Source organism: Hemiscyllium ocellatum, chromosome 41 (genome assembly GCF_020745735.1).
Source record: "Hemiscyllium ocellatum isolate sHemOce1 chromosome 41, sHemOce1.pat.X.cur, whole genome shotgun sequence".
Lineage (NCBI taxonomy): Eukaryota > Metazoa > Chordata > Chondrichthyes > Orectolobiformes > Hemiscylliidae > Hemiscyllium > Hemiscyllium ocellatum.
In genome coordinates, this window is record NC_083441.1 from 2,259,634 (window position 1) to 2,547,991 (window position 288,358).

The 288,358-nt window shown below is 42.6% G+C and overlaps 1 protein-coding gene across 1 annotated transcript; it reads right to left on the bottom strand.

Moving 5' to 3' along the window:
• Positions 1–205,369: 205,369 nt before the first annotated feature.
• Positions 205,370–205,825, bottom strand: LOC132834620 (cardiotrophin-2-like). Its single transcript, XM_060853518.1, has one exon. The coding sequence runs from the start codon at positions 205,823–205,825 to the stop codon at positions 205,370–205,372; it is 456 nt and encodes a 151-aa protein (XP_060709501.1).
• Between the last annotated feature and the right edge of the window lie 82,533 nt (positions 205,826–288,358).

The following is a 288,358-nucleotide window of genomic DNA, read 5'->3' on the forward strand; positions in this document are numbered from 1 at the left end:
GTGCATTCCAGATCCTAACTACTCGCGTCCTGATTTTATACCTCTCTCACATTACTTTTGCTAATTTTATAATAATGAGAATATTGTGAAGCATACTGACTTGCCAACATTTCTTTCCATTACGACACTTGTACATACGACATGCAGCTCGCGAAAATGATCTGCTTTCATGTGATTTATTGGAAGGAGTTCGCTTCACCTGTTTGTTCAGCGGTCGTGTTATTGCTCGTCTCTATGAATCACGATGTTCTCACTGGATGGCCTTGATGATAATGGTCAGATTCTTGGTAGAGAAGCCTCGGTGGATGAGCGAGGTGTCCACGCTCATAGATCACTGATAGTTACCGCCCAGGTTGAGAGAAATGGTGCTGGAAAAATACAGCCAGTCAGGCAGCATCCAAGCAGCAGGAGAATCGACGTTTAAGGCATAAGCCCTTCATCATGAATGAGTCTTCTGCAACTCCGATGCTGCCTGACTGGATGTGCTTTTCCATCACCACTTTTTTCAATTCTGATCTCCACTATCTGCAGTCCAGACTTTCAACAAGATGGATAGGGTTAATAAACAAGGCGTACGGTGTGTTAAGTTTTATTGGGCCAAGGTTTGGGTATCGGAGCCATGAGGCCTTGATGTAGGAAGCAAATGAAATCAATGGAAACAGTGCGGAGGAGACTTGCCAGGTCGTTGCCTCATATGGAAGGAAAGTCTTATTAGGAAAGTCTGAGTGAGATGAGGCTGTTTGCGTTAAACAGAAAAAGGTTTAAGATGTGACTTCATCGAGGCATACAAGATGATCAGACGATGTGATAGGGTGGACAATGGAAGCCTTTTTCATTGAATGGTGGTGGCTAGCACGAGGGGACATGGCGTTAAATTCAGGGGTTATAGAAGTTTGACAGAGGTCAGAGGTAGTTTCTTTACTCAGAGAGCTGTAAGGGCGTAGTGGAATCGCCAGCATTAAGTCACTTAATGTTCACTGGATAAACACATCAATGAGAATGGAATAGTATAGGTTAATCAGGCTTTAGATTAATTTCACAGGTCGGCACACCATCGAGGGCCGAAGGACCTGCAATATGCTGAAATGTTCGATGTTCTATGTACAACATTCTATGTAGTATGTTCAATGATGTGGGGCTCTACCAGTTTCTGATTATTTTGGATAGTTGAACGATTTGTTAAATGTTTGCTGCTTCACGGACCTCACTTAATGCAAGACTCCATTCAGTCTTTCAGAGCTCAACAAAAGCTACATTATTTTACTGTCATGACTGGAAATGATCCAGTATTTCAGTATGAACTCGTATTAAATACATCAGTTGCATAACTAAATGTTCACGGATCGGTCATCCACAGTAGCCATCGTTTGCCTTTGCACTGGAAACTGTTTCCACAGTGTTAAGTATGTAAATTTCATTCATCAAATAAAAGTTTTGCATATTGCTGAGTGTCCATACATTAGTTACCTCACACTATCTCCATTGCATTATTGTTCTGATTTAAAAAAATACATATCGACAATACACATGTTGCATATTGCTGAGTATCCAAACATTAGCCCACTAACACAGTTGCCATTCCATTACCAGAGAGATCATCCAGCCGCTGAAAATTAGCTCATGCCCCATTTTCTGCTCTCTCACACTGTCGAAGTAACATTGGCGTAGATTATGTCTCTTTGTGCGTGCGGATATATGTCTGTTTAAATGTGTGAGCGGATATGTGTAGTGCCTGAGGGCATACTCATGCCTGGCTGTGTCAGCCTGCAAGTGTTGTTTCTGCATATGAAACAGAGAGAGAGAGAAAGAGAGAGAGAGAGAGTATGTGTGTGTTTGTGAGATTGTGTAGATCTGCAAGTGCATTCGTGCATGTGTAATTGCTGACGTGAGCATTTGTTTGTGTTTGAGCCAGTCAGTTTGAGTTAGTATTTATGTGAATATCTGCAGTGCATATACCGGTGTGATTTTGTGTGTGTGATACTCTTTGACTCCTCAGTGCACGTCATGGGTTTAACTATTTTGTGGTTTTTCGAACTGCTAACAGAAGAATTATCTCTGTTATCAATTAATAAATTTTCATCACACTGATTGTTCATGATGCAGCAGAGGATGAGATATGTCCTATTTATAATTGTTGGATTCCTGCGGATGGTTCAGCCAGGCACTGCTGATGAACAAATGAAGCCAAGACAGCGATTAACAAGTGAACCTATCCCTCGTGAAACAGCCTTCACAAAGAAGGGCTTTGCACAACTGGCTTTCAGCTCACAAGAGCATAAAATCGATTGGTTGATATCGTGACGATGCTGCCTCTTAAACAAGCTTATTTTGTCCTTGTTTTGTTATTATTACAAGAATGTTCATAACGGCAGAGATATTGATTCTTTTGGTTTGGTTACTTTAGAACAATTGCAGAGAAGTTCCCATTTCTCCCAAATCAGTACTAGTCAGCTTATTTTTGCAGCAAGCACGCAAAAACTACTGGGATCGACAGAAGCTGCTACTGTAAAAAAAAAACGTGGTCCCAGGCTTCAACAGAGTTCTTGTCTGAAATTTCGCACTGCAATCACTTCTGCATATAAGACTTCGTGTCTGAATTTGCGTTTTGCTACGGGATGTATTTATGAGATGCTGCTGGGATTGGAACATCTTCGTTTAGTTGTGATACTATTGTTCCCTTTGCGAATAAATTATTTTAAATTCTGTTTTAATTTTTCGTGTTTCAGTCTTTGTAATTGAATCAATTCTGTTTTGTGTAAAGTTGAGTATTTTCCATAGCTGCATCACTCCTTATATCCTGAAAACTAGATGACATCCTGTCTCATCTCTTAGCGCCCTCTCCAAAACCTTCACACCAGGACTTTGCACTCTCCTCCAGTTTGCATAACAGAACAGCAGCTAAGTTTCTGCAAGTAAAATAACATCATTATGTATTTACCATTTGCTGACAATCCTATCCGTCGCTTCTGTTAACTCACTGAACTCAATGTGAAATGAGACATGGAAAATCAATGTTTCTCAGTGTCATCCAGTTTTATTCACATGACTGAGAAAAGACACCAGTGGATTAGCACAATCAAATAGAGCATAAACTGTTGAGATTACAGATCTCTCCAATCGTAAACTCAGATGCTTTCCAGCGTGGGCGTTGCATCTTTCTTGTCATGGACTGGTACGCAACGCCATCGGAAAGGTGGGCCTTCCCCATTGACCAGCTTTCCCTTTATTTTCTTACAATGTAGTGTACTGCAGGACTTTCCATTCTCATCACATACAACGATTGGAACTAGAAGACAGAATAAAAAAAGACAAAATGCAAATTGATTTTGCCAATCAGACACAATATGCATTCGATTACAAAAGGATATAAATGATATAGTCAGATGAGCAGGTAGTGGCAGTTGGAACTTAACTCTTAACTGTAAGATGATGCACTTTGGAAGAAGGAGAAAAACAAGGCAGTACTCAATCAAAGGCGGGTCACAAGGAAGCTTCGGGGCAAAAGGGGATCTTAGGGTGCTTGTCCCCAGATCCCTGAAGATGGTAGGAGAGAATAAATGTGGAGTGAAGAAGGCAGAGGAGCAATTTGACTTTAGGAGACGTGTCATGCCTTACAATTGCAAAGATGCTACCTTGACAATCTTCAGTAATCTGTATAGACGCCGTGTGGAGTATTGTATAGAGTTCTGCTCTCCACAGAGAGGCTGCAATTGTCTGGAGATGATGCAGCAAATATTCACCAGGGCAGAAGAAATTTGAGGGAAAACTATTTCACCCCGAAGGAGTTGGGCTCGAGAGATGTGGTGTCCGATAGGATACTTGATTTAAGAAACCTCTAAACCCTTTCAAAGAGAGTGGTGAGTTCGTGGAATGCAGTTTCAGTAGCGTTAAATACATCAGATACATTTAAGTGACAAATTGGATAGACACATGTAACATAGTAAAATGAAGGCTATGCATGGTAGTGTGATCTGAGAGTAGGATAAAAGGCCGGCAAAACCACAAGGACTGAAACCTGTACAGCGCTGTACTGTTCTGTTGTCTGAGACTTGGATAAACACATTCAGGCGGTGCACCAGGTTTCGGTTAGTGGGCTGCTGTCGATCACAAGTACCATTTCATGGTGTCGTCTCGATGGGGCGAAGCATTTCTCCCAGACCTTCTGATACAATGATTGAGTGGTCGATTACATACAAACAAGACCCTGACACATTTCTGCGTTTAATTGGTGGCAACTTTGCCTGAGATGGCGCCGTCTGTTCTAAAATCTCCTACATTAAGGCAACGTCTCTTCACTTACACGGTCAAAACCACTAAGAATATCAAATATTTCAATCAAATCTCATCTCGTTCTTCTACACTCCATTCAGCACAAGCCAACCTACTCAACCTCTCGTCACAAGACAATCCCTCCACACATTAGATCAGCTGAGCAAACTCTCAATGGATTGCATCGAATTCCAGTTTGTATTTCCTTCAGTCAGGGAAGTGAATCTGTTCACAATATTCCAGCTTTGTTGCGACTCGAGCCTTATCACGTTTTCGCAAAAATCCCTGACTTTTACCCTCCAATTCTTTTGAATGCAGAGGTGGGCAACCCGCATTACAAAATTGGCGAGAATGTTGTTGAATCATTCTTTTCACAGATGTTATTACGCACCTCATGTTCAAGTAGGACCCGAGTAAAGTTGTTTCTGGATCAGTGTTAGGAACACTATGACATTACCTCGCTGTTAGTGTGGTGCAGTGTATTGATTGGACGCCTGAGGGGACAGGGAACAGCTCCTTGGGCAAAAACGTTTGCAATGCAAAAGAATGCAAACGCATAAATTTTACACAGGATAGGGATTCCAATCAGGAGCTTTCAGAATGGAATAATCTTTATCTTTCAGAATTATGAGAAACTGGACGGGCTAGTTGAAGGAACACAAATGATCACCCCGACCAACAACAAAAATCGTAAAGAGCACAGTGGCCACTATTCCATTTGAAATTCACCAATTTGCCAACGGGGAGGTGAACACACCTCTGCAGGCAAGATTTTAAAAATAAATACCAATTTTGGCGGCTTCCAATAACTCCAGAGCTCCAAGCAGCAAAACCAGGGCTGTCCACATCACCGCTGCGATTCTGAGAGAGAGAAAGCTTAGATTTGAACATAAATCCGCTTCTTATAAGCTCAGAGATTACAGTGCTAATATTAATTATTTGCACAATGATGTCTGGCTGCACTTCGGGTTCTGTTAAGATGTGCATTATTAACTTAGACTGACGACAACGGGAATCTAAGACAAACTGTATCATATACTGAACAGAGTTAATCACCCGAATATTGATTGAGCTGACAGAGATCAAAGTCAATTCTTCATGGGCAGAGGCGACGGCTATCCAACACGTCGAGCCAACTCAGCCAGTCAGTAAGATCATAGATGATCTGTGGTTAACTGCATGTACCTGCCCTGTGCCCATATCCTTGATACCTTGGCTTAATTTTATAATATGCCTGTCTCAAATTTAATTTTTCAAAAATTAATGAATTAACGTTGAGCACCAATAGAGAAAGAGAGCCCTAAACTGTCAATTCTCTTTGTCAACAGAAGTGCTTTTTTATCATCTCTCCTGAATGACCCGGTTTTGATTCTTAGATGATGATGTGGCCGTCACTGGCTGAGATCAACACTTAATACACGTGCTTAGTTGCCCTTCAGACGTTTGTGGAGAATTGCCTTCTTGAACAGTTGTAGTTCCTGTGCTGCAGAGTACATTTACAAGGTAGTTGCGAGGGAATTAAAGGATTTTGTTCCAGCTCATTTTTTACTTCAACTTCACCCTGTGGAAATAATTTATTTTTATGAACCTTGTCTTTCCATGTTAATGCGCTGAAGACTTCAATTATATCACCCGTTTACCTTCCAAATTCGAAAGAATACTAACCAAATTTGAATAATCTCTCCTTTGAATGTAAACGCCAAATTTCAAGTGTCACACTTGTAAACCTGCAGTGAAATCCGTCTCGGACCGAATGCTCGTTCCAAACGTCTGGTCCTCAGGTCTTCGCACATTGCTTTCAGAGAGCTTTGAACTTGGATCCAAGATCCATTGCTGTATTCTCTTCTCAAGACATTATTAATGCTATGATTTTCTTCCAACCATCCTTACATGTCATGAGAGTGGCACCACCTACTAAGTGAGAAAGAAAATTCCCCATACCCTTTCAAACTTATACCCTGTTTCTACAAATGTATATTCCAGGTCATTCATCATGCCCTCGAACAAAACAATTTCTTGCCATCTACACTGTCAATTGTTCTCATCAGTGATAAATATCCAACAGTTCTCTATCAATATGATTTGGTCTCGCCAAAACAATTTCAGTTTATCCAATCTCTCTTTATGCAGGAAACTCTTCAATCAGGCAGCATGCCTGTCAATATCCTCAGTTAACACCACGCAACAGCACCCCCTCACGTTACCCCACGATCTGTCACAGCCCTCCTATCATATTGATTCCAAAACTGCATCCTAACGTCTCCCTATCTCCGAAGAAACGCTTCATACTTTTCCATCAGTGCGTTTCTCAGCGACTCCATACCTCATTCAGATATTTAATCAAATTCTGAACGACAGTTGGAGCCTGGAGCTGAATCATGAAGAAATTCATGGGAGGTCTGCAAAATACTATCCACTTGGAGACCTGGTTCCGGTACAGCCTGTCAATGGCTGAGGGATGGGCAACACTTCTGACGTCATCTGTGCTCTCTGAGTGCACTTGCTCTTCTTACTAATGAAAAGGTTTACCAGGACAATAAAAAGCATGGAGTCACTGTCTTATGTTTAGAAGTTGAGGAGATTCTCCTACGGTTATTTGTGTTTAGAAGAGCGAGAGGCAATGTTATTGAAATATAAAGATTCGCAGAGGACTTGACAAACCAGATGGGGGTATGTTGTTTCGTCTTTTGAGAACCTCTCGGACTGGATGACAACATCTAAGAATAAGGGGATGCCCATTACAGGCAGGGATGAGGAGGATATTCATCTCTCAGTAAGTCTTCAGAACCCTCGCAGTCGAGGTGCTGTGGTGCTGAAATACACTCAACGCTGTGATTTATAGATTTTTAATCAGGAACGGGATCGAAGGTAATGGGGAAATGGCAAGAGATTGGAGTTGCAAATGATCAGTAACAGTTTCAATGGACACTCTGGCTGTTCTGAGAATATACTGTTTGAAGTGCTTAGATAGAGAAAAAAATATACAATTCTGCAGTGGTCTTCACACGTAGGTCCTGTATAACTTCAGTGACCTACCTCAATTTCTGAACTCCAAATGTCTTGCAATGAAATCCAAAATACTGTTAAACTTCACATCGTTTGCTGATACTCAGGCAGTGAGTAAGTTGTTAGTTTGCAACGAGCACACAGATTCCAAGCAGCTTGAGCAAATGTGCCAGACAGAATGGCGACTGGCTATATTTCAGAGGCAAACACTGAAGAAAACATTAGCGGCTTATAAGAAATGTTTAACTATTGGGAGACAGCCGGTCGTGGTGTGACGAAAATGTCAACGCACCTCAGGCGAGGGGAGAGCTTCAAACGATGGGAGCTGCATGATTTAATGACTTGGAGCAAGGAAATTAACGTTCTGTCGCCAGATCTGCAAATAACTAAACATTCGCTGGAAAGGCTGGTTATGCAAGAGACTCAGTCGGATTATGGAGAGGTACAGAAATTTCACTGAAGTTTTTTGTTTCGGAAGGGTGAGCAAAAGAAGAGTGTTATTTTAATGGAGAAATCTGCAGGAAATGTTTTTTTGCACGAAGCACAGGATGCAGCAGATTAAAAGAATGCAAGGTGTTATTTCGAGGTTTTTAAAAAATTTTATTTCCGTGTCGGATATGTATATCGCGAGACGGCCAGCATTTATTGCACGTCCTTTGTTAAGCTTGAGATGGTGGTGATGAGCTGCCTTCTTGAACAGTTGCATTGCACCTGTTATTCGTTGACTCACAATGCCATTATGGAGGGAATTAAAAGATTGTCATCCAGGGACAATGAACGAACAGCACAAAATTACCAATTCAGAATGGTTAGTGGCTTGGCGGGAATCTTGAAGGTGTTAGTGTCCCATATACCTGCCTCCTTTGTTCTTTTCTGTGGAGGTGCTCATGGGTTTGCAAAGTGAGGACTGACGATGCTTAGTGAATGTCTGTAGCATCACTTGTCGAAAGTATACACTGCTGCAACTGAGTTTTGTTGGTGGAGGGAGTCGACGATTGTGGATTTCGTGCCAATCAAGCGGCCTGCTTTGTCTTGGATGTTGTCAGGTTTCTTCCGTGTTTTGGGGCTGCACTTTTCCAGATATTTAAGGAGTATTCCATCACACCAGACTTGTAGCTTGTAGATGGTGGACAGATTTTACTTTCTACTCGCCGTAGTCGTCATCTTTCCTAGCTTGCTCCTCTGGCTATTTTGTTTAGGTTGTCAGTCGACCACTTGTTCTGGGCAATGATAAGCTTAGGATTTTGATAGTGGGGGAACTCAGTGATGGAAACAGCATTGAGTACAAAACAGCTTTGGTTAGTTTGTCTCTTATTGGTAATGGCCATAATCTGACATGTGTGGGGCGTGACTGTCACTGGGGACTTCTCAGCTTAAACCTGGACAGTCTCCATACGTTGTTGCAATCGAACTGCTTCAGTATCCAAACGGTGCTGAACGATGTGCATTCATCAAAGAATATGCCATTTCTGATCTTATGTTGAATGGATGGTCATTCATAAAGCAGCTGAAGATAGTTTAGCAAAGTGCAATGCCTTCAGGTACTAATGCACGTGTGTCCTGGAGCTGAGATGGCCGACCTCCAACAACCACGGGAATCTTCCTATATGTCAAAATTAAATAAACAACACGGATGGTGGCCTGGTTCGATTTGATTCCAGAATTGCCAGGGCCTCTTGATGCCATACTCATTCGAATGCCGCCTTGACATCAAAAACAGTCATTCTTTCTTCCTCTTTGGAATTCAGCTGTTTTGTCCACGTTTGAAGACATCTTTAAAGAGGCCAGGAGCAGAGTGACCCTGGTGGAATCCAAACTCGGCGTCACCAAGTTAATTGTTGAGCATGTTCTACTTGTTGGAATGTTCATAACACCTTCCATCACTTTGTTGATGTTCAAGAGCAGAGTTGTGCGGTCGTAATTGGCCGCATTGAAATTGTGTAATTTTTATTATACAAAACGTATCAGGGTTATGGATTGCTTAGATTGGTCTATCTCTGCTACGTATGCTGTTTGGAATGCAAGTAGTCATGCTTGGTGCCATCATTAGCCTTACACCTTATCTTCAAGTATGACTTTTGCTTCTCGTGGCATGCCCATGTGTACACTCCATTTAAACAGGGCTTATCAACTGGCGTAATGGCATTCTTGAGTGCGGGATATGCTGTGCCATGAGTTTACAGATTGTGCTGAAATTCATTTCTGCTTCTGTGGATTGCCCAAAACTCCACATTGATGCCCAGTCTTGAGTTGTTAAATCTGTTCGAAATCTGTTACACGAGGGAGATTATTCTAACTGTGAGTGTGGATTTCATCTCCAAAAGGATTGTGCGGTATTCACACTTATCAATATTATCATACATTGCATTTGCAGATGCCAGATTGGTGAGGGTGAGTGTAAGTTTGATTTTACCTTGTTGTCTCCCTAACCACCTGTCACGGCACAAGTCAAGCAGTTGTGTCCTTTTTGACTCGACAAGCACGATCACTAGCACTGCTGACGAGCCATCATTATTGGTGGACATTGAAATTCCCGGCCCAGAATAAAGTTCGTGCCATTGCAATCCGCAGTGCTTCGTCCAAGTATTGTGAAGCATAGACGTGTATGATCCATCAGCTGAGGCAAGACAGTATGTGGTAATCATCATGAGGTTTCTATGCCTTGCTTAACTTAAAGACAGAAACGTTCATGAGGTTTTGAATCAATGTTTTGGTGTCCCAATACAATTTCCTCTAGATTGTACAAGAAAGTGCCGTCACGTTCGCTGGGTCTGTTCTGCCATTGGGACAGGGCATAATCGGGGATAATGAACAAGGGCTCATGCCCGAAACGTCGATTGTCCTGCTCCTTGGATGCTGCATGTCTTGCTGCGCTTTTCCAGCAACCTTCCTCCTTGTCCACGATACCGCCTATTTCAGTGTCATCAGTAAATTTGCTTGTACATTCCAATCCAAATCATTCCACTTGTCTTTCTGCTCCTTGCACTGGAATGGCTGACTTACCCTCAGTGCCATACCCCACTGCCTCAATGATCCAGCAATTTTGATAGTCATCCAAGCAGGGAACAGGTACCCTTTACATTTTGGATACGGTCAACGGCTGAACATAGAACACATAACTGTACAGCACGTCACGGGCCATTCGGCCCTCGGTGTCATGCTGAACCTTTATCCAATTCTGAAATCAAACTAACTTCCGTATCCTTCATTTTACTAGCATCCATGTACCTTTCCAACAGTCAATTAAATGTTCCTAATGTATCTGACACTCCAATCAACGTTGGCATTACATTCCACACACTCACTACTCTCTGTGTAAAGAACCGACCTCTGATATTGACTCCAAACCTTTTTACAAACATCTTAACATTATATCCCTTTGCAATAAATATATCTGTTCTGGGAAAAACTCTCTGATTCTTCATTTACTTTCGTCTCTCATAATCTTGTACACTTCTACCCAGTCACCTCTCATCCTCCTTCTCTCCAATGAGTAAAACAATAATCACTCAAACTTTCTTCATAACACATGCCATCCAGTCCAGGAGGCATCCTATCAAATCTACTCTGAGCCCTCTCTCAACCTTCCACATTCTTCCGACAATGAGGCGTTCAGAACTAAACACAATATTACAAATGCGGTCGAACCAGGGGTCCATTCAGTTGCACAATACTCTCAATACTCTTAGAAACAATATTCTGTTAAGGTAAGATAAAACACGATATGCATTCTTAACCACCACATCAACTTCGATGGCAACTTTGAGCGATCTTTGAAAAAGGACACCTTTCTGCCAGGAATCCTGCGTTTAACACTGTATCCTGTATTCAAATTAGAATTTTCATAATGAATCACATCACACTTTTAATGCTTGAACTCCATCTGTTACTATAGGCCCAGCTCTGCATCCAGTCAATATACCTTTGCAACCTACGAAAGCCCTCCACGCTATCCACTACTGAAACAACCTGCGTGCCATCGGTAAACTTACTCACTCACTCTTCCACTTCCTCATTCAAATCATTAATTTAAAAAAGTCACAAAAAGCAGAGGACTCAGGACATATTCCTGAGGAAAGCCAATGGTCACCAACGTCCAGGCTGAATGCTTTCCAACTACAACCGCTCTCTGCCCACTGTGGGCCAGTCAATTCCGTATTCATACCACCATACTTCTCTCTATCCTCTGCCTCCCCTCACTTTCAGAATGAGGAAACTTATCAAACGCCTTTAGTAACACTATTTGCATCAACTCCACTGCTCTACATTCATCAATTTTTTTTTGTCAATACTCAGAATTCAGGAAGACTTATCAGGTATGAATTGCCATCACACAGTCTGCTGACTCTCTCTGAATAAATTATGATTTTCCACGTCATGATAAATCCTGTCTCAGAATCCTCTCCAAATATTTACCCACCACAAGCCTATGATTCACTGGTCTGTAGTTCACAGGATGATCCATATTCCTTTTCTTGAAGAAGGGAATAATATTTTCCAACTTCTACTCATCTAGTACAACTTCAGTGGACATGGGACCACAAAAATCATCCCGAAAGGCAAAATAATCTCTTTTCTCGCTTCCTGTAGAAAGTTGAGTGCATCGCATCTGGCCCATGAGACTTAACTACCCTTATGTTTCACAGTTTTTCAGGGCATCCTCGCTCGTACCATCAACCTGTTAAAACATATCAGGCTGTTTCACGCTTTCCTCTAGAACGTCAAGGTCTCTCTTAGTAAGGAATACTGAAAGACAGTATTCATTAAGTACATCGCCTACCACCTCTTCCTCCAGCCACAAGCTCCCTCCACCATCCCTCATTGGTCCAACCATCACTGCGTTCATTTTCTTCTTCCTTATATAAGTGTAGGATGCCTCAGGGGTGTCCTTATTGCTTCCCGCTAAAGTTATTCATGTCGCCTCCTAGCATTCCTAAGTCGATTCTTCAGTTCCTTCCTACATACCTCACAAGCCTCCAGAGTCCTGTTTTGATCATTGACTCTTTAAACGTACAGCTGACCCTCCTCTCCTGGAATCCCTCCACCTACCTCACTTGCAGTCACATGATGCTCTCCCTGGCCACAGGCAGAGTTCGTGAAACCTCATCTATCAGGTATGACTGCTTCCTGAATCAAAGCTTCCTGGTTTTTCTCCAGCTCCCGGATGTGCTGCAGGGTTTGAATCTCCGATTCCAGCTCAAAAACTCTGGAGTGGAGTTCTTCCAGCAAACAAAACTCCCTGTAGATTTGTTCAATGCAGTTCACAATGTGAACAGCCATTTCCCATGTCAAACAGCGTTAGTACAACACCTGCACGACCACCTATATTCCGTTAATTAACTTATTAATTAGTTAATCACTGATAAATTACTTTTCATCTGGTTGGAATGTGTCTTTTTTATCAAATCTCTGACAGATTTCCTCATAGGCAATCAGGGACAGCTTTCCTATGACGTCAAGGAAACACTTTTAATCATCCCATCCAGCGTTGGAAACAGACAAGGAGAGTCCGATTAGGACTAACGGGAAAAGACAATCGATGGTTTTTGGCATAATCTCCCAGTCTCTTTCACAGAAAATAATGCATCATTCTATGCGGAGTTTCAATGAGTTTAAACACAAACGGTAACACATTTTCTCCATGCGAATGTTGGCTGGAGAAAAAAGCAGCCATTGTCATTTTCTCAAATAACATTGCCAAAGTCATAATCTGATAGGTCTGATGAGGAGAGGTGAGATATGAGCACATTCTTCCGGGATTATAGGTAGGGATTCTTCCTCAAGACACAAGAACGCTCAGTCGCTTGCCTTTTATTGTTGTATCTTGAACAGTAACACGGTGATGACAATCAACTGGAGATTAATTTATCCTCCGTGATAAGATCCTGTAGGTCAAATAATTAACAGAAGCATTTTCATTTCAGGATCTGATTCACCCAACGTATCTCAGGATGGCATGAGCATCTGGAATAAGGAGGATAAGCTTGCTGCATGGGTTGGTTCCTGAGACTTCGATGTTGTGGCCATTTCGGACACATGGATGGAGCAGGTCACAGATTTAGGTGTTTCAGTAGATCAGGGAACGTGGTCAAAGAGGGGACGGTGTGACATTGTTAGTCGAGGACAGTATTATGATGCCAAAAAGGACGTTTGATGAGGACTCGTCTACTGAGGTAGTCTGTGCTGACGTTAGAAACACGCAAGGAGATAGCACCCCTTTGGGAGCTTTCAGTCGGCCTTCCAAAAGTTCTGGAAACGTAGCACATAGGATTGCGAAGAGGATTCTGGATAGGAGCGAAAGTAGCAGGGTAGTTCTCATGGTCGACTGTAATTTTACAAATATTGACTGGAAATGCTGTGCTTGGAGTACTTCAGACGTGTCAGTTCTTTTTCCCAATGTGTCAGGGGGTGGGGGGTGTGACGGGGTGGGCGGATGCCTGACACAGTATGTAGCTAAGCCAACAAGAGCCGAGAACATATTAGATTTCGTACTGGGTAATTAAACGGGCCATGTGATGGATTTGGAGGTATGCATGCACTTTGGTGCAAGTGACAACAATTCGGTGACATTTACTTGAGCGATGTAAACGGTTAGGTACATCCTGCAAGGCAATGCTTACAGCTAGGGGAAAGGCAAATTAGGCGAAATTTGGGGTTCATCGTTGGGGAAGGGAACTGCATTAGATATGCACAATTTAAATGTGGCGCATATTCAAGGAACAGCAACTGCGTATGCACCGCCCAGGAGAGGGTGCAATTGGTCAAGGAAGGAAAACGCGGTTAAATAAAGATGTTGAACCACTTTCCGAGTAAAGAATGAGACTCATGTAAAAGTGAGAGTGAGCGCTCATTTAGGGCGCTTGACAGTTAAAAGTTAGTTCGCAAACACCTAAAGAGAGATCTAAGAACAGCCGGGGGTTGGGTGGGGAAGATGAGAAGTCTGTGGCAAGTAGGATCAATGGAAAGCCGAGAGGTTTCTACAGGTATGTCAGTAATAAAAGAATAATACAGTAAGATCAAGGACTGACAAGGACAGTAGTGGAAAGCTGTGCGTGGAGACCGAACACATAAGAGTGCCGCTAAATGAGTGGTTTTCGTCAGTATTCACACAGGAAAACAGCAATGTCGTCGAGGAGAATACTGAGTACAGGCTATTAAACTGCATGCAATGCATGTTCAACAGGAGGAGGTATTAGCAATTCTCGAAGGTGTGAAAATCGAGTAGTTTCCTGGGCCTAATAGAATTTATCAAAGCATTCTCTAGGAAAGTGGAGAGGAGATTGCATAGGTTTGGCATTGATCTTTGTGACGCCTTTGTCTACAGTAATATTGCCAGAAGACTGAAGAATATAAAGTGTTAATACTTTATTCAAGAAGAAGAGTAGACACAAACTTGATAAATCTGAACCAGTGAGCCTAACCTCTCTTGTGTGCAGTAGTTGAAATAAGATTAGAAGAGATAGGATTTAAAACTACCTAGAAAGGAATAATTTGATTAGAGATAGTGAGCACAATTTTTAAAGGGTAGGTCAAAAACATTATTGAGTTCTTTCAGAAGGAAACCAAACTGGAGGATGAGGCTCAAACATGGATGATGTGGTGCATATGAATTTCAATCAAACATTTAATAAGGTTCCCAAATGTATGGTATTGCAGAAAATAAAGATGCTTCGGAAATTGGCTGAATGTTGAAAGAAAAAATCTTCCCATGCACCCTCCTGGCTCTTCTTAGCTCTCTCTTTAGGTCCTTCCTGGTTAACTTGCATCTCTGAAGTGTACTAACTGAACCTTCATGCCTCATCCTTATTTGAGACTGGAGTTCATTTGCTCGTGGTGTACCTTAAGGATCAGCTTCGGTGCCTTTGCTGTTTGTCATTCTTATAATTTAACAGAATGAGTGCGAAAAATGCTGAGTTAGTAAATTTGCGGATGACTCTAAATTCGGTTGAGTTGTAGACAGTATGCAAGGATGTTACAGGCTGCAGAGGGAGATAAATGAAATGCAGAGCTAGGCTGAGAGGTGGCGAATGGAGTTTGACGTGGAAAACGATGTGGTGATTCACTTTGGAACGAGGAACAAGAATAGAGAGCACTGGGTCATGGTCAGATTCTTGGTAGAGAGGCCTCGGTGGATGAGCAGAGAGGCTTCGGTGTCCACGCGCACAGTCACTGATAGTTACCACCCAGATTGATAGATATGGTACTGGAAAAGCAAAGCCGGTCAGGCAGCATCCAAGCAGCAGGAGAATCGACGTTAGAGGCATAAGCCCCTCATCATGAATGAGGCTTCTGCGTCTCCGATGCTGCCTGACTGGCTGTGCTTTTCCGACACCAATCTTTTCAACTCTGATCTCCACTATCTGCAGTCCTGACTTTCAACAAGATTGATAGAGTTAATAAATAAGGAGTACGGTGTGTTTGGTTTTATTGGGCCAAGGTTAGGGTATCGGAGCCATGAGGTCGTGATGCAGCTGTACAAACCTTATGTGCAACCGCACTGTAGGAAGCAAATGAAATCAATGGAAACGGTGCAGAGGAGACTTGACGGGTCGTTGCCTCATATGGAGGGAAAGCCTGAGTGAGATGAGGCTGTTTGCGTTAGAGAGAAAAAGATTTAAGATGTGACTTCATCGATGCTTACAAAATGATCAGACGATGTGATAGGGTGGACAATGGAAGCCTTTTTCATTGAATGGTGGTGGCGAGCACGAGGGGACATGGCGTTAAATTCAGGGGTGATAGAAATTTGACAGAGGTCAGAGGTAGTTTCTTTACTCAGAGATTTGTGAGGGCATAGTGGAATCGCCAGCATTAAGGCCACTTAATGTTCACTGGATAAACATATCAATGAGAATGGAATGTTATAGGTTAATCCGGCTTTGGATTAATTTCATAAGTCGGCACAACATCGAGGGCCGAAGGACCTGTACTGCGCTGTAATGTTCGATGTTCTATGTACGATATTCTATGTAGTATGTTCAATGATGTGGGGGTCTACCAGTTTCAGATTATTTTGGATAGTTGATCAATCTGTTAAATGTTTGCCGCTGCACTGACCTCACTTAATGCAAGACTACATTCAGTCTTTCATAGCTCAACAAAAGCTACATTATTTTACTGTAATGAGCAGAAATTATCCAGTATTTCAGTATGAACTCATATTAAATACATCAGTTGCATAATTAAATGTTCATGTATCAGTCTTCCACAGTAGCCATTGTTTGCCTTTACACTGTACACTGTTTTCACAGTGTTAAATATGTAAATTTAACTTATCAAATGAAAGTTCTGCATATTGCTGAGTGTCCATACATTACTTATCTCATACTATCTCTATTGCATTACTGCTGTGTTTTTTTAAAAAGAACATATAGACAATACATGTTGCATATTGCTGAGTATCCAAACATTAGCCCACGAACACAGTTGCCATTCCATTACCAAAGAGACCATCCAGCCGTTGAAAATTAGCTCATGCCCCATTTTCTGCTCTCACACTGCCGAAGTCATATTCGTGTAGATTATGTCTCTTTGTGCATGCAGATATATGTCTTCTTAAATGTGTGAGCGGATATGGGTAGTGCCTGAGGGCGTACTCATGCCTGGCTATGTCAGCCTGCACGTGTCGTTTCTGCGTATGAAAGAGAGAGAGAGACAGAGAGAGAGAGAGAGTATGTGTGTGTTTGTGAGATTGTGTAGATCTGCGAGTGCAATCGTGTATGTGTATTTGCTGACGTGAGCATTCGTTTGTGTTTGAGCTCGTCAGTTTGAGTAGGTATTTATGTGGAAAAACTGTAGCGCACATACCAGTGTGATTTTATGTGTGTGATACTCTTTGACTCCTCAGTGCACGTCATGGGACTAACTGTTTTGTGGTTTTTACATCTGCTAACATAAGAATTATCTCTGTTATCAATTAATACGTTTTCATCATCCAGAATGTTCATGCTGCAGCAGAGGATGAGATATGTCCTATTTATAATTGTTGGATTCCTGAGGATGGTGCAGCCAGGCACTGCTAATGAACAAATTGAGCCAAGATAGTTATTAACAAGTGAACCTATCCCTCGTGAAACGGCCTTCAAATGAAGGTCTTTGCACAATTGGCTTTCAGCTCATAAGAGCATAAAATCAATCGGTTGATAAAGCGACCATGCTGCATCTTAGACAAGCTTATTGTGTCCTTGTTTTGTTGTTATTACAAGAATGTTCATAACGGCAGAGATGTCGATTCGTTTGGTTTGGTTACTTTAGAACAATTGCAGAGAAGTTCCCATTTCTCCCAAGTCAGGTTATATAGTTCTAGTCAGCTTATTTTAGCAGCAAGCAGGCAAAAACTACTGGGATCGACAAAAGCTGCCACTGTAAAAAAAATGTGGTCCCAGGATTCAACAGAGTTCTTGTCTGAAATTTCGCACTGCAATCATATCTGCATATAAGACTTGGTGTTCGAATTTGCGTTTTGCTACGGGATGTATTTCTGGGATGCTGCTGGGATTGGAACATCTTCGTTTAGTTGTGATACTATTGTTTCCTTTGCGAATAAATTATTTTAAATTCTATTTTAATTTTTCTTGTTTCAGTCTTTGTAATTGAATCAATTCTGTTTTGTGTAAAGTTGAGTATTTTCCACAGCTGCATCACTCCTGATATCCTGAAAACTAGATGACATCCGGTCACATCTCTAAGCGCACTCTCCAATACCTCCACACCAGAACTTTGCACCCTGCTCCAGTTTGCATAACAGCACAGCTGCACAGTTTCTGCAAGTAAAATAACATCAACATGTATTTACCTTTTGCTGACCAGCCTATCCGTCGCTTCTGTTCAGACACTGAACTCAATGTGAAATGAGACATGGAAAATCAATGTTTATCAGTGTCATCCAGTTTTATTCACATGATGAGATAAGACCTCAGTGGATTAGTACAATCAAATAGAGCCTAAATTGCTGAGATGACAGATCTCTCCAAACGTAAACTCAGATGCTTTCCAGCGTTGGCATTGCATCTTAGATGTTCGGGAGACGTGCGCAACGCCATTGGAATGATGGGCCTTCCTTATTGAACAACCTTCCCTTTATTTTCTCACATTGCAGTGTACTACAGAACCTTCCATTCTTATCACATAAATCGACTGGAACTAGAAGACAGAATAAAAAAAGACAAAATGCAAATTGATTTTGCCAATCAAACACAATATGCATTCGATTACAAAAGGATATAAATGATATAGTCAGATGAGCAGGTAGTGGCAGCTGGAACTTAACTCTTAACTGGACGATGATGCACTTTGGAAGAAGGAGCAAAACAAGGCAGTACTCAATGAAAGGCGGGTCGCAAGGAAGCTTCGGGGCAAACGGGGATCTTTGGGTGCTTGTCCCCAGATCCCTGAAGATGGTAGGAGAGAATAAAAGTGGAGTGAAGAAGGCAGAGGAGCAACTTGACTTTAGAAGACGTGTCATGCCTTACAAATGCAAAGATGCTACCTTGACAATCTTCAGTAATTTGTATAGACGCCGTGTGGAGTATTGTATAGAGTTCTGCTCTCCACAGAGAGGCTGCAATTGTCTGGAGATGATGCAGCGAATATTCACCAGGGCAGAAGAGATTTGAGGGAGAACTATTTCACCCCGAAGGAGCTGGGCTCGAGATATGTGGTGTCCGATAGGATACTTGATTCAAGAAATCTCTAAACCTTTCAAAGAGAGTGGTGAGTTCGTGGAATGCAGTTTCAGTAGCGTTAAATACATCAGATACATTTAAGTGACAAATTGGATAGACACATGTAACATAGTAAAATGAAGGCTATGCATGGTAGTGTGATCTGAGAGGAGGATAAAAGACCGGCAAAACCACGAGGACTGAAACCTGTACAGCGCTGTACTGTTCTGTTGTCTGAGACTTGGATAAACACATTCAGGCTGTGCGCCAGGTTTCGGTTAGTGGGCTGCTGTCGATCACAAGTACCATTTCTGGTGTAGTCTCGTTGGGGCGAAGCATTTCTCCCAGACCTTCTGATACAATGATTGAATGGTCGATTATATACAAACAAGACCCTGCAGCCGAAGTTCATGCTTCACTATCTCTTATGAAAGAGGATTCTTTACATTTCTGCGTTTAATTGGTGGTAACTTTGCCTGAGATGGCGCCATCTGTTCTAAAATCTCCTACATTAAGGCTACGTCTCTTCACTTACACGGTCAAACCCCCTAAGAATATCAAATGTTTCAATCAAATCTCATCTCGTTCTTCTACACTCCATTCAGCACAGGCCAACCTACTCAACCTCTCATCACAAGACAATCCCTCCACACATTAGATCAGCTGAGCAAACTCTCAATGGATTGCATCGAATTCCAGTTTGTATTTCCTTCAGTCAGGGAAGTGAATCTGTTCACAATATTCCAGCTTTGTAGCGACTCGAGCCTTATCACGTTTTCGCAAAAATCCCTGACTTTTACCCTCCAATTCTTTTGAATGCAGAGGTGGGCAACCCGCATTACAAACTTGGCGAGAATGTTGTTGAATCATTCTTTTCACAGATGTTATTACGCACCTCATGTTCAAGTAGGACCCGAGTAAAGTTGTTTCCAGATCAGAGTTAGGAACACTATGACATTACCTCGCTGTTAGTGTGGTGCAGTATATTGATTGGACGCCTGAGGAGACAGGGAACAGCTCCTTGGGCAAAAACGTTTGCAATGCAAAAGAATGCAAACGCATAAATTTTGCACAGGATAGGGATTCCAATCAGGAGCTTTCAGAATGGAATAATCTTTATCTTTCAGAATTATGAGAAACTGGACGGGCTAGTTGAAGGAACACAAATGATCACCCCGACCAACAACAAAAATCGTAAAGAGCACAGTGGCCACTATTCCATTTGAAATTCACCAATTTGCCAACGGGGAGGTGAACACACCTCTGCAGGCAAGATTTTAAAAATAAATACCAATTTTGGCGGCTTCCAATAACTCCAGAGCTCCAAGCAGCAAAACCAGGGCTGTCCACATCACCGCTGCGATTCTGAGAGAGAGAAAGTTTAGATTTGAACATAAATCCGCTTCTTATAAGCTCAGAGATTACAGTGCTAATATTAATTATTTGCACAATGATGTCTGGCTGCACTTCGGGTTCTGTTAAGATGTGCATGATTAACTTAGACTGACGACAACGGGAATCTAAGACAAACTGTATCATATACTGAACAGAGTTAATCACCCGAATATTGATTGAGCTGACAGAGATCAAAGTCAATTCTTCATGGGCAGAGGCGACGGCTATCCAACACGTCGAGCCAACTCAGCCAGTCAGTAAGATCATAGATGATCTGTGGTTAACTGCATGTACCTGCCCTGTGCCCATATCCTTGATACCTTGGCTTAATTTTATAATATGCCTGTCTCAAATTTAATTTTTCAAAAATTAATGAATTAACGTTGAGCACCAATAGAGAAAGAGAGCCCTAAACTGTCAATTCTCTTTGTCAACAGAAGTGCTTTTTTATCATCTCTCCTGAATGACCCGGTTTTGATTCTTAGATGATGATGTGGCCGTCACTGGCTGAGATCAACACTTAATACACGTGCTTAGTTGCCCTTCAGACGTTTGTGGAGAATTGCCTTCTTGAACAGTTGTAGTTCCTGTGCTGCAGAGTACATTTACAAGGTAGTTGCGAGGGAATTAAAGGATTTTGTTCCAGCTCATTTTTTACTTCAACTTCACCCTGTGGAAATAATTTATTTTTATGAACCTTGTCTTTCCATGTTAATGCGCTGAAGACTTCAATTATATCACCCGTTTACCTTCCAAATTCGAAAGAATACTAACCAAATTTGAATAATCTCTCCTTTGAATGTAAACGCCAAATTTCAAGTGTCACACTTGTAAACCTGCAGTGAAATCCGTCTCGGACCGAATGCTCGTTCCAAACGTCTGGTCCTCAGGTCTTCGCACATTGCTTTCAGAGAGCTTTGAACTTGGATCCAAGATCCATTGCTGTATTCTCTTCTCAAGACATTATTAATGCTATGATTTTCTTCCAACCATCCTTACATGTCATGAGATTGGCACCACCTACTAAGTGAGAAAGAAAATTCCCCATACCCTTTCAAACTTATACCCTGTTTCTACAAATGTATATTCCAGGTCATTCATCATGCCCTCGAACAAAACAATTTCTTGCCATCTACACTGTCAATTGTTCTCATCAGTGATAAATATCCAACAGTTCTCTATCAATATGATTTGGTCTCGCCAAAACAATTTCAGTTTATCCAATCTCTCTTTATGCAGGAAACTCTTCAATCAGGCAGCATGCCTGTCAATATCCTCAGTTAACACCACGCAACAGCACCCCCTCACGTTACCCCACGATCTGTCACAGCCCTCCTATCATATTGATTCCAAAACTGCATCCTAACGTCTCCCTATCTCCGAAGAAACGCTTCATACTTTTCCATCAGTGCGTTTCTCAGCGACTCCATACCTCATTCAGATATTTAATCAAATTCTGAACGACAGTTGGAGCCTGGAGCTGAATCATGAAGAAATTCATGGGAGGTCTGCAAAATACTATCCACTTGGAGACCTGGTTCCGGTACAGCCTGTCAATGGCTGAGGGATGGGCAACACTTCTGACGTCATCTGTGCTCTCTGAGTGCACTTGCTCTTCTTACTAATGAAAAGGTTTACCAGGACAATAAAAAGCATGGAGTCACTGTCTTATGTTTAGAAGTTGAGGAGATTCTCCTACGGTTATTTGTGTTTAGAAGAGCGAGAGGCAATGTTATTGAAATATAAAGATTCGCAGAGGACTTGACAAACCAGATGGGGGTATGTTGTTTCGTCTTTTGAGAACCTCTCGGACTGGATGACAACATCTAAGAATAAGGGGATGCCCATTACAGGCAGGGATGAGGAGGATATTCATCTCTCAGTAAGTCTTCAGAACCCTCGCAGTCGAGGTGCTGTGGTGCTGAAATACACTCAACGCTGTGATTTATAGATTTTTAATCAGGAACGGGATCGAAGGTAATGGGGAAATGGCAAGAGATTGGAGTTGCAAATGATCAGTAACAGTTTCAATGGACACTCTGGCTGTTCTGAGAATATACTGTTTGAAGTGCTTAGATAGAGAAAAAAATATACAATTCTGCAGTGGTCTTCACACGTAGGTCCTGTATAACTTCAGTGACCTATCTCAATTTCTGAACTCCAAATGTCTTGCAATGAAATCCAAAATACTGTTAAACTTCACATCGTTTGCTGATACTCAGGCAGTGAGTAAGTTGTTAGTTTGCAACGAGCACACAGATTCCAAGCAGCTTGAGCAAATGTGCCAGACAGGATGGCGACTGGCTATATTTCAGAGGCAAACACTGAAGAAAACATTAGCGGCTTATAAGAAATGTTTAACTATTGGGAGACAGCCGGTCGTGGTGTGACGAAAATGTCAACGCACCTCAGGCGAGGGGAGAGCTTCAAACGATGGGAGCTGCATGATTTAATGACTTGGAGCAAGGACATTAACGTTCTGTCGCCAGATCTGCAAATAACTAAACATTCGCTGGAAAGGCTGGTTATGCAAGAGACTCAGTCGGATTATGGAGAGGTACAGAAATTTCACTGAAGTTTTTTGTTTCGGAAGGGTGAGCAAAAGAAGAGTGTTATTTTAATGGAGAAATCTGCAGGAAATGTTTTTTTGCACGAAGCACAGGATGCAGCAGATTAAAAGAATGCAAGGTGTTATTTCGAGGTTTTTAAAAAATTTTATTTCCGTGTCGGATATGTATATCGCGAGACGGCCAGCATTCATTGCACGTCCTTTGTTAAGCTTGAGATGGTGGTGATGAGCTGCCTTCTTGAACAGTTGCATTGCACCTGTTATTCGTTGACTCACAATGCCATTATGGAGGGAATTAAAAGATTGTCATCCAGGGACAATGAACGAACAGCACAAAATTACCAATTCAGAATGGTTAGTGGCTTGGCGGGAATCTTGAAGGTGTTAGTGTCCCATATACCTGCTTCCCCTGTTCTTTTCGGTAGAGATGCTCATGAGTTTGCAAAGTGAGGTCTGACGATACTTGGTGAATGTCTGTAGTATCACTTGTCGAAAGTATACACTGCTGCAACTGAGTTTTGTTGGTGAGGGGAATCGATGCTTGTGGATTTCGTGCCAATCAAGCGGCCTGCTTTGTCTTGGATGATGTCAGGTTTCTTCCGTGTTTTGGGGCTGCACTTTTCCAGATATTTAAGGAGTATTCCATCACACCAGACTTGTAGCTTGTAGATGGTGGACAGATTTTACTTTCTACTCGCCGGAGTAGTCATCTTTTCTGCCTTTCTCCTCTGACCATTTTGTTTAGGTGGTCAGTCCACCTCTTGTTCTGGGCAATGATAAGCTTGGAATGTTGATAGTGGGGGAAATCAGTGATGGAAACAGCATTGAGTACAAAACAGCTTTGGTTAGTTTGTCTCTTATTGGTAATGACCATAGTCTGACATTTGTGTGCCGTGACTGTCACTGGGGACTTCTCAGCCTAAACCTGGACATTGCCCATGCGTTGTTGCATTCGGCCTGCTTCAGTGTCCAAATGGTGCTGAACGATGTGCATTCATCGAAGGATATGCCATGTCTGATCTTAAGTTGAATGGATGGTCCTTGATAAAGTAGCTGAAGATAGTTTAGCAAAATGCAATACCTTGAGGTACTAATGCACGTGTGTCCTGGAGCAGAGATGGCTGACCTCCAACAACCACGGGCATCTTCATATGTGTCACAATTAACTAAACAACACGGATGTTGGCCTGGTTCGATTTGGTTCCAGAATTGCCAGGGCCTCTTGATGCCATACTCATTCGAATGCAGCCCTGACATCAAAAACTGTCAGTCTTTCCTCCCCTTTGGAATTCAGCTGTTTTGTCCACGTTTGAAGACATTTTTAAAGAGGCCAGGAGCAGAGTCACCCTGGTGGAATCCAAACTCGGCGTCACCAAGTTAATTGTTGAGCATGTTCTACTTGTTGGAATGTTCATAACACCTTCCATCACTTTGTTGATGTTCAAGAGCAGAGTTGTGCGGTCGTAATTGGCCGCATTGAAATTGTGTAATTTTTATTATACAAAACGTATCAGGGTTATGGATTGCTTAGATTGGTCTATCTCTGCTACGTATGCTGTTTGGAATGCAAGTAGTCATGCTTGGTGCCATCATTAGCCTTACACCTTATCTTCAAGTATGACTTTTGCTTCTCGTGGCATGCCCATGTGTACACTCCATTTAAACAGGGCTTATCAACTGGCGTAATGGCATTCTTGAGTGCGGGATATGCTGTGCCATGAGTTTACAGATTGTGCTGAAATTCATTTCTGCTTCTGTGGATTGCCCAAAACTCCACATTGATGCCCAGTCTTGAGTTGTTAAATCTGTTCGAAATCTGTTACACGAGGGAGATTATTCTAACTGTGAGTGTGGATTTCATCTCCAAAAGGATTGTGCGGTATTCACACTTACCAATATTATCATACATTGCATTTGCAGATGCCAGATTGGTGAGGGTGAGTGTAAGTTTGATTTTACCTTGTTGTCTCCCTAACCACCTGTCACGGCACAAGTCAAGCAGTTGTGTCCTTTTTGACTCGACAAGCACGATCACTAGCACTGCTGACGAGCCATCATTATTGGTGGACATTGAAATTCCCGGCCCAGAATAAAGTTCGTGCCATTGCAATCCGCAGTGCTTCGTCCAAGTATTGTGAAGCATAGACGTGTATGATCCATCAGCTGAGGCAAGACAGTATGTGGTAATCATCATGAGGTTTCTATGCCTTGCTTAACTTAAAGACAGAAACGTTCATGAGGTTTTGAATCAATGTTTTGGTGTCCCAATACAATTTCCTCTAGATTGTACAAGAAAGTGCCGTCACGTTCGCTGGGTCTGTTCTGCCATTGGGACAGGGCATAATCGGGGATAATGAACAAGGGCTCATGCCCGAAACGTCGATTGTCCTGCTCCTTGGATGCTGCATGTCTTGCTGCGCTTTTCCAGCAACCTTCCTCCTTGTCCACGATACCGCCTATTTCAGTGTCATCAGTAAATTTGCTTGTACATTCCAATCCAAATCATTCCACTTGTCTTTCTGCTCCTTGCACTGGAATGGCTGACTTACCCTCAGTGCCATACCCCACTGCCTCAATGATCCAGCAATTTTGATAGTCATCCAAGCAGGGAACAGGTACCCTTTACATTTTGGATACGGTCAACGGCTGAACATAGAACACATAACTGTACAGCACGTCACGGGCCATTCGGCCCTCGGTGTCATGCTGAACCTTTATCCAATTCTGAAATCAAACTAACTTCCGTATCCTTCATTTTACTAGCATCCATGTACCTTTCCAACAGTCAATTAAATGTTCCTAATGTATCTGACACTCCAATCAACGTTGGCATTACATTCCACACACTCACTACTCTCTGTGTAAAGAACCGACCTCTGATATTGACTCCAAACCTTTTTACAAACATCTTAACATTATATCCCTTTGCAATAAATATATCTGTTCTGGGAAAAACTCTCTGATTCTTCATTTACTTTCGTCTCTCATAATCTTGTACACTTCTACCCAGTCACCTCTCATCCTCCTTCTCTCCAATGAGTAAAACAATAATCACTCAAACTTTCTTCATAACACATGCCATCCAGTCCAGGAGGCATCCTATCAAATCTACTCTGAGCCCTCTCTCAACCTTCCACATTCTTCCGACAATGAGGCGTTCAGAACTAAACACAATATTACAAATGCGGTCGAACCAGGGGTCCATTCAGTTGCACAATACTCTCAATACTCTTAGAAACAATATTCTGTTAAGGTAAGATAAAACACGATATGCATTCTTAACCACCACATCAACTTCGATGGCAACTTTGAGCGATCTTTGAAAAAGGACACCTTTCTGCCAGGAATCCTGCGTTTAACACTGTATCCTGTATTCAAATTAGAATTTTCATAATGAATCACATCACACTTTTAATGCTTGAACTCCATCTGTTACTATAGGCCCAGCTCTGCATCCAGTCAATATACCTTTGCAACCTACGAAAGCCCTCCACGCTATCCACTACTGAAACAACCTGCGTGCCATCGGTAAACTTACTCACTCACTCTTCCACTTCCTCATTCAAATCATTAATTTAAAAAAGTCACAAAAAGCAGAGGACTCAGGACATATTCCTGAGGAAAGCCAATGGTCACCAACGTCCAGGCTGAATGCTTTCCAACTACAACCGCTCTCTGCCCACTGTGGGCCAGTCAATTCCGTATTCATACCACCATACTTCTCTCTATCCTCTGCCTCCCCTCACTTTCAGAATGAGGAAACTTATCAAACGCCTTTAGTAACACTATTTGCATCAACTCCACTGCTCTACATTCATCAATTTTTTTTTGTCAATACTCAGAATTCAGGAAGACTTATCAGGTATGAATTGCCATCACACAGTCTGCTGACTCTCTCTGAATAAATTATGATTTTCCACGTCATGATAAATCCTGTCTCAGAATCCTCTCCAATTATTTACCCACCACAAGCCTATGATTCACTGGTCTGTAGTTCACAGGATGATCCATATTCCTTTTCTTGAAGAAGGGAATAATATTTTCCAACTTCTACTCATCTAGTACAACTTCAGTGGACATGGGACCACAAAAATCATCCCGAAAGGCAAAATAATCTCTTTTCTCGCTTCCTGTAGAAAGTTGAGTGCATCGCATCTGGCCCATGAGACTTAACTACCCTTATGTTTCACAGTTTTTCAGGGCATCCTCGCTCGTACCATCAACCTGTTAAAACATATCAGGCTGTTTCACGCTTTCCTCTAGAACGTCAAGGTCTCTCTTAGTAAGGAATACTGAAAGACAGTATTCATTAAGTACATCGCCTACCACCTCTTCCTCCAGCCACAAGCTCCCTCCACCATCCCTCATTGGTCCAACCATCACTGCGTTCATTTTCTTCTTCCTTATATAAGTGTAGGATGCCTCAGGGGTGTCCTTATTGCTTCCCGCTAAAGTTATTCATGTCGCCTCCTAGCATTCCTAAGTCGATTCTTCAGTTCCTTCCTACATACCTCACAAGCCTCCAGAGTCCTGTTTTGATCATTGACTCTTTAAACGTACAGCTGACCCTCCTCTACTGGAATCCCTCCACCTACCTCACTTGCAGTCACATGATGCTCTCCCTGGCCACAGGCAGAGTTCGTGAAACCTCATCTATCAGGTATGACTGCTTCCTGAATCAAAGCTTCCTGGTTTTTCTCCAGCTCCCGGATGTGCTGCAGGGTTTGAATCTCCGATTCCAGCTCAAAAACTCTGGAGTGGAGTTCTTCCAGCAAACAAAACTCCCTGTAGATTTGTTCAATGCAGTTCACAATGTGAACAGCCATTTCCCATGTCAAACAGCGTTAGTACAACACCTGCACGACCACCTATATTCCGTTAATTAACTTATTAATTAGTTAATCACTGATAAATTACTTTTCATCTGGTTGGAATGTGTCTTTTTTATCAAATCTCTGACAGATTTCCTCATAGGCAATCAGGGACAGCTTTCCTATGACGTCAAGGAAACACTTTTAATCATCCCATCCAGCGTTGGAAACAGACAAGGAGAGTCCGATTAGGACTAACGGGAAAAGACAATCGATGGTTTTTGGCATAATCTCCCAGTCTCTTTCACAGAAAATAATGCATCATTCTATGCGGAGTTTCAATGAGTTTAAACACAAACGGTAACACATTTTCTCCATGCGAATGTTGGCTGGAGAAAAAAGCAGCCATTGTCATTTTCTCAAATAACATTGCCAAAGTTATAATCTGATAGGTCTGATGAGGAGAGGTGAGATATGAGCACATTCTTCCGGGATTATAGGTAGGGATTCTTCCTCAAGACACAAGAACGCTCAGTCGCTTGCCTTTTATTGTTGTATCTTGAACAGTAACACGGTGATGACAATCAACTGGAGATTAATTTATCCTCCGTGATAAGATCCTGTAGGTCAAACAATTAACAGAAGCATTTTCATTTCAGGATCTGATTCACCCAACTTATCACAGGATGGCATGTGCATCCGGAATAAGGAGGATAAGCTTGCTGCATGGGTTGGTTCCTGAGACTTCGATGTTGTGGCCATTTCGGACACATGGATGGAGCAGGTCACAGATTTAGGTGTTTCTGTAGATCAGGGAATGTGGTCAAAGAGGGGACGGTGTGACATTGTCAGTCGAGGACAGTATTATGATGCCAAAAAGGACGTTTGATGAGGACTCGTCTACTGAGGCAGTCTGTGCTGACGTTAGAAACACGCAAGGAGATAGCACCACTTTGGGAGCTTTCAGTGGGCCTTCCAAAAGTTCCAGAAATGTAGCACATAGGATTGCGAAGAGCATTCTGGATAGGAGCGAAAGTAACAGGGTAGTTCTCATGGGCGACTGTAATTTTACAAATATTGACTGGAAATGCTCTGCTTGGAGTACTTCAGATGTGTCAGTTCTTTTTCCCAATGTGTCGGGGGTGGGGGGTGGGGGGCGGGTTCCTGACGCAGTATGTAGCTAAGCCAACAAGAGACGAGAACATATTAGATTTGGTACTGGGTAATTAAACGGGCCATGTGATGGATCTAGAGGTATGCGTGCACTTTGGTGCAAGTGACAACAATTCGGTGACATTTACATCAGCGATGTAAACGTTTAGGTATATCCTGCAAAGCAAGGCTTACAGCTAGGGGAAAGGCAAATTAGGCGAAATTTGGGGTTCATCGTTGGGGAAGGGAACTGCAGTAGATAGGCACAATTTAAATGTGGCGCATGTTCAAGGAACAGCAACTGCGTGTGCACCTAGCAGGAGAGGGTGCAATTAGTCGAGGAAGGAAAACGCGGCTAAATAAAGACGTTGAACCTCTTTTCGAGTAAAGAATGGGGCTCATGTAAAGATGAGAGTGGGCGCTCAGTTAGGGCGCTTGAGAGTTACAAGTTAGTTAGCAAGGACCTAAAGAGAGATCTAAGAATAGCCGGGGGTGCATGCGGGTGGGTGGGTGGCGTCGAGGGGGGGAAGATGAGAAGTCTGTGGCAAGTAGGATCAATGGAAAGCCGAAAGATTTATACAGGTAGGTCAGCAATAAAAGAATGATACGGTAAGATTAAGGACTGACAAGGACAGTAGGGGAAAGCTGTGCGTGGAGTCTGAACACATAGGAGAGCCGCGAATTGACTTGTTTTCGTCAGTGTTCACACAGGAAAACAACAATGTCGTCGAGGAGAATACTGAATGCAGGCTACTAAACTGCACGCAAAGCAGCTTCAACAGGAGGAGGTATTAGCAATTCTCGAAGGTTTGAAAATGGAGTAGTTTCCTGGGCCTAATAGAATTCATCAAAGCATTCTCTGGGAAAATAGTGAGGATATTGCATAGGTTTGGCATTGATCTTTGTGACGCCTTTGTCTACAGTAATATTGCCAGAAGACTGAAGGATAGCAAGTGTTAATCCTTTATTCAAGAAGAAGAGTAGACGCAAACCTCGTAAATCTGAACCAGTGAGCCTTACCTATCTTGTGGGCAGTAGTTTAAATAAGATTAGAAAAGATAGGATTTCAAAATATCTAGAAAGGAATAATTTGATTAGAGATAGTGAACACAATTTTTAAAGGGTTGGTCAAAACCTTATTGAGTTCTTTCAGATGGTAACCAAACTGAAGGATGAGGCTCAAACATGGATGATGTGGTGCATATGAATTTCAATCAAACATTTAATAAGGTTCCCAAATGTATGCTATTACAGAAAATAAAGATGCATGGGATTGAGGCTGATTTAGCGGTTTGCTTCGGAAATTGTCTGAGTGTTAAAAATAAAAATCTTCTCATGCACCCTCCTGGCTCTTCTACGCTCTCTCTTTAGGTCCTTCCTGGTTAACTTGTATCTCTAAAGAGTACTAATTGAACCTTCATGCCTCATCCTTATTTGAGACTGGAGTTCATTTGCTCGTGGTGTAACTTAAGGATCTGCTTCAGTGCCTTTGCTGTTTGTCATTCTTATAACTTAACAGGATGAGTGCGAAAAATGATGAGTTAGTAAATTTGCGGGCGACTCTAAATTCGGTTGAGTTGTAGACAGTATGCAAGGACGTTGCAGGCTGCTGAGGGAGATAAATAAAATGCAAAGCAAGGATGAGAAGTGGCGAATGGATTTTAACCTGGAAACGGATGAGGTGATTCACTTTGGAACGAGGATTAAGAATAGAGAACACTGGGTAATGGTCAGATTCTTGGTAGAGAGGCCTCGGCGGATGAGCAGAGAGGCTTCGGTGTCCACGCGTACAGATCACTGATAGTTACCACCCAGGTTGACAGATATGGTGCTGGAAAAGCACAGCCGGTCAGGCAGCATCCAAGCAGCTGGAGAATCGACGTTTAGGGCTTAAGCCCCTCATCATGAATGAGGCTTCTGCATCTCCGATGCTGCCTGACTGGCTGTGCTTTTCCATCAACACTCTTTCAACTCTGATCTCTACGATCTGCAGTCCTGACTTTCAACAAGATTGATTGGGTTAATAAACAAGGCATACAGTGAGTTAAGTTTTATTGGGCCTAGGGTTTGTGTTTCGGAGCCATGAGGTCGTGGTGCAGCTGTACAAACCTTACGTGCAACTGCATTGTAGGAAGCAAATTAAATCAATGGATCGGTGCGGAGGAGACTTGCCAGGTCGTTGCCTCATATAGAGGGAAGGTCTTATTAGGAAAGCCTGAGTGAGATGAGACGGTTTGCGTTCGACATAAAAAGATTTAACATGTGGCTTTATCGAGGCATACAAGATGATCAGACGATCTGCTACTGTACATATCAATGAGAATGGAATAGTATAGGTTAATTGGGCTTTAGATTAATTTCACAAGTCGGCACACCATCGAGGGCGGAATGACCTGTAATGTGCTGAAATGTTCGATGTTCTATGTACAAAGTTCTATGTAGTATGTTCAATTATGTGGGGGTCTACCAGTCTCTGATTATTTTGGATAGTTGATCAATCTGTTAAATGTTTGCTGCTACACGGACCTTACTTAATGCAAGACTCCATTCAGTCTTTCAGAGCTCAACAAAAGCTGCATTATTTTACTGTAATGACTGGAAATGATCCAGTATTTCAGTATGAACTCGTATGAAATACATCAGTGGCATAATTACATGTTCACGTATCAGTCTTCCACAGTAGCCATTGTTTGCCTTTACATGGTACACTGTTTTCACAGTGTTAAGTATGCAAATTTCATTTATCAAATAAAAATTTTGCATATTGCTGAGTGTCCATACATTAGTTATCTCACACTATCTATATTGCATTACTGTTCTGATTTTAAAAAAACATATCGACAATACACATGTTGCATATTGCTGAGTATCCAAACATTAGCCCACGAACACAGTTGCCATTCCATTACCAGAGATCATCCAGCCGCTGAAAATAAGCTCATGCCCCATTTTCTGCTCTCTCACACTGTCGAAGCATAATTCGTGTAGATTATGTCTCTTTGTGCGTCTCATATGTCTACTTAAATGTGTGTGCGGATATGTGTAGTGCCTGAGGGCATACTCATGCCTGGCTGTGTCAGCCTGCATATGAAAGAGAGAGAGAGAAAGAGAGAGAGAGAGAGAGAGCGTATGTGTGTGTTTGTGAGATTGTGCAGATCTGCGAGTGCAGTCTTGTATGTATATTTGCTGACGTGAGCATTCGTTTGTGTTTGAGCTAGTCAGTTTGAGTTGGTATTTATGTGAAAAAACTACAGTGCGTATACCGGTGTGATTTTGTGTGTGTGATACTCTTTGACTCCTCAGTGCACGTCATGGGTTTAACTATTTTGTGCTTTTCACAACTGCTAACATAAGAATTATTTCAGTTATCGATTAACGAATTTTCATCATCTTGATTGTTCATGATGCAGCAGAGGATGAGATATGTCCTATTTATAATTGTTGGATTCCTGCGGATGGTGCAGCCTGTCACTGCTGATGGACAAATGAAGCCAAGACAGTTATGAACAAGTGAACCTATCCGTCGTGAAACAGCCTTCACAAGAGCATAAAATCAATCGGTTGATATCGTGACGATGCTGCCTCTTAAACAAGCTTATTTAGTCCTTGTTTTGTTTTTATTACAAGAATGTTCGTAAAGGCAGAGATGTTGATTCGTTTGGTTTGGTTACTTTAGAACAATTGAAGAGAAGTTCCCATTTCTCCCAAGTCAGGTTATATAGTTCTAGTCAGCTTATTTTTGCAGCAAGCAGGCAAAAACTACGGGAACGACAGAAGCTGCCACAGTTTAAAAAAAATTTTTCTCTATTTAAACGTGCAGGCGAGTAACCCGAGGCACTTCGGCAGAAGAGCCTCCCACCCGCCCTCCCCCTCTAACCTAAATAATAAGACCCGTTGCGGCAAGCAGGTAAGTGCTGCGTTTTGCTTGTTTGGTTTCTTTACATTTAGTTTTTTTTTTAAGAAAGCTAGCTTTTTAGAGGGATGGCAGTGCAGGCAGTGCAATGTTCCTCTTGCAACATGTATGAGGTGAGGGAAGCCATTAGCGTCCCTGCTGAGTACACTTGCAAGAAGTGCACCCATCTCCAGCTCCTCCAAGCCCGTGTTAGGGAACTGGAGCTGGATTTGGATGAACTGCGGATCATTCGGGAGGCAGAGAGGGTCATAGATCAGAGCTTTAGGGAAGTAGTTACTCCGAAAGTTCAAGATACATGGGTGACAGTGAGGGAGAGTGGGAGGAGGAAGCCAGTGCAAGGACCCCCTGCGGTCATTCCCCTCAAGAACAAGTATACCGTTTTGGATACTTGTGGGGGAGATGACTTACCAGGGGCAAACAACGAGGTTCAGGCCTCTGGCACGGAGCCTGGCCCCGTTGCTCAGAAGGGAAGGGTGGAGAAAGGTAGAGCGATAGTTCTTGGGGACTCGATAGTGAGGGGTACAGACAGACGGTTTTGTGGGGGCGACAGTGACTCACGTTTGGTATGTTGCCTCCCAGGTGCAAGGGTACGTGAAGTCGCTGATCGTGTTTTCCGGTCCTTAAGGGGGAGGGGGAGCAGCCCCAGATCGTGGTCCACGTTGGCACCAACGATATAGGTAGGGAGAGGGGTGAGGATGTCAGACAGGCTTTCAGGGAGCTAGGTTGGAAGCTCCGAGTTAGAACAAACAGAGTTGTAGTCTCTGGTTTGTTACCCGTGCCACGTGATAGAGAGTCGAGGAATAGGGAGAGAGAGCAGTTAAATGCGTGGCTACAGGGATGGTGCAGGAGGGAGGGATTCCGGTTTCTAGACAACTGGGGTTCTTTCTGGGGAAGGTGGGACCTCTATAAAAAGGATGGTCTACACCTGAACCTGAGGGGCACCAGTATCCTTGGGGGGAGGTTTGCTAGTACTCTTTGGGAGGGTTTAAACTAACTCCGCCGGGTCATGGGAACCTGGACTGTAGCTTTAGGGTACAGGACCTTGAGTGTAGGGAGGTTATGAATAATGCAGCGATCTCGAAGGAGGGTGTCTGTAAACAGAAGGGTGGATTGAAGTGTGTATACTTCAATGCCAGAAGTATAAGAAATAAGGTAGGTGAACTTGCAGCGTGGGTTGGTACCTGGGACTTCGATGTTGTGGCCATTACATAGACGTGGGTAGAACAGGGACAAGAATGGCTGTTGCAGGTTCCAGGGTTTAAATGTTTTAGTAGGATCAGACATGGGGGTAAAAAAGGGGGAGGTGTGGCATTACTTGTCAAAGATAGTATTACAGCAGTGGAATGGACGATGGAAGAGGACTTGCCATCTGAGGTAGTTTGGGCTGAGGTTAGAAATAGGAAAGGTGAGGTCACCTTGTTAGGTGTTTTCTACAGGCCTCCTAATAGTCCTAGAGAAGTAGAGGATAATATTGCGAGGATGATTCAGGAAAAGAGTGAAGGTAGCAGGGTGGTTGTTATGGGGGACTTTAACTTGCCAGATATTGGCTGGGAGAGCTATAGCTCGAGTTCATTAGATGGGTCGGTGTTTGTCCAATGTGTACAGGAGGGTTTCCTGACACAATATGTAGACAGGCCAACAAGAGGTGAGGCTATACTGGATTTGGTTCGAGGTAATGAACCAGGCCAGGTGTTAGACTTGGAGGTAGGTGAGCACTTCGGGGACAGTGACCACAACTCGGTGACTTTTACTTTAGTGATGGAGAGGGATAAGTGTGTGCCGCAGGGCAAGAGTTATAGCTGGGGGCAGGGAAATTATGATGCAGTGAGGCATGACTTAGGATGTGTGGATTGGAAAAACAGGCTTCAAGAGAAGAACACTAATGAGATGTGGGGATTGTTCAAGGAGCAGCTACTACGTGTCCTCGATAAGTATGTACCAGTCAGGCATGGTGTAAAGGGCCTTGTGAGGCAGCCGTGGTTTAGTAAGGAATTGGAATCCCTTGTGAAAGGGAAGAAGGCGGCATATGTAAAGATGAGGCGTGAAGATTCAGTTGGGGCAATAGAGAGTTATAAGGTAGCCAGGAAGGATCTAAAGAGAGAGCTAAGAGAAGCGAGAAGGGGACATGAAAAGTCTTTAGCTGGTAGGATTAGGGAAAACCCAAAGGCTTTCTATAGGTATGTCAGGAATAAAAGGATGACTAGGGTAGGTATCGGTCCAGTCAAGGATAGTAGTGGGAAGTTGTGTGTGGAGGCGGAGGAGATTGGAGAGACACTAAATCAATACTTTTCATCAGTATTCACTCAGGAACAGGACACTGTTGCTGATGTGAATATGGAGTCACAAATGATTAGAATGGATGGCCTGGAAATATGCAGGGAAGAGGTTCTGGGAATATTGGAGAGGATGAAAATAGATAAGTCTCCTGGGCCTGATGGCATTTACCCTAGGATCCTATGGGAAGCTAGGGAGGAGATAGCAGAGCCATTGGCCTGGATTTTTATGTCGTCATTGTCAACGGGAATAGTACCAGAGGACTGGAGGATAGCGAATGTGGTCCCCTTGTTCAAGAAAGGGAGTAGGGATAGTCCTAGTAACTATAGGCCAGTGAGTCTGACTTCAGTGGTGGGCAAAGTCTTAGAGAGAATGGTAAGGGATCAGATTTATGAACATCTGGATAGGAATAACGTGATCAAGGATAGCCAGCATGGTTTTGTGAAGGGCAGGTCGTGCCTCACAAACCTTATTGAGTTCTTTGAGAAGGTGACTAAGGAAGTGGACGAAGGTAAAGCAGTAGATGTTGTGTATATGGATTTTAGTAAGGCGTTCGATAAGGTTCCCCATGGTAGGCTAATGCTAAAACTACGGAGGTATTGCATTGAGGATACATTAGAGGTTTGGATTAGGAATTGGCTGGCTGGAAGGAGACAGAGGGTAGTAGTTGATGAACTATGTTCATCTTGGAGTGCAGTTACTAGCGGTGTACCACAAGGATCTGTTTTGGGACCATTGCTTTTTGTTATCTTTATAAATGATCTAGAGGAAGGGCTTGAAAGCTGGGTAAGCAAGTTTGCGGATGACACAAAAGTCGGTGGAGTTGTGGATAGTGAGGAAGGAAGTGGTAGGTTACAGCGGGATATAGATATGTTGCAGAGCTGGGAAGAAATGTGGCAAATGGAATTCAATGTAGCTAAGTGTGAAGTCATTCACTTTGGTAGGAGTAACAAGAAGATGGATTACTGGGCTAATGGTAGGCTACTTGGTAGTGTGGATGAGCAGAGGGATCTTGGTGTCCATGTACACAGATCTCTGAAAGTTGCCACCCAGGTAAATAGTGCTGTGAGGAAGGCATATGGTGTACTGGGCTTTATTGGTAGAGGAATTGAGTTCCTGAGTCCTGAGGTCATGTTGCAACTGTATAAGACTCTGGTGCGGCCTCATCTGGAGTATTGTGTGCAGTTTTGGTCGCCATACTATAGGAAGGATGTGGAGGCATTGGTACGAGTGCAGAGGAGGTTTACCAGGATGTTGCCTGGAATGGTAGGAAAATCTTATGAGGAAAGGCTGAGGCACTTGGGGCTGTTCTCATTGGAGAAGAGAAGGTTTAGGGGAGATTTGATAGAGGTGTATAAGATGATTAGGGGTTTAGATAGGGTCGACACTGAGAACCATTTACCGCTAATGGAGTCAGGTGTTACTAGGGGACACAGCTTTAAATTAAGGGGTGGTAGGTATAGGACAGATGTTAGGGGTAGATTCTTTACACAGCGGGTTGTGAGTTCATGGAATGCCCTGCCAGTAGCAGTGGTGAACTCTCCTTCTTTATGGTCATTTAAGCGGGCATTGGATAGGCATTTGGAAGTTATTGGGCTAGTGTAGGTTAGGTAGGATTCGGTCGGCGCAACATCGAGGGCCGAAGGGCCTGTACTGCGCTGTATCTTTCTATGTTCTATGGTCCAAGGCTTCAACAGAGTTCTTGTCTGAAGTTTCGCACTGCAATCACTTCTGCATATTAAACTTCGTGTTTGAATTACGTTTTGCTAAGGGTTGTATTTATGGGATGCTGCTGGGATTGGAACATCTTCGTTTAATTGTGATACTATTGTTTCCTTTGCGAATAAATTATTTTAAATTCTGTTTTAAAATTTCGTGTTTCAGTCGTAGTGATTGAATCAATTCTGTTTCATGTAAAGTTGATTATTTTCCATAGCTGCATCACTCTTGGAATATGCACTCTACATCGGCCTTTATAATAACTAAAGAATGGTGTCTGTGGTACCTTCTTTTTAACAGTCTGGTTTGATCCATAATTAACAGGGGACTCTTGGAAGGATTTGGTTACGATTTCAATTTCGGATAAGGATTTCTGGGCTCAAATGTAATGAATGGTAAGCTTTGGTGTCTTTCGTTGTGGGCGCTACATTCGTTTGATTCAAGAGTATTTTGGCTCTTTCAATCACTCCGAACATTCTGGGTTGTAGTAATAGCTGGAGATGGACTTACCACATGCTTGGGAAAACGACAGGCAATTACAGCAGTAGCTAAGCATTTAAATTTGCAGGAAACGTCATTTAGACTTTCAGAATTGACTAATATCCAATTGAAAATGAAGAAGGTTGTGTTAGAGGCAAAAAATAGCAGTTAGACAGAAACGTCGCATGGAAAGTACTGAGAATTTCAAAAATTCACCACCTGAAGCACTGAGAATTCGTGGAAGAGACAAGAGTTAAAACAGCAAGCTAAGAAGCTGAAATGGTTGATAAATACGAGTGGGTTTATAAACCAAAGTTTAGGTTTGAGCAAATTTCAGTCCGTAAACGATAGAATTGTGGAACAGAGAAATCCTCACATGGTCAGTGAAAAGTAGATCTCAGTGGAAGCCATAAATACTATTTACATGGGAAAAGGAAACTGCTAACGGGGTAAGAGATGTTAAAAGTCTCCAGTGTTTTCACTGCAATAAAGTAGACCATATGTTAATTGGGTGGAAGAAAGACTGGGAAGACAGATGTAGGAAAACATTCTAAGATGGATAGTATTGTTATAGTGGTGAAGGAAATCACAGTGGAAGCAAAAAAGCTGTATACGACTGTACAACCTTATTTGAGGTTAGTTTAGGAGCACGTGCAATATATTCTTAAACCATTTACTTAAGAAGGGAAGGTTTAGTTGAATAGGTCAGGAGCAGCAGGTAAAGAGTTTACAGTATGAAAAGATACAGAATCGAGTCATTCTTTGATGTTGAGAGATGAGGAGATATGTAAGGATTATTGCCAGAAAAAAGAGCTGGTACATGGAATTCACGGTCAGACAACACCTAATCAACTATGTAGAGTGAGGTTAGAGTTTCCAATGAGAAGTGCAGAAGTGGTGGTTAAGTACGGGAAAAACTCTCTGCTCCAGGAATGCGATTTGTCCTGGGTAATGATATAGCTAGGCAATTGGTCGAAGTGCTGCCTACTGTGTTTGAAACGCTAATAGAAAATTAGGCAACAATGGCATTTCAGGAAGCATTTCCTGGGATTTTTCCCTGGCTGTGATGTGAGCAGATGACAAAGTTATGTATTGAAACAAGAGGCAAATCAATGAGCAAGGAGAAGAAATTTGAAGTAGAATTATCGGACACCACATTTCATTAACTAATTGAGATAAGACAGGAACAGATGAAGGACAAGGTAAATATTATAACTCGGAGAATTTAACTGACATACATTCAAACCATTAAAAACTTAAACCTTGTTTTGATCAGAAAGCATACACGCAAAAAGAATCTGAATGTATCCCTGTCTGCTAGTATCTTCAATATCAAATCTTCGTGATGAAATAGAGACCATCACATGTTCAGGAAAATGGGAAATGGTTGGAAGTTCGTCAGGTCGTATTGGCATTGTGTCATAGGAAGGAGCTGTTCCGGATGGCGCATGAACTCCGAGTAGCACGTCATTTACAGGTGACAAAAACTTAAGCTAAAATGCAAAAACTGCTGGCCTGGACTGCATAAGGATATAGTTGAATTTTGCCAGACATGTCACACATATCAGGTATTTTGAAGACCTCAGACAGTAGTGAAGGCTTCACCATGGATATCCATTACTGTATTTAAGTAACCTTTTGCAAGAGTCTTAATTGGTTTGATGGGACTCTTCATGCAAATAAAACGTGGAATCAGTATTCGTTCATAATAATGAATTTGTCCACTAGAATTCAAAAGGCTCTTCCGTTCTGCAATCTCAGAGCTTGAAAGAGTTGTGGAAGAGTTACTTTTTTTTTCACTAGATACAGACTAACCACAGAGGTACAATCAGATCGGGGACAATCGTTGCATCAAAATTACACAAAGGAGTATGGACAGCTTAGGAATAACACAGTTCAAATCCACTTCATACCATCCAGAGATGGAGCGAGTGGGAAAAATCTAATGGGACCTCGAGAAGTAGCCACTGTGAAAAAAGAGGTTTCCTGTTTCAACAGTGGTCTTGCCAGAAATTTCACTCTGAAACCTGTCCCGCCTGTGAGAACCTGCGTTTGAATTTACATTTTGCCAATGGGTATGTTTATAGAATGTTACGGAGAACAGAACAGTTCTCCTAATTTGTGATATCTTGTCAGTGGGGTTTTGAAGTAAGTTATTCTAAATTCTGTTTTATTATGTTTGTGTTTCATTCATAATGTTTAAATAAATTCTGCTTTGTTTTGACCCGGTAGCTGCATCAGTCCTGGAGCATCCAATCTACATCTGCATTTACAAAATAAAGGTTATTGTGTAGTCTACATTCTTAAAATGTGTGGATGTGTTCTGGCCTGGTCCATAATAATAAAGGCAATATTTAGTCATTAGATGCAGGCATTGGTTGAAAAAAGACACCATTCATTGTTCATCCCTTATAGCCCTGCGGGCTTTTCGGAGTGAAAAATATGACGTGTATAAATTAGATGACATAAGTACCATAGACTTTCTTCTCATCAGGACGATAATGAGGTAGATATTTCCTCTTTTCATTAAATTATTTGAATGTGATAACCAGGGTAAGATTCGAATGTGCGCCCTCAGAACATGAATTTTGCTGGTCATGGACTAAGAGTAATAGTTTCACCATCCAGTCACTATGCATTTAGTGAACCATAGCAGGCATGTCCCACAATGAACAATCGACATCATTCTGAAACGGTTTCTGCTTTGTTTGAAGAAAATAACAATGAGACTTTATTCTTTCAAAACCATCACATGTGAATGGAAATCCATCAATGACATATCACCGATCAGATCTTTTCTGCAGTGGGTAGATTTCCCCAGGGGGAATGTCCAGCATTCATTGCGTCGAGTTTGCTCACCAGTGATTGAAAGAATTATTGTACAAATCACGTGGCATTTGTCTGATCTCACATTGCGACAGGTGTGCACGATATTGGTGTGATAGGCGTCAGTGGAAGTGTTTGATGTGTGACAATTGTTAGACATGTTCACCTCTGTCAACTTCTATTTTCATAGCATTACAGCTTAGCATCAATTCTCAATGCAAATCTACCACCTCACTGAATATGAACAATGATATACAGTAATCTGCAGCATATTCCCAAACCACGAACGCTTCCATCTGGAAGGATAAGATCACTAGATATATGTGAACACCCCTTCCCTGCAACTTCATCTCGAAGCTGCTCACTGCCCTGAAGTGGAAATATGTCGGTGGTTCTTAAACTGTCGCTTGTTCAAAAATCCTTGAATTCCCTCCTTGACAGTATGTCAAGGGTCTTTCTGCAGCACACGCACTGCTGCCTTTCAAGAAGGAGCGCAGCCTCACAATCAAGGATGACAACTTGGGATCGGCTAAAAATGGCAGACCGGGAGGGACTGACAAAGTGCCATGACTGAAGAGGAATGGAGGATTCCTGAAACATTAATGCTGTGGTTTCAGAGGAGTGACTTTGTGGAATGTCATCGAGTTATAACTATTATGCTGTACGGCATGGATAGAGATGTACAATCCAACTCGTTCCTGCCGACCTGACATTGTAAACTGATCTAGATCCAGTTGTCAATATTTGGCCGATGTCCCTCTGATCACTTCCTATTCACATCACTATCCAGATGCATTTTAAAACTTAGCCTTGACAATTTCTTCTCGCATTCCGTACACACAGAACCCTCATTCTGCAAAACAAGTTGCCTGTTAGGTCCCTACTAAATCTGTCCTATTTCACCAGAGCTCTCCACCCTCTAGTTGTGGGAGTTCGCTACCCTGGGTGGTAAAAAAAGTTCTCTATTCACTGCATCTATGCCTGTCATGTTTTTATCCACTTTTATATAATCACCCTCAGCCTCCGACAGAAAATCAAAACCACAGCCTATTCATTCTCTCCAGATAGGTCAAAAAGTCCAACGCTGTCAAAATTCTTGTCAATTTATTTCGGAGCTCATTCCAGTTTCACAAATTCTGTGATGGCGAGAAGACCAGAATTTTATGCTTTATTCCTACGTGGACTCCCCAATTCCCTGAAAAGCTGCAACATGACCTCCCAACAGTTACACTCAATGCACTGCCCAATGAATGGAACCGTACTAAATACCTTTTTTGCCATCCTTGTAAATACAACCTTACTTTTGTGGAATAGTGGAACTGCACCCCAAGGTTTATTTGTTCAGTAGCATTCCTGGGACTTCACCAATAAGTTAACACGTCCTGCCCTGATTTGCCTTTCAGAAATGCAACTGACCAGACATTTCCCTAAATTAAACTCACTCTACCACTCCTTACACTCCTTAGCCAACATTCTGATCTGATCAAGGTCCCGTTGTATTCCACCATACCATCAATTTTCGCATATTCTGCAAACTTACTAGACAATCCATATATTGTTCACTTCTATATCAATTACGTAAATGACAAAATAAAATCTATCATCGTTCCTTATGGCACAGCGCTGGTCACGGGCCTCGAACCTGAAAAGTAATCTTCTGCCATTACATTCCATCTCCTACCTTGAGCTCGTTCTAACTTCAGTTGGCTAATTGTACAATTATTGCATATGACATAACCTTGCTAAAGCGTCTATCATGTGGAAATTTAACGAAGGCCGGACTAACCTCCACATAGAGTAGGTCGGCCTTCCTCAATCTGCCTTCATCATTACTTCTAGAAAAATTCATGCAAGTTAATGATACACGATTTCCTCCTCACAGATCCATACTGTCTCTCCATAACCAGGTGCTGTCTTTACAAAAATATGCAAATCCTGTCCTGCAGGAGTCCGTCCAACCACATGCCCACCAATCATGTCACTTCAATCGGTCTATTGTTCCCTGGCTTTTCCTGACCACAGTTTTTCTTAAAATACAAAAAAAATTTAGACAACATCCATTGTTCTGACATCTCATCCGTGACTATTGATGATACAAGTAACTTAACAAGTGGCCCAACAATAAGTTCTTTAGCTTCCTACAAATTTCTAGAGTACACTTGATCAGGTCCACGGGATTTATCCTTTTTTGGTTCGTTTTACGCGCCCAACAAATCATCTATATGATACGGACATTTTTTTCAAGATGTTACTGTTTATTTCCCAATTTTCCACCTTCCTTATCCTTATTCACAGAAGACACTAAAGCAAAACTCACATTCATTTTCACCCCATTTCCTGAAATTCCACACATACATGACCTTGCTGATGCTAACGTTCCCCTATTCTCTCCCCAGTTACCCTTTCGTCCTTAATGCGTTTACAGAATACACTTGGATTCTCCTTAAAACTGTTTGCCTAAGCCGTCTCATGTCCCCTTTCTGTTGTCTTGAGTTCCCTCTCAAATATATTCTTCTCGCGTTTCACTCAAAACTTACCTATTTCCTCACCTTGGGCTTCCATTTTCGCCTTCACCAAAACCTCAATTTCTCCAGTCATCCGACATGCCAGTTGCCTACCAACCTTGCCCTTCAACAGGAATATACTGTATTTGGACTAGCGTTATCACATTTCTGAAGTCTTCCCATTTACCATGCAACCATTTATTTTTTTAATATCTGCACCAGCGCCATTCTCTTTCAACCCACACACACCACATCAGATTTTCGAAGTTTAGATTAGATTATTTACGGTGGGGAAACAGGACCTTTGCGCCAACAAGTCCACACTGACCCGCCGAAGTGCAACCCGCCCAAACCCGTTCCCCTACATTTACACCTTCACCTAACACTACGGGCAATTTAGCATGGCCAAGTCATCTAACCTGCACATTATTGGAGCAGCCAGAGCAACCCAAGCAGACACGGGGAAAATGTGCGAACTCCACACAGGGAGCCGCCTAAGGCGAGAAATGAACCCGAATCTCTGACCCTTTTAGGCAGCAGGGCTAACAACTGTGCCACCGTGCCACCCACAAGTTGTTGCTTAATACCGCCAAAATTGGCACTCTTCCAGTTTATAATCTTAACTTTCAGCTCCAGCCTATCATTTTCTATCACTGTTTAAAATTAGTAGAATTATGATCACTGGCTACAAAATGCTTCTCTACTGACGCACCATTCACCTGCCTTTCCTGGTTATCCAAGCGTAGTGTATTTTTTCTTCCTTTCTATTAGGCACATCCATCTACTGATGCAGCAATGTTTCTAATGTTACCACTCCATCCAATCCTTTACACTGTGGTAATCCAACTCTATTTTGACGAAGCTGCCCTTTTAAAAAGGTTATTTTCCCCTTGTTGTCTTTCCAAGATGGAAACATAAAGGCAGAGGTTCCAAAATGTCTGAAAAGTAACTACGTGAAAATAGTACCAGGGGAGTGGCCATTCCGATATTTCAGATTTTCTTTCGAGGTTTGTTTTGTTTTAGCGCAGCAGATAATGACCTGCTGGTGTCAGAGAAACAGTTACAGTGAGAAGATGTTCTTTGCTTCAGCAAAGGATTTAGCTCAACTTTTCTTCTTTGAAAAATTCCCTGCCTTTAAGAACCTCTCTTTGAATGTAGCTTTAGTCAAGGGCTATATTTGTAGGATGAGTCGGGAATCGGAACAGGTGCGATAGAGTCGGTTGGATTGTCAAATAATTAAGTTTTCTAAATACTGTTTTTTTTTTGTTCGCGTTTCATCTGCAGCGTTTAAACAAACTCTATTTTATATAAAGCTGATTGTTTTGAGCAGCCACATCACTCCTGGAGTGTCCAGTTTAGTTTTCCTAGTGTTAGAATTTGTTATGAACCACAAAAGACCTGTTCAAATATTACAGAAAGGTAGCCAAGACTCTTAATTTTTATGATGCAGAAGATATATTCAGGGAATGATGCAGCTGTTCCCACTCCCCTTTTAGAATATTCTGCACTGTCTCCAAGATATCCTTGATTCTCGTAGCAGGGGTCAACCTACCATTCTGATTTTTCAACCAAAGAAGCGTTGATCTGTGCATCTGGGTAGAGAGTCCCCGATCGCAATTCATCGCTTTAAAGCTGATATTTCACTTGCATCTGGAACTGGGGGCTGTTAGGAAGATAAGTAAATCATGTATAAAGCTTGCTCCGTGAGTCTCCGGCCTCCATTTTATTTGCAACAGCAAGGACCGGGGGCTGCAGGCAAGTTAAATAAATTGCATAAAATGCTTAGCTCGTGAGTCATCAGCCTCCATTTTATTTTGTAGCGGGATAAGTGAAGAGGAAGACGGGAGCTGCTGGGAAGGTGAAGTAAATTGTACAAAACGCTGACGTCGTGTATAGGCGGAGTGCATGCTGAGCATGACCAGACACAGGACGGCTGAGTAGGTGAGGTAATGTACTTGGACGGTTGAGTTACCCGTAACACTAATTCGATAGTGTCTCCCACACATACTCCTCCTCTAACCAATAAAACGTTTCTATGCACCGAGTTGCTAAGGTTACTAGATTTTAATCCGGTAGTCGTTTTGGGAATTCAGAACAGTGGAAATGGATGTTAGGGCAGTTAAATGCTCCCAGGTTGCAAGTTCCATGATGTCTTATGTCGTAGTCTTGGAATTCCTAAAGGGAGTATAGGGTGCAGCCCCACGTCATGGTCAACATACGTACCAACGACATATGTTGGCAAATGAATGGGGATGTAACGCAGAAATTCAGCGATCTAGGGTGGAAGCGTAAAGTTTGAAAAACAAAATAGTTATCTCTGGTTTGTTGCGTGTGCCACGTGTTAAAGAGGCAAGGCGAGAGAACAGTTGAACACGTGGCTTCAGAGATGGTGCAGAATGGAGAGATTCAGAAACCTCGATGGTTAGGGTTCATTCTGGAGCAATGGGATCTCGACATAGGGGATGTTCTACACATGAATCAGAGGAATACCAATATTTTGGGAGTGGGGATGTGGCAGTAGGTATGCCAATGTTTTTGTGTCAGGATTTAAATAAATTCAGGAGTGGGGTCGAAACTGGAATTGTAGCTCCAATGTACAGGAGGTTGAGAATAGTGATTTCAGAAATAATGCTTCAGGATCCCAGGAGTGCACCGGTAGGCAGGACGATGGTTTGACTTCAACGCAAGGAGCATCCAGAATAAGGTGGGTAAAATTGTAGCAGAGGTCGTTAACTGGAACTTTGATTTTGTGACCACTTCGGAGACATGGATAATGCGGGGACAGTAAATATTGTCATAAGTTCTGGGGTTGAGATGCTTCAGTAGGAACATGGAAGGTGGTAAAAGAGGGGGAGGTGTGGAGTTGTTAGTCAAGGACAGTATTACGGTGGCAGAAAGAATGTTTGATGAGAACTTGTCGACTGTGGTACTTTGGACTGAGCAAGAAACCGGAAGGGAGATGTAACCCTGTTGAACGTTTTCTGTAGGGCTCTGAAATGTTGCGTAGATGTAGAAGAAATGATCAGAAATATGTGTCAGTGAAATGAAAGTATCAGCGTAGATATTATGGGGGTCATTAACGTTTCTAATATTAACTGGAAATGCGAGAGTTCGAGTACCTGAGATGGGTCAGTTTTTGTCCAAATTGTGCTGGAGGATTTCCGACCACATTCTGTAGATAGACCAACAAGAGTCGAGGCCACATTGGAATTGGGACTGGATGATGAACCGCACCAGGTGTTTACTTTGGACGTAGATGAGCTCTTGAAGGAAGTGATCACAGTTCAGTTAAGTTTACTTTAGTGATAAAAAGGGACACGTTCGTACAGCAGAGAAAAAAACTTTTAGCTGGAGGATAGGGAATTATTATGTCATAAGCGAAGGGTTAGGATGCATATGATGGGAAATGAAACTGCAGGGGATGAGCACAATTGAAACTTGGAGTTTGTTCAAGGAACAACTGTTACGTGTCCCTGTTAAGTATATACCAGGCAATCAGGGAGGAAGTGGTCGAGCTAGGTTTACTAAAGATTTTAACATCTTTATATCTTGTCAAGAGGAAGAACGAGGTTTACGTAAAGAGGAGGCGTGAAAGACCAGTGAGGGAGCTTCAACATAATAGGTTAGCCAGGAAGTACCTGAAGAGAAAGCTGAGAAGAGCCAGGAGGGGACATGAGAAGTGTTTGTTGGGAACGATCAAGGAAAACGCTAAAGCTTTCTACAGGATTGTCAAGAATAAAAGAATGAGTTTTGCAAGATGAGGGCCTGTCAAGGACAATGATGAGAACTTGTGCGTGGAGTCTTAAACCATAGGTGAGGCATTAAATGAAAATGAGACAGGACATTAGACGAGACTGAATAGTTTCATAAGGAGGAGGTGTGAGCAACACTGGAAAGTGTGAAAATAGATAAGTCCCCTTGTGCACATGGGATTTATGTTAGGATTCTCTGGGAAGGAAGGGAGGAGGTTGCAAACCATTTGACTTTATGTTTAAGTCGTCATTGTCTGCAGTGATCGTGCCATAAGGCGGGATGATAACAAATGCTGTCCGTTGATCAAGAAAATGAGTAGTGGCAACTCTGGTAATTATAGACCAGCAAGCATTAAATCGATTGTGGGTAACTTGTTGGAAACGAGTCTCAGAGGTACGATTTATAATCATCTGTGGAGCAACAGTTTGAATAAGGATAGTTAACATGGTTTTGTGAAGGGTGGTTCGTACCTCACGAAGAGTATTGAGTATTTTGATAAGGTGACCTAACAGATGGATGAGGTACTGCCCTTGATGTGGTGTATATGAGTTTCAGTAATGCTATTGCCGGAAATATGGAGGCATGGGGTGATGGCTCGCTGAAACAAGGAAGAGGGTGATGCTTGATGGGAAATGTTCTTGTCACAGTTCCATTACTAGTGGTGTACTGCTAGGGTTTGTCTTGGGAGCCACCGCTGTTTTTCATATTTATAAATAACTAGATGAATGCGTAGAAGGATGGGTTAGTGAATTTGTGAATGACAATAATGTTGTTGAAATTGTGGACAGTGCAGAAAGACGTTGCAGGTTACAGAGGGAGATAGATAAGCTGCAGAGTCATGTGGATGACCAAAGGCATCTTGGTGTCTGTATGCATAGATTCCTGAATTTGCCAACCAGGTTGATAGGGCTGGTAAGAAAGCGGACACTTTTCTTGGTAGAAGGATTGAGTTTCAGAGCCATGAGATCATGTTGCAGCTCTGCGAAACTCTGGTGTCGCCACCCTCGGTGTGTTGTATACAGTTCTGTTAGGTGCATTACAGGAAGGACTTGGAAGCTTTGGAAAAGGTGTAGAGGTGATTTATTATCATGTTGCCATTACGTGAATGACTTGCGAGCGAAGGCAGAGGTTAAGGGGTGTCTTAATGCAGGCATACAAGTTGATCAGAGGAATACATAAATTGGAAAGTAAGATTATTTTCCTTGGATGGTGATAACGAACATGCAGGGACATAGTTTTAAACATAGGGGTGAAAGATATAGGACAGATGTCAGAGGTAGGTTCTTTCCTTAGAGAGCAGTAAGGTCGTGGAATGCACTGCCTGCAACAATAGTAGACTGGGCAACTTTCAGGCATTTAAATGGTTATTACAGAAATATATGAATAGCAGTGAAATACTGTAGGTTAGATAGCCTTCAGATTGGTTACACAGGTTGGTATAAAATCGAGGGTTGAACGTCCTATACTGTGTTGTATTCTGCTCTGTTCTCTGTTCAAAATTCGGTGAAAGAAAGTAGACTGTATAAATTTCAGAGACAGTAAATAAGTTGGTTCTCCTCATTGTTTATTGCATTTAAAGACTCGATTGAATGGACAGCTCAGCAAGTTCTTCCATTGCTCTCTGAACTTCGTCTGAGTCACGGCGTAAATACAAGTGTTTGTGCAGCAACTCAGAAGCTGCAGCATGAAACCGATTTCACGTACAATGTCAGGTATCCAAATGAAATTGTGGCCGAAGAAATACATGTGTCTCCACACAGAATAAATCATTAGCATTGTCCATAATACTACAAAATTCCCTGAGATAACAAATAATATGATGATTGCTTTCCTTCGATTCTCCAACTCTGCATCTCTGGGTTTCTCCTTGTTGCTGTGAGCCCGGAGTCTCCTACGGGCTCGGCTGCTGACTACAATGCTTCTAACAGTAAATGTGTTTAGAAGCAGGATCAGAATAAAAGGTAAGCATGGAGTTAAAATGTATTGTAGGAACTCGATTATTGTCCATGTTAGTGAAAAATGATCATTTCTTACCTGACAAAACATTGGCGAATTCTGAAGTGTGTACTGTCGTGTGAACATCAAAAACCAGAAAATGTTCTCCATAAAGCTCACCAGTGTTATGCCTGCCAGAAGGGTAACCGCTGATTTCTTTGTGCAAAAAGTATTTTTCAAATTGTGACTAGAAATCGCCACAAATCGATCGAAAGTGAAAGCGACTGTGAACCAAACTGAACAGTCTGTCACTGTGTAAACCAGTGCTGCATGAATATTACACAACGGAAGTGTCTTCAGGAATAAAAAGTGTTCCCGATAAACAATTGGAATATGCCTCAATACCAAGTCGAAAATAATCACTAATAGATCTGACGTTGACATTGCTACCAGGTAGACAGTGACACATTTCGAAAGGTTACATTTTCCCCGAAAGAGAATCAGAATTGTAAAGATGTTAACTACAGGGAAGAGAAAGAGAGTACAATGATTAGGCTAGTATCAAAATGAATACTGGCTTTGTATAATCTTTGAGATGGGCAGATGGCTGACTTTATCCTGAAATGCAAGTCCTGCCTTGTCTGATTTCCCCAGATAGATTTCCCTTCTCCTTTAAATTATCACAGTGAATGGAGTTGTGATTTCGGATAAATGCAAGCGGCGTTTAGGTCTGTCCTGTTAGACATGTGTGGGTGTCAGTGAATCCTTCTTCTCCAAACCAAGCAAGATAAAGAATATCAATTTTTAATGGCAGAGCTCATCATATTCTTTACACAATGATTCTGAAATACAAACAGACAAGTGAATTGTCTCCCTCATCCCATCCTCCTTGGTAATTTTGTTTAGGAAGGTCTAATTTCAGTTTTAGTGAGGTTAGTAATGTTAAATGCTTGGAGCTGTGTATCTGATGTTCTTTCAGTCGGGGATGATGACTCTTCGGAAAAATGACTTCATTTCTCCAGTTTCAATGAAGCTCAGAATCATTGGACGTTGAGGATCAATTTGAGTTTCCCTTGCTGTTCTAAGGTTTTTTTTTGCCTTATCAGTCTGCACGGTTTTAAATTATGAAAGGAACTGCGCGAGGCATTGTTTTTTTCGGCAATGATTTCTGGAGGAATCCTGCATGTTTTGAAAGCAAGTAACCTGCCACTCAGGGGATCAACTGCCTGCAAAACTGTAGGTTCCAGTAGTAGTTGAAGTGTAGCTTTCAGATGAATCGGTGCACGTGATTTGTTTCTAAATGGAGGTTTCAATGGCGAAAGGGGCGTGGTTGGTCCCAGGACCACTGTCCAATTGTAAATCACAAATGCGTTTTGCCTGCAAATAATTATGTGATTGTTTGTCAGGTAGTGGAACAGCCTGAGCATCTCGAGAAGATGCAGAAAAGCCATCAGCTCCCTGTGGTCTTTCCATTAAAAAACTTGTTACGTCCGAATAAGTCAAGTTTACCTTCACAACTTCAATTTCCATAAGTTTAATTGATAAATCAGAGACGCCCTCCAAATCAATGCTCACATCACAAGATCTGCAGCATCTGCCCAAATGTATACTGACCCTCCGAAGATTAATCCACACCCATTCCCCTACACTTATAACTTGAGAGCGTTATAGAAGATGCGTACTAATCAGCACAATAATCATCACAATGCTCATCCTTTGAACAGAGTCCACTGACCTGAGTTGTCAGGGTTCCCTCTGTCCATAATATCCATCATTTGTTTTTAATCTTCCTCTGAACGTGCAAATGATTAATAAATGAAAACGTGACAAATGTTTCGGCTTTTAATTGGAAATGCATTTCTTCAAGGATTAGAATTGTTTACTCGCAGGGTGAATCGATTTATGGACAATATTTAGTCACAAATTGTTCCGTTCAGAAACCTGTTCCTTTTTTTCTGCTGCCATGGATGGAAACAACAATAAAATTAGGGAACTCTGGAGAACGTGGTGACTCGGTGATTAGAATTGCCGCCTCATAGCACCAATATTCCGGGTTTAATGCCAGGCTTGGGCAATTGGCTGTGTGAAGTTTGCAAATTCTCCACTTTGTGTGCATGAGTTTCCTGTGGGTGCTCCGATTTCCTCCCACAATCGGAACGTATGCAGGCATTGTGAATTGGCCATGCTAAATTGCGCATGGTGTCGGTTTAGCTGCATTAGTCAGGGGTAAATGAAGAAGAACAGGGTAGGGGACTGCATCTGAGTGGGTAACTCCTTGGACTGTCGGTGTGGACTGTACAAATCGTACACTAGCAGGATTGATTCACAGCACATTACCCTCGTGAGATGTTAAGTCTTTTTGGATTACCAACACAGGAATTGCCTGGTGAGGTATTGCATAGAATGTGACAGTGCATGCCATATTTGGATGTGAAATAATTTGGCTTTGGTTCATCTTTTCCTGATCTGCAAAGTTTGAATTCAGTACAGCAAGTACCTTGCGATAGTTGCTGTATAAGAAAACGTGAAGTTGAAGTGTTGATCGTGCATAAATGAGAGCCACTTTTGCAAGTTGGCCAATGTTATAGCGCATTACTAGAGACTGGATTCAGCAAAGGCCTGACAGGGAATCTCTGTAGCAAATTAGCTGCGGATGAGGAGAAATGTGGCTATGATATGGACGGTTTAATAAGCAAGATTATTAAAAGACAGGGGACGTGCTGGAAATTCAGTGAATGTCTAAATCGTTTACCAAGCATGCAAAAAGTATGGATATGTGGTCTTGGACAAAACGGAAAGATTCTGAAGCATTGTTTGGGATCAGATTTTGGAAGGTTGACTGTTTTAATTATTCATCATATCTGCATAGGTATAGGATAGCGTTACTCAGCTGACGGTTGCCTCAAGCAACTGACTGTTTGGAGTTTGCACATTCTCACTGTGTCTGCGTGTGTTTCCTCCAGGTGCTCGGGTTTCCTCCCACAGTCCAAATATGCGCAGGTTAGTTGAATTGGCCATGCTAAATTGTCCGTAGTGTTCGGTGAAGGGGCAAATGCAGGGGAATGGGTCTGAGTGGGTTGCGCTTCGGCGGGTCGGTGAGGACTTGTTGGGACCAAGGGCCTGTTTCCACACTCTAAGTAATCTAATCTAGTCATCATTCATTCCACACAAAAAAATATGCAAACGTGATGAAAGACAACTTGTGAGCCATGTAACTTATTACCACAGTCAATAGTTGCAAGAGAACATTGAACAGAAATGAAATAAGAAATTCACAATAGAACAGAGTCACAAAAAATCATTGCATCATACTGCATAGAGACTGGCCTTTCGACACAAACTGACCATTCCGACCAAACTGTCCATAAACGTGAACCCGATTTTCCTGCATATGGCCAATCCCCTCCTACAGCTGTCCTATCCATGTATTTGCCTCAACGCCGTTTAAATGTTGCCAAAGTACCCATCTCAAATACTTCTTATTGCAGCTATGGTAACATCCTATGTAGTAAAAAAAGATTGCCACTCAGTTTCCCTTTTATAAAGTAGCCTCTTATCTAAAAGCAAAGCCCGCTTTTCCTCGTAGAAATTAAACTCTCGCTGGCTCACTCTTTAAAGCCTCTGATGTACCGGAGGCTTCTTTCCCGGCAATGGAAACACTCCAGGCAACCCTTGCAAGCTCTAATCTAATTTCATCAATATTTGCCTTTTCCCATTTTGCAACCTCAGTCTGTGGACAGGTCTTGAGCGTTTATACTAGTATATTAAAAAACATAATTGTACAATGATCTCTGGTCAGAAATTGCTCTCCTATTGTCACCTGAAGCACCTGTTCAGACAAGTTCGTGATTCAGGCACGAATCATTAGGATTGGTGAGGCTGCATGTAATCTGATCCTGCCCTACACTGTGAGTTAGAACGACGAGACCGTTCGTGGGTATTGAGCAGACCGTGCTTCCTAACTATGGACAATAGCGTCAGTTTCCTAAAGATATGAATAAGAATTGAATTTGCACTGGACTGCAAATCTGAAATTTGGAGACTGAGACCAAGGCAGAAATATAAGAGAATTTGAGAGGAAAATTACATTATGAAGAGAGGAACACGTGTATCTTTGATCACTGTATTTTATAGTTGCACAAAAATTCTTCCCAAGAACAGTAACACCAACAAAAAGGAGCAGTAGTGATTCAGAGTTTTCTTGCAGGAAAGCATGACTTCCAGTATCAGTCACTGAATGGAGACACTTACCCGGAACACCAATAATAGCCAGAATGGAATAGTAGAATTGTTCCACTATCACAACCGTCCAATAGACCCAGGATTTTAAATTCAACGATTCATGATTCTCATAAATGTCGTCAAGCTGATAGGAAAACAAATCATCCATTGTTTTAACGTTGATAAGTGTTATTCCCAGATCCTGATTCATTCCCATAACAATCTCTGAGATTCCAACTGAGCTTCAATCTCTGTTGTGAGACGCAGGTCCCTACCAGTTCAGGAAGTGACACAGCGCTCTATCTGACATAGTGAAAGGATGCAGTGGGGGATAGGTGCTTATTGGGAGAATAGAGAACTCGCCAGTGACACAAAGAAATGCCCTTGGAGGCTGTGATGAATCACTATCTCAGATGGTTTGGGTTCAGTTTCCACTCGGTGATTTTTGAACAACAAGTGTAAAGACCCCAGTGTTCAGAAAAACCACGAGGGATTCGTGAAGAAGTGGAAAGAAACTGCTGAAGCTACAATCAAGTATTATTTGCCCACAAAAATCACCAATCTATCTTACAATCGATGATTTCCATTCGATGTTTGCAGTTCGTCGACTTTGAATAGTTTTCCTGTCGACAGATAAACCACTAACATTTGTAATATTTACATAAACATCCTGGTTCCTGAAAAATGGCGTCCCATATAGACAGGGAGTTGAAAGAAATTTATGGCATGCTACTAACCTCGTTCAGAACATAAAGTTGAGATATCATATTACAAGACGTGTACAAGATGAACACGTCATTAATAAAGGTGTATTTGGAGCATTGTGCACAATTCTCTCGACACAGATACAGGAAGTGTGTTATTAAACTTAAGTGGCAAAAAAAAAGATTCACAAGGGTGTTAACAAAACTGAAATTTTACTTCTGTTACAAAACCCTGACATTTATTTGCCTTGCGCATAGGAGGCTCGGAGTTGCCATCTTAGAGGTTTATAAAGTAATGAGGGCATAGATATAGTTAAAAGCCAAATTCTTTCTCCCAGAGTATAGGAATCCTAAACTCGAAGGCAATACTTGGACAGGAACATTTTTAAAAAGAAACCTCAGGACCAACATTTTCAAAAAGAGGGCGAGACGTGTGTGAAACAAGCTGCCAAAAGAAGTGATTAGGTGAGTATAATTACAATATTTAGATTTCAATTTGATAGATACACCGATTTGTAGTGTGCAGTGGGATATTGGTCCAACGCAGGATAACTCAGTTATAACAAAATGGAGGAGTTAGTCCGAACAGTCTGTTTCTCAATTTTATGGCCGAATGACTCTTTGGTGATTAATAATGCTGAGGTTGGTCCATGTTTGCTGGAAACCAGGATGAAGGACTACGCACCATGTTCAGCCATTCGTATCCAGAAAAATCCTCAGGTGCCAATAAAACACCTTATCCGTCTTCAGCCAATTCTGTTCCCGTCAGATGGTATCGGAGAGCTGCTGAAGACATTGATGAGAAAACTTTCCAGTTGCTCTCACACTAGTTTGCATTTAATTTGTAAAGCAGGTACATGTAATAGGGGAAGCACACTCTTCGTACACCACACACTCACACTGGCAGCAACACGAGAGTCGGGAAATTCTACCGCCTGTGGCATTGTCAGAACAAAGCAAGACTAAAAAAAACTCACCCATTTACTTTACATCTCTTATTCGGCAACCCTCATCCCCATTAAAGAGATGAACTTTGCCAATAACCGAGTCATCAAACCCATGAAGACACAGTTCATTGCTTTTCAGTGTGAGGGGAGGGTGAGAAGAAAGACGTCGTGGGACACGTCGGTATCAATGACATAGCTATAAAAAAGAATGAAGTCAGTGAGTTAGGAAGGAGACTAAAACGGAAGAACGGAAGGGTATTACTGACTGAGTTGTTGCATGTGCCACACGATAGTGAGAGCAACAAGAGGAATATATTACAGTCAATTGGGTGGCTGCAGAGGTGTTACAGTTGGCAGGGATTCAAATGAGTGAAACGTTGGGTTCCTGTCCGGGGAAGGTGTGACCTGTACAAAAGGGATAGGTTTCACCTGTACCTAAGGGGGTGGGGTGTCAGTATCCTTTCCAAAACATTTGCTGGAGTTATTGGGGAAGCTTTAATCGAGGTTGGCAGAGGCGTGGTAATCAAAGCATCAGTTCGGAAGATGCAACGGTAAATGTAACATTAGATAAAAAGAAGAAAAATTGTGAGAAAGTGTCGACTAAAATGGTAAGAGCATTGGAATCCAGACAGAAAAGCAGAATGAAGCAGTGCAGAGCCCAGAGCAAATGTCAGAAAAGCATGAAGTAAAATTGGACCACAGAATCATATGCAAAAGACAGGGAAATGTCTGGACTCTAAAGAGACAATGAGTATCAGGTCACTTTATCGGAATGCCTGCAATATTCAAAACAAGGTCGATGGGCTGGTTGTGCAAATCGATATAAAGGGTTATGATTTATTTGCAATTGCAGAAACGTGTTTGCAAGATAGTGATGAGTGGGAATTAAATATCCAATAGTATCAGTTAACTAGGAAGAAGAGGCAAGAAAGTCAGGGAAGTCGAGTCACACTGTTCATTAAGGATAAGATTAGGGCAATAGGGAGAGACGAAAAAGCATCTAAGAAGCATAACGTTGAATCCATTTAGGTGGAGATTAAGAATAGTATGGGAAAAAGTCACTGGTGGGACTCGTCCATTGGCAACCCAATGCTGCAGTTACACAGGAGATCAATCAAGGCATATCTGACCTGTGTAAGAATGGAAAGGCAGTAGTCATTAAGATGCACATAGGATTACCCAAATCAGTTCGGTAGAGATAGTCTTGGAAAGGTGTTCATAGAATTTGTTGATGATAACGTTCTTGAACAGCGTGTTACCCAACCTACAAGGAAGCATGCAATCTGATTCTGGCTAATGACACAGGCACAATGAATGATATCTTAATCAAATATCCACTGAGAAAGTGCGATCACAGTATGATCAAATTTTGTATGCAAATGGAAGTTTAAATAGTACCATCTAAAACCAATTTGGCTTGTACATCAAACACACATATATATCAGTAAACAAGCAAACATACACAACTATATTCAGATTCCGTCTGAGGTTCTCCCAGCGCCAAATGCCTTTGTTTCTCATTCGGGTCTCGACAATGCATTGACAATCATGTTTTCTCGTCCTGGAACATTTACAGTTTTCAAATTCAATGGGTATAATAACAAGTTCCACCTAAACAGCCTGGCATTTTTGACCTTAAATTTCTTCATGAAATTCAATGGCATATGATTGGATAGTAGCATTCTCTCAAACATGTTATTCGTAATCTGAACACTTAAATGTTGTCGTGCCAACACCAAACTTCACGCTTCTTTCTAAATTATTGAATATTTCTGCTGATGAACGTTCAAATTTCTGGAGAAATACTCAATAGGTCTTCCAATCTCCTCCTCGTTTTACTGCAGGAGCACAGCACTGACACCCTTATTATTCACATCGACAGCCCTCTTGAAATGCTTTGTATAACCACGTGAGTCTGATACAGTGGCAGTCGTTAAAACAGTTTTCAGACTGTAAAATACGTTGTCTATTGAAACCTCTTGAATCTCTTTAGCAATTCAATGAGAGGACACACACTGCTAACATTCATCACAAACTTTCAATAAAATCGAATCACTCCAAGGAACCATCGTACTTCTCTGTCTGTCGATAGAATGTCGATAGAATTTGTTGATGATAACGTTCTTGAACAGCGTGTTACCGAACCTATAAGGAAGCATGCAATCTGATTCTGGCTAATGACACAGGCACAATGAATGATATCCTAATCAAATATCCACTGAGAAAGTGCGATCACAGTATGATCAAATTTTGGATACAAATGGAAGTTGAAATAGTACCATCTAAAACCAATTTGTCTTGTACATCAAACAAACACATATATATCAGTAAACAAGCAAACATTATTTTCATTTTCGCATCTGATGGGCCTTTTGTCCATGTCAAATAACATGCCTCAACAAAGCGACTTGCACTTTGTCAAATTCACTTTTAGCTAGATGTGCCACCAATCCTGGAATCCAAATTCGAATGGACAAATCCGATAAATGTTGTACATGCTCCTTCCATTAGTGACTAAAAATCACCAGCTCTTCGATGTACACCACACATGTGCAATCAGTTAATGACCTAATGGTTAGTTTCTGAAGCGTTTCTCATACCAACTGGGATGACGTTAAGCTTACACAGTCCATTTGGTGTTAGGAAAGCCAAAATTGCCTCTGTTCTTTCTGACAGAGGCACCTGCTAGGAGCCTCTGAGCAAGTCCAACTGAGAAATGCAAGTTCCTGCCCCACCTTTTCAACAGGCTTCCAGTCGCGGAATTGGATATGCATCAGTCTTTCTAACTGCATTGACTTTGCGATTGTCTACACAAAACCATTGGGGGCTATCTGGCTTTCACACCATTGCTATGGGCGCGCTGCAGTCATTGTCACTCACTTTAATTATACCATTTTGGAACATATGTTCTATCTCCTTCTGAACCTGTGCCAACTTTAGAAGGTTATACCTATAACGATGCTGCTTAATCAGAACAGCATCGCCTATGTATACATCATGTACAATTACATTCGTACTTCCCACGTTATTTCCACATATCTCCCCATGAGACAGGAAAAGGCTTTCAGGCCATTTTGATTTTATTTCGTAAAGTAATCTAGTAATGCACCTCAACTTTAGTCATGTCCAATCTAATTTGAGAAATTTCCAATGCGAAATCCTCTAAACTTGGTTCATCCTTATGTGTAGTAATTATTAACACCTTCTCCTCTTCCTGTCCTTTCGTGTAAAAAAAAGCATTCTGAGCATATTGACATGCTTCACTTGATGTCTTGATGTCTGGAGTCCTTATCAATTAGATTACCTTACTCAGTTTCCTTTCAGTTTGGTAAGATCCACTAAACCTTGCTTTTAAAATTTCATCAATTAGGAGAAGTAATAGTAATGCATTGTCCCCTACAGCAAAGTTGCGAAATTTTGATTTCTTGTCTGCTTCCTGTTTTATTGTATGCTACGATACTTTGAAATACCATCTAGCCAAATGCCCAGTTCGATTTAATCATTCTTTAAAGTTGAACACATTGCCCAAATGTGTGGTTACTGAATTCTGACATAATAATGGGAGGGTCGGTGTGGAATGATTGGGCCAAAGGGCCTGTTTCAACACTGTCAGGAATCAAATCTAATCTGATGGTGCTCTAATATCCTGCCCAAACACACATTCAACTTTTTCTCAATTTGTTTGATTCATTTGGCACATCTGTGATCGCAACAAGGACAAACAGAATTCCCTTATCCCAACCATCTACATTGTCCTGACTATAAACCTTCAACATGGTCTTTCGTATTTGATGTCTCCCTTCTTGGGCTCCCTGTGATTCTGCATAGCATGTAGTAGACTTGAATTGCTTTATGCCTAAGCGTTCCACAACTTCATTTAATTCTAGTTTGACCTTGAGCTGCCTGGATCTGCATTGGCATCTCGGACATAATTTTTAAAAAGTAATTCCTCTACAATATTTTTAGTTGCGGTATTGTGTAATGGAACTGTCTCTGGAAATCTCGATGATACATCCATTGTTGTCAGCAAATACTGATTCCCCACTTTTTGTTTTAGGTACAGGACCAATGCAATCAATTCAGACTCTTGGAAATGGTTCCAGAAATGATGAAATATGTATTAAACGTGCAGGTTTTATTACTGCCTGTGGTTTTCCACGAACTTGACCAGTATGACACGTCTGGCAAAAAATCAACTCCATCCTTAAACAGTCCAGGCTGGTAAAACCGTCCTTTTATTTGAGCCTGTGCTTTCTTCACTCCAAATGACCTCCAAGTGGTAACTCATGTGAAAGTTGCAACACCTTATTTCTGTGCTCCACTGGGAATACGATTTGGTCAAATTCTGCCCATTTCTCATTTGCTTGAATATGTGATTGTGTTTTCTTACTATGATATAATTGTTTTTAGGTAATAACACGCAGGGATTCATTCAGACTCCTTCTCTGTGCAAGAACAGCTGTTTTAAATTTTCATGTAACTGCTACAACTCAATATGTTTTGCAGAGCTAAAGGTATTTGCATGATTATTTAATTACTCCTGATTTGTCTCAATAAACCAATGGAACACAATTTCTACTGAAGCCACTTCACCTTCCTCATGCGCAACATTTGATCTCTCCTCCTCAAACTGTTGACTCTGTGACCTCGGTACGACACAACTAGGAAGATCCCCCGAAAACGAACATGCATTATTGCCGTTGCTTGAGTCTCCACTAGCTTCTCAACTATAGTAGGCAGCACACTAACGGGTGAATCCGCTATATTCCAGATAATTTATATTCCAAGAGCTGAGAGTTTGTCCAGGATTCCTAACAGACATTTTCCACACTTTTTTGGAGATTCCATTTCATTTTACATAACTGCGTGCTTTTTTGTCCCGCCATAAATTCTGATTAGCAGTTCCTTTCCTGGCAATAGTCTTTCTGGAGTACATATCTCCTCATCCTTCAATATCATAGACTGAGAGGACCCTGTTACACTTAATGTTACTTCCAATCAGGGTGCACTCTCTGATGCAGATTTCCACCTTACACTGTGCTTTATGTTACCATCCCAGCAAAACTTCCAGGCTTATCCTGTTTTACCACGTAGGGTTTTCCTGTGCTTTCTACAGTGTACCAACACTGTGATTTTTAGTGGCCTACTATATTTCAACGAAAACACCGGAGCTTTTTATCTTTTCTCTCTCTTTCAACGCTTTCATTTTTAACCTATGGTGAGGGTCCCTTATGATCTTCTCTGAGATCTACTTTTCCATTTCCATGTGACAATTTATCTTTTCCCCAATTTCTAGCCTTCACGGACAGAAATTCATTTGGAAAACTAAATTGCGTTTTATGGACCATCTTATAATCATCACCCACCTCAGCTGGTATCCTTGCTGTTTTGAATCTCTGCTTATCCACATGAGTTCCCATTACAACAAGCAGCGAATTTTTGAGCTCCTCCAAAATACTTGCCTCTCTAAGGGCATCATGAGTTTACTCTATTCTTAAAGCTCTGATCCACCTATCAAAAAGACTTTGGTCCTTTCAAACTCAACATAGGTTTAACCAGAACCCCTCCTTAGATTCCTGAAACATTGTGTATCGGCTTCTGGTACAAGCACAAATGCAATTAAGACTGTTTTCTTCAGCTCTTCAACGTCTCCAAATACCTCTTTCGATATTGATGCGAATACCTCACTTGCTCTACCTCTACGTTTGGTCTACATCAACAAAAAGCTCATGGTCACTGGCCTTTGCATTTGTTTAGCGACTTTTACAAATGAGATGAAAAAGGCTTCCACATCCTTTTCATCCAAACTTGGCAAAGCTGGAACATACTTAAGCAGTTTTTCATCAGACTTTTGACTATTAGTGGCTTGCTCATCCTTATTCATTGCCTTACTGAGCCTATGTTCAGCAGTCATTTCCAACCTTTTAATCTGATTTTCCTTTTTAAGTGTCAATTTCTAAAGTTCAAGCCCCCATTTTTTTTCTTTCTCTTCTGCTTTTAATCGTAGGTCAAAGTGTTTAATTTCTGATTCTAATTGAAGTTTCTTCACTTGTAACTGAACATAGAACATTGAATAACATAATGCTGAACAGTCACTTCTGCCCTTGACTTCGCATCAACCTGCAAACTAATCTAAGCCCATCCACCAACACTATTCAAACGTCATTCATATGCTTATCGAAGCAGTGTTTACATGCCTCTAATGCGGCTGGCTTAACTACATTGGCAGGCAGGGCATTCCCCAGTCTTACCTTTTTCTGAGTCAAGTAGCTGCCTATGACATCTGTCTTAAGTATGTCACTCCTCAACTTGTAATTATGCCCCCTGATACAAGTTGGTGTAATCATCTGTGGTAAAAGATTCTCACTGTCATCTCGATCCAATCCTCAGATCATCTTGTATGTCTCTATTAAATCATTTCTAAGCCTTCTTCTCTCCAATGCGAACAGACTCGAGTTCTTCTGCTTTTCCTCATAACACCTTCCCTCTAGACAAGGCAACATCCTGGTAAATCTCCGCTTTCTCCAATGCTTCCACATCCTTCCAGTATTGAGGCGACCAGAACCGGACACAATATTTCAAGTGGGGCTGCACAAGCGATTTGCACAGTTGCAGCATGACTCTAGAATGGCTCTGGAACCCAATCACTCTACCAATAAAGCCCAGTACACCATATGCCTTCTGTGAAGCTCTATCAACCTAGGTCGCAACTTTCAGTGATCTACGTACATGGACACCAAGATTCCATTGCACATCCACATTACCAATAATCTTGCCGCTGACCCATTATTCTGCCTTCCTGTTATTCTTCCCAAAGTGAATCATCTCACATTTATCTGCACTGAACTCCATTTGCCACGTCTCAGTTCAATTCTGTAGTTTGTTAAAGTCGCCCTGCTACCTGGAACATTCTTCTGCAATGTCCACCACTCCACCGACTTCAGTGTCATTTGCAAACTTACTAATCCACCTATGCCTGTGTCCAAGCCTTTTATAAACATGACAAACAACAGTGGTCCCAAAACGCTAGTAACCGAACTCCAGGCCGAATATTTTCCAACAACCACCATTCACTGCCTTCTTAAAGAAAGCCGTTTTGTAATCCAAACTGCGAAATCACCCTCAAGCCCATGCCTCCACATTTTCTCCGATAGTCTACCATTATTAAAGGCTTTATTGAAATCCATGCACACCAAGTCAATTGCCCTATCCTCATTCACAGACTTGGTCACCTTCTCAAAGCACTCAATGAGCTTTGTGAGACACAATCATGTTAACTATATACAAACAAGTTGTTGTTTGCTCAATGACTTTAAATCCTACGTCATATAATCCTTTCCAAACGTTTTCCTGCAACAGACGTAAGGCTCACTGTTTATAATTACCTGGGTCATCTCTGCTGCCCTTCTTGATCAAGGGCATAACATTTGCAATCATCCTGTCGTCAGGTACTAAACTTGTAGAAATGATGACTCAAAGATCAAGGAAAATGTCTCTGACATCTCCTCCCCAGAGTCCCAGAGAATCCTCGGAGAAATCCCATCCAGACCCGGGGACTTTCCCACTTTCACACATTCTATTATTGATAACACATATCTCCTGACTGACCTCAATCCTTTCCAGTCTAATAGCCCGTATCTTAGTCTTCCCCTGCACTTCTTTCCTTGAATTAAATAGATGAGAGATATTAATTCAGCATCTTTCAGATCTCCACAGTGCAAACACACAACTTCCCACTTTTGTATTTGACCGGCCCTATTTTTACCCTACTCACCCTGTTGTTCCTCACCTACCTATTGAAAGCTTTGGAGTTCTCCGTTATTCTACCTGCTAAAGACTACTCATTTACTCTCTTTGTTCGTCACTCTCTGCAGAGTGCTCATCTATCACTCAATCAAGCACCTAGCCTGGTTCATTGCCAAGTACCAGATCCAATGTGGCCTCCTCTCTTGTTGGTGCTTCGATGTAAGTTACAAGACGCCCTACTTCACAAAATGGGCACAAACGTATCTTTCTGACATACAAGAGCTACGGCATTTCCAGTCATTGTTGCAGAAATTGAAATCCCCCATAATGCCCACTCTGCTCATTTCACTCCGCCCAGGAACATTTTGTCAGTCATCACCTCCAAATACGTGGTACTTTCAGGAGACCTTTAAAAAAACTCCCAGCAGTGTGACCTCTCCTCTCCTTTTTCTAACTTCCACTCACACCACATCAGGAGATAAATCCTCGTCAAATGTTCTTTCAGCCACCGTTATACTGTCCTTGACTGACAAAGCCACATCTTTTCCTCCACCTTCCCTGATCTTAATGAAATACCTAAACTGTGGAACCTCCAACATCCATTCCTGACCCCGCTCTATCCATTAATCCGAAATGGCCACAAAATCAAAGTCCCAGGTACCTATCCATGTTGCAAGCTCACCTACCTTATTCCGGATACTCCTGACAGTGAAGTAGATGCACGTCAAACCAGCCTGCTCCCTTCCAGCGCACTCTTGTGACTGTAAAATCCTATCTATGTTCTCCTTAATCTCATCCTATTGAGTACTGAAACTACATCACAGTTTCCTATCCCGCTTTTGAGCCAGTTTAAACCCACCCGAGTAGCACTGGCAAATGTCTCACCCACGGTATTATTACCTCTCTGGTTCAAGTGAAGACCATCGTGTCTGTAGAGGTCCCAACTTCCCCAGAATGGGCCCCAATTATCCATATCTCTGAAACACTTTCTCCTGCACTATCCCTGCAGCTACGTGTTCAGCTGCTATCTTTCCCTGTTCCTCGCCTCGCCATCACGTGGCACGGGTAGCAAACCAGCTCTCAGCTTCCACCGTGGATCCCTGAAATCTTGCCTTACATCGCTGTCTCTCTTTATACCTATGCCGTTGGTACCTATGTGGACCGCGAAATGTGGCTGATCACCGTCTCCCTTCAGGACCACAAAGACATGATCTGAGACATCATCGACCCTGGCACATCGGAGGCAACATACCAACCGTGAGTCCCTTTCCTTCCCAACGTACTATCTGACCCTCTAATGACTAGTCCTCAATGACTAACACTCTCCTCCTTTCTCCCCTTGCCTTCTGTGCAATAGGGGCAGGTTCGGTGCCAGACATCTGCACCCCAAAAATGCCACTGATAAATCGACCCCTCAACAATATCCAAAACTGTATACTTGCATTTCAGAATAACGACCACAGGGTTCCCTGCACTGATAGTTTCTCCTTACCGTTAACTACTTCCCTGTAACTCTTATCTATCACGGACTCTGCCTTCTGAATGAACAGAAATGCATCCAACTCCAGCTCCAATTCTTAAACACTATCTTGGAGGAGCAAGAGTTGTGTGCACTTTTTGCAGATGCACTTGCATGGAACAATAATGGCGTCCCTCACCTCAAATATCATGCAGGAGGAACATTTCTCTCCTTGCACAGCTATCCGTCCTGTCCCCATATCAGAAATTATAAAAGGCGAGAAGCTCCTCTAACCTTAAACATCCGATGTATCCCTGATGTTTAAGGTTAGAGGAGCTGGATGGGTGGAATGCTCTACAAGTCTTGGGTTTAGAAAACACTCACTTATACAGCTGAGGCAAGTTTTTAAACATTTAAATTCGTGACTCACCTTTCCCGACATGCCCTAGCCCAAGCTCCCGCTCCTCCTGCTGCCGAAAGCAGAATCAGAATGCCCTGACGCTCGAGATAAGCGTTTCGTTTGGCTCTCTCTACAGATCCTGATGATGATTTCAGAAAATTAATATGCTGGGCCAATGCTGCAATCAGCTCATCTTTCCTCACAATAGGAGGTAAATTCAAACACCAGCTTGTTGACTAATTCCCGCAGCTTGTTCTTATACGCCTTTTGTATGCCCAATGTCATTTCACCGATCTCCAGAACCTCCTTGGTGACTGAAATAGCCATTGGTATCCGAACGCTGTTTAAATGAAGCAAATCATCACCCGATTAAAATAAAAGACACTAACACTGACCCCTCGCTGCTTAATTCCCGCAAAGAACCCCCAATCTGTCATGGGCAAGACCAGACCACACAAAGTATTTTAAGCAGGTACTCCAGAGTGTAAATTAGCTACTTGTTAGTGTATATGAGTATTGCCAGAGCAAATTAGCCGGTTCTACTGCCAAGTTATAAGCAAATTTTATATGAACAATTACGTGATGAAATACAAAGATCAGAAAATAGAATATCAGTTAACTTACTCCATCCAAACCCAATGTAAGGATTATGTTCTGAAAATACATGCAACACCCCCATTACGCAATCCTATGGCACAAAACACAACATTAAGACAGACAACTTACTTTTTGCGAATTCAGAAGGACAGAAGGAGAAACAGAAGATGTTGCAGTCTTTTTCACATGCAGCTGCCACTGTACTCGCTAAAGTTCTGAAATGAATAAAAAGAAACATTAATCCCAACAACAGTGAGCTATGCAGTTATCTGGCCACTCCCCTTTAATTGTGCAGGTTTGTTAAGACACGAAACTGTTCGGCTGGATGTATTACCAGTTTGGCCGAGCAAAGGGACCCAATAGACTATTCAATATTCAATCAAAAGGGAACCTTGTGTCGTTATATCTTCCCTAGAAATAACTCAGGGGCATAGCAACATTGTAAGGAGGACCAGTGGTGTGACCAGTGGAAAAAGTGGACATTGGATAAACAATTTCCAGAAGGCGTTTGATAAGGTGTGGCATAAAATATTCATCCATAAGATAAGAATGGATGAAGTGGAGAGGATTGAACTAGCATGGATGAAGGACTGGTTAAACAATAAAAAATTGAAAATAAGGACTGCAGATGCTAGAGATTAGCGTCGGGAGTGTGGTTCAGGAAAGGCGCAGTAGGTCAAGCAGCATCCGAGGAACTGGAAAGTTTATGTCTCCGGCAACAGCCCTACATGAGGAATGAGCCTCAACCAATAGAAAGCAGAGTTCGGATACACACGTGCTTCTCTAGTTGGAGGTCATTGGTTAGCTGGGGTGAGCGCAAAATTTCATGTTATGTATAAATAATTTGGAAGAGGAGACCGAATGTAACGCATCCAAGTTTGCTGTTGACATCAAATTCAGTTGAAAGGAACATTGTGCAGAGGATATGGAGAGTCTCAGAGGGATTTAGATCTGGTAAATAAGAGTGCAATGGCCTAGCACGTGGAGCAGAAATATTGGAAAAATGGAGTTATCTAGTTTGCAAGTAAGCATTTTAGGTCAGGTTATTGTTTTAATTGTGGAAGTTTGGAGTATGATATTGTGCAGAAGGACTTGGCAGTGCTCGTGCATGAATGTGTAAAAGTTGCTTGGCAGGTGCACTAGATAATCAGGAAGGCAAACGGAATATTGATAATAATTGCTATTGGAATTGAATTTAAGAGCTTGGAGGTTCTGCTGCAATTGTACAAGATATTGTTGAGGGACCACCTGCATGATTGAGGGCAGTTCTGGTCACCTTACTTGAGGAAGGATATACTGAACATGGAGGCGATACAGAGGATGTTTACTGGTTAGATTCTGGAAATGAGGAGGATACCCTATGAGGAGAGGTGTGGCCGGCGGGCTCTGAACTCGCTAGAACTAAGAATAAAAAGGGGTTTCTGATAGAAACTTGTATAATTATGAAAGGAATCGGTAAGATAGAGACAGGCAAGTTGTTTCCATTGATGAGTAAGACTAGGACACGAGGACATGACCTCAAGATTAGGGAAAGTAGAGAGATGACAGAGATGAGGAGGAACTGCTTTTCCAATGAGTAGAGAATCTATGGAATTATCTGCCCAACAATGCAGTCAACGCAGCTTCATTAAATACATTGAAGACAAAGTTGTTGGGTCTTTGCATGGTAGGCGAATTAGGTGTTCTGCGGATCATGTAGGAAGGAGGAGCTGACATAATAGATCAGCCATGATCTTAATGAATGGCGGAGCTGACTCAATGAGCCAAATGCCGCAATGTTACTTCTATTGCCTGTACACTATGAAACTATATTCACTTGGGCCAATCACGCCATGTCTGCTTGCAGCCCTGTCTAAAAAAATTGAAGGGAATGGGATTGGACAGATAAAGCGAGAGGGAACGCGTCTATGATGGGAGTTAAGTGTTTGTCTGACAACGGCATCATGTATTGCCAGTCAGTGGGAAACGAGGGTACGACTCTTCACTGGCTGCAGTTTGTGATGATGCTGTCACGGTATAACGGCTATCTGGTCCTTGGGTTGTTTCAAGAGAGGTCGTGACGAAAGTGTCGCTGAATTGAGTTTACAATTCCAGGAAAATGGACACCTCCCCCAGTTAGGATATTTTTTTGCCTGATTTTGTTCAGGTGTAGCAGTCACAAGATGTTACAGTCTAGAATAGAACATAGAACATAGAACATAGAAGGATACAGCGCAGTACAGGCCCTTCGGCCCTCGATGTTGCGCCGACCGAATCCTACCTAACCTATACTAGCCCAATAACTTCCAAAAGCCTATCCAATGCCCGCTTAAATGACCATAAAGAAGGAGAGTTCACCACTGATACGGGCAGGGCATTCCATGAACTCACAACCCGCTGTGTGAAGAATCTACCCCTAACATCTGTCCTATACCTACCACCCCTTAATTTAAAGCTATGTCCCCTAGTAACACCTGACTCCATTAGCGGTAAAAGGTTCCCAAATGTTTCCAAGATTCAGCAGATAATTGCTGCTTGACTTTCGCTTTGAACTGTCTTTGGAAGATGTTCCTGTCTGCCGTTAAGAACCTGCATTTTGTTTACAATTTTGCCAAGGGATGTGTTTATGGCATTTTACTGGATTGGAAAGGTTCCTCTGTTAAGTTACTGTAGTGGGTCTTTTAAATTTCCCAACAGTTCAGTTGTTCTAAATTTCGTTTTTTTTCTTACTGTTTCAACTGCTGTGTTTAAACAAATTCTGTTTTGATGTAAAGACAGGTGGTTTGATCAGCTGCACCACACCTGAAATACATACCTCGTACCTGAGTTTAAAATAAAAAGACAGAAGGCTACGTTGCCAAAACATTTTGAGGGGGTCTCTCCTAGTTCGTAACAGATTGTGGGTTTGCCCGGAATTGATTCTAAACCTCCAATTTGGGTTGTTGTGTTCGAAGGCAACTATTGTTAGATCTTACTGCCTTTTTACCAGGTGTTGGATTCGGTTGAGTTAAGCAGTGATTAGTATTGTAATGGCTCTATCAATTACTAAGAGATTTCTAGTTGTGACAGAAGCGACTCTATAGTTTTACAAACATTGAGCACGGCTATCTGCTGAAATTAGCACATAAGCTCGAGCAGGGATTGCTTTTGTCCGTGACAAAGGGAGAGGTGATTATAGTAACAGCCGTGTATTGAAATTTGCACGAAACGTCATCTGAATCTTTGGAGAGGGCTGGAGCTCAATTGCAGGCGAGTCAGCTTGAAGATGAAAAGGAACTGAAACAGTTTCAATTACGGGTAAAAGTGGGGGTAAAAAGAAAATGAGAGGACAGCCCGAGCAACAGGAAAGGAAGAAAAGAGAGAGCAGAAAGGGCGAAAAGAGAGTACGGACAGGGAGAAAGAGAGAAATTTGAATTTCAGAAATTGTCACTTAGACAGGAAAGTCGGCTGAAAAGGATGAAGGCGATTGCAGAAGGTATGCTTAGTTCGGAAAAGAGTGAAAATGAGCAAATGCATCGTAGCGAAAGGCCAGCTGGAAATCTGTTTCAATATACCCAAGCATTATCTAAAGTTGATTAGAAGAATGTAGAATTCTTTTTCAAGTCATTTGAGGAAGTGGCTAAACAAATGCAGTGGTTAGTGATCATGTGGATTTTGTTGGTCCAAACCAAGCTGGTAGATACAGCTACTGAAATGCTTGCATCACTATCAGATAAAGTATCTGTGAATTAGGAGGAGATGAAGAAAGCCATCTTAAGTTTGTATGAGCTTGTGCCAGAAGCAGAAGATCAGTAGAAGAAGGGGCCTTTTCAAAAATGCATTCAATTTGAAAGGACAAACAAAACAATTTAAATAGCTAGATGCAGGCATTAAAAATAGGTTAATCATATGAGAACTAGCATCTGGCAGGTGTTAAAACTAGGAAGTGTGAAGAAGGAAAAGGGTGAAACACCAAGAAGTATAATGACCAATGAGAAGCAAAACTGCAGGTTTACAACTCTGGGGGTGGATTCAATAACATTGAAATTTATGAATAAATTTGAGACCTCAGGAAAAGTGATGAGATTCAGCAGCACACAGAATAGGATAGATTGTTTGTAAACGTCTCGGAATCAAGTTCAAACATATTGGATAAACGAATTACAATGAGAAGACGGATGACCAGTACAGGACTAAAGGTATTGTTTTGTTTCTGAATGCGTGTCGTATATGAAATAAGGTACATGAACTTGTGGCACAAATCAACGTTGGGAGGCATGATGTGGTAGGGATCACGGAGATATGGCTGCAAGCGGATTAAGACTGGGGGAAGACATCGAAGGATACACATCCTATAGAAAAGACAGGCAAGAGGGCAGAGGTGTCATTATGTTATATCAACAAAAATGTAACCAAGCCAATGGCAATAAATGAAACAGAGTCCGATTATGTAGAATGTGTGTGTGTAGAGTTGAGGAACGGCAGAAGTTCAAAATAATGTTCTGTGAATTATCTACAAGCCTCCAAACATTAGGCAGGATATTAGTCATAAGATACGCCAAAAGTTAGAGAAGACGTATAAGTAAGGCAAGGTTACAGTGGCCATGGGGGTATTCAACATGCAGCTGGACTGGGAAACAACAATTCTGTCGTGGACCACAAGAACAATTAATTTGGCGAATGTCTGCGTGCTGGACGTTTGCAGCAGCTTGTGGTGGAGTCCACTGGCAATTCTGGATTTAGTGTTGTGCAGTTAGGCAGACTTCATTAGGGACAAAAAGATGAAGTAATCCTTAGGCGGCCGTAACCATAATATGACAGAATTTACTCTTCAGTTTAAGAGGGAGAAGGTGGATTTAGATCTAACGGTATTATATTTGAATAAAGACACTTTCCGAGCTACGAGGGAGGAGCTGATTGTGTTGATTGGTAGAGGGCTCTAGCAGGAATGACAGTGGAACAGCAGTGGAAGGATTTTCTGGTAGCAATTCGAGAGAAACAGCAAAAGTTAATCACGAGGAAAAAAAACATACGACTACAAGGATGATACAACCATGAGACCAGGAGTGTCAGTGAGAGCAGACAAGAAAGAAAAAGCGGAAACATGCAATGTGGCGAAGGGCAGAGGGAAGCCAGACAATTGGGAATCACAGAAAGACCAACAGAGGACAACTGAGAAAGAAATAAGGATGGAGGAGATTAAACATGAGGGTAAGGTAGCGTGTAATATGAGGAAAAATTGCAAGAGACTCTTTGGGTATATAAAGGGCAAAGGAGAGCCAAAGCTGATATTGGGCCACTGGAAAATTATACTGGAATAACGGGGAAAAACTAAATGGCTGACGAACTGAATAGGTACTTTTCACCAGTCTTCACGGTGGAAAACATGAATTATATCCCACAAAACCAGGACAGGCAGGAGGCAGATATGAGTATGGTGGCCATCACTGTTGGAGAAGGTGCTGAAAAAACTGCAACGTCTAAAAGTGGACTAATTATCTGGACCAGATAGACTAGTCCATAGTGTTCTGAGGGAAATATCTGAAGAGAGGACTGGAAAATAACTTCTGCTTAAAAAGGCAGAAGGGAAATACAGGGAAATTAAATGCTGAGTAGCCTAACCTCTGCTGTTGGTAAGGATTTGAAGTCTATTATGAAGGATCAAATTTCTAGATAATTGGAAGTGCATGGAAAATAGGACAAAGTCCACATGGGTTCATCAAGGGGAGTTCATGCCTGAAAAACGTATCAGAATTCATTGTGGAGGTAATGGGAATTTTTGTCCAAGGAGAGCTAATTGATGCTACCTACCTGCACTTTCTGAAGGCCTTTGATGTGGCTGTAGAGTAAGATCATAACCCATGATTTTCGAGGTAAGGAACTAGCATAAATAAATATTTGCACTCTGGCAAAAAGTAGAGCATGGGGATAAAAGGGTCCTTCACAAGAAGGTAGCCAGTGACCATTCCGTAGGAAGAATAGAGGCATGGACTATTATCGAAATGCGCAGTAAATTCAGAAGTCAGAAGTGCAAAGTGACTTCGGAGTGCTTGTCTAGCTTCCTCATCATGTGAACCTACAGGTGTTAGGCCGGAACCTCGGGATTCCGGTCTTTGCGAGTTCTTTGGAAGGAGAGACCGCACCAGCTTCTTTAGTTTGGAGCAGAGCACCGTTTATTTTACAGAATCAAAACTGGCAAACTATACAACGAATTCTACAGCATGCAATTCGTTGGAGAAGGCGTTCTGTCTTCTCCTTCGGACTTGGCTCAATTATACTTCGCGCCGCCAGGAGTTCCCGGTCAGTTCTCCCTCGTTCGTTCCCCTCATTGGTCGGTACACCTGAGAGCGAGGGGGTTCTGTGCCTCTATTGGCCGCATCGAGGGGCCTGTCCAGCTCCCGCTGTGCCGGACAATGGTCCAGCCATCCTGGGGTCGGCAGTTCCGACCCTGCAATCAATAGTCCATTGTTCAGAGTATCGATCTCATTACTATGTGTCTGACAGAGTCAATAGTTTTCCGCAAGCGAATTAACAATCATTATTATTTATCATGGGTTTCGATGGGAATCCATTCTAATAGGTACATTAACAGATGCTTTAACAATCATGTACTCCGATAGCGCAATTCACACCGTTCGACAGTTACCGGTTCCTTTATTAGTCATGAGTTCTCAATGGGGCAGTCTGATACTGGCTGACATGATCTAATCAGCGAGGAATGTTACTTCAGACAGGTAGCCCTGCAGTTGCTAGGTTCTCCCCCATGGCTGTGATTAACTGTTTGGGGACTGGAACTGGTAATGTCTGCTGTAGCAATAGTGCTACCCTCCCTAGCCCCACTCTAGGCAATCTGATGGTGTATTCTCCCCAACACAGGTTTAATCGGAATTTGGGAAGGCAAAGACAATCCATTCATTCATCTCGAGAAAAGTAGAATGTAAAAGCAGGAATGTACCTCTGACGCTTGAAAGGCTCCGGTGGATCACATGTAGCTAGTAATGAGCAAATGTTGTGGCCCATCCCTGAGAAAGACTGCATTGACCCTATAGCGAGTCAAAGAACAAAGAATAAAAACAATTAACGCACAAGAGCAGGCCCTTCATCCCTCCAAGCCTGTGCTGATCCAGGTAGTTTACCTAACCTATCACCGATTTGCCAAGGATCTATGTTAGCTGAAAATGTGTTGCTGGAAAAGCACAGCAGGTCAGGCAGCATCCAACGAACAGGAGAATCGACACTTCGGGCATGAGCCCTTCTTCAGGAGTCAGCCCTTTCTCCTAAAAGATTTTAACCTACTGCAAATCCTCTTGCAAGGATGCCTTCCTTGAAGAAGCTCTCTTCCTCCCTCTACAAGGAATTCCGTGAGTCCCTCTCTCACTGCACACCCCAGGTAATCTCCTTTGCTCAGAAGGTCTTCAGCCACGTTCTCAAAGATTCCTGAAGAAGGGCTCATGCCCTAAACGTCGATTCTCCTACTCCTTGGATGCTGCCTGACCTGCTGCGCTTTTCCAGCAACACATATTCAGCTCTGATCTCCAGCATCTGCAGTCCTCACGTTCTCCTCAAGGATCTATATTATTCTGCTCCTTGCCATTTCTTCATGTATCTGTCTAGATACATCTAAATTTACGCTATCGTTCATCTAGCACATCCGCTGGCAACTCATTCTACGCACCCACTACCCTCTGTGTAAAGAACGTCTATGAATAACTCCATTAATGTTTTCCCTTCTACCTTGACCTCGTGACCTCGTGTAATTGAGTCGCCCACAATGGGGAAAAACGAAAAAGATTTTGTTATCCAGCCTGTCGACATCTGTCTTGTGTTCAGTCGACTACAGCCAGGTCCCCGCTCAACCTCAGGCTTTCAAATGGAAATAATACTAATCTACTCAGCCTCTCTTCATAGCTAGCGCCCTCCAAAGCAGGTAACATTCTGTCGAAACTCCTCTGCACCCTCTTCAAAACATCCACATTCTTTTGATACTATCAAAAGATACATCAACTGATTTATCCTCATCCAACTGTTTGGTCACCTTCTCAAAGAATTCAATAAGTTTTGTGAAATGGGACTTAACCTTCACAAATTCGTGCTGACTATACATAACCAAATTGTTCCTTTATAGTTGATTATCAATCCTACCTATTGTAACATTTTCTAAAACTTTACACACAACCAAAGCAAGTCTCACTGGTCTAAAATTACCAGGGTTTTCTGTACTTCCTTTATTGAAAAAACGGACAACATTTGCTATCGTCCTGTCTTCTGGCACTGTTCTTGTAGACAATGACGACTTATAGATGAAAACTTCTGCAATCTCCTCCGTGGTTTCCCAGAGAATCCTAAACTAACCAAAATCTGGCGCAGGCGACTTTCCGATTTTTACACTTTGCAGAATTGCGAACACCTCCTCTTTGTGAATCGCAATCGTGTTAGGTCTCGTAGCCTGCTCTCAGTATTCTCGTCGAGAACATTGACTTTTTGCAGCGTGGGTACCAATGAAAAATATTCACTTTGCGCTTTTGCTATCTTTATAGGTCTTTCCTGGCTAACTTGTTAATCTTAAGCGCCCTAACTGAGCCGTCACGTCTCATCCCAATACAAGGTTTCTTCTTTCTCTTGAAATGAGATTTAACTTCTTTTGTAAAACACGTCTCCCCCGTCGACTGTTTCCTAACTACCTGACAGATACATATTTATCAAGGATATGCAGTAGTTGTTCCTTGAATAAGCTCCACATTTCAAGTGTGCCCATCCCCTGCAGTTCCTTCCCAATTCAGGCTTCCTAAGTCTTGCCTAATCTCATCATAATAGCCTTTCATACATCAATAAATCTTGCCCTGCTGTACGCACCGACCCTTTCTATCGCTAACGTAAACATAACCGAATTGTGTTCACAATCACCAAAGTGCTCACATACCTCCAAATCTAACACCTGGCCGGGTTCATTACCCAGTAGCAAATCTAATATGGCCTCGAACTAATTGGCCTGTCTACATACTGTGTTAGGAAACTATTGTGCGCACATTAGAAAAAGGAACTGATACACTGAAAGTGTCCAACTATAGTATTAACAATCAATACTTGGAAATGTAAAACCCCCACAATAGCTATCTTGGGACTCTCGTTGCTAACCAAAACAATGTTGGCTTTCAGTTCCTCAAAATCTCTGGAGCTATTTTGAGGTCTGTAGAAGCCCCCAACAGGGTGACCTCTCCTTTCCTATTATTCTAGCTCCACAGATGAGTCCTCAAATGTCCTTTCTGCAATCGTAAAACTGTCCTTTTCTGAAAATACCACGCCTCTCCCTCTGAAATAATCCTGAATGTTCGTACTGAAACATCTAAAACACAGAACCTGCAAGAACTATTCCTGCCCTTGCTCTAACCGTGCCTCCGAAATGGACACAACATTGAATTCCTAGGTCCCAAAACACGTTGCACGTTCACCAACTTATTCCGTGTGACCCTAGTGTTGAAGTAGACACATTTCAAACCACCTTCCTGCTTGCTAGTGCACCCGTCCGGCCTTGAAACCTTATTTATGAACTCGGTACTCTCCACTTCCTGGGCGCTGGAACTACAATTTAAGTTCTGATCCCGCTGCTGAATTAGTTTAAACCCGCCCCATCACCCCAAAATAATGTTACCCCTCTGGTTCAGGTGTAGACAACTCTCTTTGTAGAGATCCTATGAACCACAGACTGTGCCCCAATTATCCACATATTGCAAACCCTCTCTCCTGCAACATTCCTGTAGCCATTTGTTCAACTCCGCACTCTCCCTATTCTTTGCCTCGCTTGCATGTGGCATGCGAAACAAACCAGAGGTAACAACTCTCTTTGTTCTAGCTCTAAGCTTCCACTATAGCTTCCCGAATTTCTACCTTAAATCCCCAATCCGTTTCCTATCTACTTTGTTCGTGTGTAGTTCCCTGCAGGTTTTCGGTGCTACGTCCTTACTGCCCATTAACATCCTCATTTGGTTCCCAACCCCTTGCCACATTAGTTTAAACGTTTGAAACAGCACCGCTGAAATTATCATATCCAGTCCTGCCCAGGTGTGGACCAACCGATTTGTAACATTCCCACGTCCCCAGAACTGTTCTCAAAGTTCCAAGAATCTAAACCCCTCCCTCATGCACCATCTTTCAAGCTATTCATTCACTCTGCCTTTTATTTTCATTTCTACTCTGACTACTACGTGGTGCTGGTAGCAACCCTGGGATTACTACTTCTGAAGTCCTGCTTTTGAATTTGTCTCCTAACTCACTAAATTCTGCTTGTTGGATCTTGACCCTTTTTTTAAACTATTTCATTGGTGCCTATAAGCACCAAGACAGCTGGCTGTTTACCTCTCCCTTCAGAATGTCCTATATCCACTCTGACACAACCTTGACCCATGCAACTGGGAGGCAAAATACCATTGGGGACTTTATTTCAGACGACAGAACCGTCTATCGACTTCCATACAATTAAACCCCTTATGGTATTCACCCTTTCATTTTCTTTCACGCCCTTTTGTGCAGCAGAGCCAGACATGGTGCTATGAACATGGGAACTGCAGCTTCCACTGATGATATATCTCCCCCAGAAGTATTCAAAACGGCATTCCTGCTCTTTCACGGCCTTTTTGTCACCTATTTCCTATTTCCCTGAACAGTCCGAATCTATGATGTAACCAATTCCATGAATGTGCTATCCAGGACCTCCTTAGCATCGCGGATGATCAAAAGTGAGTCCATCTGCAACTCCAAAGCCTTCATGCGCTCTAACATGAGCAGTAACTGAACACTCTTGTTGTACGTTAAGGAGACAGCGATATTAGTCGCATCCTGACTTCCCACATTCACCAAGAGGAGTATAACACGGGTGTTGGATCTCCTGCCATTTTTTACACTTAAGCTTAACTTACTAAAAATATAATAGTAAATAATAGAAAAATGAAATGAAATACAAATAAACGAAATAAATACAAAAAAGGACTACTTATCAGTACATGATACAATCAGAAAACGAAAACAATTTATATTATCTAAACAATGCAGACTTTATTTGCTGCTTAGAGGAGTAGGGCAGATGGGAGAACATGTGTCGTGTTTCGGGTTTATCCACTCCACAAATATCACCTTCCCAGAGCGTAATTCGACGGATCCCACTCAGTTGCACTGCCTAAATGAAGATCCAAAGCCCAGGGATAAGTCTTTATCTTATTTATATTCCATTACAAAGTACAATACGACTGCTCCCATTCAGCTTCTCAATTGAAAAAGTCCAGAGGGTGTTCGGGAGAATGGTCTCAGGATGGAAATCATAACATCCAATGAACGTATAAGCACACTGGGACTATACTTGATGAAGTTTAGAAGGCTGAGGGAAGGATCGGATTGTAATGCAGAGACTTCCGCACGCCCTGGGCCATCTGGATGTTGAGAAGATGTTCCTATTGGCAGGTGCAACGAGAACGCCGGGTAATAGTCGACGAGCAAAGGGAAAATGGTTTACCATGCAGAGAAGGAAAAACTTTTAGATGGAGCGTGGTGAATCTATGGAATTCATTGTCACAGAAGGCTGCACAGGCCACGTCACTGAGTATATTTAAAGCAGAGATAGATAATTTCTTGATTGTGAAAGGGATGAACGGCTACTGGGAGTAAGCACGAACTGCGGTTGTAAAACCTGTCAGCCATGATTGAATAGCAGAGCATGTGTGAGGGGGCGAATTGCCTAATTTCTGGTCCAATGTGTTACAGTCTAATGGTCTTATGGTTTTGTCAATTTCAGTCTGTGAGGGGGTAGAAATTAGGGAAAAAAAGAAATCCTCACTTATTAAGGGAAAAAGAGATTTTGTTGAAGACAATACAGGTAGCTTACCAGTGGGTACAAAGGAACCACATGAAGCTAAAGAGAATTTAAAAAGCTCTGAAGCTTTCCCTGAAATAAAGTACACAGTGTCGGTGGTTTAGAAAAAGGACTGGGAAGACTGCTGAGCCAAAAAGGATAAGCCAGAGAACTTTGTAGAATTGGCAAAGGAAAGCTTCATTTATAATTTACAACCTGGTCAGAGATTGGTTGAGGAGAAAGTGGCAGATCTTCTTAAACTATTTACTTTCGAAAGTACATTTTACTTCCAGATGCCAGGAGCTGCAGGGAGAGAAGTTATCGTATTAAGAAATGGAGGAACATGTTCATCAATGATGTTCACAGATGAGGAGTTATGTAACGTAGAGAGTTATTGCCAGAAAAAAAAGTGTTAGTACGTGGAATGCATGACGCCAAAATGAATTGACTAATTTATCAAGTCAGGTTAGAGTGTTCTGGGAAAAGTGAAGAAGTGGTCCTAGTAATAATGGAAAAACTCTCAGCACCGGAAATACAACTTAGATTAAATTAGATTACTTACAGTGTGGAAACAGGCCCTTCGGCCCAACAAGTCCACACTGACCCGCCAAAGCGCAACCCTCCTAGACCCATTCCCCTACATTTACCCCTTCACCTAATACTACGGGCAATTTAGCGTGGCCAATTCAACTAACCTGCACGTGTTTGGACTGTGGGAAGAAGCCGGAGCACCCAGAGGAAAGCCACGCAGACACGGGGAGAATGTGCAAGCTCCACACGGTCAGTCATCTGAGATGGGAGTTGAACCCGGGTTCAGCTATTTAATCTAGTCTAATCTAATAATGGAGAAACTCTCAGCACCGGAAATACAATTGGTCCTGAGTAATGATGTAGCTGAGTCAAAGTCAGATCGTTTGAAAAACCAGTGGAAAATTAGGCAACAGATGTATTACACGAGGCATATCCTGGGCTTTCTCCTTGACTGTGTGGCAATAAATTGACAGAGTCACCAGTTGAAACAGGAGACGAAATCAAAGAATACAGACAAGGAAGTTGAAGTAGAATTCTCAGAAGCCATGATTGATCAAATGTTTGAGATAAACCAGGAACAAATGGTGAATAGCTGGATATTTTGAGATCAGAGAAATTAACTCAGTTTCGAAAGAACGATGAAAAACAGAAACAATTTTATCAAGAAAGCTGCACAGAAGAAAAATCTATGTCTTTCCCTGAATGCGACTATCTTAATAATGAAGTGCTGATGAGGAAATTAATACGATCGCACATTCAGCAAATGAGGAATGGACAGAAGTTCATCAAGTTGTATTAGAAGAGGGTGCAGAAAGGAAATGTTACGGTTAGCGCATGAATAATGAGCAGGAGCACATTTACGTAGCATTTAAATTAAAATACAAAACCTGACCTGTAATGCTCAAGATGCAGTTGAATTTTGTCAAATACATCAAAAAAGGAAAACGGCAGGCAGGAATAACATCAATACTTTTAATATCTGTTCCTGCATTTGAAGAACATTCTTCAATTGATTGTCTACCGAAAACATAAAGGTGGAATCAGTATGCGTTAACAGGAATGAATGTGTCCACTAGATTCTCAGAGGCCATTCCATTATGCAATATCACAGCGAAACAATTGTAAAAGTGTTACTCCAACACTTTCAAGTGTTACATTCAAGACTAAATAATTGATTGGGATAGCGGAATTCCATTTGTAGATTTTTGCTATTACAGTTGCACCAATTGTATCGACCAAATTCAGCCCATTTGAATTAGCTTTTTGAATGGAGGTGAGAGGACAACTGAAATTAATTCAGGGGAATATGGTGAGTCAGAAGTTATAGAGCAAATATTTGTCCTAAAATTTGGACAAATTTTGGGGAATGGCTAAATAGATTTGCTATGCAGCATTTAATAATATTACAGAAGATGATGAAAAAGGAAGCAGATTGACTAAAGTAGTTTGCTAACAGGTAAAAAAAAATACTTAGCTAAATAGCTGGACTCAAAGCTCTATATTTTTTCTATGAGGATAAAAGGCAAGCTTAACATGAACAGAGAATACTAGATGTCAAGACATACTGAAGCTTTGAACAGAAAAGCGAAGCAGATATGGTTTATGTTGCAAATAGCTGAGGTAAAGGGATTTCCTTTAGTATGCAGGGAATGTAGAAAAGTACTAATGAAGGAAATCAGAACGGTGAAAGTCGGACACAAGAGAGCCTTGCATTAGAAGAATAGGGTGAGTCAAAATAGGATGTTTAAGAATAATGAAGAAAAAAATGAATATCTCGAGAGAGAGTAGAAATTTTCAAATAGTAAAGTGGAGATGTATGTGCAGAAGCGAAGGAGATGGCTGTGGCCATGAACGAATGTTCTTCCTCTGTGTTTACTCTGGAGAAAGACAGGAAGACCTGGGATCTTGGGGTTGCTAGTTCTGATATCTTGGGACAGGTCATTTAATAGTAGTGGAGTTGTTGGATGTACTTGAATGTATAAAGGTGGAAAAATCTCTTGGTTCTGAGCAGATATATTCAAGAACACTGCGAGAGGCTAGAGAAGGAATTGTCACAGACCTGGCTGATATGTTTGCATTATCGTTACCAAAGCGTGAGGTCCGAGAAGACTGGAAGGTAGTGGATGTTGCACCCCTATTCAAGTAGGCCAGCAAGGACAAAACGATCCATAGAACCAGTAAGCCGAACATTTGAGGGAAATACGTTACTTGAGAAGATTCTGAGATATACGTTGTACATGCATTTGGAAAGATAGGGTTTGCAGATGGATGGTCAGCGTGGCATCATAGATTTCTTTGATGAAGTGACAGGAAAGCTTGACGAATGCAGTGTGACGGACGTATTCGATATGGGTTTCAGTAAGGCCTTTCATAACGATCCACATGGATGGCTGCTGTGGAAGTTCCAATCATATGAAATTCGGTTGAGCCAGCCAATTGGATGCACAATTGGCTTGATGGGAAGAAATATAGGGTAATAGTGAAGGGATGTTTGTCGGGCTGGAGGCCTGTGACTAGTGGAGTGCCCTGGGGTATTTGCTGAACCCATTACTGTTTGCTATCTATATGATTGGGATGATCATGTAAAAGGCGTGAGTAGTAAGTTTTCAGATGTCAGTAAAATAGGCGGTAACGGCAACACCGACGAAGGTTTATCAGCAGGGGAAGTGGACCGAGAAATAACAAGTGATGTTTAATATCGATTAGTGTGAGGTATTACATTTTGGAACGTCACATCAAGGTAGGAGCTCAATTGTGAATGGTCAGCTCTTAAGGCGTGCAATCGAATAGAGGGACCTTGTAGCTCATCTATGAAAATAGTGTCCACAGGCGGACAGCACGGTAAAGAAGGTTTTTGGTACACTGGCCTTCATCAGTCGGGGCATTGAGTAACGAAGTTCAGAAGTCACGTTGCAGATGTACAGGATTTTGGTGAGGTTGCGCATGGAGTACTCTGTTCACTTTTGATCACCTTGCAATAGGAGGGATGTTATTAAATTGGAAAGAGTGCAAAAGAAATTTACATGCATGTTACCAGAACTCAAGAGTCTGAGCTACAAGGAATGGTTGTAAAGTCCGGATTTATTTTCTGCAGAGTGTTCAAGATTGAGGGAGGAGCTTAGAAAGGTTCGTTAGGTCATGAGAGGCATAGATAGGTTAAGTATACTTTGTATTTTCAGCAGGGCTCTGGAATTTAGGACTACACCATCAATTAAATGTGAGGAGGAAGAACGAAAGTGAACCTGAGGGGCAATCTTTTGACACAGAAAGTGATATACATATGGGATGAGCTGCCAGGGGAAGTTGTTGAGGAGGGTATATTAACGACATTCAAAAGGCATTTGGACAAATACATGAATAGGAAGGTTAAGAAAGACTTAGGCCAAGTGCATGGAAATGGCATTAGCGTAAATGGACATTGTAATCTGCACAGAACAGTTTAGGCCCAACAGGCTCCCTTGTCCTGTGGGTCTCTTTGATGCTATGCAACACCAAATCAAAAACTCGTAGTTTTGTTAACGGAAATGAAATGTTTGTGTTACCTCCATTGGTGGTTGTGGTGATGCTACACTTTTGACAACGCTAATTTTTTTTTTGTTTGTTTCCAGGAGGTCGTAAATGCAGAGTTTCCAATATATCTGAAAAGAGCTCCTTGGAAAGAATTTTAATTTCTTTGTCAAAACGCTTACACAACGAAAGAGGAATGACCATCTCTTCCAAATCATTATTTCTTTTCTGATCTTAACGAGCAGTCAGTTTGAAGCTAATTGTCAAGCTTTTTTTTCCCTGGGGACACACATGCTGATCCTCTCTCTCTCTCTGAAATCTCTCTCCTCTGAGAAGCTTTGTTTGAATTTAGTTTTTTTGCCGGGGGGCGGGGGGGGAGGGGTGCTGTTGTGGGGTGTTGCTGGAAATTAGAACAGCTTTTGTTAAGTTGCGTTTTCATTTCGTTTGAGTTTTCAAATAGTTACGTTATACAGAATTAGTTTTCCTTTGTTCATGTATTTTCGGTATAGTTTAACACTGAGTATTTCGCCAGCTGCCTTTCTCCTACAATATTCACCTTACATCTGCTGAAAACAACTATAATCGTTCTGTACTTTGTCACGTTCTTAAAACGCTTTGAGGGTGTCTGACCTGTTCCAAAATATTTTTTTTTCCCGTTTTTTTTTCATTGTCGCAATTTAGGATAAGCTTTTTGGACCAAAAGCAGCACGTGATAAGTGTCCGTGTCTTTTGTTCCTGATGTTGCAATCCTTTGGTTTAAGCACTTCTTTGGCACTTTTAAAAATCGTAAACATAGCAAAACTGTTTGCTTTGGCAGTCAAGCTTGAGCTGATGCTACCTTCCCCCGTATGAAAAGGAGAGATAATTACAGCAATACCGTAGCATTCAAATTTGCTGGAAACACCATCAGAATCGTTGCAGATGCCCAAACTTCAATGGGAAATGAATCAATGAAATGAGGCAAAAGAAAAAGGAAGAGAAGCAGAAATGAAACTGTTCGAATTATGATTAAAACGAGAAGAAAGAAAAACAGACCGAAACGCCCAGCAGAACAAAAGGAAAAGGACAGAATCGCTTTACCAGAACAAAAAGAAAGAGTGAGAGAGAGAAAAAGATGGCGAGAGAGGAACGGAAGAAAGAGGGGGCATTAGAAATTGTTTAATAAGCAATTACTTTGGAAATTTGGCTTTAATGAGTGGGCATGAAGGCTGAATGTGAGCTTAATGAGAAAGACAGTGCGGATGAGCAAATTGTTGCGGAAGGCCTGGTGGGAATATGTTTAAATATATTCAAGCATTGCCTAAATTTTGTGAGAAGGACGTGAGAATCTTTTCATCACTATTGAGAAGGTGCGTGCACAAATGTCGTGGCCAATGACTTTGTGGGTTTTATTGATCTAAGAAAACTGGTACGTAGGGAGCGTGAGTTATTTGCATCACTATCAGAGGAGATTTTGGGGTTAATGAGGAGGAGACGAAACCATTTTTAAGTGCATATACGATTGTACGAGAAGCTTCCCGGCAGTGTTCCAGGAAGCTAAGGACGGACACTTGCAAACCTGCACTTAGGGGCTCAGTGGCTAGCACTGCCACCTCACCGGCCCAGGGACTCAGGTTTGATTCCAGCCTCAGGCGACAGTCTGCGAGCAATTTGCACATTCTACCCATGTCTGCGTGGGTTTCGTCCCAGTGCTCCGGTTTCCTCTCACAATCCGAAGATGTGCAGATTAGGCGAATTAGCCTTTCTAAATTGCCCGTAATGTTAAGTGCATTAGTTGGATGGTCGGTGTGGACGTTGTGGACCGAAGGGCATATTTCCACACTGTCGGGAACCTATTCTGAGTTCAAAAAGACCAAATAAACTAACCTTGATAGATAGATTAGGGCAACAAAATTAAAGCAAGCCTATGACGCTCTTAGAGCAACGATTACTTTGGAGGAGATCAAAATTTCACCTCCCGAAGTATTGAGCAATTGTGTGGAAAGGCAGAGAGTTAAAACGGCTCAATCAGCAGTGGAAATGGCTGAGCATGAAGAGTTGGTTCATAAATTAAAGTTTGGCTTCTCACATCAATTTTAATCCATGAAGGATAAAAATTTGAAAAAAGAGAAATGTTCACATCGTAATGGAAAGATAAATCTCGGTGAAATCACATGGATAACTTACAACAACGCAAAAAGAAAACTCTTACACGGGAATAAGGAGCCTAAAAAGCTGCAGTGTTTTCACTTCACTAAGGTAGACAGCATGAAACCATAGTGTTGGTGGGTTGGAAATAGCACTGCAAAGCCAGGTACAGGAAAACAAAATTAGCCAGTGACTTTTGTTGAAGTGGTAACAGAAAGTACGGTGGAGTCTAAAACCCTGCATCACAATATACAATTTTTCGGAGAGGCATGAAGAAGGAACTGCCAGATATTATTAAACTGTAGACTTACTTTCGAAAGTAAACTGTATTCACAAAAGCCAGGAGCAGCACCTAAAGAGGTTGCAAAGAGGATCCTCAGAATCTTTGATGTTGAAAGATGAGGACATATGTACCGCTGAAAGACTGGTGCCAGAAAACGTGCTCGTATCGGGAACTAAGAGTGAGAGAAAATGTGCTGAATTCTGTAGAATGAGGCTAAAGGAGCCAGCGAAAGGTGAATAAGTCCTACTAGGCCTACTGGGCAAACTCTCAGGTCCATGAATGCAATTAGTTCTTTCTAACCAAGTAGCTGGTTCACAGATAGGAGTGCTGCCTACTGTTATGGAAAAGCCAGTTGTATACCTCAGGCAATTGAGGTATTGCAGGAAGCATATCTTCGGATTTTTGTCCTGACTGTATGGTTATGAATTCACAAAGGTACCAGTTGAAACAAGAGAGATCAAAGAGTGCAGGTAAGAAAATTAAAGTGAGATTATCAGGTACACTGTTTGATCAGATGGTTGAGACATAACAGGAGCAGATACATGACAAAGCAGACATCTTTATCTCTGGAACATTAATCGAGTTACTGTTGAATGATGAGAAAATAAAACGTTAGTATCAAATAACATGCACAGAAGAAGAACATAGATGCACTCTGGTGCACGGCTATCTGAAAACATGGCGTCTTAATAAGGTAGAAAGTAAATGGGCAGAGGTTCATTAAGTCGCATTGCCAGTGAGTTACAGAAAGGAATTCTTGCGGGTAGTGCTTGATCTATGATTAGGAGGTCATTTAGAAAAAAAAATCTCAAATAACACTTTTCTCACTGGCCTGTTCTAAGTAAGGATATAGTGGAATTACTTTTCTCCAGATAGACAGATAATTGGAAAACGCGGGCAGTATTAAAACCGACAACTTTAATATCTATTCCTACGTTAGAGGAACCTTTTCCAAGAGTCTTCCAATAGACTTCTTCAGACCTATAACTAAAACAAAAAATAATGGGAGTCAGTTTATGTTAACAGTAATGGATTTGCACATTAGATTTTCAGAGGCCATTCCATTCTGCAATATTCAAGCTGAAATTAATGTAGAAGAGCTATTCAAATTTTCCACTACATACTGACTACTCACAGAGATCACTTGTCAACAATTACACCAAAATCATTCCAGGTAGTTATGGACAGATTAGGAATAAAACAATTCAAAAATATTGTGTTCTGGCCAGAAATGCAGGGACCTCAAGAAAGGTGGCATCAGATATTCAAGACGATGTTCATGACTCATATTTAAGACTATCCAGATCACTGAGACATTGGAGCTCCGTTGGAACTTTTGCCATCAGAGAGGCACCGAATAAATACCATGTTTAGCCCATTTGAAATAGTTTTTGGGAATGTAGCAAATGGAACAATAAGCTTGATTATGGATACATTAAGTCGTAATTCAAAGGCCACATGTTTGGGTAGTGTGTCAAATTTAAGAAGTAATTAAATGAACTGTGGAGTTGGCGAGAAAAGTTTTAAAGATATCAAAGCGTACAGTGAAACAGGAAGCAGGCAATAAATCAAAAACTCCGCAATTTTCCTATCGGAGATGAGGTGTTAGTGCCTCTTCCAATGGTCAGTGAACCATTAATAACAAGAAGCAGAGGACATTATCAAGTCAAAATGAGTTTGATTGAGGTGAACTATTTCATAAGGACCTGAAGAAGGGCTTATGCCCGAAACGTCGATTCTCCGGCTCCTCGGATGCTGCCTGGCCTGTTGTGTTTTTTCCAGCACCACATTTTTCAACCCTGGTACTCCAGCATCTGCAGTCCTCACTTTCTCCTATTTCATAAGGACTCCAGACAGAAATAAATCTCACAGAGTGTGTCATGTGAATATGCACAAAAGGCATTTTGATAGATGCACAAAGCAAGAGGCGGCGTTGTTACTGGTTGCAACACAGTATGAAGAGGCAAGTTTAGATGATTCTGAATTGGACATTTCTCAAATTAAATAGGACAATGAAAAATGTTGCCAAAAGTTGGAATAATTTATTCAGCTACATTCCAGAGGAAAATAGAAATGACTTAAAAGTGTTATTACTATCTTCTGGGCAGATAGTTCAAATAAACTGGGAGATGCCAACCTAGTCATTCATGATGTAGATATAGGAGATGCCGTTCCGGTTAAGCAAAGTCCTTTGAGGCATAACTCTCTTAAGTAGCACAGATTCAAAGGAGATTGAACACATGCTTCAAAATATAATAGTAGAAGAGAATTATAGTGCCTGGAAGTCACTCAAAGAAATAGTGCCAAACCAAGATGGTACCAAACGTTCATGTATCGACAATTAATAAATCTATTCAGTTACAAATTCTGACTCGAATCCGATTCCACGTTTGGAAGATTGCATTGAAAGGGGGGGGGGGGGACAGCAACTTATATTTCTACATCGGATTTGCTCAGATAAAACTTGCAGGTAGATTTGTGTGAAAGAGTGTGAACAATGGTGGCTTTCGGAATGGATAATGGACTGTATCAGGCTAAAATCATCCCATTTGGTACAAAAAATGCGCCAACCACATTTCAGAGCCTAACCAAGAAGATATTTTCCAGATTTGTGTGGCATATGTTGATAACATGGTGATTGTTTTAGAAAACACGTTTGTAAAATATTTCAGAAATGTTCAATTGACTTCGGAAGGTAAGCTTCAGTAAATTTGCCAAAACACAGGTCACCTTCCCAGGCAATGTGATTGGATATCGACAAATGATCACAAGAAATGCGAAATCGAAGGTTAAAAAACAACAACAGTACTACGATTCCTGGTATTGAATGGATTTTGTGAGAAATTCGTAGCAAATTTGAGCATTGTGGCTGCTCCACACACCTTGTTACACAAGAAAGGCAATAGGTTTCAGTGGACGGCAAACTGTCAGAAGACAATTAAACGCTTGAGAGCAGTGTTACTCTTTACCCAGTATTAGCAACATCTAATTACGCAAAATCATTTACGTTGGCTTTAGATGCGAGTGATGTGGGTATAGGTGCGGTGCTCTGAAAGGGCGAGAACGAGAAATTTAAAAAAAAAACTATTGGATGTTTCTCCAAGAAATTGAGCATCCTTCAAAAGAATTATTCGAATGTTGAAAAGGGGGCTTTGAATTTGGTGTAGGCGTTTCAAAGTTTATGTTACCAATAATTATCTGAGACAATCGTGTGCACTGATCATAACCCATTGAAATTTTTAGAGAAATTTAAGTATGAACATTCCGCACTGTTCAGGTGAAGCTTCGTGTTACAGCCATTCAATTTGAAAGTTGTTCATGTGGCTGTAATTGCTGACTCGTTTTTGAGACTTGAAACAGGAAGAGAGGCTTCAGCTGGAAGGAGCGTACATGTGAAATAGACCAGAGTAGTGCATGTTTGCATGGTTATTCTCAATGTAATATGTATGTGTTGCAGTGTAATAACAAATTAAGGTTGAGGGGTTTTAAAATGGAACGATCTTATTGGCATTCAATGTTTTCTGGGGAAAGGATGACGAGGGTGTTTTGGCTTTTTTTTTGAGTGAGGCATTGTAAAGGCAACGGTTCTGATATGTCTTCAAATATCAGACTTTTACGTTTATTTTAAACACTTGCATAATGAAAGGGGAGTGGATAATTCTTCCAGTTCATAATTGTTTTCTGGTTTGGTTTCAGCACGCAGTCAATTTGAAGCTGCTGCTCAATGTTTAGCTGTCGACCTAAAGAAACAGCTCCATGCCGATCCTTTCTCTATGCAAACTGTCTCTGGTAAAAAAAAATTGTTTGAACTAACCGTTTTTTTTGCCATGGGATTCTTATGGGATGTTGAAAGAACTCAGCTCTTTCTTTACTTGCCTGTTTGTTTCGGTTGGGTTTTCATATATTGATGTTATTCTAAATTTGGTTTTCTTTAGTTCGCATGTGAATAAGTTCTGTTTTGAACAATATTGAGTGTTTGACTAGCTGTGTCGCTCCTGGGATATTTACCTTACGTCTGCTTAAAATAAGCGGAAAAGTTAAGTTCTGGGCTATCTTCTTAAAATGTCTTGACCATATCTGGCCTGGTCAAAAACTTTGGTGAACCTTTAGAAAAAAGTTTTAGTGAACATTATCAAGTCTAAAGGAGATTGAGTGAGGGAAACTATTTGATCAGGACTCCAGACAGATCTAAATCTCACAGATTATACATTGTGTATATGCTCAAATGGTATTTTGGTAGGAAGGAAAGCCAAAGGAGAAGCTGTTACTTGTGACAACACAGATTGAAGAACCAACTTCAGAGGATTCTGCATTGTACTTTCCTCAAATTAAATTGGACAATTAGCACATTTTCAAAAATTGTGACAGATAATTGAGATACCTTACGTTGGAAATTCGAAACGACCTGAAAGAGCTATTGATATTCCATGGGAACATCAGCAGAAATAACTTGTGAATTGCTAATATATTTATGTTTCGTGCAGCGATAGGAAATGTTGTTCCAATTAAGGAACATTTTTATAGACGTATCACTGTAAAGTTGGCACAGGGCCAAAATGCGTTTGAATGCATGCTCCAAGACAACATATAGGAATCAGTTTTGCAGCGACCAGAGCTCACCCATAGTCATGTTGACAAATACAGACATGACCTTACGGTTATGTGCAGAGCATTACAAAGTTTATGCATTTACACAATTTCAATTCATTTCGGAATCCACGTTCAGAAGACTGTATTGAAAAGTTGGACAAGCAAGATATATCTCTAAGTTGCACTTATTTAGTGTATACTGGTGGGTGCCCTTGTCTGTAAGAGTGAAGACAATGTCCACTTTTGTAACAATTAATGAATTGCATCAGTTTAAAGTCAAGCCATTTGGCATGAAAACTGTGCCAGCTACTTTTCAAACATTAACTAATTCCTCATTTCTGGACTATGTAATTGTGCGGAATCGAAGAACTAGTGATTTTTAGACTTACATGGAATTAAAATTTGCAGAATTTATTTGAATTATTCGATTGAGTTTGGAAGGCAGGCTTGGTGGTAATGCTGGCTAAGAATGAATTTGCCAGTCCAATTTACACTCCTGGGGCATGCTGTCGAACATGGACAAATTCCCAGGGAATGTGAAAACAGGTTGTTCGGGAGTTCACCGTAACACCGATGAAGAGACAAGCATTATATTTATTGGGAATGCGAGAGTTCTATCAGGAATTTGTGCAGATCTTTATCAGTGTGGCTGCTCCATTAACTGTCATTACCTGTCATGCCTGATGCTTCTCAAACAGTCTTTTTTTTCTCCCATAGTGAGTTGATTGATATCGTAAGCTGTGTAGACATTGCGGCATCACAGAAAGACAGTAATCGAGTGAGTAATATCGCTGGGCAAGGTAGTCACAATGAATGGTGGTATTTCACGAAATACAGAGGACTTGATGTGTATGTTGATGGTTCGTTGAAGGCAGCTTCACAGATACAGAAGGTGAATTAGATGGTATTTGGATAGTACCTCTTGCAAAAGGTCTTGAGAGAGCAGCATTCTTTAGGCCCAATTGGAGAACTGTCTGCTGTTCAAAACCATTTATTCCTCACTTCAAATATATGCTGTCTTGTCTCCTACATGTGTCACAAGTGGAAGGGAGTCTCAGAATGTCCGCCGTCTATGTCTGTCTTAATTTTGCATATCTCAACTAAATGTCCCCCCCCTCTTCCACACACCCCTCTCCCACCACCCGTTAGTCCTCAGCATCTTGTGCCCCAATGACAATAAACATGGATTGTCCAGTCTTTCCTCATAACTGAGTCATTTCATGACAACATCATGGTAAGTCTCACCGGACTCTTCCCAATGCAAACCACGTCCACATCGACCAGAACTACACACAATATTACATCTGTGCCTGAAACAGTGGCTTGTAAAGTTGCACCAGGACTTCTTTGCTCCGATATTCTACACCCGTGTAAATGACGGCAAACATTATGTTAGACCTCTTCACCACGCCCTCTAATGTGCTGACATCTGAAGGCAATTACTGCCTTGCACACCAATACCCCTTTGCTCCTCATTGCTCCCTCGGGACCTACCCCTCTTTATGTGCATCCTTCTCTTATTGGACATCCGAAAATGTATCACATTGCACTTTTCAGAATTAAATTCTATCTGCCATTGCTCTGCGCAATTTAGTTGCTGATCAGTATCTGACTGTAGTCTGCGGCCATTCTCCTCACGATCGACAACACCACCAAACTTCGAGCCATTTTCAAAGTTATGAATTATACATTCTACATTCACAACTAAGTTGTCAATATATGTTTCAAAATCGTGGAATTGGGGTCATGGTCTGAAAACAACGTGGTACATATTTAGAAAGGCAGTTACTGAAACCATTTCTTTATCATTTCAGAGGATGCGGGTAGTTTAAATATTTAAGGCAGATTTATGTTCGTTCTTGATAATCAGGTGAATAACAAATTATCAAAAGATATGTGGGAATGCAGAGTTAAGTATGAAGTTGGAATGGCATTGATCATATTGACTGTGGATGTGTGTGGGGAAGCAAGTCGACTCGAAACACTAAGTTTTACGAGGACTTTTACAAGTTGAAGGTTTCCTCAGGCACTAGATGCTAAAACCTTTCAAGAGTACATGGATATAGTTAAGCAATAGTATGATCCCAAACCTCCTCTAAATCTGAGATGCTACCGATTTTACCCGGTGGTTCGAGAATCAGGCGAATCTGTGTTAGGATTTCTGTCAATGTTAATCCAGAGGCATGTGACATTGTTCTTACCTCTGTTGAGATGCCGAGAGACCGTTTTGTAAGTGTGATTTAATGATGTAACCATGAAAAAGGCGTCAAATACCTAAAGCTCAATTTGATTTCAAACAGAACTACCGCTTGCTTTCGCTTTAGAAAACGTGTCAATTGGAGCATATCAGGTGTCTAGCATGCCAATGGAAAAGGAAAGCCTCGCCAGCCGAGTGAGCTTCAGGGATACCACTTTAATGCACCCAATTGTATCGCTTCAGTCAGGGCATATCATGAACAGATCAACTCTTGATTACTTCATAGTGAAGTCCTCAAAACAAAGTCAATACATGATCAATATTTTCTTTCGAGATCTGATCTGGTAAGCCAATGTATTTGCAGCCGATATGCAGACTTGAGACAGCAAAAGAGTTCCATTGGGACTGAGCTGACTAAGAGAACACATTGACTGGTGCCTCAGAGAGTGTACATAGTGAAAATCTCGCGTACGTCGAACTTGGAATGCTTAAATTGCTTAACAACATACAAATCAGAAACAATCAAAGTAATCATCTCATTAAATGGTCAGTGATTCTAATGAAGTTTGATGCCTCATCTGAGAAGGACACTGCTTGCCACTGGCCACTTGAATATTTCCTTTCTTGCTGGTGTGGAAATTGAATGAAGATTTGTACACCAGTTGGCTTTCATGTGTCTCACACTTGGACACACACACACAAATTGGGTGCTGGGGAAAATATAAGTTCGACCACAGTTAGGAGTTAGTGTGGGGGTTTCATTAATTCTGGATTAGTGGTGCTGGAAAAGCACAGCAGTTCAGGCAGCATCAGATGAGCAATAAAATCGACGTTTCTGGCAAAGGCCCTTCAGGAATACGTTTTTGCCCAAAACGTCGATTTTACTGATTCTCATATGCTGCCTGAACTGATCTGCTTTTCCAGCACCACTAATCCAGAAGCTGGTTTCCACCATCTGCAGTCATTGTTTTTACCTAGGGGGTTTCACTAAAGAAAGAAAAATAAATAGTCAGGAGATGGAGGGTGCTGAACGGAGCAATCCCCTGCAAAAGAAAAAATAAAAGTTTTGATACCAACGTGGCTGTAACAGTGATTACAGACACAGTCTTTACCAAAATACGCGCTTGACTCCAACTCTTCGGTATGTATAAGACGTCAGAAAGATTTAGAGCCCGTATCAAAAAACATTTGCAGGTTAAGGGTGCAACTTCAGTTCCAGTATTGTGTTAGAAGCAGCTTGCTCATTTACCAGTGATTTTAGTAGAAGTCCCTGGCACAAGCCCAATGTTTCAGAATTGTTTGAGAAAGATTCAACATGAATGGCTCAATATTTTTCGATTAGAAAATTTCTGCCTGAAGGAAGTTATAATTAAATAACTGGAAGTTTTTAACGAAGGTTTGGGAACTATCGAAGGAGACAAGACCATCTTGAATGCTGAACAGGAAACAATTCCACGATTCTGTTAGGCCCACCCAGTGCCATACGCCTTACACGAAAACGTAGCAACAGAGATCAGGAGATTAGAAAGTGACAGAATAATTAAACCAGCACAGTTAGCGAAATGGGCAGCAGCCCGAGGGTTTGGTTCACCTTTGTGCGGATTTTAAACAAAGAAATAACTGCTTTTCACAGCTGGATAAATGTCAAACCGCTCGCGTTGTGCAATTATACAGAAAGATGTTTGGGGTGCTATCCTTCACAAAGCTGGACATGAAACATGTGCATCTGCAATTGTCGTTAGATGAAGATCCCCAGAGGCACGCTGCAAGAAATTCATTTCATGCCTTCTTATACAAATATAGAGACTGCCATTGAGGGTTTATTCGCCTATGCCATTTTCTAACAGGCGATGGACAACATTTTACCGGATCTACGCCAAGTCGCCATGTATCAAAATGAAGTATGAATAATGTGAAGAACTAATAAAGAGGATTTGGAGAACGTGGACCGTGTGTTCAAACGCTTCTCCTAGGCAAGTTCACGTCGTTGCAAACAATAATGAATGTTCAAAAGCAAAATTGATCTACTTGGTCGACAGTGTCAACACGATCAAATCCCAACTGAAGATGAAGTGAGGTTGATGAACAGTGCCCAGCTCCCACGTCTGAATCAGAGCTCAAGTATTTCCTTAAATTGGTGATTTATTACAAAAGATTCGTACGTAACCTGGCCTCCATCCTCACACCCTTAAATGCACTATTCAAAAATGGGTCAGACACCTTAACGATGCACTGAATGGAAGGGCAGAAACAGCTACCACCTTCTGAAATGTAATACCAAACTTGATCTGGTGCTGCCATGTAATGCCTATCCCTACGGTAACGGAATAACGTTGGTACACAGATTGCCCAATGGAGCTGAACGTGTATGCTCCCTGAACAATTTGTCCCCACATAGATATGGAAGGTTTGACGGTCATATTTGGTATGAAGAAATTCCACGAACACTAGTACGAACCAAAATACGAGTATGAACCAATGACAGACCACAAACCACTGTCAGGGCGACTCACAGCGGGATAGGTTCTTATTTTCCGTAGTTTCTGCTCCAATTCAGTGAAGGGGTCTCATTCTAAGTGAGTACAATTGTAAGTAGCAAATGAGGATATATTGAGCCGACTGCCGCTGGCAGATGCATACCAGTCGAGCTGACCTCTCTGGATGCCCTTCCGGTCACATCTGATAATATCAGATTTTGGACACAAAAGAATGTTATACTGGAAAAATAGCGGTTAGTGGCGGAGTAAGGAAAGATCCATCATAATCAGGCTTGAGTATTTTCTGGACCCAGAGAGAACATATCACATTAGAAGATAGGACTTTTTATTAGGTGGAGCAAGAGTGATTGCACCAAGCAGAAATCGCCGATAAATATTGACTGAACTCGACCAGGGTCATCCCGGACTTCCAAAATGAAGATTTTAGTTGAATATTATGTGTTATGAAGATGTGGACGTACCTTTAAGAGAGTTACAGGCAGCAGAGCTGCCGAAAACAGCACCAAGTGTTCTCAATAAGGCAACAATGTAACACTGGTTCAAACAACACGATTAGTTCGCTGCCTGAAGACAAAAACAGATTCGAATCAGCCAATCAGTTTAAACTATACCCCTAAAACACACCAATTACCAATCAAGTTTGAATTTAGCATTGTTTTTCCCTTGTCCAGGAGCAGCGTGAGACGGAGTGGAGGTGACGATGGAGACCTGGAGGTTGTCGCAAAATTAAAAGAACAGCATAAATTCTTACATTCGAAGCCCGTAGCCTTTTTCCAGTCCAGGAGCAGCGGGAGACAGAGCCGACGTGACTTTCGAGACGAAGAGGTAGCCAGGAAGGTAAGAGAACAAGGATAAATTCTTATCTTTGAAGCCCGTGGTCGTCTTCCTGTCAGGCGCTGTGGAGATAGAGTGGAGGTGACGTTGGAGACCAGGAGGTTGCCAGAAAGGGAAGGACTTAATATATATTTGGCCAGCAGCTAAATACTGCACGTGTAGTATTAGCCTCCTACACAGCTCCTCTCGCCGGAAGAAAAAGACTCTGCAAGATCCGGTTTTATTTTGTTTTTCTTTTCTTTCGTATATTTAAGTGCATTGTTTGGTTTTAGATAGTTGATATAAAGTTAAGTCTTACAATGGTAGGGCGCCTCATACCCATGATATCTGCCTCTTGCTTGATCTGGGCGCTCAGGGACGTGGCTGACATCCCTGACTTGCAAGAAGTGTGTCTAACTGAAGCTCTTGTTTGACCGCATGACAGCTCTGGAGCTGTGCATGGACACACTGTGGAGCATCCGCGATGCTGAGGAGTTCGTGCATAGCATGTTTAGTGAGTTGGTCACACAGCATATTATAATTGCTGAGGAAGACAATGAGTGGGTTGCTAAAAGGCATAGAAAGAATCGGAAGGCAGGACAGGTGGGCCCAGCGGTTATCTACCTCCAAAACAAGATGCTGTTGGGGAGATAGCTCACTCGGGGAGGGAAGCCGTTGCGGGGAAGGGCGGGAAAAAGTCATGGGCCATAGTAATGCTGGATTCTAACTTAAGGGGCGTAGATAGGCGGTTCTGTGGCCGAAAACGAGACTCCCGGATGGTATGTTGCCTCCCAGGTGCTAGGGTCAGGGGTGTCAATGATCGGCTGCAGAGCACTCTGAAATGGAAGGATGAACGTCGTGTCATAGTGCGTATAGGCACCAATGGTATCAGTGAAAAAAAAAGGGAAAGTGGTCCTGAAAGCAGAATTCAGGGAGCTAGGAGAGAAGTTAAAGAGGAGGACTACAAAGGTCGTGATCTTGGGATTGTTACCAGTGCCATGTGCTACCCAGGAGGAAATTGAAGAATAGGCAGGATGAACATGTGGCTTGAGACATGGTGCAGGAGGAAGGGGTTCAGACTTGTGGAACATCGAGACTGGTTCTGCGGCCGGTGGGATTATTACACATTGTCTGATCTGCATCTGAACCAGACTGAAACTAATGTCTTGGTGTAGTTTTTGCTACTGCTGTTGGGGAACGTTTAAACTACTGCGTCAGCGGGGCTAGGAACGAGGAAGAGTAGAGGATACGAGTAGACAGTGAGGTGGAAACTAGAGACTGTAAGGATCATGAAGTTAGAATTACCAAAGGGAAGAGTAGATGAATGCAAAGGATCTGACGAACTGAAGTCCATGTACTTTAATGCAAGCAGTATTGTGGTCAAGGCAGATGAACGTAGGGTCTGGATTGGCGACTGGGAGTATAACGTTATTGTAATCACAGAGACTTTGTTGAAGAAAGGGTATGATTGGCAACCCTATATTCCAGGATATAGATGCTTCATACAGTACGGGGAGGGAAGTAAAAGGGATGGGGGTAGGATTTGCATTGCTGGTCAGATGATGTCACGGCTGTACTAAAGGAGGACACAGTGGAGGGACTGAGCAGTGAGTCATTATGGACAGAGGGGAGAAATAAGAAATAGTTAGATTAGATTCCCTACAGTGTGGAAACAGGCCCTTCGGCCCAACCAGAATACTGTGTACAGTTCTGGTCGCCACATTACCAAAAGGGTGTGGATACTTTTGAGAGGGTGCAGAGAAGGTTTACGAGGATGTTGCCTGGTATGGAAGAGCTAGTTATGAAGAGAGATTGAGTAGGTTTAGTTTATTTGAGGGGGGACCTAATTGAGGTCTACAAAATCATGAAGGGTATAGACAGAATGGAAAAAGACAAGGTATTTCCCAGGAGTGAAGATACAATAACGAGAGGTCATGCTTTCAAGGTGAGAGGTGGGATGTTTAAAGGGGGATACACGAGGCACGTGCTTCACGCAGAGGGTGGTGGGCTTTTGGAACACGTTGCCAGCGGAGGTGGTAGAGGCAGGCTGGACAGATGTATGTGTAGGTGGGGAGCAGAGGGATACAGATGCTTAGAAATTGACCGACAGGTTGAGACAGTACAGTTGGGTAGGCTTAGGCTTGAAGGGCCAGTACCTGGTCTGTAGACTTTCTTTGCTCTTTTTAAGATGTCAGGGGTGGGTTCTTTACCCAGAGAGTGGTGGGAGCATGGAATGCGCTGCCCGTGGGAGTGGTAGAGTCAGAATCATTGGCGACCTTAGGTACTTGGCAACTGGATAGGTACATGGATGGGTGCTTAATCTGGGACAGATGTTCGGCTTAACATCGTGGGCCGAAGGGACTGTTTTGTGCTGTATTGTTCTATGCTCTATGTTCTAAAGACTGCAATCGAACCTGGGACCCTGGTGTTGTGAGACAGCAGTGCTAACCATTGAGCCACCATACTGCTCCATGGTTGGGGCTGCAGTACATGCCTCCCAATAGTGAGCGTGAAGTAGGAGAACAAATATGGAAACAAATTATGGCAAGATGTAAAGGCAACAGGGTGGTGGTGATGGGAGATTTTAATTTTTCCAACATGGACTGGGATACAATTGGTGTCAGAGGTCTGGTTCGGGCAGAATTTGTAAGGAGTATCCAGACAAGTTTTCTAAAGCCGTATGTCATTTGTCTGAAGATGGAATGGGCCATATTGGACCTGATTTTGGGGAACGAACCAGCCCAGGCCAAAACTTGCAGTGGTTTTTTTTTCTTTAGGAATAATGAACACAAATCTGAAAGTTTTAGAATACTTGGAGACAAAGATGAGTGTTTTCCTAAGGGAAGAGTACAATACTGGGCCAAGGCCAATTATATCAAAATTCGACAGGAGTACAGAGATGAGGATTGGGAGCAGCTGATTTGATGGGAAGTCCACATTTGATATGTGGAAGGCTTTCAAGGATAGGTTGAAGTTAATGCAGGATAAAAATGTCCCTTTGAAAACAAAGGTTAGGAAAGGCAAGATTTGTGAACCTTGGATGAATGGGGAAATTCATGCCACTAGCCAAGAGGAAAAGGGAAGCATAAATAAGGTCCAGACAGCTAAGAAAAAAGAAACCGGCCTTGGAGGAATATGAGGAGAGTAGGACCAATCCTAAACGAAGAACCAAGCTGGTTAAAAGGGGTCATGAAATAACTTCAGCGATCCGAATGAAGGAGAATTCCAATGCATTCTATTCACATGCAAGAAGTAAGATAACTAGAGAAAGGATTGGTTCACTCAAGGATAAGGAAGGAAGGTTCTGTGTCGAACCGGAGAAGATGGCTGACATTTTCAACGATAACTTTGCATCAATGTTCACTGACAAGAGCGAGGTGATCAATGTTGAGATTAGAGATAGAAGTTTGCCTACTCTGGATCACTTTGACATAAGGAGGGACGATGTGTTGGGTCCGGTGAGGGATATTAAGGTAGACAAATCCCCAGGACTGGATGTGATCTATCCAAGGTTGCGGAGGGAGGCGAGAGACGAAGTAGCTGGGGCCCTGACAGGAATCATAGTAGCATCCTTAAACACAGGTGATTTGCCGGAGGACTGGAGGGTTGCTTATGTATTCCGCCTGTACAAGAATATTCCAGGTAACTACAGACAAGAGAGCCTGACGTCAGTAGCGAGAAAGTTGTTGGAGAAGGTACGGACGGATAAAATAAATGTGTATTCGGAACAGAATTGGCTTATCAGTGATGGGCAACATGGTTTTGTGCGTTGTAGATCGTGCCTTACCAAATTAATAGAGTTCTTTGAAGAAGTGACCAAAGTGATAGATGAAAGAAGGGCTCCATATTTCATATGGAGTTTGAAGGAGTTTGGTTAGGTTCCCCATGGTAAACTAACGGAGAAAAAGAAGTCAAATGGTGTGCAATGTGTTCTAGCTAGGTGGATAAAGAACTGGTTGAGCAAGAGAAGACAGAGAGTAGTAGATATAGGTTTCTCGAAGTGGAGGAAGGTGACCAGTGGTGTTACACAGGGATCAGTGCTGGGAGCACTGTTGTTAGAGATATGCATAAGTGACGCTGAAGAGAGCCTTGTTGGGCTGATCAGTAATTTTGCAGATGAAACGAAGTTTGGAGGAGGAACAGAAAGCGAAGGGGACTGACAAATAATATAGAAGAATATATACACTCTGGAGATTTGGGGAGAGAAATGGGAGATGGAGTTCAATCCAGGCAAATGTGATGTGACAATTTTTGGGATGTCTAATTCTGGAGCGAACTATACTGCCCACGGAAGTACATTGGGAAAAGTTGATGATCAGAGTTATCTGGCAGCTCAGGTCCATTGCACCCTGAAGGTGACAGCACGCTGGATCGAGTGATCAAGATGGCACATGGTATGCTTGCCTTCATTCGACGTGGAATTGTGTACAAGAGCTGGCAGGTCATGTTAAAATTGTATAAGATTTTGGCTTTGCTGTATTTAGAATACTGTGTACAACTCTGGTCGCCACATTACCAAAAGAATGTGGACACTTTGGAGAGGGTGCAGAGAATGTTTATAAGGATGTTTCCTGGCATAGAAGGTGTTAGGTATGAAGAGAGGTTGAGTATGTTAGGATTGTTTTCATTAGAAAAAAGAGATTAATGGGGGGCCTGATTGAGGTCTGCAAAATCATGAAGGGTACGGACAGGTTAAATAGAGATAAGTTTTTTTTTCTCCAGAGTGAGGGATTCAAGAACGAGAGGTCACTTGTTCAACATGAGACGTGAAATGTTGAAGGAGGATTCACGTGAAAAGTACTTTACACAGAGGGTGGTAGGTGCCTGGAATGCGTTGCCAGCAGAGATTGGCACATTCAGTGATTTTGCATCAGGACAGATGCATGAGTGGGTGGGGAGCAAAGGGATACAGATGCTTAGGAATTGGCCAATAGGTTTAGACAGTGGATTTGGATAGGCTCAGGCTTGGAGGTCCAAAGGGCCTGTATGTGAGCTGTAAATTACCTTTGTTATTCTTTGTTCTTATATTGACAACCTTAAAAGCCAATGATACAATCTGATGCGCTGGCGTATAAGACAGGGAAAATTTGAACAGTTGAGAGGAGAACTGCCAAGTTCGAGCATGTTACAGACTGCTTGCAACATAGGCGAAAGTGAAGACTGTAGATGCTGGAGATCAGGATCTAGATTAGAGTGGTGCTGGAAAAGCACAGCTGATCAGGCAGCATCCGAGGAGCAGGAAAATTGACGTTTCAGGTAAAAGCCCTTCAACTTTTGCCTGAAACATCTATTTTCCTGCTTCTAGGATGCTGCATGACCTGCTGTGCTTTTCCAGCATCACTCTAATCTAGACTCTGCTTGAAAAAAAACTCTCTTAAAGTACCTTTGTGATTATGAAAGTTGAAGCAGAAATTCCTAACAAGGAGAAAAAAAGACACAAGAATATCTCATGTCAAGTACCTCCAGATGTCTGGTTCAGAGACAAGAAATGTTATTTTGTAAATCATAATTGCATGTTTTATTGGGCTAGCATTATAGAAGGAAAGATAAAAGATAGGCTAGAGAAAGAAATTGTGAATAGTGATTGGTTAATTATTCTCTGTTATATTTGAAGATATAACGTTGTGAAGTTTTACTTTACATAGTTCTTGGCAACTCAAATGTTTTCAAATTACTGGATGGGACGAATCTTTTCTGTGTTGCTGGTTTTAAATAAAGCAAGAGAGTATACCCCATGTCGGAACACAGGCCTGGTGACAAGGATTGGATGCCAAAATAGCCATGCTGTTGTCCAGCGCCCAGACTACCAGCAAGGGAAAAATTGCCACCAGCTACTCCCACATATTCATGGGAATAGTACGGTAAACGCTGGACTTAGGTGCTCGTCGACGATGTTGGCCACATCGTACATTAACGTTCTTAATCGTTGTGGCCGCCCACTTAAATTAATTGGACTGGCAGAGAGTTCATTCGTCAAACTGGTGACTACATAAAGAAGCTGTGAACACCTTTTGCAATACACGGGGTCCCGTAAGTTTCTTTCACAGACAACGGGCCATCATTTACCAACACGGAATTCAAGTATTTCCCAAAGTCCAATGGTATTTGCATTGTTAGGACAGATCCATATCATCCATCATCGAAAGAGTCTGGCGGGAACCTTGATCCAAACATTGAAGGCCAGCTGTAAGAAACACCTTACTGTTTCACTTGATACCAAACTGGCCAGTTTCCTGTGTTGTGCCACCCGCTATGCAGCTGAAGGGATAGCTTTCCACAGTTGTTAACAGGGAGAAGAATGTGCACCAAGTTAAATCTCACTTTCTTGGACCTGGAAGTGCAGTTGGAAACAACATCAGGACGCAAGCTTCCTCTAACCGATAAAGACAGTTTACTTGAGAGGACGAAGTTTACTGTCGAAATAACGAAAATGGTTCTGCACGGTAGAATTCATGATTAACGCGACTTCAGGTCCCTCATGCTACAAAGTTCAGGTAGGTGAGCAGATCTTCAACAAGGACGTGGACCGCATGAACGCTGCAAACTCTTAAACGGGGTAGGAATGAAAAGTACCCAGCATCACGGAACACTGCAAGGGCATTCAGAAGCCATGGGTTCACCCTCTCCATTTCGCATCAAACACAGCTCGGAGTCTGAGATTGAGATGGCACATGTCTCGGTCATTACGCCTTTGCTACTTGAAGAAGAGGATGAATTTCTTCCGAGACTCTCTGGATTCGGCCATCGGGTTCATTATACATTTGCAAGCCCGTGTAAGGGGAACAGGCTCTGGTGCAGAAATGCCCCTGGAAAGGCTACAAGGAAAAGAACAGGACTGCATCCCTGGAATAAGAGGGAAGCACATGTAGTGAATTACAGGAAGTCTGCTGAGTAGATGGCATAGGCGTTGAGTTCCCTGATTGGGTGTCTTAATTTGGTCCGATTAAGGAGCCTGGCTGAAAGCTATAAACTGGAGTGTCAGAGGTTTCGTTCGTTCTAACAGCTTGTTTTGAGGATGCTAGACCAGCGTCAAGTGCTAAATAAATGGTAAAAACTATGGTTGTAAAGAGGGGGAGAATTTCTGACGGGTTATCTGTTTCTATGCCGTTATTTCAGGCACCAAGTCCTCTTTTCTACTTGACAGTATCTTTTGGTCTATGACGTCTTTGGGCACTTCGCCTTTCAAAGGTTACACTTTTGTCAGTTTCCACTATATGTTTGGGAATAATGTTACGCATTCCAATACGATCACTTGCAATTATCATCTTCGAACTATGGCAAACTTCACTTTTTTATATATAGAACATAGAGCAGTACAGCACAGAACAGACCTTTTGTCCCTCGATGTTGCGTATACCTGTGAACTATTCTGAGCTCGTCCCTTTACACGATACCATCATCATCCATGTGCACATATAAGTATTATTCAAATGTCCCTAATGTGTCTGACATGACTACGTTAGCAGAAAGGGCATTATCACTCTGCATAAAGAATCTGCCTCTGACGTCTAACTTAAATCTATCAGCCCTCAATATGTCCCCTCGTACAAGCTGCCGTCATCATCATAGGAAAAATATTTCCACTGACTACCCTATCTAGTCATCTGATCATCTTCTATGCATCTATCAAATCCCCTCTTTCCATTGAGAACTGACCCAAGTCTCTCAGCCTTTTCTCATAAGACCTTCCCTCCAGACCAGACAAATCCTGGCAAATCTCCTCTGCACTTTTTCCAATGCTTCCACATCCTTTCTGAAAAGGGGCGACCAGAATTGTACACAATATTCTAAGCATGGCCGCACCAGTGTTTTGCATAGTCTGCAGCATGATAGTGCGGTTCCGGAACGCCATTCCTCTACCAACGAAACCTAACACACCGTAAGCCTTCTGAACAGCACTATCCACCTGGTTTGCAACCTTCATGGATCTATGCACATGGTCTTCCAGATCCCCCTGCACATCCACAAGACCAATAATCCTTCCATTCACCAAGTACTCTGCCATCCTGTTATTCTTCCCAAAGTGCATCATATTTAGCTGCATTGAATTCCATTTGCCAACTCTCAGCCCAATGCTGCAGTTTATCCAAATCCCCCTGCAACCTGTAACGTTCTTCCAAACTGTCCACTACTCCACCAACTTTCGTGTCGTCTTCAAATTTACTAATCCATCCACCTATGCCTGCGACTTAGTCATTTATAAAAATGACAAACAGCAGTGGTCCCAAAACAGATCCTTGTGAAACACCATTAGAAACTGGACTCCAGATTGAATATTTTCCATAACCACCACTCGCTGCCTTCTTCCAAAAAGCCAGGTTCTAATTCAAAGTGCTAAATCACCCTCAATTCCATACCTCTGCATTTCCTCCATCAGCCTACAATGTGGAACCCTATCAAAGGCTTTACTGAAGTCCACGAATACAACGTCAACTGCCCTATTCCCATCTACATGCTTGGTCACCTTCCCAAAAAAATCAATGAGGTTTGTGAGACACGACTTGCCCTTGACGAAACCATGTTGACTCTCTGAAAACAAATAATTACTTGCCAGATGATTACAAATCTTACCTCTTATAATCCTTTCCAAAACTTTTCCTACAACAGACGTAAGGCTCACTGATTTATAATTACCTTGGTCATCTTTGCTGCCCTTCTTGAACAGGGGCACAGCATTTGCAATTCTCCAGTCCTCAGGTACTAAACCTGTAGACAATGACGACTCAAATATCAAAGCTGAAGTCTCTGCTATCTGCTCCCTAGCTTCCCAGGGATAAATCCCATCCGGCCCAGGGTCCTTATCTACTTTCACTCCTTCTAGAATTGCTAACAGCTGTGTGTAACTAACCTCAATCCTTTCTGGTCTAATATCTCGTACTTCATTCTTCTCCTCTACAATATTCTCCTTTTCCTGTGTGAACACTGATGCGAAACGTTCACTTAGCACCTCTCTGATCTCCACAAGGTCCACACTCAACTTCCCATTCTGTCTTTGACTGGCCCTATTTCTACCCTAATCATCCTTTTATTCCTCACATGCCTATTGAAAGCTTTCGGGTTCTCCTTTATTCTATTTGCTAAAGACTGTTCTGTCCTCTCTTTGCTCTTCTTAACTCTCTCTTTAAATACTTCCTAGCTGATCTGTAACTCTCCATTGCCTCATCTGTAACGTCTTGCCTCATCAACACACAAGTCTCTTTCTTGTTCTTAACAAGAGATGTAATTTCTGTCGTAAACTATGGATCCCTTACCTTATCACTTCCTCCCTGCCTGACAGGGATATAGCTATCAAGTTAAAAATCACACAATACCAGGTTATAGTCCAACAGGTTTAATTGGAAGCACACTAGCTTTCGGAGCGACGCTCCTTCATCAGGAGTGTCACTCCGAAAGCTAGTGTGCTTCCAATTAAACCTGTTGGACTATAACCTGGAGTTGTGTGATTTTTATCTTTGTACAACCCAGTCCAACACTGGCATCTCCAAATCACGATAGCCTGTCAAGGACACGCAATATCCTTAAACCAGCTAAATATTTCCATTGTCTGCATCCCCTGCATTTTGCTACTCCATTTCTATACATTCTAATTCTTGCCTAATCACATTAGAATTGCCCTTGGCCCATCGATAACTCTTGACCTGTGGCATGTACCAATCATTTTGCATCGCTAAGCTAAACGTAACTGAATTATGGTCACTCTCTCCAAAGTGCTCAACTACAACTAAATCAAACACCTGTCCTGGTTTACTACCAAGCACCAGATCCAGTGTGGCCTCCCCTCTTGTCAGCCCTTCGTCATACTGTGTCAGGAAATCCTCCTGTATTCAATGGACAAGAATTGATCCATCCAACGTACTAGAGTTATAACATTTCCAATAAATGTTGGGGAAGTTAAAGTCTCCCATAATGACCACCCTGTTCCTTTCACTCCTAACCAGGATAATGTTGCTAATCCCCTCTTCCACCTCTCTGGAACTCTGTGCAGCCCTATAAAAAACTCCAAGAAGAGTGACTTCACCTCTCCTGTTTCTAACCTCAGACCACAATACCTCAGTCGACGAGTCCTCATCAAAAGTTATCTCAGATGCCGTTATACGTCATTGACTAACAAGGCCACACCTCCCCCTCTTTTACCTATTTTCAATGAAAGATATAAACCCGGGAACCTGCAACATCCATTCCTCACCTTGCTCTATCCATGTCTCCGAAATAGCCATAACATGAAGTCCCAGGTACCTAGCTGTGCTGTAAGCTCACCTTCCTTATTTCGGATACCTCTGGCTTTGAAGTAGACACAATTCAATACACTTCGCTGACTGCCAGCATAGTCCTGTGACCCTGAAATCCTGCCCCTGTCCTTCCTACTCTCATCCTCCTCTGGACTGCATCTACACCTCCGGTTCCCATCTCCCTGATGAGCTAGATTAAACCCACACGAATGGCACCAGCAAATACTCCACCCAGTATATTAGTACCCCTCTGGTTCTAGTGAAGACCGTCCTTTTTGTACAGGTCCCACTTTCCCCAGAATGAGCCCACAATTATTCAAATACCTGAAACTCTACGTCCTGCACCATTCTTGCAGTCACACGTTCAGCTGCTACCTCTCCCTATTCCGTGCCTCGCTATCACGTAGAACGGGTAACAAACCAGAGATAATGACTCTATTTGTTTTAGCTCTCAGTTTCCAACCTAGGCTCCAGCATTACATCCCTATCCCTCTTTCTACCTTTGTCGTTGGTACCTACATGACCACGACTTGAAGCTGCTCAGCCTTCAGGACGCCAAAGATACGCTCCGAGACATCACGGACACTGGCACCTGTGAGGCAACACACCACCCGCAAATCTCGTTCGTTCCCAACAAACCTTCTATCTGAACGTCTAACTATGAGTCTCTAATGACTAACACTCTCCTCCTTCCCCTCCTTCCAGATGCTCGTGCTACCTATTCACGTATCTGTTTAATCAGTTTGTCTTGTAAATCACCTTGTTCTGCTAAATATTCCAGTCTCCCAATTTGAAACAATGACGACTCACATTGTTGTCAATGGGATATCTGTATTTGTTTAATAAAAGAACAAGAGAATTTCGGAGAAGGAGGAAGATAGATAAGACAGAGTGAAAAAGGCAGAAAGATCTCCTCACAGGCACTGGGGTTCAAATGCATGTGTCACACATCATTAAAAGATTCATTAACACTGGTCTTCAAAACTGCTCCAAAACATACTGTATGATTGATAGACGAGCCTCTCAGGATTGGCAGGGTATAAGTCTTGAGTTTGAAAAATACAGGGTCACACTCCGACGGGACCACGTTAATCAGAGACGTCTAAAACCCAAGGAGTCACGGAGGAAATTAAATATACAGTTTAAAAACATGCATAACTGACATCGACCCCAGGGGGCGCCGAGATTCCAATAGGCCTCAGGCCAAACGCCACTTTCATTGTTGTTTTTATTCAAAGCTTTCCCTGCCCCAAACAGTTTCAGATCGTGTGTCGGATCGTTTGCTTCAAAGATTTCTCAGGCTCAAAGTGAAAAGATTGTTTAAAGGGGAGAGTGAGCATCCACGTACTGCTGGCTGAACAATCCGAACAAGAATTGAAACTTGTGCAAATTTTCTTGTTGAATTTTCTCTGTCCTTCTCTCATTCCCTGTTATCTTTCTTACTGAAAATCCAAGTGAATAAATCGTGCTCAAGTTGTGTGCCATGTCCGGCTCCAAAACACACCATAGGATTGATGCAGGAGCTGCTCAGCATTGGGAGACTATCAGACTTCAGTTTGACCCAATGCTATCAGAGGTATTTAGCATGGCTTTTTTGGAGGGAGGTCATGCCGACAAAGTTTGGTGGAACCTTTTGCGGAGGTGAACAATTGATTAGATTAGCATCGAGTATTTGATGTAGTTTGCTTGCATTTCTACAAGGCCTTTGCTGAGGTCTCTCACGGGAAACTATTTAAAAAAAACATGATTTCCAGGCTAACTTTATAAATTGAATATAATATTGTCTGTGTACCAGGAGACGGGGGTGGCAGTAGGAGGCTGTTTGCATCACTTCAGAACAGTGTGTCGTGGTGCACCGCAGGTATCAGTGCTTAGTTCCTAATTGGTTTCATGATATGCATAAATTGTACAAATAGGAGTGTGGGTCCGGGCTGAAGGGGTGGCAATTAAGTTTTGTGGGGAGTTAGATGTAATGGAAAAGATTGTAGATTTCTGGGAGATTGTGAATGAGTGGTCAGATGGACAGATCGCTGCAGATGGAGTTCAAACCTGATAAGTGTGATGTGATGTCCTTTGGAAGAAATAACAATACAAGGAACAGACAATGAATGACAGGACATTGGATGTTCAGAACTAGAGAAGTGTCTCCACGGGGATAACATGCGCTGACGAAGTTGGGGGCTGTTTCTGTGCGTTTATCGTGCATTCGAATATAAACGCCACGCTGTTTTGCAGATGTTTTATGGGCTCTTGTTGAAAGCACTCGTGGATTCCTATGAACCAGTTTTGGTCTTCCTCATTTCAGGGAGGATTTAAATGTGTTGCATGCTATTCAAAGGAGGTTCAATCGATTTATTTTTCTAGGATGGGAAAAGGGGATCATCAACCTGCAATGTTTGTGCAGGTTGTGCCTGTATCCACTGAAGTTCAGAAGAGTGAGAGTAATCGTGTTGGTACGTGATAAAACCGGGAGAATCCATAGGGCAGCACGGTGGCTCATTGATTAGTACTTTTGCCTCACAGCGCCAAGGATCTGAGTTTGATTCCACACTCGGGCAACTGTATGTTTGGAGTTTGCACATTCTCTCTGTGTCTGCGTGGGTTTCCTCCGGGTGCTCATGTTTCCTCCCACGTTAGGTGAATTCCCACACTAAATTACACAAATTATCCTGGGATGTCTACGTCAGGTGCGTAATTGTGGGGTAATGTAAAATAATAGGACACGACAATGGGTCTGGATGGTGTAATGTTTGGAAGGTCAGGAGGATCTTTTGGGCCTAATGGTCTGTTTCTACACTGTAGGGATTCTAAGATTCAAACACAGACTGGGTGACCGCTTTGTAAAACACCTCTCGTCCATGTGTAAGCAAGACCTTCCTGAAGCCGGTCATTTTCGTACCATATGCTGCTTTCATGCCCACTTGTCTGCCCTCAGCGTGCTGCAATACTCCAGCAAATCAAAACGAGAACTGGGAAAACAACATCTCATCTTTGCGCTATGCACTTTACAACCATCTGGGCTGAAAATTGAGTTCTACACCTTCAGACGGCGAGCACATTATTTCTTTTAGTTCTGCTTGTGACATTCTCTGTCACTATGTCCTCTCTCCCCTTCCTCCACTCTAGTTGGACTCTCTGTACTTCACAGTCTGTCAGTTCCACCCAACATTTTTCTCTCATCCTCACATATCACTCACTTAATCTGAAAAGTCAACATCCTTTTTTCCACAGCACTCCAACCCAGACCCCACCACCACTCTCTCCCCTAGTGCATAAATTCAGGCCCATCCACAATTCACATCAGCTCTAATGAAACATTATCTGGACTCGAAATGTTAGCTTGCTGACTCTCCATGGATGCCTGACTTGGTGTAATCTTGAGCATATTTTGTTCCCAGTCTTGGTTATTTCTTGTTGCTAGCTTGGGGGAGCAGAGCATTAAGGCCGAATAGATTTGCGATGATTCGTGTTCTCTTTTATTCACAAACTGTCCTGGAGCGAGTGTGAATAATCCAAGGAGAAAGGAGAAAGAGAGTGGGGGAGTGGTCGACATAAGTGGCCGACATTTTAAAGCGGAGGTGAGGAGAAATTTGTTCATCCAGAGAGGGCTCAGTCCATGGAACACATGAACACGGAAAGTGGTTAATGTCAAGACTTTGTTTTCAAAAAGCAGAAGGATATTACTCTTATGACTCGAGGGATCAAATGATACGAAAGGGATACAAGATGATGATATTGAGCTCTATGACCAGCCATAATTATATTAAATGATGGAGCAGGCTTGAGGGATAGAATGGCCTACAGCTGCTCCTATCTTTCATGCTTATATGACGATAAAGCTGTTGTCCATTCTGTCAAATGCTTCTCTCCTGTCTGTCAAAGTCCAATACCATTCGAGTCATGTGTGAACAGAATCAGATTTAATAAAGGCTATACGGTACAAGGATTGGAGAAAGTAAGTGGGTCGGTTGGAACCCAAGGCTTTGTCCTTCTCACACAGATGCACGATCCTCTCGAGGAAACGGAGCTAGATTCCCAAACCAAACTCTCGTGAAAAGTGTGTCAATGTGAATGATGCAGAAAGCGAACAGGAGCGTGTGTGCGTATGTTTGCTGTGTGTGTGTGTGTGAGTGAGAGAGAGAGAGAGAGAGACAGAGCGAGACAGAGCGGCACGGATGTTTGATGGAAAAGGAGAAACAAAGCGAGCGAGGATGAATAAGGAGGGATAAAAGAGGAGACCAAACGGTGGAGGTGTCCTCTTCCTTTGGAACGTTATCATTTGCCCTTCAAACCAATTCTAGGATGCAATACGTCTAATCCTTGAGCAAATTATGCAGTAAACAGAAGAGCTTTGGGAAACTTTGATGAGCAGAGGCATCTGGGAGTTCAGGTCCATTGTACCACGAAGGTTGCTGCACAGGTGGATACAGTGGTCAAGAAGGCATTTTTTTTTGGCTTGTCTTCTTTGGACTGGGTATTGAGTGTAATTGCTGGCAGGTCATCTTAAAATTGTACAAGACATTGGTTCGGCCGCATTTAGAATACTGTGTACAGTTTTGGTCGCCACATTACCAAAAGGATATAGATGCTTTAGAGAGGGTGCAGAGAATGTCTCAGAGAATGTTGCCTGGTATGCAAGTTGCTAGCTATGAAGAGAGATTGAGTGGGTTAGGATTGTTTCCATTTGAAAAGAAGAAGAAATTGGCGGGGGGGGGGGGGGGGGGCGGTGTTGACTGACGTCTACAAAATTATGAAACGTAAACACAGGGTATATAGAGATAAGCATTTTCCCGTGGCATTATGTCAAAGTGGTCAAGGAAACATTCTGCTGACGACTATCTAATGCCAACTACACCTTGGTGACAAATTAGCTGTCTTGTAATTTGAAAGCAAATTCGAAAATTTGGAGAGTGACAAGGGCACACAACGTAGTCTGGGTAAAGTACTTCAACGTTCATCACCAAGAATTTTTACACAGCATCACTGAATGAGCATACAGAAGTGGAGAAAAATGGGAGTGGAAAGGGATGAGTGAGCAAAAAGAGGGGAACATCGTCACCAATTTGGTTGCCACGAGTGCGTCCGTATTTCAGAGTATCTATGGAAGTGGACCACACATATATCTGGTGGATAGGAAATCGCATGATCATAATGAAACACTCTCCACAGTATAATTTGGAAGCGACTACTGCGAATTGAGAAACCCTACGAACAGGTCAGGGAACTCCAAATTGGAAAGCCGAGAGGCATTGTGATCCATCAGCAGCAGCAGTAGACGTACAATCAATCACAACCCTTATCCTCACAGTGAGGGATATCCCTCACTTCCCAACAATCTTTATGATATGGGACGACTGTCGTTTAATGCAGAACGCAGGCGGGTGTCTCAGAATCAGCACGAGGGATGTCTAACAATGAGGTAACAATTTGGTGGTTTAAACATGCAAGTACTTACAGCTGTGGAGGGTGGTAGGCAATTAGATGAATAACAGAAGGAGTTCACCTGTACAGACAACATAGAAGGAGAAAAGACAAAGAGAAAAATAACTGAAAGAGTTAGTGCCATCCATACTCCGAAACTCAAGGAAATGGTTCCATGGACAAAGCAGTGGCATTTGCGTCATTTCTTATCAAGAGATAACGAGTTCATTTTCCATTATTGCCTCTTACTGACAACCTCAGCATTTCAGATGCCTGGCTACTACTTATTTGATTCTCTCCAGGTAATATAGCCAAACAGCTGTAGGATATAGATGTAGATCGTGAGATTGCAGATCATAACAACCTTTCAGCAATAACAAGAGGACATTTTATTCCCCATGACTGAACTACAGGCTAAGACATGCCCTTGTAAAACTGGTATCTGCCCAGCAGTATGAGAAATTACTCAGACATGTCACCATCACAAAAGGACAAATGTCACCATCACAAAGACATCCTGTTCAGTTAATGCTCGTTCAATCCAAGCTAATTTTCATCTTTAGCGCATTGATTGAAGGGAAGGGACAGTCTTTTCAAGCAGCATGTTTTAATTAATGAGCTGCTCGGTAACATTCAATAATTTTTACTATTCGTTACCAGTCTATTTTCATAACTTGTCTTTGCTTCAAGCAAACATTTGACCGTTCCAGTCTAAACCTTCTGACAGAGAAATAGTGTTCGAACACAGTCAGCTGGGAAGGTAGTAGTGTACTGACAAAGTTACTGACTTAGTAATCCAGAACATTAAGGTTATCCTTTGTGAACGTGGGTTCAAATCGCAGAATGGCAGGTGGAGGAAAACTGAATTCATTGAAAATCTGAAAATAAAAACTATCCGAATGGAAGTAGACAAAATTATGAGGTTAAAACAGAGAAATGGTCACACTTATGAAAGAATGAGAAAGCACAGATTCAATGAAAAATATTACTGCGGTGACATGGTGGCTGAGTGGTTCCCATTGCTTCCTTACAGCGCCAGGGAACCAAGCTCGATTCCAGCTTCAGGCGACTGCCTGTGAGGAGATGCCCATTCTCCCTGTGTCTGCATGGGTATCGTCAGTGTGTTCTGGTTTCTTCCCACAATGCAAAGCTGTGTAGCTTAGTTGAATTAGCCATGTTAAATTGCCCAACATTTTCAGGAAGGTGTAAGTTCAGCGCATTTGTCAAGGGTAAATGTAGAGTAATAGAAGAATGGGTCTGGCGGGGTGCTCTTCGAAGTGTTGGTGGACTTTTTGGGCCGAACGGCCTGTTTCCACACTGTAGGGATTTTATGTTTCTGGTCAGCTTTGATCTTTCCAACAGGTGGCTCAGACTCAATGGCTGGAGTGGTCTACTGCTCCAGATTTGCACATTCTTGTATAAATCAAAACTTCGTGTTTGTTAGTAGGAGGCCATTCAAACTCACGAGTCCGTTAACCACAAAGAAGAAGACACTATTCAGCCTCTCGAGTCTGTTCCAAAAGAACAACAGGGGACCATTCAACCTCTCCATTCTCTTCAAGTGTATGAGGACAAACCCATTCAGCTTTTCGTGTCTGCTACACAGAACAAGGAGGAGGCCATCTCGAGCCAGCTGGATATACGAAATAGTAATTCATTTCGCACTGACAGTCTGTTATATGGGATTTGGCCCAGGTCAGTCACACCAGCAATCATTTAAAGGAGATTAGGAAGTGCCCAAGCCATGCAACAAGCCTATTTTTCATGCACAGAAGACAGCCATTCAGTCTATCTCGGACCATTTACACAGGTATGATGAGGCTATTGAGCTCCTCTTGCCTGTTACAAGGGGACACCAGGCGACAATTCAGCCCAGGGCATCTTAGACAGCAATGGGGTGGGAGTACGAATTGGTTCAACAGCCTAATGACCCTTTTACAATGAAAGGTAAGGAAACCATACAAACATTGAGCAGCGTGCTTGAAAATGGGTTAATGGTTGTTTCCTATCATGAGTGTAAGGCAAGAAAAGCTGAAGGTCATTTTGTTCCTCTGTCCCATGACACAAGAACATCAGGAGGCAATTAAAGTTATCAAACCTAGTTAAATTGAGTGTGAAATATCATTAACCAGTTGAAGTAGAATACACAGTGTAAGGTGGATGTCATTCATCTCTTATGTACTGTTACTGTGGAATAGGATAAAATCAGCCAGCCTTAACCAGTAACTTGCACAGAAAGAGGAGAGGGCTTTTCAGCCTCCACTATTAATAATGGGGAAATGCAAATAATGTGCATGAATAAACTATTGAGCTCTTTGAATTTGCTCCATTATTCAATGACATTGTGCAGGATTTAACTGTGGCCTCAATTGTACATGCAGCAAGGCGACACAGATAAGTTGACACTCTCTTGCTCATCGTACATCCGTCTGACTCTGTTTTACTGATATACAATGAACGTCTTCACCACTGTGGGAAGAGAAGTCGAAATACTCATGACCTTTCGAGAGAAGAAAACATTTTCATCTCTATATTAAATGGGAGATTGCTTCGCTTATGGAAGTGTCCATAATTCTAGTCCTTTTGTCAGTTTCTATCGCAAGCCAGATCGAGAATATAAAACGAAAAGTGTTGCTGCAACTGAAAGGGATCTTAGTGCGATCACATCTAGAGAATCTTGCACAAATTTAGTTATCCTCCAAAAGGAAGGATACTGTTACATTGGGGAAGTTCAGATATGTTTCACTCGCTTTCTTCCTGTGATGAGGGCGTCAATGTATAAGGAAACAAATTGGCAGGTTGAGCCAATACCCGTTGGAGCTGACAAGAATGAAAGCTGATCTTGTTTTAACATAACACTCAAACGGTTCAGCAACAGATGCCAATTTAACAATAATTGGAGGATTCATTCTGCTTCATGAGTCTATTGCACCGGAGCAGCAGAAGTACTTTACACCAGAACAGAACTTCCACAGCTGACATCAGAACAGGAGGGGATTATTCTGCTCCTGGAGTCTATATACGGGAACAGGAAGAGGCCAGGCTGGCCCACAAGTATACAACACTGCACTCAGTGTAGGCCATGCAGCACTTGTATCCTGTTAAACATTAACAGTAACATTCCATTCAGCCTTCTCGAGTCTGGAACACATGAAGGAGAAGAGGCCTTAAGTTGACTGGAGGTTGTTTCACTGTCATACACTGAGGCCTCTCAGACAATTGAGACTGTTCCAGAAGAAGACAAGAATGATGTGAAACCACTGGAGTTTTGTTTTAGTAGGAACAGGAGGAGGTAGTTCAGCCCGTGTAAACTGTGACACATTAAAAGAAGGGACCATTCAGCCTCCTTGACATTGGAACACACGAACTAGAACAGGCCTTAAAGTTTCTGGCGATTGTTTCACTGTAATATACAGCGGCCACTCGGACAATTGAGTCTGTTTCACAGGAAGACGAGAATGATTTTTTTGGTATATATAGGAAGAGAAGGAAGTAGTTCAGCCCATGTATCTACTATAAGAGAATGGGAGAAGACCAATCACTACCTCGATTCCATTTTAGGAATTCTAGAGGAGACTGGTTAGTCCTTCTAGCCTGTTATGGAAAAGCACGAGAAGGCCCTTTAGCTCCTCAAAATGCAACATACCAACAATAAGATTCCATAAGCCAACAAGCGCCTTACATAACAACAGGAAAACGATATTCAAAGCTTGAACTGTTAACTCAGAAACAAGATGAAGACATTCAGGCCCTCAAGATGGAAGGCCTCAGGCCCTCATAGAGGCATGAGGAATGGATTCTGCCTTCCGATTCTGTAAGGCAGTAGCAGAATAAGGCTATTCAGCCATTGAAGTATTTTACAACGCAATCAGGGCAGATCTTTTAGTTCGTTTCGTCCCTTGATTAGGAATTGGAATGGAATGCACAGGTTAAAGAAAGGGAGTAACAGCCTATAATCAACATCACGAGGAATAAAAAGTGAATAGCAAACATTAGCATTGAAGATAAATGCATATAATCTAGTATTAAGGAAATGATTGCAGGAAACTGGTCAAATTCAAACTACAATCCATAGATTCAGCAAAGTTTCATGAAGGGTGAGTCCTGTTTGAATAATTTGTTCTTTAACGATATGACAAGCCAAGTAGATAACTGGGATCCTATAAATATAAAAGGAGTAGAAGTAGGCCAACTCGCCCTTCGAGCCTGCGCAGCCATTCAATAACTTCATGCCTGACCTTGCATGGCCTCCGCTTCACTTACCCACCCTCTCACGATAACACTCAACTTCTTTATTATTCAAACAATCATCTAACTACCTTTGAAACATTCAATGAGGAAGCCTGAATAGCTTCAGAGGACATGGAATTCCACAGATTGACAACAGTCTGGGTGAAGAAGTTCCTTTTAATTCGATCCTGAATCTGCATCCCCTAATTTCGATACTGTGCCCTTTCAGCTTAGTTTCCCGCCAGTGGGAAAAAGCCTCTCTAAATATATATTTTTTTGCTCCCTTCATAACAGTAAATAACATCATATCGATTAAAACTCCGTTGTACATCGTGCTTGTTATATCTTTATAGATTTCCAGGAGATTGGTTAAGCATAACCTGCCAATGATGAACCCATGCTTCGTCTGCCTAATGGAGCAGGTTTAATCCACATGTCTTGATATTTTTTTCGTTGATAACAAATTCAAGCATTTTGCACACTACAGAAGTCAAACAAACCAGTCTGGAATTTCCTATCTTTTAATTACCTCTTTTCGTTTATAGACTGGTTATACTTTTGCTGCTTTCCAATTTTTGAAAAATTGCCACAAGTTCATTTTCCATTTCTCTCATCACCTCTTTTGGTACTTTTACACATATTCCACGATGAGAATTACATTACATTACAGTGTGGAAACAGGCCCTCTGGGCCAACACGTCCACACCGATCCGCCGAAGCGTAACCCTAAGTGAAATTAGGGATGCAAGCGTAACATGCCCCTACATTTACCCCTTACCTCACACAATGGGCAATTTAGCATGGCCAATTCACCTGACCTGAACATCAGGGAGGAAACCGGAGCATCCGGAGGAAACTCACGCAGACACGGGGAGAACGTGGAAACTCCACACAGTCAGTCGCCTGATGTGGGAATTGAACCCGGGTCTTTGGCACTGTGAGGCAGCAGTGCTAACTGCTGTGCCACCGTGCCACACACGAATTGTGCACTTGAATAATGAACTACACAAAGGGTTAACAAGAAAGATAAAAGTAAAATCACATGGGATTCGGAAGAATTTCCTAATTTGGCTGGAGGATTGGCTAAAAGACAAAATTCAAACAGATAGAATGAACCAATATTATTCTGGTTTGGCGAGATGTAATGAGTTGAGTGCTAAAGGGTTTGATCATCAGATCAAAATTATTTGCAATCTGTTTTATGAATTGGATGACCTGTGATAGATTGTACGAATGCCAAATGTTCAGGTGACACTAGAGTATCTTGGAAAGTAAGTTGCATTGAATAAGTAAGAAGTCGACAAACTGGTATGAATAGGTTAGCACATAATTTAGCATATGAATTTAACGAATAAGTTTAATTTACGAGATAATCCACGTTGGTCAGAGGAATACAAAGGCAACTTACTATCTAAGTGAAGAGGGATTTACAGGGATACATTGCTGAAGGATCTCAGTGTCCTTATACATGTGTCATAGAAAACGAGAGTTCAGTTACATCAGTTAATAAAGAAGGCAAATCGAATTTTGGCATTTATTTTCAAAGGGATGTAGAACAAATATCAGGAAGCGTTACTGATACTATGAGTATTACTGGTATTAGTGATACTGTAACTGCAGTAATGTGTACAGTTTAGGTCCCTGAGGGGCGTAATGTTATGTTCACATCATTGCCTGTGTATGTCCATGAATGTCAATACACTGAGAGATAATCAATATATCATTCACAGCTATTTGGAAAGTTATGGATCATAGCAGCTTACTGGAACTGAGACCATAACCACCACTGCCAGCACAGTCCTCGCCCTGATGTGAAGCTGTGTGCTGTATTGATGTACAAGACGCTGCTCTGTGTATCAAGCGCACATTACACGAGGTATTTGTGTTACGTGTAAATCAGTCAGGTGTTCCAAGAAAAACAGGGTAGACAGACAGTACTTGTTTTCACAACTCCCCCTCTCTCGAGCCTCTTCTCCATGTGTTGGTCGTATGGCAGACCTGGATACTCTGTATCTCCAAAAAAACATCCAAACCCCCTCCAATAAGTTTTAAAGTAAAAAGCTGAGTTTCAAGTTGCATTTCCTGTCGTTTACAAAATACTCCAGGTTACTCCTCATGTTGTTGAACACACAATCAATTGGGAGCAGCTAACATAGGCAGAGATCAAATTTCAAAAACGTGTCTCAAAGCTGCTGGATTCAATATTCCATTTACTCCCTCAAAGTCACTAACATTACTTTCAATTCAAACCCTTCAGACGGTGTGCATGCAATTTATCATTTTCCACAATCATTTTAAACTTTTCGTTATCTAAACACTTTAAGTATTTCAGAACGCAAGGTTTTTTTTAACCAATATGCTTACGTGAAACCAGCCTTAGTGATTTCGACATTCCTGTTCCTCAATATATTTAATAATTTCACAGTAATTCTCCGGTGCTGAGATGCCTTATTAACGAATGGATTGACGGGTTAAGGATGCATCTTTCATCACTGCATTGCAATATTGAAAATCTGCAGACAGCTTCGAAGGTTTGAGAAAAAAATCACAACAGTGTTTAATATTTTCAGCTCTCTGTAAAACAAACAGCATCTATGCATTCCAATTCAAGCCAAATAGTTTGATTAATAGTCATTCACTGCTGGTTTAAAGTGGTGGGATGCAAATTCCTGGATATGAATATGTCAGACAGTCCCCTAACCCCTGTTCGGAAATAAGAGTGCTGGAGTTAACGAAGGAAATGCCAACTGTTTTGCCAGATCATACTTTTTTTAAAAAATTCTCAGTATTAAGTTTCTCCGACTTGAGAACATGTCATCAGTCATTTTTTCTCCAAAGAGAATTGCATTTCCAAAATTCCAACTTTGGTATTACTTGAATATTTTTACACCAAAGTACATTTAGAATACTATAGATTCCCTACAGTATGGAAACAAGCTATTTGGCCCAACAAATCCACTCCAACCCTCTGAAGAGTAACTCACTCAGGCCCATTCCCTACCCTAATCATCCATAATAACCACTCATTAATGCTCCTAAGCTACGCATTCCTGAACACTTCGGGCAATTTAGCATGACCAATTCAACTAACAGGGACATCGTTAGCTTGTCAGAAGAAATCAGAACACCTGGAGTAAACCCACGCAGACATGAGGAGAATGCATAAACTCCATACAGCCAGTCGTCTGAGACTGGAATCAAACGTAGGTCCTCGGTGGCGTGAGACAGCCGTGCTAACTTCTGAGCAAATCCTATGATCAGCATTAACGATTCAAGCATGTGTTAAAACAATATTTGGAAGGTCAATCTAACCAGAAAATTAAATTGCAGACATGATAATTTAAACATAAGGTTTCTGAAATGAAAGTTTGCCCAGACCTCTTTTCTTAATTGAAAAACAGCACAGTTTGTACAGAAATTTGAGGAAAGAGTAAATACATTCTATCATCTGATGAAATTTTACTTCACCGATTAACTTTCATTGACTGAAGACAATTCCAAAACGTGAATATTTATCTCGCATTAAGAACCTAAATTTTAAATCTAAATTGCCTCGCAGCATTTTGCCTTACAAAACTACTGATCAATCTTTGATTCTCATGTTCCTCACTGGTACAGGCACACACCACACTTTAAAACCACCACATATTGGCAATGCACAACGTTCAAAATATTTCCAAATTGTGAGCACCAGGAGGCAAAACACACAAATTATGGTACACAACATTTAACAACAAACAAAGGAAGATGCATCCCAAATAGGCCACAAAGAAATAACACTCAGTATAAAGACTCTGGGCACTCAATGTTAGCATCCAAACAGAAATGAATCTTAACGTCACTCAAACACAAAAGCTGGACTTTCCCTCTCTCGGTCTATCTCTCACTCTGTTCCATCTCTCTCTGTCTCTCTCTCTCTCTCTCTCTCTTTCTCTCTCTCTCTCTCTTTCTGTCTCTTTCTCTCTCTCTCTCTCCCACACCCAACTCTCTCTTCCCCCCACTTTCGCTTCCTCCCTCCCTCTATCCCTTTCTCCAAGACTTGTAAATATGGCGAGAAGCTACAAGATTAACAGCCATTTTATTCTTACTTACTTCCATAAAACTCAGCGGTGACCAATAGCTGTGGACTGAAGAATTTCCCTTTAATTTGACAAGAGTTCGGCAGACAAATATTAAGTCCTTCTCTTCCTTTTATTTGTTTTCGTTATCCCACCACTCTCTTTACATGTTAGCTGGGTCTGCGGGATTCCAAATTATTTCGTCATTAGTCTATTCTATTCCATTAACTTCTCACTTGCATCTGCTAAACATTTGGTTGAGTGGACCCTCGGGTCCCCAATCTAATGCTTCCTCTGTTGTCATGGCCATTATTATAGGGTTCCTGGATAGTGAGTGAGCAACCCTCCAGGATCCATGATTAAATAAAACTGCATCACGACAACCGCGGCCCAATCCTTGCCTGATGCGCTAAACCAAACCATCTCGACACACATCACCATGGTAATCAACGAACCAACAAACATTCACACCAGATTACCTTCTAGTCTGAGTCATAATATCCGAGTATCCAAAGTAGAGGTCCTTCCAGCCTGCTCTGGAGGAATGGTAATCCTCAGTTACTCAGCTAATGCCGGAGGCCACTCGCAGAACAGAGCTGCATGTGATTAACTTCTGTCCAACCCGACCTTTGTGCCCGAGTACTCTCAAGATGACCAATCCAGAGGTTCCCACTTGCAGACTGTAGTCAGATTGACTTGACCTGTCACGCGTTGCTAACCCACTGCTACTCCAAGTTATCATAACTGACAATAAACTGAATTACTCGCTATGTGGGTATCCTCCCTCTTTGTGACTGAGTGAACTCATTTTAGATTCGCATACGAGAGTTGTTGCCAGGTCCTCCCAGCAAGCCAGGCAGACAGATCACAATAAATACAAACGCAAGATAACTCCACACCCCCGAGTGATCCTGTTTCCTGCACTCTGCTCACAGCGCTAAATTCTTCGAGTAGAATTAATAAACAATTCATTCTATACCCAGAACATAGAACATAGAACATAGAAGGATACAGCGCAGTACAGGCCCTTCGGCCCTCGATGTTGCGCCGACCGAATCCTACCTAACCTATACTAGCCCAATAACTTCCAAATGCCTATCCAATGCCCGCTTAAATGACCATAAAGAAGGAGAGTTCACCACTGATACAGGCAGGGCATTCCATGAACTCACAACCCGCTGTGTGAAGAATCTACCCCTAACATCTGTCCTATACCTACCACCCCTTAATTTAAAGCTATGTCCCCTAGTAACACCTGACTCCATTAGCGGTAAAAGGTTCTTAGTATCTACCCTATCTAAACCCCTAATCATCTTATACACTTCTAACAGATCTCCCCTAAACCTTCTCTTCTCCAATGAGAACAGCCCCAAGTGCCTCAGCCTTTCCTCATAAGATTTTCCTACCATTCCAGGCAACATCCTGGTAAACCTCCTCTGCACTCGTTCTAAAGCTTCCACAGTTTATGCCCAGCATCAAAGAGTTAATTGAAGTTACGCTGGTGGAATGAAAGCTCTGAGAATCTGAGATTTTCACCAAACAAAAGAAAACATACAGTTTCATACATTTGTTTCAACTCATCTTTTACTTTACACAGTAATCGTAAGATTAATTCATCACATAAATTTCCAGTGTACACAATGATATGACAGCACGGCAAGAGATGAACAAACTTTTTGTCAACATCCCAGTCCTCCACTATTTCATGAACCTTTTGATACTCTGTTTTCTCTCTTCTTGGGGATTTTCACAATCGACATTGTATTCCAATACGTTTCTTCATAGACATTTGCAAGCTGCACTGGGTTTACTGCTAATTGACTGAATGCTTGCCTATCACTTGAGGGCCTTTTTCAATTCCTTGTTAATCCCAATGGTTGAAATACAAATGAACATTGATTTCTATTGATAGCTGTAATATCAGTACCACAAATTGATCTGATTACACTTAACAAATTCAGCAAACAAATTGTGAGCAGTTTCTTTCTCACAGTGCTTTCTGATTAATCCAATCTTTCTCCGTGTGTGCCTTATAATGTGTTCATGCAAACCACATTGCACTATCTATTAGATCCTGTATATTAGATTCAAACCTCCAATCAAATCTATCTATAATGAATTGAGAGCAGCTTTTCTTGTCTGAGACTGGACTTCAATCAAACATTTGTTTAAATATATGATTTAATGTCGTCTTTTTTTTTATATGTATCTATGGTTATTTGAATGATCTTAACCATGACTTCCAATTAGTGTTGTAGACAGATTCACTAATTAAATGTTCTTATATATGTCTTCTGCATAAACAACTGCAGCTGCATATTCTACCTCAATTGGGTCTACAGTTCTAGTATTGCTGTACATGTAAAGACACATGTATCAAATATTTTCACATGCTCTCTATCTGCAATCAGCCATGTTCTACTGTATTATCCGTGGAAAGAGTTTGGCCATTTTCACCTTCTCGGTCATTAAAAGACCAAACACAACGCCTTGCGAGAGCGAGAGAATCGTCACAAAAACTTGTGAAGCAGACATTTATAATGGAAACTTGACAATTCGCAGACACCTCCTCCTACTGCCCTCTCGACCATGACCACATCATCGCTCAAACCATCCCTAACCTGATCACCTCAGGGGATCTCCCATGCACAGCGCGAAACTCATTGTCCAGGAACACCACATCGCCCATTTCTCCCTCATAATGAAAATTTCCAAACCTCACTTCGGTCTACCCATTCTCACAGCCTGCTCCTGTCCCACTGAACTCATCTCTGCATACTTTGGCACTTTCCTGTCCTCCTTAGTCGAGGAAATCCACACCTACATTCGGGATACCACCCACATTCTTCACCTCCTCCAGGAATTTCCTTTCCCTGGCCCCCAAACTCTTATCTTCACCATGGACATCCACTCCCTGTACATACCTATCCGCCAAGGTGAAGGCCTCCCAGCCCTCTTTTTCTTCCTCTCACACCGTCCCAACCAGTATCCTTCCACTAAAACCCTCAACACCTGGCTAAACTTATCATCACAGTTAACAATTTCTCCTTCCAATTCTCCCACCTCCTTGAAGTCAAAGAGGGAGCCATGGGCACCCCCATTTGAGCCTGCCTCTTTGCCAGATACATGCAACTGTGCATCTTCTGCAGCTACACTAGCTTCAAACCTTACCTGTTCCTCCACTACGTCGATGACTGTATCGGCGCCACCTCATTCTACTATGAGGAGGTTGAACAGTTCATCAACTTCATTAATTAGATTACCTAATTGAGACCCTGCAATCACGCAGGATTAAAGTGGATATCACCAGTTTCCACATTTCCCCTCGCCCAACATTTCATTCATCCAGCCTATTCACGCCATCCTCCTCACTGACCTATCACCATCTCCCCCAACTTCGTCTACCTATTGCAGTCTCAGCTAACCTGCCCCAATCCCACTCACCTTCCATTTATCTCTCAACATCGTCGTCCACAAACCTCATTCCTGATGATGGGCTAATGCCTGAAACATCGATCCTCTTGGTCCTCGGATTCAGCTATGCTTTTACAGTAACACACTCTCGACTGAAAACACATCAGCACGGAGAGTTCTTCCACATTCTGAATCCGACAAATACAGATACCACAACTAATGGATCAAGTCACAGAGTAATGCTATCACACCGTAATGCCGCAGAGTAATGTGGTGAATGGTAATATTTCAGCCTTAGAATTCACCGCTGGATGCTGGGCTCCCTGGTCAGTGAAGAAGGGATATTTGTGGAGCTTCTTTCTTCCCTTAACTGTTTATGCGCCCATATGCAGTCACAACCGAAAATGAACCACAGAGCTTTGAAATGAACCACTGAAACTGGATCACTCAGTGTCCAAACGCATTAAGACCCGCATATCATTGAGGTTTAGACTGAGGAACGACGTGCAATTTCTCTGTAGCGCAACACTCAGAGGAAATACCGTCTTCAACAACATTCAGTCAAATCACCACAGCCCCATGTTCAATGATGACTTCGTCGCTCACTTCAACAATATCAACATCCTGCGGTATAACAATTCACTGCTAGCTGTCCACGAACCACAATTTGAATCCAAGGAGAACATTAGATGATGCGAGTCTGACAACTTCCTTCTTGACTGTGTCGAGGATAAAACAGGTCGTTTCATTTACAATCCATTCACAACGTTAAATCTTGACTCTCACCAACCCTTCCAAAAATGGGAACTAGTGCATACCACCTGTAGCTGCGTTACTATCACTACTGAAGATTCTTTCATCACCACTTAAAAAATCCATGATCTAGACAAAACGAAGACAGCAGATGGAGTGATACAATGAATCCAAGGTGCAATCTTCCCCGGCTTCAGGCCATGTTTGTGTTCCTTTACAGTGATGTGGTTAAAATTCTTCTTCCTCACACCATCGCTTGATGTATTTACCCTGCCCGGACTGCACTTTATCAACATGGCAGTTCACCGTAGCCTTCTCGAGGCCATTACCATTAGCTGTTACAGTCGGTAAAGAAGCATGCATCCCATTAATGACCATACATAATGAATCAACACGGAGATAGACAAGCACAACAAACAATGTGGCATTGTTTGTTGCTGTTTTCAGTGACCTATATCAAAATACTTTACAAGTTGTGTAATCCAACGAACAGGTTTATTGTTAAGTTTAAAGACAAAACAGTCATTAACATATTAATTATATTTCAATATCGTGAGGTAAATGTATGAATGTGCATTAATTCTCAGATAACAGTAAATCTATATTAAGCAGTAATCTACTTCCAATATATCAGGAACTTCTGTTAACTTACGAAAGTGAAACTACATTAGACATGTTCAACAATGAGTATCACTGCATCCTTCTCGTCAGGGACAATGCTTCACAATAGCTGGTGTGGAGAATTTGTTGTTCTGAACATCATTCACAAACCCAATCTAATGCGAAACCACTTGAAGAGGACAAAAGTCACCGATGCGCATCACATTCTGAATCAAAGATAACATGCTGTATCATCATTCCGTGGTAATTTCAGTATTTTCCTGGACATTTAATTTGACAGAAACAAACACCTTCAGGTACCTCCGTGTGACAGACAAACAGGGCAGTTCTTACAACACTGTGGCATCATGCATTCATTCATGATTCAAAACAAGCTTCTGACGCATGCAGGACATTAAGGTCATGATTGGAGATGTTAGAGGTCAGATTCGAAGATAGTGGTGCTGGAAAAGCAAAGCAGGTCAGGCATTTCCAAGGAGCAGGTGAATCGACGTTTTGTGCATAAACCCTTGGATGCTGCCTGGCTGTTGCACTTTTCCAGCACCACACTCTTCGATTCTGCTCTCACATTTAGACTGTTTCCCACGGCTTCCTTTTTTACTTTATTCAATTGTTCCCTGTTATGTCCAATTTACCCTGAACAATTCACCATTAATGGTCAATCTGAAGATACATTTTTGAACATACCACTGCAGAGGGTCCCTTTCTTCACATTCTGATTCTAGACTAACTGTGAAATTGTACATATTGCAATGAACACTTAAAACAAAATCAAATGCAGAGCGAAAGAATTAAACCATTGTCATGATATGTGAGAATTGCTTCCTAACCTGACAAAATGAGGCACAAAATGATGCAGCACTTACTTCAGATGCAGTAAATGCATCGGCTGTTCTCACTATTTAATCCATTTAATAATAAGATTAAAAGGACGGCTCAGCAAATTTTTCAAATGCTCTCTGAACTTTGTTTGAGTGATGGCGTAAACACAAGTGTTGGTGCAGCAACTCAGCAGCTGCAGCATGAAGCCCATTTCTCGTACAAGATCAGACATCCAAATGGAACTGCAGCCAAAGAAATACATGCGTCTCCATAGAGAATAAAGCATCAGCATTGACCATAATAAGACAAAATTTCCAGAGATTACAAACAATAAAATGATCGATTTCCTTCGACTCTCCATTTCTGCGTCTCTGGAACTCTCCCTGCTGTGAGACCGGAGTCTCCTGCGGGCTCTGCTGGTCACGAAGATGTTTCTGACAATAAAAGCGTTGAGAAGTAGAATAAGAATGAAAGGAACACATGGAGTTAAAATATGCTGTAGAAATTCAATTGCTGTCCATGCTACTGAAATTACATTTTCACTTGGAACAACACAAAACCACGGAGCATTCTGAAGCGTGTACAGGCCTGAGAACATCAAAATCCAGAAAATGTTCTTTATGAAGCTCAACACAATCACTACTGACAACACTGCAGCCGCTGATTTCTTCGTACAAAATGTCATTTTCCAATTTGGAACAGAAATAGCTACAAATCGATCGAATGTAAAAGCGACTGTGAACCAAACAGACCAGTCTGTGACTAGGTAAAGCAGAACAGCATGAATATTACATAATGGGAGCGTCTTTAGGAATAAGAAGTATTCCCGATAAAGAATAGGAATGTGCCTCATTATCAGGTCGAGGATAATGACTAGTAGATCCGAAGTTGACATTGCCACGAGGTAGATAGTGACACATGATGAAAGGTTGCAATTTCTCCGAACGAGAATCAGAATAGTTAAGATGTTAACTGCAAGGAAGGGAAAGAGAATTAAAGGTTAGCTGAAGGATTAGTGACAGTGCACAAGTGTTTTAATATTCACGATTGGGGGAAAATTACAACAGATATTGAAATGAATTAACCTGGTGCTCACTGGAAACATTGTTCATGCAACTCATAGGCACGCAGTTTGAAAGTGATTCATAACCAGAAAGATGATTATGAGTAGGGACCTTCTTGGCAACAAACAGCTAATATGTCTGGGACTAGTTTTCAATCACAACGACATTCTGCTGACCATGGTCATAAGATTAGTTCTTCGATAGCTTTACCATTGTATAAGCTCTGGAAAAGCCATTAGATCTCCAGGAGCTGTCTGTTCTATGCAGTGAGAAGCGCTTTAACCGTAAAGAAAATCCGTTTGCCTTCCCAGCAGCAGAGTTGCAACTGCTGGGGATTGAAGGACAGACATTCAACAAATGTGTACTAGGGAGCTTATGTCTTTTGGAAATCAGTTAAAATATACACAACAGGAGCATCAAGAAGCAGCATTCTGATCAGAACAAGAACAATCTCGAACACTTCTTATAAACAGATCCCACTGAATTATGTTTGAATCTTCTTTTTCACAATTCATAACAATCATGTTTGTCTCTTCTCTGTGTAATGGGTCCGTTTTATCAGAGGGTTAATCTTTCAATATGAAAATTTTAAGACAATGATTCATAATTGCTTCCCTCGAGCTCCAGTCTATTTAGCATTAGTCGCACTTATTAAGGACATAAAACTGATCCATTTTCTCTATCGCCACGGATCCAAAGAGCATGAAATTCTGAGCATGCTTCCAAACCATTACATATTCTGATGAATTCCGGAGGTGCAACGCACGAATTCGAACCCACTCGCCCGATGAAATACTCGAATACCTGTCGTGGAAATGGGAGCTGGGGAAATGAATAAGACAGTGAAATGGGAGGAGTGGGTGGAAAATAATGTGGCTGAGAGCATACTTGAATGTCTATCCATATTAACACAGACTTGTAAAAATCTGGAAAGTTTGTGTTCAGTTTTCCAAGCATCTTGTGGTGTTTGTTATGTATGCCAAGGTGAAGTTGAAGTATGGCTCGGGGATGTACGATGTGAACGTTTATAGCTTTACTAAGATAACATTGATTTATGGGAGACCAAATTCAGTATAAGGAAATTAAACATAAGGAAGGGAAACATAATTGAAACTTTGTACAGGTCTAATCCCATGTGAACAAAAGCCCCAACAAGCAAGCATCCAAGACAGTTTGCTTAGAGAATATCTAAAGATAGAAACAAGTATTTAAATAAAAGAAGTGATTAATTCCAGCTTTATTAATGAAAGCATATTGTCCCATTAGGTGAACAACAGTTAGGATAAAGGGTGTCAATCTCAGTCCATGAGGCAATCGGCTTAACTCATTAAGCCACGATGAAAATTGCAGCTGAAGCTTTTTTTTTATTCTGTAGTTCGTTGTCTCCGTGAAGTTACTTACAATATTGTGAAAAAACTTTCAAAAGATTCTTTAGACAATCAGAGACACAGATTTCCACAGTTACAGATGCACATAATGACCAACACGCAATGTAAGCATTGGCGAAAAACATTTAAACCTAAATGTGAAAGTTAATTGAGCTCCAGAACCGATGCCTGGGCACCGCCTGAATGAAATATGTTGTTCATAATATATTAGTTGAAATGTACAAATGTATAACTTATAATGTCTCACATGATGATTCAAGTAAGTGTTTGGCTTTGGAAAAACTGAATATAGACATTGTTACAAAGGGTTTGGTAGGTATCCACAATCAATGAAAGGTTGAAGCAAGTATATCACGATGGCTTTGAACTTGTGAGCAGAGGCAGAAACAGAAACACCAACAGCCAGTGAGAAAGGAGCATAAATATGAAACAAGGGAAAGTGGACACTTCAAAATAAAGAAAAGCACTTACAGGGAACAGCAAAACTGGGATTTGAAAGTCAGAGATTGACAGCACGTTGTGCGAACCACAGATTCCTTATCCAAAAGAGAGAGTGAGGTCATGGCAGAATCTAAACAAAATGATGTAATCCATTATTTTGCCAGTACTGTGCATCCGTCAGTGGGAATATTCGTGATGGCTTAACAGCACATGGTGCTGGAGAGTGACAAATCAGTTTTATATGAGCTCCAATTGCTTAGCTCTGCTATCTTCAGAAGAGTTGCGAGAGCACCTGACCAGGCGAGTGTATATTTAATGGAAACAAAGACAAATTTTCATGCAGAAGTCAGTTCAGGGATACCAAGGGAGGGAGGTGTGCTGGAGAGATTGTGAGCAGGATTGGTTCATTCCATGTCTTTGGTTCGTGGATCAGAACCCCGCGAATGCACAAGCTGTTTGAAAGGCATAAAATCAGAGTGCGCCATTGTGCAGAAAATGGCCGACATGCTTTAAACGGAATGAAACGAACTGCTGCAACATTAAAACACAAAATGGCCAACAAAGGATGAGTAGAATTGAGCAGTCTGTTCCAGCAATTAACTGAAACATAATTGAACCTTTGAACAGGGCTAATCTCAGGTGAGCAAAAGCCCCAACAAACAAGCATACAAGACAGTTTTGTAAGAGAATACCCAAGGATAGAAACAAGTATACGTGAAGTGATTGATTCCAGCTTTATTAATGAAAATATGTTGTCGCATAAGCATTGGCGATAAACATTTAAACCTAAACGTGAAAGCTAATTGAGCTCAGGAAACAATGCCTGAGCACGGCCTGACTGAAATATGTTGTTCACAATTTATTAGTTGAAATGTACAACTAACGTTATAACGGGAAATTAATACTACGAATCTGATAGCAGTTTGCTAAAGCCAGCTATCTTTCATATTTTACATATAATTTGGACACTGGAAAATCTGAGAGGAATACTAGAATTTGATGAAGACAGCACATGGAACAGAGTGAAAAGCAGAATTAAAGCATTTGTAAATTCGCAAGTCTTGGACAAACCTGAAAGCATATTATCAGCAACTTCGGAATTCGAATTAGTGGGATACAAAGAAAGATCCCAGGTTTGAATATTACAGTTATTTTTAAGCGCCAAGGCGCTTATGTGATTATGAGAACCTGGAGCTCTACCCATCACTGAATACCCATCCAAATGTCTCTTAAATGTTGCACTTGTGGCAACCCCTTGTGGCAGCTCATTCCATACCCGTACTACCCTCTGCTTGAAACAGTTGCCCCTTATATCTCTTATATATCTTTCCCCTCTCATCCTAAACCTATGCCCTCTAGTTCTGGACTCCCCGACCCCAGGGAAAAGACTTTGTCTATTTATCCTATCCATGCTCCTCATAATTTTGTACACTTCTATAAGGTCACCCCTCAGCCTCCGACGCCCCAGGGAAAACAGCCTGTTCAGACTCTCCACGTAGCTCAGAACCTCCAACCATGGCAATATCCTTGTAAATCTTTTCTGAACAATTTCAAGTTTCACAGCATCTTTCCGATAGAAACGAGACCAGAATTGCATGCGATATTCCAACAGTGGCCGAACCAATGTCCTGTACAGTCGCAACATGACCTCCCAACTCCTGTACTCAATACTCTGACCAATAAAGGAAAGAATACCAAACGCCTTCTTCACGATCCTATCTACCTGCCACTCCACTCTCAATGAGCTATGAACCTGTACTCCAAGGTCACTTTGTTCAGCAACACTCCCGAGGACCTTACCATTAAGTGTATAAGTCCTGCTAAGATTTGCTTTCCCAAAATGCAGCAGCTCACATTTATCTGAATTAAACTCCATCTGCCACTTCTCATCCCATTGGCCCATCTCGACCAGATCCTGTTGTAATCTGAGGTAACCCTCTTCGCTGTCCACTACACCACCAATTTTGGTGTCATCTGCAAACTTACTGATTATACCTCTTATGCTCTTACCCATATCATTTACGTGAATGACAAAAAGTAGAGGGCCCAGCACTGACCCTTGTGGCACTCAACTTGTCACAGGCCTCCTGTCTGAAGAATAACCCTCCATCACCACCCTCTGTCTTCTACCTTTGAGCCAGTTCAGTATCCAAATGGCTAGTTCTCCCTGTATTCCATGAGAATCTAACCTTGCTAATCAGTCTCCCATGGGGAACCTTGTCGAACGCCTCAATGAAGTCCATATAGATCACATCTACTGCTCTGCCCTCATCAATCCTCTTTGTTGCTTCTTCAAAACACTCAAACAAGTTCGTGAGACATGATTTCCCACTCACAAAACCATGTTGACTATCTCGAATCAGTCCTTGCTTTTCAAAGCACATGTACCTCCTGTCTCTCAGGATTCCCTCCAACAATTTGCCAACCACCAAGGTCAGGCTCACCAGTCCGTGGCTTGTCTTTACCGATCCTTCTTAAACAGTGGCACCACGTTTGTCAACCTCCAGTCGTCCAGCAACTCACCTGTGACATTCGACGATACAAATATCTCAGCAAGAGGCGCAGCAATCACTTCTCTAGCTTCCCACAGAGTTCTCGTGTACACCTGATCAGGTCCTGGGGATGTATGCACTTTTACCCACTTCAAGACATCCAGGACTTCCAGCTCTGTAATCTGGACATTTTGCAAGATGTGATCATCTATTTCCCTCCAGTCTATATCTTTTTCCACAGTAAATACAGATGCAAAATATTCATTTAGTACCTCCCCCATTTTCTGTGGCTCCACACAAAAGTCGCCTTGCTGATCTGTGAGGGGCCCTATTCTATCCCTAATTACCCTTTTGTCCTAAATATACTTGTAAAAACCCTTTGGATTCTCCTTAATTATATTTGCCAAAGCTATCTCATGTCCCCGTTTTGCACTACTGATATCCCTCTTAAGTATACTCCTACTTCCTTTATACTCTTCTAAGGATTCACTCGATATATCCTGTCTATACGTGACATATGCTTCCTTCTTTTTCTTAACTGAACACTCAATTTCTTTAGTCATCCAGCATTCCCTATACCTACCAGCCTTCCCTTTCATCATGATAGGAATATACTTTCTCTGGATTCTTGTTAGCTCATTTCTGAAGGTTTCCCATTTTCCAGCTGTCCCTTTACCTGCGAACATCTGCCTCCAACAGCTTTCGAAAGCTCTTGCCTAATACCGTCAAAATTGGCCTTTCTCCAATTTAGAACTTCAAATTTTAGATCTGGTCTATCCTTTTCTATCCCTATTTTAAAACGAATAGAATTATGGTCACTGACCCCAAAGTGCCTCAGTCACTTGCACTGCCTTATTTCCCAAGAGTAGGTCTAATTTTGCACCTTCTCCAGTAGGTACATGCACATACTGAATCAGAAATGTGTATTGAACACACTTAGGAAATTCCTTTCCACCTAAACCTTTCACACTATTGCAGTCCCAGTCTATGTTTGGAAAGTTAAAATCCCCTACCGTAACTACCCTATTATTCCTACAGATAGCTGAGAGCTCCTTACAAGTTTGTTTCTCAATTTCTCTCTAACTATTGGGCGGTCGAAAATACAATCCCAATAAGGTGATCATCCCTTTCTTATTTCTCAGTTCCACCCAAATAACTTCCCTGGATGTATTTCCGTGAATATCTTCCCTCAGCATAGCTGTAATGCTGTCTCTTATCAAAAATGCCACTCCCCCTCCTCTCTTGCCTCCCTTTCAATCCTCCCTGCAGTATTTGGGATGAGGATGCTTTGGAGATGGTGCCGAGGAGGTTCACCAGGCTGTTGGAGTGTGTTAGCTATGAAGAGAGGATGAGTAGATTAGGAGTATTTTCATTAGAAAGACGTAGTTTTGGGGCGACCTGTTTAAGGTCTGCAAAAACATGACGGTTATATACAGAGTAGATAGCAAGAAGCATTTTCTCACAGAGTGGGGTGCTCAATTACTAGGGATCACGAATTAAAAGTGAGACGTGAACAATTTAATGGAGATATGCGAGGAAAGTTCTTTATGCACAAGGTGGTGGGTGCATGGATTGCGTTGTCAGTGAAGGTGGTAGATGCGGGCATGATAGCATCAATTAATATATATATAGACATACATGTGAATGGGCAGGGAGGAGAGGGATTCAGATCCTTAGAAAACGGAGACAGGTTTTGATAGAGGACCTGGATGGGGACAGTTATTCTTTGTTCTTTATTCACGCCCTGAATTAACATTTTTTTGCATGAATCCTGCCTGTTTCCTGAGTCTTCTGGTCCGGGTTTGGCGTTGGGCTCGGCTCAACTCCTACAGTGGGTGTTCTAACATTGGGTACAGTCCTGATCAGGTACAGACACCTAGCTGGAAGGATGATAACGTTCGTGGATGGTGAGCAGACTGTGCTGGAGAACACAGCTGGGCTTCCAAAGATCTGAATAAGAATTGCAAAAGTACTTTGAGACTTAGTTTGCTGATCTAGCGTCTGGAGATTGAACCTTCCCAGTGCAGAAAGAGCAGAAAATGAATGAGAGACAGAAGGCAATGACAGTAGTACAGTTATCATTGATTAGTATATTTTATTATTGTGCGCAAACACATCACAAGAACATTAAACACAGCACGAAGAGTCAGTTAAAAAAAAACAAGAGCATTTGTGGCAGTGAATGTTTTCCAGTAAAAATCATTGACAGGAGGCACTTACCTGGGATGCCAATAAGAGCTAAAATTGGATAGTAAAAATGCTGCAGAATCTGAACCGACCAATACATCCAGGATTCTAAGTCCATCCATCTATGATTCTCATAAATGTAGTTAAGCTCATAGGAAAACATCTTTTCCAATGTTATAACATGGGGATGAGTTGTTCCTGGATACCAATCCATTCCAACGACAATCTTTAAGTTTCCAATCGAGGCTGTTGTAAGCCACAGTTTCCTGTCAGTTTAGGGGGTGGCACAGCGCTCTCTCTGACACAGGGAAAGGATACATTGGATGATGGGTATTTATAAAGTGAAATATGGAACTCGCCAGAGACGCAGTAAGGCATCTCCCCAACCTGGATGTTGCAATTAATTAATAATAATTGCTGTTCGGTGTGATATCCATATGGAGCACTCAGATGCTACAGGTTCAGTTTCCACTCAGTGAATTTTAAGAAAGAATAAAAATTTATTCTGTACCAACGTTTATAAACAGTGCACCAGGGACTCCTGAAGAAGTGAGAGTGAGCTGCTTAAGTTATAATGAAATGCCGTCAGCCAGAGACGTCAGTAAATGATCGCATTATTTGCTACCCATTCACACCGAATATTGTTTAGCTGTCGACAGATAAGCCACAAAATTTGTGATATTTCACACGCATGGGTGATGACCGAGAACAGTTCATCCCTATTGAGCACAGGATGAATCTCTGCTCAGCAGTTAGTGTTCAGAGAACAATACATCCTGGACACCTGAGATGACAATATGTCAGTTTGTCCGTTTTTAGTCAATTCATCTCAAGGCAGATGTATCAACAAACAGCTGAAGAGATTGACTTAAACAGTTGCAACTCGATATCACAGCACCCTAGATCTCATAATCAACAAACTCTGTGTACCCTACACACCGAAATTGACAGGGACACAGCAATCTGGGAAACATGCCAGGTGAGATCGGCACAGAAAAACAAGCTGGGCAAAACAATAAACGCATCCTACCAGTTGCCATATCTCACTCGGCTGCAGTAACTACCCAATAAAGTGATAGGTCGTACCATTGACAGTATGATCAAACTCATGCAAACACCAGTAATTGCTGTTCAGTGTGATATCCACAAGGGGCACTCAGATCCATGTCTGTTTGCAGTCATGTCCCAAAGATGAAGGGAATTGTGTTAGAGACGTCAGGCGACAGGGAATGCTTTTGATGGGAGCTAGTTGCTTGACACTTACATTAGGCATTTTCTGTCAGAGGAAAACTGAGAATAAATTTTCACTGGCGACATTTTTCAAAGAAATTGTCAGGTTAGTAACGGCCAATCATATCCCATCTCTGCTGACATTTCGCCAGAAATGTAAAATCAACGAGACTATGGGCAGGGGAAGGTCATTAGAATCTTCCAGACTGTGGCAAGATTCAATTTGACAATGGCTGATAATCTTGCTCAATACATATTACGACTTGTTCGCCCAAATTCTTTGATCCGATTCTCCTAAAGTAAGATATCTTATCCGTGTTATTTCAAAACAAAATCGCTCAATGTTTATCGTGTTCTCAGACAGAGAATTTCACAGAATGTCCCCATTCTGGGTCAAGATACGTCTTCTTACCTCAGTACGAAAGCGCTAACTCGCTTATCCTTAGACTTTGAGGAAGTTCTTCTCCTCTGTTCAGTTATGTCAGAATCCTATAGGTTTCTGTGAGATCACAGCTCATTTGATAAACTCCAATGAACCTATCCTCATCAGTCCACACTCACTTCACGCATGAGTCCTCCAGTCTCGTGAATCAGTCTCGCAAATCTTTGTTGCACTGGCTCAATTGTCAGAACATCTTTCCTCAGATCCGAAAGGGAACATTGCACAGACGGGATCTCACCAAAAGTGTTATTAGTGGAGTGTTGCATTGATGGAGCGTCAATTCCGAGGATACGCCATTCCACTGTAAGGTCAGTGCTGCGGGAGCACTGTACTGCCGGATTGTCAATGCAGAACGAGTGGTGTACTGTTGGAAGCTCAGTGCTTATGGAGCATTGCACTGTCACTGCTGAGGAAGGGCGCAGGGTCAGTGTTGAGGAAGGGCGCACAGGCGACGGACAGTGCTCAAGAAGAGCTGTACTGTTGGTGGATCAGCGTTGGACAGGGAGACAACATTGGAGGGCAGTGCTCATCGATTGAATGAATTACACATCACACAATGTGAAATCAGCAAAAACTCTCTATGTTTCTTATCTGTCATGTCTCATACTTTTCAATCACGCTATCTGTTCTCTCACAGTGTTGTGATTAATTGCAAAACCTATGAGAACAGTACGCCATCACAGCACATCAGAGATTGTGTGAGGAATGTCACTGGATAAAGATGTCTGTGATCAACATTTGGACTCCAGAAAGGACAGAGGATCAGAGGATCTTTCATGAATATGTCGATGGATCCTTGAAGGCAGCAGCACAAACTGATGGGTCAGACCGGGTTCGGGGTACAGGGCTTTGTGCAATATGGTTTGAATCGAACGTTGAATAATATCCGTTATGTCATGGATAGAGATTTGTGTGTAGTTCTAAACCTCTTGCTCTTCATTATAAGATTACGCTGTCTGGTCTCAGGCACGTCTGACACGTGTAAGACGTTCTCACAATCTATTATCTGGCGATCACTCAATGCTTTATATACCTCAATCAGGCTTCCCACCTTCCCAACACTGAACATTCCTCCCCCCAACATCCCCAGACTCCTTTATTCCAAGGAGGACCAATCAGCCCGTCCATTCTCTCCCCTTAACTGAAACCTTTCATGCCAGCCAATGGCTTGATGAATCTCTTCTGCACTCCCTCCCGTGATATCACTTCCTTCCGGTCGTGTGCCCAATTAAAAGTGCACACAATGCTCCATGTGGGATATAAGGAATGTTTTATAAAGTTGTAACAAGACTTTCTTGTTCCAAACTCTATTAACTATCTAATGAACGCAAACATTCCGTCTTCTTTATCATCCTGCCTACCCGATCAGACACCTTAAGGGAACTATAGCTTGGGCACTAAAACACCTCGCACTCATCAGTATTAAATCCCATTTGCCATTGTTCTGCCCAATTTGCCAGATGATCAATACCAGACCATTGCCTGATACCATCTTCATTGTTATCTGCATCACTACCAAATTTCAACATAACTGTAAATTTCCCAATTACACTTCTTTTACATTCTCATTCAAGTTGTGAATTGCATTCCAGAATATAGAAATAGGATTATTTAAATACAACTGGATGACCATTTAAAAGAATGATGAGGGCAAATTTTGTTTGCTCACAGACAATTATGTGCATTTGGAATTCCTGCCTTCAATACGTTGTGGATACAATCAATTTAAATGTGTATTTAGGGCAGATGGCGTCAGATTCCTGATGACAGAGAGGTGGAAAGATGACCAAGCGATAAGAAGGAATGTAAAGTTGAGTTTGAAATGGGAGTACTCAACATTGTGTTGAGTGTGGGGATAGTATAGTGGAAGGGCTGAGTGCCCTTTACTTCTTCCTTCTTCTGTCTTCGCATGATTTTATGAAGAGTGCCTGGTGGCCTCTCCTACGATTACGCAGTGTCTGTAACAGGGAGATTATTTACGTGCATTCTGCCCACAAACCAAGCTGCTTTAATGCTTTAGTCGGGTTTGAATGAGGCAGATAAAAATTACTGCGACTGTGCTTGTTTTGATGTTCGACAAGCAAGCAGCATAATTTTTATCTCCTGCTCCAAACTGTGGCTTCCAGTTTGCATTCGAGTCTTTGAGCTCAGATTGTAAAGCAACAGATAGTTTCGGTGTGATGCCCAAACCACCCTCTGAGTGGAGCACCACACCCTCAAAGGAAGGCAGCAGAATGAACCAGCGTCTTTAGCAGAAGACTGTTGTCTGCGTGTGTTCGTGCACAGGATTATCGAATCAGAGATTCTATAAGACGACCCTCAGCACATTGAGTGCTCACCAAGAAATATTACTCAAAATCTACATCAGTGTCACTGCACAAAGGTTAGCCCTAGCCTTGAATATTAGGACACTTCACGTGCACCTGCTCCTCCCAGCCCCCAGGACTTCTTAACGTTTGTGTCTGTCTCAGTCACCCTTCCAGATAATGTGTTCCAGGTTCTCACGACCCTCTGATTGAAAACGTTTCTCCTCAACACTTCTCTAAACCTTCTGTCTTTCAATTACAAATTGTGTCATCTTGTCATTCACCTTTCGACTGAGGGGAGCAGTTGTTTTCTCTTCACTCTGCTTATGCTCTTCATAGCTGAAAATGTGTTGCTGGATAAGAACAGCAGGTCAGGCAGCATCTAAGGAGCAGGAGAATGGATGTTTCGGGCATGAGCCCTTCTTCAGGAATGTGCTGTTCATAAACATATACACCTCAAACAGGTCTCCCTTCTACCTTCTATCCTGCAAAGAAAACAGACCGATAACTTTCCAATTATTTACGTACTTAAACTGCTGCATAGAAAGTGGAATAATACAGCACACGAAGCGGCCCTTTGGTCTCCCATGTCTTTGCTAGCCATGATACCATACTAGATTCATTTCATCTGCCTGCACGTGGTTTGTATTACTCCAATCTCTACCTATTTATGCATCTGTCTTAGCGCCTCCTTAACTTTGCTTTCTTATTCATTTTCATCAGTTCCTCGGAAGTTCCAATATGAATTAGCATTAACTGCATTTTCAGTAAGATTTCCACACCTCCATTACTCTTTGCGTGCAGAAGTGCTTTCTATCATCTCACCTGAATGACCTGGGCCTCATTCTCAGAATATGATGTGGGTGTCACTCGCTGAGCCCACCATTTACTGCCAGGTATTCATCGCGCCTGAGAAGGTGGTGGTGAGCTGCTTCTTGAACTGCTGTCGTTCATATGTTGGAAGTGGACGAACAATATCCTTAGGGAGTGCATTAAAGGATTTTGTTCCAGTACGTTTATACCTTTAACTTCAATCACTGCATTTATACCTTTAATTTAACCCTGTCTTTCTCTGCTCATAACCTGAAGACTTCTGTTAGATGACTTCTTCTGACTATGGATTTTGGAGAATAAAGGCCTAAATTGTGTAACTTTTCATTAGCATGTAACAACGGATATCCAGCTGTCATCTTTGCAAATCTGCACTGACCTCCCCTTAGCATCAAGATCTCTTTAGTTCGATCTGGTGTCCACATCTGTGCAACATATGTCCAGGGAACTATGCATTTTGAAACTAATTCTTTCAGTATGCTTCCTTCTTCAAGATTGTAAGGGTCTGTACCTTCACTGGGAAGTGAATTCCAGAATCTATGAAAAGCAATCCCACATTCCCTCTAAATCTTCCACCCCTTAATGAAAGTCTTGCTCACTATGCGTTTATCCCCACATCAAGGCGAATAGTTAAACCTATGCTCGCTGGTTTTCAATTCGCCAACTTTGGGGAAAAGATAGACGAAATGCTTCATCCTATCTACATTCCTCATAATTCTGTACACCTTAATAATGCCACTCTTCATCCACCCACGTTCCAAGGAATACCGGTAAGCTTTTCCGAAAAGTAAGGTCGACTAGTCCTGCAACATCCTATGTATCTTTGCACACCTTCCAGTTTAACTACATATTCACTATAATGGGGTGACAGAAATTGTGCACAATACTTCAAGAGCAGCCTCAGCAAAGACTTACAAAACTGTAACATAACGGCCCAACACATATACTTAATGCCTCGAATGATGCATAATACTTGCCCATGACAGAAAACACATAGCTGTTGTGAAATGTGAAGCTTTGTTTCTGTTCCAGCGAATGAATTTGCTCTTCGAACGGGTCTACGTGTTTCCCCTTCTCCTCTTCCTCTTTCTCAACATTCAGTGACACTTTTTACAAAAATTGTTTGGAGATATGGGTATTGCTGGCTGTACCCAGCATTGATTGCCCATCTGTAGTTGAGAAGCTGGTGGTGAGCTGCCATCTTGCGCGGTTTCATTCCTTATGTTGAAGGCAGACCCTCAATGCCATTAGAAGACAATTCCAGTATTTTGACTCTGACACTGAAAGAATGAGTGGTAATTTCCAAGACAGGATAGTGGGTTACTCATGGGGGAACAAAATTAATGAAGTGTTTTGCAGCATTGTGAACTATACAGCCTCATTTATTACCCAGTCCTTCCACAGTTTTGTTTCTTTCTCCTCCAGCGAGAGATATTTCCACTTTTTTCAATGAACAGAATCTTAAATGACGACACTTTCAGGACAACATGTTTCAAGTTCTCTCATTGAATATCATTCGAACTAATTTGCTTCACTTCATCCAGAAAAACGTCTGACGCTGGAAATGAATGTTGTCGTCTTTAAGATAGTTTTTTATTCGTGTAGCACGTCGAACAGGTTGTCTTCTTATCCTTTTCTATACCCCTTCAGCTGCTCTATTTTCTGTTTCATCTCTGATTTGAATGACTCTGGTGTGTGCTCTCATCTGCGCAAGGGGAAAGGTATCATGTGCTCTCTCCAATTATGCATTTTGTTCGTGTTTTATTGGTCTGGATCCCACATTCTGCTTCCCTGTATTCAATTCGGTCACTCAGCTTTTCCTGATGTACACTATCTCCACACATCCATCACACAAACTCGCTGGTTTCCACTCCTTAACTTGAGATTACAGGACATCCGACCGTTTGCTGTTAGTTCCTCCATTTCTATCCCTTCCATCTCAAGAAATCTTAATGTTCCAGTGCACAGCCTTCCCACACTACCACTGTCCATATTCAAATAATTTCCTTCATCGCACCACCTCCAGCGCAATGCCCCCAATTTAGCATGATTTTCTGTCCTGCGCTTCTCATAGACTCATATATTTTTACAGTACAGAAGGAGAACACTCAATCCATCTTATCCCCACCACTCAACATAGATTAGACCACACCAATTCTTGGAGCTCTTGCCCAATAGCGAATGAGTTTTAGATTCCCATCATTTTCTGCATGAAACAAATTTTCATCAACTGCCATCTGAGTCTTTCACCTTTTAGCATAAATCTGGGTCCAACAGGTATTGAACTCTATGAATGTTGAAACGATGCTCCCCTATACTCGCCTATATGTCCGTCATTATCTTGGACATTTCTACAGGTCCCCTTACGATTTTCCTTACTCCAGAGGAAACACAGCCGATGCAGTCGTTACCTGGCAGCATTCTGGTAAATCTCCTCTTTAACCTCTCCAGTTTGTCCATATCGACCCTCGAAGTTGCACCGACCTGTGAAATGAAACTGAAGCACATCTAGCCGACACAATTTCATTTTCATCGATGTGTTTATTCATTAATCATTTAGATGCCCTCAAATTTGGCGAGTCTACTCCTGTTGCAGGCAGGGTCTTCCATGCCCCAACTATTCTCATAGTAAAGGAAGTACCTCTGTCATCTCTCCTAGATCTATTACATTTCAATTTAAAGTGATGTCCCTTCGTGCTAGCTATCACTACCTGAAGAAAAGGGTTCGAACTGTCCACTGCATCTAACCCTCCACTAACCTTACATGTCTCAATTAAGTCACCTCTCAATCTTCTCTTTTTGAAAGAAAACAGCTTCAATTCACTCAGCCTTCCCTCATAAAGCTGGGAGTGTTTGTTGCAAACGTTTTGTCCCCTTTCCAGGGGACATCCTCGGTGCTTGGGAGTTTCCTGTGAAGCGCTTCTGTGATGTTTCCTCCGGCATTTATAGTGGCTTGCCTCTGCCGCTTCTGGTTGTCAGTTGCTGTCCGCTACAGTGGCCGGTATATTGGGTCCAGGTCGATGTGATTGTTCATAGAATCTGTGGATGAGTGCCATGCCTCAAGGAATTCCCTGGCTGTTCTCTGTTTGGCTTACCCTATAATGGTAGTGTTGTCCCAGTCGAATTCATGTTGTTTGTCATCTGCGTGTGTGGCTACTAAGGATAGCTGGTCGTGTCGTTTCGTGGCTAGTTGGTGTTCATGGATGCGGGTTGTTAGTTGTCTTCCTGTTTGTCCTATGTAGTGTTTTGTGCAGTTCTTGCATGGGATTTTGTACACTACGTTGGTTTTGCTCATGCTGGGTATCGGGTCATTTGTCCTGGTGAGTTGTTGTCTGAGAGTGGCTGTTGGTTTGTGTGTTGTTATGAGTCCTAGTGGTCGCAGCAGTCTGGTTGTCAGTTCGGAAATGCTCCTGATGTATGGTAGTGTGGCTAGTCCTTTGGGTTGCGGCATGTCCTCTTTCCCTTGTCTTTCCCTTAAGCGGCAGAGACAAGCCACTATAAATGCTGGAGGAAACATCACAGAAGTGCTTCACAGGAAGCTCCCAAGCACTGAGCATGCCACCTAGAAAGGGGACGAAACGTTTGCAACAAAAACTCCCAGCTCGGCGAACAGAACCACAACAACGAGCACCCGAGCTACAAATCTTCTCCCAAACTTCCCTCATAAAGCCTTCACACCATACTAGGCAACATGCGATTAAATTTCCTCTGAAACCTTTTCAAAGCTTCCACATCCTTCCTGTAATAGGTGACCATAACTACACACAAAACTCCAAGTATGGCCGCACAGAAGTTGTCCAGGAGCAACATGACATCATGGCTCTGAAACTCAATACCTCTCCCAAAGAAACCACTAAAACATTGTATATCTTCTTAACAACCCAACCAAACTCGGTGACAACCTTCAGGGATCTATGTAAATGGACTTCGAGAACGCTCTGCTCATCTACACTACTAAGGATCTTACCATTTGCCCAGTGCACTTAATTCCTGTTGCCACTTCCAAAATGAGTCACCTCATCCTTTTCCACATTAAACGCAAATTACCACATCTCAGGGCCGTTCTGCGGTGTATCTATGCTCCTCTGTATCCTGCAACATCCTTCGGCACTGTTAACAACTCCACTGACCTTATTGTTATCCGCAAGTCTACTATACCATCCTTCTACGTCCTCATCGCGGTCACTCATAAAAATGAAAAACAGCAGCGACCCCAACCAGTTGCTTGCTGCATACCATTAGTTACTGAACTCCAGGGTGAACATTTCTGATCGACCCTTCTTCCAACTTTCTTTCTACCAAGCAATTTATGAACCAAGGTTTTATATCAAAAGGTGACATCTCAGGTCAGACAACGCCAAAATGTGTGAGGTCAGAGTCTGTTTATATCACAACCTTGAGTCAAACTTGTTCTACTTCAAAGTGGAGTTTATGAAGTATTTGCATGCATTGACTGTCTGCAACGATTGGCGGCAGATTGTGCATTCTGGAGCAAAATAGAATATAGCTGTAAATGTAATTCGGCAAATACAAATTCACCCAGGCATTTTCACGTGTGTGTGCTTGAATGAGAAAGTGAATGTTTGCATGTGAGTGTAAGTGCACGTGAAAGAGTGTTTGTTTGCCTGTGTCAAAACTTAGTAAAGTGTATATGTCTGTGCAATGGAGCATAAGCATGTAAAGGAGTGTATGTCTGTGTTAAGCGAGCAAGAGCATATGCATGAGAGCGGATCTGTGTGAGTGTGTGAGCTGAAAGTGTGTGTGTGTGTATATATGTGCACTTGCATGTGTGGATGAGCCAAAGTGCTTAATGTAGTGGGGTCACCTGTAGTGTGAATGAACCCAAGATCACTTTGCTTTGTCGCCTGTCCCACGTCTGCCTTTGAGGACGGTCACCTGAAGAGCTGAGACTGAATGTCCCAGACCAATTGGGAGGGAGCACCCCGTCTCTTGATTGTTGTGCGGTATTTACTCATCCGTTGTCTCAGCATGTGCTTAGTTTCGCCAATGTACCATGCATTAGGGCGTCATTGCCTGCAGTGTATAGGTGGACAACGTTGTCACATGGGTACCTGCTGCATGCACACTAGGTGGTAGCTCTATGGTTGGCCCCGTTTGATAACTTCTCCGTGCGTGTCGAATGCATCTTGAAACCCATTATACAGGGGGAATAAAGGCTTCTGTCGCGGCACTACAGATTTCTTAAAGAAACCCTGAACCCGTGGACGTTTCAGCACTATACACAAGCATTCCCAACGACGACAACATCGCAGCAACAGTCTCAGCACTCAAGGGCAACAACTGCTAATCTTCTAACATCATGATAGAACTCATCCACTTTCTCCTCAAACACAACATTTTCACCTTTGACAATCACTTGTTCATCCAAACACAGAACTGACATGGGGAGGAAAATTTGCATGCCAGCATTTTCATGCACAAGTTGAATGAGACTTCTTTTTGCTGCACAGGACCTCCAAAAAAGAACTATGCATCAGATTATTGAACATAGAACAAAGCATATTACGAGCCCTTTGGCCCTAGATGTTCTGCCGACCTGTGGAAACAATCTAAAGCACATCTGTCATACACTGTTATATATTCTTCCATATGTATAACCAATGATCATTAAAATGCCCTGAAGGTCGGTGACTCTACTACTGTTGCAGGCAGTGCGTTCCACACCCCTACTACTCTCATAATAAAGAAACCATCTCTGATATCTGCCCTGTCTCTATCACCCTTCAATGTCCTCTCGTGCTAGCCTTTGCTGGCCGACGAAAATGGCTCTCTCTGTTCACCCTGTCTAACCGTATGTTTATCTTATATGTTTCAATTATGTCACCTCTCAAGCTTTTTCTCTCCAAAGAAAACAGCCTCAAGTGCTTCAGTCATTACTCATGAGAAATTCCCTCCAGACCATCAACATCCCAGCAAATTTCCTTTGAAACGACTCCAATGCTTCCACACCCTTCCTGTAATGCAGTGACCAGAACTGTGTGAAATATTGCAAATGCGGCAACACCAGAGATTGGTACAACATCACCATAACCTCGTAGCTCCGAAACTCAATCCCGCCATCAATAAAAATTAATACACCGTATGCCTCTTAACAACCCGATCAACCTGTTTGGCTCTATGTACATGTGCACTGAGATCCAGCTTCTCATCTATACGACCAAGAATCTTACGATTAGTCCAGCATTCTTTATTCCTTTTGCACTTTACAAAGCGAATCACCTCACAGTTATCCACATTAAAGTCAATTTGCCAACCCTCAGCCCAGCTCTGCAGCCTATCTGTGTCCCTTGCAACATTCTTCAGCACTGTGCACAACTATACCGACCTTAGTGTCATCTGCAAATTTTCTAAACCCTTGCTTCTCTGCCCTCATCTAGGTCATTTATAAAATGTAACAACAGATCCTTGCAGTCCAAAACTAGTTACTGAATTCCACGATGAACATTTCCTATCAACTAACACCCTCTGTCTTCTTTCAGCCAGCCAACGTCTGATCCAAACTTTCTCTCGTCATTCTTTTATTCCTGATATACCTACAGAAAGCTTTAGGATTTTCCTCCATCCCACCTGTCAACGACTTCTCATGTAACCTCCTGGCTCAGCTTTGCTCTCTCTTTAGGTCTATCGTGGTTAAGTTGTACCTCTCAAGCGCCCTGACTCAGCCTTCATGTTTTATCGAAACTTAAGCCTTCTTTTAACTCCCCTTCTTTACTAAACCAGGGCGTTCTCGCTCGGCCACTTAGTCCGTGCCTGACACGTGCATACCTATCAAGGACTGCAGTAACAGATCCTTCAATAAGCTCAACATTTCAATTATGATCACCCCCCCCCCCCCCGCAGCTTTCTTCCCTATCCGATGTATCCTAACTCTTGCCTAATCATATTATAATTGCTTTTCGTCCAGCAATACCTCCTGCCCTTCCAGATATCCATATCCCTTTCCATCGTATAGTAAGCATAACCAAATTGTGGTCACTATCACCAATTTGCCCAATTCACTCCAAATCTAATGTCTGGGAAGTATCATGACCCAATACCAAATCAAATGTGCCATGTCAGAAATCCACCCTGCAAACATTGGACAAAAACGGGCCCACCTAAAGTACTCGACCTATTGTAGTTGCAGTCAATATTCGGAAAGTAAAAGACCCCCAATAACGAACCTGCCACTCTCGCTCCTATCTAGAAATATCTTTGCTATCCTTTCCTCTACATGTATTGAACTATTTGCAAGCCTATTGAAATCTCCCAACAGGGTGACCTCTCCATTCCTCTTTCTAACCTCAACCCATACTATCTCAAACATCCTTTCTGCTACCGTAATGCTGTCCTTTTCTAACAATGCCACAATCCCTTCTTTTACTATCTTTTCTGTTCTGATTGAAGCATCTAGCTCCAGAAATCGGCAACACCCATTCCTTTCCCTGCTTTATCTATATCTCCGAAATGGCCAGAACATCGAAGTCACAAATACCAACCCATGCTGCAAGTCACCCACCTTATTCCAAATGCTCCTGGCGTTTAAGTAGATACACTTCAAACCATCTTCCTGCTTACTGGTGAACTCTTGCGACCTTGAAACCACATTTCTGACCTCACTACTGTAGATGTTCTGGACACTGGAACTACAATTGAAGTTCCCATTTCCCTGCTGAATATATTGACGACAATCCCTTCCTCTGGCCCCATGGCGAGAAGTCAGTGAGACAACTACGCCACGATATCAACAGGTTTCATCACACCATCAGACTTACCATGAACGACTCTTTCGTATCTGTCTCATTCGTGTACAATTTCTCCATCAATGATGAGCACCTCAGCACCTCTCTCTGCCACAAACGCCTGGCTAAACTCACAATGGTACACTTCTCTAGCTTCCCCACCAAACGTATACAAAGAACTGTCCCCTCCGGACAGGCCCGAGGCATACACAGGATCTGCTTAGACGTGGTGGAACGTAACAAACACCTGAAGGTGCTCGAAGATGACGTCATAAGTTCAAGGTACGATGCTCAACTCATCGATCGGTAGTTCCGACGTGCCACTGCAGAAACCAAAATGACCTCCTCAGGAGACAGACACGAGTTGCAAACGATGGGGTCTCCTTCATTGTCTAGAACTTCCCAGAAACGGAAAAACTACGTCATGTTCTTTGCTGCTTGAAATATATTATCGATGAGAGTGAGCATCACGCCAAAACGTTCTGGAGGCCTTCACTTCTTGTCTGTAAACATCCGCCAATACTTAAACAGATGATTGATTGTTTGCAGCAAATTGCCCAACTTTCAGGACAACATCGAACACAACACCTCACAATCCCCTCTGTCAATCACTGCAAGACGCGCCAGAGTGTCGACATGGGTCCCACCAATACTTGTGTAGACACCACACAACATGTATGGGGTAAATACTAATGCGACTCAGACAACGTTGTCTGTCTCTTACGCTGCGGTCAAGGATGGCCTGAGGCATGGTTCATTGGCGAGTCCAAAGAGAAGATACGATCGTGGTTGGACCGAAACGACGCAACAACCAACAGAGAGGGTTGTTCCCTTCAAGTCAGTGGCCAGGGACATTCAACCTCGGATGTTCAGGAGACCATCACTAAGGTATACGTAAGGACAGGCAACAACATAAAGCCTTTGAGCAGGGACTAATAGCGATGTTTGGCATCAATTAGAATGGTCTCAAACAGAATCCTTGTTTCATGTCGCAATACACTTGACCCAAGCACACTATAACCCTCTGACACATGTACACAAGTACGCATACATTCATCTATACACACTCACTTATGCAGACCCCCCAAACACGCATACATACATTCACCTTCCGCACTCATGCATAAGCACCCATCCTCTCACAGACTTAGACTTCATCACATCACCATTTAGCAAGCATTCACACATGCAAACACTCTCTCATGTGCATTCACACTCATGCTCACCATCACATGCTCTCCCTCTCTATTTCCATCTGTGTGTGTTGGGGGGGCGGGGGGAGTCACATGCACACACGCACAAGTACGTAAATGGGTTGAATTTGTCTTTGTGGCATTATATTCGCACATACATTCTGTTTTGTTCAAAAATGCCAATCTTCAGGCTGTCAGTGCAAGCGGTCAATGAATGTAATATTTTTAAAATTTCAATTTGCTAACTGAACCATTCTCACTCAAGATTGTTATTCACTGACTTCAACTCTTCAATGCATTGTCTGAGCTGAGCTGTCATCTTTTGGTTTTAACACCTTTAGTTGTCTCAAGAAAGTGACTTAAAACTCATATTTGCTCATTAATCCTTTTTTGGGAATTAATCTATCATTCCTACCTGATATAGCCTCATATGACGCCAGAATCACAGCTATGTAGTTGTCTCTTAACCGCAATAAATGCTGCCAGCCAGCAATACCCTCATCCCACGAATGAGCAATAATAAACGAGAAGCGAGAATGAGGTTTTGGGAGAATGAGAGAGAGCTTGTGAGAATAAGTTTCACGTTATGGAGACAAAGGAAAGATAGGTCATAGAGTGAGAGTGTCAGAGAAAGGGAAGCATTGGGAGAGTGGGGAAATTGGAAGGGGGGAATAGGTAAATAGAAAGTGCAGGATGGAGAGAATGCGAGGAGGGACAGTTTGAACGTAACCGGAAAAAATGTTGGGTGGAAGAGTGCGGTGTTTGTGTCATCAGAGCTGGCAGCAAGGACAGTGTTTCATAATCGCAACTCCCCGCCCCCTGCCCTTTGCTGAGGACCAGAATGTGTGGACAGAATTCTCTTCCCAGCTCAGCATATTCAACAAAACGCAACGAAAAATAATGACTTCTGATGCTTTTTTTTAAAAAAAAATTCCCAACAAGTAGAATTATACTTGCATTAAGTGTTATGGTGCATTTTCTAATTGGGCCTTGAGTTTTGAATTAAATTGAATTGTGCTTTCATTGGTTATGTGATGAAGACGTTACTAATCAGTCTGCTTCAAAAGCGACAGGCAGCTTCATTGCTGAACAACTGAAATCAAATACGAAATTTCTGGATTGATTGATGGAACAGTGAATTTGATTATTTGATTAATTTGAGTGATGGACATTTCAGCTCATTCTTCAGCTGCTGTCTAAACTTAGTCTGGGTTACAACATCAATCGCAGTGATTGTGCAGCAACTGCAGAGCTGCAACATGAAGGCAATTCCTACGCAAATAAATGAATATATATACGTTAATACACAAAAACTCACATCCGTTTCTATATGGAATATGTCGTGAACACAGACCATCGGGATTAAACTGGTGGAGTGCACAAACAGAAAATGTAGGAATTTTTCACCTTTGAATTTTTGCATCCCTCTGAATGTCCCAGTTTGTGTGAGCCTTCAATCTCCTGCGGGTTCTACTGGTCATTAAAGTGTGTCTTACGATGAAAACGTTGAGCAGCAGAATCAGGTGAAATGGGACAGTTGGGGATAAAATGTAATAGAGAAATTTAATTGAGAGCCAAACTCGAGATGCATAATTTAGAATTAATGCAAGACAGAAAACAAAGATTGTTCACAATCGAATAAAAGCCTGAGAGAAGAAAATACCAGAATGTTTGTAACAAACAGCTCAACATATTAACTGATCCCAGAAGCACCAACAGCTGTTTTCATTGTAATAGTTACAATAGATAATAGACAATAGGTGCAGGAGTAGGCCGTTCTGCCCTTCTAGCCTGCACCACCATTCATTATGATCATGGTTGATTAACCTCAATCAGTATCAGCCTTATCTCTATAACCCTTGATTCCATTTTCCTTGAGAGCTCTATCCAACTTTCTCTTAACGAATCCAGAGAATGGGCCTCCACTGCCTTCTCGGGCAGAGCATTCCACACACCTACCATTCTCTGAGTGAAGAAGTTTCTCCTCATCTCTATCCTAAATGGTCTACCCCTTATTTTTAAGCAGTGTCCTCTGGTTCAGGACTCAACCATCAGCTGAAACATGTTTCCTGCCTCCAGAGTGTCCAATCCTTTAATAATCTTTTACGTCTCAATCAGATCCCCTCTCAGTCTTCTAAACTCAAGGGTGTACAAGCCCAGTCGCTCCAATCTTTCAATATAAGATAGTCCCGCCATTCTAGGAATTGACCTCTTGAACCTACGCTGCACTCCCTCAATAGCCAGAATGTCTTTCCTCAAATTTGGAGACCAGAACTGCACACAATATTCCAGGTGCCGTCTCACCAGGGCCCTACAGCTGGAGAAGAACCTCTTTGCTTTTATACTCAATCCTTCTTGTTAGGAAGTCCAACATGCTATTAGCTTACTTCACTATCTGCTGTACCTGCATGCATGCCTTCATTGGCTGATGTACAAGAACACCCAGATCTCTTTGTACTGCCCCTTTACCTAACTTGACTCCATTTAGGTAGTAACCTGTCTTCCTGTTCTTGCCAACAAAGTGGATAACCATACATTTATCCACATTAAACTGCATCTGCCATGCATTTGTCCACTCATCTAACCTGTCCAGGTCACCCTGCAATCTCCTAACATCCTCCTTACATTTCACCCTGCCACCCAGCTTGTATCATCAGCAAATTTGCCAATATTACTATTAATGCTATCTTCTATATCATTGATATTTATTGTAAATAACTGCAGTCCCAGCACTGATTCATGCGGTACCCCACTGGTCCCCGCCTTCCATTCCAAAAGGGAGCCGTTTATCACTAGTCTTTATTTCCTGTTAGCCAACCAATTTACAATCCAAGTCAGTACATTTCCCCCAATACCATGAGCCCTAATTTTGCTCACTTCGCTCCTATGTGGGACTTTTTCAAAGGCTTTCTAAAAGACCAGGTACATTACATCCACTGGATCTCCCTTGCCCATCTTCAGAGTTACATCCTCAAAATATTCCAGAAGATTAGTCAAGCATGATTTCCCCTTCATAAATCCATGCTGACTGGGACCTATCCTGTCACTGCTATCCAGATGTGTCGTAATTTCATCCTTTATAATTGACTCCAGCATCTTTCCCACGACTGAGGTCAGGCTAACTGGTCTATAATTTCCTGCTTTCTCTCTCGCTCCTTTCTTAAAAAGTGGTACAACATTAGCCACCCTCCAATCCGCAGGAACTGATCTTGAATCCATCGAACTCTGGAAAATAATCACCAACGCATCCACGATTTCTAGAGCCCCATCCTTCTGTACACTGGGATGTAGACCAACAGGCCCCGGGGACTTATCAGCCTTCAGACCTAACAGTCTCTCCAACACCAATACCTGGCAAATATAAATTCCCTTCAGTTCAGGTCCTTCAGCCACAGTTACCTCTGGGAGATTGTTTGCGTCTTCCCAGGTTCTGCCATTTCTTTGTTACCCGTAATGTATTCCCCTGTTTCTGTCTTCAAGGGCTCAATTTTAGTCTTAACCATTTTTTCCCTTTCACATACCTAAACACGCTTTACTTTTGACCGTGTGGCAACAAATAGCCACAATTTAATCAAAGGTGAATGTGAACCCGACAGCGCAGTCAGTGGCTTGTAAAGCAAGACAGCGTATTGGGGATTGAGAACAGGAAATAAAACTGTCTCTGACATGCAAATGGAATGTGTCTCAATATCACATTGAGTATAATGACCAGTAGACACGATATAGCCATGGACGCTAGGAAACGATTGACACATGTAGAGATTCCACAGTCTTTATATAGTAAGGTGACAATTAACAATTGCAAGTGAACATAAAAAAACATGAGTCTGGAGGCTAAATGACTTGTTTGAATTAGGAACTCATGATATTTTCAAAAGAGTCACACTATTCAGAGATTTACTGAAATCATTGGAGTTGAAATAAGAAATAGGAAGACTTGATTTTTTTGTAGTAAATAATGACATAAGAAACAAAAATACAATCTCCCCAAACACAGACTCACACCCATAAGAGCATATGATTTCGACAAAAATTCAATTGACTTCTTGAGATAGACATGGATCACTTCTTTACAGTCCTGGATAGGGAGGGTGTAAACGTTGTAAAGGAGTATCTCCCAATTCCATAAAGACAACTGGAGGTTGGAAATGTTTTGCCTTTTCGTCTAAATGGTGTGCAATCTTCTGTCGTTCATAAATGTAAAGTCAGGGAAAACATTCAGCCATTTCACAATCTGACGTCAATTAACCAAATTTTGACATAATCTTTATCCCGATTACAGTGTGTCATTCTCATCTAAACGTTAACTCTTCCTTTGGGATGTTATCATTTGCCGTTCAAACCAGTTCCACGACCCAATATAATGATAGATTAGAGTGATGCTTGAAAAGCACAGCATCCGAGGAGCAGGAAAATCGACGTTTCGGGCAAAAGCCCTTCGTCAGGAAAGGGTTCCAGCATCTGCAGTCATTGTTGTTACCTAGTTGATTTTAACCCTACTGCGAATCCTCTTGCAAGGATGCCTGCCTTGAAGAAGCTTTCATCCTCTCTCTACAAGAATCTCAGGGAGTCCCTCTCCCACTGCAACTCCCAGATCATTTCCTTTGCCCTGAAGCTCTTCAACCATATCCTGAAACAGACTCGCTACCACAGCCACACTTGCTTCCTCAGTGTCTACCTCGATAACCAACTCATCACACACGGACTTCGGACCACCTTTAAACCAGCAGAGTTCGGATCCGAACAGGACAAACATTGTAATCCATTCTCTCTTTTTACCATTAAGTGGCAAAATGTTTGAGAGCACAACATATTCTGTGTTTCATTCAGCTTTATAACACTTCATTCTATTTTCCACTGTAACAATTATTCATAATTTTGATTCGTCAAGTGAAATTCTGATATTGTCATATTCGCATAATTACACGTGTGCAAAAAAAAATGTCACCATCGTTGTGTATATTCTGTCGGCGAGCAGACAGGCTCTCACGCGGTGTTTGCCATGTTATACAGTCAGGAAAAGGGCTGCCCTGGAATTACTCATCATTGACAGCAGAACCGATGAAATCTGATGGCAACAGGTCAAATGGTTAAGGAAACATTCTGCTGATGGCTATCTACTGCCGACTACATCTTGGTGACAAATTGATTTTCCTCAAACTTGAAAGTAAATTTGAAAAAGCATTGAGTGTGACAATGGCACATAATGTACCCTGATTGTGGTACTTCAATGTTCATCACCAAAAATGTTTCCACAACATCACTGAATGAGCAGACCGAAGTAGAGAAGAAATAGGAGCGGAACGTGATGAATGAACGAAGAAGAGGGAAATATCGTTACCAATTTGCTTGCCACAGATGCATCCAGTCTTAAGAGTATATGTGGAAGCAGATCCACACACATCTGACGGACATGAAGTCTCATCGTCATAATGAAGATACTCTCCATTATATAAATTGGCACCAACTACTATGAATTGAGAAACTGTTCGAAATTTCTGCGAACTCAAAATTGGATGCCCATGAAACGTAGTGATCCATCAGCAGCGGCAGAAGTATAATCAAACGCAATCTTTAACCTCATATCAAGGGATTTCCTTCAATTTCTAACAGCTTTTATGACTGGGGACTACAGTGGTTTAATGTAGAACGCAGGCAGGTGTCCCAGGAGCAATACCAGGGATGTTTAACAAACAGGTATCAATCTAGTAGTGCTAAACATACAAGAATATTGGTGGACAATTATCCTAATAACAGAAGAGTCAGTGCCATTCACATTCCGAAATTCAAGGATATGATTCCATGCACAAGGCAACAGTATTTGCGTGAAATTTCATCAACAAGTAGCGAATTCACGACCCGTTGCTGCCCCTTACTGACAAACTCAGCATCACATATGTGTCTGGGTGGGGTGCTCGTCGAATTGTTGGTGGGATTTGATGGGCCGAAGAGCCCATTTCTGCACTGTAGGGATTCCATGTTTCAGATCAGGTATAATCTTTCCGACAGGTGGATTAGTCTCAAAGCACAGAGTTGCCTCCTGCTGCTCCCGATTTGCACATTCTTGTATAATTCAACCATTCGTGATTGTTAGCAAGGCAGGTGGGGCCATTCAACCTCACGAGTCCTTGAAACAGAAACAGGAAGACGTTATTCACCTTTTCGGATCCATTACAGAGGAACAGGAGGAGATCGTTCTGCCTCTCTATTCTCTGCAAATGTTCAGCTTTTCGAGTCTGCTAACGGAAAAAGGAGGAGATCATCTAGCCTCTCGAATCTGTTATATATACACAATAGAAATTCATTTAGCACTGACAGCCTATTAGTTGGAAATTGGTACAGGTTAGTCACACCAAAAATGTTTGGAAGTAGATTGGCAAGTTCTCACTTCATCCAACAAGCCTGTTACTCATGCATAGAAGACATCTCGGACCATTTTCACCGGTATAGGGGAGGCTATTGAGCGCCTCATGCCTGTCTCACACGACACCAGGAAGCAATTCACCCCCAGGGCAGCTTAAGCAGCAACGGGTTGGGAGTGGGGATTGGTTGAACAGGCTAATGACCCTATTACAATGAAATGTGCGGAAACCATTCAACCATTGAGCAACATGCATGTAAATGGAGGAAGGATGGTTTCCAATGAGTATAGGCAAGAAAAGCTGGAGATCATTCTGTTCCTCTGCCCAATGACACAGGAACAGCAGGAGGCAACTTAACTTCGTAAACCTGCTTAAATTGAGGGGCAAGTATCATCCACCAATTGAAGGTGGATGTCATTCAGCTCTTTGGAACTGTTAGTGTCGGAAAGGATAAAATCAGCCAAACCTAAACAGTATGTCACATGGAAAGAGATGGGGGCACCATTAAATCTAACAGAGGGAAATACAAATAATGTGCATGAGTAAAGCATTGGGCTGTTTGAATTTGCTCCACTTTCCAATGACATTGTCAGGATTTAACTGTAGTCTCAGTTGGATACTCTAGTCTCAGGAATGGAAGAGGAGACTGCTTAGTTCTTCAAGCTTGTTATGGAAAATCACGAGGAGGTCCTTTAGCCCCTCAAAATACAGCATCCCTGCAATACGTTTCTATAAACCCGCAAGCCCTTTTCATGGCAAGAGGAGGACGACATTCAAAGCTTGAACTGTTTACCCAGGAACAGGATCAACACATTCAGGCCCTCGAGATTAAAACATAGAAGCACGAGGGGGGGGTTCTGCCTATCCAGTTTGTAAAGCAGTACCAGAATAAGGCAATTCAGCCACTGAAGCCTTTTACATAGCAATGGGAGCAGATCGTTTAGGTCGTTGTGTCCGTTGTTTAGGAATTGGAATGGAATGTGGGACTTACCGAAAGAGAGTAACATCGTATAATCATCATCACTGGGGAACAAAAAGTGATTAGCAAAACATTGGCATGGAATGTAAATTCATGGAATGTATTATTAAGGAGATAATTGCAGGAAATTTGCCAACTTCAAACCACAATCCATAGATTCAGCAAGATTTTGTGAAGGGTGAGACCTGTTTCAATAATTTGCTCTTGAACGTTATGACAAGCCAAGTAGATAATGGGGATCCTATAAGTGTAAAAGGAGCAGGGGTAGGCCATCTCGCCCTTCGAGCCTGCTCCGCCATTCAATGACATCATGCCTGACCTTTCATGGCCTCAGCTTCATTTACCCACCCTCTCGTAATAACATTTAACTCCTTTAATGTTCAAACAATCATCTAATTAGCATTACAAATATTCAATGAGGAAGCCTCATTACCTTCACTAGACATGGAATTCCACAAACTGACAAGCATCTGGATGAAGAAGTTCCTTTTAGTTCGATCCTAAATCTACTTCGCCTAATTTTTTGGCTATGCTCTCTTGGCTTAATTTCCCGCCAGTGGGAAAAATCCTCTCTAAATCAGTCTTGTTTGTTCCCTTCATAATTTATGTTTCTAAGAAATCCCCCTACAGTCCACTGAATACAGATGGATGTTATCCCAATCTGCACAGATTCTCCCCTTAAGTCAATACCCCTCGACTACAGAATCAACCTAGAGCCCCTCCCCTAGTGCCAGAATATCCTTTCTCAAGTAAGGAGAGCACATCAGCACAGAGTGTTCCAGGTGTGCCTTACATAGCTGCTATATAACTCGCTGGTTTGAAACTCAATCCCTTTTGCAATGAAGGACAAAATTCCATTTGCCTTCTTAATTGCCGTTTGTATCTGTAGACCAGCCTTTACAGTTTCATTCACAAGTATACACAGGCCCTTCTGCATAGCGGCATTTTGCAATTGATTAACATTCAAATAATAGTGCTTTTCATTTTTAGTTGTACCAAAATGGATGACTTCACAGTTATTAATATTCTACTCCTTCGAGCAGACTTGTGCATACTCACTTAAATTGTCTGTGCCTCTCGGCAAAGTTTCACAGTCTTCTGTGCACTTTGCTCGACTACTCATCTTCGTCTGCAAACTTAGACACACTACACGTGGTCCCCATGCCAAGCCATCTAGGTAACTTGTGAATAACTGCCACCCCAACACTGATCCTTGAAGCAGGCCACCAATCATTTGTTCCCCACTTGTTTCCTGGTAGTTAGCAATCGTATATCAAAGCTAATACAACACCCATAGCGCCATGCATCTTTAAGTATGCAGCAGCCTTCTATGCAACACCTTGTTGAATGACTTTTGAAAAACTAAATGCACCACATCTATTGGGTTTCCATTGTGTATCGTGCTCGTGAAATCATTCTAGATTTTCATTAGATTGGTTAAGCATGAACATGTTATCAGTCAAATATTCTCCAAACAGAATTGTATTTCCAGAATTCCAACTTTGTCAAATACTTGAATACTTTCACACCAAACTATATTAAGAATACAGTAAAATCCCTGTCACGTTGAAACAGGCTATGCAACCAAACAAGTCTGCACCAACCCTCTGAAGAGTAACCCGTTCAGACGCATTTCTCTACCCTATTAATCCACATTTACCTCTGATTAATTCACCTAAGCTACGCACCCCTGAACACTTTGAGAAATTTAGCATGGCCAATTCACCTAATCTGCACACCTTTGGATTGTCAGAGAAAATCAGAGCACCCAGAGGAATCCCACGCAGACATGGGGAGAATGGTGCAAAGTCCACACTGCCAGTCACCTGAGCCTCGAATCGAACCCGAGTCCTCGATGTTGGGAGGCAGCAGTGCTAACCACTGAGCAAATCTCATCATCCAGAATTAAAGATTCAAATATGTGTTAAAACAATATTTGGACGAGCAATCTGGTCTGAAAACTAAATTACAATCATGCTAATGAGGTTTCTGCAATTAAAATTTGCCCAGATCTCTTTTCTCAACTCAAACACAAACAGAGAGTATGGAAATTTGAGGAAAGAGAAAATAAGTTATGTCTTTTGACTTAATTTTTATTTTGTCAATAAACTTTCATTAACTGCAGAGAGTTGCAAAAGGGAACTGTTTGCCTAGATTTAAGAATTGAACTTTTAAATCAAACTTTCTTGGCAGAATTTTGCTTTAAACAACTACTGACAGTTGTTTTAAAGAACGATGCATTAACCATACATGTTCCACACTGACACAGGCACACACCACACTGCAAAACCACCGTACATTCGCAATATAAAAACTTTCTTCAAGTTACTTCCAAATATTGGGCTCCGGGAGACAAAAAAAACACAGATTATACCAGACAATATTAAACACCAAATAAAGATGAGTGCATCCCAAACAGGCCACAAAGAGATAATACTTAGTAGAAAGGGTCGAGGCACTCAGCATTAGCATCCAAATAGAAATGCATTATTTTGTCACAAAAGACCGTCTCTCTTTCTTTCTCTTCATTGTGTCTCTGTCTCTCTTCACTCTCTCTTTCCCTTTCTCCAAGACTTGGAAATAGCGTGAGAAGCTCACAGAAATTTCACATTGCAGCATTAACAGCCATTTTCAGGTAATTTATGTCAATTCATCTCGGCGGTGACAAATAGCTACTATCTGAAGAATTTCTCTTTAATTTGACACTAGCTCGTTGGATAATTATTAATTCTTCCCCTTCTTTATTTTTCTTTTCTTTATCCCACTATTCTCTTCACGTGTTAGCTGGGTTTACGAGATTCCAATCTGTTTCATAATTAGTTTATTATTTTCTATTAACTTCTTATTTGCATCTGCTAAAGAAATCGGGTGAGAGATCCATCGGGCCTCCAATCTAAGACTACCTCTGTCTTCGTGACCATTGTAGGGTTCCTGGTGTAGCAGGTGGGCAACGCCCCAGAATTCACGAATTTAACAAAAAAAATGTGCCACCAAATATTACAACTGTGGCCCTATCTTTGCCTGCTTGTGCTCAACCAAACTGCGCATACACACATCACCAGGGGAATCACCGTACTTACAAACACTCTCACCAGATTACCTTCTAACCTCAGTCATACTGTACGAGTATCCAATGCAGGGTTCCTTCCAGCCCTCTCCGGAGGAATGGTAACCGCTAGTTACTCAGCTCATCCTGGAGGCTGCTCGCAGAACAGAGCTGCGGATAGTAACAATGCGTCAACTCAAAATTGTGTCAACATCAGGTAAATCGCCCTTTGATTAACATCTATCCGACCCACCCTTTGTTCACAAGTCTGATGAAGATTTCCAATCCAGAAGTACCCACTTGCAGACTGTCGCCCAATTGACTTGACTTACGCTGAGGTGTTAACCCACTGCTACTCCAGATTATCATAACTGACAATAAACAGCATCACTCGCTATCTTGGTATCCTCCCTCTTTCTGACTGATTGAATTCAATTTAGATTCAAGGACGAGAATTGTCGCCAAAGCCTACAAGAATCGATAGGCATACAGATCATAATAAATACAAATGTAAGCTGACTCCATACTCGTGTGTGATCATGTTTCCTGTTCTCTGCTCATAGTGTCAAATTATTGGAGTGGAATGACCAAATAATTCATTGGACGCCCAGGAGTTTGTGTTAAGAATCAAAGAGTTTATTGAAATTACACTGGTGGGATGAAATGTCTGAAAATCCAGAACTTTTCACCAAACAAAAGAAAGCGCACATTTTTATACATCTGCTTCATCCAGCTTTTTACTTTAACACAGCAATCGTATTACTAATTCATTGCATACCTTTCTGGTTAAGCTAATCATTTCACTGCACAGCTAGAGATGAGCGCCTTGTGGTCAACATCCCAGTGCTCTATGGCTTCTCGATGTTTTCCCGACTCTCGTATGTTTCTTCTTGGGGTGTTTCACAATGGTACGTTTATTCCCAGACATTTGCGAGCTGCAGTGGGGTTACCTGCTGATACCTGGATGCTTGCCTATCATTTGATGATCTTTTCAATTCCTTATTAATCCCAATAGAGGAAATACAAATGAATGTTGATTTTCATTGATTGCTATAACATCAGATCCACAAATTGATCTGATTACATTTAAAGCTAAAATTCTTAAGCAAACAAATATGGGCAGCTTCTTTCTCACAAGGTTTGCTGAGCACACCTTGCTTTCTCCTTGTGTGTCGTATAATGTGTTCATTCACACACACTACAGGGTCAATTAATCCCTGGATCTATGATGATTCAATTCTCTGTGTAATGATTTGAGAGCAGATTTTATTACCTGAGACTGGATTTCACCTGAACATTTATTTACGTATTTGTTTTAATGTTTTCGTTTTTTTAATGTAGGAGAATTTTTAACTGCTTCAAAATCTATATCTATAGTTATTTGATAGATTTAAACTATGACCTGGTATCAGTATTGTACACAGTTTCACAAATTAAATGTTCTTGTGCCTAAACAACTGTTGCTGCGTATGCTATCTCAGTTCTATTACCTCGGATCTACAGAGTAAGTATTGCTGAAGTTGTGAAGTGGACATGGAGCTACTATTTTTGCAAGCTGTCTAACTGCAGTCAGCCATGGTCTACTGCATTATCTACGGGCAGATTTCAGCCATTTTCACCTCGTCAGTCTTTGGAAGCCTAAACATAATCGTTTGGGAGAGGCAAGAGTATCGTGACAAAACCTTTGAAGCAGATATTCTTAATAGAAACTTGCCGACTAGCAGAGACCTCCTCCTGTTGCCTCCTCAAACACGACCGCACCTCCCATTACCAAACCATCACCTCGCAAACCAACCGCAACCTCAGCACCTCTGGGTTCACCCATCCACAACCTCCAACCTCATAGTCCGACATCCTCGCACCACTCAACTCTACCTCCTAACAAAGATTCATAAACTTGACTGACCCGGTCAACCCATAGTCTCACCTTGCTCCTCTCCCACTGGCCTTATGTTTGCATACCTTGACACTGTCCTGCACCCCTCCCCCCACTCCCCCCTCCCCCGTAGTCGAGGAACTCCTCACCTCCATTCAGAAAAACATGCATGCCCTTCACCTCCTTCAAGATTTTTGTTTTTACTGGCCCTTTACACTTTATCTTCACCATGGACATCCAGTCCCTGTGCATATCTATTCGACACAATGACGTATGTGCCCACTGTTTCTTCCTCTCACCGCATACAAACCAGTATCCTTCCACTGACAGCCTCATCCGCCTGGCCGAACTGTTCGTCACCCTCACTAACGTCTCCCTCAAAAGATTCCACTTCCTCAAATTCAAAGGGGTATCCATGGGCACCTGCATGGGCCCAGCTATGGTTGCCCCTTTGTTGGATACGCAGAACAGTCATTTTCTGCAAATACACTGGCATAAAGCTTCACCTTTTCCTCTGCTACATCGACGGCTGTATCAGCGCCACTTCGTTCTACAACAAAAGGTGTGAAAAGTTCACCAGCTTCACTAATGTCTTTTGCCTCAGCCTCAAGTTCATCTGGATCACCTCAGATATTTGCCTCCCCTTCCTGGACCTCTCCACCTCCATCTTTGGTGACTGACTAACCACGACATCTTCTCGAAATCCACTGATTCCAGCAGCTACGTGGACTTTAACGCTAATACTCTGCCCTCTTTTCACAAATTACTCTGCCTCTGTCGCATCTGTTCCGGCACAACCAATTCCACCATTGAAAATCCTAGATGGCCGCTTCTTCAAAGACCGCAATTTCCTCTCTCATGTGGTCAACGATGCACTGCAGCGCAGCTCCTCCACTTGCTATACCTCCACCTTGAAGCCCAGCACTCTTAAAGTAACAGGAACAGAACCCCACTGGTCCTCACCTTACACCCCACCAATCTTCGTATCATACTCTTTTCACTTCCGTCACCTACAAACAGACCCCTCCACTAGGTATATATTTATCTCCCCACGCCATCAACGTTTCGGAGAGACCAGGCTCAGATCCACGCCCACTACCAGCGCACACCCCATTCCTGGCACCTTCCCCTGTCACAGCCAGAAGTGCAAAACCTGCACACTCACCACCGTCCTCACCTCTGTCCAAAGTCTCAAAGGATCCTTCTACATATGGCACAAATACCTGACCTTCCACAAATGTCATCTACCGTATCCATTGCATCCGAATTGGTCTCTTCATCGGCCAAACAGGATACCAATTTGTGGATCATTTCAGAGAACATATCTGGGGCACCCACACCAATAAAACCCACTGCCTCGCGGCTGAACATTTTAATTCCCGATCCCACTCCACCAAGAACACGCAGCTGCTGGTTTTCCTCCATCGATAAACCCTAACCAACAGACGTCTGTATGAAGAACACATCACCTTCCACCTCTGCAACCATACGGGGTTAATGTGGATTTCAGCAGTTTCAACAACACCCCCACCCCACCCCACCCCCCACCTTATCCCAGTCCCAAGCCTCCAACTTGGTATACTATCTGGATCTGTCCATCACCCATCCCATCTATCTGCCACCTCTCTGGCCTATCACCTTTCCCCCCAACTTTATCTACCTATTGCATTCTCAGCCACCTTCCCTCCAGTAATATTCAGAGAAATTACCATCTTCAACGGCATTAAGTCAAATCACCACAGCCCGCAGTTCAGTTATATTTCTATCACTCTGTTCAACAGTACCAATATCCTGTAGTGTGACAATTCATTGCTAGCTGTCCACGAATCACAGCTTAAATCCTAGGAATGCGTGAGATTATGAAAGCATGATAAAACATTGCTTGTCTGTGTCTCAGATAACACAGTCCATTTGATTGACAATCCACCACAACGTTAAATATTAACCCTCACCAACACTTCCAAAAGTGGGAACTAGTGCGTTCCACCTACAGATCCGTTATTGTCTCGACTGATGGGCATTTCAGCAGCACTTTCTGAAACCATGATCTGGACAAGCTGAGGACAGCAGATGGAGTGATACAATGAACGTTAATTCCAAGCCGCAAGCTTCCCTGGGTTAGGGATACTTTTAGCTTTCCTTTCCTTTATAGTGATGTGATTGAAATCCGTTTTCCTCACAACATCGCTGTATTAACCTGCACGGGCTGCACTTCGTCAATGCGACAGTTCATTGTCGCTTTCCTGAGGCCATTCAAGAACGAAGCATGCAACGGATTAATGACCAAAAATATTGAACTAACACAGGGATAGACAATCACAACAGAGAATTTCGTTTGGTTTGTTGATCGTTTCAGTGACTCGTACAAAAATACTCCACGAGTTGAGTAATCTAAACAACGCGTTTATTGGTAGTTTTATAGATAAAACAGTCATGAATACATTAAGTGGCATTTTAATATATTAAGATCAATGCATGAACGTACACTAAGCATTACGTATACACAGATGACAGAAAATCTATATTGAGCACGAATCTACTTTTGATATATTAGAAACTTATGCAAAATGGTATGTGTTGAGACGACTTTAGACATGTTCAACAACAAGTCTCACTACCTCCTTCTCGTCAGGAACAATGTTTCACAATGGCTGTTATGGAGATCTCGTGGTTCTGGACATCATTCGCCATCACGGTCATTTGTGAAGCCATTTGAATAGGACAAAGTCCTCGAAACCCATCACATTCTGAACCTAAGATGACATGCTGTACCTTCACTCCGTGGTAATTTCAGTATTTCTCTCGACATTCAATTTGACAGAAAGAAAAACACCTCCAGATGCCTCCGTGTGATGGCGAAACAGGGCAATTCTCACAACACTGTGGCATCAAGCAGTCGTTCATATTTCAAAAACAAGCTGCACTCGCATTCAGGAGAAGAAAGTAAAGACTGCAGATACTGGAGATCAGCGTCGAAGAGTGTGGTGATGTAAAGGTATAGCAAGTCAGGCAGTGTCCCAGGACTAGGAGATTCGACGTTTCAGACATCAGACATTCACCTGCTGTGCTTTTTCAGCACCACACTCCTCGACTCTGCTCTGTCATTCAGGCTCTTTCGTCCGATTTTTTTAACTTTATTCAATTGTTCGCTGTCATGTCCAATTTACCTTGACCAATTCACCATTACGGTCGAACTTGAAGTGGGGGGAGGGTTTGCTGTCATGGGTGACTTCAACTTCCCAAACATTGACTGGGGATATGACGGTTCAAGTACAATAGATGTGTCAGTTTTGTCCATTGTGTACTGAAGGGTTTTCTGACAAAGTATGTAGAAAGGCCAACAAGGGGCAAGTCACATTAAACTTGCCACTGGGTAATGAATGTGGCCAGGTGTTATATTTGGAGGTAGATAAGCACTTTGGTGATAGCGACCACAATTCAGTTATGTTCACTTTAGCGCTGGAAAGGGACAGATAAAAACCAGAGGTCAAGAGCTAAAGCCAGGAGGAAAGGCAGTTATGATGCGATTAGACAAGTTTTAAGATCCATAGGACGGGGAAGGAAACTGCAGGGATGGGCAATATGGAAACTTGCAGTTGGTTCAAGGAACAGCTACCGTGTATATTTGATAAGTATGTACCTGCCAGGCAAGGAGGAAGTTGTCGAGACTGGAAGCCGTGGTTTGCTAAGAAAATTGAATCTCTTGCCAAGAGGACGTGAAGATGAGATGTAAAGGCTCAGATAGGCGATTGAGCGTTGCAAGGTAACCAGGAAAAGCCTAAAGCAAGAGGAACTTTGCAGAGATCTGGTCCAGCCATACTTGGATTATTGTGCGCAGTTGTGTTCAATGCACAACAGGAGGGATGTGGAAATTTGGAAAGGGTTCAGAGGAGATTTACAAGTATTCTGCCTGGTATGGAAGAAAAGTTTTACAAGGAGAGATTAAGGGACTTGAGGTTGTTTTCGTCTGAGGAGAGGAAGACTGAGAGGTCACTTAGAGACATACAAGATAATCAGAGGATTAGATCAGGTGAGCAGTGAAAGCCTTTTTGCTCGAATGATGAAGGCTTGCACGAGGGGACATGGCTTCAAATTGAGGGGTGATAGATATAGGACAGATATCAGAGGTAGTTTCTTTACTCAGAGACATTCGCTAACTTTACAGACATTTCAGTAGTCATTGGATAGTCATATGGGCGAGAGTGTAATAGTATATATCAGGTGGGCTTTGGAATGGTTTCACAGGGTGGCACAACTTCGAGTACTGAACATCCTGTAGTGCACTACAATGTTCTATGAAATAAAATCAACTACTGAGCGGAAGTGTCTGTCACAATATGTGACAGCTGCTTCGTAACGTGACAAAATTATGGGCAGGATGCAGACCTGGGCTGAGAAATGGCAGATGTATAAATGCGAAGTGAAGGTCGAACTCTAATGCTGAGTATAGGATTAAAGACAGGAGACTTGGTCATGTGGAGGAACAGGGGCTGTTCAAGTGCACAGGGCCCTCAAGGTTGCCACCGAAATGGATAGGGTAGTTAAGAGAGCATATGGTGTTTTGATTTTCTATAACAGGGGGATCGTGTTTAAGAGCTGTGAGGTTTTGCTACAGTTCGACAATCCCTGGTGAGGCTGCACTTGGAATTTTGTGTCCAATTCTGGTCACCCAACTGTAGGAAAGATACAGAGGTATGGAGAGGGTGCAAAGAAGGTTTACCAGGATGCTGTCTGGACTGGAGGGCTTGACTTATGAAGAGAGGTTGCCCAAGCACAGACTTTTCTCTCTGGAGAGAAGGAGGAAGAGAGGGAACCTGATCGAGATATGTAAGATAATGAGAGGTATGGATAGAGTCAATATCCTGAGACTTTTCCCCAGGGCAGGATTAACTGGCAAGAGGGGCCATAAATTTAAGATATTAGGAGAATGGCATAGACGGGAAGTCAGAGGAAGGTTCTTTATGGAGGGAGTTGTGAAAGCATGGAATGTATTGCCAGTGGTTGTGGTGGAAGCAGAGTCATTAGGGACATTTAAGCTACTGCTGGACATGCACATAGATAGCAGTGAATTGAGGGGTGCATTGGTTAAAGTTATTTTGTTTTACATTAGGATTAATCCTCGGCACAACATGGTGGGCCAAAGGACCTGTTCTGTGCTTAACTATTGTATGTTCTATGTTCTACAAAGAGGCAGAAAATGACGCAGCACCGATGTCAGATATAGTAAATGCATTGCCTCTTACCACAGTTGAATCCATTTAACAATAAGATTAAATGGACTGTTCAGCACATGTTTCAAATGCTCTCTGAACTTTGTCTGGGTCACAGCATAAATACAAGTGTTTGTGCAGCAATTCAGCAGTTGCAGCATGAAGCCTATTTCAAGTACAAGATCATACATCAAAAACGCACTGAAGCCAAATAAGTACATGTGTCTGCAAAGAGAATAAAGCATCAGCATTGTCCATAATAAGACAAAGTTTCCTGAGATTATAAACAATAAAATGATCGATTTCCTGCGACTCCCCATTTCTGCGCCCCTTGGACTCTCCCTGCTGTGAGTGCGGAGTCTCCTGCGGACTTTGCTGGTCACTAAGATTTTTAGGGCAGTGAAAGCATTGAGAAGTAGTATCAGAATGAAAGGAACACATGGAGTTAAAATGTATTGTAGGAACTCGAGTGTTATCCATGCCACTGAATGCATATAGCTACTTGGAACAACACAAAACCACAGAGCATTCTGAAGCGTGTACAGGCCTGTGAACATCAAAATCCAGAAAATGTTCTTTATGAAGCTCAACACAATCACTACTGACAACGCTATAGCCGCTGATTTTGTCGTACAAAATTTATTTTTCCCATTCGGAACAGAAATAGCCACAAATCGATCGAAAGTCATAGCGACAGTGAACCAAACAGACCAGTCTGTGACATTGAAAACCAGAACTGCGTGAATATTACACAATGGGAGCATCTTCAGGAATAGGAATCTTTCCCAACAAAGAATAGGAATGTGCCTCAGTATCAGGTCGAGCATAATGACCAGTAGATCCGATGTTGACATTGCCACCAGGTAGAAAGTGACACATGATGAAAGGTTGCAATTTCTCCGAGAGAGAATCAGAATATTCAAGATATTACCTATAAGGAAGGGAAAGAGAATCGAAGGTTATGCAAGGAATAGTGAGAATGAACAAGTGCTTTATTAGTCATGATTGCGGGAAAATTACAACATGTTTTGAAATGAATTAACCTGATGCACACTGGAAACATTATTTATGCAACTGCTGGTTTGCGCTCGTAGACATGTAGTTTGCAAGTGAAGTGGGACCAGAAAGATGATTATGAATACAATCCTTGTTCATACTAAACAGCTAACATGTCTGGGCCAGTTATCAATCACAACGGCCTTCTGCTGCTCTCGGTCATATGATTAATCTCAGATACAATCACAGCTTGGAAAATGGTTTAAGCTCAGAAAAAGTCATCTGATCTCCAGGAGCTACCTGTTCTCTGCAGTCAGAAGCACCTTAACCATAAAGGGCATCAGTTTGTCTTCCTACCAGCAGATTACTTGAGTTGTGACTTCTGGTGATTGAAGCAAAACAGTCAACAAGTGTTTACGTGGAAGCTTATGTCTCGTGCAAATCAGTTAAATATACAGAAAAGGAAGACCAAGTAGCATTCTGATCAGAACAAGAACAATCTCGAACGGTTCCTATGAACAGCCCTCATTAAACCGTTTTTGCAGTTTTATTTACAGTTCATAACAGTCATGTTTGTTTTCTCTCTATGTAAGCGGGTCTGGTTTATCAAAGGATGAATCTTTTAATTTGAAAACTTTGACACAACGATTCACAGTTGCTTCCCTCACGCTAAAGTCTTTCGCATTTGTCACACGTGCAAAGGACATAAAACTGGTCCATTTTCTCCATTGCCACGAATTTAAAGAGCAGGAATTTCAGGGCAAATTTCAAAGACTTTGTTTTTTTTTAGATTCGACTCCCTACAGTGTGGAAGCTGGCACTTTGGCTCAACAAGCCCACACCGACTCTCCGAAGAGTGGCTCAACCAGACTCATTCCCCTGCATTTACCCCTGACTGTGGGCAATTTAGCACGGACAATTTACCCACCCTGCACATCTTTGGATTGTGGCAGGAAGCGCACGTAGACACGGGGAGAATGTGCAAATTCCACACAGATTGTCACCCGAGACGGGAATCAAACCTAGGTCCTTGGCATTGTGAGGTAGCAGTGCAAACCACTGAGCCTCCCTGCCGCATATTTTGATGAATTCTGGAGGAACATGGTACGATTTTCAGTAAACTATCCTTATGAAGTATTTCAGTACCTGTCAAGGAAGTGGGAGCTGTGGAAGAGAAGAAGACAGTGAAATGGGACCAAGGGGTGGGAAATAATTTGGCTGAGAGCATATTTGAATGTTTATTCATATGAACAAAGGCTCATAAAGATCTGGATGGTATGCATTCAGTTCAGCAAACAGCTTGTGGTGTTTACTCTGTCTGACAAGGTGAATGTGGAGTATGAGTCAGGATTGTACGATGGGAACGTTTCAGAAATGTGCCATTGCAGTATGAGACGAAATTCAGTAAAGGGTCACGTGATGATTCCTGTAAGTGTTTGGCTTTGGAAGAAGTGAATATAGAAACTGTTACAGAGACATTGCTCGGCAGGTTAAAAAAAGAAAATGGATTGATGTGTATTCGTATAAATCAGGGTGGTACAACAAGAAAGATAGATAGAAGCTACAGGGACATAGTTACGCCAGAGAACAGACTAGCTGGGTAACAGTTAGAGGTGGGAAGCGGAGAAAGCAGGCAGTGTAGGGTTCCCCTGTGGTCGTTCCCTTCAACAATAAGTATACCACTTTGCATACTGTTGGGGGGGGGACAGTTTAGCAGGGGTAAGCTGCAGTGACCGGGTCTCTGGCACGAGGTCCGGCTCTGAGGCTCAGAAGGGAGAGGGGGAGAGGAGGAGAGAGCTAGTTATAGGAGACCTTATAGTTAGAGGGACAGACAGGCGGTTCTGTGGACATGGGAGAGACACTCGGTTGGTTTGTTGCCTCCCGGGTGCCAGGGTCCAAGACTTCTCGGACCGTGTCTTCAGAATCCTAAAGGGGGAGAATGTGCAACCAGAAGTCGTGGTGCACATTGGCACCAACGACATAAGTAGGAAGAGGGGTGGGGAGCTGAAGAAAGCTAAGACAGGGCATGAAAAGTCTTTCGCGGGTAGAATCAAGGATAACCCCAAGGCATTTGATGCGTATGTGAGAAACATGAGAATGACGAGAACGACGGTAAGTCCGATCAAGGACAGCAGTGCGAGATTGTGTATTGCGTCGGAAGAGATAGGAGAGGTCTTGAATGAGTACTTTTCTTCAGTATTTACGAACGAGAGGGACCGTATTGTTGAAGAGGAGAGTGTGAAACGGACTGGTAAGCTAGAAGAGATACTTGTTAGGAAGGAAGATGTGTTGGACATTTTGAACAACTTGAGGATAGACAAGTCCCCCGGAACTGAGGGGATATATCCTAGGATTATGTGGGAAGCAAAAGAGGAAATTGCAGAGCCGTTGGCAATGACCTTTTCGTCTTCACTGTCAACGGGGGTGGTACTAGGGGACTGGAGAGTGGCGAATGTTGTGCCCCTGTTCAAAAAGGGAATAGGGATAACCCAGGGAATTACAGGCCAGTTAGTTTTACTTCGGAGGTAGGCAAAATAATGGCAAGGGTACTGAGGGATAGGATTTATGAGTATCTGGAAAGACACTGCTTGATTAGGGACAGCCAGCATGGATTTGTGAGGGGTAGGTCTTGTCTTACAGACTTATTGAATTCTTTGAGGAGGTGACCAAGCATATGGATGAGGGTAGAGCAGTGGATATAGTGTACATGGATTATAGTAAGGCATTGATAAGGTTCCCCATGGTAAGCTTATGTGGAAGGTCGGGAGGTATGGGATAGTGGGAAATTTGGCCAGTTGGACAGAGAACTGGCTAACCGGTTGAAGTCAGAGAGTGGTGGTAGATGGTAAATATTCAGCCTGGAGCCCAGTTACAAGTGGAGTTCCGCAGGGATCAGTTCTGAGTCTTCTGCTATTTGCAATTTTTATTAATGACTCAGTAGAGGGAGTCGAAGGGTGGGTCAGTAAATTTGTAAACTATACGAAGATTGGTGGAGTTGTGGATAGTGAGTAGGACTGTTGTCGGCTGAAAAGGGACTTAGATATGATGGACAGCTGGGCTGAGGAGTGACAGATGGAGTTCAACCCTTTCAAGTGTGAGGTTGACCATTTTGGAAGGAAAATAACAATGCAGAATACAGGGTAGGGTTCTTAGCAAGGTGGAGGAGCAGAGGTATATTGGGGTCTATGTTCATAGCTCCTTGAAAGTTGCCGCTCAGATGGATAGAGATTGTAAGAAGGCCTATGGTGTATTAGCGTACATTAGCAGAGGAATTGAATTCAAGAGTCGTGAGGTGATGTTGCAGCTGTGCAGGACCTTGGTAAGGCCACATTGGGAGTACTGTGTGCAGTTCTGGTCGCCTCACTTCAGAAAAGATGTGGAAGCTTTGGAGAGGGTGCAGAGGAGATTTACCAGGACGTTGCCTGGAATGGAGAATAGGTTGTACGAGGATAGGTTGAGAGTGCTAGGCCTTTTCTCATTGGAACGGCGAAGGATGAGTGGTGACTTGGAAGAGGTTTATAAGATGATCAGGGGAATAGATAGAGTAGACAGTCAGAGACTTTTTCCCCGGGTGCAATAGCGTGTTACAAGGGGACATAAATTTAAGGTGAAGGGTGGAAGGTATGGGGGGGATGCTCGGGGTAGGTTCTTTACCCAGAGAGTGGTGGGGACATGGAATGCGCTGCCTGTGGGAGTGGCAGAGTCAGAATCATTGGCGACCTTTAAGCGGCAATTGACTAGGTACATGGATAGGTGCTTAAGCTAGGACAAATGTTCAGCACAACATCGTGGGCTGAAAGGCCTGATCTGTGCTGTATTGTTCTATGTTCTATGTTCTAACGCGAACAGTATGGATATGCCAGGGAATTTGGACAAGGAGAAGGGTGCAGAAATAAGGTTAGGTATTAGATTTTGCAACGATAACTTATTCAAGTGTTTCAGTCTTCAAAAAATGACCACAATTTTCGCAGGCCTGAAATGAGACGGTGCAAATCAGCCAAATGCTGCTGGCTACAGATTCTTGCATACACAAACAATGCAAAATTGAAACAAGTAAATCTCGATGGCATTGAATTTGTGAGCAGAATCAGAAGGTTAGAGCAGTCATTGAAACAAAAATACGAACAGCCAGTGAGAAAGGAATATCAATATATAACACACAAAAGGAAATGAATAGATTACTTACACTGTGGAAACAGACCCTTCGGCCCAACAAGTCCACACCGACCCGCCGAAGCACAACCCACTCAGACACCATTCCCCTACATTTACCACTTCAACTCACACTACGGGTGGTTGAGCATGGACAATTCACCTCATCTGCGCATTTTTGGTCTGTGGGAGGAAACCGGAGGAAACCCACGCAGGCAACGCACCAACGCCACGCAGTCAGTCGCCTGAGGGGGGAATGGAACGCGGGTCTTTGGTGCTATGAGGCAGCGGTGCTAACCACTGTGCTACCATGCCGCCCACATCGCAATGAGGAAACAATGACAGGAACATGAAATCTAAGATTTGAAAGGCAAAGATTGACAGGGCTGTGTGAAAACCACAGACTCCGTTATTCTGCTTGGACCCTGGATCCATCAGTGTGCACAGCAGTGGTGGCATAACAGCACTTCGTGTTTTAGCGACAAATCAGTTTGGGATGAGTTAAAATGGCCTTGCTGTGCCATCTTTACAGTAGTCAGAACAGCATTGCACAAAGCGAGTGTGGATTTAATGGAGACACAGTCGAGGTTTCATAGCGCATTTTATTCAGGGATACCAGCGGATGGGTGCCGTGCTGGAGGTGACTAGGAGCAGGATTGGTTCATTTCATTGCCATGGCTCGGGTCTCAGAACATTGTCACTGGGAGAACACAAGCTGTTTGAAAAGGACAAAATCAGAGTCTGCCATTGTGCGCAAAATTGCTGATATGTCTTGAAACAGAATAAACATTAAGTCACAGAAGCCCATCAATAGATAAGGAGATTTAAGCAGACTGCACCACTATAGAACTGAAACATAATGGCACCTTTGAGCAGGGCTAATGTCAGGTGAACTTAAGCTCCGACAAGGAAGCATCCGAGACAGTTTGGTAAGAGAATATCAAAGGATAGAAACAAGGATTGAAATACGAGAAGTGATTAATTCCAGCTTTATCAATGAATGTTGTCCCATTAGGTGGACAATGCCAGTTAGGACTCGACGTGTCAATCTCATTCCATGAGTCAATCAGCTCAACTCATTAAGCAGCTATGAAAATAAGGGCTAAAGTTATTTTAAGTAATTAGTTGTTTGATTGAAGTTACAATAACAAGAAAAACGTTCTAAACATTCTTCAGAAAATCAGAGATGCAGATTTCTACACAATTACAGATACACATATGACCAAAGCATAACATCAGCTTTGGGGAAAAACATTTAAACCTAAATGTGAAAGCTAATTCAGCTCAGGATATAATGCTTGGGCACATCCTGCAAGAAATATTTTCTTCACTATTCATTAGTTAAAATGTACAACTAACTTCAGAATCGAAAAATAATACTACAACTTTTATAGGAGTTAGCGAAATCCAATTGTCTTTCATATTTTATATACAATTGGGGCAACAGAACATCTGAGATAAGTAATAGATGTTGATGGAGACAGCACACGGAATACAATGAAAAGCAGAATTCAAGCAGTCCGTGGAGATAAGCAACGCATGCACTGACCTGAAGGAGAATTAGCAGGAACTTAGGAGTGTGAATTAGTAGGATACAGAGAAAGATCCCAAGGACTGAAAAATACAAACTCTTTTAAACACCTTGAGATCATGGAAACGTGGAGCTCTCCATAGGAATATCCATCACTAATTAGATGTTTCACAGGATGAGGTGCATGGAATAAGGATGAAGGACTAAATGACCACTCTGCATGCGATTATTGTAACACAAAATATACTGAAATGTAAAATTCAGAGTGTGCCATTGATCTATCTTCCGATCTGAGCTGTAGATTAAGAGAAAGATTGAGTTGTCACGTTGTGACCAGATTTGGAGAACAAAGTATACGACATAGTTTCTTCATCGGACGGGGTATTGAGTACAAGAATTGGCAGATCATATTACAGTTGTAGAAGATAGAGGTTCGGCCACATTTTGAGTACTGCATATGGTTCTGATCTCCACATAACCAAAAGAATGTGGAAGCTTTGGATGGGGTGCAGAGGATGTTCACCGGGACGTTGTGTGGGATGGAGTGTGTTCGCTATGAAGAGAGGTTGTCTAGATTAGGATTATTATTATTCAAAAGATGAAGGTTGACTTCAACAGAATCATGACAATTATCGACAGAGTTGGACAGCGAGAAGCATTTTTTTTTCCTAGGGCGGGGAGTTCAATTACTCGGGGTCATGAATTCATAGTGAGAGTGAAACAGTTTAAAGGAGATATGCGTGGAAAGTTCTTTATGCAGAGGGTGGTGGGTGCATGGAACGTGTTGCCAGCAGAGGGTGGGCACATTAGCATCATGTAAGATGCATCTACACAGGTACATGAATGGAACAGAGGGTCACAGGTCCTTAGAAAATAGGAAACGGTTTAGAGAAAGGATCTGGTGGTGTGTGAGCTTAGAGGGAAGAAGAGCCTGTTCCTGTGATGTAATTTTATTTGTTCTTTGTTCTTTGTTGTTTGCTCTTCGTTCATGCACTGTATTAACCTTTTTTTTGCTTGAATCCTGCCTGTCTCTTGAGTCTCTTGGTCAGGAAGTGGGGTGGGGGGAGGTTACGCTCCGACAGTGAGAATGCTGACGTTGTGTACAGTCCTGGTCAGGAACCCAAACTGAGCTGGAAGGATGATATTGTAAGGTGATAGTGAGCAGACTGTGTGCTGGAGAGCACATACCAGAGCTTCCGACTATCAAAGATCTGAATAAGAATTGCAGTAGCATTTTGAGACTTAGATTAATGCTCCAACCTGTGGACATTGAAACTTCCCAGTGCAGAAAGAGCAGACAACGCATGAGAGAACACAAGACAATGACAATAGCACAGTTGGCATTAATTAGTATATTCATAGTTGTGCACAAACACAAGAAAATTAATCACAGAGTGAGGGGTCAGTTAACTGACAAGAGTATTCTTGTGGTAAAGAATGCTTTCTAGTAACAATCAATGGAGTCACTTACCTGGGATGCCAATAATAGCTAGAACAGGATAGTAAAAATATTGCAAAATCTGAACTGACCAATACATCCAGGATTCGAAGTTCATCCATTTATGATTCTCATAAATGTAATTAAGCTCATAGGAAAACATCTTTTCCAATGTCGTAACATGAGGATACCAAACCATTCCAACGACAATCACTGAGATTCCAATCGAGCCACACCCTCTGTTTAGGAGGTGACACAGTGCGCTCTCTGACACAGTGAAAGGAGACATTGGAAGGTCAGTTTTATCAAGAGAAATAAGGAAATCACTAGTGACGAAATGAGAACCCTCCCCAACCTGGAGATTGCAGTTAATTACTACCGCAGGTGGAACAGGTTCAGTTTCCACTCAGTAATTTTTAAACAACAATAAAAATTGCTTCTTTCCTAACATGTGTAAACAACGCACCAGTGATTCCTGAAGATGTAGGATTGAGCTGCCGAAGCTGTATTGAAGTACTGTCAGCCAGAAATGTTACCAAATAAAGAACAAGAACAAAGATCATTACAGTACAGGAACAGGACTTTTGGCCATCCAAGCCTGCGCTGATCCATATCCTCTATCTAAATCTGCCGCTTATTTTCTAAAGATCTATTTATCTTTGCTTCCTGCCTATTGATGTATCTGTCTTGGTGCATCTTACATGATGCTATCGTTCCCGCCCCTACCGTCTCTGCTGCCAACGCATTCCAGGCACCCACTACTGTCTGTGTGAAGAACATTCCACGTATATATCCACTATCCTTTTCCCATCTCACGTTGAACTGGTGACCCCTGGCAATTGAGGCTTGCACTTTGGGAAAAGGTTTCCTGCTATCCACCCTGTCTAAACTTCTCATTATATTGTAGGACTCAATCAGGTCGCCCCACAATCTCCTTTTCCTCCAATGAAAATGATCCTAATCGACTCAACCTCTCTTCATAGCTTGTACACTCCATACTGGCAACATCCTGGTGAACGTCCTCTGCACCCTCTACAAAGCATCTGCATTTTTTTGGTAATTTGGCGACCAAGTACGTTGGCAATATTCTAAATGTATCTTATACAAGTGCAACATGACGTGCCAACTCTTGTATTCAATGCCACCTCCTTTTAAGGGAAGCATGCTGCATGCCTTCTTGACCACTCTGGTAACCTGTGTTGCCATCTTCAGGGTACAATGAACCTGAACATTCAGAACTCTCTGTACATCAATTTTCCCCAGGACATTACTATTTGCTGTATAATTCGCTCCGGAATTGCATCTTCCAAAATGGATCACCTCACATTTGTCAGGATTGAATTCCATCTGCCATTTCTCTGCCAAACTCTCCAATATATGCGTATTCAGTTGTATTCTCTGACAGGCCCCTTCACTATCGACTACTCCAACAATTGATCGCACTATCACTGCTTTCCCCAGATATTTGCCGCTCATTCAGAGTGAAATTGGTTTTGCTGTCGTCAGATAAACCACGAACATGTGTGACATTTCACATGCAGCCCATTCATGGGTGATGGCCCGAAATTGGTTCATCCTGATAAGCATATTAGGAATCTCTGCTCAGCAGTTAGTTTCCAGAGGATGATACATCCCGGACTCCTGAGGTGCCAATATGACAAGTTTGTCTGTTTTCAGTCAATTCATCTCAAGACAGATGGTACCAACAAGCATCTGAAGAGAGTTGCCACCAACTCTCACAAGGTCCCACATCTAAGGTTAAAACCAGTGCACGGACGGAAACAATACACATGTGTGCCCTGCATCCCGAAATTGACAGAGACACAACAATCTTGGAATCATTCTACAGGAGGTCTGCACAGAAAAAAAAAGCAGCAGAAAACAATAACCACATCCTGCCAGTTGCCAACTCTCCCTCAGCTGCCGTCATAATCCCATAAAGTGATAGTCAGTGTCATTGATAGTATCATCAAACCCATATCGACAAAAGTCATTCTATTTGGTGTGATATCCACAAGGCGCATTCAGGTCCATGCTTGCTTGCTAACATGTCCAGAAGATGAAGGGAATTGCGTCGGAGAGGGCAGGTGGGAGGGAATGATTTTTGATGGAAGCTAGTTGTCTGACAGTAAAATTAGGCATTGCCTGTCCGAGGAAATTTTCAGTGGAGTGAGTTTCAAATAAATAGTCATAGTTAGTAAAGGTCAATCATCTCCCATCTCTGCTGACATCTATCCAGAAATATAGATTTAAAGATACGGTGGGCAAAAGAAGGTCATTCGAATCTTCAAGACTGTTGCAAGATTCAATTTGATCTTCCTGCTCAATACCTTGTTCCAACTTTCTCACACAAACTCTTTGATCCCATTCTCTCAAAGAACGGTATCTCATCCCCCCGTTTTGCCAAAAGGATCGCTCAATGTTTCGGATTCTATCGCTTTCTCTGACAGAGAATTCCACATTCTGGGTCAAGACTTTTATCCTTAACTCAGGTCGTAATAGCTGACTCGCTTATCCTTAGACTTTGAGGAAGTCCTTGTCCTCTGATGAGTTCTGTCAGAATCTCACAACTTTCTGTGGGATTGGAGTTCATTCGCATAATCTCCAGTGAATCTAGTCCTCATTAGCCCAGTCTCTCTTCATACATCAGTCCTCCCATTTCATGAATCAGTCTCGTAAACCTTTATTGCCCTGGCTCAATTTCCAGAACATCCTTCCTCAGATCCAAAGGTAAAAACTGCACAATAGCGTTCCAGACGGGATCTCACCAAAAATGTTATTAATGGAGTGGTTCATTGATGGAGCGTCACTGCTGAGGATACGCCATTCCATTGGAACGTCCCCGCTGAGAGAGCACTGTACTGCTGGATTGTCAATGCCGAGGGAGTGGTGCACTGTTGAAGGCTCGGTGCTAATGGAGCACTGCAATGTCACTGGGTTCATGAAGGGCGCAATGTGGACCGTCAGTGCTGAGGAAGAGCTGCACAGTTAGAGAGTCAGTGTTGGGCAGGGAGATATGATCGGAGGGCAGTGCTCATCGATTGAATGAATTACATGACATACAATGCGAAAGTAGCAAAAACGCCAATGTTTATTATCTATCATGTCTGATATTTTTCAAACAGGCTATCTGTTCACCCACAGTTAAGTGATTAATCACAAAAACTATCAAGACATAACGCCATCACAGAGCATCAGAGACTGAGTGAGTGATCTCGCTGGGTAAAGGATCAACTGTTGGATTCGAGAAAGTAAAGAGGATCAGAGGGACTGTGGTGTAAACGTCGATGGATCTTTGAAGACAGTAGACAAATGGTGGTCCAGACGGTATTCGTGATGCAGACCTTGTGCAATGCGGTTAGAATGGAGCTTTGAATAATATTCATTACGTCACGAATGGATATTTGTGTGCAGTTCTAAAGATCTTGCTCTTCACTTTCAAATTACGTTATCTTTTCTCAAACACGTCTGCCATGTGGAAGACATTCTCACAACCAACTTTGTGGAGACCATTCAAAATTTTATATAACTCAATCAGATTTCCCGTCACACTACACACCCAGTCCTCCTCCCCCTGCACCCCCCGCAACATCCCCACACTCATCTATTCCAAGGTGGACAAACCAGCCTGTGCATTCTCTCCTCTTATCTGAAGCCTTTCATGCTCGGCAGCAGACTGATGAATCTGTTCTGCACTCTCTCCTGTGATATCACGTCCTTTTGATCATGTGGCAAATAAAAGTGGATATTGTTCCATGTGGGATCTAATGAATGTTTTATGAAGTTGCAAACTCTATTGCCTACCTAATGACGGCAAACATTCCGTATGCCTTCTTCATCATCTTGTCGACCTGTGTTGACATCTTAAGTGAACTATGGTGATTCACCCTTATCAAACCAGTGGGCAGGTAGCTCACTGAAAGCCTCGCATCCTCAGAAATACGTTGGCACACATGCTCGCCAGAGTTTGGTGAACGCCCGACTCATCAGCCAGGACCTGGAGAAGGCCTTTGACACAGTATCTCTCACCAACAATGTTGTCGTCCACTCGAAATGGACTTTGGAATCCCACATTTGCAGTGAACTGCACGAAATCAATATCTGTAGTTGCAGAATCAATCAAAGCACGCATATCATAAAGCTTTGAGTCAGACAGCACTGCCCTTTCTCTCTGCTGCATTGTGTGGGTGTTTAATAGAGATTTTAGCTGAGTCGATCAGGACAGGTGCAAAGCTGAGATGTATGCCTATTTCAGGCAGCAGAGCCATGCAGGTTTAACCACACACACCCCGCCCCCAATTCAATGATGATGCTGTAATTGCAGAGTGGCACTTGCCAAAGTTCCAGAATCCAAACTGAGGGACGAACTACAAATTGGGGATGCTGCTGTTAAGGGGCAACAGTGAAAAACACCACCTAAGGTCTCTCTGAAAAAATCCGATGGTAGTCCATTCAGTTGTTGGACTCACCTGGTTTCTCAAATACATGTAAGCAGTATCTTGGATCAGTAAGAAATAGTTTGTTCGGACTTGTAGGAAAGTCAAACTCCAAAGTTTGTTTGCTCTTCATGTGCTAAGACTGTACATAAATGAAATGTTTCAGTAACTATGTATGTCATAGTCACACAATCATAGAGATGCTCAGCACAGAAACAGACCCTTCAGTCCAACCAGTCCACGCCGACCAGATATCCCAACCCAATCTAGTCCCACCTGCTAGCACCTGGTGCATATCTCTCCAAGCTCTTCCTATTAAAATAGCCTTCGAAATGCTTTTTAAAAAAATATTGCAATTGTCCTAGCCCCACCACTTCCACCGCCAGCTCATTCCATACACAGCTCATTGCACCCTTTGAGTGAAAAAGTTGCATCTTGGGTCTTTTTCACATCTTTCGCATCTCGCACTAAACCTATGCCCTCTACTTCTGGACTTCCCCACTCCAGGGAAAAGGCTTTGTCTATTTTTGCTATCCATGCCCCTCATAATTTTAAAAGCCTCTATAAGATCGCCCCTCAGCCGCTGACGCTCCAGAGAAAACACCGTCAGCCTGTTCAGCCTCTCCTTGTAGCTCAAATCCTCCAACACTGGCAACTTCTTTGTCAATCTTTTCTGAACCCTTTCAGGTTTCACAATTTCAAAATTTAAAAAAAAACCACCCCACTCACTGAAGTGTCACAGTGTTTCTGGAGATATTCATACTCCTTAGATTAACTAATACAAACTTGAGAAGTAATCAACAATAGAGAATGTGGTTACAGGTGAGGCCAGGAGAGGATCAAGGAGGAAGTGCAGTTGGAGACTCAGCCCTTGTGATTATATAACAGGATTGAGGTTCTTGTTCCGTCTGAGGTTGAAAGTGGCTCTGCAGGAAGTGTGAATAAACTGACAATAACACTCTGGTATATGGAGCCATTCAAAAGTGGAGAGAAAAGAGAAATATTGGTGCAATCCGATAGTGTGCTCAGGGGAAAAGACACTTTCCTCTGTGTGTCCAGGATTGCGAGTTCTGAAGGCAATGGTGTCTGCTGGCTCTGGATGTTTCGTCTGTGCGGTAGAAGAATTTGAAGTGAGAGAGGCCTGTGACCAGTGGAGTACCACGAGGATCGGTGCTAGGTCCTCTACTTTTTGGAATTGGATGCGATCATAAGAGGTACAGTTAGTATGTTTGCAGATGACACCAAAATTGGAGGTGTAGTGGACAGCGAAGAGGCTTACCTCAGATTTCAACAGCTTCTTGACCAGATGGGCCAATGAGCAGGGAAGTTGCAGGTGGAGTATAATTCCGATAAATGCGAGGTGCTGCATTTCTGGAAAGCAAATCTTAGCAGGACGTTTACACTTAATGGTAAGGTCATGGGGAGCGTTGCTGAACAAAGAGACCTTGGAGTACAGGTTCATAGCTCCTTGAAAGGGGACTCGAAGGTAGATAGGATAGTGAAGAAGGCGTTTAGTATGCCTTCCTTTATTGGTCAGAGTATTGGGTATGAGGGTTGGGAGGTCATGTTGAACTGTATAGGACATTGTTTAGGCCACTGTCGGAAAGGGTTCATAAAATATTTACGAGGATGTTGGCAGGGTTGGAGGATTTGATCTCTGGAGAGGCTGAAAAGGCTGTGGCTGTTTTCCCTGGAACGTCGGAGGATGAGGAGTGACCTTATCGAGGTTTGCAAAATTATGAGGGAAATGGATACAGTAAATAGGCAAAGTCTTTTCCCTGGGGTCGGGAGTCCGGAACTACAGAGCATAGGTTTAGGGTGAGAGGGGAAAGATATAAAAGAAACCTAAGGGACAACGTTTTCACGTAGAGTGTGGTGCGTGTATGGAATAAGCTGCCAGAGGCTGGTACAATTGCAACGTTTAAGAGGCATTTGGATAGGTATATGAATAGTTGGAGGGAAATGGGCTGGTGCTAGCAGGTGGGACTAGATTGGGTTGGGATGTCTGGTTGGCATGAACGGTTTGGACCGAAGGGTTTGTTTCCATACTGCACATCTCTATGACTCTGTGACTTTATCTTGCTTTCATAGATCCACGTGGGTAACAACAATATTGGTAGAAAGAGGGGAGAGTTTCTAACTAAGGAATACGAGCAGCTAGGGGACACTTTGAGAGACAGAACTACAAGGAAATAATTTCTAGATTACTACCTGAGCAACGAGAAATTTGCAGAGGGTTAACACGATGAAAGATGTCATTGCGTGGCTCCAAGCACTGTTATGCGAGAAACGGGTTCGAATCCATAGGATTCATGGATTCGGAAAAGATTTACAAGCATGTTGCCAGATTTGCTGGAGTGAGTCAAAGTGACAGGCTGAATTGGCTGAAGCTGTTTTTCTGGAGAGTCAGAGGCAAAGGAATTACTTTACAGACGTTTATAAAGTCGTTACCTGCGGTGAGAGAGTCCAGAACTAGAGGGAATCGGTTTAGCATGAAACGAAAAACTTTCTAAAGAGACTTAAAGGACACCTTTTTTTCACGCAGTGGGTGGTATGTTAATGGAATGTGCTGCCAGAGGAAGTGTGGATGCTGATACGATTACAATATTGAAAGACATCTGGATAGGTATACAAATGGAGAGGGTTGAGAGGGTTATTGGGCAAAAATTGGACGAGTTTAATTTCGGATATCTGGTCGGCATGAATGAGTTGGACAGAAAGGTTGGTATCTGTGCTGTGTATCTGTAAGACTCTATGACTCCATAACAGTTGCACCAGTATTCGGGAACAAGGGAACTGTTTCCATGAAATGGCTACACCGATATCATGCTGTGATGAGAATTCTGGTGAAACTCTTAACTAGGTCAGTGGATCGGGCTTTAAACAAAATAGTGGGGAGTAAGTTCAATTGCGTGGCAATTGGAAAATGTTATAGGAATGGAGGAGCTCCGCAGAGTTTATTAAAGCTTCCAGAAAGAACGGAAAGCTCCAGGAATCTAACTTTACACACAGCAGATAGAGGCAGCTATGAGAAGCGCGATGAGGATGCAGTCAACAGAGAACTGAGAGTGTTGTATTTAAATGCACACAGTTTTTGAAACAAGCTAAACGAGGTTGCAGCAAACATGAAATTCATAGGTACAAGGTTATGTGTATCACAGAGATGAAGATGTGAAGGGATCAGAGCTGGGAACGATGTAAAACAGGATATTCATCCTATCGAAAGAGCAGGGGTGGTGCTTCATTGCTAGTTGGAAATGAAATTAAAATCGATTTTAAAAAAAAGACGTTATACAGAGTCAGAATGCAAAACAAAATCTGTCATGGTCGAGTTGAGGAATGGCAAATGGCAGGCGGTGACCAGTGGTGTGCTGCAGGGATCAGTGCTGGGCCCGCAGCTTTTTACAGTGTACATTAATGATATAGATGACGGTATTAAAAGTAATATTAGCAGATTTGCTGATGACACAATGCTGGGTGGCAGGGTGAAATGTGAAGAGGATGTTAGGAGAATGCAGGGTGAACTGGACAGGCTGGGTGAGTGGACAGATGCTTGGCAGGTACAATTTAATGTGGATAAGTGTGTGGTTATCCACTTTGGTGGAAAGAACAGGTGGCAGATTACTACCTAAATGGGGTCAAGTTAGGTAAATGGGCAATACAACGAGATCTAGGTGTTCTTATACATCTGTCAATGAAAGCAAGCATGCAGGTACAGCAGGCAGTGAAGAAAGCTAATAGTATGCTGACCTTCATAACAAGAGGAATTGAGTATAGAAGCAAAGAGGTACTTCTGCAGCTCCACAGAGCTCTGATGAGACTGCACCTGGAATATTGTGAGCAATTTTGGTCTCCAAATTTGAGGAAAGACATTCTGGCTTTGAGGGAGTGCAGTGTAGGTTCACGAGATCAATTCCCGGAATGGCGGGACTATCTTACACTAAAGGACTGGAGCGACTGGGCTTGTATACGTTTGAATTTAGAAGGCTGAGAGGGAATCTGATTGAGATGTAAAAGATTATTAAAGGGTTCGACGCTCTGGAGGCAGGAAGCATGTTTCTGCTGAGTCCCCAACAGAGGACACAGTTTCTAAATAAGGGGTAGGCCACTTAGAACAGAGTTGCGAAGACACGTCTTCACCCAGAGAGTGGTGGGTGTATGGAATGCTCTGCCTCAGGATGCAATGGAGGCCAAGTCTCTGAATACTTTCAAGAAAGAGTTGGATAGAGCTCTTTAGGACAGTGGAATCAAGGGTTATGGGGATAAAGCAGTAACAGGATACTGATTGCGGATGATCATCCATGATCACAATGAATTGTGGTGCTGGCTCGGAGAGCAGAAGGGTCTACTCCTGCACCTATTGTCTATTGAGAAAAGACACTGATTGGAATTATGTCCAGGTATCTGAGCATTGTCACAATATGTGGCTGGAAATGAATTAGGTAATAAAATAGATATTTTAGAAGGTCACCACGACAATAATCAAAGGGGTTTTTAATCAATATAGAGATGAATTTGGAAGACAAGATTTTTAGCGGAACTCTAGAATGGAAATTTGGAATGTATACGAGATGGCTTTATGGAGCATATTGTGGTATAGCCCGCTGAAGAACTGGTAATCCTGGATTTGGTGGTGTAATAAGGCAGACTGGACGAGCGAGCTGAAGGTGAAGAAACCCTTCAGACAGTGACCAAAATACGATAGAATTCACCCTGCAGTTTGAGAGGGAGAAGATTGAATCAGATGTAACGAAATTACAATTGAATAAAGTTAACTACAAATTCACGAGGCAACAACTGACCAAAGTTGATTCCAAAGAGAGTTTGCTCGCGAAAATGGTAGAGCAGCAATGGGAGGAACATTAGAGATAACTCACCAAGCACAGCAGAATTTCATCTGAAAGAAGAAACATGCTAAGGATAGAATGAGGCAACCACTACGAGAAGGGGATTCGTTGTCAGCAGAAAAGCAAAACAAAAGTTGTACGATGTGTTGAAGTTTCGGGGGAAGTCAGAAGATTGAGAAGCATTGAAACACCAGCAGAAGATAATTTAAAAGACAATAAGGCCCAAAAGATGAAATATATGATTAATCTAGCTAGAAATATAAAGGTAGATTTTAAGAGATTTGAGGACATTTAAAAATGATAGAATCAAGACTGGACATTGGAAAATGAGGCTGGAGAAATGGTAATGAGGAACAAAGAAATTGAAGATGAATTTAATATACACTTTTCATCAGTGTTCACAACGGAAGACTCCATCAGCAGAGTCAGGGGCAGAGAAGAATATAGAGGTCATTATGAAGGAAAAGGCGCTTGGGAAGCCAAAATGTCTGAAGGTGGACAATTCATCCAGATTAGATTGTTGACACTCCAGAATTCTGAAGATGATTGGCGAGGAGATGGAAAAGATGTTCATGTTGGTCTCTCAAGAATCATTGGAGTCACCAAGGGTCCCACTGGGCTGGAAAATGGCTAATGTCGCACACATACTTAAGTGAGGAGGCAGGCAGAAATACAGGGATCTCTAGGTCAGTCAGTCTAACCTCAGTCGTTGGTAAGAATTTTAGAGTCAATTATTAATTATGAGATTGCAGAGTACTAACAAGTGCGTGATTAAATAGGGCTGAGTCAGCGTGGCTTTGCCAAGGCCAGGTCATACTTAACAAATCAAAACTAGATTCTTCGAAGAGTACACTTCAAATTGGGCAAAGGAGATGTGGATTTGATTGATGAGATTTTGCAGATGTCTTTTGAAAAGGTAGCCCACAAGAATGTGAAAAATAAGATAACAGCTCAGGATACAACATGCAAAGTCTTAGCTTGGAAAGCAGTTGACTGACTGACAGAGGGCTGACAGGAAGTACAAGTGGGTCTTTTTCCAGGCTGGTGACTGGTGACTGGAGGTTTTCCACAGAGGTCTATGTTGCGACCACAACCATTCATTGTACATGAACGGTCTGGATAAAGGAAGTAAAGCATTTTGGCTATGTTCATAGATGACAGAAAGATAAGTTGACGATCAGGTAGCGGTGAGGTAATAATTAGTTTGAAGTAGGATTTAGACAGGGAGAAAAGTGTTAGCGGAGGGAATACAACATGGGAGGTCTGTGGTCATGCAATTAGGAATTAGGAAATGTGGGAAGGATAGCTTCAGAAATATGAAGCACAAAGGAACGTCGAAATCCTGACTCAGTATTCTCCTCAGGTTAACACGGAGCTTCATGTGGCAGTAATGAAGGCAAATGCAATGTCAGCATTCATTTCAAGAGGACTAGGTTACAAGAACAGAGATATACTAATGATCCTGGTGAAGAATTGGTCAAACTGCATTTGGCATATTGTGAGAGGTTTGGAACCGTATCTGAGGAATGCTGTTATGGAGTGTGTCTGAAGGAAATTTATAAGAATTATCCACGGTGTGACAGATGTGTTGTATGAGGGGCAACTGAGGACTCTCGGTCTGTGCTTAAAGGTGTTTAGTAGGATGCAGGGAGAAACTGATAGAAATGTAAAGAGGTCTGTCAGTAGAAATTTCTTAAGCCAGATGGTGGTTTGCCTTTGGAACTAGTGCTATGGAGGGCATGTCATTGGGTATATTTAAGACATTGATTGATAGGCTATTGATTGACGAGGGGATCGAGCTTACGTGGAGAAGGCAGGAAACTTGGACTGAGAAATATATTAATAATGATCAAACACCACATTGGACTGAGTAGGCGAATGATGTACTTGTGCTCTTGTCCCTGATGGCCTGGTGAGAGATGATGATCAAAAGCTTGATCAATGAAATAGATTTCAGGATCATCTGAAAGAAGGGAAATGAGGTCACGTGGCAGAGACTGAAACAGGATACACCCGTAATTAGGACATGGACAAGGTCACCAAAAGTACAGTGATTAAAATTTAAGATGCTTAAGAGAGAATTAGTGGTGTGCACAAAGTGCATGAAGAGCACTAACAAACCAACACCCACCAACTCCTTCTCCCGAGGATCTTCTGCCCCGTATGTGGCTCACTGTGTGGAAGCTGCAATGAACTGTACAGTCCCTTACAGACTCGCACTAACAGCGAAGAAGAGTCATCCTCATCTGCAGGGAATCGCTAATGATGATGTTGAATGATGGCGTACAGATGACGTAACCTGTCCATCTACCTTCCCACCTACCTGCACCATTCTTCTCACTGACCAACGACAATAACCTCCTACATGCATCCACCTATCGCCATCACTACGTTTCCTCCAGTCCGACCCTCTCTACAGAAACATAGAACCTCGAAAATGTGGCAGCCCACACTGATCCTTCGAACACCAATCAACCAAATTATTCCCCTGTTTACCCCTGACTAATGCACCTAACCTTTACATCCCTGAACAGTATGGGCAATTTTAACATGACCAATCCACCGAACCTGCACAGCTTTGGACTGTGGGAACAATCCGACTCAGACGCAGGAAGAACGTGCAACCTTCGCACAGACAGTCGCCCGAGATAGAATCGAGCCTGGATCCCTGGTGCTCTGAGGTAACAGTGCTAGCCACTGAGCTACCAGGCCGCACACAGAGAAAGGTTCTGTCTGAAAAATCGACTTTCCTGCTCCTCTGATGCTGCTTGACTAACTGTGATTTTCTTTTGTTTTCCAGATCCACATTCTTTCAAGTCTGACTTTCCAGCATCTGCAGTCCTCACTATCTCCAGATTTGTCCGAGAGACCTGGGGGTGGAGATTGAAGATAGAGAGGGGTGTGACCGGGGAGGGTTTGAAAACCCAAAATAAATATATTCAAGTCAAGCCATTACTTTACCAGGGGAAGTATAGATTCCGTGAAAATGTGTTTTATAACGTGGATTCGCCACATAATATTCTAGCTCCCCTTTAAAAAAAACACTATAGATGTTATTACTGAGTTCACTATAGCAAACATGTGTCACAGTGACACTGCATTACTGATTAGATTTTTATCTCCAAATCAGCTACACCACTGCCTGCCTACATATGTAGCGTAGCTTGTACGGTGTATCATAAATGGAATAGCACGGATTTAGTTAGTAGAAATAATGTAATTTAAATAGAATATGCTGGAAGATCCAGTTGATTGTGAATGTGCATCTTGGAGTACTACTTATTCAGATACGTTGAATCACATCTAATGGTAAAGGCTTAGCCCAATGCTCCTGACCTCCTGAGAGATTTCCGAGGCCTCGCCACTGACGATCAAGTAGTGATGACTTTGTGCATTTCGACAGTGTTGTTTATATCACAAAGGATACCATGCTTTCCACCAAAGTTGACAAGGACAATTTGACATCGGGTTGCATAAAGAGATATTAGGGCAGGCGACGAAAACATTGATTAAAGAGGCTAGTCTTGGCATTGTGATGTACAGCCACCACTTCATTAAGCTGCTGCCATATATGGATTGCAGATGTCCACAAAGCAGTGGGAAACGGGTGAGGAACATTTGATTTGAGAAGCAGTGTAAACGAGAGAGATAAAGGTAAAGGTGATAGGGAGTAAGTGGAGTTGTTGAGTATCGGTGACGCCATCGAATGAGCAAGCAGGTTCCAGTGGTTTTCTCCTGTTTCTAATTCGTATGTTGATAAGTACTGTATGTCCACATTGTGAGGCAGGCACGTTCACTGACAGAAGTGCAGCAGTAAAGCTCTCAGCTGCCAATGATGGAGTGTCAAAATATGGAATTGTCCGTAAAAGCACAAGTAGTGGGGAACAGAAATCTCGGAGGACTGTGCAGCAGGGGGAGGTTACAAAGTTCGAAAGACGTGAAGCCTTTGAAAGGTTTGAAATTATGAAAGAATTTTAAAATTGAGCATATATCACAACAGGTGTAGCAATGAATGGGACAGGTTGCAAGTTAACATCTAGGTGCTAGAATTTTTGGATGATCTCAAGTTCACAGAGAACCCGCTATAGGAGAATAGACAGAAACTGTTGTGATAATTAGGTTTGGAAGTGACAAAGTGACGGTAAATGCAACATAGTACAACTGGATCATAGGGGCTGCTTTCTCTTTCGGAAGAAATAACTGGTAGTTGATTAACCCGAGGGCTGAGAAGAGAACATGTTCAGCATAATCACAGCCAGAACAGAAAGCATGCCGATGCAATACTGTGCATCACAAACCAGCCAGCTGACATAACAGATCGGCAGAAAAGGTAGAGATGAGAGTTCCAGTATCAGAGAGGTTGGAAACATGGCCAATCTCACAGAGGTAGTCTTTTGTGCTGGGGTCAGATGCTCAGTGCACGGTCAAATAAAATGCCATGATCTACTTTAGCTTCGTAAGTTTGCATCAGAGAGGAATGGAATTCATAGCTAAGGAACAGAATTGTTGGTGGGAGCACAAATAAATGTATTCAGTCTCGTTACCTTTAATTTGGAGGAAATTGCACATCAAATACTACCTATGGGGTAGGTATTTTGAGAAATGAGGAACAGTGGAGAGGTTGAGAGAGGTATTTCGATCTGGAGGGTTATGGGAAGCAGGGAATAATGTGGATATGAGTTCACATCAGATCAGCCATCACGTTTTCAATTAGTAGAGTAAGCTTGAGAAGCTAAATATTCCACTTATGCTCCTATTTCTTAGGTGAGGTGGTAGCGCAGAATAATGAACATGTATGTGGAAATGAACATTGTATTTTCCTCAAATGATAGGATAGCGGCTAGTTGTGGAACTGGAAGCTACAAAGGTTAATTCTATAGGGGCCAACAGAGGCTACATTACACGGACAGGAAGAAAAGCCATTGCTAATGATTTCTTAGCTGCGACTGGAAAGAAAAGAATGTAATCACGCACATGTATGGTAGAAAACGAGATAGAAATCAAATCTGTACGGAAAAAAAAACTTTAGAGCACTCTGGCGAAGTGAATATTTGTAAGTGGAGGTCAGCCATAAATCAGTAATGATGCATATCACTGAAAACAATCACATCAGATGTACCCATCCACAGCTTTATATTTGATCCTGTCTATTGACTTCACTGATGGATGTAACACGTCGTTTCTTCAAATGTCTTCAGTAATTCTACATCTTCCCTGAAATAAATCTCTGGTCCTTCATAAAATACAGTACTGGGGTATGGTGCGTCTGTCCCAGACTGTAATTCTCAAACAATGATGCTTCTACATGAATCTGGGATTACATTCACAAGTGATTGTACTTTGGCGAGAACTGAAATTTCAGATCAGCAAAAGTAACATTATAGAAGCACATCAGACATACATCTCCCAGACTGATTACCTTACACCCTGCATTATCCATTAATGTGCATTCGTCAGTAACATTAAATCCCAGAGTTGGAGCACTTAAGTCATTACAGTGTGTTAGCAGCTGTAGCTCAATGTTAGCGCTTTTGCGTCTAACTTGAAGTTTTTTGATCACCAAGCCAAACACTGCAGTACTGCAGTGGCAACGTGCTGCCTTTCTGAGAGATTTAAACCCATTTCCATATACAATGTAAAAGATTCGACCTTATCATGGACTATTTTGATAAAGGGCAATACATCTCTTCCCAAGTGTCCTGGTAAATCTTTTTCTTTTCTTTAAGCAAAATAACTAAAACAGACATGTCAGTCATTTGTTGCAATTCATGGAAGCTCGGCCTGCACAAATTTATATGACTTGCCTTCAAATCACAGCACCGATTGCACCTCCGAAGTACTTCATTGTCTTTGAAGTTACAGTGAGGCTATAAGTGAAACTACATTAATGCAATTTCTTCCATTCTTTAGAAAACAAAAAAATACTGCTATTGACAGAACCACTACCTTGTCGCCAACAAGCCATTACCTTGGATATCATGAATTGCACCAATACATGAAGCACTCGTACAAGGCACTCACGAAGCATGCAATATTATGACTCCCTTGATGGTGAAGGCAACTTTCAATAAATACATCACTCCACTTTCTGAAGTTATTTTCCTATTTATTCTCTAAGTGTTCAGTGCAACATTCAAAACCAGTTATCTGCCAAGGCTACCTCTCATTGTTTCTTTTAATGCATCAAAGTGAAAGACATAACATTCTGAAACATTGGAGCAGAAATTAGGCCTTTCAGCTTATTGCGTCTGCTCTGCCATTTAATCATGCCGAACAAGTTTCTCAATGTAGCCACGGTGTGGTGGAGCCGTTATTGGACTGGGGTAGGCAGTGTTAAAAATCACACCACACCAGGATATACTCCAAGTTATATACAAGCATTAGGCTTTGCATTGCTGCTCCTTTGCCAGATGGTTGTGGAGCGTATGATCATAAGACACAGAATTTATAGCAAAAGATTGCAGTCTGGTGCAGCTGAAATGTTTTCAAGTCTTTCATCTTTTAGAATGGGTTGCAAGTTTTGGTTCATTAATATTTAAATCTTAGAGCTTCTTTTAAATCATCTTTTCGAGATAACTAAAGGGTTTATGACATAAGGCAACATCTCAGTTCAGACAATTCACTAAATGTGTGAGGCCAGAGTCTGTCTGTCTCCCAATATTGAGTCAGACTGGTTCTTCTATTTCCAAAATGAAATTTAGAAAATATTGCATATATTGACTGCCTGCATTGAATGGCTGCAGTTTTGAGTAAAACAGAATATATTTGCAATTATGAATATACAATTAGAAATTCATACTATAAACTTAAATGTGTACGTGCCTGCATGAGAGACAGTGAGTGTGTTCATGTGAGTATATGCATGTGTGTGTACGTGCACGTGAGACAGTGTATTTGCATGCATCAAAGCTTGTCTGTGTCAATGTGATGGAGTATAAACATTTAAAGGGTGTGTGCGTGAGTGTGAGTGTGGGAGTGTATGTGTGTGTAAGTGAGAGGATGTGTAAGTATGAGAGAGGGTTTGCGTGAGTGTATGAGTATGTAAGAGTTTGTGTGTATGTGTGATTCTGTGAGAGAACGTGTACAGTGTAGTGGAGTCACGTGCAGTGTGGCATGAACCCAATATCCCGTTTTAGGCCATCCTTATCAGTACCGAATTTGTCTATCAGCCTTTGTTCAGCCACTTTGCGTTGTGACCTATTCCAATTTCGCCCAGGACGACGGTGACCCGAAGATCTGAGACCGAATGTCTTTGACCGAGTAGAAGGGAACACCCCTGTCTCTTAACTGCTGTGCATTCTTCACTCATCCGTTGTCACAGATCTGCTTTTTATAGCCAATGCACCATTCCTGTGAGAGCATGCTTTCCTACAGATTATGTGATAGAAAACGTTGGCCCAGTACCTGCCCAGTACATTAGTACCTGCCCCGTGCACGATGGGTGCTGTCACCATGGTTCCTCCATGTGAGAAACTCTCTGGGTATGTCGGAGGTACCTTCAAACCAATTGTACAGGGGGCCACCAGCTTCTGTCGCGACACTACAGATTGCCTTCAGAAACTCAGCACCCGTGGACATCCTCGTCATAGTTGCCGTTTGCACAAGCTACACTAGCATCACCCATGATGATGGCATTGCAGCAAAATCCTCAGTACTCGACGGCAACATTTGCCAATCTCCGAAAACCGTCCTACAACTCATCCACTTCATCCTCGACGATAATGTTTTCACCTTTAACAATCACCTATTCATCCAAACGCACAGAACTGCCAAGGGGACTTGAACTCCAATATGTCAAGATTTTCATGGACTGGTTGGAACAAGCCTTCTTTGGTGCACAGGACCTCCAACCCAAAACATATACTACATGTAGAACATAGAACGTTAGAGCGTAGAACAGGCCCTTTGGCCCTCGATGCTGCAACAACCTGTGGAATCAATCTGAAGCACATCTATCCCACACTATTCCATTTTCATCCGTAAGTCTATCCAATGATCATTTAAATGCCTTTACGTTGGCGAGTCTACTACTGTTGCAGGCATTGCATTCCACGTCCTAATACTGTCTGAGTAAAGAAACTATCACTGATATCGGTCCTGTATCTAACAACCTTCTATTTAAAGTTACGTCCTCTCGTGCTAGCCATTACTATCCGACGAAAAAGGCTTTCACTGTCCACCCTATCTAAACCACTGATATTTTATATGTCTCACTTAAAGCATCTCTCAAACTTCTTCTCTTTAACGAAAACAGCCTCGACTTCCTCAGCCTTTCTTCAAAAGAACTTCCCTCCATACCTGCTCTGAACCAAATCTCCTCTGGACTCTCTCCAAAAACCTCCACATCCTTCCTATGATGCAGTTATCAGAACTGTACGCAATACTCCAAGTGTGGCTGCACCAGAGATTTACACAGCTACAGCATGACTTCGTGGCTCTGAAATTCAATCCCTGTATCAATAAAAGCTGTATGCTTAAGCTCCATTTGCCACCTCTCATCCCAGCTCTGCAGCTTATCTATGTCCCTCTGTAATGTAGAGGAATGTGACGAACACCTGAAGGTGCTCAAGAATGCCTTCATCCACATTGATCGCCAATTCGGATGTGCCACTGCGAGAAACCATGATTACCCCCACAGGAGAAAGATTTGTGGCAAACGATAAGTTACTTCCTGGGAGCCGAAAAACTACACCATTCACTTTACAGCATGCAAAACATTATCGATGAGGATGGGCATCTTGCCTAGAACTTTCCTTTGCCTCCACTTCTCGCCTTTAAACAACTGCCAATTCTTAAGCAGACAATTGTTTACAGCAAACGGCCAAGCCTTCAGGACAACATCGACCACAACACCTCACAGCCCTCTCATGCCAACCACTGCAAGGTGCGGATAAAGGTCGACATGGATACCACATTACCCATGAGGACACCACCCACTGTTTACACAGCAGGTACTCATCCGACTCAGCTGTCTATCACAAACGCTGCAGGCAGCGATGGCGAGTGCACTGTACATTTGCGAGTCCAAAGAGACTTGATTACAGTGGTTGAACGGACATCATGCAACAGTCAACAGACAGAGGTATTCCCTCACTGTCATCGATCAGAGACATTCGGCATCGGAAATTTGGGTGAACCTCTTCCAAGGTGGACTTCGAGATCGGCAACAATGCAAACTGGCTGAGAAGATGCTGATAGCCAATTTCGGCACCAATTAGGATGACCTCAAACAGGATCTTGGGTTCATGTCACACTACGGATGACCCCACTACACTGTACACTGTCTCATCCAGACACACACAGACACACACAAGCACGCATGGACTCTTACATACTCACACAGTCACAGAGACCCTGCCTCATACACACATACACATAAAACCCCCCAGACAGCTTTTACACACGCAGACGTTCTTTCACGTGCACTCACACGCAGCGCAATCTCACATGCTTTCTCTCTTTCTCTCTCTCTCTCTCTCTCACACACACACACACACACATCTGTGTTTAGAGTGAAATTGTATTTGCAGAATTGTATCTCACATGCATTTTATTTGCTCAAAAATGGTCAATGTGCAGACTGCCGATGGAAGCAGTCAATAAATATTTTGTAAATTCCACTTTCGAAAAAGAACCATTGTGACTCTATGACCTCATATCTTTAATGCATTGTCTGAGCTGAGATGTCACATTTTGTTATAAAACCTTTCATAATCTCGTGAAGGCGACTTAGAACAATGTCTAGGATTTACGTATTTATGAACCAAAACATGCAATCCATTCTAAGAGATGAAAGACATAACAACGATCCAGGTTTGTTCAATATTTCGTTTCAGTTGCATGACACTGTAATCTTTTGCTATAAATTCTGTGCCTTATTAGCTTATATTCCACAACGCTCAGAATGCTAGTGATTAAAAATAAACCTTTTGGACTATAACTTGGTGTTGTCTGGTTTTATTCAACTTAGCTCCATTATACCCCATACTTCCCGTAAGCCTTGATTCCCTTGCTACTCAAGAACTTATGTATCTCTCTCTTAAGTATGCTGAATAACCTGGCCATCTCGACATTCTGTGGCAATACATTTCATAGATTGGCCACTCCCTCGCTGAAGAAGTTTCTCCTTATTGCTGTTCGAAAGCGTCTTCCTTTAATTCTAAAGCTGTTGTAATGAAGTTGAAGCATGTACTGTACCTTTAAGAGAGAGGGAAACACGGTCCTTTCACGTGACTGACTGCAAGCACGAAGTGTACTTGACAATTTGAAGGTACAATAATTGAGCTATCATTGAGTTGCTGAGTTGTTTTCACAACAATTCCAATTCAACCAATCAGTTTAATTTATGCCCAAAGATACTAAAACACAATAGAATTTGAGTATTAGTGCATCGACAACATTTAACTAATGAAACGATGCAATGTTTTGGTTTAAATAGAGCAGTTACTTTGGACAGTTAGCCAGAGACAAAGACAAACTACTGCCATTGACACGCTGCCCACAGACCCTGTCTCTGAAAGATACTTTTTACAGATGAAATATTTGTAGAAGACCGATGATGTCCTGGGGGAATCTACAAACAGAAGGAATTCGACATTCCAAAGTCAACAACTGTTTTTAAAAAGTGATTTGCTGTTAATGTAATAGTGGGTTTATCAGTATATTGACATAGAGTGGGAGTAGATAACATTTTTTAGAGAAAGGAGACTACAGATGTAATCAGTTGTTCTTAGTGTTCTATTCTGGGGTTAAAGAATGTTTTTTTTATTTAAATATAGTAGAATTAAATAATAATAGTTCTTTGTCAGTCACACTTTAACAGATTGAGAGGCAAGGTGAGAATGTCTATGTGTGTGGTTTAATTAGCAGTAGAGTATTGTGCATCCTGTGTCTTAACAGTTTGGGGTGTCGTGTCCGTGATTTAGACATATCCAGAGTGAGATTTGGACAGATTTTAACAGCAAAGAATACAGCAAATGTGAAAACTTGTCGGTTAGTGTCAAAGATCGATGAAGAAAACGTAGGTAAGACAATTTGTTTAATGTAGGATATTTCTGTTTTATTAAATTAAATGTAAGAGAAATGTCTCTGAAAATCGCTAAAGAGGTTCTGGGGTTTGAAGATGATTCTGAAATTTGCGAAGAAAGTTAAGAAAGATTTGAAAAGACCATATTTTTAGAATTAGCAGAGCGGTTAGCATTTGTTTTAAACAGGGACAAAAGGAAAGCTGAATTTGTAAGGGAATTACGCAGACACTTGGGTGTGTTAAAGAAACAAACAAGCGTAGCAGAGTTAGAAAAGATTAAATTTCAGTTGAAGAAAATGGTGCTAGAAAATATACAATGGAAAAAGAGAGAGAGAGAAGAAAGAGACAGAGAAAAAGAAAGTTAAAGGAAAAGAGAGCGGAGGTTCTTAAATGAGCAAAGAGAAAGAGAGAGAGAGAAAGTTTGAACTTGAGAACTTGCGACTTAGTCAGCAAAGTCAAGTAAACAGGTTGGAGATTAAAAGAGAAGACAGTGATACATATAAATGTGTGAAAACACTGTCAAATTTCGATGAGAAAGATGCCAGTTTTTTTTCTTTCATTTGACAAAATTACTAGGCTGATGGTGTGCTCAGAGGGTAATTCTAGTTCTGACGAAACTGGGAGGCAGAGGTAGTCAGGTATTTGCAGCGCTGTCAGATAAGAGTTCAAGAGATTATGAAAATGTCAAATAGTCTATGTTAAGTGCTTCTGGATTGTTACCAGAAGCATATAGACAGCGGTTCCGAAACCTAAAGAAATAACCAGGCCAGATATATGTTGATTTCGAACAAATTCAGCAAAGTTATTTTCATAGCTGAGTGTGCGACTTAAGAAGGGATAAGACCTATGAGGATCGAAGAGTAATGACTCTTCTGAGGAGTTGAAAAACTCATTTCCGGAGATGGTAAGAATTCACATGGATGACCATAAACTTCAGGAAGTGAGAAGAGTAGCACAGAGGGCAGATGAATACATGTCGTGCCTTAGACAATGTCTAGCTTCTGGCAGGAATCTGGTCATGTGAGGGACAGAAATTGGAGAAGTGGCGATCCGACACGACGAAGCAAAGTGTAGAGAACACAGGTAATTGTCTACTATAAGCTAAAAAAAAAACCCAAGAGGGTTAAAAAGAGTTGGAACGTCTCACTGTGGCAAAGTGGGCACGTACAGTCACAGTGCCAGCCGTTAAAGTAAGGTACGGTTGGAAAAGAGGTGGGAAAAGAAGCTACGCCACTGGATTAGGGGGAATAGTAACGGAAATCCCAAGAAAAGTGGAGGAGATGCAGGAGAGTGCACAGCCTAGGCAGAGGCTGGGTTTGAAGATGGTGCCTGAACTCTAGAAAAATTCGCCTCTGTGGGTAAAGGTTACTCAGAAAGAGCCGGGGGTGAAGGGCAAGAAGTTTTCGTTTTGAGAGACACAGGATCTAACACATTTCCAATAGTAAGAGATGAATGTATTCGCACTCTTTCTGACCTGTTAACAGAGGCAGTGGTAATTTGTTGGATAGATGGACAGAAATTTGCAAGATCGGGTTGGAGTAACAACTCGAGACGCGGGAAGTAACTGTGGGAGTGATGGACAGAGCGTCGGTTTCAAGAATCCAGATTATTCTTGGGAACGGCTCAGCATGATCCAAGGTGGGGGTGACACCCTTTGTGTGCAGAAGGCCAAGGAAGACCAGGGAACCGAAGAGTCAACAGAAAAACATCCTGGTATTTTCCCAGACTACGTAATAATAAGATCCCACTATCAAAGGTCACAGCATTAAGGTAAAGAGAAAGATGAAGGAGTTGAGGTTCAGTTAGCAGATACCCTGTTTGATGAAATATTGCAGGAGAAACCAGAATAAGCAGAGGGTCAGGCAGAAGTGTTTAGTCCTTCAACAGAACGGAGATACAATAAAAATATATATATGTTGATGCGTCCTCAGAAAGGGAGGCACGGAATATTCCTGAGGGTTATTAGCTGAAAGATAGAATCTTAAGACGAAAATGGAGACTGTGGCAGGTTAGTGCAGAAGCGAAATGGACAGAAGTGCGCCAAATTCTGTTGTGGGTAGCATACAGACAGGGCGTTTTACGGGTAGCAGATGAATTGCCGGTGGGAGGTCACCTGGGCGTACAAAAGATTCAGGCTAGCACACAAAAGCATTTCTATTGGCATGGAATGCACAAGGACGTGGGTTACATTTGTCACAAGTGTCATACATGCCAAATTGTAGAGAAGACACATGCAGTAGCAAAACCAACACCTTTGTTGCCAATTCCCACATTTAAATAATCTTTCACACAGATTGTGTAGGTCAAAAGGTGGGAATCTACCACATTTCTGGAGGCGACTCTGGAGGCGATTATGAACCATTAAGGCAAAAGGGGTGGTAGAGGATTTAGCAGCTTTCATCACACGGTATGGGCTGTCCAAATATTCAGTCAGACCGAGGGTCTAATTTTGTTGTTGCTGTGTCGCCATACTCTTACAAGATCAAAAGGGCTTCTCTCATTAGAGAGAAGCGACTGGTGGTGATTTTATATAAGGCTCATCAGACCTCAGGCAAGGCAAGAGATTCTAAAGATGAGTCCTTCAGGATGACCTGAATTGAACCCACATCACACTGCTCTATGAACCAACAATCTAACCCCTGGGCCAAACCGATTCCCCGACCTAACTTTACTACTCGGCTGTATAAGGAGGTCATGGATAGCTTCGGTATACAACACTTTAAATCAAGTGCATATCATGCTGAATCCCAGAGAGCTTTAGAAAGGTGGCATCAGACCCTGAATACTGTTGAGAGCATATTGTCAGAATGACCTGAATGTTTGGGATAAAGGTACCCCTTTTGTGTTGCATGACATTACAGATGTTCCCAAACGAATCGACTCAGTTTACTCCCTTTGAGTTAATTTTCAGACATGAAGTGAGAGGCACTTTGAAATTAATTAACGAGAAATTGACAGGAACAAAGTCGAGGATCTCACACTTGGATTACATACGGAGTTGAGGGAGAGATTAAATCGGGTAGGTGACTGAGCAAAACAGTACTTGCAGAGGGCATAGGAGAGAATGAAACAATCAGCAGAAAAATAAAACGCTGGAATGTGGGCATTTTACCGTGGAGATTACGTAGCAGTATTGCTACCAGTGGTGGGAGATCCCACCAAAGACAGGTTTTGTGGCCCCTATCAACTTGAGAAAATGTTGAGTCAGTGAACTATCTCACAATCTTGCCAGATAGGAATAAACTTTATCATATATGTCACGCACATATGTTGAAATCCTATTATAAAAGAAAGAAGGATCTGGAGAATTAGGTGTTAATTACTGCTTCATTCCTGTTGAAGGAACTTAGGTTCTGTTGCTCCCCTGATGTTGCCTGACCAGCTGTGCTGTTATCTTAGCCTGCTGGAAACCTCCTCCCTACCTTTTTATCTTAGCCTGCTGGAAACCTCCTCCCTACCTTTTTATCTTAGCCTGCTGGAACCTCCTCCCTACCTTTTATCTTAGCCTGCTGGAACCTCCTCCCTACCTTTTATCTTAGCCTTCTGGACACACTTTCCTCATTCCTGAAGAAGGGCTTATGCCGAAACGTCGAATTTCCTGTCCCTTGGATGCTGCACTTTTCCAGCAACACATTTTCAGCTGTGCTCTCAGACCGCCACACGTTTCGACTCTGACCTCTTGCAGCTGCAGTCCTCACTTTCTCTGAGTTCGTTATTGCCCCGCAGATTGGGGGATCAAGTCCAGATGTTGTGGAGTTTGATGTAGCTCAAAATTCGTGAAACAATGCGGCAGTCCTTGACGGGTGTGTCAAACTATCTGTCTTAGGAGAAAATTATGCAATTGAAAGGTTTATTGCAGCAGTATGAGAACTTATGCAGGAATACCATTGGGGACAACTAATGCTATTCTGCATGAGGTAGACGTAAGAAATGCTGTTCTGATAAAAGCAACAAGAACCCTACATGCTTAATCCTTCCAAAGCCAGACAGGTCCAGAAGGGGGTATCTGCAATGCTCACCAAACAGAGTCAGAGCAAGTGGAGTTCATCAATCGTCTAGGTTCCCAAACCTGATGGGACTCCACAATTTTATGTGGACAATCAGAAAATCAATGCTGTCACAAAATCATACCCAACACCGAGACTTGGGGACTGAACAGAAAAAGTTGGACAGGCCAGTTACATCAACACTTTGGATTTGCTGCGTGGTTATTGGTAGGTAGATTTATTAGGGAAAGTGAAAGAAATCTCTGCGTTTGTAACCCCAAATGTGTTATATCAATTTAAAGTGATGAATGAAGAACTCACCCGCCACATTCCAAAGACTCAAGAACGGAGTTGTGGCTGGGTTAACAAACTGTGCAGTCTATCTGGATGATGTGGTGGTCTTCACTGAGTCCTGGAAATATCACATGGTACAAGCTGGCAAAGCTCTTTGAACTATTAAGAGAAACAAGACTGTTAATAAACTTAAAGAAAACTGAATTCGTGAAAGCAGAGATGACATCCTTGGGACATAAGGTGGTTTATGGAAGGTTGATCTTCTTGCAGTTGCAGGTCTCACTTTTTCCGAATTAGTTATTGCCCCGCAGAGTGGAGGATCAAGTCCAGATGTTGTGGAGTTTGATTGCCTCAAAATTCGTGAAAGAATGAGGAGGTCCTTGACGGGTACGTCAAACTATCTGTCTCAGGCGAAACTACATGAGGAAAGAAAAAGGACATCGAGGAATTTCCACAACTCACCTCGAAGAGAAAAAGTGCTTCGATTTTGGGACTGAGCAGTTTCTACCAGATGTTTGTTCCAAACTTCAGCAGCATAATGGCACTCTTAACAGATTTGTTGAAAAGGCGTATAAAATTTCAGTAGACAGAACAATGCCAGGAGGCATTTAAAGGTTACAAGTAATATTAACCATCACAAAAGCCTTAGCTGCACCAAACTTTTTGAAACCCTTCAAATTTGGAATCGATGCAAATGACACAGTAGTTGGAGCTGTACTGCTACAGGAAGATGATGATGGAATTAAAATGCCAACTGGTTACTTTGCAACGAACCTTAACTCTCACCAGAGAAAATACTCTATGATTGAAAAAGAATTGTTACGTGTGTTACTGGCCTTATAACATTTTAATGTTTACATCATGATCAATGTATCAGAGACGGTTGTGTACACGGATCACAATCATCTTACGTTATTGAAACGATTTATCAATAAAATTGTGAGACTATTTCGTTGGAGTCTTATGTTACAGTGTTTTACTTTAAAATCATTCATGTTGCAGTCCATAAGAGCATGATAGCAGATGTTTTATCGTGAATGTAATGGATAATGCATTGATGAGATTGAATAAATAACGATGTTTTACAACTATATGTTTGTGCAGAAGTTAATGTGTACTTAGCTAAATGTCCTATATATGTCATGGTAATATGGTTAGCAAATAAAAAAAAGGCCAACTTTTCAATATGACACCTTTGTTACTTAAGCGGGAGGTGTTATGATGTTGAAGGTGTGTACTGTACCTTTAAGAGAGTGTGGATGTAAACACCTGGCATGTGACTAACTGCAATATACTGGACAATTTGAAGATGTAAAATTTGAGCTGTAACTCAGACACTGAATTGCTTTCCTAACAATTCCAATTCAACCAATCAGTATAAATTATGCCCCAAGATACCAAAACCCAAGCGGATTTGAATTTTACTGTTTTGACAACATCAAACCAGAGAGACGATCCGTTGTTTTCGCGTATAAAAAGCAGGCGTTTTGGACAGTTTGCCAAGTACGAAGAACACCTACTGCCATCATCAGACTGTCTGCAAACCATCTCTCTGAAAGGTAACTTTTTCATGTGAAACATGTTCGCACGAGAAGACCGAAGATGACCCAGAGGAATTTACAAACAAAGGGAGTTCGACACCCGAAGGTGACAACTGGGTTTTGAAAATTGATTCGCTGTATATTTAATACGGGCTTTACTAGATCAGCATTTTACTATAGAGTAGGGCTAAGATAACAATTCTTAAGAGAAAGAAAGTTTACAGTTGCATAAGCTATTGTTTAATGTTCTTTTTTGGAGTTAAATAATACATTTGTGTTTTTTCTTCAAATAGAAAATATTTAATTTAGTAGTTCTCTGTCACTCATACGGTATCAGATTGCAAGGCACAGTGAGCTTTTCTGTGTGTTTGGTTTAATTAGCATAAGGGTTTAACCCATGTCGTAACATAGTGCCCTCGGGTCCTAGTCTCTCCTGTCAAGGGAAATATCTTCCTCATATCTACGCTGTCCAGGTCATCCAGTATTCTCAATTAGATTTCCGCCCATCCTTCTAAACTCGATCTATATAGACACGGTTCCTCAAGCATTCTTCATATGTTAAGCTTTTCAATCATGGGACCATGCTGGGTATCCACATCTGAATGTGCTCCAGGATCGGTACATTCTTCTGAAGATATGGGGCCCAAATCTGGGTACAGTAAAGGTGTTCAGAGCAGCACTTTATTCAGCTTCAGAAGAACATCCCTGCATTTATGTTCTAGTCCTCTCATAATGAATGACATAATTGCATTTGCCATCCTGACTACTTACTTACTTTTCATGTCTCATGTCTTCAGAAATGCAGTTTGCAAGCTGGAGAAGGAAGCTTTTTAGTTTAAAGGTATTCATTTTATTTTTTTTTAATCTAAGCATCAGATACTAAGAAACAAAGGTAAGGTTTTAACATACTTGTGGATATACTGACTACTAACTCAATCTGTAAGATTACCTTACGAGAATCCTGGACTAGAACTTCCAAGTCTCCTTGAACTTCAGACTTCTGAATTTTCTCCACATTTAGAAAAAAAGCCGTACCTGTATTCTTCTTAACAAAGTGTGTAACCTCACACTTTCGCATGTTGGATTCCATCTTCCACTTTTTTGCCCAGTCTCTAAAGTTGTCCAAATCCTTCTGCAGCTTGCCTGTCTCCTCAATGTTCTTGTCCCTCTACGTATCTTTGTGTCTTCTGCAAACTTAGCCAGATTGCCCTCAATTCTTTCATCTTGATCTTTAATGTGTAACGTGAAACGTTCTCTTCCCAATAGTGAACCTCACAGAACAGCATTTATCACTGGCTGTCATCCTGAGAAGGACCCTGTTATCCCCACTCTCTGCTTTCTGCCAGGCAACCAAGCTTCTATCAGTGCACGTACCTTGCCTCGAACACCATGGGGCTTATATTGCTCAGTTGCCTCTTGTAAGGCACCTTGACAAGGTTTTCTTCAAGTCCACGTAGATAGTACCCATTTATTCACCTTCGAGATTAGAATCACAACTAGCAGTGGCCACAAAACAATTCCTTGCTGTACACCACTAGTAACAGAACTCCGGGATAAACATTTCCCATTAACCACCACCTTCTGTTGTCTCACAGCTAGCCAATTCTGATCCAAACCGCTGAATCACCCTCAATCCCATATTTCCGGGGTTTTTTTTATCAAAAGCATACCGCGGGTATCCTTATCCATATACACGACAACAATTGTTTTTTCCGCACCCACCTGTTTGGTCACCATCTCAAAGAACTCGATAACGTTTGTAAGGCACGACCTTAGCTTCACAAAACGGTGTTGGCTTCCCCTAATCAACTTCTTCCTCTCAGATGGCTATAAATCCGATCTCATATAAACGTTTTGAGCACTTTACCCGCAACAGATGTAAGACTTTTGGTCTAAAATTACCAGGGTTATGTTTACTCCCCTTCTTAAACAACGGGACATTTCCTATCATCCAGAATTCTGGCACTAGTCCCGTGGTCAATAACGACATAAAGATCAAAGTCAAAGGCTCTGCATTATCATCCATGGCTTCCCAGACATACCCAGGATAAATTCCATCTGGCCCAGGGGACTTACCTATTTTCATACTGACCAGAATTGAAAGACCTGCTCTTTGTAAACGTCAATACCGTCTAATCTAGTAGCCTCAATCTCAGTATCCTTCTCGACAGCATTGTCTTTTTCCAGTGTGAATACTGACAAAAAATAGTCATTTAACACTTCCTGATTTCCTTAGACTCCAAGCACAAGTTCCCACTACTGTCCTTGGTTGGCCATCATTGTTCCCTAGGAGAGAGTGAGGTGCTGGAAATGTGCAACAGGTCAGGCAGAATTCGAGAAGCAGGAGAATTGAATTTAGGGAATTAGCTCAAACACACCCAATCCACCTGCACAGCCTGTAGTCGCCTGTCACCCGCCCTCGATCTCTTCATTTCTAACATTCCTGATGAAGGGCATTTTTCTTAAACATTGGTTCACCTGCTCCTCAGATATTTCCTGACCTATTGTGCTTTTCCAGAAACACAATCTCGACTCCAATCTTTCATCAGTCATTCTTGTATTCCTGATAAGCCTTTAGAATTTTGATTAGAATAGATTCCCTACAGTATGGAAACAGGCCCTTCAGCCCAACCAGGCCACACCGACCCTCCAAAGGCCATTCCCCTACCCTCTATTACCCCTGACTAATGCACCTAACACTATGCACAATTTTGATGGTCAATATACCTGACCTGAACATCATTGGATTGGGGGAGGAAACCAGAGCACCCAGAGGAAGCCCATGCAGAGTCAGGGAGAATGTGCCAACTCCACACAGTCACCCGAGGCAGGAATTGAACCCAGGTCCTGGAGCTGCGAGGCAATCGTGCTAATCACTGCGCCGTCTATGGGCTTTCCTTGATGCTACCTGCCAATGGCGTCTCATGTCCCCTCCTGGCTCTTCTTAGCTCGCTCATTAGGATGAAATATAAGACATTTTCATTTCACAGATAATCCAAGATGTAAGTCTCAGGCAGAAAAGAAAGCTTTTCTCCCAAAGTCCAATCTGTGATTCCAGAAATATGGATTGAGTCATACCATTGGAATTGCAGATTTAAAGATTAATTTTTGAGCACTGACGTATGGTCAAGTACCTGGCTCAGGATCGGAGTCATCAACTCACAGTGGCTTTAGAAATAAATACACATTCAGTTCACATGCAAATCTCTTGCTTGCAGTGATCCTATAGGTAGAGAGCTGCAGCTTACTGAGTCTTCACCAATCGGAGCTATAATCGGAAAGGCTAAGCTTAACTGACCTGATCGACACCTATTACAATCAATTAGTTTCCAACTGCATTGCAACTGGAACTACAAGTAAATGTTGTGCTGTTAAGTTGAGGTGTGCAAGGATTAGTGATGACTGTCCTTTAAGTCAGCGTGTCTGCGTCTGGCAGCTGCATATGAAGAGGTCTTGGGTCTTGTGGAAACTACAGAATATCTTGAAAAGTAGGAAAACTAAAATTGTGTCGCAACCATGAAGCGGAAAGTGACTGCAGCTGGGTGCTAACCCATTTAATTTGTCAGTATGTAAGTTAGCTTGTTGAGCTTGAAGGTGGTGGTATGTCTCGTATCTCTTTTCATAGGTCTTCGTTTCTTAAGGCAGGTAATGTCATTTCTGGTTCTTTTAAGTTTTTCAAGGGAACATAGAGAGCCTCTAAATCGATGGGCTCATTCATGGCATTCTAGTTAGAATGCCATGCCTTTAAGAATTCCTAGAATGTGTGTGTTACCGAGTATAGTGACGAAACGTCTGAAAATAAACCTTCCAGCTCAGCGAGCTAACTTGTAGACTTACCATCAACCTGAGCTACAAATCTTCTCAAAATCGTTAAATCATTAAATTTGAGATTACATGTCTCATCAGAGTTTGCAATCGTTTCTGATTCCAACACGAAATTCTCATTTGTCCTGATCCCAACACAGCATAATTATAGAACATAGAAAATAGAACAATACAGTGCAGCACAGGCGCCTCGGCCTTTTATGTTGCATCGACCTAAGAAATCAAACTGAAGCCCATCTAACCTATTCCATTCCATTATAATCCATATATTTGTACGATGACTCTTTAATTGCCCTTAAAGTTGGCGAGGCTATGATTGTTGTAGACTGGGCATTCCATACCCTGAATAAAGAATAAACCTCTGATTCCTATCCTATATCAATCACCCTCAGTTTAAAGCTGTGTCCTCTCGTGGTAGACTTCACCATCCAAAGGAAAAAGACTCTCACTATTTAATCTTCTGATCAGCTTGTGTTTTTTTTCTATTAAGTCACCTCTTAACCTTCGTCCCTCGAATAAAAACAGCATTAAGTTCCTCATTCTTTACTCATAAGACCTTCCCTCCATATCATGCAACATCCTGGTAAATCTCCTCTCTACCCTTTCCAATACGTCCACATCCTTCCTGTAATGCAGCGACCTGAACTGTACAAACCTCCAAGTGCGGCCGAACCAAGGTTTTGTACTGCTGCAACATGACTTCACTGCTCCGAAACGCAATCCTTCTACCAATAAAAGCTAACCCATCGTACACCGTCTTAATCACTCTGACAACCTAGGTGGCAACTTGCAGTGATCTTTGCTCGTGGATATCGAGATCTTCCCACTCATCCACACTACCAAGAATTATCCCAGTACTCTACATTACTGTTGTTCCATCCAAAGTGAATGACCTCACACGTTTCCGCATTACACTCCATTTGCCATCTCTCAAACCAGCTCTGTATCGATATTCCTTTGCAAACTGTGACATACTTCTGCACTGTCCACAACTCCACTGACTTTAGTGCCATCTGCAAATTTACTAATGCATTGCTGTACGCCCTTATCCAAGTAATTGAGAAAAATGACAAAACTCAGTGGCCCCAAAACTGATCCTAGCTGTATGCCACCAGTAACCCTCAGCCCCATTCCTCTGTACTTTCTGCTGTAGGCGACTGTGGGGAAACCTATCAATTGCGTTACTGAAATCTGTATAAACCACATCAGCCACTTTGTCATCATCATCTGTAATTGCCAGCGTTGCCTCTAAACCCCTTTTTGAACATTGGAACAACATTTGTAACCGCTAGTCTGCTGGCATTTCCCTTTAGACAGTGACAACGTGAAGATCAAAGCCAAAGGTTTTGCAATTTCCTCCTTAGTTTCGCAGAGAATTCTATGATAACTCCCATCTGGCCTAGGAAATTTACCTATTTTCACACTTTCCAGAATTGCTGACAGCTCCTCCTTATGAACCTTAATCCTGCCCAGTCTAATAAAGTGTATTCAGTACTGTATTCCCCTGGACAATGTTGTCTATTTCCTGTCTGAATATTGACAAAAGAAATTCATTTCGCGCCTCTCTATCTCTTCAGATTCCACCAGCCCATTACTGTCCTTGACAGGCCCTAATACTCTTTCTTTTATTTGGGATACACTGAAAGGTCATTTTATGGTTTTCCTTGATCCTACCAGCTCAAACTTCTCATCTGCCCCCGCTCTTCTTAGCTCTCTGCTTACGTCCTTCCTGGCTAAGCTGTAAAACTCAAATGCGCCAGCTGAGCTTCCACGTCTCATCTTTAGATACGCCTCCTTCTGCCTCTTGACAAGAGCTTCAGCTTCTACAGTAAACCACAGCTCCCTCGCTCGATCACTTCCTCCCTGCCTGACAGGCACATACTTATCAACGACACACAGTAGCTGTTCCTTCAACAAACTCCACCTTTCAATTGTGCTCATTCCCTGCAGTTTCCTTTCCCATCCCAAATTGTGCCTACTCACATCCTAATTGCCTTTCCCCCAGCTATAATTTTTGTCCTGCATTATATACCTATACACTTCCATCGCTCAAGTATACTTAACCAAATTGTCGTCATTAACACCAAAGTGCTTACCTACTTCCAAATCTAACAACTGGCCCGGTTCATTATGCAGTACCAAATCCAGTGAGGCACTGCCCCTTGTTGGCCTGTCTACATAATGTGTCAGGAAACCTTCTTGCACACATTGGACATAAAACCGACCCTTCTAAAGTCCTCGAACTGCAGCGTGTCCAGTAAATATTAGGAAAGTTAAAGATCCCCACAACAATTAATCTGTTACTTTCACTCCTATCCAGAATTATCTCTGCTAACATTTTCTCTATATCTCAGGGACTTTTCGGAGGCCTATAGAAAATATCTAACAGGGTGACCTCTCCTTTCCTGTTTCTCATCTCAGCTTATACCACCTCATTGGACATTAAATTTCCTTCCTGCCACCGCAATTCTGTCCCTGACTAAAAATGCCGCACCTCTCACTCTTTCCCCAAACTCACGGTTCTTACTGAAGAATTTAAGCCCTCGAACTTGCAGCAATCATTCCCGTCCCTGCTCTATCCATGTCTAAGAAGTAGCCACAACATCAAGGTCCCAGGTTTTAACCCATGCTGCAAGTTCTACTACCTTATTCTGCATGCTGCTGGCGTTGAAGTAGACACATTTCAAATCACCGTCTGCCTGCTGGTCCACTCCTGCGACCTTGAAACCCTATTCACGACATCTACAATTCCGGTTTCCATTTTGGAAGAAAAAGCGCTAGATAATCTAGCCTAGCTTCCAGAGAGAGAGAGAGAGAGAGAGAGAGGGAGAGAGAGCTTGGTTGCACTATCTGACCTCAGGAAATTTAATGCAATGTCTGCCTGTATCGGAGTGATATAGGGGATTTAATGTTTCAAATGAACGGGGTCATGTGCCTTGTTCTGAAATTAGATTAGATTACTTACAGTGTGGAAACAGGCCCTTCGGCCCAACAACCGACCTGCAACCCACCCATACCCCTTAACTAACACTACGGGCAATTTAGCATGGCCAATACACCTAACCCGCACATCTTTGTGACTGTGTGAGGAAACCGGAGCACCTAGAGGAAATCCACGCAGACACGGGGAGAACGTGCAAACTCCACACAGTCAGTCGCCCGAGACGGGAACTGCACCCGGGTCTCAGGCGCTGTGAGGCAGCAGTGCTAACCACTGTGCCACCGTGCCACCCACCAATCTGCTTGTCCTGCAGTTGAAAGATAACAGATCAAAAGAAGGCGCAGATGGTTTCACTGAGAAGATCTGGCTTGGCATTTACTGCACATTGAGAGACAGTGGCAGGAATTCTGAGTTCACAGTGAGTGAGATCTCAAAATATCAGAAAGGTGTGAAAGTTATCAAATTGTAAATGGTCTGTTCCCTGCTAAAGCCAAAGAGAGCTGAGGTCATGAAGAGCATTTCTAAATGGATGTAAACTTAATGTTTGACGCCGCAATGCAGAAGAGTACAGAGAAAGTCAGATTTGAGATCATATTTTGACTTCCATTTAGATCAATGGCTGCCAAAAATGCAGGTTTTATGCCCTTCACGGAAAGCAAAATATGCGTCCTTTGGCAGCTGTCACCGCCGGAATCAGAAGGGAGAGCCTCCCTACTTGAACAGCTACATCCTGCAGTCTTCAGAGGACTTTCCTGGCATGACTGTGGGGGGAAATGTATCCTTGTAACAGGTTTCACGTTTGGTAAATGATGTTTCGAGGAACTTAACCAGGAGATGGTTCAAACTCCGTACTGGCTCCAGATGCTACATGCCTGCTACTATCCTTCCTCAATATATTGACCGCTTGAAGAAAACGTCCTCGTCAGTTGTTTCAAAGCTTAGGTATTTAAGTTGAACAACAGACAACATGAGGAATGTAGCATTTCAGTTGTCCTGAAACCAAATCTCACGTAACGCTTAATCCCAACTTTAACATGACATCCACAGGAATTCATTCCCTCTACCCCCTGCCGTCTGTAGCAACAGTACGCATTGTCGATAGGTCGATTTCTCTCCCTCTTTCCGTCTCTCTCGTTTTCTTTCTCTCTCTTCTCATTCCTTTCTGACTGTTTTCCTTTGTTTTCACTCTGTTTCCTAGTTCTCGCTCTTCCTCTCTCTCTCATTAATCTCTGTCTACTCTGTCTCTTCCTTGCTCTCTTCTTCTGACTTGTTTCTGCCTTCTATCACGCTGTTTCTGTCTCTCTGTTTCCCTTCTCTTTCTGATTCATTTTGCTACTCTTTCTTTCTTTTTATTCTTTTTTTGTCATTCCATCTTCGTGCTGTCTCTCTGCCTGTTTGCCTTTCCCTTCTCTCTCTCTTCCTGACTGTGTCTTCGATATATCTCACTCAGTCTGCACATTGCCTAGTGACTCTCCGTCTCCTCTCTCAGGGAGATATCTACACACCAACTGGTGCCTCTCAGTTCCATCTCTCTCTCTCTGGTGTACACACACACACACACACACACACACACACACACACACACATCTATACACTGGCTGTTGTCCCTCAGCCCCTTCTCTCTCTGTCACTGTGATATCTGTACACTGACTGGTATCTCTCAGTCCTCTCACGCTCTCTCAGTGAGATTTCTGTAAACTGACTATTGTCTCCCAGTCTCTTTGTCTCTCAGGGATATGTTTGTGCACTGACTGCTTTCTCTGAGATCCCCCCTCCCGCCTCTCTCAGGGTAACATTTCTATGCTAACCTGTCTCTCTCATTTTCCTTTCTCCCAGGGAGATGCCTGCACACTGAATTATGTCTTTCAGTCCATAAACTTACACTGACTGTTGTCTCCCCATCCACTCTGTTTAACAGGGAAGTATGTGTTCACTGACTGGGGTCTGTCAATCCTGCCTCTCTTAGACTGACTGGTATCTCGCAGTCCACTGACTGCACACTGACTGGTATCTCTGAGATCCCTCTCTCTTTGCTTGTTTTATATTGAATTTACGTTCCAGAATCTGCCATAGCGAGATTCAGACCATGGTTAACAGAATTTGAGCAGATTTCTGGATGCATAGTTTCGTGATAATACCACTGGGCTATTGCCTCCCTTTGTCAATCAGTGACTGAAGGTAACCCCCAGGATAAAGCAAGTTATTAGGAAGGCTTATGCAGTGTTCGCTTTTACCACAAAATTATTTGAGTTCAGGAGTAGTGGGGTCTTGCTTCATTGTATCGGAGATAGGTGAGACTTCTATTGAAGTACAGTGAGGACATTACAACCAGTACCTTAGTAAAGGTAATAGGGACTGTGAGATGAATGTGTGTGCATGTGTGATAGAGAATGTGAGTGTGTGCACCTATCTTTAAATTCATAATTTACAAGATTTGCGCAGATGACAGCCACGTGTGTTCGAAATAAATTTTTATTGACATTTTGGTAAATCTCTTTTTAAGTCATATTTGCCTTCACAATATCAATTTACAACTTAAAGCTGTAACTTAAACAATTTAATGCTTAACTTAGAATAAATTACATTGCAAAAATATAACGGACAAACCCTTCATATAAATAAGCATAATTTTAAAAAAAGATAGAAAACAGCGCTATTTAAATATTACAAACATATTCTCAGTGTCTACAACGTAAGAAATGTTAAACCCTTTGATATTTCCAGCCTCAACTCTACCACAAACGTTTGAAAGAGGCATTTGCTATGTAAACATGAATTGAATATGTTGGTGTTGGATTGGGGTGGGCAAAGTTACACAACGCCAGGTTTATTTGAAACCATTAACTTTCAAAGCACTCTTCTTTATCAAGTACATGATCAAGCCTTTAAACTATAACCTGGTGGTTTTTCTTAATTTTTAACTTTGTAAACACATCATGATTGGCTGCTTCACCAGATGGTCAGCGGGTGTGATTGCAGTGCCAGGAGTTTTCACCCAGCATCGCCATGGAAATGCAGACATGTTTGGGTGCTGACAATGCATGGAAAGCACGGGAAGAGGCAACGCCTGAGCTGTAAAATCTGTCTATTTCTACTGTTCCTTTTCTGTGGCATAGTAGTACAATTGCCATGTTACATTTGGTTAATTCTACCTGTTAAAGTCAGCAATTGCAAATCAACTGTCACAAAGGTAGTGCAAATGCTGGCCAATAGTTGGCGGTCTAGATTGAGGACATTGAGCAAGAAGAGAAAACGCACATCCACTCACCCCACCTCACCAGTGTTCTGAGTTGGGGGAGAGGGCAATGGGTGGGAGAAATCTGTCCCTACCCATCAGGCTGGGAACCTGTCCGAGAGAAGTGTGAAATCCCTCAATGTCCGCTTGATCCAGTGGGCATACTCTCTGCAGACAAAGTAGCCCCGTAGCTTCCTCTCGAAGTCAGAGGCCCCATTGGCCTCAGAGTCCAGGGGCTTTTTGATGACGGGCAGCGGCTGAGCCAAGGCCTCCAGCAGGGAGCGCAGGTTGGACACGAGACTCTGGAGCTGGGTCCAGGTGAAGGTGAGCTGCTCAGTCAGCTGACTGGGGCCCTGTCCTAGTCCCAAGGTCTGAAGGTCGTCCAGCACCAGCTGCAAGTACTCCAGCTGAAGGCTGTAGGCCCGGTAGGTTTCAGAAAGGCGCTCTGTGTCCGTCAGCCTGCGCCAGGCCAGATACCCGATGGATGGAGACTTCAGCCCAACAAAAGTAACATCCGGGAGGCTGAAACCCGGCTCAGAGAATGGGAGGCCCATAGCTGTGAGCTGTGTAGTGAGGAGAAACAGAGAGTGTGTGTGTGAGAGAGAGAGAGTCAGGGAAAACACAGAACTCACCACAGGCCCCAGGAAATCCTTAATACAGACAGGGAAGAGGTAAAATAGCTCCTCAATCAATCCCCACATTCACTTATTATCACTGTGAACACCGCCAGTTTCTACACCCCTTCCCTTAACTATATAGACTTCTACAGCCTCTACACCCCATACTATCTCTGAAACCTCACCAGGCCTTGCACCTCTACCTCTCACTCTGTATTCTCTTCCAGCTCCTACAGCTGCTTCCTATCTCTGTAACCTGCTCCAGTCTCTACAGCCTCCCTATCTCTATGACTTCTTCCACTCCCTGCTACATCTGGACAATCACTACACAGGTCATCATCGGCCTGGTGTAAAGAGGTGCTTCAGGCCCAATCACTAGATCACTATAACCTGATGTTGTTTGATTTTTAACTATATCAACACGTCGCGCTCTGTAGCGCCACCAGATGGTCAGTGAGTGGGATTGCAGGGTGCTGACAATGCCCAGAAAGTGCAGAAGCCGGCAACACCAGAGCTGTGAAATCTGTCTATTTCTACTGCGCATTTTCTGTGGCAGGGTAATGCAATTGGCAAGTTACATTTTGTCAATTCTACCTGTTAAAGTCAGCAACTGCAAATCGCCACATCAAGTGTCACAAAGGGAGGACAAATGCTGGCCACTGGTTGATGCTCGAGAGTGGGACTTTGAGCAAGAAGAGAAAACGTGCCGTGTGTTTCTGTTTTCCTACTCTCATCAACGAAAAAGTGGAAGGATTTTGAGAACTGCAATTGCAAAATATGTTACAGCAGAGTAAGTAGTAAGGCTTCGGCTGGAAGTTTCATAGAGCAGTGTCTCAGCAAAAAAGAAGAGGTAAGCTCAGGTAAAGTCCTTTTACCTCTCCTCTTCAGTTTTACTGCAGTTGTAATGGAAATTAGGGCAGTCACATATTCCTCCCGCAGAATGTGGGAACTAAGGGAGACTTCCATCGTCCTTGGTGACTACACATGTGGGATGTGCACCCAACTGCAGCTCCGAGAGACCATTTATGGAGCTGGAGTTGGCGTTGAATGCACTTAGATCTGTGTTTTAGTGAGGTGACTGCATCTAAAGTGCAGGCAGAGAGTAACTGAGTGACCACCAGGAAAGGCAATGTGAGTGGGCAGCGAATGCATAAATTGCCTCCTGTTCCCTTCGAAAACAAATATATTATTTTGCATAACTGTTTGGGGGGTGCAGGAGCGTTGTGGGATGAGCGTTCAGGTGAAAACAGCACTACACAGGTTCGTTTCGTCATAACTGGCTCTGGGACAGAGCTGTAATGGGTAATGGTGAGTAGGATCTGAGAGGTAGAAGACTCCATAGTTAGGGGGACAGATACAGGCTTTGTAACCTGAAATACGAATTCAGGATGATGCATAGTCTCCCAGGATATCCCAGAGTGGCTGCAGAGATTTCTCAAGGCGGAGGGTGAGGACTCAGAAGTCGTTGCGCACATTGGTAAGAGTGACATTGATTGAAATAGGGATGAGGTCCTGCAGATTGATTATAAAGAACTAGGAGAAATGTTAAAAACTAGGACCTAATTGGTGAAAATCTCCCGATGATGTGCCAGATGTATACCTGGCTAAATCATTGGTGCAGCGGACAGGGATTCAGACTTTTAGACCATTTGCGTCATTTCTTAAGTAGAGATGACCTGTTCAAGATGGACAGCTTGCACATGAACTAGAGTGGGACCAATATTTTGGCGGCCAGGTTTGCTTGTGCTGCAATGGATGGTTTAGATTGGATTGACAGAGCGACAGATCCTCAACAGCACTGAGGGAAGAGCGAGGTGAGAAGCAGATACAGTAGTCAGAAATATTACGTTGAAGAGAGAGGTCTGGCTGGAACATGACCGGGAGTAAGGAATACTATTGGATTAAATCACATTTGTTTCAATGCAAAAGGGCTGACAGGTAAGGCCGATGAACTCAGAGTGCAGACTGGGACTGCGTGAGATATTACACCCGTAACAGAAACATGACTAACAGAGTGCCAGGACTGGCAGTTTAATGAACCAGGGTACAGGTGGTCTGGGTTGAACAGAGGTGGTGGAAGGAGAGGAGGTGGAGTTGCATTTACGATTAAGGCAAGTAGTATTACAGCAGTCGTCAAGAGATGAAATAGTTGAAGGATCATCCAGTGAAGCTTTGTGGGTGGAATTAAGAAATAAGAAGGATATGGTGACATTATTGGGGTTGTATTATAGGCCCCCAAATAGTCAACGGGAATTAGAGGAACAAATATACAGAGAGACTGGGGAGACACGCAGCAGCATATTAGGGGATTTTAGTTTTCCTAACATAGAATGGTATTGCTGGAGCGTTAAGGGTTAAGGTTGGGTGTAACATTTAATGCGTTCAGTAGTTTCCACAAGCAGTATATAGAGGATCATACTCGAGAAGGGGTTTAAACTCGACCTACCTGTGGGAAATTGGCAGGACAGATGGCGGAGGTGAGGGAGCACTTGGGGATCAGTGACTATAGTTCCACTAATTTTAAAATAGTTATATAGAGGCACAAAACTGGTCCATAAGTTCTAGTTCTAAAATGGGGTAGGGTGAAATTTGATGGAATTAGTGTTTGCCTTGATTAGCCTTGATTGAATGGAGTAGCTTTTCTTTGCAGGCCAAGGGACCTTTGGCAAGGGAGCAGCCTTTAAAAGTGAGATAGCTAGAGTTGAATGGCTATATGTTCCTGTGAGGGTGAACGGCAAGGTTGGCAGAAATGGTGAACCAGGAATATAAGAGATATTGGCCATGATGTGGAGATGTCGGTTCTGGACTGGACAAGGTTAAAAATCACACAACACCAGGTTATCATCAAGAAAGTTTACATGGAAGTACAGCTGTCAGAGCGCTTCTCCTTCATCAGGTATGTAGTCGAATCATAGGGTACAGGATTTTGGTTAGAGATCACGAAATTGTATCAGTTGTATGACGTTTTGCTCTTTAACTTTAAATCCTGTGTCCTATGATCCTGCCTGAGTAGCTACCTGATGAAGACGCAGGTCTCTGAAAGCTTGCACTTCTAAAGAAACTTGTTGAACGAAAGCTTGGTGTGTGATTTTTGAGTGATTTTGAGTCTTTGGCTGGAACGATAAGGAAGTGTATCTTAGGTACAATGAACAAGAATCAAGGGAATCCCTGGAGGAAAACAGAGAAGATAGGATTCTACTTAAGAAGCAGGTCAGGAAGGCCAGAATGGGGCACAAGATAGCCTTGGCTGTGAAGATGATCGTGAATCCAAAGAGGCTCGTTAACTGCATTCAATGAAAAAGAATAAATACAGAGAGAATAGGCCCTCGAGGACCAAAGTGGACAAGTATGTGTAGACTTCAAGGAGATGGACAAGATTCTCAAGAATATTTCTCCTTTGTGTTTACCGTGGAGAAAGACTGGGGAACTTTGGGAAGTTTGTGATGATAATATTGGGAACAATGCACATCACAATAGATAAGGTGATGGATGAATTAGAATATATGAAGGTGGATAAATCTCCTGGTTCTGAACAGATATATCCAAGAACACTGCTAGAGGCTGTAGAAGGAATTGGGGGGGCCCTGGCTGATATTTGTGTAGCATTGTTAGCCATGGGTCATGTCCCAGAAGACTGAATGGCAGCGAAAGTTGTGCAATTATTCAAGAAAGGTTGTAAAGTAAAACCTGGGAGCTGCAGACCAGTAAGTTTAACATCTGTGGTGGGTAAATTACTTGAGAAGACTCCGAGGGATGAGTTGCACATGCATGTGAAAATACAGGGTTTGATTAGGAGTATGGCTTTGTTAATGGGAGATCAAATTTGTTAGAGTTATTTCATGAAGTGACTGGAAAGGGTGACAAGGGCAGGGTGGTAGACGTAGTCCATATGGATTTCAGTCAGGCTTTTGATAATGTTCTACATGGTAGACTGTTATGAATGGTTAGATCATATGGAATGCAGCGGGAGCTGGCAAATTAGATACAAAATTGGCTTGATGGTAGAAAGCAGAGGAAGGGTGCTTGTTGGACTGGAGGCATGTCACTGGGTTGGCGGGGTGGGGGGGTGGTTCCACAGGGATCGATGCTGGGCCCATTGCTGTTTGTTATCTATAGCAATGATTTTAGATGGGAATATACAATGCATGATTCGTAAGTTGGCTGCTGACATGAAAATAGGCGGTATCGTGGGCAGTAAGAACGGTTACCTCAAATTGCAGCATGACCTTGATCACTTGGGGAAGTGCGCCGAGAACAGCAAATGAAACCAAAATAGATAAATATGAGATCTTGCACTTTGGAAAGTCAAATCAAGGTAGGGGTTTAATGGGGAATGATAGGGCCTTCATGAATGTAGTGAAACAAAGGGATCTGTGTGTTCAGGTGCATGGGTCTCTGAAAGTGGAGTCACGCATAGACAGGGCAGTGAAGAAGGCTCTTGGCACACTGACCTTCACCAGTCAAGGCATTGGACATAGAGGTTGGGTCGTTATGTTGCAGTCATACAGGACATTGATGAGGCTGCACTTGGAGGATTGTGTTCAGTTTTGGTCACCTTGTGTTTTAGAGATTTACAAGGATGTTGCTTACACTCAATTGTCGGAGTTGTAGCAAGGGGTTTGGGCAAGCTGGGCGGCACGGTAGCTCAGTGGTTAGCATTGCTGCCTGATAGCACCAGGTACCCGGCCTCCATTCCAGCTTGTGTTGACTGTTTGTGGGTAGTTTGCACGTTCTCCCTATGCCTCTGTGGGATTTCCTCTACGGGTTTGGTTTCATTCCACAATGCAAAGATGTGCAGGTCAGGTCAATTGATCATGCTAAATTGACAATAATGTTCAGCAATGTGCAGGGATCGTGCACTAATCATGGGTAAATGTAGTGGAATGAGTCTGGACTGATTAATCTTTGGAATGTTGGTGTCAACATGTTGGGCCAAATGGCCTGTTACCACACTGAAAGGATTCTATGCAGCTAGGGCTTTCTTTACTTTGGAGCGTAGGAGATTCAGTAGGGACCTTATAGATATCTCTACGATCATGAGAGGCACGGATAGAGTGAATGCACTCAGTCTTTTTCCCATGTTTGGGGTATCAAGGACTGGAGGGCATCAGTTTAAGATTAGAGGGAAAAATGAACGGGAACCTAAGGGGCACCTTTTTTACACATATGGTGGTATGCATGTGGATTGAGATGCCAGCAGAAATGGTTTAGGTTGATACATTAAGAACATTTTAAAGGCATTTAGACAAATACGTGTACAGGAAAGGATTAGAAGGATATGGGACAAGTGCAGAGAAATGGGGTTTGCGAAGATGCACATTTTGGTTGGCATGGACCAGTACATGTGGAAACAAGTGTATTTGTGTTATAGCAATCTATGACTCCACGACTTTGACCCCTCCCAGTCTCTGTAACCTCCACCAATCTCTGCAGCCTGTCTGTCTCTGCAATCCCTTTCTGCCCCAACATCCCTCCCTATACTTATAAATTTCTCCAATCAGGACACCTCTCGCAATTTCTGTAACCGCATCATGCCCCACCCTAACTTTGTCTCCTCCTCCACCTTCTACAACCCCTCCATATCTCTGTAAGGTCCTCCAATCCCTATACACTCTCCCTATCTCTGTCACCTCCTCTAGACCCAACATATCCTCCCTATCTTTGTAACGTCCTCCAGCCCCTATACCCTCTCCCTGTCTCTGCACATATCCCGATCGATGCAACCTCATCTGGTCCCGACACATCCATATCTATGTAACCTCCACCAGTCACCTGCACACTCTTCCTTTTTCAGTAACCTCCTCCAATAGCCTACACCACTCACTATCTCTGTCACCTTACACAGTCTTTACAAACCCTCCTATCTCTCACTTCTTCCAGTCCCCTACACCACCTCCCTATCGATGTAATCTCCTCCAGCCCCTACACCTCTCTCCATCTCAGTAACCGCCGCCAGCCCCTATACTCCTCCCTATCTCTGCATGCTCCTCCAGCCCCTGCACCCCGTCCCAATCATTGTATCCTTCTCCAGCGTTTACGTCCCTCTCTACCTCTGTAGCACCCTGCAGGCTTATCCCCCTCCCTATCTCTGTAACCTCCTCCCACCACTACATCCTGGAGTTGGAGCTGGCTGAACTTCGCATCATTTGGGAGGCTAAGGGAGTGATAGAAAGGAAGTATATGAAGGTAGTCATACCTATGTTACATTTAACAGTAGCTGGGCGACGGTCAGAAGAATGAAAGGCAGTTACTGCACAGATCTCCTCGGGTTGCTCCCTCAAATATGAATGTACCACTTCATATACTGTTGGGGGACAACCCACTCGAGGAAGCTCAGAGCGGCCAGATGCCTGGCAATGAGCGTGGCTCTGTGACTCAGAAGGGAAGGGAAGAGAATAGGAGAGGATAGTGATAGCAAACTCAATGGTGAGACAGTAGACAAGAGATTCAAGGGTACGTGATGTCTCTGATCGTGTTTTCCGGGTCCTTAAGGGGGAGGGGGAGCAGCCCCAGATCGTCGTCCACGTTGGCACCAACGAGATAGGTAGGAAGAGGGGTGAGGATGTCAGGCAGGTTTTCAGGGAGCTAGGTTGGAAGCTCAGAATTAGAACAAACAGAGTTATTGTCTCTGGTTTGTTACCCGTGCCACGTGATAGAGAGTCGAGGAATAGGGAGAGAGAGCAGTTAAACGCGTGGCTACAGGTATGGTGTAGGAGGGAGGGATTTCGGTTTCTGGACAACTGGGGTTCTTTCTGGGGAAGGTGGGACCTCTATAAAAAAGGTGGTCTACACCTGAACCTGAGGGGCACCAGTATCCTTGGGGGGAGGTTTGCTAGTGCTCTTTGGGAGGGTTTAAACTAACTCCGCCGGGGCATGGGAACCTGGACTGTAGCTTTAGGGTACAGGACCTTGAGTGTAGGGAGGTTATGAACAAGGCAGCAATCTCGATGGAGGGTGCCTGTAAACAGAAGGGTGGCTTGAAGTGTGTATACTTCAATGCCAGAAGTATAAGAAATAAGGTAGGTGAACTTGCAGTGTGGGTTGGTACCTGGGACTTCGATGTTGTGGCCATTACAGAGACGTGGGTAGAACAGGGGCAAGAATGGCTGTTGCAGGTTCCAGGGTTTAAATGTTTTAGTAGGGTCAGACATGGGGGTAAAAGAGGGGGAGGTGTGGCATTACTTGTCAAGGATAGTATTACAGCGGTGGAAAAGACGATGGAGGAAGACTTGCCATCTGAGGTAGTTTGGGCTGAGGTTAGAAATAGGAATGGTGAGGTCACCCTGTTAGGTGTTTTCTACAGGCCTCCTAATAGTCCGAGAGAAGTAGAGGATAGTATTGCGAGGATGATTCAGGAGAAGAGTGAAAGTAGCAGGGTGGTTGTTATGGGGGACTTTAACTTCCCAGATATTGACTGGGAAAGCTATAGCTCGAGTTCGTTAGATGGGTTGGTGTTTGTCCAATGTGTGCAGGAGGTTTCCTGACACAATATGTAGACAGGCCAACAAGAGGGGAGGCTATACTGGATTTGGTTCTAGGTAATGAACCAGGCCAGGTGTTAGACTTGGAGGTAGGTGAGCACTTCGGGGACAGTGACCACAACTCGGTGACTTTTACTTTAGTGATGGAGAGGGATAAGTGTGCACTGCAGGGCAAGAGTTATAGCTGGGGGCAGGGAAATTATGATGCGGTGAGGCATGACTTAGGATGTGTGGATTGGAAAAACAGGCTTCAAGAGAAGAAAACTAATGATATGTGGAGATTGTTCAAGGAACAGCTACTGAGTGTCCTTGATAAGCATGTACCAGTCAGGCATGGAGTTAAGAGTCTTGTGAGGGAGCCGTGGTTTAATAAGGAATTGGAATCCCTTGTGAAAGGGAAGAAGGCGGCATATGTAAAGATGAGGCGTGAAGGTTCAGTTGGGGCGATTGAGAGTTATAAGGTAGCCAGGAAGGATCTAAAGAGAGAGCTAAGAGCAGCGAGAAGGGGACATGAAAAGCCCTTAGGTGGTAGGATTAGGGAAAATCCAAAGGCTTTCTATAGGTATGTCAGGAATAAAAGGATGACTAGGGTAGGTATCGGTCCAGTCAAGGATAGTAGTGGGAAGTTGTGCGTGGAGGCGGAGGAGATTGGAGAGACACTAAATCAATACTTTTCGTCAGTATTCACTCAGGAACAGGACACTGTTGCTGGTGTGAATATTGAGTCACAAGTGATTAGAATGGATGGCATTGAAGTATGTAGGGAAGAGGTTTTGGGAATACTGTAAAGGATGAAAATAGATAAGTCTCCTGGGCCTGATGGCATTTATCCTAGGATCCTCTGGGTAGCTAGGGAGGAGATAGCAGAGCCATTGGCCTGGATTTTTATGTTGTCATTGTCAACGGGAATAGTACCAGAAGACTGGAGGATGGCGAATGTGGTCCCCTTGTTCAAGAAGGGGAGTAGGGATAGCCCGAGTAACTATAGGCCAGTGAGTCTGACTTCTGTGGTGGGCAAAGTCTTAGAGAGAATTGTAAGGGATAAGATTTATGAACATCTGGATAGGAATAACGGGCATTCACCATCGCCCGGATGCTCCCGAACATTCTGTGATCCCCGGCATTGGTGTAATCTTTAAGATGTTAATGCCACACGATTGTGCCTTCGAACTTCGGAGTTGCCTCACACAGTTTGCACCTAACAGGGCGGATATGGGAAAATTGCACCACGTTTGGTCAACAGGGGCGTGGAGGTCCTGTTCGATGTGCTAGTACGTTGGAGAACCATTCTTCTCCAAAGGGCGGCCAAACCCCCAGACCAAACGGGTATTGTCTGAGCTCACAGTCAGAAGAGTGCAGTACTTGCTTTCTGCTTTCTGACGAAATGTCCAGTAATACAGGACAAGTATCAATATCTTCCCTGCTCTGCCAGGATAAGAGTCTCCCTCGTCCCTCACCCTCAATGTATATCTGTAATAGCACCTACACTCGAACAAGGCTCATGCTCCATCACTCTCATTGCTGCAGACAACGCCTTCGTCTCTCTCTTCGTTTCTTGCCAATGCAATGCAGCCACATGGTTATAGAATGTTCCTGAGAATGTTGGTTGGACAATGTTCTGGTCAATGCCACATCCAGAATTATTTGGATGGTGTTGAATACATAATGCTCCAGATAATGTTCCAAACAATTTCCATGTTGAGGAAAATGTCAATGCACCGGTGTATAACACAAGAGGAGATGTATTATTTTTAATCACACAGGATTAAAGTGTGCCATGAGGCCATTCAACCATTTAAATATGCTCCACCATTCAATGAGATCGGGGCTGATCTGACTGTGTCCTGAGCTCCATGTTACAGGAACTTTCAGTCATTCAACCCCCATGTCCTGCCTCTAAGTAGACGACACTCGGACACGTTCACTTCCGTTTTCTTTACACATGTGTTCAGGAGGCATTCTCCATGAACACAGACTATCAAAGCAATATATTACATCAGCTTTTTACGGATAGTTAATCGTATGGACAAATCAAACATATGTAATTATTATGTGATTATCAACATACACTTACAATCAGTAATATCATTTATTTCGCTTGTCTCACATCATTGTATTCAGCTTAAAACAACTCATGAGAAATTGTTTTATTATAGACAACAACTTCTAGCAGAAAACTTTGTTTTCATCTTCAGCGATTACCTTAAACATTATGTGATTTGTATCTTCTTTCTTGTTATCAGTGTATTTATGGTCTTTTGTGACAATGTTTTTGTCTTTTGCAGTTACATATTCTTCCAATCAGTTAGCTGGACGGCTGGTTTGTTACGTAGAGGCAGACCAACAGCGCAGGTTCAATTCCTCACACTGACAAAGGTTACCATGCAGGGCCCGCTTTCTCAACCTCACCCCATTTGTGGTGACCCTGAGGTTAAAACACCACACGTCGTCTCTCCCACTAAAGAGAAAACAGCCATTGAGCACGATAGTGACTTATTCTGTAACTGTTATCATTTTTATTTGTTTTCATCCCATAGCATTCCTGGATGTTCCGATATTCCGCAGTTTCATTTCGTACAAATGTCAGTATTTACCCCCATACTGAGCATTCCTGCTCATTCCGCTAAAATCCTTGACTCTGTTATTATTCATGAATCAATGTATTTGTGTTTCAAAAATATTAAATGTCTCTACCGCTAATGCTTTCTGGAGAAAGACATTTTCAAAGATTCACAGCAATCTGAGAAAAGAACCCTTCTCATTTCCGTAATAAATTCAAGATGATGATAAAAGAAATATAAAGACATAAAACGTTTCCACGAGCTGTAATGTCAATCAATTCTACAGAAATGAAGTGTTGCTGCAGCTATACCCAGTCTGACTGAAAACACGTCCAGAGGGCTCTGTGAACGTGTTTTTTTTGTCTTCTTGCCTGAAAAAGGATATAATTGCATGAGAATCAGTACAGAAATATTTGACTTCTCTTGTTCCTGGAATGAGGGGCTTACATTATGACGATTTACCAGATTATCCTTGAAATGAGAGGTGATCTTATTGATACAAAAAAAAATCATGAGGAGAGTGGATGAGGTGTGTACCCTACGGGTGTTTGTATGGTTCAAACTTGTTGTCATTAGGCTATGCATCTTTTTTGAAGTAGCTTATTTCGGTCATAAACCAGTTACCTATGGCTGATTAAAGAAATATGCTTGACTTGTTCCTACCTCTGAACGCGACACATTCTAAGATCCATATCAATGGCTGTATCATGAAGCTAGCTCAGCCACATCCTCTGGCCTGTCTGAATGTAATATTGCACAATATGACTCCCAAGAAAATAACCAGTTACTTTCCAAGAACAGAACACAAGAATTAGAAACAGGAATAGGCTATTTCGCCCTCAATTTTGCCCTGTTATTCATTAAGAGCATGGTTGATCTACTCCACGGCTCTACTCTACTTTCCTATTAAGTCATTATATCCTCATGTCGCCGACATACCAACAATCCGTCCACCTCGTCTGTAAAGACTTCTACAACTCTCTGGGTTAGTGAATTCTAAACATTCACTGCCCTCTGAGAGAAGACATTCCTTTGCATCTCAGTTTTAAATCAATATCCCTTATTTAGTATCCATGTCGCTGACACCACCCAGGAGTGGAAACACCTTGTCAACATGTCACTTGCGAAGGACAAAGTTGGGACTGCAGATGGTGGAGAGTAGAGTCGAAATGTATGGCACTAGGAACAAAAAAAAAACTCAGCAGGTCAGCCAGCAACCGAGGAGCAGAAGAGTCGATGTTTCAGGAACAAACACTTCATCGACCTTAAAAAGCGACCTCTGTAACTTGTATTTTTCACTATTATGAACCGTAATTCATTTCATAAAATGAATAAACGCCTAAACAGCAGCCATCTGCCAATTAATTGCTCACTCACTCAACTTAACTATGTCCAATTTCAGATTTATCACATTCTTACTGCAACATGCCTTTTTTTCCTGTTGCATCATCTTCGTATATATTGCACTCATCTCCCTCCGTCAAGGCATCAGAATATTTTATAAATAATTAATGCCACAGGACTGATAATCATGGGACTCCAGGCAATACATGTTTTCACCCGAAAATATGTATTAATCCGGACTCGCCATCTTCTGTGTGTTAAGCAATCCTGATTACATGCTGTGACCTCCAGACTTTTATGAGAACCTTTATTTTGTGGTGCCACACAGATAAACTCTGGAAAGCCAAATGCACTTCGATCTGTAAGTCCGTTTTTAAAAAATACATTCACACGGAACTCCAATATTTTGCATCATTTTTCAGAGTAGAATTTAATTTATCTTTCACAAATCACTGTTGAGTCTTATTGTGGTAAGCTTTTCAAAAGTTTCTGTAATTCTATTCATTTAAAAAATGGACTCTAGCAGATTCCCATCCATAATATGAGGCTAAATGGCGTAAGGGTTCCTGCGTTCCATCTCACACCTTTCTTGAAGGCGGGCCGAATATTAAGGGTTCTCCAGTTTTGCTGGAACACAACGGCAATCCAGAGAGTTATGGAATATTTCAAATCGTGTCGCCAGTCACAACCACATCTTTTAAAACTGTGGATTACTCGCTACTGAGCTGTCCATATTTAGGTTTATCTATCTGACAAAAAAAATGTTCTTTCTTTTGTGAAAGAAAGTTGAAGATATTCTGAGTTCCATGTTTTTTATATCACGCAGACAATGAGTATGTTCGACAGTGAGGAAGATGCAACGTACTGCTGCAAATTATCTGCTTATTTTCTGTGACCAATTCCCCACTCATATCCTCTAAGAGTCTCATATGTACTTTCTGATTTTGTTTCTTCAACGGCTAGCACAAATTCATCGTGAAACTTTCTGGTGTATACAGAGAACGTTTCTTACTTGTTGTTACATTATTTCTTGCCAATCTACTCTCAATCCTTTTGTTTACTTTTCTAGCTTTGTATTATCTGCTTCAGGTTCCTAAAATAAAGATCCCAAATCTGGTCTACACTCGTGCTCACCAAATTAAATTATTTCGTTTGTGATTGAATACTAGCTTGACAGCCTTTGTGAACCATGGATGATGCTGTTCTTTATTAAAACCATTTTGTTTAAAAATGGAAACAATTATGTCTGAGCATTATGTTTGTCAGTGTATCTTCTGAGTGTATTTTCACATCACGTTTTAGGTGAGATAAAAGAGAAAACGTTGCAATTTGGACAACCTGTGCTTTACAATTATTCCAGGGAAACTTTCGCATGTGTCTGAAAACGTGATCAGCCGAAGGTTACTTGGTTCTCCCAGTTTCTCTGGCTATGTCGTTTCTCATCGATGACGCTACATTCCAGTGGACAGCGTCTGGCATGAACTCATTGTCCTTTAAATGAGCAATTCCACCAACTCTGAGGGACAGGTCTTCAGCTGTGATAACCCATCTCCCTCACTTCTGCCTTCAGACCTTCTCCTTCTTTCCAGCGTAATGGTGGATATACGCTTGTCCTCATTTCCCACTGCACTAGAAACCCATTCACAGAATCATCCTCCTCTATTTCCACCACCTCCAGTAGGCCAGCACGACACAAAACATGTTCGCCTCGTGTCCACTTTCAACATTTTCCAGGAATCCTTCCAACTGTGCCACCTTCCATCACCACGAACACTTCCCTATTCCCCCATGGCACCTTCCATTGTAATTGCAGAAGCTGCAGCACTTGCCATTCACCTTTCCATCCTCAATGATTAAGGCCCAGAACACCCTTTCCAGGTGAAGCAACATTTATAATATAGAAAACAGAACATAGAAAAATACAGCACAGCACAGGCCCTTCGGCCCTCGATGTTGCACCGATCCAAGACCACCTAACCTACACTAGCCCACTATCCTCCATATGCCTATCCAATGCCCGTTTAAAAGCCCATAAAGAGGGAGAGTCCACCACTGTTACTGGTAGGGCATTCCATGAACTCACGACTCGCTGAGTAATGAATCTACCCCTAACATCTGTCCTATACCTACCACCCCTTAATTTAAAGCTATGTCCCTTCGTAAGAGCTGACTCCATACGTGGAAAAAGGTTCTCATGGTTAACCCTATCTAAACCCCTAATCATCTTGTACACCTCTATCGAGTCACTCCTAAAACTTCATTTCTCCAATGAAAACAGCCCCAAGTGCCTCAGTCTTTCCACATACGATCTTCCCACCATACCAGGCAACATCCTGGTAAACCTTCTCTGCACCCGTTCCAGTGCCTCCACATCCTTCCGAAAGTATGGCGACCAAAACTGCACACAATACTCCAGATGCGGCCGCACCAGAGTCTTATACAACTGCACCATGACCTCAGGACTCCGGAACTCAATTCCTCAACCAATAAAAGCCAGTACGCCATATGCCTTCTTCACAGCACTATTTACCTGGGTGGCAACTTTCAGAGATCTGTGTACATGGACACCAAGATCCCTCTGCTCATCCAAGTATCTGACCATTAACCCAGTACCCCATCTTCTTGTTACTCTTACCAAAGTGAATCACTTCACACTTAGCTACATTGAACTCCATTTGCCACCTTTCTGCCCAGCTCTGCAGCTTATCGATATTCCGCTGTAACCTGCCACATCTTCCTCACTGTCAACAACTCCACCGACTTTCGTATCATCCGCAAACTTGCTCACCCAACCTTCTAGCCCCTCCTCCAGGGCATTTGTAAAAATGACAAACAGCAATGGTCCCAAAACAGATCCTTGCGGAACACCGCTGGTAACTGCACTCCAAGATGAACCTTTACCATCAACTACTACCCTCTATCTTCTTCCAGCCAGCCAATTCCTAATTCATATCTCCAACTCACCCTCATTGGCATACCTCCTATTTTTTGCTGTAGCCTACCAATGGGAACTTTATCAAACGCCTTACTAAAATCCATATACACCACGTCTACCGCTTTACCTTCATCCACCTTCTTAGTCACCTTCTCAAAGAATTCATTAAGGTTTGTAAGGCACGACCTGCCCTTCACAAAGCCATGCTGATTATCCTTGATCACATTTTTCCTATCCAGATGTTCATAAATTCTATCGCTTACAATTCTCTCTAAGACTTTGCCCACAACAGAGGTAAGACTCACCGGCCTATAGTTACTAGGGTTATCCCTACTCCCCTTCTTGAACATGGGAACTACATTTGCTATCCTCCAGTCTTCTGGCACTATTCCTGTAGACAACGAGGACATAAAAGTCTAGGCCAATGGCTCTGCAATCTCTTCCCTTGCTGCCGAGAGAATACAAGGATAAATGCCATCAGGCCCAGGGGACTTATCTATTTTCACCCTTTCCAGAATTTCCAACACCTTTTCTCTACATACCTCAAAGCCATCCATTTTAATTAATTGTGACTCAATATTTACATCGGCAACAATGTCCTGATCTTGAATGAATACTGACAAAAAGTATTCATTCAGTGTCTCCCCAATGTTTTCAGCCTCCACACGCAACTTCCCACTACTATCCTTGACTGGAGCTATTCCTACCCTAGTCATTCCTTTATTCCTAACATACCTATAGAAAGCCTTTGGGTTTTCCTTAATCCTACCAACCAAGGACTTTTCATGTCCCCTTATTGCTGCTCTTAGCTCTCTTTGATCCTTCTAGGCTTCCTTATGACTCTCAATCGCCCCAATTGAACCTTCATGCCTCATCTTTACATAGGCCAACCTCTTCCCTTTAACAAGGGATTCCAATTCCTTTCTAAACCATGGCACCCTCACACGACCCTTTCCACCCTGTCTAACAGTTACATACTTATCAAAGACACTCAATAGTTGCTCCTTGATCAAGCTCCACATATCGATTGTACCCTTCCCTTGAAGCGTATTTTTCCAAGTCACACATCCTAAGTCCTGCCTCGCCGCATCATAATTTCCCTGCCCCCAGCTATAACTCTTGCCCTATAGTGCACACGTATCCGTCTCCATCACTAGAGTAAAAGTCACCGAATTGTGGTCACGGTCTCCAAAGTGCTCTCCTACCTCCAATTATAACACCTGGCCTGGTTCGCTACCCAGAACCAAATCCAGTATGGCCTCACCTCCTGTTGGCCTGTCTACATATTTTGTCAGGAAACCCTCCAGCACACATTGGACAAACACTGACCCATCTAACGAACTCGAGCTATAGCTTTCCCAGTCAATATCTGGGAAGTTAAAGTCCCCCATAACAACCACGCTATTGCTTTCACTCTTCTCCTGAATCATCCTTGCAATCCTTTCTTCTACGTCTCTAGGACTATTAGGAGGCCTGTAGAAAACTCCTAACAGGGTGACCTCACCTTTCCTATTTCTAAGCTCAGCCCAAAATACCTCAGGTATCAAGTCTTCATCCTTCGTCCTTTCCACTGCTGTAATATTATCTTTGACAAGCAATGCGACATCTCCCCTCCCTTTTACCCCCACGTCTGACCCTACTAAAATATTAATACCATGGAATCTGCAACAGCCAATGCTCTACCCATGTCTTCGTAATAGCCACAAAATCGAAATCCCAGATACCAACCCACCCTGCAAGTTCACCTACCTTATTTCGTATTCTTCTCGCATTGAAGTATACACACTTCAAGCCACCTTCCTGTTTACAGGCACCCTCCTCCGACATTGATGCCATGTTCCTAACCTCTCTACCCTCCAGGTCCTGCATCCTAAAGCTACAGTCTAGGTTCCAATATCCCTGCAGAGTTAGTTAAAACCCCCCGAAATAGCACTAGCAAATCTCCCCCCAAGGATACTGGTGCCCCTCAGGTTCAGGTGTAGACCATCCTGTTTATAGAGATCCCACCTTCCCCAGAAAGAACCCCAGTTATCCAGAAACCGGAATCCCGCCGTCCTGCACCATCCCTGTAGCCACGCATTTAACTGCTCTCTCTCCCTATCCCTCGACTCTCTATCACGTGGCACGGGTAACAAACCAGAGACAACAAGTCTGTTTGTTCTAACTCTGAACTTCCAACCGAGCTCCCTGAAAGCCTGCCTAACATCCTCATCCCTCTTCCTACCTATGTCGTTGGTGCGAATGTGGACCACAACTTCGGGCTGCTCCCCCGCCCCCTTAAGGACCTGGAAAACACGATCAGAGACATCACGTACCCTTGCAACTGGGGGGCAACATACCAAACGTGAGTCTCTCTCGCCCCCACAAAACCGCCTATCTGTGCCCCAAACTATCGAGTCTCCAATAACTATTGCTCTGCTCTTCTCTACCCTTCCCTTCTGAGCAACAGGGATAGGCTCCGTCCCAGAGGCCTGAACCTTATTGCTTACCCCTGGTAAGTCGTCCCCCCCACAAGTATCCAAAACGGTATACTTGTTCTTTAGGGGAACGGCCGCAGGGGGTCCCTGTATTGGCTGCTTCCTCCCAGTCCCCCTCACTGTTACCCATCTGTCTACAAGCTTTGGAGTTACTTCTTTGCTAAAGTTCCGATGTATGACCCCCTCTGCCTCCCGAATGATCCTAAGTTCATTCAACTCCATCTCCAGTTCCCTAACACGGTCTTGGAAGTCACGTGTACTCTTTCAATCCAGTCTCCTATCATTGCTGCACACACTATCTTCTAGTTTATCTTGGTGTGACTAAACAGAAGACTGTTCTGAGGGACAATTCCCCTCTGTCTTTCGGTATAACCCTGGCCTTCCCATTGTTTTTCATTTCAATAACCTATCTTGCTCGCAAGCTAACATTTCGATCGTGGGTCGCTGCAATGTTCCAATGAAGCACAACCCAAGTCCGAGTAGCACCTCACTTAACACTTTCGTACTTTACAACCTGTAGAACTTAATATTCAGTTCCATAAATTTACAACCTGACCCTATTATGACTGCTCTCCAACTTTCCTATATTTTCACTCCTAGTCTCCCGTTTTCCCCATTCACTCCTTAATTTACAATCATTTTACATTTATTTCTACTACACCACAATTCACATTCTGTTTGCCTTCTGTAGTGCACCTCCACATGTTTCCCTACCCCTCCTACATCACTGTCAATGTATTAAAATACCAACTTTACAATCTTTTTCGTTTTTGACAAAATGTCACCCATTAACCCAAAACGCTAATTCTGTTTCTCTGTCTTCACAGGTGGGTCCAAACCTGCTGAGTTTCACCAAAAAAAGGCACAGAACAATATCCGAATAAAATGAAGAGAAGTGGATGTTCGGAATGTGAAAAAAATGTCAAGACAAGCTGAATATTGCTGAACGAGAGTCACTGGACCCGAATTAATAACTGTGCTTCTTTCCACAGATGCAGCCACACATGGCTAGATTCTCCATCAAATTCTACTTTTGGACATGTTTCAAATATGAGTGTCAAAGCTGCTCAAACAGTCTGTCCAACATGCATCCATCGTACATGCACCATGTTGGACAGAACGTTTGAGCAACTTTGGCACAGGAAGTGATCACCAGTACCAACTGAACAAGATTCGGCTGGTATCCCCAACTATACAAAGCTCATAATCAGGCAGAAGAACACAGGGAAATCCGTCCACTTTATAAATAAGAAACCTTAGGCCAATACTGGAAATATAAAGATTCAGATGTACAAGTTAAACGGCTTTGGAGTCTGTGACAAATTGAATGCGTGACAGCATGGATAGACGTTTAGAAGAGTGAACAAACTAAAACGCAAGTGTGACCACATCAACAAACAGAGTACGTCACTGATAACAGAACTGATGGGTGAACTGGACTCGGTGTGAATGGTCGCACAATCGTACAGTAGACAATTCAGCTCAAATCTGGGCATCCATGTGACGCTACAAATGACCGGGGCAACAGAATTGCATTCAGTCACATTCTTTAACCTCATTCCAAGAATAGCCCCACATAACCATGACCAACAAGCCTAGATATGGTGCAGTAACGACTGTGAATGAACATGCCCCGGACCAGCATCATGTATATCTAACAACGGTGACTACATGGTGAAGCTTGATAGCTGCAGAAATATCTGATAGAGAAGGGCGAAATGTTCCCATAACCAACACATCAGATCTAAGCTCTGCAGTCTTCTCACGTGCGTTTTAAACAGTGCTGATTTATGAAACAGCAAACTGGAGGTGGATGCTAAACAAATATCCTTTTTGTCATGATGGAAGTGCGCAGCACATCGGTGCAAACTACGAGGTGGAAGTATCTCCACCATCTTTCGTGAGACGTGTTTAGATTAGATTAGATTAGACTTACAGTGTGGAAACAGGCCCTTCGGCCCAACAAGTCCACACCGACCCGCCGAAGCGAAACCCACCCATACCCCTACATTACCCCTTACCTAACACTATGGGCAAATTTAGCATGGCCAATTCACCTGACCCGCACATCTTTGGACTGTGGGAGGAAACCGGAGCACCCGGAGGAAACCCACGCAGACACGGGGAGAACGTGCAAACTCCACACAGTCAGTCGCCTGAGTCGGGAATTGAACCCGGGTCTTCAGGCGCTGTGAGGCAGCAGTGCTAACCACTGTGCCACCGTGCCGCCCATTAATGGACGTTAGTGGATGATCCATCACATCCTCATCACGATGTCCACAGAATCACAAATGCTCGACCTCAGTCAATTAGATTTGCTCCAGGTAACATGAAGAAATAGCTGAACACAGTGAACATGACAAATACAATGGGCACCGACACCATCCCTGCAAGTGGACTGAAGACTTGTGATGCACACCACGCCGTGTCCCTGGGGAAGGTGTTGCATTACAGTTCCGACTTTGACATCAACCTGATAATGTAGAAAATTACTTTTATGTCACAATTGCCGTCCCACTGTCTCATCATGCTAGTCAAATTGGTAGGAGTTCTCTTTTACAGAGCTGTCAAAAACACTTACACGGAAATAACCTGCTGTGTGGTTTCGGATAGGTCCCCATGTGGAGATGATACCGTTGGGCAAGTGTCACTAGATCGCAGTTCCGGATAAGACTAATGTTCAGGCAGCTGGTTAAAAGTATCATAACATGTTGATATCTAAGCACCATTTTGCTTCACCAAAGTACACCAAAGTAGTAATGCTGGGCATTATTTGATGATGCACCACCTAGAATATTGTTTGCATATGAAATCTACCTTTTTGAGGAAGGTTGCTTTTGCTCTTGAGGGAGTGCAGTGAAGGTTTACCAGGCTGATGCTGTAGATGGCGGTACCAACTTTTGAGGACAGATTGACTCGTCTATGATTGTTTCCTCCAGAGTTCGATGAGGGACAGGGCATCTCATAGCAACGTATAAAATTCTGACACGATTAGGCTGGGTAGAAGCAGGAGGGATGTTCCCGGTAGTGGTGCGTCCAGAAACATGGTTCACAGTCTGAAGATTTGGGGTGGACTATTTAGGACGTAGTTGAGGAGACAACCCTGTACCCAAAGAGTGGTGAGCCTGTGTAATTCCTTACTGCAGGACGTCGTTAATTCCAAAATAAAGGATGCATTCAAGAGGCGGATAACTACAGCATTTGAGTGAAATTGGGTCAATGGTTCTGCAGAGAAATCAGGATTTGGTTTTTGAGTTGGAGTATCAGCCATGGTGGATGGTGGAGGATATTCGAAGGACTAACTGGCATTCTCCTGATCCAATGCTGTGTTTCTATGTTTGTATGTTCTATTTCCAGAAATTGAATCTGTCGTCTTTTCCTGGTCATGTTTAATAGTATCTTCAGCGGCCCAGTCATGTGGTTATCTTTGAAATGCTCTCTGAAACGGCCAAGCAAAGCATTTATTTGTTTCAAACAATTCCTAGATCTTAAAGGGTGAGATCGGAGAGAATACACGGCTCCAAAAAAATTGAAAAACCTATCGACTGAGCAGAGGTCTGTTTCCAAACATCGGTCTCTGAGTGAAGACATTTAGTCACATTTCACGAACGAATAGCCTGCCGGTACCTCAGGCTGTAACCCCTTGTTCTAGAAATTCCAACCAGGGATTCATCAACACTGTTTTCATTCTGTCTCGCCCTGTCAAGATGTTACACATTTATTGACAAGTCTACTCATTTTCCTAATGAGCATCAAATGCAGGCCCAGTCATCTTAGACTCTTCTCACGTAAGGATCAGTTTGCTTCATATCTTCAGAACAAATATATGCTTTATTTTTAAAATTTCTCTGTGCAGACAGGACTGAAGTATTTGCTTCACATTTGTGCTATTTCCCCACCCTCCATTAAAAGAGTTCACTCTTTTAAACTTGTTAATGTATTTTAAAGATAACCAACAATTCCTGTGTTAAGCAGCTCAGTGATTGACCTTTTATAATCAAAGGGAGAAAGTGAGGACTGATGTTTTGGATATTCCACTCCAGACTTGCAGTCACGCGCCGTTATCTACTCTCCCTACAGTCAGACATCCCTCAGCTCAGGGCCACGCTGTATCAGACCTGCAAATGACTTCTGCTGTTCTTCAATCTTAGGGGTATTCACGTACTCAATAAATGTGTTTTTTTTCTCCACCAAATCGTACATTGAAGAACTTAAGTACAATAAACTTTCGTGTCCCTACCTCAGTACCCGGACTTGTTCAACCATATTAAAAGCTTCTTCTAGCCTCTGGAACTGCTCCGAGCTCTTCAGCCGGGTCGTGAAACCGTCTCGCTATCACAGCTACATCGACATCTCCAGCATCTTCCTGGAGAACCAACTGATCCCGCATGCATCCCTCAATACAATCATAAAATCACAATTTCTCCCTAACACCCACTGGGTGAAAAACAATCTTCACATTCTGTCTTTACTTTAAATGATTAAAAGTAATTTGACCATTCCATCTATATCTTCCTGCAACATAATACCTTCCTCATCACTCCCAACCGTCTGGTCAGTCTTTGTGTCAAATGCAAACGCAGTTAACACCCTCCGTAATCACATCTACATCATTTATGAATACCATCAATAGTAAGTGAGTTCTGTGGTAACCCAGGAGACATTAGTTTCCAGTCACAAAACAGCGTTCTACCACCACCCTCTGTCTCCTGCCACTAAGTTGACTTTGGATGCAACTTGACAAGTTATGAATTCGTACTTGTTCCCTGATTATTCTGCATCGCTTGACACACCTGTAGAATATCTGGCGATTCGCCCCAAGCTTGCTTGCAAGTAGATTCCCATGTCTCTGTTAGTAGTTCCCCTTTGAGGGAAGAATTCCTCCTTTTTGCAGTCTCAAATGGCTTGGCCCTGATCATGATATTACTTGTCTCGAACGTGGAGTAGACAGCCAGAGAAACATTCTGTTTATTTCCACCTTGCCATATGTCCGGTGATTTTTCGAAATTACAACGTGGTCATCCCTTATTCATTGAAACTGTAGAGAACATAGGCCAAGTTTCCTCATCAGACAATCTTGCCAGTTGAGTGGTTAGTCTGGAGAATATCCATTGCACCTCCTCTATGATCACGATTATTTTTAGGTTACAACACTAACACTGGACATTATACTCCTTGTGACGTCTCACCAATGCTCTCCAAATTCTGCGTGCTGTCTTTGCGTCGATATTCCGATTCCCTTAAATGGACACCAACTTAACTTTAACTCTCCACTTACTTGATCTCCTCCAAATACCCTTCACATTAATATTATTTGCAAAATCATTGTCTGAGCTCGTACAGACAGCCTTATGCAAATCTAAATAAACGAATACCACTGATCTCCATTGTCTATGCTGCAATAAACAAATTTAAGCAAGTCTGTAATTCATCAAGTACGTTTTTCATTTCAGAAATGCATACGGATTCTCTGTAATGTTGCTATTAATTTCTAACTAAACAATGTCACATCTTATATAATAGATTCAACAGATGCGGGCCAGCCAGAGACACCCACGTCTAATGAGCATTTTAAAAAATAACAGTCAGCATTCCAATCTACCAAGCCCACAGCTGAAAGCATAGAAATCATTTCCCATCAAATTAAAAAGTGTCATTTGTTTCGATTGACAGAAACGACTCGGAAGAATTCCATGAAAGCCGTGAGATCAAAAAGTGGGAAAAATTGCTGAATAATGAGTTTCATACAATCAATTTGTTTCTGGTCATATGGAGTTTGTAGGTAAGAGGTCAGACTCTCAAAAGTGTGTACAGATAATTTCAACTAACCAAGATGAGCAAAGCAGTCATCTTGGAAAATGATTGCAAAGCACTGAGCTGCATGCAGACAATCAGAAAAATGTCTTACACGCATTGTGTCCAATTTGTGTCATCAGAACGGATGTAATTGTTTTGGGATAAGTAATTGTCATCTCACTCGATCTCATCTAACATCTAATCAGAATAATCTGCTAAACACGCTTCGATCATTACAAGGGGTCTCTGAGTGGATTTCCTCAGTTTTCTTTTAAATTCCCCCATACTGACCGTGGTATTTTTTAAACGTTGCTGTCTCTACTCTCTCTGGAGATTACATGGTCTGGAATGGGAAATCTATCGTTATTTAATGATGACCAAGACAGTACAGTTGCATGGGACAAGCTAGACAGGACAGAAATGGACTTGTTCATCCATCCATTAATTTTCTTCCAAGTCTCATTACTTTAATGAATCTTTCTTGTGTTTTCTGATTTCTGTGCAGGTGTTTAAGATCAGAACCGTCTAGGGGTCCGAACACTGCGGGTAAGGCCTGATTTTGTTACTTTTCTCTAATTTCCCTTGAGGTGAAGGTGCTAACCTGCGTCTTTCCTAAGACATTTCACTGAGATATTTTAGGAGTCAATCTGAAATCACAGATAGTGCTTCAGGAACATTCTGAGTTATTGACTTAATTCCTTATTTGAATGGTCAAACTGAAAGAATTAACAGATTCAACCAACCTTCACTGTCCTCAGTAGATAATATGACCTCATGCCCCATCTTAAATTAATGCCTTTTCACGTGAAAGAAAGGTGACAAGTTCCGAAAACAAATTATCATGTATTTGCTGTACCAAATCTCGGAGGCTCTAGAAAGCGGAAAGCCATTACTTCGCATAAAATCCAATTGAAACGGATCACTAATTCCTTTCTTGGGACGGGCACTGTCGTCTCAGAGAGGAATATATCGAGTTGCCCATTTCATTGGGACAGTGATACCTCGTTCACTATATATTGCATGCCAATAATGATGACGCCAACAATTGACAAATCTAGATGTGGGAACAGATACCTCACAACCCATGTGCCCGTTGTGTTCTGAAGCGATCCCTATAAAAACTGCAGAAGGACTTGCTCCGAACATTTACGGAAAATCCCATATTTGGAGGTAAACAACTGGAGTTTGAATGAATTCACTTGGAAAAAAATAAAACTGGCAGTTTGTGCAACACATTGTCATGCAATCAGTATGGTAAGTATGAATACAATGTATATACAGGAGGAAGGGGGAGGGAGAAAGAACAGAACATGAAAGGATTAACGGAGAAATGAGACAGCAGTCCAGAGTGTGAAGAGAAATTGTATTTTTAAATAATCCAAGAACATTTCACTGGCATTTAGAGAAACAAAAAGTGGCTGAATATGTAATTATGCATTACTGGATGAATAGAGTATCTTACAGTAATGTTTACATTCTGTCACTGTTCCCAAAGTGAAATATCCAAACGTGGGTGCCAAGAGCCTGTGAAGCGACAATATTAGCTCATCACATCGGTGCATGTCCAAAACATCAACTAAAGATTGTTTTAAAGAAAGCCTTAAAGTGAGGGTGAACCAGGCAAAGGGAGGCAGCAAGCAGAGGTGAGGGGAAAGATTGAAAAATCGAAGCATGTACCACCAAATCTGGAGCTCCCCAGAATTCCAGAATTACAAGAATGCAGACGAATCAGGGTGATGTGATTTGAGGCAGTTAGAGAGATATAGAGGGACATTAGAGGCTGGAGAAGGTTACAGAGCAAAGGAGGTATGATAATTTTGTTGAAAAAAAATGCAATATTTGTTGCAAATCTAAGAGAGGGCGAATTGTCAAGGTATAGGATGGCACAAATTTATGGAAGGCTGTGTGGGACTGGAAGAGGTGAGATCGATAGGGAGGGCAACCCCTATTGATGGAGGTTACAAGGAAAAGGAGTATACATTTTGAAGGAGTTTAAACCATAGGAACAGATTTAGAGACTCGATATCTTTACAGATATACTGAGGCGTGAACTTAATAGGTAAAGTTATAGAGAAATGGTGGGATATACCGGCTGGAAGTTTTCACAGAGACAAGGATGGTTGCAGCTGAGGGAGGACAATTCAGCTTTCGGAAAGGGAGGCGGCCTTTTAAGACACTGCAATATTTGGGAACTGGAAGAGAATGGAGAAGGTCACGTAGGTATCAAAGGATGTACGGGCTAAAATAGGTTGCAGAGATAAGGAATAGTTTGGAAGTTGTAAGACGTTACAAAGGAAGGGATAGCGGATCTATCTGGTAGACTTTGCAATGAAATGAATAGATGCAGGTGTTAGAGGAGGCTACAGAGATAGGAATGAGAAGTAGGTGTTGAGGGAAATTACTGAAGAAGAAAGTGTGTAAGAGCTAGAAGAGGTTATACAGTGAGTGGTATCAGGACCAGAGGAGGTTGCAATGTTAGCACAGAAAATTGCAGCTGGTTTTGCATACAAAGTAAGGGGTCGCAGTCGTGGAGGCACTGATAGTAATTGGGAAAATGCAGCTGTCGGAGAAGGTTTAAGAGATAGAGGAGAGTAGGGCTGGATTGATCTATAGAGATCGGTAAAAGTGTCAAGGCTTGAAGATTCTGCAGATATAGAGGGACTAGAAAAGCTGGTGGAGGTTATAGGCATGAGGATTTTTGTAGTGGTTGGAGCACGTGAAAGAGGTATAGGAGGGAGTAGTACTGGAAGAAACTACACCCGTAGGTATAATATACATGTTAAACAAGTTACAGAGCTACAACATTGTGCATGCCAGGGCCAATTATGATAATGGGGACGTGATGTAAGAGTTAGAGGATGTTTCAGAGATACCGAGAGGTTTAGGCTCACGATAAAGCTAAAGAGATAGGAAGAGACGAAGGAGGTTAAAGATACAGGAAGGGATGTAGAGGTGAGGGGAATCCGTTGAGCTAGTGAGGATATCGATAGTGGCATAGGAACTAGTGGAACTAACAGAAATAGCAGCATGTGTAAGAGGTGGAAAATTTTACAGAGGTAAGGACGGATTTAAAGGTTGGAGAATTTTACAAAGACAGAATCTAGGGGCTGAAGCACATTGCAGATATCGGGAGGGATGTGGGGACTGCAGGGTTTTACACAGATAGCAAGTGATGAAGATGCTGGGGAGGATTTTGAGATAGAAGCGTTGGTGTACTTGCTGCAGTTCCAGAAATAGAGACGTATGTAAAGGTTGCAGTACATTACAGAAATAGAGAGGATAAGGGCTTCTGGAGAATGTTACAGAAACGCGAAGGTGTATGGAAAAGGTTACTGCAATAAATGATTGTGCAATGCACTGATTAGGGAGGAGGATACAGATATGGAGGTGCTTGGTGTCAGCAGGATGCTGCAGAGTCAGGGAGGTGTGTAGGTACTGGAGAAAGTTGCAGAGACAGGGAGAGTTGCAGATCCTGGAGAAAGTTAAATCGATAGGGACTGTGTTAATGCTATCGGAGATTAGAATGAGAGTAAGGGCTTCACCAACATGATGGAGGACTTTCCAGTGTTTGGATAATCGGGGACTGCAGACAATGACAGATATAGGGAGAAGTGGAGAGGTTTGCTGATATTAATCAGATCGTGAAGGTTGCAACAAATGCTTCTTACCACAGAGTTATAGACGTGTGTAGCGACTGCAGGAGATAACAGGGATAGCGATGGGTGTGGACTTGGGGATGTTACAAAGTTTCAGAATGCTTTCAGCGCTCGAACATATTATAAAGATAAGAGGGCACGCGCTAGCGAATGGTGGAGAGTTCAGAAGGAACGCACATGTTTGAGCAGCTTAAAATTGTCAGTGGGTTGAAACGCCGTTGGAGATTATAGAAATAGAAAGGAGTATTGGGGCTAGAGGAGCTGAAAATGATATTAAAGAATGTGTATGCTTGCACTCAAGTTGTATAGAATACTTGTAGACTTGGAACCGGGACTTTAGTTGGTGTTAGTAAAATATTGATGTTTATAAAATGTTGCAGCGAAGCAGTGCATTATACTTTTTAAAGATGATGTGCTTTTTACTATTCTCAGAGACTCAGAAAGACGTTTGAAATGGAGAAAAAAGGGAACTGTACAGCTGAATTAAGGTTGCAAGCAAAAGAAAGGCAGAAAGAAACAAGAGAAAGAATTTCATCGTCATAATTTATTAATTCGACAGGAGAGCCGACATAAAATGATGAAAATGAAGGTAGAGGATAGAAAGAGAGCGATGATAAGCAAAACCATCATATCCAAAGGCCTTGTCGGAATGTATGCAAATATGTCAAAACATTCCTAGATGTCAATGAAAAAGGATGCAGAAGCATTTTTCATCCCCTTGAGACGCTGACTAGGCAGATGAACTAGCCAAGACTCTGTGGCTAATGTTAATTCAGACCGAGTTGGTTGGCCGGGCTAGTGAGATGTTTGCAGCGCTTTCGTGGTGGTGTAACAAGGTTATGTGAAGTAAAACAGTCTCTTTTAATACCTAAGAATGGATACAGAAGCCTCAATACAAACATTCAGAAATGTGTTTCCCAAAGATCAGTCTTATTTCCAGTTTGGAAAATTAAAAACAACAATTTCGATAGATCGATGAGAAAATTAAAGAGAAAAAATACATATGAGGATCTTAGAGATGTCATTCTGGGGTAAGAAAAGTGAGATGATCTCGTGTTGAGGAACAGAAATTTGAATCAATGAGAAGAGCTGCAGAGACGGCAGATGAATATAAACAATATGAATTTAACTCTAGCTTCCGACAGCAAACTCATTTTGTGTGGCGTAGAAACTGAGTAGGAAGCAAATACTTCAATGGAAAATAAAACTTGGATCACACTGAAAATGGGCAAAAGATTGCCACATGCAAAAAAAAAACAAAAGAAACCTAAGAGAATGCAAAGAAATAAAACACCGCAGGTCGTATGGGACACACAAGGTCATAGTGCTGGTGATTAAAGAACGTCAGTGGACCAAAAAGGATGTGTTGAAACTGGCCGTATCGGTGGCATTATTTCATTGAATGGAGAAGATCCCAAGAGAATTCGAGGATCTGGATGACAGTGCACAGCCGAGACACCAGATGGATAGAAACATTCCACTGAATCCCTTCGAAGATTCCATTGGTGTGAGTAGGTTTTCCTCAGTTGCGATGAGAGATACAGGTAAAGAGATTAAAATATTGAGAAGTACAGAAGCTAGCCTGTGTATAGTACCAAGATATGAGAATATTTGTACTCCTTCTGAAATGTTAGCAAGAGAGTGGCAATCCGTGTAATAAACGGAGAGAACATTACTGTTCCCATGGTTAATATAAAGATAGAAAGCCCGGTTAAGATTGGAAAAATGATGTTGGGAGTGATTGAAAGAGTGGCTCTTCTAGGACAACAGATTGCCCTTGGAAACGATATAGCTGGACCACCGTTGGGATGACGCCCCTACCCGTGGAGAAACAAAAATCAAACAAGGGAACTCAGCCACATCAGAGGAAAATACACTGGAAGTTTTCCAGAATATGTGGTGATAACATCCCATGGTAATAACTTAAAACAATAAAGAAAAACAAAAAAAAAAGTTAAGGTGTTGAAGTTCAATGAGCTGACACTCTGCTTTATGAAATGGTTAATAAAAGACCTGAATAGTCAAAGGATCAGGCTTAAGATTATTGGTTTTTCAACGAACCAAGATGAGGTGACAAAATAGTTGCATTTTATAGCCATCTCAGAAAATGAATCATAATGAATTCCAGAATGCTTTTTCCTTAATGATAAAACATTAGGGCGGAAGAGAAGACCTTGGCATGTTTGTGTTGATGGAAAAGAGTGGAAGTTCACCAGATATTGTTCGTGGTGTAAAGACATACGGTGATTAGCGCACAAAAATGCATATGGCAGTGACGAAGACTCAGGTTAAGATACAGCAGCCTGGATTACATAATGGTGCAGTTGAATTTTTCTGTGCATATCATATGTATCAATCGGTCGGTAAGTCATAGACAATGAAAACATAAGGACCTTTGAGGCTAGTTCCCGCATTTGAGGAGCATTTCAAGGGATTATAACAAATAGTGTAAATTCCCTCACTAAAACTAAACGCGGAAATCATTGTTTGCTAGCAATAACGGATGTGACTCCCAGACTTCAAGGAAATTTTATGATGTTATATCAAGAAAAATTAAAGGTTGGGGAGGAATTGTTTCCCTTCTTTACCCATTGTAGATTTGCCAGGGAGATTCAGTCATAGCAAGAGCCTAATTTTACTGCCGAAGAATTGAGTGCGGCCATGGAAATCGAACACTTTAAATCAAGTGTGTAATGTCCTGCATTCCAGCATGCAATGGAAATGGAAATTCTGTTTCGATGGAACTGATTCGGAAAGAGGCTAGCAAGAATGACATTGAAATAGCAATGGCAGGAATTTCCAAGAGTAATTCAAAATACCCAGCAAACATTCATGCCAAGGGAAAAGAAGCGTGATAAAAGGAGGTTGTGGCAAGCATGGCTGACTAGGGAAGTCAGGGATAAAAGAAAAGCAAAGGATAAAACATATCATTTGACGAAGGGAAATGGCAAACCAGGGGATTGGGAAGCTTATAAAGGTCAACAGAGGCCAACCAAATAAATTAAGGAGGGAGAGGATTACATATGAGGTTAGCTAGCCTGGAAATAAATATAGACTGATGAGTTTCTTTCAATATGTAATTTGCAAACCAGAGGCCAAAGTCGACATTGGAACACTGGAAAATGATGCAGCAGAGCTGGTAGGGTGGAACAAGGAAATGGATGAGTAACTGAATAATTACTTCATAAGAGTCTTCACAGTGGAAGAAACAAGTGATCTCCCACATAGTCAACAGAGGGAGCAGAGGTGAGTATGATTGCCATCACCAAGGTGAAGGTGCTGGAAAAACTGAATGGCCTGAAGTTGGATAAATCACCTGGACCAGTTGGACGACACATATTGTTCTAAGTGAAATAGCTGACGAGATAGTGGAGACAATAGTGGTAATCTTTCGGGAATTTCAAGAATTATCCCAGAGGACGAGAAAATCGCTAAAGTGGCATCCCTAAGACCACGTAGCCCAACCTGAGTCCGAGCTTAGATCCTGAAATCCATTATGAAGGATGAGATTTCTGAACGCTTGGGAGTGTAGATCAATAGGGCAAACTCAGCATATTCCCATCAAAGGTAGGACAAACCTAACAAATTGCATGGTTTTTTTGAGAAAGTAACAAGCTAACCTGCTCGTGAAAGGAGAGTGATGGATCATATCGACCTGGACTTCAAGCATTCCTTTGACAAGGTGCCATAAATCATGCTATTGTGTAAGGTAAGGGCCCATGGCGTCAGAGACAAGGTGTGAACACAGATAGAAACGTGTCTGTCTCGCGGAAAGCAGACACTGAGGATTAAGAAATCCATTTTCGGGATGGCAGTGTGGTTCTGGAAGACTGATGATTGGGACCACAACTTTTCATTGTATATATTAACGACCAAGATGAAGGAACTGACGGCATGCCGACGAAGTTTGCAGATGATAGAAAATTAGTTAGAGGGGCAGTTAACATTGAGGAGGCGGGAAGGGTGCAGAAGTATTTGGACGGAATAGGAGAGAGGGTAGAATGTGGCAGATGAAGGTACCACGTCGGCAAGTGTAAAATCATGCATTTTGGTAGCAAGGTTAGAGGCATAGAGTATTTTCTAATTGGGGAGAAAATTCTGATGTCTGAACAAGAAAGAGACTTGGGAGTCATAGTCCAGGTTTCGCTCAAGGCAAACTTGCTGATGGAGTCTGTAGTTAGGACCAAGAGACAAATGGGAAAGGAAAACAGTAGATTCCACAATCCAAGGTAGAAAAGCAAGTCTGGAAGAACTCTGCAAGCCATGCAGCCTCAGGATGTAGAGAAGTCAACGTTTCGGGTGTAACCTTCCTGCAGGATTTTGGTTTGGGCAGAGGTGAGTTTCCTGTAAGAGGGAGTGCGGTGCGGAAAACGGCGTGGCGTGGTAGGGATAGGTGAACACAGTGAGAGGGTACGACCTGTTTGGTCGATGGGAGGAAGAATCCCGTTGGTAGCTGCATGAAGGAATGGGAAGGAGGGGGAGGAATAAGAAAGGGAGTCGGGCATGAGAAGCAGTAATGGGTGGTGGCAGGGTGGTAAAGTGGAGATAGGTTCAGACAGTTAGAAGGAATGACATAGTAGGTAAAGGGGAGGAATGAATCCAGTTGGTGGCAGAGAAGAGAGGAAGGGATGGGGACTATTTGACTTGTTGGGCCAAAGGGCCTATTTCCAAACTGTAAGTAATTTAATTAAGCATATTCTTCAGACCAGTCAGGCTATGTTAAAGTGTCTACAATATTATTGGTTCTATCTGTCTAGTCAAACCTATAAATTGAGTCCTTGTGGCTGAACGGGATCACTGCAGGGTATCTTATGGAGATCATCGATACCCAGGTTTCTCAACCTCATTTTAACTTCACCGAAGGTCTTACTCTTTCGAATTACAACTGCCAAGAAATTCTGGAAAAAGCATGACTTTTGACCCCTTGTGCAGCAATGCTTGTGGATCATTGTCCAGTAATGTGGAGGCTTCTATCACTCTAAACTCGTCTATATATGTGAGGAAGTGCACATGGTCCGGCGGGTGCACTACGCCGGCCCAGACCTGTGCACGCCCCCCGATAGCCCCTTTCCATATACAGCCATTTGCATTCAATTTGAAGGCCCTTCTTCACAGTCTGGGAGCCCCACAATCCGCAGATTCGTTCTTCAACTTCAATTTTCAATGACGTCGAACTTATCTCTCAAGGCCCACAATTCCTGCTGCAGGACCTGCATCTATCCGGACGACGTCTCAATTGCTGCTTCCCAGGCCTTGGTTCGACATTTAACCTCCTCCATCTGCTCCCCGAGACCCTGGAGCTCCTGATCATGCTTGTGCAGTATGGAGTGGATGCGTTTTTCCTGGGCACGGATCTCCAGAATTACATACACAATCTTCACGGTAAAACCTGCCATCGCGGCTGCAAATTCCCGTGATTCTGTCAGATCACCCGAGAGATCTGCCGCCTCTGCTTACCAGATTCTGCAGGGAATTGCCCACCTTACTGCTGTTTGCTCTCTCGTTTTCCTTTTGGCGCTCTTCACACTCCACATTGTCCACGAATATATGTTCTACAAGTTTTGACATTAACAATTCCTCCATATATGTTGGCCAGTGATGGTAAAAATCACCAATATGCCCTGGTTTTTAGGCTGACTCATCCATAAGAGTTCTACTGAATCGCTACTATCTTGCCCAGTTGTTGCGTGTTACTATTTATTAGATGATGTCTCAATGAGGAAATGGAGACCATCACACATTCAAGCAAATCAAAGATGGGCAGAGATTCATCAAATTATTTTGCCTATAGGTTATAGACCGAAGGTGCTGCGAGTGACGCATGAGCTACCACTTGGAAGTCATTTAGGGGTGAAGAAAACACTGGCTACAATACAAAGACATTTTTATTAGCCTGGAAGACACAAGGATGCAGTTGAATCTTGCCAGATGTATCATACTTGTAAATTAATCACACACCACAGGTAGTAATAAAACCTACACCTTCTATGTCTATTCCAGCATTTGAGGAACCTTCCACAAGAGTCGTCATTGATAACATAGGTATCCTACAGCAAGCAAAACGTGGAAATATGTATTTATTGCATTAATGAATGTGTCGATCAGATTTCCAGACGCAATTCCATCACATATTACCACAACTAACTACGGACTACCAATACAGATTCAGTCTAATTAATGCTCAAACTTCACATCCAAACTATTCGAAGTGGTTATGCGTAACTTGGGAATAAAGCAATTAAAATCGAATTCGTCCCATCCACAATCACAGGGAGCACTGGAAAGTTCAAACACTTGATGAAGGTTTGTGGTCAAGATTAAACGTATGACTGGGATAGGGCAGTTTTGGTTGTACGTTTGCGATCAGAGATGCATCGAAAGAATCCACCAAATTCTCTCCATTTGAAGTTGGGCATGAAGTAAGAGGAGCGTTAAAACTGATATAGGAGATATTATTAAGTCAGAACTCAGAGACCCCACAGTTTGATGATGTGTCAATTTTTAGATAACGATTGAATAGAGTTGGAGAATTTGCGAGACAGCAATTAAAAGTATCATAGCATACAAAGCAACAAAATTGCAATTTTACAATTAGGAATAACGTATTGATGTTACCTTCCGTTCCAGCTTAGTCTTCACAAGCAAGATTATTTTGTAGAGTTATCAAATCGAGAGGAAATTCAGTGAGTTGAACTACTTTATAAGGACTCCAGATGGAAGGAATCTCATAGACTGCATCCTGTGAATATGCTCAAAAGATGTTTTGATAGGGAAGGAAAGCAAGAGGGGAAGGTGTTAATGATAACAGCGCAGAAGGAAGAATCAAGTTCAGAGGCTTCTGAATTGCACCCTCCTCATATCAAATTGGACAATAAGGAAGTTATCAAAAATTGAATAAATTATTGAGTTAACTTCCTCAAGAAAATCGAAATGACCTGTAAAGTTATTATTACCACAATGGGCGGCAGGTGGAAATAAACTGGGAAGTACTAACCTAATTGTCCATTATGTAAATATAGGAAATGCCGCTCTGATTAAGCAACATCATTTTAGGCATACCCCTAGAAGTTTGGCACAGGTTCAGGAGGAGTTAGAGTGCAAGCTCAAAGATGGTAAAATCGAAGTGGGTTACAGTGACAGGACCTAGCCATGGTCATGGTGCCAAAGCCAAATAGTACGTAAAGGCTTTGTGTGGACGATCGCGAATTCAACACCATTACAAAAACTGATGTAGATCTAATTCCACGATTGGATGACTGTGTCAAAAAAGTGGGACAAGAAACTTGCATTTCTAAGTTGGAGTTGCTCAGAGTGTCCTTGCAAGTACCCTCTGTAAGAGAGAACAATGGCCGTTTCCGATTTCGTAACGCCAGATGGATTATATTAGTTCAACGTCATTCCAGCCACTAAAAAATACGGACATTGCCGGATTACCCGACGATGTAGTGCATACAGTCATAGAGATATAGAGCATGGAAACAGGCCCTTCCATCCAACCTGTCCATGCCTACCAGATACCCCAACCAATCTAGTTCTACCTGCCAGCACCCAGCCCATATCCCTCCAAACCCTTCCTATTCGTTTACCCATCCAAATACCCCTTCAATGTTGCAATTGTACCAGCCTGCATCACATCTTCTGGTGGCTGATTCCATACACGTAACGACCCTCTGCGTGAAAAAGTTGCCCTGTAGGTCTCTTTTATATCTTTCCCCTCTCACACTAAACCTATACCCTCTAGATCTGGGCTCCCGACCGCAGGGAAAATACTTTGTCTATTTATCATATCCATGCCCCTCATAATTTTGTAAACCTCTATAAGGTCACCCCTCAGCCTCCGACGCTTCAGGGAAAACAGCCTCAGCCTGCTCAACCTCTCCCTCCAGCTCAAATCCTGCAACCCTCGCAACATCCTTGTCAATCTTTTTGGTGCATATTGATGAACTGATGATTTTTAGGCACTAATGGACACAAATATTTACAGCAATTATCCGACGTATTTGATCGACTTCAGAAGGCAGACTCTGTAGTGAACCTAGCCAGAAGTGAATTTTCCAAAGAACAAGTAACCTTCCAGGGCCATGTTATTAGACATGGGCAAATGGCCTCACGAGATGGGAATATGAAAGTAATTGTGGAATTTCCCACACAATCGACGAAAAAAAGTACAATGGATCCTGCGATTAAGTGGCATTTACCCAGGGTTTGTACTGAAGTTTAGCAGTGTGTTTGCGACACTCACCGAATTGTTTAAAACGGGCAAGAAGTTTCAGTGAACAGCGAACTGTCAAAAGGCAAGCGGCAGCTGAAAAAAATGTGTTAATCACTGCCCCAGTATTAGCCACACCAAATTACATGGAGCCTTTCAAGTTGGCTATCGTTATCAGTGATGTGGGTGTCGGCTTTGTGCGCCTGCAGGAAAATGACGAGCGGATAGAAAGACACATCTTTTTTTTCCAGGATGTTGAACGCACTTCAGCAGAAATTTTCAGCGTTGGAGAAATAAACTTCAAACTTAGTCGTAGGATTACAGCATTTCAGGGTGTATATTGTCAGCAATGCAGTTGAGACAATCGCATGCACTGATCATAACGCATTAACATTGTGGAAAAAAATTAAGGACAAAAAAGTCAGACTGTTTAGACGGAGCTCTTGTTGCTCCCATTCAATTTGACAAGTGTGAATGAGGCACGTCAGGAAAGCGTGATTGTTAATGCGTTATTGAGACTTGAATGAGATACGGGAACGTCGGTGGAGGGTATACAATGGCCTAAATTTGCATGTAGTTGTGTATGTCGACATGTGTAGATTCTGCATAGTGTCTTAGACTACTAGCCAGTTTGTTTATGAAGGGTTTTAAAAATGAAGCCGTCTTTTCATTCGATGGTTTTTATTTTACTGGGGGCAGGTGTCACAAACCTGGTCCCTTTTTTTCGAAAACCTATTCTTTATCTCAGGGATGCTGTGTCCTTGGTTTTGTTTTATTCTGAATGGTGATACAACTGCCCCGGTTCCGAGATGACTGGATTGATGACATTGGATTTTAAGAGGCCTTTAGTTTAGATGTTGTCAGGCCAATGTGGTCATGTTTTCGAAGTAACCTGCACAATGAAAGAGATGAGGGCAGCTCTCTTAATGAGCAGTTCAGTCCAGAAGTAGTTAGGAGTTCAGCTGCGTAGAAACAGGCTGCGCAAATCTCTCTCTGAAATTTTAACTTCAACCTGTAAGCATTTGTTCCTTTTTTACTGTTTGTAAGGGGGTTTTCCTATTGGGACTGCTGTGTATATTCGGAATAGCATACTTTAGTCCAGTTTGGTTAGACTGATTTCTGTAGGATGTTCTTTATTCTGTTCTTTGTGATTTACTGCGCAATTTTGTGAACACATTTCAGTCTGTTTTAATCAACCCAGCTAACTTCCTCTGGGCAATTTTCGCTGAACAAATAATGAAAAAAAATTGCAATGTTATGCTCTGGGTTTGCTGCATAAGGATGTGTTGAGTAGTCTGGCCTAGTCGATAGCACTAACCAATCGATGTTTATTTTGCTGAGTTCTCTTGTCTTTGTACACTGTGAGTACTGAATTGAAATAGTTGTTTAGCGTCTTGTGCTTCCATACATCAATGGCTTCTTTGATCAGTAAGGGTCCATATTTACTCCCCAACTATTCTTTTGCCATTAATACAATTGTCTATTGTCCTTGGATTCTCCTTAAACTTATTTGCCAAAGCCATTTCATGTTCTCTTTTTGCATTCCTGATTTATATCCAAAGTGTATTCCTTCAGCCCTCAATGCTCCTCAAGGGATTAATTTGATCCATAGGGCTGTACCGGAAATGTGCCCCATTTTTCTTGACCAGAGCCTCAATAGTCAGCCTGTGTTTCCTTAATCTATCAGCATTGCCCTGAACACTAAAAAATCCATGCTGGCCCTGAACGATCATTTTATCTCACTTTTAAAATATGCCCACACACCAGATCTCCCTTTAAAGCAAATAACCTCCCAAACCAACTTTTGAAAGTTCACCTCAAATACTGTCCAGACCGTTCGTGTCCCATTTTATACCTCTAACTTGTGTACCAGCCCTGTCCTTTTCCAACTCCATTTTCAAACGAATAGAATTGTGGACCTTTGCCAAAATGCTCCCCTAAGAGCAATCAGTCCATTGCCCTACCTTGCTATCAAGGTTTGGTCAGGTTTTACACTTTCTCCGGTAGGGCCATCGTTTGAGAAAAGTTTCTTGAACACACTTGACAAATTCTTCATATCTAAGTAACAGTCCTAGTCTCGCTTTCAAAAGCTAAAGTCAACACCCATTACAACGTTATTATTCTTACAGATAGCTGGGATCTAACTATTTGTTCCTCAGTTTCCCAATGCTGATTAGGGGCCTGCAGTGCAATCGTAAGAAAGTGATGACACATCATAACTGGTCTGTTCCACTAATATAGCTTCACTAGGCCGACCCGGAAGAATATCGTCTCTCAGTATTGCTATGATATTTCTCCCAATGAGAAACAATAGCATTAGAGAATTAATTCTCTCTTGCCCACAGTTATATTATTCCTATAGCATTTGTTCCTTGGAAGAATGAGCGGTCAGTGCTGCCATTTCCTCAGCTGTGTTTCTGCAATTCCCATCATATCCTAGTCCCATGTTCCCACCTGTGTACTGAAGTTATATGCCTTACCATTCAGGCTCCTTGAATTGAAATAAATGCACTTGAATTCATCAGTTTTTCCTCATTGCCTGCTATCTTCTTTCCTGCCTTTTCGGTTGAAATTGTTTTTTTTTTCTCTCCTTCTGTACTGATCTAAAACTTCTTTCTGACATTACAACTATTTAACGACCGACAATCTGCCAGACTAGTTTAAATCCTCTCGAGCAACTGCAGCAATTATGTCGACTAGGACATGGGTCCATGCGCCCCAGTTCAGTTACCATCTCCACCCTGTCTATTTGTGCTGACGCTGTCAGGGTTCTGTGCACTTGTCCACTGAGTTTCTTTGTTCCTCAGTAATCCGAAAGAACGAAAAGTTCCTTACAAATATCCTTTGCGTATCATACGGCTGACAGGGTATGCCTTCTAATATGTATAAACACCTTCAGTCACATCTACCGTCCATATATGAGTTTGTTCTTTGAACTACACAACCCAAATTATCTCTGTACTCTGCTCCATTCACCTAAATCACTCCCAAACTACCAATCTTATGCTCAGAAACTGTTCCACCTCTCACAACCTTCCCACCTCTCCGAACCTTCCTATCTCCCGGAATTTCTGTAGGCCCTACATCTCTCCCCATTTCTGTAGTCTCCTGTGATTCTACGGTCCTCGCTCCCTGTTAAAGAACATCCAAAACCCTGGAACGCTTCCAATCTCGGTCATCTGCGCCAAGTCAAACCACTACGATCTCTGTAAACCCTGATACTTCAAACAACACTTCCTACTGGTGTCTCTGCCTTCAGACCCCGTACTCTCCAGCTTGCCAAAATCTCTTCTTGTCATTACAGTTCCATATTTTCAACACAGATCAGTGTAGAATAGTAGAGGCACATCAGTCCTTGATGTTGTATTGACCGCAGTACTAACCCTGCAAGAACACAGAAGAACCCTTTCTGTGTTAATAAAAATACCTCGATTTCTAAATTCTAATCAGTTCAAATTCAATCTTCTCAACTTCCTCTCATCAATATCCCTCCATTGTGAGGATAGATCTGATGAATCTTGTATGGGCTGCCTTTATTGAAGAACTTTGGTGCCTCCAGCTGGGGGCCAAACCTGTTCGCAGTGTTTTCAGTGTGGACTGAAAGGAACGGCCACAGTTGTTGCAAACCTTCCCTATTTTCATTCTCCATTCTGTCTGAAATCAATGCTGGCGTTCCATGTGCCATCTCTATGACCTGTTGACCTTGTGTGACACCTTTCTGCGATTTATACACAAGGAATCCCAGGTTACTGTATAGCGCAGGTTTCTGCAGTCGGTCTAAAACCAAGAGGTGACAATAATAATCAGGAACGTGCTGGAATCTATGATGAACAATATGCCAGAAATGGTGACTGCACAATAGAAACAAAACTGGAATAAGCCCAGTCCATACTACCAACTGATTTGGATTAGAATTAGGCCATTCAGAACATCGAGTCTGCTCCACCATTCGATTATGGCTGAATTGTATCTCAACCCTACGCTCTGTAACCCCAACCCACTCCCTGTAACCCTTTATCCTATTACTCCTCAAGAACCTATCAGTCTCTGAGTTAAATGCTCTGAATTACTTAGCCTCCACAACTTTATGGTAGTGAGTTCCACAGATTCATCACCCTCTGGCGGAATAAATTCATCCACATCTCTAAAGTGAAGCGCCGTTCTTTCACTCTAAAATTGTGTACTTAAGCCCTAGTCTCTTCGAATCGTGGAAATGTCTTCCCCTCGCCTACCCTATGTAGGCATCCCAGTACTCTATAAGTTTGAATGAAATTCCGGCCCCTCCTCCTAGACCTCTTCGAATAGAGACCCCTAGCCTTCAACTGCTCCGCCTTTGTCAAGCATTTCATCCCTGGGATCTTCTTTGGAAGACATTGTCCTGGGGAGTAGCTGGAGGATTACACGTACCTGGGAGTCAGAGACGATGATACTATGGAGGTATAGAGTGTAGGGAGAAACAGAGGATTACACCTCCCGGGAAGTTACAGAGTCACTGACCCGGTGAGAGATCAGAGTGGAGTGGGAGCTGGAAGGTGACATATGTCCGGTAGTCACAGAAACTGTGACCCTGTGATGGAGGAGAGGGGACGTCGAGGATTACACTTACCTGCAAGTAACAGAGACGCCTTTTTTCTGCTACTGGGAGCTACCTGCAGTGAGTTTAAAGAAGTGCAAGAGATATCACAGAATAAGTTAAATGTTCACTGGTGCACAATACACTGGGATTAGCGACTGTCTCTAATTTTCTACAAGTTAGCAAATTATTGGTCCACGTCTGAAAAAAAGGTTTAACCTCAGAACTAAGAGGAATACGTGAAAGTCTGAGCCAATGTTATAAATTAATAATCATCCACAGTTGGACATGACACTAACGATATTTCTCTGATGTTAAGTTTTTACGAAGTAATTAAGTAAGTAAGAAAACGTACATGGCAGTTTAAGACATGACAGCACATATTTGTCAGGTGGAAAATGTGTCTGGTATATTTGGAAATAATAGCCCCTGCTGATGTTCTGAACGAACATTGGGTCTTGGAGCTCAGACTTTGTGGGATAACTGTGATGCTGAGAATTAGTGGATAGCTTATTTTGCGAAAAATTGGAGCCAACGTTTCGCTCTACCAGAATCTTCTTTGGGCACCTAAGAGTGAGTGTGTTTTGTGCAATCGATTAGAACATTTTATTCTCTCATGAGATCATTGCCCATTATGGCGCACACAGCATTTTGGAATATGTACAATCTCACGTTTATTTCTACAAGGGTATTTTCGCTCAGGTAAGCTGGTTTTCTCTCTCCTCCTACCAGGTTAAGTGATTGTGTGGGTTAAAGTTACCTTTGGGAAAGATAAAACCACTCTAGTGCCTACTAGCATTTCACATTTCCTCCCTTCTATTTTGCAGGCACATAACTTATCCCCTCTCCCTTACCCTCACGAATGGCGTTAGCTTATTTGCATCTCTGCTGACCGCGGGAATCCCGCGGTTCTGTGGTGTTCCGGGCGGTGTTTGGGGTTCCCAGCACCCTGATTCTATGTGTCCTATTCTGTTGTAGTGGCTACAGTATTTTACGTTGTTCCGTGTTCTATTCCCTGCTCTTGGGACAGGACATTCTGTAGCAAAGTGCCCATTTCGGCCACAGTTGTAACATGATAGTTACATTCTACACTCGCCTCCATTCCAGTAAGATGTTTCGTGAGGTCTTGCATTTATTGCAGGAGCTGCTGCCTCCTCGCCACCCCACTCAACTAGATAATGATAATCCTGGGACATTATTAGTCCCACTTTCAGTTTAGCATGGTGGGTGCTAGAGAGACCGTTTGTCAAAGTTTGGATGAATGTCCGGGACCTCTGATTTGGGTTTGCTTGCCCTGAGCATTACTGATAGATACTAAGTAATTATTCCCCATACTCAGAGGCTCCATTGCCTTTCAGTTGCTTAGTGGTCCTGATCTTGCCCCAGTTCGTGGGAGCATTTCTCGGCACACTCTGATTTTCCACTTTAAAACTGGCCAATGGGGCCTGCTGGACATCTATTTCGGCTGCAAGGACGACAGCATGTGTCCATCATCTTCCCCTAAAGTCTCGGGCGTCTGTAGCATCGGGTCCGCCAGTTACTGTCTTCTATTGTCCGCTGGGCAAGCTGCCCAGACAAGCTGGTGAATGTCTCTCAGGTGTAGTTGAAGCACTTCCCATACACTTTCCAGCTCGTTCCATAGCTTGGTTTTCTGCTTCTGGGCTGTGATTTTCCTCGGGAGGCCATAATTTGCTACCTCTCCCCTGGGGCGAAGGCTTTATAATTCACACTGGGTCCTAAGTCTGTTCCTCCTCTAGTAACCTGCGCCAAGTTACACTCTTGGACGGTTTATGAAACAGAGGGAGATGTTGGTTTCAGCTTGACAGCCTCTGTCAACCTCTGCCTGTCCGTCTGTCTTGTATTTCTCTATAAGCGAACCTACAGCTGCCCCTTTAAAACGTTGATCTGCCCTTTAGCAGATTGTGTATCCCAAGAATCTTCCTGTTAATCACAGTGTCGGGAGAGAACACTCATTGCACAAGGGAATACCGGAGCCCCGGGGAAAGAAAAACACCAACACAGCGGTTAGCTGCAATTCTTCTCTCAACCCGAAACATCTGTAAAGATACTTCTTAACATTTTGTAATAATAGGTCAGTGATAAGTCTCTATAACATTGTTTGTTTATTGTAAACACTGACGATTCCTCGATCGCTTCAATGCGGTCATTGCCAATTCCAGCGTGTGTCCGTGTGCCTAGTGTCACTCTTCTCCATGTAATCTCTCAATTAATTGTAATTATTGGTGTTGGAGTGGCTAGCAGAGGCCATTAGTCAGTATGTCCACATAACCGATCCAGAAGTGGGATCGAGGATACACAAGATTGCAGTTCACACAGATGATTTCCTTCTGTTTTTACCGGATCTCACGACGTTCTTTATCACATTTGATCCAACGTATTAAGCATTTTGAGGCTACTTCAGGAAACTATGTCAAGTTTCCAAAATCGGAGGCGAAGCCTTTGGGGACCGCAAAGACGTGCCATGTTTTTAAGAGGTGGCTCTAGGATCCCCTTTAATTGGTCACGGGCGGGTTTCTGATAATTAGGGATCTTTATTTCCCTCATGCTTGATCGGCTATTTCAGAATAATTTTGCTGACCTGCTCGACAATATTAGTCCGAATCTTCAGAAGTGGGAGGTTCTTCCAACTTCTTGCTTGGGCCAAATAGCACTTTTTGAGATTAATGCCATCCCTCGTTTGCTTTATCTCATGTTTATGCTCCCTGTAATGTTTCCCAGGTCAACGTTGCGGTATCTTGTGGGTTAATTTAGTTCCTTCTTCTGGGGTCCGGGGCGGCCCCTCATCAAACAATCTATATTGCAGTTGCCTCAAAGATGGGGAGCAGTTGATTTCCCAAGAATCAGGAGGCATCATTTGAATTTCATGCTATTATTTGTGTGCGTTTGGGCAGGTAAGTATCCAGGCCCAATATGGCTGGGTATTGACGCCTCCCAGGCACGTGCCTTCTCATTAACCTCATGGATAAGATGAAGACAGTTATGGACCACTGGTGGGATACCAATGTTGTTACTACGGTCAAGGCATGGAGTGCAATGCGTCAGAGCGACGGTTGCTTATCCAAAACGTCGCCACTCTCTTCCATAGTTGGTATGCCAGGGTTCAGAACAGGGATAATGGACTCAGGGTTCAAATTTAGAGCAACGAGAAGCGTTTCTAGTTTGGAAGACTTGTTTGAGGAGGAGGTTATTATGCCTTTTGAGCAACTGAGCCACAAATATTGGCTGCCCAGCAGAGATCTGTTCTGTTTCCTTCAACTTAGAGATTTCATTTAGAAAACATTTTTTCTTCTCATGTCGCACGGTGGCACAATGGTTAGCACTGCTGCCTCACAGCGCCAGAGACTCTGGTTCAATTCCCGCCTCGGGCAAATGTCTGTGTGGCGTTTGAATATTCTCCCCGTAACTGCGTGGATGTCCTCTGGGTGATCCGCCTTCCTCCCACAGTCCAAAGACGTATCACTTAGGTGAATTGGCCATGATAAATTTCCTGTAGTTTTAGGTGAAGAGGTAAAAGTAGGGTAATGAGTTTGGGTGGGTTGTTCTTCGGAGAGTCGGTGTGGACTAGTTGGGTCTAAGGGCCTGTTTCCACAGTGAGGACTGCAGATGCTGGAGATCAGAGCTGAAAAATGTGTTGCTAGAACAGCGCAGCAGGTCAGGAATGATCCAAGGAGCAGGAGAATCGACGTTTCGCGCATAAGCCCTTCTACAGGAAAGAGGAAGGTTTGCCAAGCAGGCTAAGATAAAGGGTAGGGAGGAGGGACATGAGGGAGGAGCGTTGGGAATACAATAGGTGGAAGGAGGTTAAGGTGAGGGTGATAGGCCGGAGAGGGAGAGGGAGAGGGGGTGGGGGTGGAGGGGTCGGGAAGGAGATTGCAGGTCGAGAAGGCGGTACTGAGTCTGAGGGTTGGGACTGAGATAAGGTAGGGGGAGAAGAAATGAGGAAGCTGGAGAAACCTGCATTCATCCCTTGTGATTGCAGGGTTCTGAGGCGTAAGATGAGGCACTCTTCCTCCAGGCGTCGTGTTGCCATGGTCTGGCGATGGAGGAGGCCAATGATCTGCATGTCCTTGGTGGAGTGGGTGGGGAAGTGAAAGTATTCAGCCAAGGGACAGTTGGGTTGGTTGGTGTGGGTGTTCCAGAGGTGTTCTCTGAAACGTTCCGCAAGTCGGCAGCCTGTCCTGCCAAAGTAGAGGAGGCCACATTGGGTACAGCGGATGCAGTAAATGATGTGTGTGGAGGTGCAGGTGCAGGTGAATTTGTGATGGATATGGAAGGATCCCTTGAGGCCTTGTAGGGAAGTGAGGGGGGAGGTGTGGGCGCAATTTTTGCATTTCTTGTGGTTGCAGGGGAAGGTGCCGGGAGTGGAGGTTGGGTTGGTGGGGGATGTGGACCTGACGAGGGAGTCGCGGAGGGAGTGGTCTTTCTGGAACGCTGATAGGAGAGGGAAGAGAACTATATTCTTGGTGGTAGAGTCTGCTTGGAGTTAGCGGAAATGACGATGTAACTGGAGGTTAGTGGGTTGGTAGGTAAGGACCAATGGGGTTCTTTCCTGGTGGCGATTGGAGGGGCGGGGTTCTAGGGCGGAGGTGCAGGAAGTGAAGGAGGTGCGGTGGAGAGCATCGTCAACCACGTCTGAGGGGAAATTGCGGTCTTTGAAGAAGGAGGCCATGTGGGTTATTCGGTATTGGAATTGGTCCTCCACGGAGCAGATGCAGTGGAGGCGAAGGAATTGGGAATATGGGATGGCTTTTTTTTTACAAGCGGCAGAGTGGGAGGAGGTGTAATCTAGGTAGTTGTGGGAATCGGTCGGTTCATAGTAATTGTCTGTGTTGAGTCGGTCGCCGGAGATAGAAATGGAGAGGTCTAGGAAGGGGATGGAGGAGTCTGACACGGTCCAGGTAAATTTAAGGTCGGGGTGGAAGGTGTTAGTAAAGTGGATGAACTGGTCAACCTCCTCGTGGGAGCACGAGGTACCCCGATACAGTCATCGATGTAGCGGAGGAAAAGGTGGGGGCTGGTGCCCGTGTAGCTGTGGAAGCTGGACAGTTCCACATATGCGACGAAGAGGCAGGCATAGCTTGGGCCCATGCGAGTGCACATGGCTACTCCTTTGGTTTGGACGAAGTGGGAGGATTGGAACGAGAAGTTGTTGCGAGTAAAGACCAGTTCAGTCTGTCGAAGGAGCGTGTCAGTGGAAGGGTACTGGTTGGGTCGGCGGACAAGGATGAAGCAGAGGACTTTGTGGCCTTTGTGATGGGGCTTGGAAGTGGAGAGGGACTGGATGTCCATGGTGAAGATAAGGCTTTGGGGGCCGGGGAAGCGAAAATCATGGAGGAGATGGAGGGTGTGGGTGGTGTCCCGAATGTAGGTGGGGAGTTCTTGGACTAAGGAGGACAGGACCATGTCGAAGTATGCAGAGATGAGTTTGGTGGGGCAAGAGCATTCTGAGGCAATGGGTTGGCCAGGACAGTCAGGTTTGTGGATTTTGGGCAGGAGGTAGAAACGGGCGGTGCGGGGTTGTGGGACTATAAGGTTGGAGGCGGTGGATGGGAGATCCCCTGAGGTGATGAGGTTATGGATGATCTGGGAGATGATGGTTTGGTGGTGGGAGGTGGGGTCATAATCAAGGGGGCAGTAGCAGTCCCTACCTTTTATCTTAGCCTGCTTGGCACACCTTCTTCATTCCTGAAGAAGGGCTTATTCCCGAAACGTCGATTCTCCTGCTCCTTGGACGCTGCCTGTCCTGCTGTGCTTTTCCAGCAATACATTTTTCTGCTGTAAGTAATCTAATCGAATCTAATCAATACTACACTCCTCACTTAGCCCAAAAAGTCCAACACAGGCAGCTTGTTTCTACGTGCCACAAGCAGCCTTTTGCTTATTGCCCTCTGTCACCTGTTGGGTGTAAAGGCCTGGCCAGATATTAAACCGAGAGTGAGGTTAGGGAGCAAGAGCTAGAAGTTATGATATTTTCTAAAACATGGGATTTCGTGTTGGAGAGCATACAAAAGATCAGCATTTGTAATATGACATGCACTATGTAGTTACAAATTGTGCTCACGGTTCATTTGACACTGGATCACGTGGCGAAATTTTAAAAAGGGGCACTTCCAATGTGCCCCAAATGTAGAATAAGTCTAGGTACTCTTATCCATTGTTACGGGACATGCCACAAACTCTGTGTTTATTGGAAAACTGTGGTGGGAGTGATCAGGGGGATATTGAGGATCGAAGTTAAAGTAGACCCAATATATCTCCTATTAAGTCCACCGAATTTATCATCTTTAGACAGACATGGGAGGAAACTATTTAATATTCTTATTTAATGCGCATGGAAGAATATACTGATGTTGTTGGGATGGCGGCATTACTTACGGAGCACATTCCCTTGGATTTCTTCACAAATATAGTGCAACACACAACAGACTTTTTTTCAGGCATAGCAAGACTTTTAGAGTTATTTGGACACAGGTCTGTTTGCTTCTTAACTGTGACGTTCGTTTAACCAGGAAGGATAGGTTTGTACAGAGGGTTTCCTGAGTTAAGACGTGTATATATGCAACATTCTCGTTTTATCGGGGTTGACTTGTACTGAACATTGTTATTTTGTGATCGTGTGTGTTCTTTAGCCGTTTTTTTCTTTTTGTTTTACGAGTCACTTAGTTATTTTGCACAGTGCTTTATTTTATTTGTATTATTGGGTAGGTTAGTCGTCAGTATACAGTAGTTGTATTGTAATTTGAGTTATTTTACACCGTTATTTGTTATATTATCAATAACTTTATGTTTTTGCAAAGTCAGAAAAAGACTTTTGCGAATAAATATATTTACCAAAAAAGGAATAACATACAGGGATGCATTCACTCTCCTTCTCTGTATATGCCTTTTGATATAATTGTTTTAAATTCTCATCTTTCTGCTGTAAATCAATCAGATTAGCAGAGGTAAAGATGTTTGTAAGTTTACCTAGTTGCTACTGTTCTTTCCCACGTACCGGATAAGAAACTGACCCTGATAAATCTATGCCAACCTCCTTATCTGTGTTTTGGATCTCTCCTGCTTCAACTTGTGCCTCTGCGATCTTGTAGTCACACAGTCAGCGAAATTTCTTGGATAAACAGGTTTCATGTTTTGAATTGCCTGCGTCTCCATTGGGTTTTCAAATAGAGCGGGAAATGGGCCTACTGGTGAATCAGACATATCAATTACAAGATCAAATAATGTTCCTGGAGCGGAGAGTTAGTACAGTACTCCCACTACAAATTTTTCACTGTTCTCTGGACTCTACTCACTAACCTTACATAATCGAACACTTTTTTCTCACCAGAATTCCTGTTACCAGTACTTTTTTTTCCCTCAGGAATACATAGCTCCTCATTGCTCAACATTGAAGTGTGAAACGATATTGTGTCCCTTAATATTCTGATTCATTACCTTTAACTGGCCTATGTGAATAAACTTTACCTTTGCATGTACATTTTTTCAACAGATTTGGACATCCTCCTTAATCAAACTCTGATCATCTTTTACACTCTGACGCAGTTGTCTAACTTCTTTTGTGCTTTTTTAAAAAGTAGTCCAACATGACTCCCAGAATGCGCTGGTTTTCCTATATTTGGCTCTCTCCTCGCCTGAAAACAATTTGAACTAGCGTGGCACACTTTATTACGATGAAAAGACTGGAGCATTCCGACCTCTTTGTCACCTTAAAGGATTTCTTGTTTAGCCAAAGGTAAGTTATCCTGGTGATCTTCCCTGACATTGACCATGTCCTCTCCTGGTGAGGATTGCGTTTTGCCCAAATTTCTATCCTTCATTAACAGAAATTGCTTCTGGAAGGCAAGACGTGTTTTATGGACCAGCTCATAATCATAAGCCACCTTGGCCGCTCACCTTACAATTTTAACTCTCTACTCTTCCACATGAGTTGGCACTACTTCCTCGCAAATGTTATCTTCAGCCTTTATCCCCAGCCTATTAAGCTGAGCTTCGTTTTAAGTATCGGTTTCTGAGGTGGAAATACTCTTTCTTTTCCATCTCTTCCATTTTTAATCGTAACTTCAACTGTTTCATTTCTGCTGTCCTTTCTTTATCTCTCTACACTAACTCAAGCTGTTTTTTTTGCTTTTGAATCCTTGCCATCTCTTTACATTCTGATGGTTTCTCCAGAAAGTTTAAATGCTGAGCTACCACGATAATTATCTCTCCTTTCCTTACAGAAGCAGGCAGGTCCAGTTCGAAGTTGGTCTTTTAAATCCTGAGGTTTGATCTTATTCACGTTTTTGAAAAACCTCCAAAGTCACCCAATCCACTTCCATAAGGGTTTTGGCGACTGGAAGAGCCTTAAAATTCCATTTCTATCTCATGATTTGACTACCCAACTAAGCCAACACCCAAAATAAGTACACTAGCACCTGTCACTCGCTGTTTAAAATCCCGAAAGAACCCCAACTCTGTTATGGACGAGATCAGTCAATTTATAACATTCTTAAGCAGGAGTCCCAGACTATAACTTTGCAATATGTTTCGATAAGTGTGCAGTGACAAGTACGTGGAGTAAGTCAGCTAGGTTAACGATCAGGTTTTCAAAAACAGACAGAAATTTCTTCAAAAAATTACACACTGAAACATAAATATCAGAATAAAGAACCCTCCACAGAACTCGTTCTCTCCAAAGTAGATTTATTTATGCTGTCCCGAAAATACACAACAGTCCCAATAAGCAAACATTTCGATAAAGAAATGGAACAAATGCTTCCGGTTTGAAGTTGGAAGTTTGAAGAAAGAGTTTCGAAGCCTGTTTCCACACAGCTGAACTCCTAACTAGTTCTGAAGCGGACTGCTTAGCCAGAGAGCTGACTGCCCTGCTTTTGTTATACAGGTCACTTCTAAAATCTGATCACTTTGATGCAACGTCTCATCTGTTTACATGTAAACACAAGGTCTCTCACACTCTTTTGTCATCTATATACCCAAATCGCCATCTCGGAGATGAAGAGTTTTATGAACACTAAGAAAATAAATTGAGGACGCCGTATCCTTGCGAAAAAGTACGTGTTAGCAAAAAGGGATCAGTTTTGTGACAATTAGACCACTATTGGAATACTATCTGCAATACTGATCTCCCTGCCATTAGAAAGATTCTGTGGAAATTGAAAGCGTTCGGAAAAGATTGCCAAAGATGTCAGGAATGGGGGATTTGAGCTTTTGGGAGAAGATGGGGCCGTTTTCCCAGGAACATGGGAGGCCGAGAACATATGACAGTGTTTGAAAAAATGAGGGGCATGAATAGGGTAAACACACAAGGTATCTTCCTCAAGGTGGGTGAGGCCCAAACTCCAGGGCATAGGGGAAGATTTAAACGGGAGCAAAGTGGCAACTTGTTTACATAAAGTGTGGTGCAGGTATGGAATCTACAGCCAGGTGAAGTGGTAGAGTCTGACTGAAATAAATGTAAAAGCCATAATTTCACTTGGGTGTGGAAGTTTCTTTTTTGCTGGTCTGCCTCTTTGCAGCACTTTTTCAAAGTAGTAGGGCAGGAAGCTGGATGAAAACACCAAGCCAGTCAGTATCAAGCGGTGTAGCCGTCGATGTTCTGGGTGTAACCCCTCTTCAGGATTGAAGGTCGACTGCTACACCTTCTAATGCTGCCTGGCTTGCCGTGTCCCTCCAGTTCCTGCCTGTCTGCTTTGGATTCCAGCATCTGCAGTTTTTCTTTTGTCTGCAGCCATGATTCAGTCAGAAATGGTGCTGCTCTCCCCTTGGCTAGGCCTGTTGTTTCGAGTGGCCTTAGATATGAGCTTAGCTACCACAAAACTCTTTATCGGTAGATGCTTGCTAATCAGCTTGCAAGTGTAGTGTGCATGGACTCAAGGTCTGAGAAAGGATAGCTCATTAATATACAGTGAATCTGAATATTTTTTTGGTTTCAAGAAATGCATGCATATTTCTAACCTGAGTCGGCAGTCCGATCACAAGTTAGGGAGATGCATTGTGACAAGACGGGACAGGAAGAACTGCTGCCATCGGGTTAGTATAATTTTAAGGGTCTAGATTAAAGTGGTGCTGGAAAAGCACAGCAGGTCAGGGACATTTCGGGTAAAAGCCCTTCGTCATTAATAGAGGAAGGGCTTCTGCAGAGAGATAAATGAGAGGGGAGTGGGGATAAGGAGAAAGTAGCATGGGGTACATGAGGTGAGGGAGTCTGTTTCAGGACATGGTTGAAGAGGAGATGACCTGCGGTTGCAGTGAAAGACTCACTGGATTCTTATAGAGAGTGGAGGAAAACTCCTTACATTTTTAAGGCGACCTTAAGGGAATGACAATGTAACTTGTTCAGCTTGTCTTTGTGTTTTCTCTTGTTCATTTCTCCACAGATCCACGATTCTTGCTTTGGAACTGAGGAAGTGACGATGGGGTAAATGACTTCTAAATGTAAGATGCATGGCCCGGCTCCAGCAAACCATGATCCGCTGAGAAAGACCACCCCTGTCCATTTGTCCCCTCGGAGAAGATACAGAAGCACCGTGATAAATATGTTCGATGCAAAAGAGAGGTAGTAAACCCCCTGGTGCTGCTATGGTCACCCGCCAACATGACAGGAGGCAGTAGCTAAGTTTTTCCTTTCATTTCCAACCTGAATTGGTGATCCAACAGAAACTGGCCTTATGGAGGCTCCTTTAAATTGTATGCGATTGATTACTGAAGAATAAACATTGCGGTTGGTTACAGCGATCCCTATTGGTAAACTGATTACATGTTGCGTTGTTTAGATAAATTTAAAAAAGTTGCAAAAGACCATCAGCCACCTAAATATAAAGATCGCCGTCAGCCGCCCAACAGCTTTTCATCTGGTGCATCCCCAGATTCTGTTCCATCCACCTTATACCCTTCATTGCCGTAAAGCTTCTTGCCCTTACTCAGACCCAGACCCTCTTACAGATGAAATTGTTGCCTTTTGTCGCCACTCATCTTCACCAACTTCTACTAACATGCAACAAGACATGGTGTGCTGCAACCTTGTGGCAAAAGCACAACTTTGGAAAGCCTCAAGCAGTGGCTCCACTGAGCAACAACATCCGGGTACAGACTCCACTTCAGCGCATTACAATCGCCGATCTGGGGGTCATGGTAATCAATATCAACTTCCCCGACTATTGGTTGGCAACACGCCTCTCGACAAGCCTTGGACTCATCCTGATTGCAACATGCTCCAAGACGCCATGATCCAATCAAGCATGTGACACCATTTAACAATTGGCAAAAGCAAATCTGCCGTATTTGCAATTGCTTGCCACAGGACGTCCATACTTAAATGCATCTCGTGTACAGGACCTATTGTGCAGCTATAAAAGACTCCCGTGCATTCCACAGGCGCCTTGGACGGATCGAGATGCATGAACAAATTGGCTTGGGGCTGCCGTGAAGCCTAACAGTGCGGCAGCAGCACAGCAACAGGTGGACTTTGCGGAAGTTACATGCTGTCGACAGAAGTCTAATGAGCCTTTACTAGATTTCTATGCCTGCGTTTCAGATGATTAGGAGTAGACTGCCCGCATTTTTTTGTCTCTGAGAATAATCGTATTGCTGTATAGACCTTTGCAAATTGTATGCAACCCCGCGACGTCCAGACTACCAAATCCTATAACCTCAACTGGCAGCAAATGCAATGTGATCCTCGTCTCACTGCCCTTACCAATATGGATTGACAGAGGAATAGAGGCAAGAGAGGCATGCCCCGATTAACATATACATAGAATCACGGACAAAGCCCGAGACAGACATAACAAGATAGTGATTAAGACAGAGACCGATACAGAGCATGTGGGAAATTATGCCACAGGCCTGAGAATGCTGGTCCAGTCCCCTCAACACGTGTTGCAGCAATAACACCAAGTTCCACGACATCAGCATCCTCAACAGTCTGCATTCACATTCCACATCTCACTTAATGTTTAGGGGCGCTGCATGAAGAAGGTTTTCCAGGCCTTCACGATACGGCTGTCCCACCCCCATTGGAAAACCCGTGATGGACGTTGAGACGCCAGCTTGTGCTTTTCAAATTTGGTGGACTGCAGAACCACACAGTCATCTTTAACTCCCTCAGTGACCCTTCCTCTCAGCTCCTACACATTTTCCACTGTGAGTGTCTTTGGAGGACACATGGTTGAACCTCTTTCCAACCGCATTTCCTGTTGTTTTTGGACTATTGGCGGTTCCTCTTCCTGTCTGGTGGCCATTCGCGGCCTCCAGACTCTATGCAAACTGAACGGTTCGATTCACTGCTCTCCATAGACCCTCTCCTTGGAACTTTCTGACTGTAATGACCTCTTTTGAAGACCGTTCTGGCTACCATTCCAACTTTATCCTCTCCTACTCCTTCCTTTTACGCATGGACCTCCCTGGGCAACCCTGTCTTACCGCCTCCCTCCTGCATTTCTTGCGTGCCTTTCCGTTTCCCACGAACACTTTCCTCCACTGGATTATTCAGTCACTTTCTGTCCAAGCTACCTCAGCTTACCTTTCAAACCCGACCCTCCTTGTCCCGCTATTGCAGACCCGTTTCTCAATGTGCCATCTACACTGACATTGACTAGCCTGTGTTGTGGTGGTAAGGAAGGATTAGCTGCGGATGATCCGTTCGCTGGCAATCAAAGACCGCGTTTCCATTATAACCCTGTCTCATTACATCGTGGTTTAACCATAGTTACAGACCCATGGCACCCAAAGTTTTTTTATAGCCCACGGTGCACAGACTCTGCGGCCTGTCAAAGGAATTTGATTCCCTGTACCCTGTGGATTCCAAATCCATGCAGGTTGGCCACTTAGGATAGGGATAGTGAGTGCTGTTTTCCCTCATTCGAGGATACAACTTTTATCTTACAGAGGCTGCCCGTTCCCCTTCTATGAAGTCCGTACTTGCTCAACCATGTGCCAAAATCATTATGGGACGAACACACCAATGATGCAGTCCTAGTTTTATCGGCTCTGCCTCATATCGTTTTCCGTGACAAATGTGGCTACCCTACCAGCTGTCAAAGAAGCGTTAAACTAGTATTTGTTTCTCTTCTCTCGCAAAACATCCTGCTGTTTGTCACAAGCCCCTGAATCATTCCTATCCTCCATATTCGTCAGCCTGGAAAATCTTGACAGTGGAACTTTGTGCAGGACTGGAGGGTATTGAATGGCATTGCTGTCCCCTGCTCCACAGTGGTGCCAGACACCAATGCGATCAGTACTAACCTTCCTGCAACTGGCTCTTTTTTCCACCATTGATCTCTGCTTGGCCTTTTTCACAATTATATTGCCAGCCAACGCCAGTAATTTTTTTATACTTTTACTTATAGCGGCCACCAATATACTTGGACAGAGCTTCCCCAAGGGTACAAGGAAAACCCACCGTATGTGCAGTTTGAAGGACTGCCACCTGTCATGTCAAAGCACCCTGGTTCGGTATGCCAATGATTTATCCGTGGCCTCCGATTCACCTGATGCCTGCACGTATGACACTGTTGCATTGTTGAGCTATCCGGCTCAGGATGAACATAAGGCCTCCGTTGAAAAGATGCAGCACTGAGAAAAGACAGTACAATGTTTGGGCGACAAACTTTCGCACCGTCTCAGATGACTGTCTCAGGATCTTTTCACAGCCAGTATTAAGCTCTCTCCTCCCACTACAAGAACTAAGCTTTTGTCCTTATTGAGCATGGTGAATTCCTGCAGACATTGGATACGGCACTATTGACTTAATGATGTCCCTCTCCGGCAGACATTGTAGACAACCCAGGTGAACTCGACACCTGAAATAGCGCTAGCCTTTAAGTTACTTAATAAATGCTTAATCTGGCGTCACTAATTATTCACAGTCGTTGCAGATTTATGTTCCTCAAAAAAGGGGGTTATGCATGAGGTATTCTAACAGAAATACATGGGATTCTCCTGTACAGTTCCCATTTGGTGTTAGGTGAATACCGATCTGTTTATGAACTTTGATGGCTGCCGCTGTAATGCTCGAAAAGTTCATCCCTATTGTACTTAGTAATCCGTGTACTGTTTCCGTTCCTCATCCGGTTTTTATGCTGTTTAATTCCTCAGCAATACAGCATTTTACTACGTCAACTGAACTAGCAATGAGGTCGTCCTACTTTCTCACAATTAGCTTATGCTTCAGCGCACCCCTGCTTTAAGGCCAGCCACCCTTCTCCCTGTCGTACTGGATTCGCCGGCAGGAGACCATGATGGTCAGCTTGTAGTCCAAGAGACTGCTACTCCACCCCATGATCCCTCTGAAGCTCAGTTAGAAAATCGAGAGCCACTTCTTTTCTCCTCGTTTTGGCTCTCAGATCACCAAAAGCTACCTGGCGACGCGATATGCATATCTTTTGAAACACTTGAAACCACTGCGCCAGAAGAAGGGAGTTCAGTGCAAACGTTTGCCCTTACCAGAGAGGGTATATTTGCTGCCAAAACGTCTGTTAACATTGACAAAAACTCCAGACATGTGTTTGGAGTTGTACATAATTTTCAAACCCTGAGGAACCATACAGGATGTATTACCTCTTCTGGATGTCACATGCAGCATTCCCTGCCCATTAACAACCGTTCACAAGCTATCATGCTCCCCTCTACCACAGCTATGATAAAGTGTGCTGCCATACCACTCCTGACGACGCAATCACATGAATAAATGCTTGCATTTACCAAGCAATGAGATAAGCAGCATTAACAAAAAACTGTACGGGTACGACAAGCTCCCAAATTAATGGTAGCAAAAAGATTTTAGATCAAGTAGAGGGGATACGGGCGGCACAGTAATACACCCCACAAGCAGAGAAAGACTGCTGGACACGCACAGGAGTTAATGAATCCCTTTTAGGGCTAATTGTGCACGCTGACGGAAGGTACGTTTGCTTTGGGCCTACTTGCATGCTCAAGGGATCGGCCAAGAAGGAAAATGAGGGGCGATACATTTAGTATGACAAACTTGGTGCACACCGGGCTTTAGATAACCAACATTCTACGTGGCGTGGGCACGGGTGTGGTCCTCTAGTCTTACGTTGACGATGTGGTCCTCACTTTCAACAATATCATCTGCAAGTCGAGCAGGACAGGTTCTACACGCATGGAATACCTCTGGCCAGACATGGGCAGCCTTGATGTAATCCTCTCCCAATGCGAAGGGGCGCCGTCAGGGACCTGTTAACTTTAATAGGACACGTTTGATATCGGCTGCGAACTGCGTCTCGAACACGAATGCCCTCAGAGTCTCAAACAGATACTAATGATCGACTCTTCTCCTGGTCAAGAGACTTGAAGGTGCTCGGCAGACCAGACCGTCGACAGTTGCAGTGGAATTTACCTGGTGTTTTGGGTGTTTGGTGGGGAGAGAGGCACAAACCAAGAATTGGCAAAGGGAGCGGTCCTTTTGGAAGGCAGACAGCGTTGCTGAAGGGTAGACGTTTTCGGTGGTAGGGTCTAATTGGAGTTCTCAGAAGGGTTTAATGATGATGCATTGGATATGCAGATTGGTGGGTGGTTGGTGAAGATAAAGAGGACTTTCTTTTTAGTGCGTTTGGAGGCCATTTAGAGTCGTGCAAGAGGGACTGGGGTGGTGCGGTGGAGGCTTTATGGATGACAGATCCGGGGAAGCACGCTCTTTGAAACAGGTGGGCATCCGGGATACTTGGGAAAGGAATGTCTCCTCGTCCGAGCAGATGAGGCGAAGCCGGAGGAATCCGGAGAATGGGATGGAGTCCTTGGAGGGTATTGGGTTGGTGATAGTTGAAGACCAGTTGTTAGTGAGGGTCTGTGGGTTTAGAATAAACATCCAACTGGAAACGGTCACTGGAGATGGAATGAAGAAGTCAAGCAACTCGAGAGAGGTGCATGAGATGGATGAAGTGAATTTGAGGGCTGGTTCGTTCTTGTAGATGAATTCAACGAACTTCTTCCTGTAATGATGGAAGTGTTGGACACAGCGACTCTGCAGGTACTGAGAAGGGAATGTTCGACGTCGCCGACAAAGAGGCAGGTGTGCTGGGGCACATCTGAGTGCCCAATGGCGATGTTCTGTATTTGGACGAAATGGGAAGAGTAAAAGGAAAAACTATTAAGAATGAGAACTGCTTCAGCGATGTGGAGGTGATAATTGTCCTCGGGTCAAGATGGGCCTGTTGGAGAGGAAGTCGCTGAGGGTGTGAGTGCCATCCTTGTGACATTTGAACCGTTCAATGACTGCATGTCCAACGTGAATTTAAAGCGTTGCGGGCCGAGAAACTGTAAGATTTTGCAGAGAGAGAAGTCTTGATTGGTCTCCCGGTTATGGTTGAGAGTGCCAGAACCAAGGATGAGAGGGTTGACTTGAGATAGGAGAGATGAGTTCGGTAGGGAAGGAGCATCTGAAAACATTGAGTTGATTGGGTAGTTGGGCTATGGATCTTCAGGAGCAGCTAGAAATGGTCACTGTGGTGTTCAGGGAGGATCTGATTGGAAGCAGTGAAGGGGAGATTACCGGAATGATGAAGTCACCGGCATTGGAGTGATGCTTGCCTTGTTGGCAATGTTTGGATCATGATGAAGAGGGAGTTAGGACATGGTATTGGAAAGCTGGCACTTGGCCTCTGAGACGCATAGGGTCAATCCTTCAGATTATTACTGCGGCACTTTTCTTCACAGGTTTAATGCTGAAGCGGGGATTGGTGCAGAGAGAGCGACGTGTTACATGTTTGAAAGGGGTGATTTTGGAGTGGAAGAGAGAGTTGGAGAAATCAAGGTGGCAGATTTCACGTTGGCAGCCAGTAGTTAACGCAAACACAAAGTAAACGGAAATGCACTATGTTAAAACAAGGACTGCAGGTGCTGGAAACCAGTGTCTAGATAGTCTAGCGTCCATTCCTGATGAAGGGCGTTTGCCCGAAACGTCGATTTTTGTGCTCGTCAGATACTGCCTAACCGGCTGTACTTTTCTAGCTCCACTCTAATCTAAACAAAAATGTATCTCAGCCAGTCCCGCAATGGCGGACCTGACCTCCCAGTCACTGTGCATTTCAATTCCCCTCACATTCTCTTTCCGAAATGATCATCTTCGGTTTTCTTTGTTGTCGAAGTGATCAGACAAATTGGAGCAAGAACACCCCACCTTCTGCCTGGGCAGCCTGCAATCTGGAGCATTCCACACTGAGTTTACAATTTCAAATAATCATTACTTCACTGCCCAATCACCCTTTCCAGCCCCACCTCAGTCATTCCATTCCATTTACCGAATCTTCCTTCCAGACCAGAAATGTGTTCACGCCTCACATTAGTCAACCAGGCTGGATCCTATCCTCTCTAATTCGCCACTCCGCCCCGCTCTTCACCGAAAGCCCTCCCTACCCTGCTTTAATTACAGCACCACTCACGCAATTCCCCAATCCTGAAGTAGGATTATATCCGAAGGGCTGACTTCTCTACCTCCTACTAGGCTGGCTTGCTGTGTGCTTCCAGCTTCCTGCTTGTGTATAACAAGAAATCTAGCCAGTTGTTGCAAAATACTGCATCCTCACTTTAGCATTGAATGTAATCGGAAGCGCCAGCTGCAGAACCCGAACTGAGCAATACAGCAGTTTCCCCACTGCACAGCCTGTTCCTAAGAATTTCAGTTTCGTCAAAGCAGCAATGATTGTCTGGATCTGAACTCAAAATTTATCATCTTTTGTACAACACTGAAAACTCTCTCTTGCGCGTTCACACACACACACACACACACACACACTCTCTCTCTCTCTCTCTCTCTCTGTCTCTCTCTCTCTCTCTCTCTCTCTCTCTCTCTCCGCTTGTTCCACTGCACCAGAGAGAGTGGAACAGACTATCACTGATAACCCCACATCCCCACAACCCTGTTTCGCTCCCTTTCCTATCTTGCACCGTGTTTTCTACAAGATCGTCAGTGAACCAAATAGAACCACTGATGCCAGTCCAGAAACCACAACACCCGCAAGTGCCAACACCACTGTAACCACCAAAAGCTTCACAACATTTGTGATGTTGTAACAGGCAGTGTCTCGCTGATTTATGGACACCGACTCGCAAGGGTTTGCATCATTTTTGATGTTGCAATTTTCAGACTCTGGATGCTCAAACAAAAAACTGGGCCTGATCAATAGTCAGGTCAACCAACACATGCCTTATTGTTGGGGTTACTGAGGGGGACAGGATCACTACTCCAAATGACTGGGATGAGAATATGAATAATGTGGACCATTGTGAGGGACAGAATCCCATCTCACTTCAACCAGGAAAAGACTGTGACTGTTGGGGATCATGACTAAGGTCGTCAAATTGAACTGGGTACTTTAACTGAGGATACGGAGTGGAGAAGTGGGTCTAAATAAGATATATGCAGTTGCAATTGTGCACTAAACTCCAATTGAAATTCTAACTGAGAAACATAGACATGCAAACTGTGCACAAAGCTTTGACAACGCAGAACATACTACTGTAAAAGGCAGGAACGGGATCTTCGGCCCACAATGTTGTGCCGAAAATGACACCACGTTGAACTAATCGTTTCAGCTTTCCGCGGGCCCATACGTCATTCCTTGGATATTCATGCTTACCTAATTGTCTTTGAAATGGCCACATCAGACGTGTCTCCAACACCATTCCTGCCAGCGCGGTTCACACCCTTGTTCCTCACATATCCTTTGAACCTCCCCTCTCACAAATTAAGTGCATTAACACCGAGGTTTAGGCTTCTCAACTCTGAGAAAAAAGATACTGACTGTCAACCCTATCTATGCAATTCACATTGTTTTAGTCAGGTCTCTCCTCAGCCTTCTGCAGAGGCAAAGAACTTTTTTTTTCCCAGCCTGTCTTTAGATCTCATAATCTCTAATGTGCAGACGGTATAATGATAAACCGCTTGTGCAGCCCCTCCAATTCTGCGACATTCTCCCTGTAATGTGGCAACCTGAATTGTGCACAATACTCGAAGAATGGTAGAACCAAAGTCTTCTAAGTTTCCAATATTACAGTCTGACTGTTGTACTCAATTCCCCGAAACTTATCTGATAGTATTATCATAACCAGTCATGCTGGCTGGCTTTGCCTTTGTGAATTAATCATCGCCTGCCACACTGGTTTACTACATTACACTTAACCTACCACATTAAACAACCATGGTCTTCAGCAGTAGTTCATCTGTCAGTGATGTGACTAGCTTATCAAAGTGCACTACCATAAGCTGTTACTCGAGCTCTGTAATATGATCCTGTGCATGCATTACAACACTAAGTTAACTACATACCAACCAGAGTAACTTCCATGGCAGCTCTCCACGCAGCTCTGCAGCTTATCTATGTCCCTCAATAAACTGCAACATCTTTTAGCAATATCCACAACTTCACCGACATTATTGTCATCCGCAAATTTACTAATTTATCCTTCTACGCTCACATCCTTGCCATTTATGAAAATAGAAAAAAGCAGTGGCCCCAAAACAGATCCTTGTGGTACACCACTATAACTGAACTCCATTAGCTACAACTGTATGTCTATTTTCAGGGAGACAACGTCTGAGCCAACCGCTAAATCATGAACAATCACATGCACCTACTTCTTCACAATCGTAAATAACTCAATATGGTTTGTGTGAAACGATCTAACCTTCACAAAACTGCGTTTACCGTCCCTAATCAAGTTATTCCTCTCTGGATGACTATAAATTTACGCTTACAAATTTTTCCAACACTTTGCCCAAAACCGAAGTAAGTCTCTCATGTCTATAATTACCAGAGTTGTCTCTATACCCCTTCTTGAACAAGGAGACAACATTTGCTGTCATCAAGTCTTCTGTCACTATTCCTGTAGACAATGACGACATAAAGATCAAAGCCAAAGGCTCTGAAATCTCCACCCTGGTTTCACAGAGAATCCGAGCGTAAATCCCATCCGGGATTAGTGGAGTTATGTATTTTCACACTTTCCAGAATTGCTAAAATCTCTTCCTGTTGAATGTAAATCCCGTCTAGTCTAGTAGCCTGTACATCATTATTCTCCTCAACAAAGTTGTATTTATCCAATGTGAATACTGAAGAAGTTTATTCACTTAGTGCTTCTGCTATTGTTACACGTGGTACGAGAAACCTTCAAAACCAGGATCACTGTTCACTATCAAATTGAGAAATAAAAGTGTAGTCAGGCAAACTATTTGATAAAGATGCCAGATGGAAAAAAATAACTATATCAGTTATGTCATGTGAATATGCTGAGACCTTATTATAAAAGAGAGGAAGATCTGGAGAAACAGAAATCAGGTACTACCCAGCAGAGTGACGAATCAAATCCAGATATTGTGGAATATGATGTGCCTCAAAATATCTTAAACAATGAGGAAGACTTTTACGAGTGGGATAGGTTAGTAAGCTACCTGCCTAGGCTTCAAAACAACAGGTCAACATTTTGATAAGCAGAATGTGGACATATACAGTAACAAGATGAGGAGGACCAATGCGGTTGTGCATGCGGCAGATATAGGGAATGCTGCTCCTATAAAACAACACCCCGAATGTCTTAATCCTTACAAAGCCAGACAAGTCCAGAAGAAAGTAAATGCAAGGCTTAACAAAGATATCATCGAACTGAGTCATAGGGAGTGGAGTTCTTGATCGTGTTAGTTCCCAAACCCTACGAGACTCAACAATTTTCAGTGGACTATTGGAATGTCAGCACTGTAAAAAAATTTGGTCTCATCCCCGATACCAAGAATAGAGCAATGTATAGAGAAAGTTTAACACACCCGTTACATCATAACAACTTAAAGCGTTGTTATTCGCAAGTACCTTTATCGGAGAAAGGAAAATGAATATCTGAGTTTGCAACTACAAATTGACTGTACGAATTCAAAGTGAATTTGGAATGAACAACCCACCAGCCACATTCCAGTGACTCCTGAACGCAGATGTGTCTGGGTTCACAAACGGTGCAGTATGTCTGGATGATGGAGTGATGTTTCGTGATTCTTGAACTCATCACATGGTGCAATTGGAAGAGCTATTCGAACGGTTAAGAGAAACAACACTGGTAATAAACTTAGGCAAAACAACATTTCCAGAAGCAATGGAGACGCATTTGGGTCAAAACATCGGTCGTGGAAGATTGACTACAAGCAATGCAAAGACAAAGGTCATCGACAACGTTCCCGATCAAACTTGAAGAAACAGATACTTCAATTTGTGGGACTTAGTGGTTTCTAACGGAAGTTCATTCCACACCTCAGCAGCACAGTGGCCTCATTAACAGATTTGCTGAAGACGAATACAAACTTTCGGTAAATTGAACGTTGCCAGGAGTCATTTGATAATTTACAAGCAGTATTAACCACCATTTATTGCTACACCGAACCGTTTGAAACTCTCCAGAGTTGCAATGGACGCTCAGACATAGGCGTTGGAGCTGTACTGCTAAAGGAAGGTGATGATTGAATTAAACTGCCAGTTGGTTATTTTGCAAACAAACTCAACCCCCACCACAGAAAATACTCGGCAATCGAAACGGAACTGTGGAATTTCGTTCAGCCTTACAACATTACAATATTTATGTCATGGACAATGTGAGACAACGGAGAACGTTGTGTACACGGATCACAATCGTCGTGCATTCTTGGAACGCATTAAAGAAACGAATATGAGCCAATTTCGATGGAGTCTTATGTTTCAGACTTCGAATTTAAAAATCATGCGTGTTGCACGTCGTAAGAATGCCAGAGAAAGAGTATCTATTGCCATGGACAGACTGCCCGGAAACCCTCTCTCTAAAAGGTACCTTTTCAAAAGAAACATCTTTACAGAAGAAGACCAAAGACCCAGGGAGATCGCACAGTTGACTGTTTTTATTTCTGAAAATTGATTTGCTCTAAATTGAATAAGGGCTTTATAGAATCAGTATATTGTTGTATAGTGGTAGGTGGATAACACATGTTTAAGACTATCGGAGGCTTAAAGTGTAAATAGTTGTTGTTCAGTGTTTCCTTTTGGAGGTAAAGAGTACGTTGTTCTTTTTTCATTAAATAGTGGCAATTGTCTAGTTTGCTCTCACTCATGCTTTACAGATTATGAAGTGACGTGGGCTTTTCTGTCCATTTGTTTTAATTAGCAGAAGGGTTTTGTTTCTGTAATTCAGTCTATCTTGATTCCATGGGTACATTCGCCCTTTGACGCACTGCTTTCTCCAAGTTGGGAATAACACTGCCATAAATGTTGATCACCTCTTATCCTTCTCCCAGTTGTCACTGCGCCCAGAGTGTGCTTATTCTGACAGGGAGGGAAGTCACTAAATGTTCTGAACATGTTGCCATTCCGAAGCTACAATGTTGTTTTCATCATAGAACTGTAACTTCACAGGCACTGGCTATTAACTTACCATTACCTCTCCACCTCCTTTCCCCATCTCTTTTGATTCTATTGCTGCTTTCCCCCTTCTTTATAACCACTTTTGTTTCACCCGTTTACTTTAATTGTCTTAGTTAATCCCTCTCTGTTTCTGCCGAATATTAGCATTCCAAATGTTCCTTAATTTCTGTTTTTAAGTTTCTGCTTCTCCTTCCCTCACTTTCCCCTTCTGTCCCTCCTTTTGTCTCTCATTGCCATGTCTGCTTCTAGTTTCGACTTTCTCCATGTGTTTGTCTTTCCTTAATTCTCACAGTTTGTTTACTCTCTGTGTTCTGATATTTCATTCTAACGGCTTTTGCACACTCTTGTTCTCGTCCTTGGAATTGGTGTCACTGGTTTTCCCCCTGTGTTTCCCACACTGTCTCCCTTTCCGTTTACCAATCCCATCCTTTTCAACACTGCATCTCCCTCCCTGTTTTTTCTCTGCTGTCTGCCTTCTCTCTTTAACTTCTTCATATTCTCTATTGATTTGACTTCTGCGTCTTCACTCTGCTTCTCAGCTTTTGTTTCGCTCCTTGTGTTTCTCACCATATATTTCTAACACCCCATCTTTATACCCATTTGTATCTTATCACTTCTTGTCTTTCTTTATCGCGTCCGAGTTTATTGGCCGAATTTCTCACTCTGTTTCTCCCGCTCTTTTTTCTGTCTGTCTGAATGTCCTTCTCTTTTTAGACCTATTTCATTCTTCCCTTCTGTGATGATGCTGTCTCTTTAACGATGTTACATTTTGCTTTTTTTTTATCATTTCAAGAGGTTGTAAAAACAGATATTCCTACAGTAGGGCTTGGATGGGTTTTTTATGTTGAGAAAAGTTGTAGCTCACGTTGAGTTTCCTGAATGCAGGTTTGCTCTTTGAGCTGGAAGATTCGTTTTCTGATGTTTCGTCACCAAGCTAGGTAACATCATCAGTGAGCCTCCGGTGAAGGGCTCGTGGTACGTCCAACCTGCTATTTATTTGTTTAGATTTCCTTTGGTTGGCCACGTCATTTCCCGTGGGGATGTCATTTCCTGTTTCGATTATGTCAATTTCCTGATCATTTTCTCAGAGGGAGGTAGATGGGATGATCACATCGATGATCAAACGCTGAAGAAGGATCACTCCAGTTTAACATGTATGTCCTACAGTACAGTATACGATTACAGCTATTTCTTTACACTCATACAGGAAGAAGAAAAATGTTTATGTCAAGAAAGACATGTTTTCTGCCTTAACCATAATTCGTTTCCTGGAGCAATGCTCCCCAAACAATTAAATCAGTAGTTGTTTGAGCATGCAATGATGTCTGCACTATTTGAAAACAGATTTATTTATCTCTTGTCATTTACTGAGTGTTCATTATTAGTCCTATATTTCGATTCGACATTCACAGAACCGAAATCGCAGAGGAGAATTTACCCTTTAAATATGGTCAGGTTCAGGTCCCGAGGCCAGTCCTTCATTATCTGAAATAATGTACGATCTATCGACAGGTGCGAACTATGTGTTTACCAAGAAACGTGCGATAAATACGAACTGCAAATTTTCCACACATCTCTGTACTATCTGTGCTCACTCCTGATATTTCAGGGGAAGTACAGCAAAGAAAATGACGCACAATATATACCCTCACACACACTTTCCAAATGAGAATTTGAATACTTGCTGTGAATTAATTACAAACCAGAAGACATCATACTACAGAATTACAAAACGAAGACCAAGAATTATAGAAGAAATGATGCAACCCTGACAAGCTAAATTGAATGTTTCCATACTAATTACATAAAAACTTATCCGATATCTGTCAGGAATGAGCAGAAATCTGTCCTTATGCCACCACACAAACCTGTGTCACTGCAGAATGGGCGGCACGGTGGTACAATGGTTAGCTCTTCCTCAGGCCACTGACTGTGTGGAGTTTACACATTCTCCTGGTGTCTGTGGGGGTTTCCTCCGGTTGCTCCGGTTTCCTCCCACAGTCCAAAAATGTGCAGGTTAGATGAATTGGCCATGCTAAGTCGCCTGTAGTATTAGGTGTAGGGGAATGGGTCTGGGTAGGTTGCTCATCGGCGGGTCGGTGTGGACTTGTTGGGCCAAAGGGCCTGTTTCTACACTATAAGTAATCTAATCTAATGAGCTCATGTTCCCATTGATTAATAGTCTCATTGCTTGGTGCGTTCAATGCCATAGTTCATCACAGTATATTAAAGCTAAAAGTGAATGCGTTTATGGAACACAACATCAAGGAAATTAATCTCAGTGATATCTGGGAATTGCAGTTCAACGTTGGACTTTTGAAAATGCATGCGAATTTCATTACAGAGCATGGCAGACTCTCTCAATTGTTGTTCCTTGAATAAGTTTAGCAATATGTAATGACGACTTCATAAAAGCGTACATTCACTGCTTGTTGAGCCAACCTTTGCTTTGCAGGAAGAAATGGTCATCTTCACATGAGACTGATCACGAGATGAAACATGTACCTCGCACTGTCAGACTGAATACTATGACGATCATCATCATGTTTTGGGAAACATGCAGTCGTTCTGGATCTGTCATTCCTTACTGGTGACCACAGCATTAGTGAATCGATTGGTCATTGGCCTCGAAGTGATGTTGAAATACATTTGCATTATTTATTGGAAACAGTCTTATTTCCTGGTATCCATCCAAGTGTGAAATGTCGTCATCACCTTGCTTTATGCAGTCACTGGTTGCTCATTCTTGTTCAGTAACACGTCCAGCTTTGATCGATTTGTGGACATTCGTTGCCAGAAGCCGAAAAGTAAATATTGCAGTGAGAAAACGACGGATGTGGTTCTTGGAACAGTGCCTACACTGAGCTGTGTATGCATCATCGTCAGACGCATCATGTGTGAAATTTGGTACACTGTTTGGTAGATTCACTGGTTTTGTTGGATAGAGTCTGTCACTGCCTTGAGACTGCTCTCGATAATAATCCACTTCGTTCACTACGTGTTGGCCCCAGGTTCCTCATTTCTTTTGATTCTAGTTCTGAATGTTGTAAATGTCCGGCACATGCTTATAGCTAGCAGAGTCCACAGGAAGTCCAGGCTCATTGAAGTGAGGGAGTACCCATAGATTCAGAAATGGAAAGTCAAAGGAAATCCGTAATGTCATTGGTTCTAAGCTTGCAAATCTCAAACAGTTATGGACTGTTGAAGATAAATTTTTAACGTATTTACCGTGGTGCTCCCGTTTGCTTCTGCATTTTCGTCGATGAGACAAATAGATATGTGCAGTTCTTCTTAGCGGGACAAATTTTACTTGTCCGCTGGGCTGGTCCGTCCTTCTTAGATTAATGTTTCTTGTCTCCATTGTAGTTTCCTCAGTTCCAAATTGTTGATTTATCATTTGTGGATAAAGAAACAACAAATAAAAAGACAAACATCAAACGTTAATTCAACTTTTTTGTCAATTTCCCAAGGTCGTCTTGAATGATTATTGTTGGATGTGGCGGTTTTTCCAGCCCCCACTTGTCTCAGTATCTTTCTCTAATTTAGGCTTAGACTGTTGACAGAGGTGAGGATGTTTTATAATTTTAGGTTTACGCTAGATCCTATAAAAATGGATCCAGCAGATTACACCAAACAATTGAATAAATTCCCTGTTGTGAGACGTTGAGCATTGACAACACTTTATTTCGTGACATCATGGGAAGCTATTACCTTTCCTTAAGACTGATCGAGCCACTTCTCTGACGCTATGCAGATTACCATGGATTTTCATAGTAAATTGATGTTACACTGACAATTCCTTATTAAAACACAAAGCCACGAGAGAGTCTGAAGTTGGTCTACATGACTCTACATTATGCAAAGTCCTAGCAGGAGCTGGTTTGCGGTTTTGCTTTATAGATGGCTGCAGATAAAATGCTGACATTCTGTGGAAAAGCGGAAGTTAAGTGATTGATGCAAAATGTTCTCGGCCCAGCGTCACTATACAATGTCTGGCAAGAGATTAGCAGAGCTGGAAACTGATAGAAGCTGCAGTTTCCAAAATTCTTTCTTCTCCATCAGTAGATTAACACAACAGATCCGTGTCTCCATCAAAATGAGGAAGATACCCATGAAGGATTATCCGTGTCAGGGAGAGATATTTTGGCGAGAGGGATCTTAACCAGCACGGATAATAGTGGGACTGATGGCAGTAAAAGTGAGCCAGAGTAAGGGCAGAATTGCATAAGGCAAATAATGACTGAGACACCCACGAAAACGAAAAAGCATCATATGACTTTTTTAGTAGAGCATTTGCTGGTTTTCATTTTTGAATTGTGTGTATCTCATTTTTTGTTTTCTTCTTTTAACTACAGCTCACGTTCAATGTTTTAAAGTAAGTTTCGCCATGGATTTTGTCGAAATGTCTTATTGTTTAATTTATTGTCTTGTGCCCTTTCAAGCCACACGAATGCATTTTTCATGGAAGTGTACATGTGTCAAGCCCGTTCTTCAACACAATTTTTTCACAACATTCACTCGTTTTTGTTACTTCCGAGTAGCAATTACTTTTCCATACATTCATCGTTATCCCAAGCCTGTCATGCATTCCTGACTTCCATATGATCTTCGCAAAAGATCGATAAAATTTGACTTACCTCTCCACGTATCGTCATGATGCCTCGAGTCGTGACTTGATCACCAAATTCACCAAGTAAAGGCAAGTACACAAACATCACCAAAAGAAACCTATCAATTCTGTACTCTTGCCTAAACTTCCGTTTCACTAAAATGCATGATTATGGCTCATTCTAGATATTAGGAATATATCTATGCAAAATTGTCCAAATTCAAAATTCTGTTTTGAGACTTTTCATATTTTTAGTCATTCTTTTTACTTGATTATTTCAGAAATTTCAAATGCCAATCAGTACCTTCTGATCTCACATCTTTCTGCAACACATTCTACAGCCTAAACAGCATGTGTAGCCGGCATTCTGTTTGCCATATATGCTCGTCTGCATAAGGCGTCTGTGGTGAGGATATATTCCCTTAGACCTTCGAACATACAGCATAGTACAGGCCCTTCAGCCCCCGATTTTGCATCGAACTGTGGAACTAACCTGAAGTCCATCTAACCTATGCTATTCCATTCTCGTCCATATCTCGTCCTTTCAGAAGAAGAGTTTTAACCAGAAACGTGGACATTTCTGCTGCTCAGAATCTGCCTGACAGGCTGTGCTTTTCCAGAACCACACTCCGCTCCATTCTCCTCCATATACCTATTCAATGAACATTTAAGTGCCATTAAAGTTGCAGGCAGTGCTTTCAACGCCCGTTATACTCTCAAATCAAAGAAACTACGTCTGCAATCTGTCCAATATCCATTATCCCTCAAGTTAAAGCTATGTCCTGTTTTGCTAGCCTTTGCCATCTGAGGAAAAAAGCTCTCACTTTCTAACCCATTTAAATCTCATGATTAACTAACATGGCTCAAACAATTCACCACTCAATCTTCTTCTGCCTGACCAAAACTGCCTCAAGTCCCACCAAGCAATATCCTAGTAAATCACCTCTGAAATCTCTCCAAACCTTCCACATTCTTCCTATACTGTGGTGACCAGAATTTTACAGAATACTTTAAGTGCAGTTGCACAACTGCAGCATGATCTCATAGTTCAGGGTGAACTAAGAGATCTTGCTACTGATCTCAGGGTGAATGCAGAGCAATTTCGTTGAATGAACATTTTACATTCTGTAAGTTGTTAAGCAATGGTAATTACTGTCGTAGGTCCTGCAGATATCAATCATTTTTATCTTTGTACGCAAGCTGGCATTGCTGAAGTACACGTGAAAGCAGTTTAGGTGTATGGAAAGTGGAGAGGATATACTCAAATGTAGCCAAGGCAACTTAGGACTATGCAATTTCATGCAGAGAGCTGTGAGATGATATAGTTTGACATACTGATGCAGAATAATGGGAAGTCGGACCAGGAAGATCTTATGAGGAGGCAGGGGTGACCGTGGCTGATGAGGGAAGTTAATACACATATGAAGTCAAAAGAGAAAAAGTACAACATAGCAAAGATGATTGGGAAAACGGAGGACTGGGAAGCTTTTAAAGAACAACAGAGGATTAATAAGAAGGAAATAAGCAGAGAAAAATGCGTTGCGAAGATAAACTGGCCAAAAATATAAAGGATAGTAAAAGCTTTTATAGGTATGTGAAAGGGAAACAATGGTTAAGACTAAAATTGGGCTCTTGAAGACAGAAACAGGGGAATATATTATGTGGAACAAAGAAATGGCAGAAGAGTTGAATCGGTACTTCAAATCTGTGTTCACTGGGGAAGACACAAGCAATGTCGCAGAGGTAACGCTGGCTGAAGGACCTGAACTGAAGGGAATTTATATTTGCCAGAAATCGGTGTTGGAGAGATTGTTAGGTCTGAAGGCTGATGATTCTCCCGGCCTGATGGTTTACAATCCAGGGTACTGAAGGAGGTCGCTCTAGAATAATGGGTGCGTTGGTGATTATTTTCCAGAGTTCGATACATTCATGATCAGTTCCTGCGGATTGGAGGATGGCTAATGTTGTACCACTTTTTTAGAAAGGAGCAAGAGAGGAATCAGGAAATTATAGACCAGTTAGTCTGACATAAGTGAAGGGAAAGGTGCTGACGTCAATAATAAAAGATGAAATTACGACACATCTGGATAGCAGTAACAGGATAGGTCAGCGTCTGCATGGATTTATGAAGGAGAAATAATGCTTGACTAATCTTCTGGAATTTTTTGAGCAGGTAACTCTGAAGATGGACAAAGGAGTTCCAGTAGATGTAGTGTACCTGGACTTTCTGAAAGCCTTTGATAAAGTCCCACATAAGAGGTTAGTGAGCAAAGGTAGGGCGCATGGTGTTGGGGCAAAGTATTGACTTGGATTAAAAATTGGTTGGCTGATAGGAAACAAAGAGTAGTGATAAATGGCTCCCTTTCAGAATGGCAGGAAGTGACCAGGGATGCGTGCTGGGACCGCGGCTTTTAACAGCATATATTAATGATATAGAAGATGGTATTAATAGTAACATCAGCAAATTTGCTGATGATACAAAGCTGGGTGGCAGGGTGAAATGTGCGGAGGATGTTTGGAGATTACAACGTAACATGGACAGGTTAGCTGAGTGGACAGATGCATGGCAGATGCAGTTCAATGTGGATAAATGTATGGTTATTCAATTTGGTGGCAAGAACAGAAAGGCAGATTACTACTTAAATGGAGTCGTTAGGTAAAGGGCAGTACAAAGAGATTTGGGTGTTCTTGTACACCAGTCAATGAAGGAAAGCATGCATGTACAGCAGGTAGTGAAGAAAGCTAATAGCATGCTGGCTTTCATCACAAGAAGGATTGAATATCGACGCAAAGAGGTTCTTCTGCAGCTGCACAGGGCCCTGGTGAGACGGCACCTGGAATTCTGTGTGCAGTTCTGGTCTCCAAATTTGAGGAAAGGCATTCTGGCTATTGAGGGAGTGCAGCGTAGGTTCACGAGGTCAATTCCTGGAATGGCGGGACTATCTTATGTTTAAAGGTTTGGAGCGACTGGGCTTGTATACCCTTGAGTTTAGGTGACTGAGATAGGATCTGATTGAGACGTAAAGTATTGGACACTCTGGCGGCAGGAAACATGTCTCCACTGATGGGTGAGTCCCGAACAAGTGGACACACTGTAGGCCATTCAGGACAGAGATGAGGAGAAACTTCTTCACGCTGAGAGTGGTGAGTGTGTGGAATGCTCTGCCCCAGAAGGCAGTGGAGGCCCAGTCTCTGGATTCGTTTAAGATAGAGTTGGATAGAGCTCTCAATGATCGTGGAATGAAGGGTTATGGAGATAAGGCAGGAACAGGAGACTGATTGAGGATGATCAGCCATGATCATAATGAATGGTGGTGCAGGCTCGAAGGGCAAAATGGCCTCCTCCTGCACCTATTGTCTATTGTCTATTGACACTTTATAAATAGATCAAAAGAGAAAAATGTTAACCATTGAAATCGTGGAGTCCATTAGGAACCTAGGACTAAATTAAATATGAAACTGCAGGTTATAGGAAGAGTGTTGAATGATGGTTTCTCTTTGATCTTTACTCTGGGAAAGGAGACGTATCGTACAGAATTCCGGAAAGGGGACTATGGGGCATTTTCACCGAATCACATAGGAAATGGAAACTTCATCGGACTTGAAAACAGAAAGATCACCTGGCTGAGACGAATTGCTGTGGCAGGCGAGGCAGAAAATTGCAGGGGTTGTGACATAAAGTTTCAAAAAATTATCTTTACCCAAAAGGGAATTTCCAGAGATCTGAAAGACTGCTGATGTAGGTCCCTGTTTTTCTGAGATGTGGTAAATAATGGATCAGAAAATTGCAGACCAAAGAATCGCACAACATTGTTATGAAAAGGAAAGGAGAAAATTCTGCATGTGTGAAATTACATCCACTTGGAAAGGTATGGCTAAGGTAGGACATTCAGCATAGCTTTGTAAGAGGGAATTCACGCCTAACAGATTTTAGCATTTTTGACAACGATCACGTGTGTGGATGAAAGATGTTCAGGTGATATAGTTAATATGGATTTTAGCCAAGCTTTTGACGAGATCTCGCAATGGAGGATTTTATTTCAGAAAAGTCACTCAGTAGCTTAGTGGGACAAAATGATCTTGGCGTAATTAATCACAGAATCCTGAAGCCATCAGAGTACATGATTCGTACAATTAAGGAAGGTATATCGGACATTCGTTCATCAGTAGTTGCATCCAGTGAAAGAGAAGGAAGGTAATGTCTGAGTCGTGCAGAACGTTGTTCAGACTGGAGTACTGTGTGCTGTCTGTTTATCTCACTACAGAAAGGATGGGATTGCAGTGGACAGGGTACAGTGGACAGGGTGCAGTGGAAGTTCACCACAGGATGTTGTCTGTGATGGAGAAACTGAACTGAAGGCGAGACGAGGTAGCCTTCGATTGCTTTATGTAGAACAGAGGAAACTGAAGGGAGAACTTTTTTTGAGTTATGTCAGATTATGAGGGGCATGCATAGTGTTAAGAGACAAAGCTCTTCCTCTTGATTGAGAAGTCAATCACGAAATGGCATACTTATCGATTAATAGTAGTGAAATCAGAGGTGAGTCGAAAAAAAATCTAATCATTTTCTCTCAGCAGATAGTTGGATTCTGGAACGCACTGCCCGGTAAGATATTAGAGAATATAAACCTTACAACACTTTTTTAAAAAAATGCTAGTTTTGAAAAGATTTGAGGCTCTAGTTGGGGATCTGAATGCCAGTTTGCTCGCTAAGCTGTAAGGTTTGTTTTCAGACGTTTTGTCACCATACTCAGCAACGGTATCAGTGATTCTTCGGTGAAGCACGGTCAGTATGACACGCCTTTTATTGCAATGTAAGGTTTCGTTGCATTGGCGACGTTATTTCCTGTGGTGATGTCATTTCTTGTTCTATTTCTCAGGGGTGGTAAGTGGGATTCAAGACAATGTGTTTGTTGATAGATTTCCAGTTGAAACGCCATGCTTCTAGGACTTCTCGTGGGTATTTCTGTTTGGCTTGTCCGAGGATGGATGTGTTGTCCCAGTCGAACTGGTGTCCTTTCTCATCTGTACGTAAAGATTTGAGTGAGAATTTGACAAGTCTTTTGTAGCTAGTTGATGTTCATATACCCTGGTAGTTAGTTTCCTGCCTGTTTGTCCAATGCAGTGTTCGTTACAGTTCTTGCAGGATATTTTGCAAATTACATTTTTTTTACTGTTATCTTATATAGGTTATTTCAAGTTCATTAGCTGCTATTTTAGTATATTGGTGGGTTGTGGGCTACCATGATTCCAAGAGGTCTGAGTAGGCTGGCAGTCATTTCTAAACAAACAGCTCTGCCAACCATCCAACCCAAACTGTCGGTCCGCTACGTGTATGACACCTTTTTCATCACGAAACGAAGCAAATTAGAGGAAATCTTCAAGACGATCAACAATACCCTGACTGGCATACATTTCACGGAAGAGGGAGAAAACAACAACAAACTGCTATTCTTAGATGTCACAGAAGAGCGAAGAGACAATGGGGAATTTCAAACCAGCGACTACAATAAAACAAATCATGCACACCAAATACTGAGAAGGAATCATCTCAATATTCACAAAGCTGCATTATTACATCATTTCACCATGCCACCACACACTAGCGCACAGAAGAACTACAAATTAGAGAGGAAAATCACCTATACAGGGTATTCAATGAGAACGGATACTCAATGAACACAGCCCGCCGATTTCTCAACAACGAACTCAAACAAACAGACAATAGGCGTCCTAAAGACCTAGCCACTCTCCCCTACTCAGACCTCTTAACATAATGGTAGCCCACAGCCCACCAACTCACTGAAGCAGCAGCTAATGGACTTGAAAAACCCTGTACAGACAACAAACAAAACTAATGTCATTTACAAAGCACTTTGCAAGAACTGTAACAAACACTACAATGGACAAACAGACAGACAACGAGCCACCAGGATAGATGAATATCAACTCGCCACAACTCTACCCCGTTCGGCACTCACACATCCGCGGAAACATGTTTCCTGCCGCCAGAGTGTCCAAACCTTTAATAATCTTATATGTCTCAATCAGATCCTCTCCCAGTCCTCTAAACTCAAGGGTATACAAACCCAATCGCTCCAGTCTTAGAGTGTAAGGTAATCCCACCATTCCAGGAATTGACCTCGTGAACCGACGCTGCAATGCCTCAATAGCCAGAATGTCTTTCCTCAAATTTCGAGACCAGAACTGCACACAGTATTCCAGGTGTGGTCTCACCAGGGCCCTGTACAGCTGTAGAAGAACCTCTTCGCTTCTATGCTCAATCCCTCTTGTTATGAAGGCCAGCATGCTATCAGCCTTCTTCACTACCTGCTGTACCTGCATGCTTAACTTCATTGACTGGTGTACAAGAACACCCAGATCTCTCTGTACTGCCCCTTGACCTACATCTGCCTTCCTGTTCTTGTCACCAAAGTGAATAACCATACATTTATCCACAATAAACTGCATCTGCCATGCATCTGACCACTCACATAACTTGTCCCGGTCGCCCTGTAATCTCCTAACATCTCCTACAAAGAATGAGTATGAATGAAGGTTATTCTCTGTAGAATGTAGCAACTTAAGGTAAGATCTGATTGAAAGCTTCAAGACATTAACCCGACCAAACAGGCTACTTGAAGGTAAATTATTTACAGGATATGTGCATCGAGAACTGGGGGACATAATCTGAGAATTAGGACTATAGCATTCAGGAGCGGTATTAGGAAGACATTTCGAACTCTTCTCCACAAACGGCAGTTAATTGAGAATCAGTTTTTCATTCCAAATGTGAGATCGACATTGTTTGTTAAATGAAGACATAAATAGATATAGACAAAAAAGTGTGTACTAAGTTAGTTCACAGATCAGTCGAGATGCTGAATAGCCTACTGCACAAGCTGTCCTAAAAATATTGCAAATAACAACATAATGCATGAAGAACTCCAAAAAGAAACAAAACTGGCAACTTATTTAAAAATCTCTCCATATTACGGGTTGTTATATTTTTCGACTGACTTTATTTAATTTGCGAAAGCATCACCAATTTAGTATCGTGTGATTCAGGACTTCCAGGAAATAATTAATGTACGGCACAATTTTTTTTTGCTGTTCCACAGTGTAGCTGATCTTTTTAAAGTCTGTGAATCTTGCTTCACAGTAGGTAAATACTGTTTATAAAAGCATTTCAATTTGGGGTAGGAATTATGCGTGATGGAAGATTAATTATGAAGCCAAATGGATTTGCTTATGTCCCCCAAACCTCTGGCGACTGTAATTGCTGACGCAATGTTTCCGATGACCAGGCAGTCATATTCTGAGGAAGTTTAAGAGCATGTGTTGTATTGGGTTTGGACAAAGTTAAAAAATCACAAAACACCAGTTTAGCGTACTACAGGTTTGTTTGTATCATTCGGTTTTGGAGCGCTGGTCCTTCTTCAGGTGGTGAGATGGTTGCTCCGAATGCTAGTGTTTTAATGCTATAAACCTGCTGAATATAACCTGGCATTGTGTGATTTTTCAAAACAGTCAAGATGCTGGGTTAGTCTGAGTTTAGACGAATGTTTTTCACCAATGGAGCAGGGCATTTGTGGAATTTTATGCTACAGAAGTTAGTTGAGTGCAAAACGTGGAATATATTGAAGTATAGTTCTTCAAGCCTAAAGGATCTAAGCGTATAGGGAGATAGGAATAGGGACTGAGGTGGACGATAAGCCATGATCAGAATTAACAGTGGAGTAAGTTTGAGGGAACTGGTGGTCTACACTATCTCATTTTTTTCCCTACTTTTCTGCCTTTACACAGAACTTGTTGGTGTTTAAATTTTCAAGGAACCAATTCTGTGCTTTAAGTTGTCTATTCATAATGCACAGCAGTGGTAGAAATGAGTGTTAACTCAGGTTATCTGGGAAGTACATGTTCGCAACTGTGATCTCAAGGCACAGGGATGTTGTTCTTGACTGTTGGTGGGTTAGTAGTCGCACAGACAGTTTTAAAATACTTTGTTATACTGATAGTTCAGCTAAACATAAGATGCTACCATAACATTCCGTCTTCAGGGATGTCCTGGCAGTGATTCAGTGAACCTGGACGAACCAACAATTTGGAGTTTTGAGAGAAGTGAATATCGGACATTACAACCGGAGTAGGCCGTTAAGGTCTTTCCACACATCACATTTTCTTCACATGGTTTACTGGAGGCAGTTCTAAGAACTTTCAATTGCCCGATGCCGAAGATGATTGGTTTAGCTTGTGAGGAGAAAGCAACAGTTTAGGCTTTGCTCTACCTAGAGTTAGGAATGACAGGAAGTAACGTAAGTTCTGTTAGATCGAAAGGGTAATGAGAGAGTAGACAGAGGGGGTTTTATTTTCATGTGGGACAATCAAGAAGGAGAGGCCACCATTTTAGGGTAAGGCATAGCAGATTTATAACAGAAATTATAAGAAATTACTTCTTTCAAACAGTTGTGAATCACTGGAATTCACTATCTCAACTGGGGTGGATGTCGGAACACTGAGTAACGAGAGGGCAGAAGTTTTTTTTAAAATTGGTTACGGGTTGATTTGTTGTAGAAAGCAGGCAGGAAAGTGGATTTGACGCCGAAATGAAATCTGCCAAGATCATATTAAATGGCTGGGAAATCTTGAGGGACGAAATGGTCTGCTCGAACTAGCAGCTCATTTCTCCTGGTTTTTGATCGAAATTTAATGCCTACAACACAAAGCTTTTCTCGAGAAGGACATCTTTGAGTCAAGGCGAAAAAAATTGCAATTGGCAGAAAGCTGAAATAGGCCACAGAGTTGGAAGGTCATTCACATTTTCAACAGGCTGAATGGGCTATTCATGGAATGATACACAGGAGAAAAGAACCTTTCGTCCATCGAGTCAGCATTAACATAATAATCACTGAACGTGCACGAAGCTTAACTTCCCGGACTTGTCCAAAATCCTTGAACGTTGCGATATTTGAAGTCCTAATTTTTGGATGTAAGTTGACTTGTCAAGTTGGAAGGTTTTGTTTTCAGTTGTTTCGTCACCATATAGGCAACATCATCAATGAGCCTCCCCTGAAGCACTGGTGGTAAGACCCGTTGTTTATTTATGTGTTTAGGTTTCCTTGGGGTAGTGACGTTATTTCCTGCGGTGCTATCATTGCCTGTGCTTTTCCTCAGGGTGGTAAATGGGATACAAGTTATTGTGTTCGTTGATGGAGTTTTGGATGGAGCGCCAGGTTCCTAGGAATTCTCATGCATGTCTGCGTTTGACTAGACCGATGATAGATGTGTTGTCCCAGTCGAAGTGGCATCCTTCATCAGCGGTACGTAAAGAGGCAGGAAACATGTCTCCACTGATAGATGAGTCCCGAACAAGTGGACACACTGTAGGCCATTCAGGACAGAGATGAGGAGAAACATCTGCACCCAGAGAATGGTGGCTGTGTGGAATGCCCTTCCCCAGAGGGCAGTGGAGGCCCAGTCTCTGGATTAATTTAAGAAAGGGTTGGATAGAGCTCTCAAGGATAGTGGAATCAAGGGTTATGGAGAGAAGGCAGACACAGGATACTGATTAAGGATGATCAGCCATGATCATATTGAATGGTAGTACAGGCTCGAAGGGCAGAATGGCCTACTCCTGCACCTATTGTTACTGTCTATTGTCTACTGTCTATTGTTCCGAAACTCAATCCTTCTACCAATAAAAGCTCACACATCATATGCCTTCTTAACAATCCAATCAAAGTTCGTGGCAACCTCTGTGGAAACTTTCAACCTTTTGGGACGTGATCATATTAATATATATATGACCAGTAGTGTCTGTCGTAATTTCAAGCCAGTTTCCCAATATAACGTTTTTACATTGTGTTGTTATTTAGTATTCTCTTGTGCCTTTCTACTGATCCAGTTGACCAGGGACTGATATCAACATGGCAGATGATATTTGTTCTGCTACTTAAAGCAGTTCTTTAAACATGTGTTCCATAAAATGCCGCCCATTAACACTTGTTATTTGTTCCGGCACTCCGAAATGGGCCGCACTGCCTTAAGGAGAGATTTTGGTCACCACTCCGGCGGCAATGCTTCGAGTAGGATAAGCTTCCACACACCTGGAGAATGCCTCTAGGATAACCAATGCATAACTAAAACTCATAAAGATAGCCATTAAAATAACCTCCATTTGCAGAAGAGGTACAGAGAGCCTCGTGTTTGAGTAGTGAGTGAGGCTTAACACATGGGGGTTTGCCTGCGTTGAACGTTTGACATGTTATACATCAAGTACTTTCCTTCTGCTATGGTCGCTATGCCTGAGGTGTTCCAAGAGTATTGTTCACATCCTGAAATACCCCTTTTACCTAGATGTGAAACATGCGGGCAAGCCACGGAAACAATACTGAATGCACTACCACTCGGCCGTCACGGTTGACGGATAAGCCATCTTGTCGACGGAGACATCCTGCAACCTGTGAAGCAGATTTTTTCGGTCGTGCTGCATTGTGATTGAAAGAGGATAATGTCCACATTCCGGGGTGTAGCTCTGTAAATGCACATGTCTAAAACACTCCCATACTGAACTGTGGCTGCTGCTGCAGGATCAGCACGAGAGCTTCTTGAGGATGCATCATCAGTAGAATCCATGTGAGCCATGTATTTATCTTCGGTTTTCAACCCAATGCCTGTCGTTACTGATTCAAAACGGAAAGGAAATTGAAGATACTCAAGTGCCCTACATTCCCCTGTGACTTGTTCAGATACCGATTGGACCAATGACCATGTTTGCCTCAATTAAAACAATATCACTCTTTATCCCTTCCCTTAACATGGCCAATCCCCTCTCTGCACACACTGGTCCGATAGATTAATATGGTTGATGGAACTAGACACTCGAAAGATCCAATCAAAATTTTCCCTTGGTTTTACTGGAGCTGTAATTAGCACTGCCAATTTGCTGGATAATCAAGATTTCATTGAGAAACTTAGTTTCTGGACACATATAGAAAGTACAGAACGGTGGTTCCATTAATAGTTGCAACATGTTTAAATAGTACTTACAAAGGCGGGTGTGCAACAAAATCTTCAATACTCGAGTATCGTTCAATCTCAATGACACAACTTCATGAGTTATTCAAATTTCAGAATATTTCACGAAAATCTAGTTCAAACAGGATTGAATTCCCAAAATTTAAATGGTTGCAATGAGAAATTTGTGTCATTCAGAATTACAGATTAGATTGTATGTTCAAAATATATGGAAGTTCACTCTGGCCAGAAAATGAAATCGCATAAGTGATAGATTGTAATTTCAAGAGACAAATTAAAACAATTGCTACAACCCAAATTTTAAGTCAATATTTCCAAGCAGACTTTGCCTTACACTGGTACTGATAGTTCTTCAAAAGGATATTACAAGATTTGTACACGATCCACAGTGATAAACGCACAGACTACATTTTCAAATCGCCATGTATTTCCAAAATGTAGAATTATTCAAAACATTCTAGATCTCGGGTTCTACGGAACAAAAACAAATGTTACACAAGATCACAAGAGACCATCAACGGACAAAAGTATATTCAAAACTACGAAGAGTTAACACATATTTCAGTGAATGCAGCACAGAATACTGGGCTCTCTCTCTCACTCTCTCTGTCTCTCTCTATTATTAAAACAGACTTCAAAGAAGTAATGTCTGGAGTGTGGTGCTGAAAAAGCATAGCAGGCCAGATAGCATGTGAGGAGCAAGAGAATCACATTTCGCGCAATTGCATTTATCAAGAGTGCCATTCCTGTTGAAGAGCACATACCCAAAACGCTGATTCTCCAAGTCCTCGGATTGTGACTGACATGATGTGCTATCCCAACGCCACACTCTCAGCTCTGGTCTCCAGCATCTGCCATCCTCAATTTATTCAGTAAACGCAACAGCAAAAGCTCTCTCTCTCTCTCTCTCTCTCTCTCTCTCTCTCTCTCTCTCTCTCTCTCTCTCACTCACTCACTCACTCACTCACTCACTCACTCACTCACTCACTCACACACACGTGCACACAGTTTCCCTTGTATATATTCTCAAAGTTTCTGCGAATTGTTTTACGCAATCACAATTAAATGTGCCATCCGGTGGAAATTACTTTTCAGTTGCTTGTTCCATTTCACCCTTTTTTTGCCTCAAAGCACTTTTGAATCAGGTCTCTCTATTGTACCATATAAATCCATGGTGATCTGGAGAGCTTCGGAGAAGTCTGTCGACCATTCGTAAGTAAACGTTCTCATGAGGTAAGGTTTTGCAATGGTCATGGTATGACCACGGGGAATTTACTCAACATGTCCAATGTTGCTGGTGTAATCTTTCGTATTTCTATATATTTATTCAGTGGGATATCATTTTGGATATCTGGAAATGTACATGAAATGGGATTCATGCTGCAGTATCGGGTTGCTGCACAAATACTATTAGCTATGTTGTGATACAGAATATATTAGGGCAGCAGGTGAAAAATGTGTTGAAATATCCCATCATTCCCATCCTAAAATATACTCAATAAAGTGTTGAGCATAAAATGCAAGGAAAGATTGGACTGCGTCCCAACTGACATGATGAACAGACAATTCTCCTGCGTAAGTCAATTTGTGAATATTCCAGAATTGAATGCCTGCAGCTCCCTAAGACTCACAATTGCACTTCGGTGCTTCAATGGTTGTCCGCAAATTCCAGGGCTTACCATTCATCACACACTTCACTGGGTCTATTGCATTCGTGTTTTAGCTGCAACAACATTTAAGAGGTCCATGCTTTATGTGACAAGTAACTCACCTCCTGACTCCCTGAAACCTGGACACCCTCTCCATGGCACAAGTCGGATGGATGATATCGTGATCCCTTAATCGCCGAAATGAGTGCAACTTTCTCAACACTTGCTAAGTTCAAAACCAAAATGCACGATGCACCCTGTTGAGTTTTACTCCATCCACACTTTTGATACTTGCCCCTCCAGCATTCTTACACAGTTGTCTTTGATGTCCCCAGAATGTCCTGGCAAAATGGAACTAACCATAATTGAGAAGCATTTTTACATACCCTATCAGGTTTGTGAACGTAAAATCTATCAATGAACATCAGTTATGGTAAGCTTCCTTCAAACAGCACAGTACTCTGACATAGAATTCTAAAACGAATCTCTACCGCTCCCTGTGTCCGATTTCTAGGTCACATCTGCAAACAGCGCTGTAGTCTTTCCACCACTGCTGGAGCGTTGTAATCAAGGAGGTTCAAATTCACACTTTTAAATACAAGGAACGTCTCTCTGCCTCTAAACCTATGGAATCATTATGCTTATCTTTACAATTGATCTAAAACCGAATGCAATAGAATTATTGTCACCTAAGTACAACAAGTAAAAAAAAATTGGTCAGAGGCTAGGATGCCTACAGCGAGTAAGTCAAATCCTGACTCCCCAAAGCCTGTCCATCACATACAAGGTAAAAGTTATAAGAATGCAACGGAATACTTTCCCCTTGTCTAGTTGTGCGCATCACTTGCAACATTACATGCAAAGCAGTCTGAGAGATTGAAACGTATCCACACACAACCACTTCGTCTACCATCAACACTCAGCAGCTCATTATGCACCATCTCGTGTAATGAAGGATTTTACATCGGAGGGATTGGTTTGCTCTCATTGGAGCAGGAATGAGGTAACCTTGTTCAGGTGTGAAAAGTTAGGAACAATTTTGGCACGTTCAGAAGGATATTCTGTTTCCAGTTACTGGTAGATTATTAAGTGGGATCATAATCTCAAGACTGCCAGCAAGAGAGCGAAGAGTGCGATGAGGAGAGAACTCTTCCGTCAGACAGTTGGTAGTATTTGTAACTTGGTTCTTAACTATTTTTTCAACCTGTCGAGTAACCTTCAGAATACATGACCAGGTCCTTCAATTCTTCTACTGTCCTCCGTTTGTACCATTGAGAGTTATTACAATGAATGTTATTAGGAATTTGAATGTACTACCTGGTACAGTGGTGGAAGTGGTTTCCATAGGAGAAATCAAAGGAGAGCTGGATATAGATTTGAAAGTGATGAATTGACAGGGTTCAAAAGGAAGAATGCTGAAGAATGGGAATAGCTAGGTATCTCCTTTTCAAGCTAGACCCAGTCAGCGGGAAAGGGTAGTTCGAGAATTCCATGTCAGAATTGTGTGTGGTTTGAAGGGAGTTTGTTGTACTTGACGTTCACATGTTGTCTGAAATGACTTCCTTGTGTTTTGTAGAATTCTATGATTGTCATTATTGCGTAGCGATATTGTGTCCAGTGTGGGTGCTGTAAATGCAGGGAGACCCATAAATTCATGGAATCTTAGAGTACCGAAGAGGCCCTTCAACCCATCAAGTTTCTATTGGTGAAAGTGCACTTACTCCCAACGTGCACACTTTCCAACAGTAGACCGGTAGTCTTCAAGTACTTTCGAACGATTGTAACATTTCCTGTCGCTGCTATGCCCACGCAGGAAGCGCATTCCATACCACACTATCTCTCTGTTTGAAAATATTTTTCCACAGTTTCCATCTAAACATTCTTCCATAATCTTCAAAATGATGTCGACGTTGCTATCGAATCTCTAATGATGTGAAAGAGCTGCTTCCTATCCATTCTATCTGCCCTCTCAAAACCTTCTGCGATCCAAACAAGACTCGTCGCAACCTTCATTGCTCCAAAGTAAACCACCTGAGCTTCCTAGCCTCTCTCCACGGCGAGTCTGCTCAAATCTATGTTCATGTCTGCGTCAGTGTATATGTGTGTGTTTTTTTCTTGCATTCATATGTGCCTCTGAGTAAACAGATAGGCCAGGAATAAGGCATACTTCGCATGAATGAATTGTGTTAAAACACGGAGTAAACATTCCCCTGCTACTTTTAAGTAAAAAATGAGGTCTGCAGATGCTGGAGATCACAGCTGCAAATGTGTTGCTGGTCAAAGCACAGCAGGTTAGGCAGCATCTCAGGAATAGAGAATTCGACGTTTCGAGCATAAGCCCTTCATCAGGAATAAGAGAGAGAGAGCCAAGCAGGCTGAGATAAAAGGTAGGGAGGAGGGACTAGGGGGAGGGGCGATGGAGGTGGGATAGGTGGAAGGAGGTCAAGGTGAGGGTGATAGGCCGGAGTGGGGTGGGGGCGGAGAGGTCAGGAAGAGGATTGCAGGTTAGGAGGGCGGTGCTGAGTTGAGGGAACCGACCGAGACAAGGTGGGGGGAGGGGAAATGAGAAAGCTGGAGAAATCTGAATTCATACCTTGTGGTTGGAGGGTTCCCAGGCGGAAGATGAGGCGCTCCTCCTCCAGCCGTCGTGTAGTTGTGTTCTGCCGGTGGAGGAGTCCAAGGACCTGCATGTCCTCGGTGGAGTGGGAGGGGGAGTTAAAGTGTTGAGCCACGGGGTGATTGGGTTGGTTGGTTCGGGCGGCCCAGAGGTGTTCTCTGAAGCGTTCCGCAAGTAAGCGGCCTGTCTCACCAATATAGAGGAGGCCACATCGGGTGCAGCGGATGCAATAGATGATGTGTGTGGAGGTACAGGTGAACTTGTGGCGGATATGGAAGGATCCCTTGGGGCCTTGGAGGGAAGTGAGTGTGGAGGTGTGGGCGCAAGTTTTACATTTCCTGCGGTTGCAGGGGAAGGTGCCGGGGGTGGAGGTTGGGTTGGTGGGGGGTGTGGATCTGACAAGGGAGTCACGAAGGGAGTGGTCCTTGCGGAACGCTGATAGGGGAGGGGAGGGAAATATATCCTTGGTGGTGGGGTCCGTTTGGAGGTGGCGGAAATGGCGGCGGATAATACGTTGTATGCGCAGGTTGGTGGGGTGGTAGGTGAGAAACAGTGGGATTCTGTCTTGGTGGCGGTTGGAGGAGCGGGGCTCAAGGGCGGAGGAGCGGGAAGTGGAGGAGATGCGGTGGAGGGCATCGTCGATCACGTCTGGGGGGAATCTGCGGTCCTTGAAGAAGGAGGCCATCTGGGTTGTGCGGTGTTGGAATTGGTCCTCCTGGGAGCAGATGCGGCGGAGACGAAGGAATTGGGAATATGGGATGGCGTTTTTACAGGGGGCAGGGTGGGAGGAGGTTTCTGTCTTGGTGGCGGTTGGAGGAGCGGGGCTCAAGGGCGGAGGAGCGGGAATTCTGTCTTGGTGGCGGTTGGAGGAGCGGGGCTCAAGGGCGGAGGAGCGGGAATCTGTCTTGGTGGCGGTTGGAGGAGCGGGTCTGTCTTGGTGGCGGTTAACTCCCCCTCCCACTCCACCGAGGACATGCAGGTCCTTGGACTCCTCCACCGGCAGAACACAACTACACGACGGCTGGAGGAGGAGCGCCTCATCTTCCGCCTGGGAACCCTCCAACCACAAGGTATGAATTCAGATTTCTCCAGCTTCCTCATTTCCCCTCCCCCCACC

Coding starts and splice junctions, on each gene's coding strand:
- LOC132834620 (XM_060853518.1), bottom strand. CDS start 205,825: ATGGGCCTCCCATTCTCTGAGCCGGGTTTCAGCCTCCCGGATGTTACT.